The following is a 275,079-nucleotide window of genomic DNA, read 5'->3' on the forward strand; positions in this document are numbered from 1 at the left end:
TAGCCAATCAGCTCCTACCTGTCATGTTACAGGCTGGGTTTGAAAGATGACACATAGGAGCTGATTGGCTGGTTGTTAACTCTCCGCTTTATCACTTTTGAAGCTTGATACATCTGGCGATGAATTCATACTGGCTCCGGAACCATGACACATCGCACACCCTCATATATGACTGATGCTACCTATAGTGCTTTGCACCTGAATACATCTGTTGCCACCGGGAAGGGGGATGATTACTTTGGTACATGGCCCCTGTGTTCAGAAGTGCTTGCACGTGACCTCAGTTCATCTGCATACTGTACGCATCCGACACCTCTGCACGTTACTGCTGCCATCATTATATAGCTGTTACTATACCATACACCTGATAATTGTGTGGGACATGGGATTACTCAATGCCTGGCACTGTTATCACCGGCCTACACATCTGTACCATGCTGCAGATCCCCATCCCCCCCCCCCGGTACACCACGCCCTGCCACGGGTATACCACACGGTACCATGCTGCCGATCCCCATCCTCCCGGTACACCATACCCTGCCGCTGACATACCACACGGTACCATGCTGCAGATCCCCATCCCCCCAGTACACCACGCCCTGCCACGGGTATACCACACGGTACCATGCTGCAGATCCCCATCCCCCCGGTACACCATGCCCTGCCGCTGACATACCACACGGTACCATGCTGCAGATCCCCATCCCCCGGTACACCATGCCCTGCCGCTGACATACCACACGGTACCATGCTGCAGATCCCCCCCCCCACGGTACACCATGCCCTGCCGCTGACATACCGCACAGTACCATGCTGCAGATCCCCCCCCCCCCGGTACACCACGCCCTGCCGCTGACATACCGCACAGTACCATGCTGCAGATCCCCATCCCCCCGGTACACCATGCCCTGCCGCTGACATACCACACAGTGCCATGCTTCAGATCCCCCCCCCCCCCCCGGTACACCATGCCCTGCCGCTGACATACCGCACAGTACCATGCTGCAGATCCCCCCCCCCGGTACACCATGCCCTGCCGCTGACATACCGCACAGTACCATGCTGCAGATCCCCCCCCCCCCCTGGTACACCATGCCCTGCCGCTGACATACCGCACAGTACCATGCTGCAGATCCCCCCCCGGTACACCATGCCCTGCCGCTGACATACCACACGGTACCATGTTGCAGATCCCCATCCCCCGGTACACCATGCCCTGCCGCTGACATACCACACGGTACCATGCTGCAGATCCCCATCCCCCGGTACACCATGCCCTGCCGCTGACATACCACACGGTACCATGCTGCAGATCCCCATCCCCCCGGTACACCATGCCCTGCCGCTGACATACCACACGGTACCATGCTGCAGATCCCCCCCCCCCCGGTACACCATGCCCTGCCGCTGATATACCACACGGTACCATGCTGCAGATCCCCATCCCCCCCGGTACACCATGCCCTGCCGCTGACATACCGCACAGTGCCATGCTTCAGATCCCCCCCCCCCGGTACACCACGCCCTGCCGCTGACATACCGCACAGTACCATGTTGCAGATCCCCATCCCCCCCGGTACACCATGCCCTGCCGCTGACATACACACAGTACCATGCTGCAGATCCCCCCCCCCCCCCCCGGTACACCATGCCCTGCCGCTGACATACCGCACAGTACCATGTTGCAGATCCCCACCCCGGTACACCATGCCCTGCCGCTGACATACCACACAGTACCATGTTGCAGATCCCCCCCCCCCAGGTACACCATGCCCTGCCGCTGACATACCGCACAGTACCATGTTGCAGATCCCCATCCCCCGGTACACCATGCCCTGCCGCTGACATACCGCACAGTACCATGTTGCAGATCCCCATCCCCCCGGTACACCATGCCCTGCCGCTGACATACCGCACAGTACCATGTTGCAGATCCCCATCCCCCCAGTACACCATGCCCTGCCGCTGACATACCACACAGTACCATGCTGCAGATCCCCCCCCCCCCCCCCCCCGGTACACCATGCCCTGCCGCTGACATACCGCACAGTACCATGTTGCAGATCCCCATCCCCCGGTACACCATGCCCTGCCGCTGACATACCACACAGTACCATGTTGCAGATCCCCCCCCCCCCCCCAGGTACACCATGCCCTGCCGCTGACATACCGCACAGTACCATGTTGCAGATCCCCATCCCCCGGTACACCATGCCCTGCCGCTGACATACCACACAGTACCATGCTGCAGATCCCCCCCCGGTACACCACGCCCTGCCGCTGACATACCGCACAGTACCATGTTGCAGATCCCCATCCCCCGGTACACCATGCCCTGCCGCTGACATACCACACAGTACCATGTTGCAGATCCCCCCCCCCAGGTACACCATGCCTGCCGCTGACATACCGCACAGTACCATGTTGCAGATCCCCATCCCCGGTACACCATGCCCTGCCGCTGACATACCACACAGTACCATGCTGCAGATCCCCCCCGGTACACCATGCCCTGCCGCTGACATACCGCACAGTACCATGTTGCAGATCCCCATCCCCCCGGTACACCATGCCCTGCCGCTGACATACCGCACAGTACCATGTTGCAGATCCCCATCCCCCCGGTACACCACGCCCTGCCGCTGACATACCGCACAGTACCATGGTGCAGATCCCCCCCGGTACACCATGCCCTGCCGCTGACATACCACACGGTACCATGCTGCAGATCCCCATCCCCCCGGTACACCATGCCCTGCCGCTGACATACACACAGTACCATGGTGCAGATCCCCCCCCCCCGGTACACCATGCCCTGCCGCTGACATACCACACGGTACCATGCTGCAGATCCCCATCCTCCCGGTACACCACGCCCTGCCGCTGACATACCACACAGTACCATGCTGCAGATCCCCCCCCCCCCGGTACACCATGCCCTGCCGCTGACATACCACACGGTACCATGCTGCAGATCCCCATCCTCCCGGTACACCATACCCTGCCGCTGACATACCACACGGTACCATGCTGCAGATCCCCATCCCCCCGGTACACCACTCCCTGCCGCTGACATACCACACGGTACCATGCTGCAGATCCCCCCCCCGGTACACCAACCCCTGCTGCTGACATACCACACGGTACCATGCTGCAGATCCCCATCCCCCGGTACACCATGCCCTGCGCTGACATACCACACGGTACCATGTTGCAGATCCACCCCATCCCCCCCGGTACACCATGCCCTGATGCTGACATATCACACGGTACCATGCTGCAGATCCCCATCCCCCGGTACACCATGCCCTGCCGCTGACATACCACACGGTACCATGTTGCAGATCCACCCCATCCCCCCGGTACACCATGCCCTGATGCTGACATATCGCACGGTACCATGCTGCAGATCCCCATCCCCCCGGTACACCATGCCCTGCCGCTGACATACCACACGGTACCATGCTGCAGATCCTCATCCCCCCCCGGTACACCATGCCCTGCCGCTGACATACCACACGGTACCATGCTGCAGATCCCCATCCCCCCGGTACACCACTCCTGCCGCTGACATACCACACGGTACCATGCTGCAGATCCCCCCCCCCCCCGGTACACCAACCCCTGCTGCTGACATACCACACGGTACCATGCTGCAGATCCCCATCCCCCGGTACACCATGCCCTGCCGCTGACATACCACACGGTACCATGTTGCAGATCCACCCCATCCCCCCCGGTACACCATGCCCTGATGCTGACATATCACACGGTACCATGCTGCAGATCCCCATCCCCCGGTACACCATGCCCTGCCGCTGACATACCACACGGTACCATGTTGCAGATCCACCCCATCCCCCCCGGTACACCATGCCCTGATGCTGACATATCGCACGGTACCATGCTGCAGATCCCCATCCCCCCGGTACACCATGCCCTGCCGCTGACATACCACACGGTACCATGCTGCAGATCCCCATCCCCCGCCGCTGACATACCACACGGTACCATGCTGCAGATCCCCATCCCCCTGGTACACCATGCCCTGCCGCTGACATATCACACGGTACCATGCTGCAGATCCCCATCCCCCCCGGTACACCATGCCCTGCCGCTGACATACCACACGGTACCATGCTGCAGATCCCCATCCCCCTGGTACACCATGCCCTGCCGCTGACATATCACACGGTACCATGCTGCAGATCCTCATCCCCCCCGGTACACCATGCCCTGCCGCTGACATACCACACGGTACCATGCTGCAGATCCCCATCCCCCCGGTACACCATGCCCTGACACTGACATACCACACGGTACCATGCTGCAGATCCCATCCCCCGGTACACCATGCCCTGCCGCTGACATACCACACGGTACCATGCTGCAGATCCCCATCCCCCCCGGTACACCATGCCCTGCCGCTGACATACCACACGGTACCATGCTGCAGATCCCCATCCCCCGGTACACCATGCCCTGCCGCTGACATACCACACGGTACCATGCTGCAGATCCCCATCCCCCCGGTACACCATGCCCTGCCGCTGACATACCACACGGTACCATGCTGCAGATCCCCATCCCCCCCCCCCCGGTACACCACGCCCTGCCGCTGACATACCACTATGCATGTCTATAGCCCCGAGGACACCAGCATGGCCGACACACTGTACTACTATGAGTCTGACACCATGCCACAGTTCTCCTGCCAGCTGTATATTGGCATGGGGTGTGCGGATGTTTGTTGCTTTGTAAGTGTTTTTTATTATTGTGTCAGGTCATTGTGTGTGTGGCGAAGTGACAGACGTTCTCCAGATGTGTCCCTGGTGCCAGATTCAGCTGTCTCTTCTATCTCACTCTGACAAGAGCTGTCTCTTTTATCTGGAGGTCTGCACTCTGCAGAACATTGTGATAAGGGCTATTACTGTTATCTGGGTGTTTATATTACAGTGTCCCTGACTGCTGACAGCACCCAGCCGGTGAGTGCAGGGCACAAGCTCTGGAGTGTTAAGGCCCCCATTACACTAGTATGATATTGGCCTTTTTCATCTGATTCCGATGCAGTGGGCCGAGAAAGAAAAAGTGGGAAAATCCCCTTTGGAAAGTCACACTAGTGTATTGGGGGCCTTTAGTTCATCAAAATAACACAGCAAGCAACTTGTGGCCCCCAGCAATAAAACCCCTTACCAATAAAACTTGTGGCCCCTAACAATACAACTGTCTATAGGCCCCCATACATTAGTCCGACTTGTCCTAGGGACAAGTCGGACTTGATTTCCCCTGCAGCTCCCCGGGAGGGGGACACACGATTAGGCACTTGATGTGACAAATTTTGCATATGATAAATCTCATGGATTTATCATATGCAGTCCCCGGGGAGCTGCAGGGGGAGAGCCGGGTGGGGGACGCTGGGGAGCAGCAGGGAGCTGGGCAGGGTGAGCTGACAAATAGTCAGCTGGCCGGGGACACTGTTGATCCGGGCATGGGAAGAGGCTGGCAGGGGCAGTGTACACATAGGCAGCGGGCGGGGGGACGCCGGTGAACCGGCGAGAGGAACAGCTCACAAGCTGGACAGGACCAGGCAGACGCAGCTTCAAGGAAGAAAAAAAACAATACAAAGAATGGGGAGCCAGTGATTGGCTGAGAGCTCTCTCGGCCAATTGCTGATTGGCTGAGAGAGCTCTCTCAGCCAATCACTGCCTCCCCATTCGTTTGTATTGAAGCTGCGTCTGCCTGATCCTCCTGCCCAGCAGTGAGCTCAGCTGTTCCCCTCGCCGGTTCATCTGCGTCCCCCCGCCCGCTGTCTATAGTGTCAGCTGCCCCTGCCAGCCTCTCCCCATGCCCGGCGTCCCCCGCCTGCTGACTATTTTTCAGCTCACCTTTCCCGGCGTCCCCCGCCCACTGACCCTGCCCGGAGACTGCACATAAGATTTGGAAATCTTATGTGCAGCCGGTGCGACTGCCCGACTCCGATCCGATGCGCACGGGACCGCGTTTCGGGTCGGATAGGGTGTCAAAACATGCGATTTGGGACGATTTCACAGCCCGATTCATCTGAATCGGGTGAAATCGGGCCCCAAATCGCATAATGTATGGGGGCCTTATGTCCGTGGTTCCCAAACTGTGCGCTAGGCTCCCTCGGGTGCCTAGGAGCATTTGCAGGGGTGCCTCAGATTGTTAGTCCAGAACCAATTCAAATTATTTATGTTCAATGTAAAAGGCAAAATCAGTGCTTGGGGTTTTCAATTATAAAATATGTGGATAAACAGAAGTGAATCATTTTATTCACCATATAACTGGACCTAAGGATGACATTTAAGCACAACTTAACAATTTTTTATTTTTTTTGGTAACAAACTTTTGGCCTAGGGGTGCCCTGAAAAATATTCTGATACTCTAGGGTGCCGTGAATCAAAAAACGGTACTTATTTCCTAGCACGGCGCCTGCGATCAAGATTGTATCCGTCGGGTCCAAAAAAATTGCGTCGATCGCATCGCATGCAACCAAATCAATGTGAAATGGTCCCTGAGACCCGATTTTACATTGGCCCCAATGTTAAATGGCCCCCAGACCCCAATTTTTATTGCAAGGGGACGTGCATTACTTCACAGGTATTACGCGTCCCCTCGCGGGGCTCGCTGCGCTTGCCACGCTTCAGGCTCGGTGACTTGCTGCGCTCGCCACACTATATAAAATTAACTCCACACCAACGTGGATAGTGGGGGTATGAAAAGGTCGGAGGACGCGTACCGCCGCCCCTCGCCACGCTGCGGGTTGGCGTTCATCGTGGGGTGGCGTTAACAATGGGGGGGGGGGGGGGGGCATTTGTCATGTCAAATACCCATAAGGGTGGCTATACAATGAAAAATCAGGTCCATTTGCCCATTTAACATTGTTCCCTATGTAAAATCGCGTCCATCACATCGGTCACATCGCATGCCTTAACTTAAGGCATGCGATGGACGCAATTTTTTAATTGTCGGGGAAAAGGCTAAAAATAGCCCTGAAATTTCGTTGGTCGCGTCCATCGTATGCGATCACCTGCGACGGGCGCCGTGCTAGGAAATAAGTACCCAACACAGTTTGGGAACCACTGCTCTATGTTATTAAAAAATATCTATATATATAAAAGGTTCACTTCACCTCACCTCTATGAAGTGAAGTACCGCCAGTGTCCACTAGAGGCCACTTTAGGGTCCAAATTACTCCTTTGTATGCTTTCACTTTCTTTCATAACAGAAAGTGAAAGCTATTTTTGCAGGGACACTGATCTGTTTCAACCTTGCCGGTTATGGAGAGCGGGAGCTGTGAAAACAGAGATTGGAGGTAGGAGCAGTTAGGGACTGGGGGGTGGGGTGGAGAGTTTGTGGGCTACAAACGGTCACAGCTCAAAGTGACCGTAAAAACTGTCACAGTTCAAAGTGAAAGTACATTGCAGAAACCGTTATTTTTAACGGGCTTTTAACTAGTAAAGTATAATGTATGCTCCCAATGACACCGATATATTAAACCCACTGCAGTGCCAATTCACAGTATGCCACACCGGAACCTTAGCCCACATTTGCCAGCGCTCCATGTTGGTAATGTAGCTATATACAGGGGGGGTCCCCTGTGTGTGTTCGCCCCTGTTCCCTGTAGTAATGCGGATCACCACTCTCACATATGCCGGGATTTTGAAAATTCTTAGGGACAGATGTATCAAGCTTCCAAAACTGATAAAATGGAGAGTGATCAACAGCCAGCCAATCAGCTCCTGATTACCATGTTACAGGCTGGGTTTAAAACATGACAGGTAGGAGCTGATTGGCTGGTTGTTTATCACTCTCCACTGTTTGAAGCTTGATACATCCAGACCCAGTTGGCAATGCTACCCGTATAGTGCGGCGTGCGGCAGTGTGCTCTCGCTGTACATATGATATATTTTCAGGTCTATTTGTATTGTGATTTGCCAGTACTTGTGGTGTGCTGATCTGTGTGTCTGGTAATGTGTATTATCTACCTGGCTGTAGACATAGAAGCTTTTGATGATCTCTCTTGCGGAATGCTTAACAGCTGCTAATTACAGCCCCAATAAGCCATTTGTCCTAATTATGCAGTGGAAGGGTCACATATTGATGACTTTGCTAATGGAGTAGATCTAAGCAAGTAAAGGAAAGTAGAGACCACCTATTAACAAAGTCCCAGGAACAGCCCCAGCCACGGCAGTAATGACCATTGCCTTATATATCCTTATTCCGTCCTCGCCATCTTGTGTCCTGTGCAGAGAGTTGGCAAACGGCGTGAGATTTGCGTCAGGACAGGCTGTTTTCTAAAAGTGTGATATGTTCTTCGATCTTCACTTCAGCTTCATCATTCGGCGCTGAAATTGCACATTTGCATTTTGTGGAATTTATAGTCTATGAACAAAGCAGATAACACAATAAGCACATTCTGTAGTCTGGGAACAATTAATGCCAAATTCTGCAAATACAGAGTTCACCATTTTCTAGCCAAAATAGTACCTGTGTTTAGCTACTTGAAAAATAATCAATATTTAGGCAGGGTTGCTTACCCTCCTTGGGCGCAGTGGTAAAAAAAACCTTGAAATCTTGAAAACCTGGACTGTTAGGGGTAAATTTACTAAGATGGAAGTTTTATTGAAGATGGGATTTTATAGCATACTGTACTTGCGTACTTTCTTGGAATGGCTGGGAGGCTCCAGAAAATCGGGTCCCCCTCCCCCCCCCCCCCCCCCTCCCACCACCCCCCCCCCCCCCCCCCCCCCCCCACACACACACACACACACACACTTTTAGCCCCGCCTCCTCCTTCTGGTGTTAAAGATCCGCCAGAAACAGAACAATCCGGGATGCGGTTGGGAAGTCGACAATTAAAAGATCAATAGTCAATAGGTCAACCACTATTGGTCGATAGGCCGTATGTCGACGCAAGAAATAGGTTTCAATATACCTTAGGTCGACTTATTCAAAAGGTTGATACATGCCATAGGTTGACATGAGACAGGTCTACATGAGTTTTTTTTCTTTTTAAATCCCTAACCAGGTGGTTTTTCATGGTGCCGGACGGGCATTCACCTGACGTCGTGATCCCGACTGTCAAAACACCGACAGCCGGGTTCCCGATGGCCACCTGCTATTTTCCATTGTGGGGGTCCATGACCCCCATAGAGGGAGAATAGAATAGGTAGCGAGCACAGCATGCCCGCAAGGGGCTTAGTTACGCTCACCATGCTGTCTGGGTCCGGCGTCGGGATAATGACTGTCGGGATCCCGACTGTCGGACCCCTATACCACACCCGGTTTTTCATTCTATTCTATCCAAGTGGACACAGAGCTAGATTACAATCGACCTCTTGCTTTTCGACCCTGTTGACCTAGGGCATGTTGTCCCTTGTCATGTGCTGACATATGGCCTGTCGATCGATAGTGGTCAACCTGTTAACGTTTGACCTTCTTACTGTCGACAATATGACCCATACCCCAATCCGTCAATGGAAAGATTAGGCCAGTGGTTCCTACACTAATCCCCAACTACCCCACACAGTGCATGTTTTCCAGCTCTCCTCACAGAAGGGCAGATTCATTAAGCTTGGTGAAGTGATAATGTGGCTGGTACTTTATCACTGGCCAATCAGCTCTCAAATGTGTAGTTACAGGCTTCTTTTGCCAGGAGCCGGTGATAAAGTACCGGCCACTTCATCACTTCACCAAGCTTAATAAATCTGCCCCAGAATCACAGGTGAATTAATTAGCTCCACCTGTGTCAGTGAAATGTGTCAGTGAGTAATGAGTGCACCTGTGCGCCTGCCGGGTGACCCGGAAAATGTGCACCTAGGATTTAGGGTGCTTTGCGGAGCACGTTTGGGAGCCACTGCTGTATGTGTTTGACCTAAATAATCATTAACTAAGCTGGGCAATCTACAGCGAGGGCTCTAATTATCTTATTTGCATTTTATGCAAATCACCCAGGTAATCTGTCACACCGCATCTATGCTGTGGCCAAACTAAATTAGCACCCTGTTATTTGTGTTTGCTGTAGTGGGATGTGATTGCTGCTGATGTGGATAAGTCCTAGCAAAATAGACATGGCCTCAGGGCTGATACCTGCAACCACAACAAAACAGCTGACATACAAAGCAGGGCATTTAATAAGACCCATCACAGACAAGTCTGGTGGTACTGCAAATAAACATTCCATTCTAGATACAAATAGCAACATTTAGGACGAGCTGCTGTCGAGATAGACAAAAGACTGATGCAAACAAAAGGTCAACATGGCAATGATCGACACAAGGTCTACATGAGGTTTGTTTTTTTGGGGGGGCTTTTTTGGCCTTTTCATACTTTACCATCTCCGTGAACAACGATTGGAGAAGTAGCGGAGCAAAGCCAAGCCACCTGCCCTGTAATCCCTAGTGTTCAGTGTCGACCAATCGCGCAGTACGTTCCTCTGTGTCGGCAGGTTACTGTATATCGAGCTCTTATTATGTGCTCCAGCGCTTCTTAAAATGTGCAAACTATGGGGGTTATTCAGATCTAGTCGTTATTCACAAGCCGATCAATTACAGAAAAACTGCGCATGTGTTTGGGGTATACTGTCACTAGGTCGACCACAGGAAGATCGACATACATTGGGTCAACACACTCTAAAGGCCTTAGTTTGACACCCTCAAAAGGTTGACATGGGTCGAGGTTGACAGGGTCATTAGGCCAACACAATCCTTAGGTCGACACAATCATTAGGTCGACTTGGGAAAGGTTGACAGTCAAAAGGTCGACATGTTTTTTTTCCCTTTTTCTGAGCTGACATGTGCCGACATGTGGTATGCATGGCGATCACAGCAGCGCTGCTGATATGGTGTCCATGTCAACGGTGTTGACATTCGGGACAAAAAAAGCGAAAAACCTAGACCAATTTTGACCTTTTGAGGGTGTCGATCTTCATTTGTCGACCCGATGTATGTATACCTTTCTGTGGTGGACCCCAATGATCGTAGCGCGTATGCACAAAGCCAAACAGCCACATCAATCAGCAATTCATTTTTTTGCAATCCCCTCGGAATTCGACTGACTAGAAGCTGGCGTTTGTGGGTCGTACCCAGGTGTATTCTGGGACAGTCTGTGACATCAGCTCCGGCCTTGGTCAGCCTGTCTCTGTGGCGGAGTTGTGGAAGGGTCAGAGTTAAGGTGCGTACACACGGGTTAGATCTGGCATTCGATTTTAATTCGATATGCCGTACGATTTCTACTAGATAGTCTTGCCTGGCAGGACTATTTTTCTTTTTGATTTCCACTATACATGAGGGATAGAATATGCATATTGGGATAGAATATGCATCGAATGCTGCAAAAAGCATTCGATGTGCATACGATTTCTATTCGATTTCTAGTCAATAAGCATTTCTAGTAATTTCTATAAGCAAAATCGAATCGATAAATAATGCATATCTCATATCCCATTATTACTTACATTTGCACAGACTGGGAAAATTGGTCGATGGTGAGTCAGTGACTTATGGCCGGCGATCAGCGATTCATTCCCAGACTTGCACTAAGCTTCAAAAGTGATAAAATGGAGAGTGATAAACAGCCAGCCAATCAGCTCCTGTCTGACATTTTCCAAACACAGTCTGTGACATGGCAGGTAGGAGCTGATTGGCTGGCTGTTTATCACTCTCCATAATTATGCTTATATATATATATTAATTATATTTCCATCGGAAAGTGAGTAATTATTGACCAATTAAGCTAATTGGTAACTTCCAATTGTTTAATTAGTCCTCAGGGTAGGGATATTGGTGACACTGGGGTTGCTAGAGCAAGTCCTGGTGGTTTTTCCTTAGTTGAACAATTTGAGTTGGGGGGGTAATTCAGACCTGATCACACGGCGGTGGATTTGCATAGCGGGGATTATCGATAGCCTGCGCATGCATACAGCCCGTGGTACTCATGCGTGGGGCCATCCTGCAACGAAGTCCTGCTACTTTTGCTTTTTGCACGCCATTCGCAAGGTGATTGACAGGAAGTAGGCGCCTGGGGGTGGTATCCGGCCGTTTAGTGGGAGCGCTAAGAAAAACGCAGGTGTGGCTAGGGAATCGGTGGGAGTGTCCAGGAAAATGCTGAGCGTTTGTGACGTCCGCTCCAGGCCGGATATGACTTTGTCCATTGTACCACTGAGTAAGTCGCTGGCTACTCTGAGCTCGCAATGACTTGTGTCCAGTGTAAAAATCGTTTGATGGTTACTATGGATCCAGAAGGCGGGCCTTCATTCTTGCGGGGCTTAGCTGAACGCTGGCTGGGTGCGATCGGGCCTGAATGACCTCTTTTGTCTATGGGTGAGGAAAAAAAGACAGCGATTTTTATGGACCCATGTTCTTTCTGTCCCTTATTAAATTGCAAAACCCCTGAGATGCATTTATATTTTTGATTTCCCACCCACAATTGAATCCCCCCCCCCATGGGGTCCTATTTTGCATTGAATATTTACCGCAAACACAGATTTCTGGGGATAGCTGAGAATGTAATGGATTCCCAGTGCCAGCGCTCATTCACCGATAGGCCAGGTGCGCATCATTATAGTGCGTAGGCAATATGCATGAAAACATCATTAACTTCCGTCGTTATTGTGCATATGGTCTAATATCGTCTTAAGGGCCAATAAATATTGTGTTTCCCTGTAAATGCCCTGCGGGGTGAGCCCGGCAATAAATCTCTGACAGTGGCTGATGACCTCAGCTATACAGCCTTGCAGAAAGTCTCTGGTCGCTCATATCATTGTTTATAAGTGATAAAAAGTAAAAATGTCTGGGCGTCTCCCCTTGGAGGAAAGGAGACCATAATTCTTGATCAGAGGTTTATCTCCTGGCATTGTCTTGGGGGCCAGCAGGGTCACACTCCAGTGGTCCTGGGGTAGGATGGAGCCTGACTGAGATACAATCTATGAGTCAGTCCTGTATCCTGAGGTGAGGCCGGCAACACACATAAACAGCCATCACAAGTCTTATATACACACATACACACAGACACATATAGACACATATACTGTAGTTACGGTCTGGGTAGCGCATAGCGACTCATAGAATTGTTTTCAAATGGATACCACTTATGGAGCAAATTCAGAATCAGCTAAAATGTACTTTGTTTATTCAGTGCAGCGACTACACAGTAGTCTGACTCATATGGTCTGCGTATCAGTGCTGAAATACAGGCCACACTGTGCTAGAACCGCCACAGCAGAGAGTGACACCCCAGGTAGGGAAGAGCAATTGCATGTGCTATGGAAGGTGCAGGGTGCTAGAATGAACGCGAGTATAATGTTATGCAGCCCACACACGCACCTATTATAGAATGCGTTTTGTACTTTTTAAGTACAAAACGCATCGTGCGTACAATTATCGGGGTGTTTTCGGGCGGCGTGTGCGACGCGATGCTTTGCTATGCGCGTTCCCGGGGACCGATTTTGGATGTCCAAAAAAGTATGTGCAGCAGGTACTTTTTTGGACATTATCGCATAGCATTGGGCTCAGCATTATACAGGCATACGAGCCGATGCTATACGATGTTTTTTTGTTTTTTTTTGGAAATAAAGTACCTCAGACTACTTTTTTTCAACATACAAATTGTTATCAACAACTTTATTGCAGGTTTAAAACATGTGAACTCGAACAAAATAAAGGTCTGAAAAAGCCAGTGAAAAAATGTGCTTAAATCGCACAGCATCGCATCGCAGACAGCAAAATAACCATTGCATCGGGTCATGCTTAATTCTGGCAGAAAAATTGTAAAGAACCATTGTACAGCCAAAAACGCATAGCACTGAAATCGGTGCGTGTGTGGGCACCATTACTTTGTCTGATTTGCAAGGTCATAAGCACAAATGGATTTTCCATATATGGCCAATGGTTCTGCTTATCTGTATATCTCCTATATATTTGGCTACATCTGTCACTCAAAGTGGGTGTCTGTGTCTATAATGCTCTGTTCCTGGACTTTCCTCTTAATGTGTGATTGCCTTCATCTGTGCTGAACACCTTTCTGAGAAATTAACCTGTTTAAAACAGGTGATGGCAATCATACATTAAGGGGAAGTCTAGAAACAGAGCATTGTGTCCCTCCTGGAGAGGGTCATGTTGGGAGGTATGTGATAGAGAACCAGCCCAGTGAGCCCACAGACAGTGCCAGACACCCACTGACTTCCCATGTTGCCCAGCACTGCTACTCCACAGCCACCAGGTGAGCGCCCCCCTCCCGCGATTTGCGGCAAAACCTCCCCCCCTGCGCGCCCCCCCCCCTCCCGCGATTCGCGGCAAAAACACCCGCTCCCCCGCGACCCCCCCTACCGCGATTCGCTGCAAAAAGAACCCCCCCCACGACCCCTCCTGCAATTCGCGGCATAACCACCACCCCGCGACCCCCCCCTCCCGCGAATCGCGGCAAACCCTCCCCCGTGACACCCCCCCCCCCCGATTCGCGGAAAAAACACCCCCCCCCCGCAACCTCCCTCCCGCGATTCGCGGCAAAAAGAACCCCCCCACGACCCCCCCTTGCACGATTGGCGGCACCCCCCCTGCGACCCCCCTCCCGCGATTCCCGGCACCCCCCCCCCTACCCGCAATTCGCAGCAGCCCCAGGATTAAATGGCACATGCAAAACACTGACATGGCTATGGTCGACAATGAAAAAGGTTGACATGAGTTTTTGAAGAATTATTTTTAATTTTTTTAATTTTTTCATATTCATTGTCATGTGTCGACATGGACACCAATGAAGTGGCACACTTATGTCAACATTTACATGTGTTGACCCTTCTGTGTTGATTTTTTCTTGTGGCGATTCGCGTCACACCCCCCCGCAACCCCCCCTCCCGCGATTCGCGGCACCCCCCGTGACCCCCCACCTCCCGCAATTCGCGGCAACCCCCCACCGGAACCCCTGTGAACCCCGCCCTCCCGCGATTTGCGGCACCCACCCCCGCGACCCCCCCCTCCCGCAATTCGCTGCACCCCCCCCCCGTGATTCGCGGCAGCTGCAGAATTAAATTGCACATGGAAAACACTGACATGGCTATGGTCGACAATGAAAAAGGTTGACATGAGTTTTTGAAGTTTTTTTTTTCATTTTTTGAATGTTTTCATATTCATTCTCATGTGTCGACATGGACACCAATGAAGTGCCACACTTATGTCAACATTTACATGTGTTGACCTTTCTGTGTTGATTTTTTCTTGTGGCGATTCGCGTCACACCCCCCCCCCCCCACCCCCCCCCGCAACCCCCACTCCCGCAATTCACGGCACACACACACACCCCCGCGATTCTCGGCACCCCACCCCGTGACCCCCCCTCCCGTGATTCACGGCACACCCCCCGCGACCCCCCCTACCATGATTCGCCGCAACCCCCGCCCCCGTAACCCCCCTCCCGCGATTTGCGGCAACCCACCCCGCGACCCCCCTCCCGCGAATCTCTGCAATCCCTCCCCTCCCGCGATTCGCAGCATCCACCCCCCCACAACCACCCCTCCCGCGATTCGCGGACACCTAAGTTGCAATACAGGCATCTTTCATACAATTCTAACCATATTTCTCATATACAAACGTTCACAAATTAAGAGGGCGCAGCCCCTTACGACGGTGTGAAGAGCGCCCGTAGGGCGCAATGAATCACCTAGTGATATAATATGTATGATGTAAATGAATAATGAGAACAATTTATTGGGTGAGATGTACTAAGCCTTGAAAAGTGATAAAATGGAGAGTGATAAACCACCAACCAATCAGCTCCCAACTGTTATCTTTCAAATGCAGCCTGCTGCATAACAGGTAGGGGCTGATTGGCTGTCAATTTATCACTCTCCATGTTATCACTTTCCAAGCTTAGCACATCTGGCCCAAAATTTCTTCTATTAACTTCTATGGTGGACTTCCCTTGCACCTTTTTACCTTGTTGTGGGGGTCACCATACTACTGGAGGAGCGGAAAGGATTCTGGACAGAACGTGGACAAGGAGAAGGGGCCCCGGTAACCTTGTTCACATTTCACCATCACTCTGATCTGTCCAGCCCTGACCGGCCACTCACAGTATAGTAGCCCCATTCCATTATTTTATTGTTGTATTTCACCAATAAAGGATACCTGTTTTTACATAAGAGGATCCATAAATTCTTTCATCATTACTCCATTCCGGATATAGGATCCGTGCCATTGAAAGAAACCGTTCTATGCGCAGTGAAAACCATCAATACGTGAGTACATGGTTTAGGGGATACCCCCCGACATATATCATTTGAATATACAGTGTGACCTGGATGTAAAGATCTTGATTCGGCGAATACACTTACTGATTGGTGTAAGTGTATTTAGAAGGGGTGACCCCCCGACAGAATAAAATTGGATCTTATTATATTATTAATCCCATTTTTTTGAATTTCACCAAACATAGTTCAAACGGGATTACACGAGGGGCATTGCCTTGTTGTTTTTTTCTTGTCATTTCATATTTCTAAACAAGAATATACGCCTTTGAAAAACACCCATCTGGAGAACTTGAGAATTACAGGGAAGTACTAGCCTCTGTACTCTATATTTTTATCCTATCCATCACTTTGTCTAGCGCCCATATTCACATTTCAAAAATATCTTTCCACATATCTGTACACTTTGGGGAAACCAGGTGATCCCCCTTTTTTTGAAAAGAATACAGGCAGCTCAGAGCGCAGTACTGACCGTCCCACACAAACCCAAAACCATCTTCTATTAACTGTATAGTATAGCGCTGCCTCCTCCATATTGTGTACGAGAACCTTCTTTTAACCTGGGTCGGACTCGGAATGCAGGGTTGCTGGGCCCGGGAAAATTGGAAAGGCCCTTTCACATCGCACAGAGACCTGGGTCGACCCGGCAACAACCCAGGATGGACCCGGCTTTTTTTTTGTGATGTGAAATAGGTATTAGTGGGACAATCTTCAGTAAGGAAATAAGAAGCTGGTACCTGGAGCTTAGTACACCAAGGGCCTGATTCAGTACCGCTCGCGAAGCAGCGGTCACTTGCTGCTTAGCAAGCAGCTTAAAGCCTCCCCCCCTGCCGCAGAATCCCCTTGGTAACATGTGAGAGGGCATTGTATAGTCAGGGAACGCCGCTGGTCTTAATTACCGTACTGTCCGGAGTAATCCCGCACAGGTGGTGGTAAGTGGTATCCCTAGCACTGAGCAAGTTATGATTCTGGATTTACAGATAGACAGTCAATATGTCTACATACACACGGCCAACTATGTCAAAAGGTGGACACAAGAAAAAATGGCACAGGTCGACACAAGTTTGACATAAGTTGTTCAAGTTTTTTTTTTTTGGTGCCAGTGTCGACTTCTAAGCATATTGACTACCACATATTGTACCACCTACCCTCGCCAGTCCACCTGGATAGTAAACCATGAAAAAGTCCAAATCCAATGCTATCATCTTCTAGAAGGTGCTAAAAAAAAAAAAAACAAGACGTAGAATCTGATTGGTTGCTATGGGCAACATGCCATCTTAGTAAATGTACTCCTACATGTTCAGTGGAGGTGTCACTAACCAATATCGTTAGCGAGTGCATGCGCTATATATTTTCCTGATAGCTTAGCCAATATCGTTAATGATATCGCTCGTGGCTCATATAGTATAGCATGTACCCAATTTAATGAGCGCATTAAGTAAAACCTTTTTGAAACTCACTTAAAATTTAGTAAATCAATATTTGGAGAAAAAAAAAATCTTTTTATGAAATAAATGGGGACTACATAACCCAGCATACCCCGTTCCTGACACAGTCAGTGACAAATTCATGATATTAGCAAGTGGTCATGCTAATGCTAAGTTGCATGATTTTACACAACATCGTGCCAACATGACATTACACAAGCCGTAAGCCCGGTATATGTAACAGTGAGGGACCTTGCCAGTAAGAAACATGGCCGCTCCGTGCCGGTGACGTGGCAGCGCGGAGGGATAAATGCCAGGAGTGACGTCACCTCCCCGGCACAGGAAGAGGAGGAGTGTGATATCGCAGTGGGGCCGCTACTGAAGGTGACATTATGTAAACAGGGTATAAGTTTGGGGGTTATGGTGTTGGGGTTGCCATGCTGGGAGTAGGAGGCGCGTTGTCATGGTGATGGGTGCTGTCCTGGCAGCAAGAGTATGGGGAAGGGTGGCAGGGGCTGCAGGTTACATAATGCAATGCAATGCATGTGCTGGACATAGCTAAGAGCACTGCCTATGCAATGTCCCTACTATAAAACCTCAACATTAGTCAACATGAGAATGTAGCAATGGAAAATCCATGCATGTACCCACCCTTGTATATAAGTAATGACAGCTAACATGTATATGTGTCCCCCATTAGCCCCCCCAACTTGTTCTCCCCCCAATCACACTTTCAGCTTGCTGCTGCTTCACAGCGCTGACGTCTTAAGTTCAATTCTTACTGGGGGGTTTGCATCTGTGGGGAGTTTGTATGTTTTCACGGTGATTATGTGGGCTTCCTCCGGGTACTCTAATTTCCTTTCACAATCCAAATACATACTGGTAGGTTAGTGGTCTCCTGGAAAAAAAGGGACCCCAGTGGGTATTTGAGACCATGCGATATGAAACATTGATTGAAAGCTCCACTGCCACTAAAATATCCTCCGCAGAGCCCCATCCACACTAGGCGACTAATGGCACCGTCTATACAGATAACTGTGATGGCGGTGCCGCTGGTCAAACAATATTGTGTACATTCTAAACTATATTGGTAAATGAGATCATTCAATAATGGGGGGGGTTTGTTATCAATACGCGGGAGCGCACATCATGATTGATTTTGAGTGTAAACACTAGACTCTTTTTTTTTTTTAAGTTATCTCTCAAAAGGGCCCTTTGCACATGACTTCAAAATGATTGTTATTCTGTATTTGAGTCAGTTGATGGTAACTGTGTTACTTTGTGTACTGTAAGATTTCATGTGTTTGTATGGTATTGTTTCCCATGGTCAGAGCGTTGCACAAGAATTGCCGCTAGGCTGTATCAGACCAGTTCAACAGATCTTCCTGATCTGTCTATAATGCCTGGTACACACCAAAACCATCCTGATTGTTAGTAGATCGTTAGCAGATCGTGCCACGTTCTGCTAAGGATTTATTTATTTATTAACAGTCTGTGGACCCACACTAGAAGATATATCTACACATGGACTGGGCAGCGTGTTCTCCATATCCACTGCCCAATCCATCCTGATTGATGTCACAACTATCGGCAGGATCCCAGGATTTGGCTCTAAAAAACACCAGGATTGGAAGCTCCAGTCCCGGGATTTTGGGATTTATGCGGGGTACACACCAGGACGACCAGCTCAGGTCATCAGTGTTTCTTCCAACCCGCTCACTATGGACGTGGGGGGCATGACCCGCTCACAATGTGCACCGGTCCGATCCAATGGCGACCCGCACCCGGGTGTATGGTCGTTTCCAGATCCTACCTGCTGCAGGTAGAATTTGAATAACGACCAACCGACCCGCGGGACCGCGCATCAGATCAGTATCGGTCCACACCAGGACAGAAAAGGGCCCAATCACCACACAATCTACATCCAATCGGTCAGAATTGGATCTAGATTGATGGGATCGGACCCTTGCCGTCCTGGTGTGTACCCAGCATAATAGGCGCATGCATAATTGACCATGTTTTCAGAGCTGGGCAGCACTGAGTACCTTTAATATACGCTGCCTGGCTGCCTCTGACCCCTGGCTGTGAGCAGTATGATGTGAGGGGTCATGCAGCGCAGCCCGGCAGACCTCTCACCGTTGGCCCATCAATTAATATAAGATCGAAACAACCAATATATCGGACAGTGTGTACCTAGCATTAGTTAATTACAATGTCGACATTTATCAGTCAACATGATAATTTAGCAATTGATTGTCGACATCTTTAGGATGTAGCGCTGTCGACACAGTTATTCTTTTGATTCTGCCCCAAGCATGTGCCCCTGAAGCTTCCTGTAAATGTCTACCATATGATATTCACATGGTGTCAATGTCAGCACTTTAACCATGCTGACATCAATAACCACCTGTCGACATCATGTGTGTTTAATATCCTCCCTTGTGCCTAGTTAGTGTTTAATCCTGCAGTGCAGTTCCTCTTCCCTGCCTGGCGTGTCGCTCTCTGCACTGTATCTAGCACAGACTGCTCTGTATTTCAGCACTGATATGCAGACCACACTGTGCTAGAAGCACAGCAGCAGAGAGTGACCACACAGGCCAGGGAAGAGGAACTGCACAGGTTTTGGAAGATGCCGAGTGCTAGAATGAACACTATTGTTGTGTAAGGTAGCTATGGGGAATTGGCTGCTGTATGTACCTTTTCTCTTATTGTGATCTGTTTCCTGTAGGCCATCACCAGCCAGGATGATGCTGTCTGTCCGACACCTGTTACGTTTGTCCCTCCCCTCTCCTGCTCCAGCTGTCGCCTTCGCCAGGTTTAACTCCACAGCACCTGAACCGGTAGGTGAATGGGATGGTACTGGGATTATAGAACTAAAAATAGACCTTAGGACAAGTCGTCCCGGATGCTTGTGTGCAACTACTCTTAACCATTTTCAGGGGTCGCTCTCTCCTGTCTGTGACTAAAGGCCCCATACACTAGTCCGACTTGTCCTAAGCATAAGTCGGACCAGTTTGCCCTTGGGAACCCCCCGGCAGATCCTGGGAAGGCTTGCGTACAATTTGGCACTTGATGTGCCAACTTACAAAATGTGTTAAAATAAAGCCGCGGTCCCGCCCTGCCGCCTGGCAAATAGCGCTACAAGCGCCCAGTCGCCACTGCCTGGACACCACTGCCCATATCGCCGCTGCCTGGACCCTGCTGCTGCACATAGTGTGTGACAGCGGCACTTCACTGCTGGCACACACCTACGGATTGGTCCAAAACATCGTGGGTGCTAAAAAGTACCCCGATGTGCCGCTGGTGGGTCCGATCCGACAGATTGTTCCTGCAGCAGGTGCAATCTGTAGGGTCCGACCCGATGCGCACGGGACCTTGCATCGGATCGGATGAGCTGTCACACGCATCCGATTTGGGCCAATTTATCGTCCGGATCGGATCCATCTGGATCTGGTGAAATCGCCCCAAATCAGACAAGTATATGGGCACCTTAAGTTGCACACGGATGCAGCATCTCAGACTAACCGGGATAGTTACCTTCTGGAATAATTTGATTCCCAGATGGAATTAATTTCCGATGTCTAAAAACTGTCACAGCTCAAAGTCATTTTGACTGGGTTTTAACTAGTGTTGATATAAAGCAGTAATAACTAACCTGTTATTATACTGCCCCTAGTGGTCAAAGTAATGCTTACTTGGGAACATCTATATATATGTCTAGTGTCTGTGAGTTTCAGAAACACCGCCATCTGCTGGCAGAGAGTGAAACTACATCTTTCTCACATGCACAAACACAGAAGGTAGCAGACTAGCTGTCGAAGCGTTTGCTTCGAGCGGAATACTAGTAAACAATGTGAATGCTGAGTGGTTTGATAAATGGTTGTGTGTTTAGCTGGAAGAGCCATACACTGTTGTTGTAATATGTCAGCGTCATTTCCTTGATAGAGTTGTCTGTGTGTCACCCTGTAACACTGATGAAGAGATAGAGGCTGCTGTCGAAGTGGCCAATCTAGCCCAGTTGCAGCGTTCCCACGCCCCTCCAGTGTATATGAGACCCCTTCTCCCCTGACCTCTCCTATCTCATACGTCCACCTGTCTCTCTGCCACCTCCTCATTTATGTCTCAACACTAAATTAAGGACCCTGTGGTCTGATATCCTCATCTCTCCCTCACTGCTGACAACAAGCACCTCAAACCCAGTGCCTTGGTGTCACCCAGGCCGAGATGTGACCCTTTGTCTGTCCCTCTCACACAGGTCCGCACACACACAGATCGGTATATATGGATTTTTCATCTCTGAGCCGCTGTGTCCTTCTCCTGTCTAGTATATCTCTGCAGCTCCTCTTTCCTGTCTGGCTGTAATGGTGCTTCTAGCACACTCTGCTCTGTATATAAGCACTGAGATACAGACCTGAGTGAGCTTGAAGCGATTTATAACGTGTGACTTTGCTGTGTAATATTGTAGTGGACTACAAAGACACTGAAACAATGTTTTAAGGGACTAGTTGTCTATGTTCTCCTCCTAGGCTCCAAAGAAGACGAAGTTTGGGCCCTTAAGCGATGAGGATCGTATTTTCACTAATCTGTACGGCCGCCATGATTGGAGGTGAGCGGCCATTGTCTTCCTGTCTTCAGCGTTGTCTTCTCGTTCACCTGTGTTGTTGCCTGTTTGTCACCGCCCCCCCCATCTCTCTTGGTGCAGGCTGAAGGGGGCGATGAGCCGCGGCGATTGGTACAAGACCAAGGAGATGCTATTGAAAGGAGTGGATTGGATATTGGGGGAGATGAAATCTTCCGGCCTGCGTGGAAGAGGGGGCGCTGGCTTCCCTACAGGGCTGAAGTGGAGCTTTATGAACAAGCCCTCTGATGGACGGTAATGTTCTGTGTGGATGTTTCACATAACACTTTCTTAGTAAAGGTCTGATACGTATAGATTTTTTTTTTTTTGCAAGAGTCTTGAAGACTATTTGCCAGATGTGATTTTCCTTTTGCAGAGTTGGTTACCAGGCCCCCTAGTGGCCAGGTTAGAGCATAGTAAGTGTTGATGTTAATGCAGTGGGTATCCAGAAGTTTCTCTGCTGCCTTCTTCTATATGTCATGCGACTGTGGTTGCCTGGTGTTACCATGTAAATGATTTGCTGCTTTAAAAACCCCACCCCCGGATCTCGGAGGCTAGTACATTTAGCCCAGTGTTTTCAAGTTTAGGTGGGGTATTCAATCCACCCTTTGCCTATTCAATGCTCCCGTTTCCAACAAAACTGATCGGACTTGTTGTAAAGTCGCATCTGTTTTCTCGGAAACTGCCATGTCATTGAACAATTTACGGATTATTCTGAATATGTTTGAAACCTACATAAAAGGTTGAAGCAAGGTCTCAGCGTCACAAGGCCAGAGGCGCGTATACTTAGAGCCTTCCTTCTTCTCCATCTCTCAGGCCTAAGTATCTGGTGGTGAATGCCGATGAAGGAGAGCCAGGCACCTGTAAGGACCGCGAGATCATGAGACACGATCCCCACAAGCTGGTGGAGGGGTGCCTAGTGGCCGGCCGCTGCATGGGAGCGCGGGCAGCTTACATCTACATCCGGGGAGAGTTCTACAACGAGGCATCCAACCTACAGGTACCGGGTCGGGTTGGAGGGGGGAGGCTTAGACAGTTGGGGAACTTGGCTCTTGACACATGATGCTGTCATCGGAACAGGTGGCCATCCAAGAGGCGTATGCCGCAGGGCTTATCGGGCGCAACGCTTGTGGCTCAGGATTTGATTTTGACGTGTTCGTGGTGAGAGGGGCCGGGGCGTATATCTGCGGGGAGGAGACCGCTCTCATTGAAAGCATTGAAGGAAAGCAAGGGAAGCCGCGCCTCAAGCCTCCGTTCCCCGCTGACGTTGGTATGAGCAATTTCTCGTTAGTATCTGTGTCGTTATGTAACAGGGGCACCGCTGCCAGGACCTCCAGAGGCGGGGCTGATGCGCAATTCAAATAGAGGAGCCACACCCACTGTCACCAACTGCCTTCCAAACGGACTCACCGGTAAAGGGTGTGGTTCCCCTGTTTGAATTTTGAACTGTACTGCAGCCCGCCCCCGGATCCACCACTGTGTCTAGTATGTGCACTGCTATGCCAGGTCATTGCTATGCTGTTGCTGTGGAGAATAAAACGGATTCAAATGTCCTGGGCCACAGCTGCTATCACTGTACTCTCCTCTCTTGGTGACTGAATCCAGTCGTCGGCTTGTGGTACCCTGATAACCCAATCTACCCCTCCTCCCCTGATCTATATCATGTGTACAGAAATTATGTCTGTGGGCAGTGGTAACAGTCTTCACCCCCACTTGCAGGAGTATTCGGCTGCCCAACAACGGTTGCGAACGTAGAGACGGTTGCCGTGGCACCTACCATTTGCCGACGTGGAGGCTCCTGGTTTGCCGGATTTGGCCGTGAAAGAAATTCTGGAACAAAACTATTCAATATCTCCGGACATGTTAACAATCCGTGTACTGTGGAGGAAGAGATGTCCATCCCACTCAAGGAGCTGATAGAGAGACATGCGGGTACTTGGGATGGAAGCGGGGGGGGGGGGGGGGGGTGTTATTGTGGGGTTATGTAGTGGGGTTACCTAGATATGTGGTATACATACGGTTGGTGTAAGCTTAATCAGATCCCCTTTAATTCATTTTTGTCCTGGAGCCATGTTGTCCAATGAGACTTTTGTATATCATTAAGTAGCGTAAAAAGACACAAAAAACCCCCTAATATTACAGTAGCTGGCGTCCCCCTCCCGTGTCCTGCCTGACCCTAATATCACTGTAGCTGGCGTCCCCTCCCATGTCCTGCCTTACCCTAATATCACTGTAGCTGGCGTCCCCTCCCGTGTCCTGCCTTACCCTAATATTACTGTAGCTGGCGTCCTCCTCCCGTGTCCTGCCTTACCCTAATATTACTGTAGCTGGCGTCCCCCTCCCGTGTCCTGCCTTACCCTAATATTACTGTAGCTGGCGTCCCCCCTCCCGTGTCCTGCATTACCCTAATATCACTGTAGCTGGTGTCCTGCCTTACCCTAATATTACTGTAGCTGGTGTCCCACTCCCGTGTCCTGCCTTACCCTAATATTACTGTAGCTGGCGTCCTCCTCCTGTATCCTGCCTTACCCTAATATTACTGTAGCTGGTGTCCTCCTCCCGTGTCCTGCCTTACCCTAATATCACTGTAGCTGGCGTCCTCCTCCTGTATCCTGCCTTACCCTAATATTACTGTAGCTGGCGTCCTGCCTTACCCTAATATCACTGTAGCTGGTGTCCCACTCCCGTGTCCTGCCTTACCCTAATATTACTGTAGCTGGCGTCCTCCTCCCGTGTCCTGCCTTACCCTAATATTACTGTAGCTGGTGTCCCACTCCCGTGTCCTGCCTGACCCTAATATTACTGTAGCTGGCGTCCTCCTCCTGTATCCTGCCTTACCCTAATATTACTGTAGCTGGTGTCCTCCTCCCGTGTCCTGCCTTACCCTAATATCACTGTAGCTGGCGTCCTCCTCCTGTATCCTGCCTTACCCTAATATTACTGTAGCTGGCGTCCTGCCTTACCCTAATATCACTGTAGCTGGTGTCCCACTCCCGTGTCCTGCCTTACCCTAATATTACTGTAGCTGGCGTCCTCCTCCCGTGTCCTGCCTTACCCTAATATCACTGTAGCTGGCGTCCTCCTCCTGTATCCTGCCTTACCCTAATATTACTGTAGCTGGTGTCCCCCTCCCGTGTCCTGCCTTACCCTAATATTACTGTAGCTGGCGTCCTCCTCCCGTGTCCTGCCTTACCCTAATATCACTGTAGCTGGCGTCCTCCTCCCGTGTCCTGCCTTACCCTAATATCACTGTAGCTGGCGTCCCCCTCCCGTGTCCTGCCTTACCCTAATATCACTCTAGCTGGCGTCCCCCTCCCGTGTCCTGCCTTACCCTAATATCACTGTAGCTGGCGTCCCCCTCCCGTGTCCTGCCTTACCCTAATATTACTGCAGCTGGCGTCCTCCTCCCGTGTCCTGCCTTACCCTAATATTACTGTAGCTGGCGTCCTCCTCCCGTGTCCTGCCTTACCCTAATATTACTGTAGCTGGCGTCCTCCTCCCGTGTCCTGCCTTACCCTAATATCACTGTAGCTGGTGTCCCACTCCCGTGTCCTGCCTTACCCTAATATTACTGTAGCTGGCGTCCTCCTCCCGTGTTCTGCCTTACCCTAATATTACTGTAGCTGGTGTCCCACTCCCGTGTCCTGCCTTACCCTAATATTACTGTAGCTGGCGTCCTCCTCCTGTATCCTGCCTTACCCTAATATTACTGTAGCTGGTGTCCTCCTCCCGTGTCCTGCCTTACCCTAATATCACTGTAGCTGGCGTCCTCCTCCTGTATCCTGCCTTACCCTAATATCACTGTAGCTGGCGTCCCCTCCCGTGTCCTGCCTTACCCTAATATTACTGTAGCTGGTGTCCTCCTCCCCGTGTCCTGCCTTACCCTAATATCACTGTAGCTGGCGTCCTCCTCCTGTATCCTGCCTTACCCTAATATTACTGTAGCTGGCGTCCTGCCTTACCCTAATATCACTGTAGCTGGTGTCCCACTCCCGTGTCCTGCCTTACCCTAATATTACTGTAGCTGGCGTCCTCCTCCCGTGTCCTGCCTTACCCTAATATCACTGTAGCTGGCGTCCTCCTCCTGTATCCTGCCTTACCCTAATATTACTGTAGCTGGTGTCCCCCTCCCGTGTCCTGCCTTACCCTAATATTACTGTAGCTGGCGTCCTCCTCCCGTGTCCTGCCTTACCCTAATATCACTGTAGCTGGCGTCCTCCTCCCGTGTCCTGCCTTACCCTAATATCACTGTAGCTGGCGTCCCCCTCCCGTGTCCTGCCTTACCCTAATATCACTCTAGCTGGCGTCCCCCTCCCGTGTCCTGCCTTACCCTAATATCACTGTAGCTGGCGTCCTCCTCCCGTGTCCTGCCTTACCCTAATATCACTGTAGCTGGTGTCCCCCTCCCTGTAGCTGGTGTCCTCCTCCTGTGTCCTGTCTTACCCTAATATTACTGTAGCTGGCGTCCTCCTCCCGTGTCCTGCCTTACCCTAATATTACTGTAGCTGGCGTCCTCCTCCCGTGTCCTGCCTTACCCTAATATTACTGTAGCTGGCGTCCTCCTCCCGTGTCCTGCCTTACTTTAATATTACTGTAGCTGGCGTCCTCCTCCTGTGTCCTGCCTTACCCTAATATCACTGTACCTGGCGTCCTCCTCCCGTGTCCTGCCTGACCTAATATTACTGTAGCTGGCGTCCTCCTCCCGTATCCTGGCTGACCCTAATATCACTGTAGCTGGCGTCCCCCTCCCGTATCCTGGCTGACCCTAATATCACTGTAGCTGGCGTCCTCCTCCCGTGTCCTGCCTTACCCTAATATCACTGTAGCTGGCGTCCTCCTCCTGTATCCTGCCTTACCCTAATATTACTGTAGCTGGTGTCCCCCTCCCGTGTCCTGCCTTACCCTAATATTACTGTAGCTGGCGTCCTCCTCCCGTGTCCTGCCTTACCCTAATATCACTGTAGCTGGCGTCCTCCTCCCGTGTCCTGCCTTACCCTAATATCACTGTAGCTGTCGTCCCCCTCCCGTGTCCTGCCTTACCCTAATATCACTCTAGCTGGCGTCCCCCTCCCGTGTCCTGCCTTACCCTAATATCACTGTAGCTGGCGTCCTCCTCCCGTGTCCTGCCTTACCCTAATATCACTGTAGCTGGTGTCCCCCTCCCTGTAGCTGGTGTCCTCCTCCTGTGTCCTGTCTTACCCTAATATTACTGTAGCTGGCGTCCTCCTCCCGTGTCCTGCCTTACCCTAATATTACTGTAGCTGGCGTCCTCCTCCCGTGTCCTGCCTTACCCTAATATTACTGTAGCTGGCGTCCTCCTCCCGTGTCCTGCCTTACTTTAATATTACTGTAGCTGGCGTCCTCCTCCTGTGTCCTGCCTTACCCTAATATCACTGTAGCTGGTGTCCCCCTCCCGTGTCCTGCCTTACCCTAATATCACTGTAGCTGGCGTCCCCCTCCCGTGTCCTGCCTTACCCTAATATTACTGTAGCTGGCGTCCTCCTCCCGTGTCCTGCCTTACCCTAATATTACTGTAGCTGGCGTCCTCCTCCCGTGTCCTGCCTTACCCTAATATTACTGTAGCTGGCGTCCTCCTCCCGTGTCCTGCCTTACTTTAATATTACTGTAGCTGGCGTCCTCCTCCTGTGTCCTGCCTTACCCTAATATCACTGTAGCTGGTGTCCCGCTCCCGTGTCCTGCCTTACCCTAATATCACTGTAGCTGGTGTCCCCCTCCCGTGTCCTGCCTTACCCTAATATCACAGTAGCTGGCGTCCTCCTCCCGTGTCCTGCCTGACCTAATATTACTGTAGCTGGCGTCCTCCTCCCATATCCTGGCTGACCCTAATATCACTGTAGCTGGCGTCCCCCTCCCGTATCCTGGCTGACCCTAATATCACTGTAGCTGGCGTCCTCCTCCCGTGTCCTGCCTTACCCTAATATTACTGTAGCTGGCGTCCTCCTCCCGTGTCCTGCCTTACCCTAATATTACTGTAGCTGGCGTCCTTCTCCCGTGTTCTGCCTTACCCTAATATTGCTGTGGCTGGCGTCCTCCTCCCGTGTCCTGCCTTACCTAATATTACTGTGGCTGGCGTCCTCCTCCCGTGTCCTGCCTTACCTAATATTACTGTAGCTGGCGTCCTCCTCCCGTGTCCTGCCTTACCTAATATTACTGTAGCTGGCGTCCCCTCCCGTGTCCTGCCTTACCCTAATATTACTGTAGCTGGTGTCCCCTCCCGTGTCCTGCCTTACCCTAATATTACTGTAGCTGGCGTCCTGCCTTACCCTAATATTACTGTAGCTGGTGTTCTCCTACCGTGTCCTGCCTTACCCTAATAATACTGTAGCTGGCGTCCTCCTCCTGTGTCCTGCCTTACCCTAATATTACTGTAGCTGGCGTCCCCCTCCCGTGTCCTGGCTGACCCTAATATCACTGTAGCTGGCGTCCTCCTCCCGTGTCCTGCCTTACCCTAATATTACTGTAGCTGGCGTCCCCCTCCCGTATCCTGGCTGACCCTAATATTACTGTAGCTGGCGTCCCCTCCCGTGTCCTGCCTGACCCTAATATTACTGTAGCTGGCGTCCTCCTCCCGTGTCCTGCCTGACCTAATATCACTGTAGCTGGCGTCCTCCTCCCGTGTACTTCCTTACCCTAATATTACTGTAGCTGGTGTCCCCTCCCGTGTCCTGCCTTACCCTAATATTACTGTAGCTGGCGTCCTGCCTTACCCTAATATTACTGTAGCTGGCGTCCTCCTCCCGTGTCCTGCCTTACCCTAATATTACTGTAGCTGGCGTCCTGCCTTACCCTAATATTACTGTAGCTGGCGTCCTCCTCCCGTGTCCTGCCTTACCCTAATATTACTGTAGCTGGCGTCCTCCTCCTGTGTCCTGCCTTACCCTAATATCACTGTAGCTGGTGTCCTCCTCCCGTGTCCTGCCTTACCCTAATATTACTGTAGCTGGCGTCCTCCTCCTGTGTCCTGCCTTACCCTAATATTACTGTAGCTGGCATCCTTCTCCCGTGTTCTGCCTTACCCTAATATTGCTGTGGCTGGCGTCCTCCTCCCGTGTCCTGCCTTACCTAATATTACTGTAGCTGGCGTCCTCCTCCCGTGTCCTGCCTTACCTAATATTACTGTAGCTGGCATCCTTCTCCCGTGTTCTGCCTTACCCTAATATTACTGTAGCTGGCATCCTTCTCCCGTGTTCTGCCTTACCCTAATATTGCTGTGGCTGGCGTCCTCCTCCCGTGTCCTGCCTTACCTAATATTACTGTAGCTGGCGTCCTCCTCCCGTGTCCTGCCTTACCTAATATTACTGTAGCTGGCGTCCTCCTCCCGTGTCCTGCCTTACCTAATATTACTGTAGCTGGTGTCCCCTCCCGTGTCCTGCCTTAACCTAATATTACTGTAGCTGGCGTCCTGCCTTACCCTAATATTACTGTAGCTGGCGTCCCCCTCCCGTGTCCTGCCTTACCCTAATATCACTGTAGCTGGCGTCCCCTCCCGTGTCCTGCCTTACCCTAATATTACTGTAGCTGGCGTCCTGCCTTACCCTAATATTACTGTAGCTGGCGTCCCCCTCCCGTGTCCTGCCTTACCCTAATATCACTGTAGCTGGCGTCCCCTCCCGTGTCCTGCCTTACCCTAATATTACTGTAGCTGGCGTCCTCCTCCCGTGTCCTGCCTTACCCTAATATTACTGTAGCTGGCATCCTTCTCCCGTGTTCTGCCTTACCCTAATATTGCTGTGGCTGGCGTCCTCCTCCCGTGTCCTGCCTTACCTAATATTACTGTAGCTGGCGTCCTCCTCCCGTGTCCTGCCTTACCTAATATTACTCTAGCTGGCGTCCCCCTCCCGTGTCCTGCCTTACCCTAATATCACTGTAGCTGGCGTCCTCCTCCCGTGTCCTGCCTTACCCTAATATCACTGTAGCTGGTGTCCCCCTCCCTGTAGCTGGTGTCCTCCTCCTGTGTCCTGTCTTACCCTAATATTACTGTAGCTGGCGTCCTCCTCCCGTGTCCTGCCTTACCCTAATATTACTGTAGCTGGCGTCCTCCTCTTGTGTCCTGCCTTACCCTAATATTACTGTAGCTGGCGTCCTCCTCCCGTGTCCTGCCTTACTTTAATATTACTGTAGCTGGCGTCCTCCTCCTGTGTCCTGCCTTACCCTAATATCACTGTACCTGGCGTCCTCCTCCCGTGTCCTACCTGACCTAATATTACTGTAGCTGGCGTCCTCCTCCCGTATCCTGGCTGACCCTAATATCACTGTAGCTGGCGTCCCCCTCCCGTATCCTGGCTGACCCTAATATCACTGTAGCTGGCGTCCTCCTCCCGTGTCCTGCCTTACCCTAATATCACTGTAGCTGGCGTCCTCCTCCTGTATCCTGCCTTACCCTAATATTACTGTAGCTGGTGTCCCCCTCCCGTGTCCTGCCTTACCCTAATATTACTGTAGCTGGCGTCCTCCTCCCGTGTCCTGCCTTACCCTAATATCACTGTAGCTGGCGTCCTCCTCCCGTGTCCTGCCTTACCCTAATATCACTGTAGCTGGCGTCCCCCTCCCGTGTCCTGCCTTACCCTAATATCACTCTAGCTGGCGTCCCCCTCCCGTGTCCTGCCTTACCCTAATATCACTGTAGCTGGCGTCCTCCTCCCGTGTCCTGCCTTACCCTAATATCACTGTAGCTGGTGTCCCCCTCCCTGTAGCTGGTGTCCTCCTCCTGTGTCCTGTCTTACCCTAATATTACTGTAGCTGGCGTCCTCCTCCCGTGTCCTGCCTTACCCTAATATTACTGTAGCTGGCGTCCTCCTCCCGTGTCCTGCCTTACCCTAATATTACTGTAGCTGGCGTCCTCCTCCCGTGTCCTGCCTTACTTTAATATTACTGTAGCTGGCGTCCTCCTCCTGTGTCCTGCCTTACCCTAATATCACTGTAGCTGGCGTCCCCTCCCGTGTCCTGCCTTACCCTAATATTACTGTAGCTGGCGTCCCCCTCCTGTGTCCTGCCTTACCCTAATATTACTGTAGCTGGTGTTCTCCTACCGTGTCCTGCCTTACCCTAATAATACTGTAGCTGGCGTCCCCCTCCCGTGTCCTGCCTTACCCTAATATCACTGTAGCTGGCGTCCCCTCCCGTGTCCTGCCTTACCCTAATATTACTGTAGCTGGCGTCCTGCCTTACCCTAATATTACTGTAGCTGGTGTTCTCCTACCGTGTCCTGCCTTACCCTAATAATACTGTAGCTGGCGTCCTCCTCCCGTGTCCTGCCTTACCCTAATATTACTGTAGCTGGCGTCCCCCTCCCGTGTCCTGGCTGACCCTAATATCACTGTAGCTGGCGTCCTCCTCCCGTGTCCTGCCTTACCCTAATATAACTGTAGCTGGCGTCCCCCTCCCGTGTCCTGCCTGACCTAATATCACTGTAGCTGGCGTCCTCCTCCCGTGTACTTCCTTACCCTAATATTACTGTAGCTGGTGTCCCCTCCCGTGTCCTGCCTTACCCTAATATTACTGTAGCTGGCGTCCTGCCTTACCCTAATATTACTGTAGCTGGCGTCCTCCTCCCGTGTCCTGCCTTACCCTAATATTACTGTAGCTGGCGTCCTCCTCCCGTGTCCTGCCTTACCCTAATATTACTGTAGCTGGCGTCCTCCTCCCGTGTCCTGCCTTACCCTAATATTACTGTAGCTGGCGTCCTCCTCCTGTGTCCTGCCTTACCCTAATATCACTGTAGCTGGTGTCCTCCTCCCGTGTCCTGCCTTACCCTAATATTACTGTAGCTGGCGTCCTCCTCCTGTGTCCTGCCTTACCCTAATATTACTGTAGCTGGCATCCTTCTCCCGTGTTCTGCCTTACCTAATATTACTGTAGCTGGCGTCCTCCTCCCGTGTCCTGCCTTACCTAATATTACTGTAGCTGGCATCCTTCTCCCGTGTTCTGCCTTACCCTAATATTACTGTAGCTGGCATCCTTCTCCCGTGTTCTGCCTTACCCTAATATTGCTGTGGCTGGCGTCCTCCTCCCGTGTCCTGCCTTACCTAATATTACTGTAGCTGGCGTCCTCCTCCCGTGTCCTGCCTTACCTAATATTACTGTAGCTGGCGTCCTCCTCCCGTGTCCTGCCTTACCTAATATTACTGTAGCTGGTGTCCCCTCCCGTGTCCTGCCTTACCCTAATATTACTGTAGCTGGCGTCCTGCCTTACCCTAATATTACTGTAGCTGGCGTCCCCCTCCCGTGTCCTGCCTTACCCTAATATTACTGTAGCTGGCGTCCCCCTCCCGTGTCCTGCCTTACCCTAATATCACTGTAGCTGGCGTCCCCTCCCGTGTACTGCCTTACCCTAATATTACTGTAGCTGGCGTCCTGCCTTACCCTAATATTACTGTAGCTGGCGTCCCCCTCCCGTGTCCTGCCTTACCCTAATATCACTGTAGCTGGCGTCCCCTTCCGTGTCCTGCCTTACCCTAATATTACTGTAGCTGGCGTCCTCCTCCCGTGTCCTGCCTTACCTAATATTACTGTAGCTGGCATCCTTCTCCCGTGTTCTGCCTTACCCTAATATTACTGTAGCTGGCATCCTTCTCCCGTGTTCTGCCTTACCCTAATATTGCTGTGGCTGGCGTCCTCCTCCCGTGTCCTGCCTTACCTAATATTACTGTAGCTGGCGTCCTCCTCCCGTGTCCTGCCTTACCTAATATTACTCTAGCTGGCGTCCCCCTCCCGTGTCCTGCCTTACCCTAATATCACTGTAGCTGGCGTCGTCCTCCCGTGTCCTGCCTTACCCTAATATCACTGTAGCTGGTGTCCCCCTCCCTGTAGCTGGTGTCCTCCTCCTGTGTCCTGTCTTACCCTAATATTACTGTAGCTGGCGTCCTCCTCCCGTGTCCTGCCTTACCCTAATATTACTGTAGCTGGCGTCCTCCTCTTGTGTCCTGCCTTACCCTAATATTACTGTAGCTGGCGTCCTCCTCCCGTGTCCTGCCTTACTTTAATATTACTGTAGCTGGCGTCCTCCTCCTGTGTCCTGCCTTACCCTAATATCACTGTACCTGGCGTCCTCCTCCCGTGTCCTACCTGACCTAATATTACTGTAGCTGGCGTCCTCCTCCCGTATCCTGGCTGACCCTAATATCACTGTAGCTGGCGTCCCCCTCCCGTATCCTGGCTGACCCTAATATCACTGTAGCTGGCGTCCTCCTCCCGTGTCCTGCCTTACCCTAATATCACTGTAGCTGGCGTCCTCCTCCTGTATCCTGCCTTACCCTAATATTACTGTAGCTGGTGTCCCCCTCCCGTGTCCTGCCTTACCCTAATATTACTGTAGCTGGCGTCCTCCTCCCGTGTCCTGCCTTACCCTAATATCACTGTAGCTGGCGTCCTCCTCCCGTGTCCTGCCTTACCCTAATATCACTGTAGCTGGCGTCCCCCTCCAGTGTCCTGCCTTACCCTAATATCACTCTAGCTGGCGTCCCCCTCCCGTGTCCTGCCTTACCCTAATATCACTGTAGCTGGCGTCCTCCTCCCGTGTCCTGCCTTACCCTAATATCACTGTAGCTGGTGTCCCCCTCCCTGTAGCTGGTGTCCTCCTCCTGTGTCCTGTCTTACCCTAATATTACTGTAGCTGGCGTCCTCCTCCCGTGTCCTGCCTTACCCTAATATTACTGTAGCTGGCGTCCTCCTCCCGTGTCCTGCCTTACCCTAATATTACTGTAGCTGGCGTCCTCCTCCCGTGTCCTGCCTTACTTTAATATTACTGTAGCTGGCGTCCTCCTCCTGTGTCCTGCCTTACCCTAATATCACTGTAGCTGGTGTCCCCCTCCCGTGTCCTGCCTTACCCTAATATCACTGTAGCTGGCGTCCTGCCTTACCCTAATATTACTGTAGCTGGCGTCCTCCTCCCGTGTCCTGCCTTACCCTAATATTACTGTAGCTGGCGTCCTCCTCCCGTGTCCTGCCTTACTTTAATATTACTGTAGCTGGCGTCCTCCTCCTGTGTCCTGCCTTACCCTAATATCACTGTAGCTGGTGTCCCGCTCCCGTGTCCTGCCTTACCCTAATATCACTGTAGCTGGTGTCCCCCTCCCGTGTCCTGCCTTACCCTAATATCACAGTAGCTGGCGTCCTCCTCCCGTGTCCTGCCTGACCTAATATTACTGTAGCTGGCGTCCTCCTCCCATATCCTGGCTGACCCTAATATCACTGTAGCTGGCGTCCCCCTCCCGTATCCTGGCTGACCCTAATATCACTGTAGCTGGCGTCCTCCTCCCGTGTCCTGCCTGACCTAATATTACTGTAGCTGGCGTCCTCCTCCCATATCCTGGTTGACCCTAATATCACTGTAGCTGGCGTCCCCCTCCCGTATCCTGGCTGACCCTAATATCACTGTAGCTGGCGTCCTCCTCCCGTGTCCTGCCTTACCCTAATATTACTGTAGCTGGCGTCCTCCTCCCGTGTCCTGCCTTACCCTAATATTACTGTAACTGGTGTTCTCCTCCCGTGTCCTGCCTTACCCTAATAATACTGTAGCTGGCGTCCTCCTCCCGTGTCCTGCCTTACCCTAATATTACTGTAGCTGGCGTCCCCCTCCCGTGTCCTGGCTGACCCTAATATTACTGTAGCTGGCGTCCCCTCCCGTGTCCTGCCTGACCCTAATATTACTGTAGCTGGCGTCCTCCTCCCGTGTCCTGCCTGACCTAATATCACTGTAGCTGGTGTCCTCCTCCCGTGTACTTCCTTACCCTAATATTACTGTAGCTGGCGTCCCCTCCCGTGTCCTGCCTTACCCTAATATTACTGTAGCTGGCGTCCTGCCTTACCCTAATATTACTGTAGCTGGCGTCCTCCTCCCGTGTCCTGCCTTACCCTAATATTACTTTAGCTGGCGTCCTCCTCCCGTGTCCTGCCTTACCCTAATATTACTGTAGCTGGCGTCCTCCTCCCGTGTCCTGCCTTACCCTAATATCACTGTAGCTGGCGTCCTCCTCCCGTGTCCTGCCTTACCCTAATATTACTGTAGCTGGCGTCCTCCTCCTGTGTCCTGCCTTACCCTAATATTACTGTAGCTGGCATCCTTCTCCCGTGTTCTGCCTTACCCTAATATTGCTGTGGCTGGCGTCCTCCTCCCGTGTCCTGCCTTACCTAATATTACTGTAGCTGGCGTCCTCCTCCCGTGTCCTGCCTTACCTAATATTACTGTAGCTGGCGTCCCCCTCCCGTATCCTGGCTGACCCTAATATTACTGTAGCTGGCGTCCCCTCCCGTGTCCTGCCTGACCCTAATATTACTGTAGCTGGCGTCCTCCTCCCGTGTCCTGCCTGACCTAATATCACTGTAGCTGGCGTCCTCCTCCCGTGTACTTCCTTACCCTAATATTACTGTAGCTGGTGTCCCCTCCCGTGTCCTGCCTTACCCTAATATTACTGTAGCTGGCGTCCTGCCTTACCCTAATATTACTGTAGCTGGCGTCCTCCTCCCGTGTCCTGCCTTACCCTAATATTACTGTAGCTGGCGTCCTCCTCCCGTGTCCTGCCTTACCCTAATATTACTGTAGCTGGCGTCCTCCTCCCGTGTCCTGCCTTACCCTAATATTACTGTAGCTGGCGTCCTCCTCCTGTGTCCTGCCTTACCCTAATATCACTGTAGCTGGTGTCCTCCTCCCGTGTCCTGCCTTACCCTAATATTACTGTAGCTGGCGTCCTCCTCCTGTGTCCTGCCTTACCCTAATATTACTGTAGCTGGCATCCTTCTCCCGTGTTCTGCCTTACCCTAATATTGCTGTGGCTGGCGTCCTCCTCCCGTGTCCTGCCTTACCTAATATTACTGTAGCTGGCGTCCTCCTCCCGTGTCCTGCCTTACCTAATATTACTGTAGCTGGCATCCTTCTCCCGTGTTCTGCCTTACCCTAATATTACTGTAGCTGGCATCCTTCTCCCGTGTTCTGCCTTACCCTAATATTGCTGTGGCTGGCGTCCTCCTCCCGTGTCCTGCCTTACCTAATATTACTGTAGCTGGCGTCCTCCTCCCGTGTCCTGCCTTACCTAATATTACTGTAGCTGGCGTCCTCCTCCCGTGTCCTGCCTTACCTAATATTACTGTAGCTGGTGTCCCCTCCCGTGTCCTGCCTTAACCTAATATTACTGTAGCTGGCGTCCTGCCTTACCCTAATATTACTGTAGCTGGCGTCCCCCTCCCGTGTCCTGCCTTACCCTAATATCACTGTAGCTGGCGTCCCCTCCCGTGTCCTGCCTTACCCTAATATTACTGTAGCTGGCGTCCTGCCTTACCCTAATATTACTGTAGCTGGCGTCCCCCTCCCGTGTCCTGCCTTACCCTAATATCACTGTAGCTGGCGTCCCCTCCCGTGTCCTGCCTTACCCTAATATTACTGTAGCTGGCGTCCTCCTCCCGTGTCCTGCCTTACCCTAATATTACTGTAGCTGGCATCCTTCTCCCGTGTTCTGCCTTACCCTAATATTGCTGTGGCTGGCGTCCTCCTCCCGTGTCCTGCCTTACCTAATATTACTGTAGCTGGCGTCCTCCTCCCGTGTCCTGCCTTACCTAATATTACTCTAGCTGGCGTCCCCCTCCCGTGTCCTGCCTTACCCTAATATCACTGTAGCTGGCGTCCTCCTCCCGTGTCCTGCCTTACCCTAATATCACTGTAGCTGGTGTCCCCCTCCCTGTAGCTGGTGTCCTCCTCCTGTGTCCTGTCTTACCCTAATATTACTGTAGCTGGCGTCCTCCTCCCGTGTCCTGCCTTACCCTAATATTACTGTAGCTGGCGTCCTCCTCTTGTGTCCTGCCTTACCCTAATATTACTGTAGCTGGCGTCCTCCTCCCGTGTCCTGCCTTACTTTAATATTACTGTAGCTGGCGTCCTCCTCCTGTGTCCTGCCTTACCCTAATATCACTGTACCTGGCGTCCTCCTCCCGTGTCCTACCTGACCTAATATTACTGTAGCTGGCGTCCTCCTCCCGTATCCTGGCTGACCCTAATATCACTGTAGCTGGCGTCCCCCTCCCGTATCCTGGCTGACCCTAATATCACTGTAGCTGGCGTCCTCCTCCCGTGTCCTGCCTTACCCTAATATCACTGTAGCTGGCGTCCTCCTCCTGTATCCTGCCTTACCCTAATATTACTGTAGCTGGTGTCCCCCTCCCGTGTCCTGCCTTACCCTAATATTACTGTAGCTGGCGTCCTCCTCCCGTGTCCTGCCTTACCCTAATATCACTGTAGCTGGCGTCCTCCTCCCGTGTCCTGCCTTACCCTAATATCACTGTAGCTGGCGTCCCCCTCCCGTGTCCTGCCTTACCCTAATATCACTCTAGCTGGCGTCCCCCTCCCGTGTCCTGCCTTACCCTAATATCACTGTAGCTGGCGTCCTCCTCCCGTGTCCTGCCTTACCCTAATATCACTGTAGCTGGTGTCCCCCTCCCTGTAGCTGGTGTCCTCCTCCTGTGTCCTGTCTTACCCTAATATTACTGTAGCTGGCGTCCTCCTCCCGTGTCCTGCCTTACCCTAATATTACTGTAGCTGGCGTCCTCCTCCCGTGTCCTGCCTTACCCTAATATTACTGTAGCTGGCGTCCTCCTCCCGTGTCCTGCCTTACTTTAATATTACTGTAGCTGGCGTCCTCCTCCTGTGTCCTGCCTTACCCTAATATCACTGTAGCTGGCGTCCCCTCCCGTGTCCTGCCTTACCCTAATATTACTGTAGCTGGCGTCCCCCTCCTGTGTCCTGCCTTACCCTAATATTACTGTAGCTGGTGTTCTCCTACCGTGTCCTGCCTTACCCTAATAATACTGTAGCTGGCGTCCCCCTCCCGTGTCCTGCCTTACCCTAATATCACTGTAGCTGGCGTCCCCTCCCGTGTCCTGCCTTACCCTAATATTACTGTAGCTGGCGTCCTGCCTTACCCTAATATTACTGTAGCTGGTGTTCTCCTACCGTGTCCTGCCTTACCCTAATAATACTGTAGCTGGCGTCCTCCTCCCGTGTCCTGCCTTACCCTAATATTACTGTAGCTGGCGTCCCCCTCCCGTGTCCTGGCTGACCCTAATATCACTGTAGCTGGCGTCCTCCTCCCGTGTCCTGCCTTACCCTAATATTACTGTAGCTGGCGTCCCCCTCCCGTGTCCTGCCTGACCTAATATCACTGTAGCTGGCGTCCTCCTCCCGTGTACTTCCTTACCCTAATATTACTGTAGCTGGTGTCCCCTCCCGTGTCCTGCCTTACCCTAATATTACTGTAGCTGGCGTCCTGCCTTACCCTAATATTACTGTAGCTGGCGTCCTCCTCCCGTGTCCTGCCTTACCCTAATATTACTGTAGCTGGCGTCCTCCTCCCGTGTCCTGCCTTACCCTAATATTACTGTAGCTGGCGTCCTCCTCCCGTGTCCTGCCTTACCCTAATATTACTGTAGCTGGCGTCCTCCTCCTGTGTCCTGCCTTACCCTAATATCACTGTAGCTGGTGTCCTCCTCCCGTGTCCTGCCTTACCCTAATATTACTGTAGCTGGCGTCCTCCTCCTGTGTCCTGCCTTACCCTAATATTACTGTAGCTGGCATCCTTCTCCCGTGTTCTGCCTTACCTAATATTACTGTAGCTGGCGTCCTCCTCCCGTGTCCTGCCTTACCTAATATTACTGTAGCTGGCATCCTTCTCCCGTGTTCTGCCTTACCCTAATATTACTGTAGCTGGCATCCTTCTCCCGTGTTCTGCCTTACCCTAATATTGCTGTGGCTGGCGTCCTCCTCCCGTGTCCTGCCTTACCTAATATTACTGTAGCTGGCGTCCTCCTCCCGTGTCCTGCCTTACCTAATATTACTGTAGCTGGCGTCCTCCTCCCGTGTCCTGCCTTACCTAATATTACTGTAGCTGGTGTCCCCTCCCGTGTCCTGCCTTACCCTAATATTACTGTAGCTGGCGTCCTGCCTTACCCTAATATTACTGTAGCTGGCGTCCCCCTCCCGTGTCCTGCCTTACCCTAATATTACTGTAGCTGGCGTCCCCCTCCCGTGTCCTGCCTTACCCTAATATCACTGTAGCTGGCGTCCCCTCCCGTGTACTGCCTTACCCTAATATTACTGTAGCTGGCGTCCTGCCTTACCCTAATATTACTGTAGCTGGCGTCCCCCTCCCGTGTCCTGCCTTACCCTAATATCACTGTAGCTGGCGTCCCCTTCCGTGTCCTGCCTTACCCTAATATTACTGTAGCTGGCGTCCTCCTCCCGTGTCCTGCCTTACCTAATATTACTGTAGCTGGCATCCTTCTCCCGTGTTCTGCCTTACCCTAATATTACTGTAGCTGGCATCCTTCTCCCGTGTTCTGCCTTACCCTAATATTGCTGTGGCTGGCGTCCTCCTCCCGTGTCCTGCCTTACCTAATATTACTGTAGCTGGCGTCCTCCTCCCGTGTCCTGCCTTACCTAATATTACTCTAGCTGGCGTCCCCCTCCCGTGTCCTGCCTTACCCTAATATCACTGTAGCTGGCGTCGTCCTCCCGTGTCCTGCCTTACCCTAATATCACTGTAGCTGGTGTCCCCCTCCCTGTAGCTGGTGTCCTCCTCCTGTGTCCTGTCTTACCCTAATATTACTGTAGCTGGCGTCCTCCTCCCGTGTCCTGCCTTACCCTAATATTACTGTAGCTGGCGTCCTCCTCTTGTGTCCTGCCTTACCCTAATATTACTGTAGCTGGCGTCCTCCTCCCGTGTCCTGCCTTACTTTAATATTACTGTAGCTGGCGTCCTCCTCCTGTGTCCTGCCTTACCCTAATATCACTGTACCTGGCGTCCTCCTCCCGTGTCCTACCTGACCTAATATTACTGTAGCTGGCGTCCTCCTCCCGTATCCTGGCTGACCCTAATATCACTGTAGCTGGCGTCCCCCTCCCGTATCCTGGCTGACCCTAATATCACTGTAGCTGGCGTCCTCCTCCCGTGTCCTGCCTTACCCTAATATCACTGTAGCTGGCGTCCTCCTCCTGTATCCTGCCTTACCCTAATATTACTGTAGCTGGTGTCCCCCTCCCGTGTCCTGCCTTACCCTAATATTACTGTAGCTGGCGTCCTCCTCCCGTGTCCTGCCTTACCCTAATATCACTGTAGCTGGCGTCCTCCTCCCGTGTCCTGCCTTACCCTAATATCACTGTAGCTGGCGTCCCCCTCCAGTGTCCTGCCTTACCCTAATATCACTCTAGCTGGCGTCCCCCTCCCGTGTCCTGCCTTACCCTAATATCACTGTAGCTGGCGTCCTCCTCCCGTGTCCTGCCTTACCCTAATATCACTGTAGCTGGTGTCCCCCTCCCTGTAGCTGGTGTCCTCCTCCTGTGTCCTGTCTTACCCTAATATTACTGTAGCTGGCGTCCTCCTCCCGTGTCCTGCCTTACCCTAATATTACTGTAGCTGGCGTCCTCCTCCCGTGTCCTGCCTTACCCTAATATTACTGTAGCTGGCGTCCTCCTCCCGTGTCCTGCCTTACTTTAATATTACTGTAGCTGGCGTCCTCCTCCTGTGTCCTGCCTTACCCTAATATCACTGTAGCTGGTGTCCCCCTCCCGTGTCCTGCCTTACCCTAATATCACTGTAGCTGGCGTCCTGCCTTACCCTAATATTACTGTAGCTGGCGTCCTCCTCCCGTGTCCTGCCTTACCCTAATATTACTGTAGCTGGCGTCCTCCTCCCGTGTCCTGCCTTACTTTAATATTACTGTAGCTGGCGTCCTCCTCCTGTGTCCTGCCTTACCCTAATATCACTGTAGCTGGTGTCCCGCTCCCGTGTCCTGCCTTACCCTAATATCACTGTAGCTGGTGTCCCCCTCCCGTGTCCTGCCTTACCCTAATATCACAGTAGCTGGCGTCCTCCTCCCGTGTCCTGCCTGACCTAATATTACTGTAGCTGGCGTCCTCCTCCCATATCCTGGCTGACCCTAATATCACTGTAGCTGGCGTCCCCCTCCCGTATCCTGGCTGACCCTAATATCACTGTAGCTGGCGTCCTCCTCCCGTGTCCTGCCTTACCCTAATATTACTGTAGCTGGCGTCCTCCTCCCGTGTCCTGCCTTACCCTAATATTACTGTAACTGGTGTTCTCCTCCCGTGTCCTGCCTTACCCTAATAATACTGTAGCTGGCGTCCTCCTCCCGTGTCCTGCCTTACCCTAATATTACTGTAGCTGGCGTCCCCCTCCCGTGTCCTGGCTGACCCTAATATTACTGTAGCTGGCGTCCCCTCCCGTGTCCTGCCTGACCCTAATATTACTGTAGCTGGCGTCCTCCTCCCGTGTCCTGCCTGACCTAATATCACTGTAGCTGGTGTCCTCCTCCCGTGTACTTCCTTACCCTAATATTACTGTAGCTGGCGTCCCCTCCCGTGTCCTGCCTTACCCTAATATTACTGTAGCTGGCGTCCTGCCTTACCCTAATATTACTGTAGCTGGCGTCCTCCTCCCGTGTCCTGCCTTACCCTAATATTACTTTAGCTGGCGTCCTCCTCCCGTGTCCTGCCTTACCCTAATATTACTGTAGCTGGCGTCCTCCTCCCGTGTCCTGCCTTACCCTAATATCACTGTAGCTGGCGTCCTCCTCCCGTGTCCTGCCTTACCCTAATATCACTGTAGCTGGTGTCCTCCTCCCGTGTCCTGCCTTACCCTAATATTACTGTAGCTGGCGTCCTCCTCCTGTGTCCTGCCTTACCCTAATATTACTGTAGCTGGCATCCTTCTCCCGTGTTCTGCCTTACCCTAATATTGCTGTGGCTGGCGTCCTCCTCCCGTGTCCTGCCTTACCTAATATTACTGTAGCTGGCGTCCTCCTCCCGTGTCCTGCCTTACCTAATATTACTGTAGCTGGCGTCCTCCTCCCGTGTCCTGCCTTACCTAATATTACTGTAGCTGGTGTCCCCTCCCGTGTCCTGCCTTACCCTAATATTACTGTAGCTGGCGTCCTGCCTTACCCTAATATTACTGTAGCTGGCGTCCCCCTCCCGTGTCCTGCCTTACCCTAATATCACTGTAGCTGGCGTCCCCTCCCGTGTCCTGCCTTACCCTAATATTACTGTAGCTGGTGTCCCCTCCCGTGTCCTGCCTTACCCTAATATTACTGTAGCTGGCGTCCTGCCTTACCCTAATATTACTGTAGCTGGCGTCCTCCTCCCGTGTCCTGCCTTACCCTAATATTACTGTAGCTGGCGTCCCCCTCCCGTGTCCTGCCTTACCCTAATATTACTGTAGCTGGCGTCCCCCCTCCCGTGTCCTGCATTACCCTAATATCACTGTAGCTGGTGTCCTGCCTTACCCTAATATCACTGTAGCTGGTGTCCCACTCCCGTGTCCTGCCTTACCCTAATATTACTGTAGCTGGCGTCCTCCTCCTGTATCCTGCCTTACCCTAATATTACTGTAGCTGGTGTCCTCCTCCTGTATCCTGCCTTACCCTAATATCACTGTAGCTGGCGTCCCCTCCCGTGTCCTGCTTTACCCTAATATTACTGTAGCTGGTGTCCCCTCCCGTGTCCTGCCTTACCCTAATATTACTGTAGCTGGCGTCCTGCCTTACCCTAATATTACTGTAGCTGGCGTCCTCCTCCCGTGTCCTGCCTTACCCTAATATTACTGTAGCTGGCGTCCCCCTCCCGTGTCCTGCTTTACCCTAATATTACTGTAGCTGGCGTCCCCCCTCCCGTGTCCTGCATTACCCTAATATCACTGTAGCTGGTGTCCTGCCTTACCCTAATATCACTGTAGCTGGTGTCCCACTCCCGTGTCCTGCCTTACCCTAATATTACTGTAGCTGGCGTCCTCCTCCTGTATCCTGCCTTACCCTAATATTACTGTAGCTGGCGTCCTCCTCCTGTATCCTGCCTTACCCTAATATTACTGTAGCTGGTGTCCTCCTCCCGTGTCCTGCCTTACCCTAATATCACTGTAGCTGGCGTCCCCCTCCCGTATCCTGGCTGACCCTAATATCACTGTAGCTGGCGTCCCCCTCCCGTATCCTGGCTGACCCTAATATCACTGTAGCTGGCGTCCGCCTCCCGTGTCCTGCCTTACCCTAATATCACTGTAGCTGGCGTCCTCCTCCTGTATCCTGCCTTACCCTAATATTACTGTAGCTGGTGTCCCCCTCCCGTGTCCTGCCTTACCCTAATATTACTGTAGCTGGCGTCCTCCTCCCGTGTCCTGCCTTACCCTAATATCACTGTAGCTGGCGTCCTCCTCCCGTGTCCTGCCTTACCCTAATATCACTGTAGCTGGCGTCCCCCTCCCGTTTCCTGCCTTACCCTAATATCACTCTAGCTGGCGTCCCCCTCCCGTGTCCTGCCTTACCCTAATATCACTGTAGCTGGCGTCCTCCTCCCGTGTCCTGCCTTACCCTAATATCACTGTAGCTGGTGTCCCCCTCCCTGTAGCTGGTGTCCTCCTCCTGTGTCCTGTCTTACCCTAATATTACTGTAGCTGGCGTCCTCCTCCCGTGTCCTGCCTTACCCTAATATTACTGTAGCTGGCGTCCTCCTCCCGTGTCCTGCCTTACCCTAATATTACTGTAGCTGGCGTCCTCCTCCCGTGTCCTGCCTTACTTTAATATTACTGTAGCTGGCGTCCTCCTCCTGTGTCCTGCCTTACCCTAATATCACTGTAGCTGGTGTCCCCCTCCCGTGTCCTGCCTTACCCTAATATTACTGTAGCTGGCGTCCTCCTCCCGTGTCCTGCCTTACCCTAATATTACTGTAGCTGGCGTCCTCCTCCCGTGTCCTGCCTTACTTTAATATTACTGTAGCTGGCGTCCTCCTCCTGTGTCCTGCCTTACCCTAATATCACTGTAGCTGGTGTCCCCCTCCCGTGTCCTGCCTTACCCTAATATCACTGTAGCTGGTGTCCCCCTCCCGTGTCCTGCCTTACCCTAATATCACAGTAGCTGGCGTCCTCCTCCCGTGTCCTGCCTGACCTAATATTACTGTAGCTGGCGTCCTCCTCCCATATCCTGGCTGACCCTAATATCACTGTAGCTGGCGTCCCCCTCCCGTATCCTGGCTGACCCTAATATCACTGTAGCTGGCGTCCTCCTCCCGTGTCCTGCCTTACCCTAATATTACTGTAGCTGGCGTCCTCCTCCCGTGTCCTGCCTTACCCTAATATTACTGTAGCTGGTGTTCTCCTCCCGTGTCCTGCCTTACCCTAATAATACTGTAGCTGGCGTCCTCCTCCCGTGTCCTGCCTTACCCTAATATTACTGTAGCTGGCGTCCCCCTCCCGTGTCCTGGCTGACCCTAATATTACTGTAGCTGGTGTTCTCCTCCCGTGTCCTGCCTTACCCTAATAATACTGTAGCTGGCGTCCTCCTCCCGTGTCCTGCCTTACCCTAATATTACTGTAGCTGGCGTCCCCCTCCCGTGTCCTGGCTGACCCTAATATTACTGTAGCTGGCGTCCTGCCTTACCCTAATATTACTGTAGCTGGCGTCCTCCTCCCGTGTCCTGCCTTACCCTAATATTACTGTAGCTGGCGTCCTCCTCCCGTGTTCTGCCTTACCCTAATATTGCTGTGGCTGGCGTCCTCCTCCCGTGTCCTGCCTTACCTAATATTACTGTAGCTGGCGTCCTCCTCCCGTGTCCTGCCTGACCTAATATTACAGTAGCTGGCGTCCTCCTCCCGTATCCTGTCTGACCTAATATTACTGTAGCTGGCGTCCCCCTCCCGTATCCTGCATTACCCTAATATCACTGTAGCTGGTGTCCTCCTCCCGTGTCCTGCCTTACCCTAATATCACTGTAGCTGGCGTCCTCCTCCCGTGTCCTGTCTGACCTAATATTACTGTAGCTGGCGTCCCCCTCCCGTGTCCTGCCTTACCCTAATATCACTGTAGCTGGCGTCCCCCTCCCGTGTCCTGCCTTACACTAATATTACTGTAGCTGGCGTCCTCCTCCTGTGTCCTGCCTTACCCTAATATCACTGTAGCTGGCGTCCCCCTCCCATGTCCTGCCTTACCCTAATATTACTGTAGCTGGCGTCCCCTCCCGTGTCCTGTCTGACCCTAATATCACTGTAGCTGGCGTCCTCCTCCCGTGTCCTGCATTACCCTAATATTACTGTAGCTGGCGTCCCCTCCCGTGTCCTGTCTGACCCTAATATCACTGTAGCTGGCGTCCTCCTCCCGTGTCCTGCCTGACCTAATATCACTGTAGCTGGCATCCTCCTCCCGTGTCCTGCCTGACCTAATATCACCGTGTATCACACACATATGCAGCTAACCTTCGCCTCTCCATCCTGCAGGCGGTGTTACTGGTGGCTGGGATAACCTACTGGCTGTGATTCCCGGTGGCTCCTCCACCCCCCTCATCCCACGTTCTGTATGTGACACTGTCCTCATGGACTTCGATGCTCTGGTGCAGGCACAGACTGGCCTCGGCACTGCTGCGGTCATTGTAATGGATAAATCTGTGAGTACCTGTATTCCTATAAATAAGCACATGTATATCGCTGTAACATTACTATGGCTGCTCTGATGGCTGCTGTGCTCCCTATTGCAGACAGACATTGTCCGAGCCATTGCTCGCCTCATAGAGTTCTACAAACATGAAAGCTGCGGTCAGTGCACGCCCTGCAGGGAAGGTAAGGCGGCTTCACCTCATATTCAGCAACAGAAGGTTGTGGTCTGTACTATGCAGGGGAACATGTAGGTAGGGTAGTATTGGTGCAGGACACTTGGGGGGGAGATGTATGAAGCAGTGAAAAGAGTGAAGTTGCCGAGGGCAACCAGTCTGCTTTGAACGTTAGACGCTGCTGGATGGAGCCCTGACACTAATTCACTTTGCTATACAATGCATTGGGAGGGATGAGACTCCACTGAGGTAAATGTATCCCCATAAAGAATGTTATGTGGAAGGTGATAATGCTCCAACCAATCCGCTCCTAGCTGTCGATTTACATATTGGAGCTGATTGGCTGGAGCATTATCACCTTGCACAGAACGTTCCTTATGGGGATAGATACCACTTCTCCAAGCTTCATACATTTACCCCACAGTACACAATAATGTCACCTCCTTTCTCCACCTGTAAACTACCACCAGGGGTCGACTGGATGAATAAGGTCATATGGCGAATGTGCAAAGGAAACGCCCGCGAGGCAGAGATCGACATGTTATGGGAGATCAGCAAGCAGATCGAGGGTCACACCATCTGCGCATTGGGAGACGGCGCCGCCTGGCCAGTACAGGTAAATGCGCACTGCGCCAATCTCTCAATTTGGGCAGCACGGACGGGGTAATAATTAGCATTACTGCCTTACAGCAATATGGTTATGGTTTGATTCCCACCACGGCCCTTACTGTGTGGAGTTTGTATGTTCTTCCTGTACTTGGGGTGGGCCCTTAATGCAATTCCCTCGCCATTTGGGGGGCGGTAACCGAACGTTTGCTATTTGCGTTTTTAAAGGAGGGTTTGTGGCATCCACACTTTTCAGATGTGCGGTTACACTAGACAATATGGGGTATATTGACTCACGGTCGAATCTGCCGTCTTGCCGTAAATACGGCAGTCGATATGAATAGACCGGAAGGGGTTCCGACCTATTCAGTGCTGGCTGGTTTTTTTGCGGCATGTTGAAATGTTCCGACCTGCCAAAAACCAGGTGGATTGACAGAATAGCGGCTAATCCACCTAAAAAGATGCCGGAGGGAGGACGGCGCCGGGTGAGCAGCAGCTTACACGGCGCCGTCTGCCTCTCGTACATACCCGCCGACTCCCGTACCCACACGCCGCCGGGTGAGAGCAGCTCACCCGGCCCTGTCCAGGCTCCATCATGGCTCCCGCAGCCGTGCTCAACCAGCCCCCTCACCGGCTGGACGAGCATCAATCCGCAGCCAAATCGCTGCTGCCTTAAATAATGGATGCCGAATCCATTCCGGCAAAAGAATTTCCGAATGGATCCGGTATTAATTGAATATATACTTTAGCCTGATACTATAGTTATCTATATTATTATTGCACAGATTGTTTAAAAAAAAAAAAATAATCACATAGTGTGTTCTCAGCTTTAGATTCCAAGACTTTTTTTCTTATCCATGTCCAGCTGATTACGTTCTATACGGCCCATTATGGTCAAGAGTCCTAAAAAGACCTTCTGGTCTAAACCTGATATTATGAAGGCTGGACCATCCTCTTACACATCCCAATGTGGTAGGTCATGGGCTACAGTCTGTAAGTGTTCGTATATTTCCTGCAGGGTCTGATCCGCCATTTCCGCCCAGAGTTGGAGGAACGAATGAAACAGTTTCACGCAGCGAAGAGGCAGCAGGCCAGCGTCTGACACCCAGGAGAACGAAGATGACATAATGCAATTTATTTTATTTAACCAAGCAAAGCAGTGCGTGAGACCATGTGATGTGTGTGCTAATAAACCTCTACTTTCTAAGCCGACTCCACGTGTTCAGACGCCTTTGTGATCAGTAAGAACCCGGCTCCTGTTGCACATGTTGTCTCCATGCTCCTTGTGGCTGTTCCGCAGCACTGTGGCGCCGGTCAGTAACGTGCTACCTGGTGCGTGTACCACAGAGGACACTGCTGTACGAGTTGGGGAACATCAGGGAAAGGGTAGAGTCCGTCATCATGGCCGTCAGTCCCCACACCTTGTGCCCTGGCAGCCGGAAGACTGGTAGGGTGTAGGCATAGCGCCCGTTCTTCCGGAAACAGGTGTACCCGCGGGCAGAGCTTGTACATGCCAGGGACAGCGGGAGTGTGAGAAGAGACTCCACCTGAGGGAACACATTGACATATGGTGAATGCGGCAACCTGGAAATGTCAAGTATCGGTACACATCTGTATTTATTCAATAGTCAGGGGTGGGTGATGTGTGGAACTACATATCCCAGCATGCCCTGCCACAGGTTTAGTATGACTTGACAGCAAATGTGTAGTGTTACCTACCCCTGGCAACTGCTGTGGCTGATACAGAATGAGCGCAACTCTGCCACCATTACGGGTTTATTACACCTCCAATCTGGTCCTGTATCGGAGTGTAATAACAACAGTGCAGATTACCATGGCAACAGTCACATGGGTGAAGGGGGAGAAAGGTAACATTGGGTTTATTCATTCACCTTTTTCCTTGACAAAAGGTCAACACAGGAAACGGTTGACACAAGTTTTTTCATGTATTATTATAATTTTTTTGTAACCGGCTAGTTCTTCCTTCGCGATCCTAGTGGGCATAGAGGATAATCTAACAATATGCCGAGCGCAGTGAGCCATGCAAGGGGAACGTGGTACACTTCTACTGTGCCCACGTCGACGGATGTCAACAGACACAAAAAAAGTGACACTCATGTCAACCTTTTATCAATGACTACCTAAACCATGTCAACCTTTTTCATGTGTCTACCTACTGTCTGTTGACCGATAGTGGTCGCCCTAATAATTAAAGGGATACACGTTCTCAGCCTTGAGCCAACATAACAGTAGTGAAGGGACTACATGGTGTAGGCCAGGCCTGACCAACCATTGGCTCTCCAGCTGTTGTAAAACTACATATCCCAGCATGCCTTGCTACCATTTTAGCATTTGCTAATAGCAAAACTGTGGTAGGGCATGCTGGGACCTGTAGTTTCAGAACAGCCAGAGAGCCACCAGTTGGCCAGGCTTCGTGTATCTTCCCAAATCTTTCCTCGCACCTCAGAGACACGCTGGCACATGAGCAAAGCCGGGATGTTATGGGTTCCGCTGTCTGTTTTCAGACTGTTGGGATTTCATACCCAACCCATCCAGCGTGAGTCACTACAAATATATAGAATGACTAGGTGATTCATCGTGCCCTACGGGCGCTCTTCACACCGTCGTAAGGGGCTGCGCCCCCTTAATTTGTGAACATTTGTATATGAGAAAGATGGTTAGAATTGTATGAAAGATGCCTGTATTGCAACTTCAGTTATAGGTGAAATGTGTTAAATAGAGAGCATATGATGTGGAAGGGGGTGTGTATTGTTTTGTTTAATTAAAAAGCGGTTACAGAGTAAGATGTACATTGATAGTGTGGATGGTACAGTGACATTTGTGGGTGTGTGTGCATGTTGTTTAGGTGTGTGTGTGTGTGTGTGTGTGTGCAATAGTATAGTAGGGTGTTTCTGAGTCAGCGGCTCCCCACTGGCAGAGCATGAGAGCAGGAGGCTGGGCTATGAGGCATGATAGGGGCATGTGGGCAAAACAGCGTCAACGACTCCCCAGTGGTGGAAGTTACGGTTCAGGAGAGCAGGAAGCTGGGTAGTGATAGGGGTGTGTGAGTATACGGGGGACTAAAGAGGGGCTTAGGGGTGCCGTGAATTGCGGGAGGGGCGCGGGGGGTGCCGTGAATCAAGGGAGGGAGGGGGCGCAGGTGTCGGCGAATCGCGGGAGAGGGCGGGGGTCCGCAAAGCATGGGAGGGGGCATGAATTGCGCAAGGGGGGGTTGCGAATCGCGGGAGGGGGGGTGCGCGTGGGGGTCTGTGAATTCCGGAAGGGGGGGATGGCACGGGGCGCGATGAATCACCTAGTTGGTTATATATTCTTGTAGAAGGATGGTAGGATGTTGCTGTCATTCAGAATGCATTTACATAAACAGTAATAGTAGCAGACTTAAAACACCTACAGTAAAACAGAACAGGTGTTATATATTATACAAAGAATTGGTTGATGATGTGTAGGTTGACGTGCACATAGTTCATAGTTGTCACTGGAAAAAAATTGCTCCAAGAAAAAATCTACACAGAAAGTTCAACACATGTAAATGTTGACATAAGTGTGGCACTTCATCGGTGTCCATGTCAACACATGAGAATGAATATGAAAACATTCAAAAAAAGAAAAATAAATCTTCAAAAACTCATGTCAACCTTTTTCATTGTCGACCATAGCCGTGCCAGTGTTTTGCATGTGCCATTTAATCCTGGGGTTGCCGTGAATCACGCGCGGGGGAGGGAGGAGGTGAGGGGTGTCCGCGAATCACAGAAGGAGGGGTCGTGGGTGGATGCCGTGAATTGCGGGAGGGGGGGTCGCGGGGGGGTTGGTGCCGCGAATCCTGGGATGGGGGGGCGCGGGGGGTTGCAGTGAATCGCGGGAGGGTGGGTGGCGGGGGGTTGCCGCAATGACAGGAGGGGGGGTCAGGGGTGGGGAATCGTGGTAGGGGGGGTCGTGGGGGGCACCGTGAACTGCGGGAGGGGGGGGCCCGGGGGGTTGGCGCAAATCGTGGGAGGGGGGGTCGCGGGGTGCCGCGAATTGCAGGAGGGGGGTGTCACGGGGTGGGGCCGCGAATCGTGGGAGTCACTGGGGGTGCCGCGAATTGCAGGGGGTGTGCTGCAAATCGCGGGAGGGGGGTCGCGGGGGGTGCCGCGAATCGCCACAAGAAAAAAATCAACACAGGTCAACACATGTAAATGTTGACATAAGTGTGGCACTTCATTGGTGTCCATGTCGACACATGAGAATGAATATGAAAACATTGAAAAAAGTGAAAAATAAATCTTGTCAACCTTTTTCATTGTCGACCATAGCCATGTCAGTGTTTTGCATGTGCCATTTAATCGTGGGGATGCCGTGAATGGGGGGGGGGGGGAGGTGCATACCCAACATGACCCTCTCCAGGAGGGACACATTGCTCTGTTTCTGGACTTCTTAATTTATGGATTACCATCACCTGTGCTTAAACACCTTTCTTATCAATTACCCTGTTTAAAATGACAGGTGATGACAATCATAAATTAAGATGGAAGTCCACAAACAGAGCATTCTGTCCCTCCTGGAGAGGGTCATGTTGGGAGGTATGGAGGTGTGGGGCGCTCACCTGGTGTGTCTGGTGAGTAGCTGTGTCTTTGCTGTGTAACATGGAGAGGCAGAGGGTGTCTGGCACTTAGGGTTACCACCTAGTCCCTTTAATTCCGGACACATGTTACACAGGTTCTGTGGCAGTTTAAAATCAGGTGAAGTGGAGTCTTGAAGTCAGCCAGCCACAGAACCTGTGTAATTAATATGTGTCCGGAATTAAAGGGACTAGGTGGTAACCCTACTGGCACTGTCTGTGGGCTCACTGGGCTGGTTCTCTGTCATGTGAGTCAGAGGCTCCACCCAGGGTTATATCTCCAGACACACTTTGAGTGACAGATGTAGCCAAATATATAAGAGATTTGCTGCACTTGTAGCTGAGGGCCAGAGCTGCTCTATAGCACCCCTGCTGTTTGTGGTGGGTACTGCTATACAGATGAAGTGAATTAAATGAATGGTATTGGGGTTGGGGGCAAAGCTGCTGATGTTTTCTGTACCAAGCGGGAGACGTTGTGAGCCCCAAGCACTGCGACCCCTCTGTCTATCAGCGTTACTAACCTCTTCTGGGTTGGGCTTTGCTGCCAGGTCCTCCAGGCATCCTATATTTGATAAGACGGGAACGATTACCATCCCTGTCTGCAAGAAAAGGCGGCAAGAGATTAAATCAGGCATGTCCAAACTGTGGCCCTCCAGCTGTTGTGAAACTACACATCCCAGCATGCCTTGCCACAGTTTTAGCATCTAATAGCAAAACTGTGGCAAGGCATGATGGGACTTGTAGTTTCACAACAGCTGGAGGACCATAGTTTGGCCAGGCCTGGATTAAATGAGAGCACCCTATTAATGTGCCTGTACTCACTGGCACCAATACCAATTCCCATCACTCAGCGTTACCCATGGCTGTGACTAAGGATTACAGTAATACATGATCAAAATGACATTGCGACAAGCTCGGCAGGCAAAGGCGTAACGTACTGCAGCTCCACAGTGACCTCTGCTTATTCTTACCCAATCCGTGATTGGCTTCATGTGACCCCAGACGGTGTCCCGGGAGATTGTCACCCCGAGTTCTTCCTGTGCTTCCCGTAATGCCGTGTCTATGACGTCTGTGTCTGACGCATCGCACTTCCCTCCTGGGAAACTGCATGGTATAAAACATATACAGGTCAGCTTGCAGCATGGACGCCTCTGCTGACTGCTGAAGGACATCATCTATACACCGCAGCCAAAAATCACAGATTGGCCGAGGTCCTCACTGGAGTCTCCGAAAACAAACTCCTGTTCCCACCATCCCAAGCAGCTAGTGGCATCTCCAATCTCAGCCAATTTGTGACTGAATGATATAAGAGATGTAGTTTCACCCTCTCCAGCAGATGGCAGTGTTTCGGTTATATACTGACAGGTTTGATCAGTACTAAGATCCGTCCCTGGCATTGAGAAGAGAGTCGATACCCAATCTCAATGATTTATACTGTGGGCTGAATTTGGCCCCGCTCCGATGGTGGGGAGTCTGTGCATGCGCGTTGTGTGCGATGTGATCAGGGCCTGTGGCTGACCTCACATGACGCCAGCGTCTGCCCTGTATTCGTCCATCTCCGGCTGAAATAAAAGGCAGTTTTCACTGACGTTTATATATATATATATTTAAGGGGAGAGAAATCATTTGATATCTGACGATCATCAAACGATTTCACGATTTCTGTCTTTATTTACAGATGTATTGATATGATTACCCAAGCTTCATGTTGAGAAAAACAGGTTATGTTTAGGATAATCAAAACAGTCAAACCTGTCTTATAACTGTCCAAGTCTAATATTATTTACTCTATTATAGGGCATACTTACTATATGTTAAGATTGTGCCACTAGTAAAACATTTCCACATTGTGCACACACCTGTTTCACATACTCCAGAGGCTATTTACAAGATGTCAGTCATCCTGAACAGGGGACTCGTGCTATTTAAACCATGCCTCTTCCCACTCGCTCTCACACACCGTGACCAAGCCTTAAAGGGGCGGAACGATATCGTCGTACCAGACCAAGATCCTGGCTGTGCGCGCAGCAGGACCTCACCACGGGGAACTTATACCAGACATGCTGATTTACTACAAGTAAGATCATTCCTTTGCTATCCTGCTCGGCTTATTATCAGAGTGGTATACACTAGCCCAGGAATGTCCAACATGAAGCCCTCCAGCTGTTGTGAAACTACACATCCCAGCATGCCTTGCCATAGTTTTAGCATTACCTAATAGCAAAACTATGGCAAGGCATGATGGGACTAGCCCGAAGTAGTAGCATGCTGACATCCAGCAGGCTGTGCACAGACGTATGCTCTCATTCCCCTCCCGCTGTGTGTACACATGAAGGGGAACAGCAGATGTACAGTAGCTGCTATACCTGACTGGAACTTACTGTGACTAACAAACCCAGAAGGTGTATGCACTTTATGAATAGTGAAGTGGATCAGATCACATCTTATTTTAACCACTAAAATTCTCACCATATTTTGCAGGTGAAGGTAATAATTTGGCTTTTTCTTAAGCTAGGTACACACTGTGATTTTTCTGATCATGACAATAGTTGGGCTGCTTATTCAGCTAGAGAAGGAATGTGGAACCTTCAGCCCTCCAGCTGTTGTTGAACTACAGATCCCAGCATGCCCTGCTACAGTTTTGCTATTTGGCCATGCTAAAAGTGTTGCAGGGCATGCTGGGATGCGAAGTTCAAAACCAGCTGTAAGGCCGAATGTATGTGGCTAAGAATATGGTGGTGTTATTGAGCATACACACACGGGTCGGAAGCGGGAGATTGAGATTTTTAGTCTTGCCCATCAGATGGTATAATGGTGTTTGTGCGCTCAATGTGCCCGATTTACTGACAGAACATCAAGCGCTGCTTAGGTGTGCCTCATACCTCTTCCAAGCGGAAACAGTAGTCCAGGCCATCACCTACCTGACATCTCCCTTGTGCCTCCCTTTCAGCTTGGAGGAACGCAAGGTGTACAGGAAGGACGGGGCGCCTTGGTAGGTGCATAAGGTCACCAGCACGCCAGCTGATGCCCGCTGGGGGAGGGGACTTCTGCTCAGGATCTCCCGACAACGCTTCTCCGTCTCAGAGGATAGGGCTTCGCTAGGACATTGCTGAAGGTTCTTAGTGCAGAGGCTACGGGAGAGAATTGATGGACGTAGGACCATTGGATCCTACAGGATAGATAGGGAAATAGCTGTTAGCAGCCATTTGCTGTGTATGTATAACACTATTATCCTTCATTTATACGGCACCACAAGGGACCCACAATGCCTACAGCAGTGGTGTCAAACTCATGGTCCTCCAGCTGTTGTTGAACTACACGTCCCAGCATGCCCTGCCACAGTTTTATCAATCCATTATATAAAATCTGCGGCGGGGCATGCTGGGACGTGTAGTTCCACAACAGCTGGAGGGTCATGAGTATGACACCACTGGCCTACAGGGAAAATAAACATAGACAGTATACAATAAAGAGGGGAAAGGACCCTGCTAGTGACAGCTTGCAGTCTAAAGGGGAGTGGCAGAGATGGGTGACAAAGATTGCAGAGGCTGCTACTGCCTATTACCTGCATCCTGCCAGGGGACTGACTATGGCGATGCAGAATCTGTGATTGGTGGGCACAGGTGCAAAAGAGGGCAACAGGGAGAGGTATCTGATGACAGCGGGAGCCAGTGGGTAACAGAGAGAGAGATATAGTCACAGGGAGAGGCAGTGGTTTATGTGGAGAGGCAGAGGGCAGCAGGAAAAGTGTGATATGGGTGGCAGATAGGCTGTAATAGTGCCAGTTACAACAGACTCCTCTATGAGTCCAACACAGATGGCGGACTGCTCCCGCTGCATACACGTCAGTCCTGGCCCCATAAAGGTAAGTGGCCAGTGCCTCAGGCCTGTGCCACAGTTGTCTTATGCTGGGCCAGGGAACCAGGGGAAGTCCCCAGTGCAATAAACCTGCTGCACCCCTGTTCCTTCTGCCCATCTCCTATATATTTGGCTACATCTGTCACTCAAAGTGGGTCTCTGTGTCTATAACGCTCTGTTCCTGGACTTTCCTCTTAATGTGTGATTGCCTTCATCTGTGCTGAACACCTTTCTGAGAAATTAACCTGTTTAAAACAGGTGATGGCAATCATACATTAATTGGAAGACTAGAAACAGAGCATTGTGTCCCTCCTGGAGAGGGTCATGTTGGGAGGTATGTGATAGAGAACCAGCCCAGTGAGCCCACAGACAGTGCCAGACACCCACTGACTTCCCATGTTGCCCAGCACTGCTACTCCACAGCCACCAGGTGAGCGCCCCCCTCCCGCGATTTGCGGCAAACCCCCCCCCCCCGCGCGCCCCCCCTCCCGCGATTCGCGGCAAAAACACCCGCGACCCCCCCTACCGCGATTCGCTGCAAAAAGAACCCCCCCACGACCCCTCCTGCAATTCGCGGCATAACCACCACCCCGCGACCCCCCCCTCCCGCGAATCGCGGCAAACCCTCCCCCGTGACCCCCCCGATTCGCGGAAAAAACACACCCCCCCCCCCGCGACCTCCCTCCCGCGATTCGCGGCAAAAAGAACCCCCCGCGACCCCCCCTTGCACGATTGGCGGCACCCCCCTCCCGCGATTCGCAGCACCCCCCCCCCCCGCGCAATTCGCAGCAGCCCCAGGATTAAATGGCACATGCAAAATACTGACATGGCTATGGTCGACAATGAAAAAGGTTGACATGAGTTTTTGAAGATTTATTTTTAATTTTTTGAATTTTTTCATATTCATTGTCATGTGTCGACATGGACACCAATGAAGTGGCACACTTATGTCAACATTTACATGTGTTGACCTTTCTGTGTTGATTTTTTCTTGTGGCGATTCGCGTCACACCCCCCCGCAACCCCCCCTCCCGCGATTCGCGGCACCCCCCGTGACCCCCCACCTCCCGCAATTTGCGGCAACCCCCCCACCGGAACCCCTGTGAACCCCGCCCTCCCGCGATTCGCGGCACCCACCCCCGCGACCCCCCCTCCCACAATTCGCGGCACCCCCCCGTGATTCGCGGCAGCTCCAGAATTAAATTGCACATGGAAAACACTGACATGGCTATGGTCGACAATAAAAAAGGTTGACATGAGTTTTTGAAGTTTTTTTGTCATTTTTTGAATATTTTCATATTCATTCTCATGTGTCGACATGGACACCAATGAAGTGCCACACTTATGTCAACATTTACATGTGTTGACCTTTCTGTGTTGATTTTTTTCTTGTGGCGATTCGCGTCACACCCCCCGCAACCCCCCCTCCGGCGATTCGCGGCACCCCGGGACCCCCTTCCTCCCGCAATTCGCGGCAACCCCCCACCGGAACCCCCATGAACCCCGCTCTCCCGCGATTCGTGGCACCCACCCCCCGCAACCCCCCCCTCCCGCAAATCGCGGCACCCCCCGCAATTCGCGGCATAACCACCACCCCGCGACCCCCCCCTCCCGCGAATCGCGGCAAACCCTCCACCGTGACCCCCCCGATTCGCGGAAAAAACACCCCCCTGCGACCTCCCTCCCGCGATTCACGGCAAAAAAAACCCCCCCGCGACACCCCCTTGCACGATTGGCGGCACCCCCCCTGCGACCCCCCTCCCGCGATTCGTGGCACCCCCCCCCCCCGCAATTCGCAGCAGCCCCAGGATTAAATGGCACATGCAAAACACTAACATGGCTATGGTCGACAATGAAAAAGGTTGACATGAGTTTTTGAAGATTTATTTTTAATTTTTTGAATATTTTCATATTCATTGTCATGTGTCGACATGGACACCAATGAAGTGGCACACTTATGTCAACATTTACATGTGTTGACCTTTCTGTGTTGATTTTTTTCTTGTGGCGATTCGCGTCACACCCCCCGCGACCCCCCCCTCCCGCAATTCGCGGCAACCCCCCACCGGAACCCCCATGAACCCCGCTCTCCCGCGATTCGCGGCCCCCCCCCTCCCGCAAATCGCGGCACCCCCCGCGATTCGCGGCAGCCCCAGGATTAAATGGCACATGCAAAACACTGGCACGGCTATGGTCGACAATGAAAAAGGTTGACATGAGTTTTTGAAGATTTATTTCATTTTTTGAATGTTTTCATATTCATTGTCATGTGTCAACATGGACACCGATGAAGTGGCACACTTATGTCAACATTTACATGTGTTGACCTTTCTGTGTTGATTTTTTCTTGTGGCGATTCGCGTCACACCCCCCGCAACCCCCCCTCCCGCGATTCGCGGCACCCCCCGTGACCCCCCACCTCCCGCAATTCGCGGCAACCCCCCCACCGGAACCCCTGTGAACCCCGCCCTCCCACGATTCGCCGCACCCAACCCCGCGACCCCCCACCTCCTGCAATTCGCGGCACCCCCCGTGATTCGCGGCAGTTCCAGAATTAAATTGCACATGGAAAACACTGACATGGCTATGGTCGACAATGAAAAAGGTTGACATGAGTTTTTGAAGTTTTTTTTTTTCATTTTTTGAATATTTTCATATTCATTCTCATGTGTCGACATGGACACCAATGAAGTGCCACACTTATGTCAACATTTACATGTGTTGACCTTTCTGTGTTGATTTTTTCTTGTGGCGATTCGCGTCACACACCCCCCCACCCCCCCCCCCCCCGCAACCCCCACTCCCGCGATTCACGGCACACACACCCCCCCCGCGATTCTCGGCACCCCACCCCGTGACCCCCCCTCCCGTGATTCACGGCACACCCCCCGCGACCCCCCCTACCATGATTCGCCGCAACCCCCGCCCCCGTAACCCCCCTCCCGCGATTTGCGGCAACCCACCCCGCGACCCCCCTCCCGCGATTCTCTGCAATCCCTCCCCTCCCGCGATTCGCAGCATCCACCCCCCCACAACCCCCCCTCCTGCAATTCGCGGCACCCCCCGCGACACCCCCTCCTGCAATTCGAGGCACCCTCCGCGACCCCCCCTCCCGCGATTCGCGGACACCTAAGTTGCAATACAGGGCATCTTTCATACAATTCTAACCATATTTCTCATATACAAACGTTCACAAATTAAGGGGGCGCAGCCCCTTACGACGGTGTGAAGAGCGCCCGTAGGGCGCGATGAATCACCTAGTGGTCTATATTTAGGTCCAGATGACATATCCCTTGCTGTGTATGTCACCACATAACTTATGCTGGGTACATAGGGCGCCGATTTCATGGGCTCTCCTGGGCCCGAACACCCACGGAAAAAAATGAGCACCCACGGTCTGTCCCAGCGATCAGCTGGTAGCGGACATCGATGATCTGCGATCTACCGGCAGATCGGAAAAATAAAGCATGTTAAAAATGTCTGATTCCGTAACCCCTACGAGGATCGGCGGGATTGGGATTTTTAAACATGCTTAATATCTCAGATCCCCTGCCACGACTGCCAGGGGATCAGCGGATTGTCCCTATGTACCCTAGATGTATGTCACCATTACAAGGAGAGCGGGAGTTCTACTCATCCCCTCATTTCCAGGTGTTAGTTATACCCCTTTCACACCAGCCTAAATTCCCGGGTTGAATCCGGGAACAACCCGGTACTAGCGATGGTGTGAAAGGTTCCCGGGACAAAATCCCGGGCAAATTTCAACCCGGCTAGGTACCAGGGTTGTTCCCGGGTTCAACCCGGGGACCTGGCTGGTGTGAAAGGTACAGGGTATACTTACCCGGGTTGCCGTGTCCTCCGTGTCCTGTCCGTCGGGAATTCATGCAGGCGGCGGGCGCAAATGACGGGACAGCCGGTGGATGATGATGACGCAGCTCTCCGGCGGCAGTGAGAACGCCGGAGAGCTGCGTCATCTTCATCCGCAGCCTGTCTCGTCATTTGCGCCGCCGCCTGTGTGGATCCCTGGCCTGTGCGGAGGACCAGCAACCGGGGTGAGTATTCTCCCCACCTCCACCGCCATCCCGACTGCCCGCCGCCATCCCGCCGACTGACCGCCTCCTCCCCACCTCCTGCCCACCTCCGCCGCCATCCCGCCGACGGCCCGTCTCCTCCCCACCTCCTGGTGCCTCCTTTCCACCCCTTCTAACACCAGAAAATGCAGGGACATTTCTGGTGTGAATGGGTCCAAACCCGGGAATGTCCCTGCTTGTCCCGGGAACTGAATTCCCGGTTTTGTCCCTGCATTTCTGGTGTGAATGGGGTATAAGTGGGATCAATCAGTTAAACCATTACATTCCGAATTGTTATGGCAGCAAAAATCTGTTTAACATTGTAAATAAACCTGAGAAATATATATATTTGTACATGTTATTGAAGATGATTTGCATGGTGGGTCACATTTTTTGAATATGAGAACACAACCTTCCGTATTACAGAGGGAAAAAAAATATTTTTTTGCGGTTGTTCCGTGCACGCTGCCATATTTCTGCACTGTACTGACTTTGATTAAGAAAGTAACATTCACAATAAAGTGGAATTATGCATGGAGCAATATATCCAGTTGCATGGATAAAGTCTACCTAATTACAGAAAATAGACCTGACAACATGTTATATAAGTAAGCAGAACTAAGCTGTCATCAGTGTGACCCATACCAGAACTGACCTTCAGACTCCCAGCTCTGGCACAGAGAGGACCCCCGGCTGCCAATACCGAGACGCGGCTCAGCCGTGGATAAAGTGTCATGGAAAGCGGCACCGGTGCCATGTTACACACACAGCGGTACAACACTTTCCACGCTCTTTTTAAATGGAAAAAAAAAAAAAAAAAAATTACCTTCCCGCATCAAAGATGGCGGCTCCACTATTTCTCCAGACACAGGGGAGCTTCCGGGAATATCCATTATGGCCGAAATATACAAGCATGCGCAGATCAGACCAATTTGCGGCCGCTAGATGGCGCTGTTGACACGTAGATAAAAGAAATACATTTATCAATCGCCAGTTTAATTGTATTTTCTTTATTATTATTATTATTATTATTATTATTATTATTAATAATAATATCTTTATAATGTATTTACATTTTTGTAATTTACATATTTGCTGGCTATGTCGACCTGCTTTATGGGGCTACAATTGTAAAATGGGTCAGGTCAGGGTTAGTTGGTTGGTTGAGGAGTAAGCACAGGGTTGCCGACTTTCAGAAAATCCTCTCCGGGAGAAGCCCGGAGAGGAATCTTTCATTACGATTTTTTGGGGGCGGGGCTTAACCGTGACGTCATTAAGCCCCGTCCCCATTACGGGAAATAGACTAAATAACTGATATCCATGGAGGGGGCGGGGCTAAAAAGACACGATTGTGCCGTTTTAGCTCCGCCCCCTCCCCTGAGACCCGCGGATTGCGGCATATAAATGCCGCGATCGGGGGGCTCAGTGGGGGTCCCCCTGATTCCGGGAGGGTTGCCCACCCTTCCGGGGGCCGGGAGGAAGGACCCGATTTTTGGGAGACTCCCGCAAATTCCGGGAGGGTCGGCAACCCTGAGTAAGCAGTTTACGCCATATCACCACTGGGCGAGGAGCGGTGGCACTTTTGTGTAGTGATGTTGTTAACATTACTAAAGCCGGTGTGCTCTTGATAATGTAATAGGGTTTAGTCTAAATTCAAGTGGGCTAAAGGACCTCTGCCTACCTCCCAACAGTCCCGTTTTTGGCAGGACCGTCCAATTTTTTTTTTTTTTTAATAACGGTGAGGGTACTCGTACCGTATATGGGCCTCTCCTTTAGGCCAAGAATTTAGGCGTAAATCAGGGGTCACCTAATAAATTCAGGAATTTTTATCCCTTTAGGGTCCTGTTCTTCCCTGTTTCCTCAGAGATACATAAGGGAAACACTCATAGCTTAATCAACCAATTTATTTACATAAAAACACATACAATACAAGTATAAGATCAAACAAAGCCTGGTACCGTATCTGGCCTTTCACCAAAGGCCGGTTTTGGAGCATATGGGGGGGTCAGATGTAACAACCCGGTTGGACCGCTGCATAGGTTCTCCAGAAGCAGATCCCGGTGTTTAGGTTTCCAGATAGGTTCCCAGGTGCCTCAAAAAACACCAACGCGTTTCGACGGCAAAGTCTTCCTCAGGGTGTGCGGAGGCAAACACACTGTGCCAGTTTATATACCTTAGTAAGGACCTCCCACCCCACTTACACTTCCTGGGTCATGCGTTCCAAACCAATGGAACGCACGGCCATTGCGCTGACTTCTTTAGAAACACTGAAACTGTGAAATGCTAAATGCAGGTGGATTCTGCAGAGAAGTCTGGAGGTGGAAATAAAAGATCCCTTAGGCTGGCCGCTCAGGGAATCCCCCATTACCGCCGATAACTCTCTCACGGTAGTCACGGCGGGACCAGAAGTGGCGAATGCGTTCCATATGCAATGGCGCTTGGAACGCATCGTCTCTCTACCGCCGGATATGGCGTAATGTGTTCATCTTATGGTATTCCGTGTCCCTGTATGGCTCCGGGCCAAAAAATGCAATCCACGTATCCTAATACGAGGATGCACAGACTTCTTCTGCATTGTATTAACAGCTGCACTTACATTATAAACACAATTTCTACAAATATTAATAGTGCTGATTGAATTTGAAAATAAACTTATATAGAAAATATATACAAAGCGTAATAAATATAATCACCATTTGTGCAAAATAGTAACATACCTCCCAACTGTCACAATTACAGCGGGACAGTCCCGATTTCCGGGTCCTGTCCCGCTGTCCCACCCGCGGCAGGCATTGTCCCGCTGCGGGGGGTGGCAGTTGGGAGACCCCCCCATCTAATAGAATAGACGCTGTGCGCATGCGCACAGCGTCTATTCTCGTATAATTAGCATAAGACACGCCCTAATTTGCATACGCCACACCCCCTTTTCGGGCGCTCGCACGTCCCTATTTCTTCGGCACGAAAGTTGGGAGGTATGTGCTCAGTGCTTACATAGATAGACTCCTTCTATATGGAGCTCACTATGCAGCAATTGAAAACAGGCTTTAAAGGAACCATTTTATCTCAAAGTCGGCGTTTAAGCCGTTTGGTTCCAGAGTGCCAATTTCGTATATTAGTTTCATTTCACTTTTTGCTAACAAGTGTTCACTTGCTTTTACTCTCCAGTTTCCTTCCACTTTTTTTATTCATATTATGCTTTTTATTCCTTCTATAGAGCAGTTATGTTTTCCTTTGAAGTGTTTGGACAATGAGTGATTTTCATATCCTTTTTTAATGTTTCTGAGGTGTTCACTCCATCTATCTTAATTTTCTACTTGTACGGCCCACATATTGCAAGTTACAGGTACACTCTAAGATATATACACAATTTGTGCTGTTGCACGTAATAAAATCTAAAATTTTAAAAGGCTGCCCATTCGAATTTGAAACTCTTTTACTTTGGTCTGGGTTTTTTTATGTGAGCGACATACCAGGCAGTCTATACAACGATGGCACTTTTAAGTAATCGATTTTTTAAATTCGGTGCCCTCCTGTATATAAAGGATGGTTTTTCAGGTACAATATCCTTTAAAATCGGGTCTTCTTTTAAAAGGTACCAATGTTCTCTAAAAATATTTTCCACTGCTTTAAAATCATTATTAAATGTAGATATAAAAGGAAGAGGTGGTTTCTTTACTGCATCTTTTACCTTATACTTTAACAAATCTTCTTGGGGGATATTTTCAAATTCATTAGTCAGTGTATCTATTTTTGATTCATTATATCCTTTACTGACAATTTTTTTCTTTGTTTCTCCCACTTGTTCCTTAAAGGTACTTTTCTCTGAACAGTTCCTTTTTATTCTCTGTATTTGTCCCTTTGGGATGTTCGCCAACCATTTAGGGTGATGGTGGCTATTCATGCTGATATATGAATTACTGTCAGTTGGTTTGCTGTAATTTCTAGTCTTTACAGCCGAACCCTCAACATAAATATACAGATCTAAAAAGTTTACCTCTTCTTTACTGTTATTAACAGTGAGATTAATATTAAAGGGATTTGAATTTAAAATATCGCAAAAGTTGTCTAAATGAATGTTGCTCCCCTTCCATATAAAAAAGATATCATCGATAAAACGTATCCATAAAAGAATATCATATATGTGGGAACTATTTTGCCAAATATTTCCGTCCTCCCACCATCCCATAAAAAGATTGGCATAGGATGGGGCAAAACAGGTGCCCATAGCTGTACCATGTACTTGCATATAAAATTGACCATTAAACCACAAAAAGTTATTTTTTTAGAATAAATCTGATCGATTCTTTGATAAAAATCGATTTTAAAAGAATCAAGAATACCTCCTTTTAAAAAAAAAAATACTCAGTGGATTGAATTCCTATATTATGTTGAATAATTGTATATAAAGATGTAACATTTGCCGTTACCAGAGTACAATTCATAGGTAGACTAAGGGCCTTATTTTGGTTCATTCTTTCTGACAAAATCCTTCTTAGATGGACAAAACCATGTGCACTGCAGGGGGGGGGCAGATGTAACATGTGCAGAGAGAATTAGATTTGGGTGAGTAATTTTGTTTCTGTGCAGGGAAAATACTGACTGCTTTATTTTTACACTGCAATATAGATCTCACTTTGAAGTAAAATCCCACCCAAATCTAATTCTCTCTGCACAAGTAACACCTGCCCCACCTGCAGTGCACATGGTTTTGCCCATCTAAGAAGGATTTTGTCAGAAAGAATGAACCAAAATAAGGCCCTAAGTTCTTTTAACTTATTAATCACATCTATGGTGTCCTTAACGTGGGATTTTAATTTTATTACTTCCGGTTGTAGGAGTGAATCCACAAAGTGGCTTAAATTTGCCGAGATTGAATCTGTGTCAGCAATAATTGGACACCCAGGTGGATTTTGGGTGTCTTTATGTATTTTGGAAGTATGTACATCACCGGCAATACAGGATTTTCTTTGATGATGTACTTACTTTGTTGTTCCGTAATGGCACCTGTTTTTAAATATTTCTCAACCATTACTTTTAGTTTCTTTTCAATCTTTTCTGTTGGATTTCCTCTTAACATTTTGTATGTCTCCTTATCGCCTAAGAGACGTAAAACTTCTTGATTGTATTTTTCAGTTTCCGTTACTACCACTGCTCCTCCCTTATCAGCCGGCTTCACTGTAAGGTTTTTATTCTTTTCTAATCTGGTGACCGCTTCTTTTTCATCTTTATTTACATCTAATATATTATTTTTCTTAGGTTGTAGGCGATTAACTTCCGTACACACAATTTTATTAAAACTCTCCACTAAATGACCGCTATTGAATGTGGGGTTAAATGTCGACTTCGGTTTGAATCTATCTATTTTTATTTCTTCTGTGTTATCCACTTTTTTTTTGCCCAAAAATATCTCTTTAGACTAAGGTTTCTAATGAATTTTTGAATATTTATATAAGTGTCACATTTATTAAGTTTATTGTTTTGGGCAAACTTCAGGCCTTTTTCTAAAATCTTTTTTTTTTTTTCATTTTCATCCAGTTGATGTGAGCTTAAGTTAATAATTTTTGTCTTTTGGTCAGAATGTTCCTGTGTTTTTGAGGTATTTATCACTTTCTTTTTTCCTCTTCTTTTACGTTTATGGGTCTCTGTCAATAGGGATTTCTTCTCCTGTAATTGTTCCCTAAAAAATCCTCCCTTCTAAGGGTTTCGTAACAATTCGATAGGGTTAGTGGGGAGCGATAGTTTTAAAAATCTCTTCTCCCCATTTGGTTTCTTCTGTTATAGACGTTGTCCCTATTGAAATCTTCATAAGGCTTTCGGTAATCTTCTTTTCTATAGGTACTCCTCTGTGGTCTATATGGAGAATGTGTAGATGGATTCCTATATTGTCTATTGTTATAGTTTCTATTGGTCTCTCTTCTACCTCTTTCGTCATTTGCATAGGTATCTTTGTATTAACTGTTTTTTTTCAAACACCTTTTTATCCCATCTCAATTTTTTTATTTAGAGTGGGAGTTTGGTGGATGGGTCAAAACTCCCCTCCTCCTCTATCTCAATTATTTATTTGGGTTTAGTGTCCTTTATGATATCATTTCTATCCCTTCTATACTTTTTCTGTTTTCGGTTCATAAGCTCTCCGGACAAAAAATTGCAATCCACGTATCCTAATAGGAGGATGCACAGACTTCTTCTGCATTGTATTAACAGCTGCACTTGCATTATAAACACAATTTCTACTATATATTATAATTACACAGTTGATTCATTGTCCTCTTCAAAGCCTGACATCTCCTGTCTGTCCCTGTCTCTTTTTTTTTTTTTTTCAAAACGTTTTTATTAAAGTTTTGCATATAAAAGTTGTTGTACATAATTAAACATCCATTTCTTGTTTTGAAACATTCAGCAAATAAAGTACATTTCCTTTTGAAAATCATGTGTAATTGGTATTTCTTTCCATGGGTGTTTTCCAGTCAGGTGTAAAACATTTCCTTTCTAAACACTCGCTTCTCTTATTACACCACTTTCCCTTCTCACTATCTGACCCCTATTTCTCATATAGAGGTGTGATTAAAGGAGTAATCCCTTAATTTCCTTTTTTCTACATTCATTTACCTGCTTTAATGTTTGATACAACTTATTCCTTATATATTCCAACAACTATTCTACTACCCCTCCTACATTAACTACCCCCCCATCCCCCCCTCCCCCCCCTGCCCACCCACAACTGAGACTCGGTGCGCCTTAACTATCCGTTAGTGATCTAAGCAGGTACCAGGTTGTGCCTTCAAACACTTTCATAACATGTTTCCTTTCATTTTCCTCCATTGACATTATGTATACTCCCCATTTCGCATGGAATTTCTTGACTCCTTCTTCCACTAAAGGCAAAGTGGCTTTCCTATCAAAATACAACAGTTGTGTTAGTGTGGACTTAACATCCTGTAGTAATGGAGATGCTGAGGTAGTCCAGTTGCGTAAGATCACTTTCCTCGCGACTGTCACTATCATAGTGAGAAATGGAACCAATTCTGTTTTCCTGCCGTGTAGGTTCCATTGTGAAAAATTTGCACATAACATAGCTAACGGATCTTTCACTAGGTGTAACCCACATATATTATTTATATACATCATCACCTTGTCCCAAAATTTCCTGACTTTCCCGCATTCCCACAAATGGTGAAAGAACGTTGCATTTGAGCCTTTACATTTAAGACATATCCCCAGTTCTCCCGGGACAAAGTGCTTTCTTTGGGCTTGTGAGATGTATGCTCTATGTAGCGTCTTTATGTGCACCTCCTGCAGCATGGCCGACTGCAACACCTTCAATGTTTTTTCCATGTGTTTATGTAATATATCTCCCGAACCCACTCCCGGGATGTCTGCCTGCCACTTAAGCCCCATTGCTTGCCATACTGCTTCAGGTGTGACTGGTAGTATATCGCCATATATATATTTAATTCGGAATGGCCCAGTAGAACTTAAAGCAAACACTTGCTGCATCACATCCTGTCTTTCGGTGTCCATCATTGGGTTACCTTTGGACTGGATGAAATGCCTTATTTGCAAGTACATCAAAAAATCCCTATTTGGTAGAGAATATTTAGCTGAAAGCTCTTGGAATGAGAGCAAATGCCCCCCCGGATCGAACACATCCTTAACTGCCAAAATTCCCTGTCTTTTCCATCTTTCATACCCCTTCTCTGTCATCCCGGGAGTGAATCCGGGGTTTCCCCAGAAGGTGTCATATTTTGTGTTTTGGAAGTTTCTGCCCATGTATTTGTTGATTGCCACCCATGCGGAGTATGTATCCCTGATGATAATGTTTTCCCGAACCTGCTGTGGCATCTTTGCCCGTGGAACGTGGAGCAATCCCGCTAAAGAATATGGTGAGACAGTTTCCTCCTCTAGAAATCTATGGGTATAGGAGCTAGTTCCCTGGAGCCAGTCCAGGGCGTATCTCATGAAGACTGCCTGGCTGAAGGCCAACACATTTGGCATTCCTAACCCCCCGTCTGCCTTTTTGAGGTATGTTTTAGATCTAGATATCCTTGGTTTCTTGCCCTGCCACAAAAAAGAGAAGAAGGCCGTATTTATTTTCCCTATATCTTGCCTAGATAACCGGATTGGGAGCATTTGGATGTAGTAGGATAGTTTGGGGAATACTATGGCCTGTAGCACTGCAGTTCTACCCAGCAATGAGAGTGGCAGTTCCCCCCACCCCTCTAGCAACCTCCTGATATCTTCAATTATAGGAGAGAAATTGATTTTGTATAAGTCTCTAATTTTGCCTGGAATATTTATGCCCAGATATTTAATGGCATCTATATTAAGCTTGAAGGGAAGGGTATCTTGCACGGAAAGCTCAACTGTCTGGGGACCTAGCACCTGTAAAATCTCTGACTTGTGGAAATTTATCTTATATCCTGCAAAGGACCCGAACTCTTCTATCAGTTTTCTGATGGCAGGCAGGGATTCAGTCAATTTTGATACAAAGAGGAGCATGTCATCCGCAAAGAGACTGACCTTCAATTCTATTGTTCCCACTGTAATGCCCCTGTAATGTGTACTCTCTCTCAGAGCTATTGCTAAGGGTTCCAAGGCCAGAGCAAACAGCAACGGCGACAGCGGACACCCTTGTCTCGTCCCTCTTTGGACCAGAAACGGGGGGGAAATGTGGCCATTACATGCTACCTGCGTATATGGTTGTGTATATAGAGATTGTATAGTTCCAATGAAGGCTGGGGGAAATCCAAACCTCTTCATCGTTTCATATAGATGGTCCCAGGTGACCAGATCGAACGCCTTCTCAGCATCCATAGACAGAACGACCCGGTCACCCGAGCCCCCTTCCCTTCCCAACTGTTGGATTACGGTCAACAATTTGCGTACATTTACCACCGAGTGCCGACCACTTATAAATCCAGTTTGGTCCTCGGAGATAACTGTAGGCAGGATATGTTTTATTCTTTCGGACAATATTTTTGTGAGCAATTTGTAGTCAGTGTTCAACAGTGAAATGGGCCTATACGAGCTCGGCTCCTCTGGGTCCCTACCAGGTTTCGGAAGAACCTTGACTACTGCTGAGTTAAAATACAATGGGGTTGGTTGTCCCTGTAGTATAGCATTAAACACCTGCACTAAAGTGTCTCCCACTCTCGCTTTTAGTATCTTATAAAATTCCCCAGAGTATCCGTCTGGCCCCGGGGCTTTAAGGGGTTTTAGCTTAGATATAGCTTGTGTTACTTCCTCTATTGTTATTGGCGCTACCATGCGCTCTGCTGCAGAACTAGATATCTTGGGTACTGGAATAGAAGCCCAAAACGTTTCCTTCTTTTCCCAATTAATCTCCCCCTGGGAATACAGGTTTGAATAGAATCCCCTAAGCGTATCAATGATATCAGACCCCCTATGTACCCTTGCTCCTCCCGGGGTTTTGAGGGATTTAATGCATGTTAAGGGCCTGGTGCCTCTCATTAAGTTAGCTAATAATCTCCCATTTTTATTCCCATGCTTATAAAACTGGAAGTTTGTATTGCTTATGCACCGCAGTGTCTGGGATTCCAGCAGTGCCTCGAACTGAGTCTTGGCCTGGAGATATTTCTGTTTATGGACCGAGTTAGGGGATGAGCTATAGGTAGCGTATGTTGTTGTTAGTAGTTCCTGGGCCTTGACTATGTCCTCAGATCTTTCCTTCCGATATTTCTTGACAAACGAGATTATTTCCCCTCTAAGCACCGCTTTAGCCGCCTGCCATTTTAAGAACGGATCTACCTCATGTTCCATGTTATTATGTTGGTACTCCATCCACTTGGCCTCCAAAGCATCTCTAAAAGTTTTGGAGGACGCCAGATAAGAAGGGAACCGCCACTGACGATGTCCCCCTACATCTAGGCCTGTCTCCACTAGTACCCATATCACAGCATGGTCCGACAAACATATCGGTTCCATACCGGTATCAAGTAAACGGCCGCAGAGACCCGTGGATAGGAGTATGTAGTCAATGCGTGACATTGTTCCATGTGCCGCTGAAATACAGGAATATTCCCTGTCTATGGGGTGTAGCAACCTCCAGCCATCTACCACCTGGAGCTGAGTTGTAATTTCACCTATCCCCAATGCTGGTTTTGCAGGGCTTCTTTTTGGTTTAGAGGATTTATCTAAGGACGGTTGGGCTACCATGTTAAAATCTCCCCCTATGATTAAACGGGAGTCCGCATATGGCAATAATTTTGTCAATAGGTGTGCAAAAAATTTTTTTGAATATACATTGGGCGCGTACACACTGCACAGAACAAATTGTTCTCCATGTATGGTCATCTCTACTATAACATAACGTCCCTCCGGGTCTTTGATGGTGTTGCTTACTACCACTCCCAGTGCTTTGCGTGACAGAACTACTACCCCTCTAGCTTTGGAGGTAAAGGAGGCATAAGCCTCAACCCCAAACCCCAATGCTCCCAATTTAGCATGTTCACTATCAGTGAGATGAGTCTCTTGGAGTAGAGCAATGTCTGCCTTTTGTTTTCTAAGGTATAAGAGTAGTTTTTTCCTTTTAATCGGGGAATTGATGCCTCCCACGTTCCACGAGCAAAATTTTATATTAGCCATAACACATTAGCACTGTGATACTTCCTAGACATTGACGCACCGAGTCCCCATTCCCACCCCCCTTTCCCCCCCAACTTCCCCACAAAATATACATAAAACCCTGAAGGACAGGTCCCTGTGCCTTCCCCCCCTCCCTTCTAACAATAAGAACAAAAATAACTTTCCCCTTGAGAGGAAAAAAAAAAAAAACCTCTCAGAAAACACAGCAATTTATTCCCTATTCCTGCAGCGAGGAGTAGGCCCCACCAGTGAAGCCTCTCCCTCGCCAACACCCCTGTTTTGGTATTTACCTGACTTCCTTTACCTCTACGCCCCTAGATTGAACCAGTTTCCCGGGCGGCGTAGCAGGGCCGGCACCCCTATTATCCAATTGCAATATATTATCAAACAGATCACAATCCCCCCCAATATCAACTTTATAACATTACTATAACTGTATATATTAGTGTTGGCTTTTTCACACTTATAACGGTAGTAATATCCCCATGCGGCTGTCTTAAACTGGTAACATTGATAGGAGCATGCTCCTAAAATACCCATGCAGTCCCGCTGGACAACCTCAGCGTGAATCTATCAAATACATCACATGTATGTTTTCACTGCTGTGCATTTTCTGCAAATTCCATCCTGAAATATTCTCCCGCATCTGCCGCTGTAGAGAAGTCTCTGAAGGTGTCCCCCTCAAAGACCCTGAGTCTGGCTGGGTAAAGCAGCGCGAATTTCTTCTTTTCTGCGATTAGTTTAGAGCAGATGCTAGTGAACTCCTTTCTGGCCCTAGTCACCTCAGCAGAATAGTCCTGAAACAGGTGTAACTTGTGGCCTTCCCACTGTAATGTTCTCTGCTTGCGTGACGCTGTCCATAATATTTCCTTATGCAGGTAGCTCAAGCATTTAAAAATCACAACTCTAGGTCTCACATTCACCCCCTCCTTTTCAGGTCCCAACCTGTGGGCTCTCTCTATGACCATATCAGTGCAATCACTTTCTACCCCCAACAATGTAGGCAGGGTGTTGCGAATAAAGTGTTGCAGCGCGGGGCCCCGCACTGTCTCTGGGAGTCCCACAAGCCTGAGATTTGATCTTCTCGACCTATTTTCTAGGTCGTCAACCTTGTTGGTGAGGGCATATACTGTTTTCTGGAGGGCGGCATTATGATCCTTCAACTCTTGTACCTCGTGGAAAACCACTCCAACTTGTGACTCATTATGGGAAACCCTCTGTGAGAGCTGTGAAATGTGTCCCTTCAGGTCGTTAAAGCTCACATGAAATGCTGCTGCCTGTTCTTTAAACATAGGCGCAATGGTTGCTTTTATAGCTTTCACCATGCTTTGGTATGCTGCAGTGTCCCTGTCCTCCTCCTCTCTGGTTATGTCCCTTAGTAAGCATTCAGGGGTACCCTGGAGTGAGTGGGTAAGGGAGTCTGAGGTGCCCAGTACCTGTAGCTGCACTGTCTGCTGTTGGCAGGGTTGTCCAGGCGAGTGCTGTGCCTCAGAGCGCTTCCCTCCTGCTGTATGGGACGGAGATGTGGCCGCCATCTTGGGCTGCTGTGGCTGCTGCTTCACTGCGGTGCGACGGCTCTGGCGCTTCGGCATGGGAGAGAGAAACCTCTCCATACACTGCGCCCCACTCTCTTAGTGCTCTGCCTTCGTGTGAGGGGCAGGGGGACCGTAATCCGGCGAGGTAGGGGTGCCGCCCGTCCCGCCGTCCACGGAGCTCAGCTCTCACGCGGCCGTCCTGTAGCTAGCCGGAACCGGTCAGCTGTCCCTGTCTCTAATATATAACAATCCCATACCTATATATTATTTATTACCCAACTTGAGAGCGCTTTGCCACCCAGTCACAGTACCCTTTATTACATTTCAAGAGGTTGACATAGCCGGGACTTAAACCCACCACCTGTGGCACTGCAGCCAGACACTCTTTTTATTGGCTGCACACTGCATATATCTGCTCAATTGCAATGCTGTTTTTTTTTTTTACAAGGTACAGATAGCAGTACTTGTTTCCTAGCAGGGCGCTTAGATTTCTTACGTACGTGAACGTAATAAAATCGCATCACGTTATAGTAGTATGCGATGCGATGCAATGCGATTTTCTCGTTCCCGCCCCCTGTCAGATCCTCTCAGAAATCACTCTGAGGTGATATTCTGTCAGGAGAAGAAGCGTAACTCAGAGCTGGTGGTGATTTATTGAGATTATTCAGATACTTATTGAGATTATTGAGATGGCTGCATCAATGACCGTGTTCACGCTGCCTCAGACAAAGGAGGAGGCTATCGCCTTTTTTCAAGGACACCATCTCCTTCCGGCGGCGCAGAATTGCGCAAATGGCCACGTAATGCGCCTTTCTGTCAAAGAATACATGTGGCGCTGCCATGTGAAAGTGTGCCGGCTAAAGGTCAGTCTGAGAGCGGCCCACTGGTTTCCTGCGTGCCGCTTGTCCTTTGTCACCCTGGCGCGCTTTATATACGCATGGGCCCAGGAGCTGACATCCATTGAGTTCTGTCAGCAACAGCTGGACATTTAAAAAAACACGGCTGTTTTATACAATCGATGGATGCGGGAGGCGTGTACGATGGACCTCATAGCGCAGCCACAGCGCCGTATTGGCGGTCCAGGCCACATTGTGGAGGCTGATGAGAGCATGTTCGTCAGGAGGAAAAGTAATGTTGGTCGTATGTTCCCACAGCAGTGGGTTTTGGGGGGAATTTGCTGAGAAACGGAACAGTGCTTCCTCACGATGGTGCCAAGACGCGATGCAAGCACATTGATGGCGGCTATTGTGGAGAATGTCGAGCCAGGCACCACGATATACAGTGACTGCTGGAGGGCGTACAGCACTGAGCAACTGGCACTTGCTGGGTATCAGCACGCCCAAGTCAATCATATATTTCATTTTGTAGACCCGTCCACAGGGGTGCATACCCAGAATGTGGAGAGAATGTGGGGCGCGTGCAAATGGCACAATAAGCGCCAAAGTGGTACCGCACGCCACATGCTCCATTCCTATCTCCAGGAGTTTATATGGAGAAAGACATTGGTTGGGGATAACCCATTTGAGAGAATCCTGGGAGCACTTACCCTCCTCCCTAAGGATGACTAAGTGATTTATTAATAATGATGTTTTTTTTTCTGTGATTCTTTGTTATTAATTAATGTTTTACTGTTTTAAATTGATTAATTGTTGTTATTATCTTTATCCTTCTGCTTTTTAATATATTTAAGTAAATTTACAGTTCTTAGTTAAGAGTCAAGACATGTCGTCATTACTGCGCTCGCCACGCTTCAGGCTTGGTGGCTCGCTACGCTCGCCACACTATATAAGCGCCCATCACATCTCATCGCATGGGTGCTTCTACTATGAAATATCGCATCACATTGCACCTGGTACCCTGCGATTCCATGCGATATTTCATTGTATAAGCACTCCTGTGCATTTCATATGGACATCGCATGGCATCGCACAGCTACTATACACACTACGTGAATGCGATGCGATTTCACTATGGGGAATAGCCCAGTATGCAAGATGCTTACTGGGCGCCCTGCTAGGAAACAAGTACCATAGTTAGAAAGTTCATATGTAGGCTCAAACCGCTCAATGAGTAGGGTGTTTGACTTGCATGCAACAGGCCATTGGTTTACATCCCAGGCATAGAAACATAGAATTTGACGACAGATAAGAACCACTTGGCCCATCTAGTCTGCTCCTTTTCTAAACATGTTACCTCAAACCATATTTGATCCTTATTTCTTTGTAAGGATGTCAATATGCTTATCCCAAGCATGTTTACATTGTACTACTGTATTTGCCTCTACCACCTCTGATGGGAGGCTATTCCACTTATCTACTACTCTTTCTGTGAAGTAATTCTTCCTCCAATTTCCCCTGAATCTTCCTCCCTCTAGTGTCAGTGCATGTCCTCGTGTTCTGCTGCTCCTCTTCCTGTGAAGAATGTCTCCCACCTGTACCTTGTTATAACCCTTGATATATGTGAAAGTTTCTATCATGTTCCCCCTTTCCCTTCTCTGCTCTAAAGTATACATATTAAGATCTTTTAGTCTTTCCTGGTACGTTTTGTGATGTAGGCCATGCACCATTTTAGTTGCCCTTCTTTGTACAGTCTCTAATGTATATATATCCTTCTGGAGATATGGTCTCCAGAACTGAAAACGGTGCTCTAGGTGAGGTTGTACCAATGACCTATACAGTGGCATTATTACTTCTTTCTTTCTACTGCTGATACCTCTCCCTATGCAACCAAGCATCTGACTTGCCTTCTTTTTTTTTTTAAATCAGGTATGTCTTTTATTAAAATTTTTTCTTTTAACATACATACAGAAAAGAAAGAAATAACAAACATGACAACGCATTGTAGTACAGTGCTGTAGAATTACAGTTACATGGTCTTGTAAAGTATCTGTTGTATTATACATTTCTTGAACTTTCTAGAGTATAAATTGACAAGTGGGACATTATGCACTTTGTACTTAAATATATCAATGAAAACTTAACAATAAAGAAAAGAAAAGAGAAGCAAGAGAGGAAAAGAGAAAAAAAAAACATATGTGAATTACCCTAACAACAATTTGTGTCTTGGTCTTTTATTTGGCATACTGTCTGTTACTAAGTGGCTTGGTAGGCCAGAGTAGTAAATAGAAAAAAGATTTATACATTTGGATGGTTAATTAGCGAGCATAAAGTTAAAGTTAAAGTTACGAGGAGGTGGGGGGGCCACGCCCAGGCCGGCGTGGTCCCAGTGAGTCGGACCTACAGGAGGGGGGGGGGGGGGGGGGCGGCAAGGGGGAGCCAACTGAATATCGTAGTGGGGCCACTTAGTCATCAACCAGATCAGGGGGAGGGCCAAGGGCCAGAGCGGAATCATTCCATCTGTCCCATTTGGCATGGTATTTTGGGAGGGACTCCCGTTGTTGAAAGAGAAAACGTTCGTGTTCTGAAACTTGGTTAACAAGAGCACTCCAATGTTGAACGCTAGGAGCAGACACGGCACACCAGTTACGCGCTACAATTGTCTTAGCCAGAGTAGTTAGACATAATATATACTTATATATAGCAGGGGAGCATGTCTCATCCAAGTCCAGCGCAAATATGCACAGGTGGGGTGTGAGTGGAGGGAGAGAGGGCTCCGTCAAACGAATACTATTCCACACTTTTCCCCAGAAGTCAAGCACCCTAGGGCACACCCACAGCATATGCCAGAAGTTGGCGTTTTCTGCACCGCACCTAGGGCAGTTCGAGTTGTCCCTAAGCCCAGCTCTATATAGTAGTGATGGGGTACGGTAGGACCTATGTAAAATGTAGAATGAGATCTGTTGAAATCTCACACATGGAGTCGAGGCTTTGACCGTTTCAAGTATTTGTGTCCATTGTTCGTCGGTAATAGGACCCAGATCCTCCTCCCAACCTCCCTTCAGTTTAACTAATGTTTCGAGGTTCGCCCGAGAGTTTAGAACCGCATATATTGTTGAGACCCTTTTACGTTGCCCTAATCCCATTAGCATTTGTTTAACCGGTGAGTTAGACATAACTGGCGTGGTGCCATGAAACTGAGTCTGTACCGCGTGCCTTAACTGAAAATACCTGAAGAAGGCCCTATTCGACACATGAAATTCCGTACATAATTGTTGAAGGGATTTAAGGGTGCCCTCCACAAATATCTGTTGTATAGAGATTACCCCCGCCCTCCGCCATATATTGTCATCGGAGATGGTAAGAAGCTCATTAAATGTGGGGTTGTCCCAGAGAGGAGCATCACAATCTATGTCTTTCCAGTCAAACATGACGTGGGCCTGTTTCCACACTAGCCTACACTGTCTGAATAGTGGAGGAAGTCCCCTTATTGAGCCATCTGCCAATAGAAAATGCAACGGGAGACGACCTACCCCCAAAAGTTCATCGCACATGTTAGGGAAAGTGAAGCCCCCTTTTCCGCTAATCCACTCCGAAATGTGAACTAACTGGGATGCCAAATAGTACAAGCGAAGATTTGGAAGGCCTAGCCCACCCTCAGCACGGGTTCTAGTAAGAGTTTTGAAAGCCACCCTTGGTGCCCTATTCCCCCAGATAAAGGAAATAATCAAACTGTTAATTTTAGTAAAGATTTTTTTAGGTACATATACAGGAGCATGCTGGAGGGCGTACAGGTATTTAGGCTGGATAGACATTTTAAGTAGGTTAATTCGGCCGGTCACGGACAGGGAAAGTTTTTTCCAGACATGTATTTTATTTTGAAAAGTGCTCGTAATTGGGATTATATTATGGAGTACATAGTCTTTACTAACAGGGGTTATCCAGATGCCTAGGTATTTAAAGCGGGTAGTCCACTGTAGGGGGGAGCTGACCGGTGGGTGCTCCGGTACTTTACCTGAGAGTGGGAAAATGTTGGATTTATCCCAGTTGATTAATAAACCGGAGAACACTCCGAAAGTATTGACTGTGTCAAGTAGGGCCGCCAGGGAGGGGCCAGCATCATCCAGAAACAACAGCATATCATCTGCATATAATGCTACAACATCCGGATGCCCCCCTACCCGTATCCCCCTAATCGCAGAGTTATTCCTAATTAGGCAAGCCAGTGGCTCTATTGCAAGAGCAAACAGGGTCGGGGAGAGCGGGCAGCCCTGCCTAGTCCCTCTTCCCAGCTCAAACCCGTCAGACAGACTGCCATTAACAGATAACCGAGCTTTGGGCTCGAAATAGAGCAGGTTTACCCAACTTATAAAGTTGGGGCCAAAGGCAAACCTACGCATGACCTCCCACAGATATGACCATTCGACCGAGTCAAAGGCCTTGGCGGCGTCCAAGGACACCACCACTGCCCCCGACCCGGCCACGTCACCTCTCTGCAGATGACAAAAGAGTCTGCGCAAGTTCTGCGTGGTCGATTTATTAGGCATAAAGCCAGTCTGGTCACTGTGAATGATCGATGAAATAACAGTGTTGAGCCGAAGGGCGAGGATCTTTGCCAGTATTTTAATATCTGAGGTGAGAAGAGATATAGGACGATAAGATTCCGGGGCTGTGGGGTCCTTGCCCGGCTTAAGGATAACTATAATTGTTGCCTCTCTCATAGAGGGGGGGAGAGCTCCCTTCTCGAATAGGGCATTATATAATTTCAACAGATAGGGAATAAAATGTTCTCTATATTTTTTATATACTTCAATAGGAATGCCGTCTCCCCCTGGTGCCTTCCTGTTAGGGAAGGACGCCAATGCAGTCTCAATCTCAGTATGGGAGATCGGGGCCTCCAGGGCCGCAACCGAGGAGGATGACAGCTGGGGCAAAGAAAGTTTATCTAAATAGCCGCTTAATTGTTCCAAGCTATAATTGGCTTTGGTGGCATATAATTTTTCATAATATATTTTAAATTCCTGTGCTATCTCTGGGGTGGAGTACAGAAGTTCTCCATTACTATTTTTGACACACTGAATGGTACCTGCTCCTCTCTCATCCCTACTAAGGTACGCCAAGTAGCTACCCCCCACCTCCGCCTGAGCATACATAGAATGTTGATTGAATAATAATTTACGCTTGGCCTTGTCTCGCAGATAGGTGGCCCATTGCCCTCTCGACGTATCCCAGAGTATGCGGTCGGCCGGGGTCCTTGAGATAATATAGCTCTCCTCCCTAGACTTGCATTCTGCCTCCAACCTGAGCTCTTCCCGCCTGCTAGTTTTCTTAATGTTGGCTATTTTTTTTATAAAAGTCCCTCTCATATATGCCTTAAAGGCGTCATGTTTTACAGTTGGGTCATTGTATGATTCATTGCAAGTCTCGAAGGTCTGCCAGTCATCTGTCAAACCCCTGTCGTCTTTCAGTAGTGTCAACCAAAAGGGATTGAGCTTCCAGCTACCAGATGGGGAGGTCCCTTGATTCTCCAACACCACCAACAGCGGTGAGTGGTCGGAGATACCCCTTTGCAGGTAGATAACCTCCAGGATTTTTGGAGATATGTCAGGGGATATAAGAGCGAGGTCAATTCTGGATAGGGCATTAACACTGGCCGAATGGCATGAAAAGTGGCGCGTCAGGGGGTTCCGCACTCTCCATATATCTATAAGGCCCAACTCGTCTATCAGTCTAGCAAACGGGGTAGGCTGAGTCTGAGGTAAGATGCTTGGGGGCGTCAGTTCGTTCCATTTATCTAGTTGTTTATCTAAGTAGTTGTTGAAGTCGCCTAAACATAACACTGGGGTGCCAGGGGACAGGGAAACAAATGACATAGCTAATTTCATTACCTCGTTGTTGTAGGGGGGCGGTATGTACACCGCCAGGATATTTAATAGCTTGTGGTTAACATAGGCTCTTAAGAAAACGTATCTACCATACTGATCAATTTGACTGTGAACCAGTTGAAAATTAACGGTTTTTCTAATTAAAACAGAGACCCCTCTAGCATTATTCGAGAAGGTTGAGTGATACATAAAGCCCACCCACGGCTTCTTCAGTGCTAGGGTTTTGCTACCTGTGATGTGAGTTTCTGAGATACAGGCAATATCCACTTTGTGACTTTTAAGCTGATTAAAGACCAAGGCCCGTTTAATACGATGATTCATCCCCCTTACATTCCAGCTAAGCAACCTCAAGCCGTCCCCGTGACCAGCCATGGACCTAGTTGCAAGAGATTATTATGTACAGTTGCTATACCAAGAAACGGCCCCCAGTCCCGACCCAGCAAAAAGATTCTCCACCCATCCGCCCCCCCATCCAGGCCCGGACCACATCCCCTCCCAAACATCAATATGTTCACATACCTACTCGCAGCACTTATATAGAGACCAAGACACAATAAACCTATTATACAAAACAAACCCGCAAACCCCCCTCCCTGCATATCTACCCAACTAGATATACCTATTCCCTTAAACCAAACTAACAAACACTAAAGTTACACAAGAAAAGAAATTGTGCACTAACAGATAGAACCCAAGAGGGTATAGGAAACAGTTATTCCTACAAGCTATTTACCTGCATGGGCTCCGCTAGACAATGTGTACTGGTATCGTTGGATACCCTAAGTGCGTATCCCCACCCACCATATATCATATATCCGTTATATTTATTTGTGGAGACCCTCCTGTCTACTGCGACATGTTAACTAGTAATCATACTGCACAACATTACCACTGCAGCAGAACAGGATTGCGTGTCAGCTACATCAGGTAGAGATCCAAGAGTTCAGTCCCGTGGTCTAGGAATACGTTCCAGCCACACCTCAGCCTCTCTGGCTGTATTAAAGAAGTGAGTAGTGTCCGCATGCACCACACGGAGGCGAGCCGGAAATATCATGGAGTATTGGATCTGTCTTTCTCTCAGGCGCTTCTTAATGTTAATGAACAGGGATCTTGATTTCTGGACCTCGACTGCAAAGTCTGGGTAGACCGATACAGTATGATTTTCAAATTTTAGTGGGCCTTGTGTCCTGGCCAGGCGTAGCAAGGCGTCTCGATCCTTGTAGTTGAGAAAGCGGGCAATAAATGTACGGGCCGGGGCGCCCGGTGGCGGAGCTCTAGAAGGTAAGCGGTGGGCCCGTTCGACCGAGAACTGTGGGGTAAAGTCCTCACGTCTAAAAAGCTTGAGCAGCCAGGATTCTAGGAACTGTTCCGGAGCAGGTCCCTCGGCCCTCTCGGGAAGACCCACCAGACGCACATTATTACGCCTAAGACGGCCCTCCATATCAGACAATTTGGCCTTTACAGTGTCCACTTGCGCCGCCAGTTCTGCAACCGTGGTTTTAAGGGGAGTAGCAATGTCCTCCAAGTCTGATATTCTGTGTTCCGTCTCACCAACCCTCTCACGAAGTTTCTGCATGTCGTGCCTTATCAGGGTAATATCTGACTGGACTTGTCCAATTTTATCTGTGACCCTGTGCTCAGACGCTGCTATCGCCTCAAGGATTTGTTGGGTGGATTGGGCTGGGGGTGCCACGGAAGCAGAGCCAGTGTCTCCATCGGGTGGGGACGGGGAGTCCTCAGGTTGCGGCGGGGTGATAGACTGTGAGCCCCTGGCAAATTTTTCAAGCTTAGAAGCTGCCGAAGCATGTCCTGTCTTACCCATGTTTGGCGAGTAGGGTAAAACTGAGCTGTGCTGGCTCTTCACCTCTCTGTACTTGATAACCACCCCCGGTCTGAAGCTGATTTATGCAGTGATGTGTCCTGAGTGGGCAATGTTGGCAGTCAGAGCCCACAGTCCCGTTCAGCAGCTGGGGTATTAAAAGGGTGCAAGACGGATCCTTAACTATAGTTAAAGTGCAGTCTGTGTCTTGATAGGCAAAGGGGTGTACAACAAAGGACAGAGGGGCAGATCGGTGCAGTGCTGTAGTAGTAGAAGGCGTTTGGTGTTGACCAGATAGGGGCCTCTGCAACTATGCTTATGTCTGATATCTGTTGCAGGCTGCCTTGAGAAAGTGCAGCTTCTCAGGGTGTCAGGAAATGGCGGCTGTATTAATCCTCTGAGGCCTCCCCTCCTACAGGTACTCCCAGGTTACTCAGGTGGTATGTGGCATATAAGGGGGGAGCCTCGTCTGGTACCCTCAGTTCTTCACCCACCGTCTCACCCCTGTTTTTGTCTCACCGGCTGGCTAGCCTCCGCGCCTCCGTGGGGGGGTCCCCTCCGTCACAGCTCCCCGCCGCGTGTGCGGTCTGATGGTGGCGTCTATTCAGCGCGGCTGGCGTGGTCTCTCCTCAGCCGCCCGGATCTCCGCTGGTGTCGCCTGGGGCCCGGCCAGTACTGCAGTCACCGCCCGGAGGCTAGAGGTAGCGTTCCGGGTGAAGCACACCTCGGGATAACCGCCGCAGGCAGCTGGATCGTCTGGACGTCTGGATCCAAGATGGCGCCGGGGTCAGGGAGACGCCGCCGCGCCCGGCCTGGATGTCTCGTGCCGGGATACCTGTGCACCGCTGGACTGCGCCGGAGCGCTGGTAGGTGTCTGGAGGGTCTCACAGAGCTGTACAGGGGGGGAAGGCAGCGCCCAGGATCTCCAAAGCAGGATTTTTTAAAAGATTCTAGCGGAGCTCACAGACCCAGCGTCCGCTCACATGCTAGTCCAAGCCACGCCCCCCTGACTTGCCTTCTTCATTGCTTTGTTACATTGCCTACCTGCCTTTAAGTCCCCTGAAATAGTGACACCTAGATCCCTCTCTTCCTCAGTAGTTTCCATTATAGTGCTATTTATACTATATTCAGTCTTTTGATTTTTGAGACCCAAGTGCATGATTTTGCATTTTTTGGCATTAAAGTGTAGTTGTCATGCTCTTGACCATTCCTCTAATCTACCTAGATCCTCAATCATTTGTTTTACCCTACCCTGCTGTAAACCTTTGTGTCATCTGCAAAAAAAGCACATTTGCAATATCACCAAAAAAATATTAAAAAGCACTGGTCCAAGTACAGATCCCTGGGGTAACCTTTCCCTCCTTTGACTGTACTCCATTTGCTACAACTCTCTGTCCTGCAAGCAAGATCTTATCCATTCAACCATCTTAGAATCCAATCCCAAGCGTTCAAGTTTATTTAACAGTCTGTGATGTGGGACAGTGAGATTTGTTTGACCTGATCTTCCCCCAGTAAACCCATGCTGTTTAGGATCCTGTAAGTTGCTGGTTTTGAGATATTATACAACTCTGTTTTAAGAGTGTTTCAATTAAATATCCTTACTACTGATGTAAGGCTCACTGGTCGGTAGTTTCTTACCTCTTCCTTGCTTCCACTTTTGTGCAGTGGGACTAAATTTGCTGTTTTACTCCAATAGCTAGTGACTGGTTGAATAATTCTGTTAATGGTTTTACCAGCTCCCCTTTAAGTTTTTTTAGTATCCTTGGATGTATTCCATCTGGCCCCATTGATTTATCCATTTTCAGTTTTGAGAGTTCTGTTAGGACTTAAATGAACTTGTTTCTCCCTCATTTTTCTGACTATACTTGCAACTTAACTGTGGCCCCTTTCCCTCTCTTTCAGCAGTGAACACTGGGCAGAAATAATTATTAATATGATCTGCTATTACATTGTCTCCCTCGAAAAGACTTCCACTCTCTGTATGGCAGGATATTGAAATGTGTTATTGAATAAAGGGTATTGTTGGGCGGGGGAGCGTTTTTCTTTCTGGCACAGGTTGCCATATAGTCTAGTTGCGGCTCTGCTTGAGGGATACTTAATATAAGTGGGCATCCCCCGAGATAAATGGATTGTGACATTCTATATAAATTTAGCCCCTGCGTACTTTACTGTCATAAGCTATTTAAAATGAGGCTTCAATGAGCAGTAAATAGAAAAATTGAAGGTGGTGGTACAAAAATGTGTTAGCACTACTGTAGGTACGATTGTGAATTTGCTTCATATTTGCAGACAGGCTCAGTCACATCACAGACCACAAACCCCAGAGTATTGCTGAAACCACTTTATATAGCGATATGGGAGCACAGCAGAATGGGGAGTGCTGTGCTGGCTATACAGGGCTAGAGCAGGAGGAGGTGATGCATCTCTGTGTAACCGGTGATTTGGTTACCGCACCATTCTGGACAGGTGGCTGTCTGGGGGACGGTGACACTTTACCCAGAATCCACTTCAGAAAGTACTTAGTGCTGGTGTAGACCCCAGGATTGTGTGACTGGGCGCAGCCGCGGCCCCAGCTGGTCACTCCGATAACATGATATTTAGAGGTAGCCTTGTCCATGCACATGAGGGGTCCCCCGCTGTCGCCCTGCAAGGGTTTGTGGGAAAAAAGGAGAATATTAACAGGTGCTGGATACTTCCTATGGGACAAGCTTGGGTTGTAGCGGACATTCTAGGTCAGATGCATTGTATTTTACAAACATTTATTATTTTAGGAATACAGAGGAGATATTGCCGATAGCAACCAGATCAGATTATGTCTGTCATTTTCTTGGATGCAGTAGAGAAATCGTAGACAGAATCTGACAGGTTGCTATGGGAAACTTCAACACTTTTACTTTTTAGATGCTTTAGTTGTCGACTATGTTTAGGCGTCTAACTAGACGTGTTTGAGCATTAGCGGTCGACCACGTGATTGTCAAACTAGACTAGGTCGATCCGCTATACCACAGGTTCTCAAACTCGGTCCTCAGGACCCCACGCAGTGCACGTTTGCCGTTCTCCTCACAGATTTTTTTTTTTTCTGGTGTTACCCTACAGAAGCCTATGGGCTTCTTACCGCATCCCCCGCTGTCCCGCACCAGACCCCGCCGCCCTGCTGTGCTGCCCGGACACGGTGACCTCCTCCACCCAAGCAGTAGCACTTCTTCTTCCGGGTGCAGGGAGGAGGAGCCCAGGAGTCCCTGCAGCAGGAGGCTCCCGGGCGTAGGAGGTGAGAGGGACCCGCGGGCACCCTCTCACCCAGCGCCGGCGGCTTTTTCCAAGAGCTCTCCTTTTGCGATACTAATAGCTTATAGGTTAGTAAATCTCGCCCTATATACTGTTTTATATATATATATATATATATATATATATATAAAAGTTCTGGTAGGAATAGCAGCATGTGCATTATTCTTTCATAAACAAGATAAAATTAGAGCATTCAATATTTTCTTATTGACTTTATCAGAAATGATTTTAGTTTTAGTTGTGCCCTACCTGGCAGCTGTCAATCCCGCCTTCCTCATAGCCTGCGCACAGATTGTACCTCCGGATGCTGCCACTGTACCACTTCGTGCTGTTACACTTCTGTAGTGCTATCAGGTTCACTTTGGCCTCCTGCAGGATATCTGCTGTCTGTACACCTGCGGAGACGGGGAGACGGTGAGAGGATCACTGTACACTAAAGGGCTACATTTACTAAAGCTTCTAAAGATGAGAAAAGGTGATATTACCCCTAGCAACCAATCAGATTTTCTGGTGGGTGGGACTCAGTGAGAGAGGACAGGCAGCCACTGCAGCTGCCTCTCTCCTACTCTGAGCACAGCGCGCTGGGGAGAAAGGCTGTGCTGCAGCCGCACTCCCGCTGCCCACCTTTCTGCAGCGGGGGAGGGGGGACCCATGCCCTCCATCAAACTCAGGCTCCTCTCAGCACCACTGGGTGTGGCCAGTGCTGTAGGGGTGTGGCCAGTGCTGTTCAGGTGAGCCCAGATCCATGTGGGATCAAGCTTTACAGCAGCGGCAGTAGGACTGGTTAGATCCAGTCCGGGGTTTCCTAATGATCTAACATTAATCACTGCCTGCTTATTAAAAACTTGACGTTTCCTGATATATGTTTGTCCAGAGCAGAGGGTCAGGATACCCAGTGCCTTTTAGTGGCTGGGCAATAGGCTGGAGGAATGTGAGGAATAGACTAGGGATCTCTGGAGTATTACCCGCAAATTGAGAATTGCCAAGCTGTTAACCTTCAGTGCTGTCTACCTGCTACAATAACGAGCCAGACTTTATTTCCATCCAGTGTATGTGATTCCTTGTCACAATCACAACTGAGGTAACATGTATCAAGTGCCTGTTATAAAATAGTACATAGCAGCTGATTGGTTGCCGTGGGCAACTTCTCCATTGGCTCACTTCCCAAGTCTTTTCACTGATTAATGAATAGACCCCCTTGAACCCTAACAGGTACATACTGTATATCCCTAACTCGTTTCCCCAGCAGCAGAACATAGCAGGAGTTACTCACTGTTCTCCGCCATGACTCCCCAGCCGCTAATGTAGCATGGATGCAGGAAGGTGATGTTCAGGGTCGCCGTCGGCAGACATGCCGGCTGGGCGTAGTCGTCAAACTTCACCGGGGAGTTCAGCTCAATCATTGCAACGTCATTGGCCTCTGTACGCGGGTTGTATTCCTCATGCTGGACGTAGGACTTGATAGTTCGTATCTGGACATCGCTGGATAACTCTGACAACTGGAATCCACCCACCACAATCCTCCACTTGTCCACATACCTTCACAGGGGGACACAACATGGCAGACATTGGTTCAATGAGTTATTGTTGTTTGATTAAAAGGTGCACCAACACGTACCATTACACCATGTAATTTATTTAGCACCCTCTAGAAGATAGTAGATCGGACCTGATTGGTTGCCCAAAATCACATCACATGTGAAGTAGAATACACATCTTAGCAAATTTCCCCCATAGTGCTGAGAAATGGTTTATCCTGGTAATACAGAGCAACACCATAGGATAATCGGGGTGTGCGTGTGTCAGAGCCACGCCCACCCTGCGGGAGAGTCCCATTTGAAGCTCTTATCTCCTGCTGCCTTGCATAATAAAGCAAATCACCCAGATTATTTGCTCCCAGCCAGGGTACCACCAAGGAATTTGCAAGGGCGGTGGTTTGCAAACCCCTCTCAGGCCCTGATTCTAATTGACTCAGAACAGGGCGAATTAGGCCCCGTTCCGATGTTTGGGGCTCTTCCTATGCACATGATGTATTATGTACCTGTGCACGTCCCCTTGTTTCATGGGCGTTCACATTAAAACGCTGGGCGTTCCCATGGGTACACGGGCGGACCAATGCCTGCCGAGGGCGGGCGGCTAAGGTCACAGGTCGTCAGCTGCCCGCCCCGTCCTCATCCCAGCAGCCGCAAATAAAAGTCAGTTCAGTTTTATTTGTGAAGCCAGGAGAAACCAATCGATGGTCAGGGACCATCGAATGATTTCTCCTGCTGCGGAGGTAGGCAAGGGGATGTGTTTTCGTTAAACATCCCCTTGCATGTTACCGAGTAGAATCGGCGACAGGGGGGGCGCATTGGGACGGGTGGCGGGCAGAGTCTTAGGCCCCTTTCACATACACCGGCAGCCGCCAGGTGGCGAAACCCCGCACGGACAAAAGCTGTGCCGTGCACAGTAGTTAATAATGGACAGGAGTGCATCCATTCACACCGGTTGCAGCCGGATCCCACCGCCGGAAAGGACGCCTGCCGTGCTGTGGCCATCCCGACCATTGTAAACTCCTGTGTGCGGCACGGCTTCTTGGCCGTGCGGGGTTTCGCCACCTGGCGGCTGCTGGTGTGTGTGAAAGGAGCCTTAGGCAGTGTTAGTCTCGACAGCAGGTAACCACTTGGCCCATCTAGTCTAAACACACAATAAGGACAGTACAAAGTTTTAAAATCTTTTTTTTTTTTTTACCAAGAGACGATCATACTAGAAAGAATTTACACAATGATAAATCGCGTTTTTAATGTATGCATAGAAATCACATTTATTATCACGTATATTAAGCGGAGTGAGAAAAAAATAAATATCACAGAACATAGTTTCAAACAAATTAAACTAATTAATCCAGGCAGCAATGTTATTATCTATACCTGCTAATTTCCCCAAAATATATAGTTAATAACGTTATATAGAAATATCTCAAGCATTTAAGCACATATCCGCCCTTATATGGAGATAGACACGCCCTTACATGCAACAGGACACGCCCCCTCAACAGCACATCATGCTGATTCTATAATCACCCTGAAACTAGTTTTTAAAATTAGGCAAGTACGGTGTGCGTGGATCTGATTGGTCAATCACTGGGATCATCAGGCCATAATCATTAATCCGCATATTTCTGAAGTACTGTATAATATATACATCAATATATATAACATAATTTATGCCCTTATTATTATTATTTTAATAATAATAACCTTTTCTCACCTCTGCATGGCTTTGAAGCAGTGAGCCGCTGTCATTACCCACAATTCACTGACAAGCGTCCCGCCACATGAGTGTCGATGGCCGGTGCGAGAAGGGACCTGTATGCTCACCAACCACGGCCAAGCTCCTGGCTGAGCATCCACTCCCCCGACGATCCGCATGCTGCCATAGTTCTCCACCAGGGGGCGCAGCCCACAGCCTAAGAGAGAGAGAATATATACAGATAGTAGCCCGAGCTATATAAAGTCACACCTCCCAGCATATGAACATGTTTTATAGAATAAAGTGAATCTGTTATATGTGTCAATAATGGCATTAACTACAAAAAATAATAATAATTATAGGTAATAACTGGAATATAATTTCTCTGTATACTAGGACTCACTTTTCGCCTTATATCCATGGGTGACTGGAGCGAGCAGCCCGCTGATAATTGGGATAGCTAGCAGGAGATAGATGGTCATCTTGTTCCCATCACCAGTGCTGTAGTATGAGTGGGTTACAGGCCTCCGGACCATCAGTGACATCACAGAGAGAGCAGCAGCTGATGTCATTCCCACATGGTCTCTGCTGGGCATATTATGGTCTGTGCATGTATATTATTATAGTACAGCGGTGTACCATGATAATGTCTATGTAATCTATATATAGGGGAGTCCCACCAACTGCTAGTGAGCCTGGCTGGAGAGGTGTTGCAGTGGTTGGGGCGGCAGTTGGTCCAATATATGAATACTGGACTGTCCTGCAAGCCCCTCCCCTCTGGTGCCACCGCTGCTGCTAACCCTACAGTGCCACCCCTATGGGTATTTCACCACTGCCCGTGTTTTCTAGCATGCAAGCAGATGCACCCCACCTCACTAATAAAAGTCAGTATTTACTGACTTTTATTCTGGCCGCAGAAGGCCAAATTTGGACTATGGGAAGATAGGAAAAAGGGCGTGTGGCTGAGCGGCGAGCGCTGATTGGTCGCTGTGCAATGGAACCCAATAAAATTGGGGTTGGAATCATTTGATCTACAACAACTAGGTCGACAAGCATGGGATACGGTCGTATTGTCGACGCAGCTGGTCGACAGTCATTAGGGTCGACAGGGAACAAGGTCGACAGGGTTCTAGGTCGACATGGATGAAGGTCGACCGGTGTCTAAGTCGACATGGGACAAGGTCAACATGGTTTTAGGTCGACAAATGCGTTAGGTCGACATGGTTTTTTTCACAGTTTTTTTAGCCGACATGTGACGACAGGTGGTATTTCATGCCATTCCATCCACTAGGGTGTGGAGGGAGAATAAAATAGTGTGCCGAGCGCAGCGAGGCACCGTGCCCGAAGCCTCACGAGCAAAGCGAGCGATGCGACAGGCTGTGGTTGACTTCCAACTGTGTCGACATTCAAAGAAAAAAAATCATGTTGACCTAACCCATGTCAACCTAATGCATTTGTCTACCTAAACCCATGTTGACCTTGTCCCATGTCGACCTAGACACCTGTCGATCTTCACCCATGTTGACCTAGAACCCTGTCGACCTAATGACTGTTGGGTCGTCAATTCGATCCACACCCGACAAGCATTACGTCGACATGGTCTAGGTCAACAGTCAAAAGATCAACATGGGGTTTTTCACTGATTTTTTGACCCGAACGTTGACACTTTCGACATGGACACAATTTGAATGGCACCGCGTCCCCTTGCATCGCCCACTGTGCTTCGGTCACGGTGCCTCGCTATGCCCGGCACACTATTTTATTCTCCCACCACGCCCTAGTGGATGGAATGGCATGAAATACCGCCTGTCGGCACATGGCTAAAAAAAAACCGAGAAAAACCCCATGTCGACCTTGCTGGCTGTCGACCCAATGACTTAGTTGTTGTAGACCTAATGACCGTATCCCAAAAATTGTGGGGGAGACTTTTAAACACTGGATACTTGAGCAATTCAGGAAAACAATATTGAATAATGGATATATAGCAATAGGTCTTTTATTTAAGTGGCAGTCTATTGTAGGTACTTGGGTGACCAATCCCGGGATCAGGATAGGCGGGATCCCGGGATTTCAATCCCGGGATTTTGGGATTAGACTGCGCATGCGCAGTCTAATGCTGGGCAGCGTCTGAGCGGGTGCTCAGCAGCTGCCTGGCTTCTCCCGTCCTGGGCAGCTCGGCTCTGCGTAGCATGCCGACATCAGAGGTCAAGCTGCACAGGCTGCCTTCATGCTGTCCCCGGCCCGAACACCCACCTAACAACAGACCAGACCAGAGCGCCGGCGCCCAGCAACAGATCAGCCCTCTCACCATCAACCCAGCTAGTCCTCCCACCCTGCTCCATCTCCCACCCACCCGGCTCCCGGCCGCACCACGCATCTGTAAGTAAATATGCAGGGCGGCCAAGGCGGGTTTTTTATATTAGGGAAGCCAATCCCGAATTCCGTGATTGAAAAATGCCCATGAATAGATGCTGCGCACATGCGCACAGCATCTATTCCTGCAGCCTGAGGGACTGGAGACACAGCCAGCAGCTCCCAGAGCCGCTAGCCATGTCTCCACAGTGGCGAAGACGGGGGGCGTGGCCTCGCGGGAAGTGTCCCTCCACGATGCAGTCCAATGTTGGGCGGCATGTACTTGTACCACATGAAACTATCGCATGAAATGTAAACGAGACTGTGCTAAAATAGAGAGCAATTTAATCAAATGAATGTATAAAGAGATGTACATAACAATGATCAAATAATCATGAAACACAATAATAAAAAAACATGTGGACATTTATTTGTTTGAAATTAAATATCGTCACTGTTCATGATGGGGTTTGTAGAATGACATGCATTCGGTAAAGTCGCTGTAATGATGTGGATGATGATATGATTAGTAGTAAAGGCTGTCTATTAGAATATAATCCTCCTTAGTGGTCGACCTAATGTATGTCATCATTTATACTGTCCACCCGGGATGCTGTCATTTGGTCTACAGCAGGATGGTCGACAGTCATTAGGTCAACACCATTAGGTCGACATGGGAAAAGGTCAACATGGGTCTAGGTCGACATGGTTCTAGGGAGAAAGGTCATTAATTCGACAGGTCGTTAGTTCAACATTGTCTAGATCGATAGTCAAAAGGTCGACATGGGGTTTTTCACTGTTTTTTTTTAGCCGACATGTGCCGACAGGGGGTATTTCATGCCCTACCATCCACTAGGGCGTGGTTGGAGAATAACATAGTGTGCCGAGCGCAGCGAGGCACCGTGCCCGACGCATAGCGAGAACAGCGAGCTATGCGAGGGGTTGCGGTGCACTTTAAACTGTGTCCATGTCAACTTTGTTGAGATTTAGGAAAAAAAAAAAAACAGTAAAAAAAAACCCATGTCGACCTTTTCACTGTCGACCTAGACATTGTCAAACTAATGACCTGTCGAACTAACGACCTGTCCAACTAATGACCTTTTCCATGTCAACCTTTTCCCATGTCAACCTAGACCCATGTCGACATTTTCCCATGTCGATCTAATGGTGTCGACCTAATGACTGTCAGTGAGTATCTGACACTAGTGCAGTGGCGCAGTATGAATTCATTTGTTGAGAGAAATGTGGTTCCGGGCCATGTTTTATTAGGAAATTAATGCTGGGCTGTATTATGTCTTATAGGGGCCCAGTTATCATTCAATATTTGCGGATAAATCGATTAGCCGCAAATATTAGGTATCACTTTAATGTATGTAGGAGGCACTGCAGCAGGCATCTCTGGTCCCTGCTGCGATCCCTCCTGCACCGCCGCCGCCCACATCCACATTCCTTTATTATGGGGATGCGAAGCTGCACGATGTATCAACATTCTGAGATGGCGGTGGCGCATGGGCTATGGCCCCCACTGCTGCCCGGAAGGGGTCGGCCAGAGGTTCGCGCTAACCGCACATGCACAGACCGTCTGGCACCCGGCTCAGCACATTGCAGGGACTGCCTCCATTCAGAGCCTGAGTTACAGTATCTACCAAACAGTAGCCCCCCTTATACACAGTATGCCACACAGTAGTGCCCCTTATACACAGTATGCCACACAGTAGTGCCCCTTGTTCATGTTATGCCACACAGTAGTGTCCCTTATACATGTTATGCCACACAGTAGCCCCCTTATACACAGTATGCCACACAGTAGTGTCCTTATACAAGTTATGCCACACAGTAGTGCCTCTTGTTCATGTTATGCCACACAGTAGTGTCCATTATACATGTTATGCCACACAGTAGTGTCCCTTATACATGTTATACCACACAGTAGTACCCCTTGCTCATGTAATGCTACACAGAAGTGCAACTTGTACAAGTTATGTCACACAGTGATACCCCTTATTCACATTACACCGCACAATAGTTTCACAGGGACTTTTACTGTCCATTAAAATATTCTCATTAAAAATAATCTACTATCTGAGTTGCTGGTAATTGTTAAAGTATAAATAAAATGCCTATGAATGTGATATACTATTCTTTATGTATATGACCTAGTTTAAGTGTACAGTTGTAGTTACATCCCCCTGTGCTGCAGCAGTTCTGAACACTCCAAATCAAATCAAATATTATTTGTCACATACAAGTCATACCTAGTACAATATGTAGTGAAATGCTTATACAACTGTCCTACTTTACGTTAGAATAAGTAGATTGGCTGAGGAAGAGTGAAGAGAGAGAGATTGTGTGGGGTAGGTCTAGTAGAAGGAAGGAAAGTCCCAGTATTAGGAGGTCTGGTTGAGGGCTCTAATGGCCTGCGGGAAGAAGCTCCTTCACATTCGCTCTGTGTTTGCCTTCAATGAGCGGTAGCGTTTCCCTGATCGCAATAGGGAGAAGAGTCCATTGTTGGGATGGCTGAGGTCCTTCATTATCTTCCTGGCTTTGGTCCAGCATCGCTTGTATATAGTGTCCAGATCTGGAAGCTCAATATGGATGGTACGCTCTGCCGATCGCACAACCCTCTGGAGAGCTTGCCTGTCCTTTTTGGTGCTGTTCCCAAACCAGGCTGTGATATTTCCTGTCAGGATGGTCTCAATGGTGCAGGCATAGAAATTATTTAGTACCCTTGAGGATAGTCTAAAGTCCTTCAGCCGTCTAAGATGATAAAGACGTTGCCGGGCCTTCTTCTCCAGGGAGTTAACATGGCAGGACCATGTCAGGTCCTGCGTGATGTAGACACCCAGGTACCTGAAACTGTCTACTCTCTCCACTGGGGTCCCGTTGATGGTCAGTGGCTGGTAGTTTTTCTCCTGCTTTGTGCTCAAGTCCACTATTAGTTCCTTAGTTTTCTCCAGCTCTCCCAGTCCTCTCTACAGCCTAGCTTTCCCTCTTATGCAGCAGCAGAACGAGTCAGCCAGAAATCGGGTAGGACGGTATGCAGTACAGACAGAGGCACAGGAGCATTAGGTTTCATGAGCTACTGATAGAGATGGAGAGATAGGAGGGTTTAGAGAGAGCTGCAATGACACGCAGATGCCAGCTTTATCCTCCTCCCCACCTGGGTCCTGTGGTGCCTGTTATCTAATGAGGGTCGAGACACACACAGAGTCCAATGGCACTAATTATCTATAGCCAGATGACTTCTGGTGGATGGATGGGGGTGGTCATGTGACGAAGTTTTAGCAGATATCTATAGGTACAGTGCCTTGCTACTCCCAAGAAAAAAAAAAACCACATGTATTTAAGGCAAATGGGAAATTATATTTATTTTATTCATTTGTCTTAAGGCCAGCGTTAATCGTTGGAAATCATCAGTATGCGTGGAATCAGTACATCTTCGCCTTTGAATTTGCCACCGATGATTGTTGCCTCGATTAAATTTGGTGACAATTTTTTGATGGTCAATCTGGTTACGTTGCACAACTTTGATGAAAATTGCCAAAAAATGTAAAATTCTGTTGATCTGATCGCTACCAAACTTCACAGGATCACCCGCTGGGCTAATCTGAAGATTGCCTAAAAATTTCATCAAAATCGGTCATGCCGTTTTGGAGTCCATAGGGAACACACACACATACACACATCGATTATACATATATAGATTAATAATGTAGTAATATTATAAATATGGACGGTGTAATGGTTAGGATTACTGTCTCACAGCACTGAGGTTATGGGTTCAAGTCCCACCATGGCCAGAAAGGTGTGGAGTTTGTATATTCTCCCCGTGCTTGCATGGGTTTCCTCCGGGTACTCCGGTTTCCTCCCACAATCCCAAAATATACTGGTAGGCTAATTGTCTCCCAACAAATGAACACTAGAATGTCTGTGTGTGCGTGTATATGTGGTAGGGAATACACATCAGTCCACTGGGGCAGGGACTGATGTGACTGTTCATATATTTTCTGTACAGCGCTGCAGAATATGTGTGCGCTATATAAGAAACTGTTAATAAATAAAATAAATAAATGTATGTAGGAGCTCTGGTGCGTAGGGGGTTAATGTGGTGACATTTCAGGTTGCACCGGTCATATGACTGCATTGTCTGGGAGGTCAGAGAGTGAGTGTGAGGTCAGGCAATGGGATGAATGTGCGGGGAGGGGCTCACCCTATCACCTGTAATTCTGTGCAGTTGAAATGCACACGTGAACCTTGCTCCAGTCAGCATTCCTGGGGTTAAAAGGTAATGAGCGTGAAACCTGTGTCATCCATTAACCTGTCCTGCAATGAGTGTCTAACAGACACACACTGAGGCCGAAGCCACCAACGTGAGTGACACCGTTAATAAAGTGAACATGAGAACCAGAGCTTATCAATCTCACTGAGAGAAAGCCCAGGACCTGCTCACATGTAAGTGACCTGTGGTAGCAGCAGCAGCAGGCCAGGCCTGTGCAGTATCCCAGCAGCAGCAGGCCAGGCCGGTGCAGTATCCCAGCAGCAGCTGCGCACCCTGAGGTGACACTAATGCATCATTCTGTCTGTTTCCCCAGTATGCCCAGCACTGTGTCTGCCAGTCCCCTCCGCCAGGTGGCTGTGACTGGGGGCACGCATGGCAATGAGATGTCCGGGGTCTATCTGGTAAAACACTGGCTCAGGGACTCCTCGGAGCTGGTGAAGGACACGTTCGCTGCCGTGCCACTTTTGTCCAATCCGAAGGCCACTGACGATTGCGTGCGGTTCTGCGAAAGGGACTTGAACCGATGTTTCACCATCGACATCTTATCGTAAGTAATGTGCCACCCGCCTAATAATCTATGTACAGCAACAGGGGCTCATTTACTAAAATGGGAGTTTTACTGAAGGTGGGATGTGGCCCAGGGCAACCAATCAGAAACTACTCCTTATTTATTTAGCACCTTTTGTAAGATACTAGGATCTGATTGGTTGCTATGGGCCAACATCCCATCTTTAATAGGACTCCCATCTTAGTAAATGTACCCCTCAGGGGCCACTCGGTTAGTGGTGACCTGCTGCCAAACATTCCGGGATGCTCCTGTATTACAGCAGTCTGACCAGTGCCACTGTACACTGCCACGGGTGCCACGCTGCTAACTGCACAGACACCCTCATCGCACAGTCATAGGGACGGGCACACTGGGCACACAGTTATAGGGACGGGAGCACTGGGCACAGTTATAGGGACGGGAGCACTGGGCACACAGTTATAGGGACGGGAGCACTGGGCACAGTTATAGGGACGGGAGCACTGGGCACACAGTTATAGGGGTGGGCACACTGGGCACAGTTATAGGGATGGGCACACTGGGCACAGTTATAGGGATGGGCACACAGTTATAAGGATGGGCACACAGTTATAGGGGTGGGCACACAGTTATAGGGGTGGGCACACAGTTATAGGGGTGGGCACACTGGTCACACAGTTATGGGGATGGGCACACAGTTATAGGGATGGGCAGACTGGGCACACAGTTATAGGGGTGGGCACACTGGGCACACAGTTATAGGGATGGGCAGACTGGGCACACAGTTATATGGATGGGCACACAGTTATAGGGATGGGCAGACTGGGCACACAGTTATAGGGGAGGGCACACAGTTATTGGGGTGGGCACACTGGTCACACAGTTATAGGGGAGGGCACACAGTTATAGGGATGGGCACACTGGGCACACAGTTATAGGGATGGGCACACAGTTATAGGGATGGGCACACTGGGCACACAGTTATAGGGATGGGCAGACTGGGCACACAGTTATATGGATGGGCACACAGTTATAGGGATGGGCAGACTGGGCACACAGTTATAGGGGAGGGCACACAGTTATTGGGGTGGGCACACTGGTCACACAGTTATAGGGGAGGGCACACAGTTATAGGGATGGGCACACTGGGCACACAGTTATAGGGATGGGCACACAGTTATAGGGATGGGCACACTGGGCACACAGTTATAGGGATGGGCACACAGTTATAGGGATGGGCACACTGGGCACACAGTTATAGGGGTGGGCACAGAAGCTATAGGGATGGGCACACTGCTGAGCAGTGCAGCACCAGGCAGGGGGGACAGTCACAGTTAATACCAATACCTCCTTCTGTAGGAATGGCCACAATACATGGACCCGGCCTCTGTATTGTATAACTAGTGCATGCAACCATATATATACATAGTTACTAATTGTCCCAGAGTCTGTTATTGGTCAATCTGTGCCACACCTACACATCTGTTATATAGTGATATAATCATTTTATTAACTCTCAAACATTTTTTTGTATTGAGTGGAAGACTTTCTGTGTGCACCATTGAAACGTACAAACTTCCCAGGAGACTTGTCCACCTTCCTGGAGGGCCGGGAGGTGGACCCAATTTCCAAGATTCTCCCAGCCATTCCGGCCAAGTAGGACACACATACACAAAGCTTTGGCCTGCACAGGGCAAATAGCACACATATTGTCCCTGTATGGGAAGAAACAAATGCATTGGCCCCATAAATATAGTCCCTCAAAGGAAAAGTACAGAAAACACATTCATGCCCATAGTGCACACACAGGGAAAAAAAAAACATATTGAGCCTCACAGGAAAAGAACAGACACATTGGCACCCACAGGAAAAAAAGAAAAAATTGACAACCACAGGAATATATATATATATATATATATATATATATATATATATATATATATATATATATATATATATATATATTCTCAGCCCTCACAGGAGAAAAAAAGAAAACATATTGTCCCTCAATAACATAAAAAAAAAAAAAAAACATTGGCCTGAAAAGAAGAAAAAAACAGCCCCAGGCTGGGGCTGGATTGTATGAATGGTAGTCAGGCTGTGTGAGTGGGGCTGTAAGATGTGCCCTGCTACCCGGAGCAGATGCTAGCAGATAGTTATGCCCGGAATGAAGCAGACAGCCCTGCAAACCTATGGGTCAGCCCTGCAGAGAAGAGCATATTTTTGCAGGGCGGCACAGTTCAAAATTCAAATAAGGAAGCCACGCCTACTGCCAGTGAGTCAGTCAGGCAGTTGGTGGTGGTGGGTGTGGCTTCCCCATTTGAATTATGATCTGTGCTGCAGCCCCACCCCTCTGGAGCCACCACTGAGTATAACTATTTTACTCCACTCTGGTTGCTGCCATTGGCGCTCTCATTTTCTGTAACGTCTCATAAACATAACCATTAAACCCTTTCTCTAGGTCCACAGAGTTACAAGATGACCCGTATGAAGTGAAAAGGGCCAAAGAGCTCAACCTTGTACTTGGTCCCAGAGGAAGCCCAAATGCTTTTGATATGATACTGGATTTACACAACACCACGTCTAACATGGGGGTCTGCTTGATTGTCAGCGGGGTAGACCGGCACCTGGAAATGCATGTTTGCCATCACATACAGGTAAACCGGACCCTGAGGGGCACCCAGCTTCTTGATTTATATTTTTTTGTCAATCATTACTTTGAAACTGGATCTTAAAGCAGTAATTCCACATATAGGAAAAAAAAATTGTAAGCACGGGCAGAATGTGGAAAAAAATACAGGTAATCCTGCTCCATTTTCAATCAGTGCTAAATGACGTGTAAATTGCATTGTTTAGCTCCGCCCCTTCTTTGTTGTCCCGTGCATTTCACCATTTTGCCGCTATGGTGTTGGGTCCTAATGTAGAAAAATGTAATAGCTTGGGGTGTTAAAATGTAAGCTTTACCCAATGCAGTAAACACTGCAGGTATTTAAATCTGTCCCATAATGTACATTGTGACTGTGGTTGCCATGGCAATCACAATTAAAAATAATCAATAGCAGGCTGAAGAAGAATGTTTATTTCTTAATCTTGATTTTTTTTTTAGCTTTTCACATTGCCTAATGTTTAAAAAATATATATATATTTTCCCATGGGATTGCTGCTTTAAAGGAATATTAATTATGGCCAAACTTGCTTTCATTCATGTAATTCTTATCTTTAGAACCAACTCCCAAATTATAAACCCCATATATATGTATATGCTGAGCCAGGAGCGGACCTTTATGACATATGCTCTGTTTCCAAATATGGCATTGGTGAGTACCATTAAATGTAACTTGATGTACTCTACATAGGTGTGGTATAATTTGTCGACTTTCATAATGCTGACATGCTCAGAATGTTAAAATTGACCAGGTCGACATTTATCATGACAGCACGTGAAATTTTGGCATAATTAGAATGTGGACGATACATCCCTGGTAATCTAGACTTACCTGGTCCAACAGTTCCAGCAATATCTTCTGGGTCCTGTGGTCAGCTGATGATAACTACAGCAGCGGTCAGAATACCTAACCCCTAACCCTCCCCTAGTGCCTAACCCTAACCTCCCCTCCCGCAGCCTTACCCTATCCTCTCCCTAGTGCCTGACCCTTAACCCTCCTCCTGGTGCCTAGCCCTTACCGCCCCTCCCACAGCCTCACCCTAACCCTCCCCTAGTGCTTAACCCTAACCCTCCCCCTAGTACTCAACCCTAACTCTCCTCCTAGTGCTCAACCCTAACCCTCCTCCTAGTGCTCAACCTTAACCCTCCCCCAGTGCTCAACCCTAACCCTCCTCCTAGTGCTCACCCCAAACTATCCCTCTAGTTCTCAACCCTAACTGTCCCTCTAGTGCTCAACCCTAACCTCTCCTCCCACAGCCTTACCCTATCCTCACCAGAGTGCCTATCCCTTAACCCTCCCCCTGGTGCCTAGCCCTTACCGCCCCTCCCACAGCCTCACCCTAACCCTCCCCCTAGGGCTCAAACCTAACCCTCCCCTTAGTACTTAACGCTAACTCTCCCCCGTGTGCTCAACCTTAACCCTCCCCGTAGTGCCCAACCCTAACCCTCCTCCTAGTGCTCAACCCTAACCCTCCCCCTAGTGCTTAACCCTAACCCTCCCCCTAGATCTTAACCCTAACCCTCCCACTAGTGCTAAATCCTAACCATACCCTCCTAGAGAAACAGAGGCTGACCCCAACTGGCATCAATCACTAACAGTCTGATGCAGTCCTGCATCCCTCCTAGCCGACTCTTACTGCACATGCGCAAGGTACTGACAATCGGTCATCATATCTGAAGGACCGCCTTTATCTGCACACACTTCAATTTGTCACCTTCGCTGCCCAACCTGTACCCAATTGTACCAATTATGTTATTGGTACATTTTGTTTCTATTCCCGGTTTCATGATAACATGGCCTACAGTGATGCATGTTTTCTGTACCCTCCTCTGCAGCATCAGTGGCTAGTCATAATGCAGAGTGGAAACAAGTAGGCAGCTCAGAATTATGATGGTGGCTGTCCGATAGGTAGAGAAAATAGAGGTGACCTCACCTAAGACAATCCCCACCCTCAGCTCCAGCTCTGGGCAACAAGATCACTAGCAATGCCGTAAGTCTGAGTGGCCAAACTGGTAGAGGTCAGGGTCAATGATATGTAAATAACCTTTTCACCAGAAGCAAAAGGGCAGGGAGGGGCACCAACAGTAGGAGGGCAGAGAGGTACCAGGAGCAAGTGGGTGCAGTAGGGGACCAGCAGCAGGAGGGCAGGGAGAGGAACCTGCAGCTGGAGGGCAGGGAGGGGAACCAGCAGCAGGAGGGCAGGGAGGGGCGCCAGCAGCAGGAGGGCAGGGAGGGGCGCCAGCAGCAGGAGGGCTCATGGACACCAGCAGCAGCAGGGCACAGAGGGGATCCAGCAGCAGGAGGGCGCAGAGGGGCACCGGCAGCAGGAGGGCACGGATCGGCTACAGCAGCAGGAGGGCACAGATGAGCATGCACAGCAGGAGGGCGTATGGGCATCAGCAGCAGAAGAGCATATGGGCAACGGAGGGCACGGATGAGCACTTGGACCATCTCCAAGTGAAATTATGCAAAATTTTAGCTAAAACTGGGAGAGAAGATAATCTCAACTTTGCACAATGGCCGCTCTGGAACATGGGCCTAAGAATTGTATAATAGTTATATGTTATATGATATAGGTCATGCTATTTAGCATCTGTCACTGCAGGTTTTGAGCTGGGTCCCCAACCGCAAGGTGTTGCCCGGGCGGACATGCTGCAGGACATGAGAACACTTGTTCAAGTCACTCTGGACTTCATCAACCAACTAAATAAAGGTACAAATTAGAAAGACCCCAAGTATTTATCTTGAAAATTACTTCATGCTATGGCTCTCTGGTATCAGTATTAAAGAGCTATAGAGGTCTATTGTCTTTTTAACATACTGTACTTAAATACAGGAAGGTTGGTGTGCATAGGAATGTTACCAGAGGCGGAGCTTCGCTAGGCAGGCACTCTCCCCGCGCATTCTCCTAGGGGCCCTAGAGAGGGTGATTGTGCATTGCTGGACCACCAACTACCATTAAGTGGTCCTACTATACAATGTAATATGTTAAGCAGAAAAACCACAGGAAGAATGTCTCTGTGTGGCGCACCAAAGGACATTGAATAATAAAAAATGAACTTTTATTGAATTTTATTAAAAAGCAGTGAAATAAAAAATATAAACAACATTAACATGAGACACAGACTTGTGATAAAAATGGGATACAAGTATCCTACAACGTGGGGCCCCGATGTCCCGTGAATATTGTAATTATTGGTGTAATGATCTGATAGGATTGTGTTTGCACTCGGTTCCGTTAGGCAAATTGGACAATGGAAATCGCTTGGTTTTAGATTATTTATAATACTAATGAGCCCATGAAGCTGCGATAGCTACTGGTATCAGATTGCTCACTGCGCTATATAATTATCTGGAGGCGCATGCAGCCTGATATTATTTAAATAAAATAGTATTGATAAGTGAGAAACTCCAGGTGTGTATGCAGTTTAGAAGTATAAGCAGGACCGCTGTGCCACGGGACTTGGAGCAGACTGCGGTCTGTCTCCATCAGTATCTCCTATCTAAACAGATCAAAATACATTAATTGGGGAGGGGGGACAGGGGGGCACACACACGAGGTGTGTGGTCAGTGCACACTTCGCTGGGGAGCTTCGTCAGGATCACCGATTTCCACTGTCCTATTTGCCTAACGGAACCGAGTACAAACACAATCCTATCAGATCATTACACCAATAATTACAATATTCACGGGACATCGGGGCCCCACGTTGTAGGGATACTTGTATCCCATTTTTATCACAAGTCTGTGTCTCATGCTAATGTTTTTTGTGTTTTTTATTTTGCTTATAATAAATTTTTATTATTCCATATCCTTTGGTACGCCACACAGAGACAATCTTCCTGTGTTTTTTTTTCTGTTATATATTTAATGTCCAGTGGCAGCACACCCTCCTGAAAATAGTGTATTGTACACCCATTATAACTTGAGGGGACTCCTATCTATATGAGACACTTTCCGGTGCGATTGGTGCCGTCTCTCTTTCTTAATATGTTAAGCAGTCTAACAATAAAATAATAGCAGTTCAGCAGTCAACCATTAAGCTAAGCATAGGTACTATTAGGCTACGGCAAAATGGAGAAGTACGTATCATATGATTATATGGGAGCATACAGAATTAAAGTACAATTTAAAAAAGACATAAGTTAACAATTGTAACTTACTTTTATGGCCTTTGCTTCTCTTCTGCAGTCACATAAACTATAAAGCTACAGCATAGCTAAGGTTCGTTCACTACAAACCTAAAAAAAAAAAAATATTGAACACATGATGGCGGCCATTTTGTTGCAGCAAAAGTTTAGTAAACATAGGCCAATTCCCCCAATTTTATTTTGTTTAATGTATATAACATGTAGGAGTTTCCTGGAAGCTGTTTCCGCATTCTAAACAATATAACATGTATTTCCATGCTACAGATCAAAAAAGCACCTAAAGAAGGATCCTAAGGATCCCTTCCTGGATCGCACATGAGCATTAGGTAAAATATTAGCAAAATGTAGTAAAATTTACCTTGCAAGGGTAATTAGATAATGTTAATGATAATGGTTCTACATTGCATTTGGTACACATACATTATTGCATATTTTAGTCAGGGTTGCTGACTTTATAATTCTCCTCTCCGGGAGAAGCCCGGACAGGAGAGTTCCAGCAGCCGCTCAGGGAGCGGGACTTAAGTGTGACGTCACTAAGCCCCACCCCCATGATGACAAACTGCCGAATTCACGAATCTCTGTGGAGGGGGCGGGGCTAAAATGGCACGATTGTGACATTTTAGCTCCGCCCCCTCCTCTGAGACCCGAGGATTGCGGCATTCCGGGGCGCAGGGGGGAGGGTCCCCCCTGAATCCGGGAGGGTTGCCCACTCTTCCGGGGGGCCGGCGAGGGGGTCCCGATTTTCGGGAGACTCCCTGCCATTCCGGGAGAGTCGGCAACCCTTATTTTAATACAATAGCAAAATAAGGGAGCAAGCTGGCAGGTAGCAGCCGAGTGAAGCTATAAACTGGCGGATAAGCCTTGTTTGGCGATTGGTAGCTTCAGGACAGGCTACAGGATAGGACTCAGGTCTCCAGCATCTATCTGTCTGCATGCCAAGGGTGGGGCAACAACAAGACAAAATGGCCGACCAGATGTCGCTGCAGGTTATTTTCTGCCGTCACATTCTCTGTCTCTCAGGAACAGAGATTCCGGCGTTTGAAGTTGACGTTTTCCAGCGCATCGGACATGTAGACTTTCCTCGGTCACCTGACGGAGACATATCTGCATTTGTACATCCTTCCTTACAGGTAGATATACCTTTTGTAAAAGTGGGCTGAAGTTGCAATAATAAAGGGTGCAAACAATTCCTCCAGCTTTCCTGATTTTATTATCACAGTAAGTCACCATATCTGACAATTATTGTAAGGGTTATGATGAATCAGCTGTCCACATGGCCCTGTCAGGGGTCTTGTGGATTGGTTGTCTACTAGGCCCCAAAAGCATGGGAAAGTCTCGTACATTGAAACAAGTTTTAGAACAGCTTTGGCCAAACCAGTCCTAGAGATCGACCAACAGTCCATGTTTTCCAGACCACCTAGCTGGTGCACAGGTACAGCCATTTCTAACAGTAACATTTCCAAACCTTTGCTGCATTTGTTCCTAATGGGCCCATTCTACAGATCCACCGGTTGCCTGGAAAACATGGTAGATCTTGAGAAACGGTTTGACCACCAATGGTTGGACAGTCCAAATCCACAAAAGTTAGACAACAAACTGTTACTATTGTCTATTTAGAACAATCCTCACCAACATATCTAGGTTACTGTGACATGATAATTATGTTTATTGCTGAAGAAATTATCACTTGCCGAGACTCTCCGATCTCTCTCATCTCTTCCATCCTCAGGATCGAGATTTTTCTCTTCTCCAACCCGGGGAACCCGCTTTTATGGACTTTGATGGAAAAACCATTCCTTACACTGGTGGACGTCCTATTTATCCTGTATTCATTAACGAGGCAGCTTACTACGAGAAGAAGATTGCGTTCATAGAGGCTGAGAAGGTCCATATATCTGTACCTCCTCTGCGCACCACCAGTGGCCCTGGTCCTCTATAAATGTTCCCTAGGCAGAAGTGAAATAACTGCAGCTGACCATACGCCTTAGTAAGACAGCATGGCAGACACGGACAAGGGGAGGAGCCACAGCCTGATAATCCATAGAAATGTAAATTCAGGGCCTACAGCCAGGTGGATCGGACACCTCTGACAACCAATCAAAATGATCCAGACTCTTTTTAAGCCGATTACAGGCTGTAAACGATTATCGTTCAGGTTCAACGATAATCAGTCAGAACAATCGGTCGGACATGCATAGCTATCGTTTAGTACATGTCCATTTTTAACGCAATAAATATATTATTTTTAAAAAAAATACTTATTTTCAGTAAAATTGTGGCAGATTCGGGATAAATATCTGAGAGAATTCACCTGTACCGAAATAATTCCAAATCTTGTATATATATTTTTATGAAACCATATGAAAGTAAGTTTTCACATTTACAAATACTGCGATAGATTCGGAAGATGTTTTGCGCACTATTATCTTAATAAAACCTAGAAGCATTTTAAAATGGTTGTTAACTGAAAATGATTTTAAAACAATTACGCAGATAATCTAGATGTTACCGATTTGTGGACGTTACTTATGTGAGGTAAACGTTTCTTTTTTTTTATCTTTTATTTATTTTTAGTTTTTTTTCTTAAGGGGGAGATTCAGCTTTCATCGGTCCCCAGCGTATTCGCGCCGGGGACCAATGGTGGGGTTCCGCATATTAATGCTGCTTATTGAACCAAGCTGAATCACCCCCTCAGTTTAAGTTATTAAATGTATTTGTGTTTTTTTTTTCCTGCCCCGATTCACATGAGGTAGGAAATAACACAGGGAGTATAGACCCAGAGGTGGAAGAGGCCGTCTCTCAAAATGCTTCCAAACAGTGAAAGGCGGTTGCAACTCTGATTGGTGGATAGTACCAGCCATCGACCAATCAGAGTGCTGAAAACAATTCACTGTCTGGCTGCAGTCTGGGAAGAAGGTTGTTTATGCTGTCTGGCCACTCTAATTGTGTGACCCCACCCACCCCCTGCTGGAAGGCCTGAGAATTGTGGGTCTCTGGGCAGCTGCCCAATGTGCCTATGCGTTAAGATGGGTCCTGGTTAGGGTCGAGGAGCAGGAATATGTTAGTTGCTATTGGCAACATCCCATGTTCAAAAGAACTCCCCCCCCTCTTAGTAAATTTACCCAATAGACCAAGATAAATAGCAGTTAGAAGCTGTTCGGTTACCATGGGCAACTTCTCCACTTTATCTCTCTCCTAGGGCCAGATGTATCAAGCTTCAAAAGTGATAAAATGGAGAGTGATAAACAGCCAGCCAATCAGCTCCTACCTGCCATGTCACAGACTGTGTTTGAAAAATGTCAGGTAGGAGGTGATTGGTTGGCTGTTTAGTACTCTCCGTTTTATCAATTTTTTTTTTTTTTTTTTTTTTTTTCAATCAAATTTTATTAGTTCCAAAGTAGTGATACAAGAATATGAAAAACATTGTTCCTCGTGTATCATGAACAGGGATACAGGTTTGCCAATACAGCGCATACAAAATAAAATGCGAACGGAAACAATCAAACATGAAGTTATCACGTTACGTTAAACATGTTAGGTGAAAGAGATCCAGTATTACAATGGGGTTATTAGCTGCTCCTCTGCCTAGGACCTTCCACTAACTGCATGCTACTGTGTCATCAGGAACAGCAAAGTATTAGGGAACTAGTTTAAATGAGAAATTTGTATAGGTGGTGGGGAAGAAGTCATATAAAAAAGGAAAAGGAAAAAGAAGATAAGGAAACAAACAAACAAAAAGGGAGGGAAGAGGAGAGAGGGAGGGGGGGTGAAGGGGGGGGGGGGGGCGGGAGTGCGGGACCCTTATTCGGCAACACTCCATTACTTTACCATATGTTGTTTAAATTCTCTCTCATCCTTAAAAGTTACCCAACTGTACCAGATAGCTGTAAAGTTTTGTGGGGCGTTGTTCAGGAACGATGATATATCTTCCATAGACATGTATAGATCTATTCTACGAAACCATTGGGAGATGGGGGGAATGGTTGTGGTTCTCCAGAAGCAAGGTATCACGGCTCTGGCAGCGTTCATCATGTGGCTAAGCAGAGATCTCTTGTATTTTGAGATGGGTATTTCCATCAAGTTTAACAACCAAAATTCTGGAGTGTAGGGTAGCGGTTGCCCTGTGACTTTCTCCGTAATCTCATGCACTACCCGCCAATATTTCTGAATTTCCCCGCACGACCACCAAATGTGTAGCGGTGTGCCTGGTAGTTGCCCACATCTCCAGCAGAGATTAGGCAGACTCTTATTCATTTTGTGTAGTATTGAGGGGCATCTATACCATCTTGATAAAATCTTGTATTGCGTCTCCAGCGTCTGAATTGACGACGAGGAGGCAAATACATATTTAAATGATTGTCCCCACTGTTTTTCGGTGAGTTTCCTACCCAGTTCTTTCTCCCATGCCTTCGTGTAAGGAGGGATTGAGTCAGCGAGGGAGCCCAGACATACTTGGTATAGGTGTGAGATCAAGCCCCTAGGAGCCTCTTCTGAAAGCATAAACCTTTCAAACGCAGTGGGTTCCCAGCTACGCCTTCTCCTGGGAAGAGAGGCTATAAAGTGCCGAACTTGGAGATAGAACCAGAAGTACATGTTGGGCATTCCCATGACCTGATGTAATTCTGAAAATGAGCGTAGGCCTGAACTTTCAACCCAGCTACCCAGGAATGTCACATCTGCCGAGCAGCGTTTTGGTAGGTCTCGTAATATATACCCCGGTTGGAATTCCGGATTATTTACTACGGGCGTGAGTAAAGATACTCCAGCATCGAAGAAATCCATATGTCTAAGTTTCCTCCAACATGCTATCGTCGGGCCCATAGTGGGATGGTCAGTGTGTGGGGAGTTGCGGAGCCATGGAATCACTCTAGGCGAGACTCCTACAGAGTGTCCCTCTATAGCCGGCCAGAGTTTGTATTGCGACACTCTAGACATCTCAACTATCCTGGTCAAATGGACTGCGTGGTAATAGCTTTGGAAGTGTGGGAGTTGTAGTCCTCCTTTCTCCTTGCTCTGAATAAGAGTTCTCTGTGCTAGTCTAGGCCTGCGATCCTTCCATACTAAGCTACCTGCAAGTTTTTGAAGCTCCCTAAAGAAGGAAGGGGGAACTGATATCGGGAGGGCCTGCAGTATGTACAGGAGTTTAGGAAGAAAAGTCATTTTTATAGTATTAATTCTGCCTAACCAAGATAGCTTCAGGGCCTTCCATTTCTCAACTAGGGCTTTTAAGGTATTTAACAGAGGGAGATAATTGAGTTTGAAGAGGTCTGAGGTATTGTTAGATAGGGTGACTCCTAAGTATCTGACCCTCGTCGGGTGCCATTGGAATGGGAAAGCTACTTTCAGGGATTCGATTACCGGGATAGGGGCAGAGATATTTAAAGCAATGGACTTGGAAAAATTTATTTTAAAGTTTGAAAGGAGCGAGAATTTCTCAAACTCTTCCAAAATCGAGGGAAGGGAGGTGATGGGATTTGTTACCGTGGCCATTAAATCGTCTGCATATAAGGCTAGCTTATGTTCCCGTTTCCCAATCTGAACTCCCCTAATATTGTTATTCGCACGTATTGACCTGGCTAATGCCTCCATGCATAGTACAAATATAAGCGGGGACAATGGGCAACCCTGTCGTGTGCCGTTTCGAATATCAAAGGGAGATGACAGTGTACCATTTACTCGTACTCGAGCTGAAGGAAAGCTATACAGTGCAAGGATGCGGTGAAGGCATACCTGACCAATTCCTATATGTTCTAGTAGTGTTGTCATAAACGTCCAGTCAATCCTGTCAAAGGCCTTCTCCGCGTCCGTTGACAGGAGGACCAAGTGGGCATCAGTCTGTTTGGCAAAATGGATTAGGTCTACGACCTTCGTTGTGTTGTCTTTTGCCTCCCTGCCTGGTATAAAACCCACCTGGTCCTCGTTTACCAGTCCGGGGAGGAGAGGGCCTAGCCTATTTGCAATGAGTTTGGCGTATAGTTTTAAGTCCGTATTCAAAAGGGAAATGGGCCTATAGCTTGCACACTGTGCAGGATCCTTCCCTTCTTTTGGGATTATTGAGATATGGGCCTCTAGTGATTGTGATGAGAATGCTCTGTCTCCCGAAACAGCATTGCAGGCCCTTAGAAAGAGGGGCATTAAGGCGGAGCGGAAGGATTTATAGTAAGTTATTGGGAAGCCGTCCGGGCCCGGGCTCTTCCCAGAAGGTGTGTTTGACAGTGCCTTTTCTAGCTCCTGTAGCGTGAAAGGCTGTTCCAGGCGACAAAGGTCCTCCTCTCCAATCCTGGGGTATTGAACTGACTGCAAGTATTTTTGTATTTGTTGTCTCATCAGGGATCTATCTGTCAGAGTCGCCCCGTGCTTTAAATTGTATAGTCCCGAGTAGTATTCCTCAAAGGCCTTGGCTATTTGAGAGAAGGAGTGTGCATGGGTGCCGTCTCTCCCCTGAACAGTTCGGACATATGTCTGCGAGCGCTGCTCCCTCAAGGCCCTTGCCAATAAGGTCCCAGTCTTGTTTCCCCACTGATAATACCTGTGCCTGCATCTGCGCATTTCTAATTTTGTCTTGTCATTCATTAGTTTAGCTAGTTGTGACCTCACCTCAGTTAGTTCACTAAGAGTTTCAGGGGACAGGGTAGACTTATGAGTCCCTTCTAAGGCCGCGATCCTCGTAATCAGCCTCGTTTTCTCTGCTTCCCTTTCTTTTTTCATCTGAGAGCCTAATTGAATGCATTTCCCCCTAAGTACGCACTTATGCGCTTCCCATACTGTTATTGGGGATGTTCCTTTATTCTCATTATTCGCTATATAGTCTGCAATACATGTTTCCAGCTCTTGCTTGTATTTAATATCTGAGAGGAGGAGCTCATTGAACCGCCACGTCCATGGGCGTGGTCGGGGCATGGAGGTGTCTAACGAAATGTATACTGGGGCATGGTCTGACCAGGTAATCTGGCCTATTTCGTTTTTAGAGAACCTCTGTAGGGCCTGGTGATCTATCAGGAAATAGTCTATTCTGGAATAGGATGTGTGGGGGGCAGAGAAAAAGGTGTAATCCCTGTCCGTAGGATGAAAGACTCGCCAGGTGTCTAATAGTTGGTGGTCATGCAGCAACTGTTTGATTCTGCGGTGGTCTCGTAATCTAGAAGTTTTAGGGGTAGGATGACAGTCGATTAGGGGGTCTGGGGCCCAATTAAAGTCTCCTCCGACTATTAAGCATCCTTCTCTATGGGGCTCTATCAGATTAAGAATTCTGTTCAGAAATTGTTTTTGTCTGGTATTAGGGCCGTATACGTTCACTAGCGTGTATCTTTGGGAGAGAATTGTGCATTTAAGAAGTTGGCACCTGCCTTCCTCCAGTGAGTGGTGAGAGATGTCAGTCAAGTGCAGTCTGCGGGAAATTAAAAACGAAACCCCTAATGTTTTGGCCGAGGAGCAATTGCTGGAGAAATGTAAGGGGAAGTAGAAGCTAGTTAATTTGGGGGAGGCTCCCTCCTTAAAGTGTGTTTCCTGTAGGAATGCAATATCGACTCTCTTGGATCTTAAGTCTCTCAGCAATGAGGAACGTTTCTCTGGGATATTAAGCCCTTTTACGTTAAATGAACAAAAAGTGAGGTTTACATTGTTATTTGACGACATAGGTGATGTCCTATAGGTGTCTTTGCGTCGCCACCCACTGCAGCGGTGTCTAAATGAGGGTCAGCTGAAAGATCCCTAAGATGGGGGGGGGGGGTAAAAGAGCAAGGGGAGGGAAGGGGCCAATAGGGGGGGTTTGGGGGGGAGAAAACATAAGAACAACAATTCAAGATCATAACAAAACTTATCTGAATCATTTCAAAACAGCAAACCGCTGTTGAGCAGAGGTCGCCAGTTGGCGTCCCTGCCCAAGAGCAATGCGGTCCACCCAAACTGGGGCCCGCACAGATGATCCCCACCGGGCGTGGGTTTTTTTTAGCCTAAGCTATAACATCAAAGACTGAGTTAGAAGTTAAAATAACATTTTGGGAAACTGCCCACCTTTTCTTCAAGTTAAGCCTGCAAACGTCCATCAAGCCAATCATGGGCCTCTAATAGGCCACCACGTAGGATTAATAAGAGTGTCCAAATGCCTGAAGGGTTCTGTCCCCGGGGGCCCGTATCTATCTAACCACATACTATTTCTAGTGGAGTATGTCCGTGTAAAGTCTCGCGACCTCCGGGGCAAATTTGGGCAAAGTCATCACCCTTTTTTTTTTTTTGAACTAGTTAAATGTGTACCTCATCAGGTTCCGGTTACAGGGGCGGGGGTCGCCGAGTTCTTCTTCTTCCCCACTTTCTGCCAACCATCGCGTAGTTTCGGTGGTCGGGGGGGGACGAGGCGCTCTGTTAGTTGTTGCCACTCCGTAAGCTGGGGTCTGGGAATCTCAAGCATTTTGCAGAAGGCGTCTAGGTCTGCCGGTGATTGGAGAACTGCCTGCTTTCCTCCCCTTGTCGCTTGAATACTCAATGGGAATCCCCATTGAAATCTAATGTTGTTCTGCTTTAGCAGATCTGTCAGAGGACGTAGAAGGCGTCTCTGTTGGAGAGTGCTCCAGGAAAGGTCAGGTAGTATCTGAATTCTATCTCCATTGAACTCGACCTCCTCTAGCTGACGGGCTTTCGCCAGAATATCTTCTCTCTCCTTGTGGTAGTGCAGTCTGCAAACAATGTCCCTGGGTCTGTCTGCTTGTGGGCCCCTTGGTCTCAGAGCCCGGTGCGCACGGTCGAAGATGATGACATTGTCTGGCGGGGCTCCCGTGATCTCATTGAAGACTTTGGTAAGGGCATCTATTATCCCTGGGCCTTGAATGTCTTCTGTCAGACCTCTTATCCGCAAGTTATTTCTCCTCCCTCTGTTGTCCAGGTCATCTATTCTGCGTTGCAGCGCAATCAGTTCTTGTGCTTGGGCTGTCAGGGTGTCATGTAGTCTCTCGTTGAAGCTACTGACCTCCTCAGCTTGATCTTCCAGCTCAGAGACTCTCTGTGTCGTCTGCTTCACTTCTGCCTGAATGGCGGCAACCTCTACTTTAATGGTGTCTCGGAGAGATTCCTCCAGCACATGGAAGTCTTGTTTTGAGGGAAGGTCTGCCTTAGTAGGGAGGGTACGGAGATACGCCAGAACTTCAGTTAATGAGACCTCGGGCTGAGGAGTGGCGGAGGGGCTCTGCGAAGCGTCCATCCTCAATGGATCCCTTGGGGACTGGGAGCCGTCCGAGAAGGACTGTGGTTCCTCAGAGCTAGTGCCCGCAGTCTGTGTGAGGTATCTGAATAAGTTTGGCTTCACTTGGGAGTCAGATGTCGGTTTAGACGCTGATGGTTGTAGGGATTTCTTAGCTTTCCCCATTAGGTCAGTAACTAGGCTAGGCCGTCTAGACTAGGCTTGTTGCGGCGTGTAGAGGCAGTTTCTTTACCAAAAGATGTTCATTGTGCCCGGTGTGAATGCATCTGCTGCGTCACCCCATAATAAGCGGGTGATTAGGGGCGAAAGGTCATGGCAAGAGTCACATATCACATATCTTTCAACGGGTTCTCATAGGGCGAACCCCCCAGACTTATGGGGAGAGTAACAGGTGAGAGCCTCGGGGCCGGTGGGGAGCAGTATAGAAGTTGCTCAAGCCAGGAGGGATATATGCAGCTTTTTGAATAGGAGATGGAAAATAGAAATCAGGTGAATTTCACTGAGCAACCACTAGATGGAGTCGCAGGACCAGTAATCCTCCTTATTTCACTTGCAAGTGACAGTCTCTTGGGGAATATTTGGTCACTGTTCCTGTGCAGCCAGACCTAGCCTCCCTGCAGCCAACAGTAAGTGTCTCTCAATTACCCCCAAGTGGTCAATAAGGAGGTCAAGTAATGGGCTACTGTGCCCCTGAGGCTGTGATGCACTTGTCTTCACCCTGGAAAGAGGCTCCCCTAGTGCAGGTGTTGGGCCCAGCCTGTTCAGCAAGTGCCCCTGTGGTTCCCCCAAGGGGGACTGACGCTGTGGGAATGAGGAGGTGCACGGTGGGGGGGCTCTTTAAGTGCTACCTGGCTTTTAGATGCCCAGAGCACTAGTGATTCTGTCCGGAGGCCTCTGTGATGTGCGTGGCCTACTGCTGGCGCCGTAGGGGTGGTCTCTTGGCCCCCACAACCCCCTATGCGGGTGCACCGTGCTCACCTCTGGTCCTGGGGCCGGCGTCTGAGGCACTGTAGTGTCGGGTCCCGTCTCCGGCCGTTGCGGTAGGCCGCGGCTGTGGTAGCAGGCCGCGCGTCCTCTGCGCTTCGCCGGCTCTGCCCTCCTCCCGACCAGGCCACCGAGTGCGTCGCTGTGCGGTCTCCAGGCGCCGTGGACGGCGGCGCGCCGTTCTCCTCTCCTCCTCCGCGCCCTCCGCACGGCCGTGTGTGTGCGCTCGGCGTCTCCGCAAATCGAGGCCCCGGCCTCAACTGGGACCAGGCCGCAACCCGCAGCGGCACCCCAGGGCACCGCCCGGCTCCGCAACCAGCCCAGCGACGCCGGGGTAAGTGTCAAAAGGGACTCTGGGAGGGTGAGGATCAGGTACAGGGGGCCAAAAGGGCTGATGGAAGGGGATTATCCGTTTTATCAATTTTGAATGCGTATGGCCTGTACGAAATAATCAGCATAATCATCTCCCCGTCGATGAATAATAAAGTGTGCTTACTGTTTTGGTAAGATCTGTGTAATGCTTTTTTTTACTGAACATTGACCACAACCCTTTTTGGTTCCTACTCCTCCATGCTTATGTGGTATCTTCCATAAAGACCATATAGGCCAATGTCTAAGACCGCTCTGTTTCAGAGGCAGCATTGACATAGTTTTCTGTTAAACTAATGTACTTTTTGTGTGCCTTTAACAACACAACATTTCCCAGCCGGGCAGCATAGAGCCTGTCTGGGCCCAGGTACTTTTCAGGGGGCGTGGCCTAATGAACCTCTAGTATTTATACTAGGTTGAGAAAAGCTGGTACAGCTTCTGCTGCTGCTGCTGCTGCCTGGTAGCCATGATACCACTGGGGTTGTGGGGTCTTCAGAAAGCATTGTGCATTTAAGGAAATTTATTCCGATTTTATTTATTTTTAACGTGTCTTATTCAACAGTGCAAATACACCAGTGTATACAGACAGAAAAGTCTACAAAAATAGTCACATATTATATTATAACAATAACCATAATAAAGGCAAATACAAAAGGTATGCTAGCACACAAGTGGTAATAGGCAATGCGTACAATGTTGGACCAACAACTCCATATAAACCACAGTATTAATAGAAAAAAGCCAAATAACAAAGAAACTGACATTGCAAACAAAACAAACAAGTCAAAGAGTGCCATTTTGTTTTTAAAGGGGAGGGGAGAGCGGGAAGGGGGAAGAGGAGGGGCAAGGGTAGAATCCCCTCCCCCTCTCCGTTCCAGCGGACCTTACCCAGAAATTTAATTATTCTGAAATAACATTATGATTTGGCAAGCTATTCTTACTAAACAGGCCTAAAATATGATGTTATTTTTGTAGCAAAGTGCCGCAAAGGTTTGATCCACAATTTGGCCACTAGGGGCTCTGTTCCTGTGTTGTGTATGGTGAAGCGCTAGTTTGACATATTTTTTGTTAGTATCATGGGACATTTTGAGGGATAGGGGTAGAAAAATAAATCTGTGTCAAAACAGAAAATCCTTCTCGGGCAGTGACTGCTTTATCGCTAATTAGTTTTAAAGTTGCGACTAGTGGTTTTATAGCTAGAATCCCTTTTATAGACGAATACACCAGAACTTCCAACCAATCAGTTCCTGTCATTTTGAAAACACAGCCTATAGCATGGCAGCTAGGAGCTGATTGGCTGGTGCTTCATCTCCTCCCACTTTATCTCCATCCAAGGCTAGTAAGCTGACACCACAGGGGTACAGGACGGATGGACAGAGATTGTGTGGCCAGGTCACTCCTCCTCCTCCACCGCCTGCTCATAGACCATATGCTTCCTGGGCCGCCTCCGCTCCCGGACCGGCTGCTCTCTCTCGTTATCTTCTTCCTCACTTCCCGATTTCTCACTCTCCTCTTTGGCACTTTCATCTCCTTCGGATTCAGACTCGTCGGAGTTGTCTTCTTCTAGGTAGCGGTAACCTTTCACCTTGTGGCGCGGTGCTGGAATCTTGGGGACGCGGTGCGGCTCCTTGCAGCTGATCTTGTGCTCCATCCATAGGTAGGAGAGGACAGAGATGAGAGCAGAAGCCAGCATGATCCCTAGTTTGGCCTGCAAGGAAAGAGGTAAGGAGATAGGCCTCTATCAACCATGAAGGAAGTGGTTTAACGTAGTTATACAGCGAGTATTTATTTTTGCCATTTTCTTACCATCATGGGCAATCCAGACCATAGATATACAATAAATATGGCAATTGCTTGCAGCCAATGGTATATGGTAAAAACAAAGTCTTGGCGTTCTTTGTCCTCATAAAACATGCCTATAATAACTGGGAGGGAAACAAGTGATCAATACAATGGTCCAATGGTCCATGCGGGACCTACACAAGGATCAATTTTCTGCTTTCATTACCTGACAATTCAAACTTTACTCACTTTAAGTCATTAAAGCTGGCATCTGTATTAGTAAATGTGCTATTTTTTTTAAGTAATGGGAGTGTTCGATTATTTGGTAATATTTAATAATTCCCCTTCCACAGCATAACCAGCCTTGGACTCTTTAAGATGGTCCCTGTTTCTTAAAAGCGGGGAGGGGATTAACTGGGGTCCTCCATATTTTGGAATCAGTACTGGTCTCCAACAGCCAGCGGTGTAATACAAGGTCCCCTGGCCATCACATTAACACCCTGGCTGGCTGGTAAGCACTGGACAGGGTCCATGGGGAAGTGGGGACCCCCCATCTAGGGCTGAAGTCTGGGTGGTGGGTGCCTTTCTGACGTGGCTCTTCCCCGATACTGAGGAAAATCCCAGTGACGTCAGTCATTGGGACTCCCCTCAACCAATCAGGACTGATGTCACTGGGATTTCCCTCAGTATTGGTAAAGAGCCTCGTCTTACTATACACAGATGTGGTTCTTCAAGTCTGGAGTCTTCAAGTTTGCAAAGAGCATTTAAAAAAAAAAAAAAGAACTACTGGACAAGAGGCCGATTTGCAGGGGAGCGTGTGGCAAGGGGAGTATCAATGTTTGCATGCATGTGTGAATGTGTGTATGCATGTATGTTATTAAAGTTCTACTGCTCTCTGGGTGTGTGTGGGTGTTTTTTTACATTGGTCATGCTGCGGGACTTCAAGTCCCAGTGGACCCTTTAATGCATGTTGGGACTTGTGGTTCTCCAAGTATCTGCCTGATGAGAAGGCTTTCTGTGACTTGTTGTTCCACCGTCGACCTAACAACCCAGAAGCAGGAGATGCTTTCTCTACACCTGCTGTGCCCAATCCCACAATACTCACTGCTGAGCCCAGTCTTGTTCAGGGCACTGCCTATACCCCACAGCACAGCCACCAGGTACAGCACAGAACTCTGCGATTGTTCTTTGGGGGTTGGACTCCAGAAAAACAGACCAATCAGGATGCAAGCGTGCAGTATGGCCCCGCCTGCTATCGGGACCTGCCGTGGGAGGCGGAGAAAAGTGAGAGCAAGAGAAGAAGAGATAGAAGCAGACAAGCCGTAGGCTGTCACGAGATACGGGAGCTTCTCCAGTCCCAGGGAGCACACTCCGTAGCACTGTGAGGACAAGAGGGGAAAGGAAGGGCAGTGAGAAAGCGCAGCAACAATGCAAAAGATATTACATTAGCAGTCTGCATACACTATACGTCATTCATATCATACGTTCTTCTAAAACGGCTTGTGTCTGCATAGCAGAACACATTATACTTTCACTTTGAGCTGTGACAGTTTTAATTTCACTTTGAGCTGTGACAGTTTTTCACCCACAAACTCTCCACCCCACCCCCAGTCACCATCTGCTCCTGCCTCCAATCTTTCTTCACAGCTCCCCCTCTCCATATCCAGCATGTTTAGTGTCCTTGCAAAATTTGCTTTCACTTTCTGTTATGGCATCTTTTAGCACACAAAGGAGTAATTCGGTCCCTCAAGTGGCTTCCTGTGTTCAGTGGTGGCACTTCACCTCATAGAGGTGAGGAGCAGTTAGCCTTTTATATATTTACAGATGCAACTCTCCTTACCACATAGCTCTTGTATTTCTTCTTTACACTCGAGCCACTCCCAGTGTGGTGCCTTTGCTGGCTTGGTGCGGTCCCGTACCACAGACTGGAATCTTTAGGGACGTACCACAGATGAGGTCACCTGGGCTACTCAGAGCCTCAGGGAAAATCCTTTGATAGTGAGCAGCTTGTGATTGGATTTGGAAAAACAGGTCCGGCTGCAAATAGATTCGCAAGCCGTGTACATATATTCGCAAGGTGGGATTTCATTCTGGGCGGGGCATCATTTACCTGATCGTTGGCTGCCGCAAATGAGTAGCCATGCCATCAGGTCTGAATCAGGCCCATTATGTTTGTGATTAGGGTGTGCTGTTATTAGATACACAGTACGCTTAGCAACGGTCTACATCAGTGGTTCCAAAACAGTACGCCCGACAGTACATGTTTTCCAGGTCTCCTAACAGAATCAGGAATTAAATAATAAGCTCCATCTGTGGATATTTTAAAATGTGTCAATGAGTGCACCTGTGCGCCTTCTGGGTCACCTGGAAATCATGAACTGTTGGGGGCACTTGGGTTCCGAGTGTGGAGAACCATTGGCCTACGTAGCTGTCACTCACCAGGGCAAACCCTGTGACAGCAAACAGCACTTCAAACCCGCTGTACAAGAAGTAGGGAGCCAAAAAGCGCAAGCGGTAGTCCCTGGCATGCTTGAAGGGTAACTGGAAGATGTTGCCCCAGCCGATGCTTCGAAGGTCAATCTCCTCAGTAGGTCGATAGGCAGAACCACAGAGGACCAGAATCTGAATGGGAAATTGGAGATGTTTATGTTTACACGTGCAAACTATGCTGGGCCCCCGATCCCCTCCTGAGCAGCTCTTACCAGCAGCATGGACAGCAGCGCGGCCCCCATTAGTGCGCTCTCCACATAGATGAGGCTCAAGCTTGGAGGAAGAGAGCGTAGGACAGTCACATTGAACCCCGGGAGCATCCCGTGTTGTATTGAAGCACCTGAGGAGAGACAATAGACAACTCTACATAATGGACGGAAGACGGATACAAAATGGCCGCCGCAGAATTCCCTGAAGGACACCTACCGCATTGTTTCACGTTACACAGCGTGTGGTTATAGGAATACAGGAACTTGTTGAGGAAGAAGTACATTGGAAACTGGGAGAGGACAAAGCTCACCTGTGAGAGAGACCATCAATGAGGTATTACAACAAGAAGGAGGATAGGGGAGCCATGACAGGACATACTATGGAACCTGTCACTCACATGGAAGATGGAGTAGAAGATGCTCTGGAAGATGATGATATATCTGTTGCTGGCTCCTTTGGGAACCCTGCGCTGTTCCCTTACATTTTTCTCGTTGTAATTCACAAACTCGTAATACTTCTGAGCCATCCTGAAAATCCAAACTCCAGGCTGTTATTGTTACATATTGTTACATATAGCTGTCATTATTATTATTATTATTATTATACACGGCTGTCGTTATTACACATCGCTGTCATAATTATTATTAATAATGGCTGACATTAATACACATGCACTCCCTGCACCTATGCTAGCTACACCCTGTATATAACACATGTAACTGTGACAGGGAAGGTGGCCCCTCTCAGCTCTGGGCCCCATAGCAGCTGCACTCCCTGCACCTATGGTAGCTACACCCCTGTATATAACACATGTAACTGTGACAGGGAAGGTGGCCCCTCTCAGCTCTGGGCCCCATAGCGTCTGCACCCCCTGCACCTATGGTAGCTACACCCTGTATATAACACATGTAACTGTGACAGGGAAGGTGGCCCCTCTCAGCTCTGGGCTCTGCACACCTGTAATCCAGACAGGCTTGTGGGTGGAGTCTCAGCAGTCTGTGCTGAGTCAGCTGTGAGTAAGGTGTTTGGTGAGCTCCAGCAGCTGCATCCAGTGTTTGCAGGGGGATTCCCTGCGATTTTCCCCCAGGGGGATGGATCCTCCTGGGGGACATGTCTCCCGGAAGTCCTCACGTGGTTGTGGTACTACAGAATCCAAAGTGAAAAATCCTGGTGCCCAGACAAGTAGTGCGGTTGGCCAGTCTGGCGCATCAGGTAGCAACATGAGCAGCTCGAGAGGCAGTGACGGCAGTTCCCTCAGCATGGCTTCGGTACAGGTAGAGCTGCAGCAAGCCCTCCCTATGCCACAGGGTGCTCTCCTGTGTGATGGAACACAGGATGGAGCAGAAATGGAAGTGACCTGCTCTGTTGGCAAGGCTCCAGTGGGTCAACTGGAGCCTCAGTCGGATAACCCCAAACTCTCCCTGGATGCTCCCCTGCATGAAGTAATGCAGGGTCGAGTAGCAGCAGCCATTGCTTGTCCAGGGGGAAGTAAAGCGGGGGGGGGGGAGGTGAAGCCTCTAGATGCATTGGAAAATGTACCTACATCCCCAGGTAATACAGAGGATGAAGAAGAGTGTGGTGAGGAGGAGGAAGATTCCTTTAACAATTTCTCTATAGAGGACCTGCAAAAAGAAGCCAAGCGCATACAGTCCAGAATTGCAGATAAAAAGAAAAAAAGAAGTACCTGCCGCAAGTGGGAAAGGTCTGTACTGAAAGAGTCAATTGAATCCCTTTCTACCACCCTGGAAAGGGTTAAAGCCAAATTACAGGAGAAGCGACTGGAGAAGCAGGCAGCAGTGAAGGGGTTACCTGATTGTGATGGAGCTCAGCTGTTAACGAGGCCTGTGGAAATGGCAGAAGCTGTGTCCCTTTCTGCTGAACTCGAAAGTAAAGCATCAACTGAGAGTGTGTCAGTCCTGGCAGCAGCAGAGGATGCCAGAAAGGTAACATTGTGTAGTATGGATCAGGGTGTCTCTGCTAATAATGATATTCCTACAGCAGCTGGTAATGTGGGCTCTGCAGCAGCTCAGCATGGTAGTGACTTTTGTACATTATCTGTATGGGATGGGTTAACAGACAAGGCTGTTTCTAATATTGTACAGACTTCTGCTTCTCACAGTGACTTAGTGCAGCCTTGTAACACTGCACAAGGGATGCCTATCTTGGACAGAAACATTTTATCTGAGGGGGGTAGGGAAGTGATTCAGGCTGTGTATGGCCAGTTGGATGCTCCAGCCAGGTTAAAAGCTGCAGCTGAATTAATCAGCAGTGAGAAAAAGAGACTTGAAGCCAGAAATGTAGTAAATGTGTCTAATGCTGCAAATAATAAGACTGATGAAGTAAATAAGAAAATTGTCCCAGGCACAAGGTCTTATGCTAGTTTGGTAAATATGAATGTACCCCCAACAGCAGTTACTTCTGGCCAAATGACTAAGAGGAGAAATCTTTTGCAATTTAAATGGGCAGGGACAGGTGAAGTCCCAACTAAAGAAGTCTTTTTAGAGATGATTTTCAGCCTGGGCTTCCATGCTTCAGATCTGTATGCCTGTATCCATCCAGTCAAAACACCTGACTTTGATGTAAGTTTCCTTTCCTATCAGGGCTTACAGGCTTTTTGGACAAAGTGGCAGGCATGCAGATCCCAGGCACCATATAGTAACTATAGAACTAATTTGGTTACAAAGCAGGATAAGGTTAAAATAACAATATTAGTCAGAAATGAGTCCATTCCTGCCCAGGATATTTTGTTTTGGTTGTCCAGATTCTGCACAGTGCAATCTAATTTAATAAAGGTTGGTTTCACAATGGGAGTCTGGGGAGGTGCGTGGTCGGCTATGGTTCAGTTAAAAAGTACGGATAAAGGTTTCTTGCATATACCATCTGCGGCCTATATTGGCAGAGACCGCGTCCAGTGCTTTTATGCTGGGCAGCCACGCACCTGCTTTAGATGTGGAGACTTCCGCCACTTGAGTAGTGATTGTAATGTCACCAAATGCACACTCTGTGGGAAAATTGGGCACATCTCAAGAGACTGTAATGATGTTAAATGTAACCTTTGTGGGGAGGACGGCCACCCTTACAGTCGATGTCCATGGGCAAGCCATAATATGGAGAGTGAGCGAGAACAGAGGGAGGAAGCTGTCAGGAAAGAGAAGGAGGGTCCAGTCAAAGAAATTGTCTTTGTAGGTGTGAAAACCAGGGCGGCTAATGTTGGGGAAAAGAAAGATAAATTTCAAAAAGAAAATAAAGGGAAGAGGAAAAAGGATGACCGTGAAAAATTAGTCCTCTCTAATAGATTTGATGTCTTTTCTACTGATGAAGAACAGGAGGGGGAGGTTCTAAAAAAGGGTAAAGAGTTAGTTTTTGTCCCCAAGGTTAGTAAGAAGAAAGCAAAGCAGGGTAAGAGAAGGAAACCAGTGGAGAATGAGGAGAGTAGTGGAGAAGAGGGATTAGAGTGGGATCCGGTAGGCACAGAATTAGGGGTTGAGGAGGTAGCTGGAAATTCTGAGATAGATGGTACAGGCTGCCCTACTCAAGAGATGGTAATAGAGGAGACACAACAGGTAGAGGAAGATGAGGAAAAAATTGAAATGGATTCGTCAAATTCAGTAATTGCACCGAGTGGGGTAGCTGCAAAAGACCTATTGAGAGTTCCAGGTTTACCTCCTAGGTCAGAGAGTAAACCACCAGATCCTGGACCCTCACAAAGTAAGGGTGGTCTGACCCAGAAGTCAGGCAGTGATGGCATGCTGGGTGCCATTGGGGAGGGGGAAACCTCTCTCAAAGGGAAAGGTTCTAGAAGATCTAGGTCTTCAAATAGGGTGTCTGGGAAGAATGTAAATGAAAAGTGAGCAAGGTCCTGCTTTTATAACCCAATGAAACATGGATCCCCAACCCATACGATGTGCCACCATTAATGTGGCTTCCGTAGTCTCTGAACGTGCTCGTTTTATGGCCTTTGATTTTTTCAATACGGTTGAGATTGATTTTTTGTTTTTGCAAGAGACCAGAATTAGTAAGTTGAACATCCTCCACAAGGCAAAGAGGGAGTGGAAGCGCGGGCCTTCTTACTGGTCTCTTGCGGCCGAGCCGTACAGTGGGGTGGCAGTGCTTTTTACTGGTATGGTAACCGTGCACAGGGTTATAGAATTACAGGCAGGTAGGTGTATGATTTTAGATGTCAATCTGAGGGGACATGACCTGAGGCTCATTAATATCTATGGACCACAGTCAAAATGGGACAGGAAATGTCTCTTCAGTGAGATAAAACCGTTCCTTTTTACGGCTCAGCAGATTGTCTTTGGTGGTGATTTCAACACCGTTATTAGGCCAAAAGACAGGGGAGGTTCAAAGACAGCCCTGGGCTATGATTCTAATTTTTTAGTTAGCATGGTTAGACAGGCAGGTCTGGTAGATGTGCACGTTCGCCATTCTCCAGACCTCACGGGTTACACTTTCTTTAGTGGTAGTCGTAGGTCTAGAATAGATAGGTTTTTTGTTAAGGAGACTTCGAAAACTTTGCCTCCAGAGGTAAAGCCAGTAGAGTTCTCTGATCACGTTTTTCTCTCTGTCATTTTGAATGCTTCAGAAGCTACTCAAAAGGGGCGGGGCCTATGGCGATTGAATTCTGAGCTCCTAAAAGAGGAAAAGGTTAGACAATCCCTTAGAGACTTCTTTCAATCTCAGGAAACACTTTTGGAGGCTGGATGGAGTAGATCTGAGTGGTGGGAAGAGATTAAAAAGAGAATTCGGAGATTCTTCAAGAGGTTGGTAGCTAAAAAGAACTTGATAAAGAGAAATATCTACCAGAGTTTGAGAAGGAAATTAGATTTCTTGATTTCTGAGGGTGGAGATAGTGGGGAAATCTCCCGAGTGAAGGCTCAGATGAGGGAATATCAGTATAACCGTCTGGATTCTTTGATTTTGGAAAGGGATTTTGGCAAATACCACTCGCCTGATCCTTACCAAAATTGCGGAAGATCAGTCGAGATGAAGGAGGTGAGGGGTCTTTTTGACAAACAGGGTGTTCTTCGTGAGGATAAGGAAGGCATCTTGGGAGTCATTAGATCTTATTACTCCGATCTTTTGTCTGAGCAGCCACTTATCAGAGAGAGGATGGAAACATTTCTGAGGGAGACACCTGGACTTTGTAATCCAGATGCCTCGATTGAAACCTTGGGTAGGAGTGTGACAGCAGAGGAAGTTAAGATGGCGATTGATAAGTTGAGTTGTAAGAAATCCCCAGGCCCAGATGGTTTAACATCTGAGTTTTATAAAGTATTTGCTGACCTCTTGATTCCTCGCCTTGTAGAAGTATATAATGAGTGCCTGGGTGGGGGAATCCTCCCTCCTTCTATGAGGATATCTGCCCTCATATTACTGTCCAAGGGGAAGGACCCATCTCGTATTGAGAACTGGCGCCCCATCGCACTTCTCAATACAGATAGAAAGATTTTGGCAAAAATACTTTTCAACAGGTTGTCAGAATTTTCAGAACACCTGCTTTCCCCATCCCAGCACTGTACTGTGAAGGGTCGAAGCACATTTAGTGCTGTCCTTGGTGTCCGGGAGGCCATAGAACGGTGCCGTGCTGAGAAATGGGGAAAATACTTGCTGGCGTTGGATCAGTCTAAGGCTTTTGACCGAGTAAATCATGAGTACCTATGGGCCCTACTTGAAAGGTATGGTTTTCCAGTCAGGGTGGTCTATTGGCTCAGAACATTATACAGTCAGGCCGAGAGCTTCCCACTTGTAAACGGTTGGGTGGGCCCTGCTTTTGAGGTGAGCTCTGGAGTTCGTCAGGGATGTCCCCTGAGCCCTCTCCTGTATGTATTCGCGATTGACCCCTTCATACGAAGGGTAGAAAACGGTACGGTGGGAGGGGTGCAGCTGGGCCCAGAGTTCCCTTTTAAAGTGGTGGCTTACGCAGATGATGTCACAGTGGTTCTGTCATCAGTGGCAGAGGCACGTGATATGGAAGAGCTCATCTGTGAATACTCTATAGCCTCGTGCTCTAGGGTAAACCAAGAGAAGTGTGAAGCTTTCTGGATGGGGGAGGAAGGTGAAGAATTTTCCCTTCCGGACAGCCTCCCCCGGCCCAGTCCTCAGATAAAGATTCTAGGTATTTGTTTTGACCATGGTGATTATGCCACTCTAAATTGGGTGAAGTGTCTGGAGAATGCTGCCAAGAAAGTGGAGTGCTGGAAGAGGTGTAAATTCTCTTTCAGGGAAAGGGTGGACTTGTGCAAAACTTACCTGATCCCGTTATTTCTATATGTCAGCTATGTGTGTTTTTTGCCTCAATCTTTATGGGCCAGGTTGAACTCCTTGTTTTTCCTTTTATTTTGGGGAAACAGGATGAACCTAATCAAGAGAGGTATTACTTACAAGTCGAGGAAAGACGGAGGGGCTGGCATGATCAACCCTGTCGTCTTTTTTGTTACAACCTTTTTAAAACTTAATCTTGGGAGTTTATTGTTTGAAACTCCTCCTCGATGGGTAAGTGGATTTGAAGTCTGGGTGTCCCCCTTCCTCAAACTTTGGTTAGGTGGTGGCCAAGTGAAGAATCTTCAAATTCGGAAAGGGTATCTTCCGATCTACGTTATCCAGAGCTTGAAGGTGACAAAGCGTTGGGGTCTGGAAGTGGGGGAAGTACAAAACCTTTCCAGGAAGGAGTTGGGGGACAGGATTTTGCGAACCCACTTTCATGTTCCGTTGTCACTAAGGGATTGCCCAAGTGATGTCGCTTCTGCTGGATTGGCTCTCATAAATTCAGAGAGAATACCGCCGAAGTTTAGAGACATTGCTTGGCTTTCTTTCCATGGGAAGCTTTACGTGAAGGGGAACATGATGTGGAGAAATGCCAATGATCGTGGTTGTCCACGGGAGGAGTGTCTAGGGGAGGTGGAGACGATGGACCATTTCTTGATCAAGTGCCCCTTTAATGTAAATGTTTACAAGAGAGTTTCAGGAGCTTTGGGTATCCCGTGCCTTTCGGGGCTTAGTTACCCAGAGTGGGCTTATGGAGCATTCAGAAGATATGGTGTATTTAATTTAACCACAATTTATTTAGTCAGTTTAGTAGTTAGATACCACACATGGATGGCACGGTGTCAGGTTTCCCTAAAAGATAAAATCCTTCCTTGTGAAGTGGTGGTGGATTTGATTCTGCACGAGGTGGAGAGGATGATGGATCTAGACCGGAAAAGGGTGGATGCTGTCAGGTGGTCCAATTGGTGGGGCCGCCTGAAACCCCCTTGAGTGGGTGGCAGATATCCTTTTCCAGGTTTAGCTGGAACTTTCTATCTTTTCACATCCTGTAGATTTTGGTAATAAGGGTTTTTTAATGGAACAGGTTTTGCATAGATCTAAAAAGCCTTGCTCAGTTTTCCTTTGCAATATTGGGATGAAGTAGTTATAAAGTTAATATTCATGTGTATATATTTCTCTATTGATATTTTGCTTATTAGGCAGATGTATCCTTTGATATTGCGGTTTGCATTCATTTATGTTATGTATTAAGATTTCATTTGTAAAATACTATTTATTTATTTATTGTGATATATTGTAAATATTGTAAAATTTGTTGCAAGTTTTAATAAATGGGAGAATTCCCTCTCAGCTCTGGGCCCCATAGCAGCTGCACTCCCTGCACCTATGGTAGCTACACCCTGTATATAACACATGTAACTGTGACAGGGAAGGTGGCCCCTCTCAGCTCTGGGCCCCATAGCGTCTGCACTCCCTGCACCTATGGTAGCTACACCCATGTATATAACACATGTAACTGTGACAGGGAAGGTGGCCCCTCTCAGCTCTGGGCCCCATAGCAGCTGCACCCCCTGCACCTATGGTAACTACACCATGTATATAACACATGTAACTGTGACAGGGAAGGTGGCCCCTCTCAGCTCTGGGCCCCATAGCAGCTGCACCCCCTGCACCTATGGTAGCTACACCCTGTATATTACACATGTAACTGTGACAGGGAAGGTGGCCCCTCTCAGCTCTGGGCCCCATAGCAGCTGCACTCCCTGCACCTATGGTAGTTACACCCCTGTATATAACACATGTAACTGTGACAGGGAAGGTGGCCCCTCTCAGCTCTGGGCCCAAAGCAGCTGCACTCCCCGCACCTATGGTATCTACACCCCTGTATATAACACATGTAACTGTGACAGGGAAGGTGGCCCCTCTCAGCTCTGGGCCCCATAGCAGCTGCACCCTCTGCACCTATGGTAACTACACCCCTGTATATAACACATGTAACTGTGACAGGTAAGGTGGCCAGTCTCGGCTCTGGGCCCCATAGCAGCTGCACTCCCTGCACCTATGGTAGTTACACCCCTGTATATAACACATGTAACTGTGACAGGGAAGGTGGCCCCTCTCAGCTCTGGGCCCCATAGCAGCTGCACCCCCTGCACCTATGGTAGCTACACCCCTGTATATAACACATGTAACTGTGACAGGGAAGGTGGCCCCTCTCAGCTCTGGGCCCCATAGCAGCTGCACCCCCTGCACCTATGGTAACTACACCATGTATATAACACATGTAACTGTAACAGGGAAGGTGGCCCCTCTCAGCTCTGGCCCCATAGCAGCTGTACTCTCTACACCTATGGTAGCTACACCCCTGTATATAACACATGTAACTGTGACAGGGAAGGTGACCCCTCTCAGCTCTGGGCCCCATAGCAGCTGCACTCCTTGCACCTATGGTAGCTACACCCCTGTATATAACACATGTAACTGTGACAGGTAAGGTGGCCAGTCTCGGCTCTGGGTCCCATAGCAGCTGCACTCCCTGCACCTATGGTAACTACACCCCTGTATATAACACATGTAACTGTGACAGGTAAGGTGGCCAGTCTCGGCTCTGGGTCCCATAGCAGCTGCCCCCCTGCACCTATGGTAACTACACCCCTGTATATAACACATGTAACTGTGACAGGGAAGGTGGCCCCTCTCAGCTCTGGGCCCCATAGCAGCTGCACTCCCTGCACCTATGGTAGCTACACCCTGTATATAACACATGTAACTGTGACAGGGAAGGTGGCCCCTCTCAGCTCTGGGCCCCATAGCAGCTGCACCCCCTGCACCTATGGTAGTTACACCCCTGTATATAACACATGTAACTGTGACAGGGAAGGTGGCCAATCTCTATTTTGTATGTAGATGTAGATAGTAGAAAACATTGATTAATATTACAACTATTGTCCACCCATTTATAAGGACGGCCACCATTACTTGTACCATTACCTGGTTATGTAGTTGCCTATCGACGCCCAAAAAGGAACGATCATGACTCCGATGACGGTGGCTGAAGGGACGAGTGTGTAGTATCTCTCCCAGTAGTTTGTTGAGACAAACAAAGCGTAGATCCCGGAGGAGAGGAACAGCATCCATTTTGTGCCAAAGAACCTGCAGGTGGGTAACATGGTGCCACCGTCACCACACACTACCGATGCTTCATAATGACAACATTATTATTAGTAATATACCCAGTGCTGCGCATCCAGGGGATCACAAATAAAGGAGACATGTGCAGACGTAGGGTGCGGGGGGGGGCGTTCTGATGGTAATGAGGCGGTGACGTGGGTGCGGGGGGCTGGCAGCTGACATCACCAGAATAACCCCCTGAATGTGATCATGGCCCTGCACAAAAGAGGGACTAGATATAAACCCCAAAATCCCAACAACTTCAAGGTAAGTATTTCCCCCCACCCCTAATCCCCCCATTCCGTTGCCTTATGGGGCATACACATGGGCGTTTTCAGCCATTTTCTAAGCGATCTGACTAGATCGCTTAGAAAATGACCCCACATCACTGTGTGTGTAGGGGCCAGTGATGGCTGCTCAGCGCTATTGCCGGTAGAATGAAGAATGAGCAGGGACCATAGATATGGTCAGCGCCAGTGTTCTCCGGTGAGAGAACACTGGCGCTAAGAGCTCGCTCAGCACACAGCGCTACTCATTGCTGTGTTTGTGTGTGCTGAGTGATCTAGCATAGCTCACATCTCTCAGCACACTAGCTACAGTATGTGTGTGGACCCCATAACCTTCCCCTCCTGCAGCCGACAGTGTAACCCTAACCCTGCAGATGTACAGCCTAGATGCACAGTGATGTCACCCTGCAGATGTACAGCCTGGATGCACGGTGATGTCACCCTGCAGATGTACAGCCTGGATGCACGGTGATGTCACCCTGCAGATGTACAGCCTAGATGCACAGTGATGTCACCCTGCAGATGTACAGCCTGGATGCACGGTGATGTCACCCTGCAGATGTACAGCCTAGATGCACAGTGATGTCACCCTGCAGATGTACAGCCTGGATGCACGGTGATGTCACCCTGCAGATGTACAGCCTGGATGCACGGTGATGTCACCCTGCAGATGTACAGCCTAGATGCACAGTGATGTCACCCTGCAGATGTACAGCCTGGATGCACGGTGATGTCACCCTGCAGATGTACAGCCTAGATGCACGGTGATGTCACCCTGCAGATGTACAGCCTGGATGCACGGTGATGTCACCCTGCAGATGTACAGCCTGGATGCACGGTGATGTCACCCTGCAGATGTACAGCCTGGATGCACGGTGATGTCACCCTGCAGATGTACAGCCTGGATGCACGGTGATGTCACCCTGCAGATGTACAGCCTGGATGCACAGTGATGTCACCCCTGCAGATGTACAGCCTGAATGCAGTGATGTCACCCCTGCAGATGTACAGCCTGGATGCACGGTGATGTCACCCTGCAGATGTACAGCCTGGACGCACAGTGATGTCACCCCTGCAGATGTACAGCCTGGACGCACAGTGATGTCACCCTGCAGATGTACAGCCTGGACGCACAGTGATGTCACCCTGCAGATGTACAGCCTGGACGCACAGTGATGTCACTCTGCAGATGTACAGCCTGGACGCACAGTGATGTCACTCTGCAGATGTACAGCCTGGACGCACAGTGATGTCACCCTGCAGATGTACAGCCTGGACGCACAGTGATGTCACCCTGCAGATGTACAGCCTGGACGCACAGTGATGTCACTCTGCAGATGTACAGCCTGGACGCATAGTGATGTCACCCTGCAGATGTACAGCCTGGACGCATAGTGATGTCACCCTGCAGATGTACAGCCTGGACGCACAGTGATGTCACCCCTGCAGATGTACAGCCTGGATGCACAGTGATGTCACCCTGCAGATGTACAGCCTGGATGCACAGTGATGTCACCCCTACAGATGTACAGCCTGGATGCACAGTGATGTCACCCTGCAGATGTACAGCCTGGATGCACAGTGATGTCACCCTGCAGATGTACAGCCTGGATGCACAGTGATGTCACCCTGCAGATGTACAGCCTGGATGCACAGTGATGTCACCCTGCAGATGTACAGCCTGGATGCACAGTGATGTCACTCTGCAGATGTACAGCCTGGATGCACAGTGATGTCACCCTGCAGATGTACAGCCTGGACGCACAGTGATGTCACCCTGCAGAAGGGAGCACAGGCGCCGCTATGGCGCTGACGCGGCATAAGGGGGAGGGGCAGGCCGTGCGGCCGGCGACCCGGCACAACAGGGGGGGGGGGTCGGGCTGGTGTCCCCGTCCCCTTTTTCACACCTGGGGAACAAAGGGCAGCCAGTAGGGCACCTGGGGGGAGGTGCGGCCAGGAGGGGGTTAAAAGACCAGGCAGGGGAGCAGGCCGGGCACACAGCGTCCCGGAGCACGAGGAGATCCACAAGCACCCAGCATACTCCAGCACAGCAGCAGCAGCAGCACGTGGGAGCACGCAACCTCCTACCTTGTGGAGCAGTAATCGGGTCCCCCTCCAGGCAGCAGCGATCATCATCAACATCGTGGGTAGATCCAGCAGAAGCAGCACATCGCAGGGCAGCTGGTATGGCCAGTCCTGGAGGCCAACCAACAATGCAGGTCGGCGGGGAAGTCCTAACCTCCCGCCCCAGCAGGCTGAGGACGGTGCCCAGGAGATTGGTGGAGGAGGAGGGGGGCAGCAAGGAGCGTGGAGCCAGAAGAAGCAGGAAGCAGCAGCAGCAGCAGCACGTGGGAGCTCGGCCGGAGGGCGCTCCCCCTGGTGGCCGGACAGCAGCATTGCGGCCACTGGGGAACAAAAGGGGAAATAAAAAACTGGCAGCATATAACCAGTTAAAAAAGCAACAGCGGAGCAAGGACCAGCCCCAGACAGCATGCGAGGCCACACCAGCAGCCACCAATGTGGAGGCCCAGGAGCACGGGGCACAGGACCATGGGCCGCACGGGGTCACAGGTGCAGTGGCAGCCAGGGGACCACAAGTCCCACAAGCTACCCAGGAGCCGGGGGCAGCAGTCGACCAGAGCTCGCCAGCGGAGGTTCCGCTGGCATGGGCGCAGCTGATGGCGACACAATTGTTCAAGGAGCTAACGCAGCTGCAAGCATCAGCATCACGGGAGAGCGAGAAGAGGGAGGCAGCATATCGCAGGAGGGACGAGAGTCGTCACGGAAGGAATACAGCAAGGGGGCCCAGCAGGCAGCATCGGTCCCCACGGGACACATCTGCACGAAGAGGGAGCAGCAGTTATGCAAGCTCACGCAGGGAGCGTACCAGCGACCACCAGGCCTCACCAGGGAGGTCATACCGCAGGGAGCAGCGTGACGCCAGGGGCCCCAGTCGGAGTGGGCGGTCAAGGAGTCGGGAGCGGGCTGGCTCCAGGGAAGCTCAAGCGCGTCGCAGAGAGTACCCAGACGCAGGGGGTCAACCCCGTAGTCCGCTGAGGCATGAGGGCAGTCGGCAGCGCATTACGCCAAGCAGGACACCACAGAGGAGCAGCATCAGCTGCAATCGGCAGTACAGCACACCAGCAAGGGATCAGGCATGTGCCGGGGATCTCAGGCAAAGAGACAGGAGCAGTACGGGCTACGCTATGTACGGCGATGCCTCACCAGCGTCATCATTCAGGGCTGATTGCAGCCGGGCACCGGGGACACATCCTTGCGCTATGAACGGCGCAGGAGCAGCTCTACCTGGGCAGTTCGCTGCAGAGGTCGGCACAAGCATCGACAGGGCGGCACATGGGATGGGTAAGAACAATGTCATAAGTGAAGGGGTGCATAATGCATTGAATGTTAGCAATGATGTTTGCAATACGGGGGAAATGTTAGAGAATAACGTGCCTAGCATTGTGGGAGGGCCAGATATTGCGCAAGAGGTGCGCAACGGGGTGAGGACAGGGGAAGTATCAGCGATAGCACCTAGTCCAGAGGACAGTGGGCAGCAGCGGTCAGAGTTAGGGTTAGGCCCAGCGGAGTCGGATGAGGATGATGCATGCAGGGTGCTCAGGGAACAGTGGCTAGCAGCAGTAGCGAAATGGAGAAATAAGAAGGGTAGTATTCCGGGAGCGGATGCGTCCAGGAACCAGATGGGGGTGGTACGACAGGACAAAGCAGCAGCATTCGGCCCAGCGAGCAGCGCAGGGGGGCAGCCTTTTAGTTCCGTGGCAGCCCGCTTGCCAACATTAACAAGGAAGGAGATTGAAAAAGGGGCGTTCATAGATATATGCTCCCTAACGGAGGCAGGGCTGAGGGACAAGGAAAAGGCCAAACCTAAAGGGGAGAGGCAGTCGGACAGTTATAAGACAATGGAGCACTGGATGAGCGGGATGTTCGCTTATACGGCGTGCTACACTGAGGCCTACCCTGAGGCAGCCGCAGGCCTGCTCAAATACACAGATTTCATTTACTCAGCGTATAAAGAACACGGGGGAAGTGTATGGAGGAAATACGATGAGGATTTTAGGACGAAAGCGGCGGGCGGAATGCCCATCGATTTCGGTGTTAGGGACGTTGACCTGTGGCTCAACGCACAGTCAGCCGGGATAGTGGAGAAGATCTCTGCGCAGCAAAAGTACACGGGGGCAGGGAGGCCCAGCACTGCGGGTGCAGGGAGGCCTGGCACGCAGAAGGCAGATCAGAAATGCTGGGCGTTTAATGACTCCTTGTGCAATCGGGCCCAGTGCAAGTTCAAGCACGCATGCTCGAACTGCGGTGCCAACCATGCCGCCAAGGACTGCACTAGGCAGCGAGGAAATTACCAGAGGAAGGTACCCACAGCAGCGGGACCTGGGAAAAGCAGTTAGTCCCGTAGATGTAGGCAGGATCCGGGGATGGCTAGCCAGATACCCCGAGAGGCAGGAAGCCAATTTGTTGCTAACAGGGTTCAGGGATGGCTTTAGAATACCTATAACCAGGGACGTGACACCCTTCGGCAGCTCAAAAAACCTGAAATCAGTCGGGGAGCAGCCAGGGGTGGTTAGGGACAAAATCAGCAAAGAGCTGGCATTGGGCAGGATGGCAGGGCCATTCACAACCCCCCCGGTGGCGGGATTGGTTATATCACCATTGGGGCTGGTTCCCAAAAAGGCGCCAGGTAAATTCAGGTTAATTCAGCATTTGTCTTATCCGGAAGGGGCATCGGTAAACGATGCCTTGGACAGGGACGAGTGCTCAGTGCAATACCAATCATTTGACTCGGCCGTCAAGATGGTCCGAGTGCAGGGCAAGGGGGCGCTTATGGCAAAGTTGGACATCGAGTCAGCCTTTAGGCTCCTCCCCCTTCACCCCGAGAGTTTTTATCTCATGGGACTAAGTTTCGACGGGTGCATTTTTATAGACAAATGTCTTCCGATGGGATGCGCCATATCTTGCGCATTTTTTGAAGCATTTAGCTCATTCCTGCAGTGGTGCTGGGAAGAGCGAACTGGGTCGGCAGCAATAGCGCACTACCTGGATGATTTCTTGGTAGCAGGGCCGCCCAATTCGGCACAGTGCAACCTCTTGCTAAGCGAGCTGCAGGGCATGCTGAAGGAGTTCAGCGTGCCCATTGCTCCAGAAAAAACGGAAGGGCCCAAGGCAGTTCTGTCTTACTTGGGGATAGAGATCGATTCTGTGAAGCAGGAATGCAGATTGCCAGAGGATAAAGTGGGAAAGCTGGTTAGGGAGGTCAGACACTGCGCCGGAGCAAAAAAGGTGACGCTGGGGCAGCTCCAATCATTATTGGGCAGCCTCAATTTCGCCTGCAGGGTGATCCCAATGGGCAGGATATTTAAGCGACGGCTGGAGCAAGCCACAACGGGCATAGCAAAGAAAAATCATTTTCTGCGCATCAACAAGGAATTGCGGGAGGACTTGCTAGTATGGGAGGAATTCCTCCAACACTTCAATGGGGTGCGTATGTGGCCAGAGCCTATGCGGCCCAATCACGCAATGCATTTATTTACGGATGCCGCAGGAGCCACAGGCTTTGGGGCATACTGGCAGGGAGAATGGTGTGCTCATTTGTGGCCGCCGGCGTGGGAAAAGGCGGGTCTCACCAGGAACCTGGCAGCCCTGGAGCTATTCCCGATAGTGGTAGCCGTGACAATCTGGGGAGAGAGGCTAGCCAACAAGCAAATTCAGTTCTGGTGCGACAACCTGGGGGTAGTGCAGGCAGTGAACAGCCAGCGGGCATCGTCGCCGCCAGTGGTCAGGCTGATTAGGAGGTTGGTCGTGGAATGCCTGCGCCACAATATTACATTCAGGGCAAAGCATGTGCCAGGGGTAAAGAACGTGATAGCGGACGCGCTGTCACGGCAGAACTGGGAAGCGTTCAGGGCAGCAGCTCCAAATGCAAGCGCATCAGGCCTAACATGCCCCCCATGTCTCTGGCAGATAGTCAAGCCGAGTTAGCCAGCCTGGTGGAGCGGTCGCTGGCGCCAAGGACATGGAAGGCATACAAGGCGGCATGGAATTGCTGGAAGGATTTCCAGGTCACGGCAGGCACCGAGAGGCTCAGCGCACAGCAGCAGCTGTTGGCTTTCCTGGCCAAGCTCAGGCGGGAGCAGGCATCAAAAGCCAGGGTAGGCGCTTTGCTGGCAGGCATCTCGTTTTTTGACAAACTCAATGGCAGGGTCGATGAGACGAAGTCTTTTGCAGTACGCACGATCATGAGGGGCTGGGCCAGGATGGAGGCAAAAAAGCCAGACGCGAGGCAACCCATTACAATAGAAAGGTTGCGGATTTTGTTGGACCAGATTCCAACGGTCTGCCGGGATCAGAGGGAGGCAGCCCTGTTCAGGGCGGCATTTGCAATGGCCTTCAGTGGCGCATTCAGAATCAGTGAGTTAGTGGCAGGAAAAAAGTCATCAGCAGAGGAGGGCCTGCAGCACAGCAACGTAGCAGTAACGGAGCATTCAGTGCTGTGCAAGATTCACAGGTCAAAGACAGATCAGGAAGGTAAGGGTAGATGGGTCCAGCTAAACCGCCACGCGGACACTGCAACGTGCCCAGTAGCGGCGGTTAGGGACTTCATGGGCATGGGAACAGCGGGCAAAGGGAACTTCCTGGTGCACGCGGACGGGTCACCGCTAACGAAATACCAGTTCTCAGCTATCCTGAGGAAGGGCGCAGCGGCGAGCGGATGGCCAGCAGGAAGGTTTAGCTCGCATTCATTTAGGATTGGGGCGGCCACTTCAGCGGCTAGCGAGGGCCGCGCAGGCGCTGAAATCAGAGCGCTGGGCAGGTGGAAATCGGATCGTTATAAGATATACGTCAGGCCAGTCACCGACAAGCCGACGGATAATTAACTCTTCCACCCCCCCCTCCGCAGGGAATACAAACACAAAACGGATATGGATTGTCGGCCACTCCTACGTTCACTGGGCCGAAGTCAGGGCCGCGGCCAGGCCCTACGGCAGACAGCTAGGGCTGGCAAGGAGCGAAGGGCGAGTGTTTTGGTTTGGGCGGAGGGGGATGAAGTGGAGCGGACTCAGGGAAGCGTTGGTGAGGGGGGAGGGGATGGCCGGCACCCCAGGCACGATAATTATTCACCTGGGAGGTAATGACTTGGGGGATGCCAGATCCCTGGACCTGGTAAGAATGGTTGGCGCCGACTTAGAGTGGGTGAAAGCCCGATGGCAAGGGGTTAGGGTGCTGTGGTCCAGCATCATCCCCAGGTTGGTATGGCGCGGGGCAAAGAAAGGAGGAGCCATTGAAAGGACCAGGAAAAAAGTAAATGTGGCGGTAGCCAAGCGGGTGTTGGAAATGGGGTGGGGGGTTATCCGCCACGCGGATATCAACCAGAAGATCAATGGCATGTATCGGACAGATGGAGTGCATTTGTCGGACATTGGCATTGACTTGTTCAACAATGCGCTCCAGGAAGCGCTGGGGGCATGAGAGAAGGGGCATTTTGCAGGGTGGGGGTCTTTTCGGTACCCGGCCAATACACCCGGGAACCTCAGTGGCGGGAAGAGGCGGTGCGCAAGGCAGGCGGAGGAGGGGAACCAGCCGAGGTGGCAGATTCACCCTCGGTGCGGGGCCGCACGCCAGGCTCCAGCTTTCGACGGCGGGCCATCGGCTGCGCGCCAAGCGAGAGTGATCTGCAGGGGCTGGCTCCCAGAACGGGAGGGGGCGTTGCCGAGGGCCTACCGCGTAGGTATGTGGCACGCCCCAGCGCGAAATCAATGATCGGCATTGATAGGCTCTTGCACCTTGCCCACCGCTCTCTGTCCTCACCCTGCAAACGCTGGTTAAGGATTGTGAATAAAACTGTGGCCAATGATTTAATCCCAAAACGTGTCTCTGAGTATGATTTCAAGGGGAGGGATAATTGGGACGGTTTAGCAGGAGCACAGCAGGCCGCCCTCTCTCCTTTAAGGGAGCACAGGCGCCGCTATGGCGCTGACGCGGCATAAGGGGGAGGGGCAGGCCGTGCGGCCGGCGACCCGGCACAACAGGGGGGGGGGGTCGGGCTGGTGTCCCCGTCCCCTTTTTCACACCTGGGGAACAAAGGGCAGCCAGTAGGGCACCTGGGGGGAGGTGCGGCCAGGAGGGGGTTAAAAGACCAGGCAGGGGAGCAGGCCGGGCACACAGCGTCCCGGAGCACGATCCCACCCACCCACCCCCTTTTTCGTTATAGCACAAGTGCATGAGGAGGTGATTCAGGGCAAGTCGATGTTGTAACGTTGTTTTGCTTTTGTTTTCCTTGGTGTTTGGCAAGTTATGTGCTATTGTCAAAGATTTACAGGGATGTACGGTAATGATATTTGGTATGTGTTACCTATTTTGTCACAGGATTGCATTGATGTATGTGGCAGGGCGGGAAGAGGCGGTGCGCAAGGCAGGCGGAGGAGGGGAACCAGCCGAGGTGGCAGATTCACCCTCGGTGCGGGGCCGCACGCCAGGCTCCAGCTTTCGACGGCGGGCCATCGGCTGCTCGCCAAGCGAGAGTGATCTGCAGGGGCTGGCTCCCAGAACGGGAGGGGGCGTTGCCGAGGGCCTACCGCGTAGGTATGTGGCACGCCCCAGCGCGAAATCAATGATCGGCATTGATAGGCTCTTGCACCTTGCCCACCGCTCTCTGTCCTCACCCTGCAAACGCTGGTTAAGGATTGTGAATAAAACTGTGGCCAATGATTTAATCCCAAAACGTGTCTCTGAGTATGATTTCAAGGGGAGGGATAATTGGGACGGTTTAGCAGGAGCACAGCAGGCCGCCCTCTCTCCTTTATGTACAGCCTGGATGCACAGTGACTAACCGGATTAGGACAGGAGTGTAGAGCAGGGCAGCAATTGGAGTTACATTGATGCCCATCAGCATCTTGTTATCGATGTCCTGCAGTCCCATGTTACCATACTTCACATCTCTGTACGTCTCATCGTAATGTAATATCAGCTGCATCTGCAGCAGCCCTGAAACACAGAGGCCAAAGTGTCATCACCTGGCTGTATATCAGAAGTTATTTACCAACGTGGTGAAAAAGACATAAGTGTTGTGTACTCTGTAGTGACCCCGGGGTGGTAGGACGGCCTGACAGTCGGGATGCCAATGGTCAGTATATCCATATTGGCATCCTGACTGCCGGTACTTCAACAGGAGGGTGAGTGCAAGGAAGCCCCTCGTGGCCCCTAGTTGACCGCATTATGGGGCTGATTCATAGGTGGGTGCTGTAGCACAGCTGCTATGATTTTGTATGCAGCAGCTGGGCTATATTATGCGGAAGCCAGTGAAGCTGCATCCAAGGATGTAAGAAATTGGCTCAGTGACCGCCCCTGAATCAGCCCCCAACATGCATATAAATAATCTGCATCTTAGTCTGGGGCAGCACGGATGGTGTAGTGGTTAGCATTACGGCCTCACGGTGCTGAGGTCATGGGTTCCATCCCCACCGTGGCCCTAACTGTGTGGCGTTAGTATATTCTCCCTGGTTTCCTCCCACAATCCAAAAACTATACTGGTAGGTCAATTGGCTTCCAACAGAATTAACCCCAGAACAGGCATGTCCAAACTGTGGCCCTCCAGCTGTTGAGAAACTACACATCCCAGCATGCCTTGCCATAGTTTTAGCAACCCCTAATAGAAAAACTGTGACAAGGCATGATGGGACTTGTAGTTTTACAACAGCTGGAGGGCCATAGTTTGGACATGCCTGCCCTAGAATGTCTGTGGACATGTGGTAGGGAATATAGATTCCATTGGTGCAGGGACTGATGTGAATGGAGAACTATACTGTACTGCGCTGCAGAATATGTGTGAGCTATATAAGAAACTGTTAATAAATAAATAGATACGGAATTGCACTTCTGTGATCCATAACCCGTGCAGTTCCACTTCCCTACCTGGGCTGTCGCTCTCTGCTGTGGTGCTTCTAGCACAGTATGGTCTGATATGCAGCACAGACTGTGCTAGAAGCACCACAGCAGAGGAAGAACATGGAAGAGGAACTGCTCGGGTTTTGGAAGATGCAGGGTGCTGGAATGAACACTATTTTCCCATAGCTCACAATTCCACCTACTCTTCCATGATACACCCTCAAGTGTGTGATGACACCAGGGGCATTGGCAGGTCAGTCGGGCCCCAGTAAAATGGGGGGCGTGGCTTCTGAGAGGGGCGTGACCACATCCCCATGGGGAAAAAATGACCGTAATTTATGCAGGATGTGGTGTGGCGGGCAGGATCATCATTGCGCACACAGAGGGAGAGAGATGACGGGTTGGGATGATGGTCGACAGTCATTAGGTCGACACCATTAGGTCGACATGGGTCTAGGTCGAAATGTCATTCGTTTGACAGGTCGTTAGTTCAACAGGACATTAGTTCGACAGTGTCTATGTCGACAGTCAAAAGATCGACACTGGGTTTTTCACTGTTTTTTTTTACCTAAATGTCAACACAGTCGACATGGACACAGTTTCAAGTGCACCGCATCCCCTCGCTGCGCTCGGCACACTATTTTATTCTCTCACCACGTACTACTGGATGGTAGGGCTTGAAATAGCGCCTGTCGGCACATGTCGACTAAAAAAAAAACAGTGAAAAACCCCATGTCGACCTTTTGACTGTCAACCTAGACATTGTCGAACTAATGACCTGTCGAACTAACGTCATTTCGACCTAGAACCATGTCGACATTTTTCTATGTCGACCTAGACCCATGTCGACCTTTTCCCATGTCCACCTAATGGTGTCTACCTAATGACTGTCGACCATCATGCTGTAGACCAAATGACCGTATCCCGAGATGACAGGCTGGCACTGCAGCTCTCTCTCTCCCCAGTTCAGCACACAGCACTGAGCAGCGTGTGCTGAGCTGGGGAGAGAGGCTGTGCTGCGGTGTCATCCCAATCCCCACTGGCCAGCTCACTGCAAGGAGGGAGTGGGGGGAGCTTGACTCAGGCCCCCGCAGCAGACCTGGGCCCAGGTAAAAAGTACCGGCTCCATCCCCCTCAGGTCCCCACTGGATGACACAAGTATTAAATGGCTACATTGCACTTCCCTAATCCAGCAGCTCAGATGACTACGTACCCAGATACACCCCGTATGTAATGGCAGCGCCCACGCTAGCGGCTATCACGCTCTTCACCGTAAGAAGTCTCTTCCGCCTGTAGTATCTCTTCTCCTCTGCTTCCTCGTCATAGTCCCCGTTGTCACCCAGGAACTCCTCCATCTGTAGGACAATGCAGACAATTACCCAGAGCGGCAGTTAGGAAATGGCGGGTTACAATAACAGCAATCTAGGGCTGAGGGGTCTCGTCTGACTTTTATTTCGAAGACAAAGACGGGGCGGGCGCTGGCATCCTGTGAGATTAACCGCCGCCCCTGGGAAGGCCCAGGATTTACATTGCAATGCCCATTAAACGTTGTTTCCGCCCCTGGCCCGCCCTCCCCGCAACAAACGTCCCAGCGAGTGTGCAACTCGCTGAAGCCGTTGGGTGCCTGGGTTTGTACATTAGCAGACCACCGGGGCTAGGGCCGAATTCGGATCATACTGAGTGATTCTGAATTGGCCCCTAAATGTATAGAGCATGTGCGCCACCTGGTGTACAGAGTTATTTGTGTGGTGGGTAAAGAAGGTGGCTGATTCAGCGAGCACGTTAACGCCACCCGCACAGAGGAGAAATTCTTTGATGGTTACTTACCATCTAAGGATTTCTCCTCCTCTGTCCGGTGCTCGCAGCTGCCGCGTGACCCCGGAGCCAATCGGCGGCAGTATCACCGTAACTTCCATTCACAGGGTGATGTCAGCTGCCCGTCCCCCGTACTAGCATCCCGGCCTCATCAGCATGGGAACGCCCATGAAATGCTGGGCATTCACATATGCTAATTGGGCCGCCCTATGCCCCTCTCCACCCCCACCCTCCCGCCCGCTGTCCTGGTGTGTGCACCTGACGAACAGTCTGTTGGCCTGGGTGCCAGAAGCTGGGCCGCGCCGCCCTCCCTCACCTGATGTCCAGGCAGCCTCCTGCTGTGCTTTCCCTTCAGTGTGCAGGGAGGAGGAGCCGACAGAGTCCCTCCCGCCAGGCACAGGGGGAGAGCCGTCGGGGACCAGCTGTGACATCGCCGGGTGCTTCGCAAAGGCCAGCTCTTAACTCAAGAGCTGTCCTTTGTGATAATAATCGTATACGTTAGCGCATATGTGATTATTTTCTATGTGGTAGCCGGCAATGTGCGGCGGGAGGGGCTGCAGATGTTACTGCATCCCCCTGAAGGTGATAACGCACCAGCCAATCAGATATGTTTGTAAAATGACAGGAGTTGATACGTTACCGTATTACTTTATCTCTTCACCAGGCTTAATACATCTGCCCCAAAGATAGAAATAAAGGAAGACAGGTCTGTTAGCGACAGGCGCAGCGGTCACCTTGCATACCGGCTCCCAGTAAACAGGAGTAGTTTATAGGGATTGCAAAGTTAAATGGCCAAAATGGCAGAATCCTGCACTGTGGTCACAAAACCCCAAAGGCAGGTTATAATATATATGGTATGGGGTCAAAATAAAATAGGCTCTGAGTTTTTTGTGCAGGACATAATTGCCCCTTTCAGTACATTAAAAGGTGTGAGTTTGTCCCAAACCTCATCCAACACCCCCCAAAGCAATACCAGCACGGGTCCTGGTTCTAAGAGTATGGGGGGGGGGGATGACATTGGGGCCCGCTGTATATTTGAGACCAGCACCGGGCTCCACTAGCCTGAGAAGTAATGCCACAGCCAGGGAATACAGTTATACTGGTTCCTGCAGCTGTACTACACGCCAACTAGTCAGCAATGGCTGGGGATTCCCTTCAGTGGTGAAAACCTAGATAGGAACCACGATTGTATACAATGTAGCCACGGTTCTCAACATTGGAGGGAATGGGGGGAAGCCCTTATTGGCTGAGAAAGCCGGAGGCTTGCTTCTCTTAGCCAATCAACCCATCCGCCTCACGCCCCCAATGTTTTTAATGGGAGAAGCACCAGGTTAAATGGCATTTGGGTAACAATGATCGTACAGGTCACTGCTGGGTCCGGTGTCACCACTACATGGAATGAAGAGGACCGATCTACACTAGGTATAGGTGAGTATGTATTATTAGTTTTACACCTCTTGGATGTCTACTGAAGAAAGAGTGCTGAGCATACTCCCGGGCACCATCACTGGCTCTGGGTAGCCTGGAGGGGGAGGGACTGACTAGCGGGGAGGGGGTAGAAGTCACTATTATTAGGACGCCAGCGGCAGTAAGCACTGTGCATTACATGTCATGGCACACTTACCTGTTCATGAACTCCATCCAGCACCGCTGTGTCTTGTGGCAGAGCCATCAGGGAGCAGCCATCTGCCGCTATTCCATTAATGGAGGCGTCTTGATACAGCTGCGCCATGGCCTAGGACACTGCGCCTGCTCCTTTAAATGCAAATGATATAATGAGCGTCCTGCCTGGCATTGCAAGTCTACAGCATCCATTGTGCCCAAATACACTGCTGCCACATATTCCTGGCATTCCGGTGAGATCCCAGCCTTTGTTGTTACCTAACATTGGGCAGAATGTACTAAGCATTGCTTCTGCGATGTGGTACATCCCACCACATCTATAGTCACTGCATATGTACTTACACAGCTCTCCTGATGAAAGCTGTCCTCCACAGTCCTCTGATTTTCGGCCCCAGTAATTCCTCTGAGCATGCACCCACACTGCTAAGAATTGGGGATTTGGGGGGTTAATCTGGTTCACTCACAAAGGCTAATTGCTTCTCAAATGGACAAAACCATGTGCACTGCAGGTGGGCAGATGTAACATGTGCAGAGATAATTAGATTTGGGTGAGTTATTTTGTTTCTGTGCAGGGAAAATACTGACTGCAATAAAATAACACTGCAATAAAAATTTCACTTTAAAGTAAAACCCACCCAAATCTACTTCTATCTGCACATGTTACATCTGCCCCACCTGCAGTGCACATGGTTTTGTCCATTTGAGAAGGAATTTGCCTCTAATACCCCTTTCACACTTGCAGAGCCGGGTCACACCTGGGAATGTGTTCCCGGATGCTTCCCGGAAATGTACCCTTTCACACTGCACTCAGACCTGGGATTGACCCGGGATAGCCCCATTCACACTGATCCCGGGAAATCCCAGCAAATACATATGCATGTCATTAGAAATGGACTCCAGGGCTCTGAAAGATGACATCAGCATTTGTGAGCCCAAGAAAGCTCCAACCAGCAGCTTTTTTTTAAAGTCCTGTGTCCCCAATCCCGGGTACGGGACCATTCACACTGACCGCCTCCCGGTTCGATTACGGAATCTACCCAGATTTAATCTAGATTTAGATTTGGGTGAGTTATTTTGTTTCTGTTCAGGGTAAATACTGGCTGCATTATTTTTACTGCTGGCCACGGGCGGGATGCGGGAACGTCCCAAAAAAAGGGACAGTTGGGAGGTATGCAATAAGCTGATCAGGCTGGAATTGCAAAATGGCCTCCCAAAAATGGCTGCCACCTTCTTGGATACAGATGCTAGAGGTCCGTCTAGCTATTGTAAAGGGAAGGCAGCGTGCCCAGCGCTACCTAAAAGTGTGGCTTCTGGGAGTTCTGGCATTTCGGGGAGGTTGTGTGACATCAGCTCCAGGCCAGATAGTCCTATTTCCATCGCACTGCCGATTAAGTCTCTGGCTCCTCTGAGCCTGCGACGATTTGTGCCCAGTGTAAAAACCGTTGACGGTGAGCCTGTTATGAGTTATAGATTTGTCGCCATACACATTCGCACAGCGAGCACAATAATTCGCAAGGTGGCGTCTTAACTCGAATTTCATACTTGCCTACTTTTGAAAACTAGTTTCAGGGAGATAATAGTTGGTAATAGAATTTTGCACAGTGCCCCATTGAGGGGGGTGTCATGCTCCACCCAAAGGGCGTGTCTAGTTCCATATATGGAGAGATTGTGAACATGGCACCTAAAAGCGTGGGTGTGTGCTGCTACATCTGAGAGGAATCTTTTAAAATAACTTATATCCAAATGTAGATGAGCCCCAAACCAGTTATAGTGTGTACACACGAGGGCGATATGGTTTCCGATGTTCCAGATATAGAGAACATCGGAAGCCATATCGCCCGATGCGCTGCCGATGCACGCTCCCGAGTGAGCGCAAATCGGCAGCGATATAGTGAGGGCAGGCAAGACTATATAAGGCAGATCTGCACTATATAGTTTAAATTGTCCCTCTTGCAGCATGCCGTGCTATGCGAGCCCCGATACCATCTGATCGCATCAGGACTCGCATAGCACGGCAGATCTGCCGTGTGTACGCACCATTAGTACAAGCTAATACACCTGGTAAAGTGCTGGGAAATAGTGCTGATGATTCAATGTAACTGTATTTGTCTCGGTACTTGTTTCCTAGCAGGGCGCCCACCAAGCTATTTGCTATTCTGCGTAGTGAAATCGCATTGCGATGTGTGCGATGCAATCTCAGTAGTTCATTTTGTTAATGTATTCACTGCACCCTGAGTGAAATTGCATTGCACATCCTGTAAGATGTGAGATGAGATCTCAGTAGTTCATATGGTAAAACACCTTAAACAGCACCAGTCTCCTCATCACCCCGAAGTGTGGCGAGCCCTGTGTCCTCCAACCTTTTCATACGCCCACTATCCACGCTGGCGTGGAGTTCATCTTATATAGCGTGGCGAGCGCACGCGGATTACTTTACATGTATTCCGCGTCCCCTCGCTGCGCTCGCCACACTATATAAAATCAACTCCACGCCAGTGTGGATAGTGGAGGTATGAAAAGGTCGGAAGACGCGTTCCGCTGCGCTCACCACGCTTCGGGGTGACGTGGAGAGTGGTGGTGTTTTAGCAGAGGTTCATGGGGACAGAAACGGGATGTCACTGTGTGGTGCACCCAAAGAATACGTTTTAAAATGTAACCTTTATTAATTAGATCGATAAAATGTAGTGAAACAAACACAAGACATTAAACACATAACATGTAATAAAAATGGATATCTTTATCCATGCAACGTGGGACCCCCGTTCCCTTAATAGTCATGTAATCACTTTCAATTAGTGTTCTGAGAGACTGTCTTTGAAATAAGCTTTATTAGGTCTCACTGTGTTCACGATAGAAATAATCACAATTAATTATATCAGCAAAATTACTGAAGGCTTCTGTGAGCCTAGATGGAATTAATTCTACGTGCTGTTGTGTGTCTTTGTTATGCTATATGAGGTTTACCCTGCACGAGGGACGTTCCAGCGGAGCCTCCGTGCAAGGTATATTTAGGAATAAGCCTCCGTGTAATTATCTGTGTATGTGCCACAGAGTACAAGTAGTACCGGCTAGAGCACAATCACATAGGTGGCAAAGGAGCGCAATGCTCGATCACGATTATGCCGTGCGGCCGGTTCGTGCCTCAGAAGTCAGGGGGTCGCAGTGCTACGCGTCACGCACCGCGCTTCCCTCGCTGGCTCTGGTGTTAGCGGAGCTATAAAGACACACGGACTTTAAACTAATATAATTAAGCTAGACAGATCAGAAATGCATTCAATGGGTAAGGGGAGTAGGGGGTGGCCACGAAGGTACGGTCGGCGTACGCTTCGCCACTAGCTGACTAAGCACTGGCAGCTCCTAGCTTTTGACAACATTGCAGTTACTGATCTAAAAGCAGCTAATATCAGCAACAGACAGACTGACAGCCCCCCAGCTGCGGACCCTACCTTGTCCTGTACATGAGTGACCGCCTGTCACTGTACCCCCTATCATCCCCACTGCCAGGCACGACTAGCATTCAGAAGTATATTCAGTACCTGGAAATGTCTGGCGTACTTCAATTAAGTTTCCTCCATGTGTGAAAGAGGAAGCAGCACAGAAAGTAATGGGAGGAGAGGCCTGGGCAGCTGGAGGAGGGAAGACAGTCCACACACACACCCACACACACTGCAGGGACACTACCTCACTGTACATCTCACAGATTGGATCACTTACAGAGAGCACACACAGACTGACTGAGAGAAGTCCGCTGTGGCCAGATCTGCTTTCACTTCCCTGTCCCCGTTCCTCTTTTGCAGTAGGGGTGTCTCCAAGTATGAGTCACTTTGTGTTCCCGTATTGTTACACTCTGAAAGCTGAGTTGAAATAATACGTTTTATTTTTATAAATTATTATTAATGTTATTTTTAGGAAAAAATAGTGCGTACACACTGGCCGATATATCGCCCGTTCGATTTAACGGCTGAATTATCGATGCACCATAGGCCAGTGTGTCCCATAGATATATCTGTAAACATCATCGCTCACAGATATATCGCCTCGGATGTCCAACACAGCTGGCTCCCTGCTGTGTGTACCGGCGATCCTACGGCCAGCTGTCAGTGAGTGACAGCCCAGTGGGCGGGTACAAGCAAATGAACCCCCCCCCCCCCAATTTGTCAATTCATCTGCAGATATATCTACTAGTGTGTACCCAGCTACACAGTACAATGCAATTTGGGACACGTGCTAAACAAAGACGAACCATCAGGGGACAGGACACTGAAGTAATTATTAGGGTGGCAGAGATAGATAGATATTCCAAGAAACGCACATGAGGAGAGAGGGCCCTGCTCGGGAGAGTTTACAGTCTAAATATAAATTTATTTCTAATTCTATATTTGAAGGAGATCAATTTTTTCATTGATTTTGGGAGTATGGCCAGCAGCTTTCACAATGATGACCATGTCCCCGTAGTGACAGAAAACAGGGGACGTGGCCTGCGGATGCGGCATCCCCATGAGGCCACACCCCTTTCCGGGCGCAAGTGTCCCGCTTTCACGACAACAAATGTTGGGAGACATGCAAATGACCAGCAGTAAATGGGGACCACCCCTAGTGGCAGACTAGGCTGACCAGATCATCCCTTTACACCGGGACACATGGATTACATAGGTTATGTGGCTGGCTGACTTCAATCATGCACTTCATGTGGTTTGGATCAGCCACAGAACCTGTGTAATCCAGGAGTGTCCTGGTTTAAAGGGAGAGTCTGGTCAGTGCTGTTGCCTTGCATGGTAAGCAATGGAAGGGTGCACGTAATGCAAACTATCCTTGCAGCCTCTGCAGCTTACTGCACAGGGTAACCCATAGGTGCCAGAATCTATGGGTTAATGCGTAATAGCCATAGGTTTCCCACATAGGGAAATTGCCTAATAAATGAATCATTTCAGATGATAAATGCCACAGTCAATTGAATCCTCTCTTATTTTAAATAATGGGCCAGATCTTCACAAAGTGATAAAATGGAGAGTGATAAACAACCAGCAAATCAGCCCCTAAGGGCCCCCATCCTTAGGACAAGTCGCCCCCGACTTCCCCGGCTAGATTTATCACATGTAAAAAAAAACAGGGAGCAGGGGGGGGGGGGGGGGCTGCTGGTGGGAGTAGTGGGGGCTGGGGACGCTGCGGGGGACACAGGCGGCATAGAGCCGGGCAGAGGGAGCCGGGAGCTGTCAGTGCTAGAAAAAAAAGCCTATACAATGAATGGGCAGCCTGTGATTGGCTGAGCGCTCTCTCAGCCAATTGCTGACTGGCTGGGAGAGCGCTCAGCCAATCACAGGCCACCCATTCATTGTATGGGCTTTTTTTTTTTATTCAGTACTGACAGCTCCCGGCTCCCCCTGCCCGGCTCTATGCCACCTGTGTCCCCCGCAGCGTCCCCAGCCCCCCCCCTGCTCCCTCCACCGCCGCGCCGCCCCACTAGGTCCCAAGTCGTGTGGTCGGACGTGCAGCAGGTCCGACCACCCGACGCAGATCCAATGCGCACGGGACCGCACATCGGATCTGAGGGGACATCAAAACTAGCCGATTTTGGCCAGATCCGACTGATCTGGCCGAAATTGGACCAAAATCGGCTAGTGTATGGGGGCCTTAACTGCCATTTTCAAACCTAGAAAAGAGGGACCAACCAAGGTTGGTGTGGAGCGCTTACCAGGGGTGGTTTTGGTCAAATAGCTGCTGCTTAAGGGAGTAGTCAGCTCCCAAATAGAAAAAGGCAATTTAAATAAAAAGTGAAGCAGCGCTGATATTACAATGTAGCAAATTTATTACACAGTAAAAACAAGAATAAAATACATTAGATGAACCAATTGGTGCAAAAACAATGACAAAAATATATATAGACTGGACCCAGTTATAGTCACCAATGATGAATGGTAATGAAACCTGCTCTGATCCAGAGGAATTGGAGGGAGTCCTTTACGGCCACTTGAATGGTATCCTGAAGCGGAGATGTTAATATGGACTACAACCGATGGCACGAGTGGAATTAGCCTAATCGGGAGTCCCGCTGATGTAGAAGGTCAGGTGTCCAGACAAGGAATGTTGGCTTGAGACTCTCAGAAAGGTCAACTTTAGAACAGAAGTTTTTAGCAGGTGGAGCAGTCCTTGGTGCAGATGGAGGTTTTAAAGGTGAAGTGGGTCCAGGCAAGGGGTGTCACCAACGCGTTTCGCAGTTCTCAGACTGCTTTGTCAAGGTGTCTGTTTGGGTCAATGGGAGCCATTTTTATACCTGACTGCCCATGTGTTAATTTGCATACCACATTGGTTCAAAATACAAAAATATATAAAAACACTGAATAGAGTTACTCGGAGACAAAAGACATTGAACATGATTATACATTGATAATAAGATGACTATTTTAATTCAAATATAAGCCAAAAAACGCATTTATAAGACAAATGGTATATAAAGCACTTCCGGGTTATTACTAGTATAACTTCCGGTTTTTGGCTGATCGTTTATAGAAACCTATTGTTAGAACCTACAGTGGTGATATAGCGTGTAGTGAGTTTATTGGGAGTATGGCTAGTATATAGGGTAACATCCCATTTATTCACATATATATTGTAGCTAAAAAAGCGTAATTTGTGCAGATCGCGGAACCCGGAAGTGACGTTACGCCCGGCTTTAGTCGGTGCGCACGTCACTTCCAGTCCTATAGTGTATGCGTCCAGTTGCCATGGATACCTGGTTAGGTCGGAAGTGACGATACGCCGAGCTACAGCTTTTTCAAACCTAACCTGTAACATGGGTAACATACTTAAGTAGGGTACACACCAGAACGATTTGGACACAATTCCCCCAATTTCAATACAATCTCAACCGATTGTATGTAAACTGGGCATGTTTTATATCCGATTCCGATGCGCCTCCCCGCTGGTCGTTTCATCGCTTTGCAGATCCTACCTGCTGCAGTCAGGATTTGAAAACGACCCCTCAACTGGGTCCAGATCGGATCTAGATCCAGATCGGAATCAGATGCAGATTGTGTGCTCCAGCAGATCGTGGGACCATCGTACGGTCATCTTTCGATGGTGTCTACCCAGCATTAGAAAACATATACACACACACACTAGTAAGCAAATGCTTTGAAATCTAGTCTTCTACCTTGTGATTGCCTCTGTGATTGTGCATGTGCGAGAGAGAAAGAGATGTAGTTTTACTCGCCACTAAAAGATGGCAGTGTTTTGGAGACACACAATCAGACACTAGACATTATATATATATCACATATTTTCCTTTCTGCGTGTGTGTTAAGCGAAAGCGGCAACCTCAGTTGTGCATTTGCACATGCAACGTGTAACGGATACTACTGGAAGCATGGGGCCTAATTCAGGCTGCAATTGTTGCAGATGGACAAAACCATGCTGCGCTGCAGGTGGGGCAGATGTAACAGGTGCAGAGAGAGTTAGATCTCGGTGAGGGGCGTTCAAACTGAAATTGCAGTGCAAGAATGAAGCGGCCAGTATTTACCCTGCACAGAAACAAAATAACTCCGTTCCATCTGCCCCACATGCAGCGCAGCGTGGTTTTGTCCATCTGCAAAAATCAAAGCCTTGCTTACAATTCTGAATCAGGCCCATGGACTCCACCATTAGTTATCGCCATGCTCTATCCACCTGTGTGCCACCTGGTCCCTGCTGTGTTCCCAACTCATGAGTCGCGCACTGCTGGCCAACCTGTACTCTACTCTCAGAATGTCTGGAAGGCTCCTGCAAATAGATGTGCCCTGTCGCAGTAATATGAAGACCCCTGATTCGCTTCATGGCCCCGCCTATTGCTTGGTCACACTGCCCCGCCCCCACGGGGATTATGGTAATGAGGGGCATGTGCACAGTCTCAATGGGGGGAGGGAAGAATTATGTGAAATGTGGAGGTTTGTGGTAGATCACAGAAGTTTAAAAGGTCTTGCTAAATGGTCTATTCATTAGGCCCCACCCCCAACAGAGTATTAAGGCCCCCATACACTAGGGCGACTTGTCCTTAGGACAAGTCGCCCCCGACTTCCCCCTGAGCTTCCCCGGGGGAGCTTGATTAGATTGGCACTTGATGTGCCATTTTTTACATGTGATAAATCGTCTCGATTTATCACATGTAAAAAACCCGGGGAGCAGGGGGGTGGGGCTACAGAGCAGGGGGGCTGGGGACGCTGCGGGGGACACAGGCAGCATAGAGCCGGGCAGAGGGAGCCGGTAGCTGTCAGTGCTAGAAAAAAAAGCCTATACAATGAATGGGCAGCCTGTGATTGGCTGAGCGCTCTCTCAGCCAATTGCTGACTGGCTGAGAGAGCGCTCAGCCAATCACAGGCCGCCCATTCATTGTATGGGCTTTTTTTTTTATTCAGTGCTGACAGCTCACGGCTCCCCCTGACGGCTCTATGCCGCCTGTGTCCCCCGCAGCGTCCCCAGCCCCCCCTGCTCCCTCCACCGCCACGCCGCCCCACTAGGTCCCAATTCGGGTGGTCGGACGTGCAGCAGGTCCGACCACCCGACGCAGATCCGATGCGCACGGGACCGCGTATCGGATCTGAGGGGACATCAAAACTAGCCGATTTTGGTCCGATTTCGGCCAGATCCGACTGATCTGGCCGAAATCTGACCAAAATCGGCTAGTGTATGGGGGCCTTAACCCTACATTTGTGGGTCTGGGTTGAATGGAGCCAAATTATGTATTTCCAGAGATTTCAACTTGCCCCCTTCCCGGGCCCTGCAATTACTAGTTATAATTATCACAACATCTTGTCCACTTTACAAGCAAGTCACCTACTGTTCCAGGCCTGTGGGGAAGTACCCATGAGATTGTGAAACCCAGAAGTGCAGACACAGCAAAAGATCAATTACAGGGAGAACTGCCCTTTGCAACACTTACCACATTTGTTAGTACATATGTGTATAGTACCTATGCTATGCTGCCATAGGGCAAAATCTACTACGAATATCACTATGGGGGTTATTCTTATTCACTCGCAAAGACAAATTCCTTCCCAAATGGTCAAAACCATGCTGAGCTGCAGATGGGGCAGATGTAACTTGTGCCGATGCTGGTATTTTTTTTTTACAACTTGTACTAGAATACGCCTAGTATACGATCATATTTTTAAATACCACTTGATAATAAATTTTGAAATGACATTGCAGGAATGTAAAATCCAAGGCATATTCTTTCGATGGCGTATTAATTCGTATTTTTGATAAAATACGGTCGTAAAATACTAAGGTTATTTCACACTGGTAAATTACAAAAAGACGAATACGTGCCCGAATACGCCAATGCCTACTGTATTGTGCCTAGTAAATCTCCCCATAGTGTCTTATTTCCAGACTAGAAACTGAGGAAGGTGCTGTGGAAGTGCTGTATGTGCTGTGCACCTAGATTTCCATCAGTGGTGCATTCATTTGCGGAGGAAGATGGTGGCTGTTTACATGGGCATGCAGAAGTGGTTTTTTTTAACCCACTTGTTCATTCGTCACCATCTCAGTGGGCATAGTGTTAGTTTATAATAGATTGCCGAGCGAAGCAAGGCACCGTCCCTGAAGCTTGAGCAGCTGCCCATTACTCATGCTTTGCCTGCGGAATTTAATACAGCAAAACTATGAAGTCCAAATCCAGGGGCGTTGCATTGTTACTGATGCAGTTTTAAAGTCGGTCACATAAGACGCAGCTAATCGGCGGCACTGAAAGGCTGCAGTTTAGGAAATAAAGCCCCAAGGATTTAGAGGTTTTACATACCAGCAGGACGGTAACTTCAAGTGTAAAACAAAAGCCATATTGGAATGGATTTAGGCCCTTATTCTGGTTGGACTCGCTCGGGCCGCGAATTCGCACCCTTGCGAGTCAACCAGAAGCCGCCCTGCGAATGGTGGTACAACCCCCCCCCCCCCCCCGACTTCGCCCGGCGGGTTCGTTTGCCCGGCATGCGGATGGATGTGTTGCATAAACATCCATTGGCATGCCAAGGGAACCTCCCCCATCATGGTATGTAATGGATCACTATTTTTAGCTATCAATGGTTATCCATGATCTTTGACTGAATGGCCCGAGGGCCAATCAAAATGTGGGGGCGGTGCTATGCTCCATGTCCCGACACATTGAAGAAAAAAAAATAAAAAATAAGAAACATCGGTTCGCTTTTGCCATTGATGTTGGGAAACCATTTGATTCTCCCACATCAATAGCAAAAGTATTCAACATTGGCCATAAACCAATGATGATTTCAAATCATCGATGGTCAATGGAAATCCCTAGTTGCAATCTGGGATCCAAAATCACTACCATTGGTTCCCCAAAGTCAGTCAGCTGAGTAAGAATCAGCTTTCGAAGCTGGTCAATGGAAGTGGGGACTGCCAGGGAGGATTTGGGGGAGAATAAGTCACAATTGAGACAGAACCAACCTCAGATAAGACCAAATCTGAATTTCCCCAGAGGTCGGAGTGGATCGTTGTGAGCTGCAGGCTGGACCACTATTGTTGTCACACGGAATTGGCATAAGTATTGACCACAAAATATGTGCACATTAATGTGGGGACTAAAAAACAGTTCAACAAGAAGGACTAACCCATAATTGCATGCATTTAATAATCATTAACAAAAGCATCCTGGATGGAGTGATAGATTCTGGGGAATATCCCTTTTAGTATAGGTTTGTAAGTCCTGTCTGTCTTAATAGTTGGCCAACATGATTTGATTGGAATTAATTGTTTTAAATAAATAGTAGTATTATCTAACACAGCGCTGCTCCATCTTTTTTTTCTTGTTTGTCTCTACTCATTTAAAGGGCTTTGGTAATCCCCCTTTCAGGGTGACAGCTGCAGTGTTGGATAAACCACAATCAGCGCTCAGTATCATATTGTTGTTTCATTCCTCTCCGCCCCTTTAATGCCACTCCCACCAATCAGGATTAGATAATGTTGTTCATAGCAACCAAACATTCTAGAAGATGCTAGCTAAGCGATAAATACAATCCGATTGTCTTGCTGTAATGCAACCAGACAGATGAAATACTCTTATTAACGGAATTATTTAAGCTTATAAAAGATGGCTCAGCAAAGCGCCTTATGCGGACATTATATCCATAAGAGGCAGACTTGATTTTAATAACTTATAACACTTATGTGGCTGTTGAGAAGTTGTTATTATCATCTGGGGTTTCTTCATAGATTTAGCATTCTCTAACAGCAAAACTTGGCAAGGCATGATGGGACTTGTAGTTTCACAACAGCTGGAGGGCCATAGTTTGGACATGCCTGAATTAAAGGGCTCTGCAGAATTGCGATCTGGGGAGGGGTGTAATACCTCCGAAGTTTCACAGCCATACGGGATAGTAGCTCAACGTTTACTTTTTTATTTATTTAAAGGGACAAGAACTTACAACGCAAAGCCATACCTTGTAAATAATTGCCCCTTTAAAAACGCGGCAGCACGCACAGCTGCCAAACTTAGGTGATATTACATCCAGCTCCCGGTGCGAGCAATGCAAGAGCAATACTTTTCCAAACGGAACCTAATCCATCAGAGAAATCCAGATTTTCTCACCCACGTCCCGTAATCCATCAGGTTACTACACTTGAAATCTCAAGAACTGGGTACAGCTGGGAGTTTTATTTTATTAGGTCTGAAACGTCTTATATTAAAATTCAACTTTTAAAGTGCAAGTAGCTCCTGGGCGCAATGGCCAGCTTCTCCCAGGTGTAGTCCCCTCACTAAGGAGCAAATAAAATGAAGTCTTCCCCTTCAGGCCCTCAGCATGTAAGCAGTCAGGTCATTTGTCACATGGCTTTCTGACACGGTGATACAAACAACCTGGACTTTGTACTTGTAAGACTCAGTCATTAATAAACCACGTATTTGTGTAAACACTGGCCAGAAGCCGGAGAGGTAGAAACCAGACATGGTTCTAGGAATGAAAGACTCGTCTATTCTTTAAAAGGTCTATTAATCAAGCCCAGAGCAGCGGCTCACAGGTAATAGCTGATCCGTGACGGCACCGTTTTGCAGCCTGTCCATGAGAATACTTTTTCATCTTCAGGGAAGTAAACTAGATTGTCTGTCACAGAGCGGACAATGTCTTCGTCGGCCGCCAATCCCAGCTGCTCCATCTCGCTCCTTGCGCATTGCCTGACGTGGTTGGGACGCAGCGGCAAAAAAGGGACAAAGACGTCAACGAGGTTCTGCTTAATGATCTCCGATCGCCAGAAGCCATCTGCACACACACAAAAAAATTAAAATAGCAATGTAACCAAGTAGGAACAGTGGAGAATTCAATAATGGGGGAAAAAAAAAGTTACACTCACGCTCAGAATTAGAAATCACAGCTTTACAGATGGCCGATTCCACATCGCTCAGCTGGATTTCCTCTCGGTCTTTTCGCTCTCTCCAGAAATTCAGGGCTACCTGATTAATGGCCTCTCCTCCAGAATTGCTGCAAAAAATCATAAACAGGCCCCAATGGAGAATGGAAACTGAAATGATTACTACAGACAGAGCACAATACACACGCCCACACACACCAATCTTGTAAGACTGATGGGGTCTGTCAGATTTGTACGGTATAGCACAGCCAATAGGAAGCAGCTGTGTAATACCACACAGCTCATATACTAATGCAGCAAGTGGTGTCTGGTGTCGACGCCTCCTGTCTGCTTCCGTGATCCACTACTGTATCTCAAAACACATCTACTAACTCTGCAGGACCATCAGTCGTCTGAGCCCCTGTGATAGCAAAAAGGGTATAGGAGGGGAAATGCACCCCCTTCACTGCCGCCTAGTGAAGTCCTCCTGGGTTAACCACACCCACTACAGAATATTTGTCAACAACTGGAGAATTTTATCTGGCGCAGTTTCTAATTGACAGTAACCGCTCTGGATCAATATATTCAAATATTGGAGCGAAGCGAGAACCTCATCCACCGATGTTCCTTCAGGTCACTCCAACCAATACTACTGACCTTTTAATAAGGCCCCATTTCCATTCCTGCAGGTGGTTGACCCTGGCTCTTCATGGTTCTATTTAAGTGCTTTTAAGAATGTTTTTGTACTTGTATTTGTGTGTGTGCCTGATACAATGTATCCAGTACAGAAACTTGTATGTCAATCTGCTTTTTATGGATGGATGCCTCCAAAGGATTTATTATCCTGCCTGGGAAGAAAGTATAAATAAATCTTTTGAGGAACATAGGGCCTCTGAAAGAGGCGAGTTGTCGCTCCAAGGGGCCGGGAAATATTGATGTGCTATTGTGAAGTATCCTGGTTGTTGATCCTTTTGTCCTGAGAGGGGAATAGAAACCTTTGTATGAAAATAGGGCCCAGAATGAGGTCAGTATCCGATTGAGAGAAATAAATTGGGAGCCTGAAGTGTGAGGGGTCAGGAGAGCAGTTGTATGAAAATAGGGCCTTATTAAAAGATGAGGTCCTCACTTCGCTCCAATATTTGAATATTGAGTCCCTGATACCCAATGGACCATATGGGAAAGGTGAAATAACCTCCTTGTGTGGTGCTATGACCCCTCAGTGTGACGATGTACTTACCTTATGAAGATAAATATGGCCTTCTTGTAGTTTGAACCGAAGACCACCCAGGAGGAGCCCAGGAAGGGGACAATGACATCAATCAGACCTGGATGCATCTTATCCATCTCCTCAAACAGGAATACGGAGCGGCTACAGGAAGTGATGTTACCCTGGATCCATTGCTTCAGGTCCTCCTATATACCCAGAATGCAAGAGTGCTCAGACAGGAAATAAAGTTTTGTGCTTAAAATGGATCAAACAACAGTTACCCACGGGATAGAGTCGCTAGGTCGACAGGGCCGGGAGATTGACACAAGCATTAGGTCGACATGAGTTTTTCACCCTACCATACACTATGGTGTGGAGTGAGAATATAATATTGTGCCCGAGGCATGGTGAGCCATGCGAGGGGACGCGGTACACCAATACAGTGCCCATATCAACTTACATCAAAATATGGGACAAGAACCGTGTGAAAGTCATATCGATCTTTTGACTGTCGACTTACGACCCTTTCGACCTATTTCATATGTCGACATTTAGTGGTCAACCTAACATATGCCGACCCTGTGACCCATACCAGTATCCCACGTGGAAAGGTGCCGTAGCATCAATGTTCATCTTCCTACCATTTTATAGCACGCACTTCTAAATGCAATCTACAAGCTGATTGGTTGCTATGGGCAACTTTTCCACTCTCTAGAACAGGCATGGCCAAACAGTGGTCCTCCATCGGTTGTGAAACTACACATCCCAGCATGCCATAGTTTTAGCATTCCCCCCATTAGCCAAACTTTGGCAATGCATGCTGGGACGTGTAGTTTCACAACAACTGGAGAGCCTCAGGACAGCCAGGTCTGGATTAGATCATTTTAGGGGAACTAAATGGTTTCCCCACCCCCACTGCCGGCAGGTTCCATGTACCTTGTACTGCTCCACATACTGAGCGTGAGGGAAGTGTAGAATAGGAGAGAACTGATGAACGAAAGGGCTCCGGTTTCCATCTTTGTACAGATGTTTGACCAGCAGGGAACTCACAAAGGTTTTACCCGTGCCGCTCCAGCCATGGAAGGATAACACAAGAGGCTTCTGGGGGTTGTCGGTCTCCACAAACTCTGTCACGGCCTTCACCACCAGCTCCCTTGCCAGGTGCTGCCCAAACACGTTAGTGGCGAGATCACAATCTAATGCTGTGGAGACAATAAGAGGACGATATATGAGACGGGCCAGCAGAAATGATAGGGTGGCTGCCAAACAAGGATACCGATAAGAGAGGATTCAAATTAAGCATTAGGTATGGGAGGATCATGCTGGAAACACAGACATGTTCTGCACTAATGCCTCACCAAGCTGAGGTCATGGATACTTCTCCAAACCAAGGAGAGTTGAGGTATCCACGGGGCCTGGGTACTAAGGGAGCGAGACCACATGTCCTCCTCCCAAACAAAATATCAGTGTAAAACACTATGTTGCACTATGTTCTGTAATGGAGGAAATTTGCCCCCCTCACCTGTCCAGCCAAGGTAACCGGCTACCCCTCAGTAACCCCTGATCAGGGTACTATCTATGCGACAGCTGTATGTACTTCACATATGTGTGGTTTTCGCCCGTACTCCAAAAACATACTCGCTGGGTGATGTTATCATAGGTCACAGGACAGTCCCGATTTTAAATAGGAATAGTGTCAGGTCCAGGAGTGGGCATTTGTAGACAGATCGTGTGTGGGGCTTATTTGGGTTGGGTGGTATGTACTCCTCTCCAGTTATTCTGCAACTGGTCAGACTGGCTGGGCATGCTGCAACTTGTAGTTATACACATATTCCCTAAATCCAGACATATAATGCTAGGCCAGGTATGGTTCACAGGGTCAGGCCATGGGGGTTATTCTGGTTAACTTGCAGAGGCAAATTCCTTCTCAAATGGACAAAATCATTTGCAGTGCAGGTGGGGTAGATGTTACTTGTGCAGAGAGAATTAGATTTGGCTTGGGTTTTACTTCAAAGTGAGATCTATATTGCAGTGTAAAAATAAGCCAGTCAGTATTTTCCCTGCACAGAAACAAAATAACTCACCCAAATCTAATTCTTTCTGCACGTTACATCTGCCCCCAATGCAGTGCACATGGTTTTGTCCATTTGAGAAGGAATGTGCCTTTGCGCAGTGAATCAGAATAAGGACCCAAATGTAGACAACAGGTACAAAGGGTATTTGTTTTTTGGGTGTTCATTTGTTTGTGTAACCACATATGACCCAGACTTGTGTACCGCCATGCTTCGGGTAAGATGTGTGGCTCCTGTACCACGGCTCTTGGCATTGGGCTACTATACCCAAACATGTATAGGCCATTGGTCAACATGCTTTGGGTCGACATGGCTAAGGTAGACAGGGTTGGAAGGGTGACAAGCATTAGGTTGACAATGGTCGACAGGAGTTTTTCAGTTTTTTTGTTTTGTCCGGGAATGTCGACATGGACACCATCAAAGTGTATACTGCTGCGCTCACAATGCTTTGGCCACACTTTTTATTCTCCCACCATGCTGTAGTGGATGGTAGGACATGAAATACCGCCTGTCGGCTCAAAAAAAAAAAAAAAACATGAAAAATTTCGACCCTTTTACTGTCAAACTTGCCATTGTCGACCCAATGCTTCTGTCAACACTCCAAGTCAACCTATTTCAGATGTCGACCCAATTCATGTCAACATAAATAGGGTCAATCTAGTGAGCGTATCCCACCCAAACGTGGCCCACATAGCTGGTAAAGGATGAAAAGTTGCAAAGCATAAAAAACTTAAAAAAAATAAATAAAAAAAAAATAGGAAAACATATGGAGAACTTTATACAGAACACAATGATACCCAAGTATCGCTCACGTCACAACTACAGTAAAGAGGAGACAATATTATTTTGGTTATTATCACTACTGAACGGAACATAAAATATATGGACAAAGTTTATACAAAAAAAAAAAAAAAAGAGAGAGAAATCGGTCTTATGCGCTTCCGGTACAGCGGGCACTAGGACCGCGCTGCCTTCTGTGATGCCGCGCTCACCTTTAGGATCTATGCGGAAGCCGCATTCACAGAAGGAGTAGAAGTTGCAGTGAAGGGCGGACAGCTCCCAGCAGCGCCCGGACCCACAGCCGAGAACCACCAGGAACAGCAGGACGAAACCGCCCGCCATCCTCGCTACCGTCCCGCGGCATGACGGTACAGTTGTGTTTTTCCCATTCCCCAATCCCGGCTTCTAACGATTTGACGTAGACCAGCGCCGACCAATCACAGGAAAGGCGACCTCGACCAATCAGGCAGAAGGGATTTTTCAGCCGCTGGTACAACAAATCACGGATCTAGGCGGGGTTTTTGATGAGCCAATGAGAAAACAGAAAGAGCCCGGCTAGGACCGCCTCGTTCTTTGAGTGACAGAGGCGCCTGCCAATCGCTGGATACCTGGCCTGTCTCCGGTCGCTCCTACAGCAGCAAGGTCAGCGGCAGCTGCCACTGCCAGGTGAGCCGGGTTGGGTGACTGTGAGAATGACGGTACCGGCTGCAGAGCGGGATGTACGGCAGCCACGTAGCGTGGCGGCTGTCACTGGGTGGCTCTGGAGCAAGTCACGGGCAAAGCTGACATCTACGACATGAGGAGCGTACTCTGTGGAACGCAAAAGCAGAGGGCCAACGCGCATGCGTAGCCGGCTACATCGCTCTACTGCGCATGCGTGACCGGCACTGGTACCCTACTGCGCATGCGTGGCCGGCACTGGTACCCTACTGCGCATGCTCCACGAATAGTTTAACTCTAAAGATCTATTTAATTACATCATTATAACAAGGTAAATGCATTCAGCTGTTATATTACCTCCATCTCCTGCTGCCTGTTATGTCTTTTGCATATCTGTTGTGTTGTACTGAGGTCACTGACTTATGTTGATGCCCTTGGAATACAGAATATCCACTGTGGGGCTTCGTTTGACAAATGGGGACAGTTTTACACTTCTTTATGTCTTCTTTGTGGCTTATGGTACTGGCCATAAGTATAGCATAGCTATTAGGTTGCCTGGCACTGATACATGATACCCTTGTGTGGCAACCATAGAGGTATGGGACATGGCTGTGTAATACTGTACAACACCCCAGATAAAATACTAGTAGCTGCCATTAAAATATTAAGTGTATAGTGCTAGTACTGTATATAGAAACCTGTTCCGGTAATGTGCGCCTTACACACACTCCAGGAGCTGTTTATACCTTATACTGATTGCCGGTGTGTTTGCTGCCTATTCATTGTGTGTGCCTTTTTATTCATTACCAGATAATGTCCGCGAGCATGTTGGGAGCTCGCCTCATCTATAATGCCGCCAGCCGAGCAGGTATGGAGTATTCTCTAAACTACCCTTACCTCTGGTTTCTCTGTACTGTGGCAAGGCCTCTGGCACTGCGCTCTATCTGCTCTTCCGAAAAATGATAGGGATGGCCAATGTTGAATACTATTGCCATCGAAGTGGGAGAACCAGATGGTTTCCCTCCATCAATGGCACAACAAAAGCGATGTTTTGCGGCAGTTTTTTTATCAAAGTGCCGGGACACTGAGCATAGCCCCGCCCCTGACACGTGAAGCCTCGCCCCCACACTCTGATTGTCCACAGGACAGTCAGTCAAAGAAGATAGATGACCATCGATAGGTAAAACTATCGATGGTTATCCATCACATAGTTTATTACTATCGAACGCCAGTTGCAGTATCGCCATCGATGGCGACTGCACCGATGTCCAGAAGGGGATGACTAGACTATAACACTACCTGAGTAGCAGTGACTTGGTTCTGACTAATACTGAGCTTCAGGGTGTAAGTGATCTAGTAATTATAGTTGTGGCAATGGTCTTGGGTTGAATCTAAATTGAAGTGGGCAAAAAGGCATGGTCCCTTTGGCTACGTGTATGTGACCTATTCTAAATATAAAGGCTATATGCAACTGGGTTAAAGAACCAGGTCCTTGTGGCCACTTGGATCTATTTTATATAGCTAGACTTTAGCCATCTGGACCAGGCCTGACTGTGTCTCCCAAGTGGTTTTGAAACTACAAGTCCCAGCATGCATTGCCACAGTTTTAGCATTCTCTAGTAGCAAAACTGTGGCAAGGCATGATGGGACTTATAGTTTCACAACAGCTAGGGAGCCACAGGTGGGCTAGGTCTGTTCTAGACTAAACTACTTGGTCCTGTCTCACCACATGCCGGTTATTTTTGTTTTATTCTTTTTTGGCCCAAATCTAACCCTAACTTGAACATGGGATGTTGCTATTAACAACCAGTCAGGTTCTGTCTATTATCTTCTAGAAGGTGCTAAATAAATAAGTACGATTTGATTGGTTGCCCATAGTAATACCCCATCTTCAATAGAACTCCCATCTTAGTAACTAAACCCCTACATCAGATCATCTTTAGATCACTTGGATCTAGCATCTACCAATCGCCTTCCCAGAGTATGTTTCCAGGGCTTTTCTCTCTGAGGGCCAGATGTAATAAGCTTGGAGCATGATAACGCACTAGCCAATCAGCTCCTACCTGTCATTTTTCAAACACAGCCTGTCACATGACAGGTATGAGCTGATTGGCTGGTGGTTTATCACTTTACAAGCTTAGACCATCTGGCCCTGAGCTCTGTGTCTGTATAAGCAGAACGGCTGATTTTACCCCTTGTACAGTAAACCATCATCACAATTGACTCCAAAATCCAAGTGGGTACCAACTCCATAGTTCAGACAAAGGATGACACTGCCCACTCCCATTAGGCCCGGTCTGGACGTACTGGGGCAGTGGCAGCAGAAGCATGTCCATGCGCCTTGTCTTCCCATATATATCATAGTTGCGATAGGTTCTGCCGGAACCGTTCTCCGTGAAGAACAGAGAAGATACTGCTCTGGGCATTATGGAGCGCCGCTGGTAATCTACCCGTTACATTGTACATGTGGTGCTGACCTTGTCGCTTGTTGTGTTTGCAGGTCTCCCATGCTCTCGGACATTGGCCAGGCCTTTCAGCCTGGCACCTCAAATGCATTCGTTCAGTAAGTGATGATTTGAGCGGAATAACAATCTCCACTCCATGTTCTTATAAACCATGTGATTTACTCAGACTGACAGGGGGCATCATGTAGTTTCAGACATCCTGCAGGATGGTATCGTAGCTCCTCCCACCTGGCTGCTCTGCTCAGCCAAGCATGTGGCTATTACAGCATAGATACCTTTTAACCTCTGGCTATGGGCCATAGATAACAAGGGGGTGCTTACAAATAAGAGAACAGATCTATATGACAATGTAAAGCATTTTTATATCTGGTGGAACAAGTCTTCTGTACTCGGCCAACTTTGCTGATGGAGAACTCTCATGCTGCAAGGTATACAGTTAATGGCTATAGCAAGTGGAAGCCATTTCATATACTCAGTCTAGCAAGAGCGGGTCTGAATAGGGCCCTATGTGTATGGGGGCTTTATAGTTATTCAAATGTTTGAAAAAAAAAAATGGAACCCTGTTGTTATTTCTGTCCCCTAAGAATACGTGAACGCCAGAGAGGAGGCGACAGACATGAGATCTATCACTGACCGGGCAGCCGTGACCCTTCTGTGGACCGAGATGTTCAGAGGTGAGGGACAATACGGACACTGAGGAGCTCCTTTACTGGCACTGCATGTATGTGTAACGTCTGAGCACAGCCAATCACTGGCACTGCATGTATGTGTAACGTCTGAGCACAGCCAATCGCTGGCACTGCATGTATGTGTAACGTCTGAGCACAGCCAATCACTGGCACTGCATGTATGTGTAACGTCTGAGCACAGCCAATCGCTGGCACTGCATGTATGTGTAACGTCTGAGCACAGCCAATCGCTGGCACTGCATGTATGTGTAACGTCTGAGCACAGCCAATCACTGGCACTGCATGTATGTGTAACGTCTGAGCACAGCCAATCGCTGGCACTGCATGTATGTGTAACGTCTGAGCACAGCCAATCGCTGGCACTGCATGTATGTGTAACGTCTGAGCACAGCCAATCGCTGGCACTGCATGTATGTGTAACGTCTGAGCACAGCCAATCACTGGCACTGCATGTATGTGTAACGTCTGAGCACAGCCAATCACTGGCACTGCTTTTATGTGTAACGTCTGAGCACAGCCAATCACTGGCACTGTATTTATGTGTAACGTCTGAGCACAGCCAATCACTGGCCCAGAATTTGTGTAACGTCTGAGCACAGCCAATCACTGGCACTGTATTTATGTGTAACGTCTGAGCACAGCCAATCACTGGCCCAGAATTTGTGTTACGTCTGAGCACAGCCAATCACTGGCACTGTATTTATGTGTAACGTCTGAGCACAGCCAATCACTGGCACTGCATGTATGTGTAACGTGTGAGCACAGCCAATCACTGACTGACTGTCGCTGGGCAGCTGAGAGCTAATAGGGGTTTGGTAACTTTGGGTCTCTGCACTAAGATTGATTGTTAGTACATAAGCCCTTACAATGTACGTAATGAAAGACTCCCCATTTCTCCTGTCCCGGCCTCCCTTGTAATATTCCTAGTTTGGTAGACGCACTTGCTGTTCCCTGGCATTTAACCCTTTCCATCTGATTTGTTGTAGGCTTAGGAATGACGCTCAGTTACATGTTCCGGGAACCGGCCACTATCAATTACCCTTTTGAGAAGGGCCCGTTAAGCCCTCGGTTCCGCGGCGAGCACGCACTGCGCAGATATCCGTCTGGAGAGGAGCGCTGCATCGCTTGCAAGCTCTGTGAAGCCGTCTGCCCTGCCCAGGTACTACAAGAACACACACACACACACTTCTGGGCCTTTAATACTAGTTGGGGGAAATTTGCTAAGGTAAATTCGTATAAAAAAATCATATTTCTATAGCAAAATACAAATTATTTTTTTTATGCGTTTACGTGTTTTCAGAATTTACTGTCCTGAAAATACATACATTTGTATTCATATTGATGGCACATTCGTATTTGTAAATACAAATGTATGCGCCATCGATAGAATACGACTGGGAATCACCATTCAAAAGTAATTAGTAAAGCAGCTGCATTGAAAATACGGCCACTAATTACTGGCAATTTGCGGGATACGAATGCTAATTGCTGGTAAAATACACTTCATTTTCCTGCCGTATTTGGCAGAAGCCTGCACGGATCTGACTGATCTTCAGTTTGCAAAATAAATAATTAAAAAAAAACGGCATGGAGTCCCACCCCACGGCTGTAAACAGCCCCAGGTAGAAAGAGCCAGTCCTGGTTGTAAAAAATCAGGGAACAATTTGATTTAAGGTTTGCGTTGGGGTTTCCACACCCACCCCCAGGAACTTACCTGCCCATGCTGAAGCCTGGGGCTGTCATTGATGTCCCTGGGCATTGAGCTGATGAAATGTGTAAATATAGATCAACCATTGGGTTTTGCTGTGGAACTATGAGTCCCAGCAAGCCTGGAACGCATACTTGGAGAACCACGTTAGCGGAGGCCTGTCCTGAGCCATCACTGGGAGATGAGAGTATCTCAAAGCGCCGGCTATTTCATTACAGTGAACCGGTCCCGGGTCAGATCTACCCAGGTTACTCATTTACACTGCCACTGAATCGAGTAGAATCCTTGTCCAACCCAGTTGTAATGCCTGGTCACTTAACCCTGCATATTTCAACTGGGTGCATTTACACTGCCTGCAATCCCGGGTTTTTATCGCGTTCTCCTGCCAAAGCCCAGGATATTTCACCTGGTGTAAAAGGGGTATTAGTGATCTGCACAGATCAGACGTTTGGGGTTATTCAGACCTGATCGCTGCTCGGCTAAATAGCAGAGCACTGCAATCAGTTATGTGTCACCCCGCCAGAGTGAAATCCCGCCCCACACTAGCCTGCGAATTGCTTAGCAAGCCGCTTACCATCAAATGATTGTTCCAGTGCGTGCAGTCTGTGCGCAGCCCGGGACTTACTCAGCGGCTGCAATAGAAGCAGTCGGAACAGGCCTGGGGCTGACGTCACATGACTAACCCTCAAATGCCAGGGCCGCCGCGTGGGCTACATGTAACGGGCAGAATCATAGAAAGGTTTCTGCGGTCTGTGCAATGGTGAGTAGCTCTGAGGCTTCCACTAATTGGCGACTGAGGCCAGCGCTGACATCACAGACCCTCCCTTAAAGCGACTGGGCACTTCTGCCTCCATACGGTTACCACCGCTAAATGCCGGCACCCTGTTAGTCACCCTCCGACCGCTTTGCATTAACGATCCATATGTATTTTCTGTCACTAAATGCCATCGCTCAATTTGCGAATACTCCGATTAGCGATTCCACGCTGACTTAGTGTGAGATTAACTTGTTTATTTGGTCTTTGACGTTTCATGGGCTTCTGAAGATCCTAAGACACTTTGGCAATAGCCTGAGTGCCGCGTACTATCAGTGTGGCGTCTGTTGTGCAGTCTGGCGCCCCCCGCTGGCTGGTTGTGCAGACCTTTCTGTGGTGTCACTCTTGTACTGGCCACAGTGGTGGATTTGGTATCAGAACAAATGTCTAACACAGACACTAATTTACCAAGATAGAAGTTCTGTTGAAGATGGAGATGTTGCCCATAGCAACCAATCAGATTCTACTTATTTATCTAGAACAGGTCTGCCCAACCTGCGGCTCTCCAGCTGTTGTGACACTACAAGTCCCAGCATGCCTTGCCTCACTGCACACTGTATTATAACATTGCATGAGTATGTTCTGTGGTAATGGAAGGTTCCCCTTGTTCCCTGCAGGCCATCACCATAGAGGCTGAGCCCCGCGCAGATGGGAGCCGACGGACAACGCGATACGACATCGACATGACCAAGTGTATCTACTGCGGCTTCTGCCAGGAGGCGTGTCCCGTGGATGCCATTGTGGAGGTGATCTGATTCGTGGATAGATTGGCCTGGCTGTATATGTAATTTTACTCTGGCACGCCCACCATGGGGGATGGGACAAAGGGGGGTCTTACGGCATTCATTGCAGTCACAGCCCTAACTAATAAAGGGGGATACGGTCACCTTCTGCAACTAGCCTACAGGCCATGATATCGCAGTATATTGTGCCTGCCCTACATCAAGCCCTTAGGTGATGAGGGTCTTCGGGCTCCCCTCCACCGCACAGCTTTGGGTTGGCTGAAGCTTCCCCCTAGGAAACAGAAATGTTGGCTCTCCTGAAAAGTGCATCTTCAGGCACACCTGGCTCAGGAGGCGTCGGCGTGCTTCAGCCTGCCGGACCCTCAGCCAGGGGATCAAGTGGTTCTCCATTATTCCCCTGGGGCTGGGGAGGCTAGGGAAGAGATAGAAGTGGAAGAACAGGATGAGAGATGGCAAAAGGAGATTAGACATGGAAAGGAACTGTACAAAGAGAAGACCAATGTAAATGAACGACTAGCAACCTCCTGGGCACGCTCACTACCCCAAGTGGCCACAGGGGGAGAGGAAAAGGGGTACAGAAAAGATGGAGGATCGAGGAGAAGGAAAGAGCAGAAACAGGAGTGAAGGGAGGAATAGACAGAGAGAAGCTGTACATGACCTAAGCTGGGTTACACACTTGCGGATGCCGGCAGCGACAAGCGTCATTGCAGGGGGAAGTGAGCGGGGACCGTACTCAATTCTGCAACATGGCTCTCACAGGCGATGTCCTGCATGTACAGAGGACGTTGCTACCGACTCGCGGGAGCATGCGTCATTAACGATATAGGGCCCGATTCAGACCTGATTGCTAATCTGTAGCCATATGCAAATTTGCAGAGTGAATTGCGAAAAATCCATACGCAATTCACCAACTATCAAATGATTTTACCAAATGTGAGAAACTCCGACCCTGATGGATACAGGCTGATCGTAGCCGGCGCTGATCTCACAGACCCTCCCTGGGCGCACCTGCGTTATTTACCCCCCCCAAATCGCCAACAACCTCTCAGCAAAGCGTGAGTGTCTGCGATCAGATATTTATGATATATCCGCTCTAGCGTACGCGTTGCGATCCTTATGCACGCGCAGTCCTTCCATATTCAAATGGCTTGCGCATTCGCACCACGGCGGTCAACTCTGAATAGAAGGTTCTAAATAAGTGGCAGAATCAGTCTTCATACAAACAAAACAAAGTTGCACAGGCGGCAGGATCATTGTATAGCACAATAGTATCGTCTGCTATCCCAGCCAAGTCTGCCTGTCTTGGCTGCAATGCGACACAGTTTGGTGTGATCCTCAGGTCTGATGAATTGGACGCTTTTTATGCGATTGATCGCTGCAATCACCTAACAAAAGGACTAAATGTATAGCACCCTAGTGTATGGGCACCTTTACTGTAAGCAATGTGAGACTATTTAACACCAATTATAAAACCAGGTCTGTGCAGTTTGCACTCTGGCCACTAGGGGGCCCTCCAGTGTGGTAGCTAGTGTCAGGATTATTCTGCTGCAGACACATTTGTTTCACTGAGCAGAATAATGTAAATTTATGAAAGAACACGGTGGAAATAACCCCGGTCACTTCCCTTTTTTAAATGTGTTTAGTTCCTCATCATGTACCTACCCTTTTTTTTTTTTTTTCACGCAGGGCCCGAATTTTGAGTTCAGCACAGAAACGCACGAAGAGCTTCTGTACAACAAAGAAAAACTCTTAAACAACGGCGACAAATGGGAGGTGGAGATTGGTGCAAATATCCAGGCTGACTTTCTCTATCGCTGAGGGACACCCCCTCCCCCTTCCGTCCCACCCCCAGAACATTCAAAGCTGACTTCCTGCATTTCTGTGCAGTGGAAGGACCCGTATATAACTCCACCCCACCGATTTGGTCACCTTGCAGAGCACCTATTCTGACTGGGCCAGGGTAGGGCCGGAGGAACATCTGCCGCCCAGTAGCGTCTGTTTGCCACTGCCTGGAAATAGTCAAACTTTGCATTGCGCCATTTAGCCAACAGTGAATTATATACTCGATTTTATGTAGCTGGTCCAGCAATCTGGTCGTTCACACCAGTCACCCGCTGCTGCTTCATTTATGGTTTGATATCCTTTTATCCTGTAAACCAGCTTTAAACCACTCAACCCACTATAATAATGGTGCGGTTCCTGCTTTATGCTACCATATGGTTGCTATGGGTTACAGAGTGCGTGTGTGCGCTAGGCAAGCACCGGTTCCGTTAAAGCAAGTAAACCTTTGCGGAATATTTGGTGACTCTTTAAAGTTTAACACCGCAAGGTACAATTCGGTCTGCCTGTATCTGTTGCAATGGATTGTGGGAGTGAAGCTTTGTATGGCTGTGGTATCAGCAACACCTGTTATACCTCTGCTGCATTAATGTATTTCTTAATAAATATCTGATTTTGGTTGTATGGAAACGGGTTACATATTTTATTTCATTGGGAGATGTCAGAGCTGCATTACACTCTGCTGGGTGACGTGTTTGATTTATTGGTGATCTAACGACTCCTCACCTCTATGAGAAGTACCGACAGTGACCACTAGAGGCCGCTCCAACTTCTTTTTGTACTAAAAGATGTCCTAACAGAAAGTGAAAGCACTTTTTGCAGGGACACTGTTGGATATGGAGAGAGGGAGCTGTGAAGACAGATATTGGAAGTGGAGAGATTGTGGGCTAAAAACTGTCACAGCTCAAAGTGAATACATTGCAAAAGCTGTCATTTTGACGGGCTTTTAACTACTTCCGTTTAATCTTGCTGCCACCCATTAAATTAGCATCGAGGACTAAATCAAACAAGCTTATATTGTTACTATAGAAAAATGTATTAGACACACCTGCTCATTAATGCAAACATCCAATCATGTGCTAGCAACAAAAAAAAAATTGCAGACCTGGTCAAGAGGTTCAGTTGTTGTCCAAACACCAGAACATGGAGGAAATGTAATGTTAAGTAACTTTTACCATGCAATGATTATTGGTGCCAGAATGGGATGTCTGAGTGTTTCAGTATCTGATGGTCTTCTGGATTTGAACACACCACAGTCTCCATGGTCTTCAGAGAATGGTGTGGAAACAAAAATGTGTCATTGAGTCCTGTGGGTGAAATCACTTTGGCAATCGGAGGTCAGAGGAGAACAGCCAGACTGGATCAAGCGGACATGGCAACCATAACGTAAATACACAGCATGTGAACCCTTGGATGGTCTATAGCAGCAGAAGACCCTACCATGTTTCACTCCAGTCACCCAGTCACAGGAAAGGAGCTACATTGGGCGCAGGATTCCCAAAACTGCTGGCACATGTGACTGGACCTACATGGATCCATCACCCATCAAGCTGCCTTGAGTATAAATATGGACTGCTCGCACTGTCTGAACATGCCTTGAGGAAGGTCTACTGAGCGAAGCGCATCGGCGTATTCAGCGTGTGTTAGCAGCCATATTGCGCCACTTGTACTGCAGATATAACTACTAGTGTGTACCCAGCTTTCTACATGCTCAGTAAATACGAACATATAACCAAAACACAGTCTGAGATGCGTCACCACCATCATGGTGAAGGTGACCCGACTTGACGCAATTCAATTGGTTCCGGGCTGGGACTTGGAATTTCCCGTCTGCCTCAGATCTGAAAAAGAGGCAAGTCTTCATCTTCCTGGTGTCGGATCTGGTGGATTTTGGATTTGCGCGCTAATTTTAGAGTCCCAATGAAATCAGTGGGCTGACCACTGATTGGCTGAGAGAGACAGTGGATAACTGCATCATCATCCTCTCAGACACCATCTGGGGGAATCCGTCTGCCAGCTGTCACAGTAAGCACACTACTACAGTGCCTCTATTCGAGAGCTAGCATGTCTACCTGAAATGTATCCAACCTACACTGTATCCGACTCAGTGTATATCCTGTATTGTACTGTATTGCCCTGCAGTGTATCCAACCTGCACTGTATCCGGCCCACAGTGTATATCCCACACTGTAACCCGCCCTGCATTGTATCCAACCTGCACTGTATCTGACCCAAGCCGTAAACTGCGCTGTGAGGCTAATTCAGACCTGATGTGGGTATCTGCGTGTGGTATTAGCTGGTTCTCTAAAAAAAAAGAGGGGTTGTATGCAGGCAGGAGGTGGTAGGCAGACTGGGTGGTATGAAGGTAGGGGGGGCAGTCAGCAGGTGATATGCAGGCAGATGGAGTGGTATGCAGACAAGAGGTGGTATGTAGGCAGGCAAGGGGTGGTAGGAAGACAGGATGGTATGCAGGTAAGAACTGGTAGGCAGGCAGGCAGGAGGTGGTAGGCTGGCAGGGAGTGGTCAGGCAAGATGGATGTGGTATGCAGGCAGTGGGATGGTATGCAGACAGGAAATAGTGTGCAGGCATGGGGTGGTAGGCAGGCAGGGGGTGGTAGGTAGGCAGGTAAGAGGTGGTAGGCAGGTAGGGGTTGGTATGCAGGCAGGATGTGGTAGGCTGGCAGGGAGTGGTCAGGCAGGGGGGTGATATGCAGGCAGATGGAGTGCAGGCTGGAGGTGGTATGCAGGCAGATGGAGTGCAGGCAGGAGGTGGTATGTAGGCAGGCAAGGGGTGGTAGGCATGTAGGAGGTGGTAGGCAGGTATGGGGTGGCAGGAAGGAGGTGGTATGCAGGCAGTGGGGTGGTAAGCAGGTAGGGAGTGGTATGCAGGCAGGATGTGGTAGGCAGGCAGGGGTTGGTAAGCAGGCAGTGGGTGGTATGCAGGTAGAGGTGGTAAGCAGGCAGTGGGCTGCAGGCAGTGGGGTGGTAGGCAGGCAGGGGTTGGCAAGCAGGCAGTGGGGTGGTATGCAGACAGGAGGAGGTATGTAGGCAGGGGTTGGTAAGCAGGCAGTGGGGTGGTATGCAGGCAGGAGGAGGTATGCAGGCAGGGGTTGGCAAGCAGGCAGTGGGGTGGTATGCAGGCAGGGGTGGTATGCAGGCAGGGGTTGGCAAGCAGGCAGTGGGGTGGCATGCAGGCAGTGGGGTGGTATGCAGGCAGGCAGGAGGAGGGATGCAGGCAGGGGTTATGGTACACCTCCTGCATTTACATTGCTAAGGATCCCATATGCTAAGTTGATGCAGCCTATCCTATGAATCAGGCCTTATGTACTTATTTAATCTTCCCATAGAACTATTTTATAATTTTGCCTATTGTTCACATTCATACGCGCTGCAGGCAGTGCTGACACTAACACAGAATGACAGCAGTTGTGTGTACATGTCTATTCCATTACATTATGGTTTTTGTTCTCAGCCTAAACATGTGCTTAATAGGCTTTCAGTGGGGGCGTTAAACTGTCAGAGAGAATGCGTGCGTGGACAAGCGCGCACTTCATATAACTCTCTCTACGGCGGATTCATGAAACAAAACTTCATCTGAACATAAATCCTTTTTACTGATGGATTTTTTGCACTTAATGCCGGGATAGCGCTCTTACAACATAAAAATGCCAGTTATGTGTGGCCCATACTTGCCCATACGCTGCCAGAGATGAATACAGGCTCTTTTTAATCATATTTACATTGATACACACAGGTGGCCAATAAAATGAAACCATCTGTGTAATGGGGAACAATAAGAATGCTGAACGCGCCGGGTTCCTCTGCTGCGGCTTTTTTATTAGAAGAGGAACGCCAGCTTGCCTTAGGGTTATGCAGGAATAGGTTAATTACTTCTGGTTTAGATGGTGAACTTAAATGGCCGCGCTAACCCGCTGCTCCCAGGACTACTGTGCAGTGCCTGCTGGGATAGTGGGGCGACCAATCACATCGCATCGCTGTTTACACTACATGAGCTGCCATTTTTGCATAGTCCCCTGTACCCTTAGAGACAGCAGATCTCCCGCACCTCACCTGCTTCCTAGTGAAGCAGGCAGAATGATGTATGGATGGCCATAGACCATCGATGATTCAGGATCATTGATGATTTATGGCTGATGTAGAATAGTTTTGCCATAGACAGGGGAGAACCAGATGGTGTCCTTCCACCGATGGCAAGCTTAACCAAATAGTTTTGTTTTTATTTTGTACCCCAAAAGGACAGGACACAGAGCATAGCCCCACCCCCATGACCTGTAAAACCCTGCCCCCAGATTCTGATTAGCCCTCAGGCCAATCAGTCAAAGAAAATGGATGACCACCAATAGGTAAAATTATCGATGGTCATATATTGCGTAGTATACCACCATCGATGGCCAGTTGCACTATTGCCATCGATGGCAACCATTGATGGGAAAGGCAACGATGGCCATCCCTCAAACGAGGAGATAAACATGGGAATCGTGTCGCTGTATTAAAGAGGCGGGGCCAAATGGCATGAAACGTGCTGCTTTAGCCTATCCCCGCAGACATGCAAATCACTACATTGTCCTGTGGTGGAGGTGGGGCCTAATGATCTGAGAGTCCGACGTCATCCACCAAACTGGCCAGAAAGGTCTTCATATAAAGAAGCCCATTTATCAATGTATGATGATTGCTCCAGCCAATCAGCTTCCAGTTGTCATGATTCAATTAATGAGCTCCATTTGCTACAAGTTTTATCACTCCTTGATAAATAGCATACCTCCTGACTTCAGAGGGAAGCACGGAGGGACGTCTGCATGCGCCGAAGGCGTAGCATCACAACCAGGGGGTATGGCCTATGATCGCGGCACCCCCATTAGGCCACGCCCCATTTTTCTGCCATGGGGATATGTCCAGTGCTCTGTGCCATGCCTCCATTCCCTCTGTCTCCCTGAATAGACGCTGTGTGCAGAGTGTCTATTCACTGATGCTACTGGCAGAAGGGACTCCCAACTGACCCCCCCCCCCCCATCACCACCACGGTCGGCATGGAAAAGGTTGACATTAGTTTTCACAATTTTTGTGTCTATGTCGACATAGGTCAACATGGACACTGTATCAGTGTAACGCGTCCCCTCACATAGCACGCGGCTTCAGGTACAGTTCTATTCTCCCTCTATGTCCACTGGGAGGGTAAAGTATGCACAAGCTGAAAAAAAAACAAAAAACCTCATGTCGACCATTTACTTGTGTCGACGGTTTCACCATGTTGACCTAATGCATGTCAAACTTTTCAACTGAAGGCTTCACCACAATGCAGGCCCCAGCCACACCGCCCTACTTACAGCACCGCACTATACAACCTGTTGAACTACACATCCCAGCATGCCCTGCCAGAGTTAGCTGTTAGTGGGGCAGATGTATTAAGCCTTAACCAGAGATAAATGCAAGTGTGATAAGGAGAGATAAACGTCCAGCCAATCAGCTGCCATGTTACAGGCTGTGTTTGAAAAAAGTTAGTAAGGAGCTGATTGGCTGGACGTTTATCTCTCCTTATCACCCTTGCATTTATCTCTTGTTAAGGCTTAATACATCTGCCCCAGTGTGTGCTACAACTGTGACAGGACATGCTGGAATCTGTAGTTCCACAGCAGTTGCAGGGCCGCAGGTTTGCCTATACCTGCATGTCCTTTGCGTGGAACTATGCGAATCGTGCTCACATACCGGCGACTGTCAGTAAGTCCTTTCCCAACCAATATATTGGCTTTCATTTTCTTTTACGCCTTGAAATAAAAAAGAAAGCCTTTGGCAGCCAATGGAACAGCTTAAGAGAAGCGAGAGAGTAACAATCCTACAGGCTCCACAACAGTAACCTGAAACCAATAAAGCATATGGTTTCACTTACCATCGTAGTCCATTCACCCTTTAAAATGAATCTATATTAAAGATTTGGTGTAATTATATTTGGCCTCGGGCGTAGCTGAGCCGCTCTCTTTCATGTAAGTGGAAATTTGCATTTAATTCTATATTTTGCTGAAAGTGTTATTCTCGGGGAGGAACGCGGTCGTGCTCGCTGCTAAAAGACAGAGCACCCAACCCGGAGCCTTTTGTTGATGCCAATAAAACACGAAAGACTATAGAATTTAAATAATGCGGCACCTGGTAAATATTTCATTCACCCCGAGGTGCTTGGGGAGCTCAGCGCAGAAAGTGCTCGGTCATGATTTACTGTACATTCCCCTGGAAGCCGTCCCAACATTTACATGAACCGCGGAGCAGGACAGACTGATAACCTCTCGCAAAACACCAACAGTCCTAGATGTTCTCCATAACGGATCACATGTTAGGCACAAAGGATTAGGTCATTTCACTTTGAGCTGTGACAGTTTTGGCTTTTTTTACTTTGAGCTGTGACAGTTTTTAGGCCATAAACTCCCCAATCCCAGTGCCAGTGGCAAACGCAGGATTTTTAGAGGGAGGTTTCCAAATATACCCCAAAATCCCCCAGTACGGGAGTCTGGGGGAGTGGTAACAGCCCTGAAAATGTGTATTTTTATACACTGGATACTGTATGAAATATAGTATTAATATTTAACAGTACAGATGGTCTGTAGTATAGGCTGTTTCAAACATTTAAATAAGATAAGTGGTCAGGAAAACCAGTACTGCACTTTCTAAGCTCACAGTCTCCCACTTCATGGTAAGGCTCCTGTCTCTTCCTCCTGGCAGCTGCTCTCTGGTCCATTACGATGTTTACAGGCACTGATCCGTGCATACAGTAAATGTGGTAGAAGAAGCTGCGACTATGTGCAGCAGCTCTGTCCTTTACACTGCATCATGTGGTGGCAGCTCTACTGGTCATATTATATACCAGTGCGATTGTCATAATTTAAGGCACTTGGTAAAAGGAGGGGGGGTTCTGGGCAACCAGAAACCCCCCCCCCCCTGCATTTGCCAATGAGTGCATATCTGCTCCTACCTCCAATCTCTGTCTTCACAGCTCCCTCTTTCCATATCCAGCAAGTTTGAAACAGATCATTGTCCCCGTAAAAATAGCTTTCACTTTCCGTTATGGAATTTTTTAACACACAAAGGAGTAATTTGGCCTCTAGTGGTCACTGGCAGTAGTTCACCTCATAGAGGTGAGGAGTAGTAAACTCTTCTCCCTTTTTTTTTTACTTTTTTGCTCCCTCTCATCCATTTGGGTTCTAAATTGTTCCCTTTTGAAACTTGTTAGAGCTTGTGTCTTTTAAACCAAGTATTATAGGTGCCCATACACGTTACAATTATTGTATACAATATCGCATCTCATCGCATATCGGTTTTGCGATGAGATCAGATGAGATGAGATCTAGTACAAAAAGTATAGCAGCCCATACACGCTGCGATGCCGGCTGTGCGTTCTGTGCTTTGAGGTGCGTGCTCCCGCGGCACCTCATCGCACAGTACAAAAAGTATGTGCTTGCACATACTTTTTGTACTTAGTTTTCATCACATTGCATGCACAATGCATGCACAGGCAATGCAATCCAATGTGATCCGTGCTTGTTAAGCACGGAATGCACGCCCGTATCGCAGCGTGTATGGCCAGCTTATGTGCCGCACATACTTTTTGTACTAGATCTCATCTCATCGCAAAACCGAGATGCGATGAGATGCGATATTGTATACAATATTGTATACAATAATTGTAACGTGTATGGGCACCTTAAGCCATTGTTATTCTAGTAGATATATCCCTGATGAAGTCTCGCTAAAGAGACGAAACGCGTTGGTTTCTGAATTCTACTCTACAATACAAGAATTCAAAGAAACAAAAGCATGGAATACTAACTGAGAATGGTGTATTTAAAGTTGGAGGAGTGTGTGCGCACCTGTTTTAATAAGTATGGTATTATTTCATTTATGTAAGTGTTTTATGAATCAAAAATTACTTCAATTTAAGTTTTTAAGATCTTACCCGTTCCCTTACACATATGATAATGAGTTGGGATTACTGACAAGCGACCTCTTAATTTTATTTTGTATGTATATATTGTGGCAGGGACAGCATACTCCACATGAAGGTAATGTGGAGGACCAGTCCAGGTTTTAGAGCAGCTGCAGCAGCAGGAGGAAAACTGATGTGATCAGGATCGGGCTGATTAAGCAGCACCTGTGATTTCCTGATATAAGTGTTTCCAGGGCAGGAGGTCATTGTTCCTGATGGTAGAATAGGCGCCCAGGCCGGGGGTGTGGGCTATGGCAGGGACTTTGGTTTGTACTATGCTGTGACATCTGTAAGCTGCGGGGGTAAGGGGGAGGGCCAGCAGCCCCCTCCTACAATAAGGTATGAGCCGCCCGCTGTTTATGACCATACCCAATAGCGTTAAACATGGACAAACACTTCTCCACATTGTACCACTGTATGTTGGTACCAGATAAAATAAAATTGTGAAGGAATTTGTCTCCATCCTCCATAAAACTCATTGCATTTTTCGCTTTTCTACATCCTAATTTGCTCAGGATTATGTATAGGAGACCGGCCGGTCAGGATGTGATTTGTGTACAGTGGAGGGAGACTCCCGATTGTTCGGTGAGTCCCCCACAAACCTGGAAGAGTAGGTGGCTCTCCCGCAGCACCAACTGCTTCCTGGTGAAGTGAGCAGGATTGGGTGAAAATAAATGTAGTCGCAGCAGCTGGTGGATGGGGCTGGGTTAAATTATGCAAACTGTGTTATTAAGGTCGCCACGTGAAAAGGGGTCAATGTGCTTTAGGTCGACATGAACAAATGTTGACAAAAGCAAAAGGTCGACATGAAAATGGTTGACAGAAAAAAAGGTTAAAATTAGTTTTTCATCGTTTTTTTTTTTTTTGGTGTTTATGTTGGTGTTTATGTTGAAATCTGCAGACATGGACACCGTATAAGTGTACCGCGTCCCCTTGCATGTCAACCTTAACCACTGTTGACCTTTTGTAGCCGTCGGCCATTTTGTGCCGACCTATTGACTTCTACTTCTTCTACAGCTGTCCCCACACTTTGCATACATGGATATTATTGTGTATGTGGGCTTTGTGTGGCAGGGACCTTCTCCGACACTCCCCAGCTACTTACAGTATAGAAGGGGATCTCTGCTCTCTGGTGTGACTCCCTATATCAGTAATGGTGAATCTGTGTCCCTCCAGCTGTTGTTGAACTACACATCCCAGCATGCCCTGCAACAGTTTTAGCATGGCCAAATAGCAAAACCGTAGCACGGCATGCTGGGATGTGTAGTTCAACAATAGCTGGGCGGCATCCCTGTTGTGTGTGGTGAGCTGACTGGATTCCCGCCGCTTCAGGCAAGGCCTACATGATCCTAGGTTTGGGGTCAGCATGTGAGGATCTGTCAGTGCCTGGCAGAGGGTGGAAAATTAATAATAAATGAATAATAAATACAGGCCTATAACATCTCCTGCAGGTTCCCACGGAATTCACAGCAACTGCGGCGACTTCTAATGATATTCCTGTGTGAGAACAAATGGGACAATTACTGGCTCAGTTAATTACATAAATTCACTTGTACTCTGACAGCAATATCCGTGCCGGGCCATTCTCTGCAGGCCACAGGAGGATTGGAAATTACTATATTACTTTGCGAGTTAATCAGATCAACATGTTCTTTATAGGCCAAAGCACCGCGCTTGGCACCTTTGTGCGCAGGCAGTATAACACAACTGCTGAAAAACCAATGTAGATTTAACAATAAAGTATAAGCCTGAAACTGTATTTGTTTTGTGTCCGTCCGATTTCCACCCCCCCTCAGTTTGCGGAGGCAGCTGGAACATCTGGATTTCCTATTCAGCCCAATATAGAGCCAGACATTTTGGGCCAAGCTTGAAATTCTCATAAAATCAAGAGCTAAATTGAAACCTTTACTATTCTGCTTTTGTAGAATATATGAACACATTTTGCAAATGCTTTATGGCAACAAACATTTTGGAAGCTAATTACTCATTTCAGCGGTGCTCTGTTGTCCTCTGTCCGTTTGCGAAGGCGGCCATGTTCTCCAAGTGCTTTCGTGGACATCACCTCTACAAAATGGTCGCTTGCCCTGGCGCATGAGAGGCCAGCAAAATAAAATCCTGGATCGGAGCGCTGTACATAGTTAAAAGTGTGAAACTGACAAATGCCGCCTTTATGTAACGGCTTGGGAGAGTGAGGTGAACCACGGAACACGTGTGGGTGGCCACAGGAACAGTTCAGCACAATGCAGCGATCTCCGCCGCGGACGTAACACAAGAGGTCACTGAGCCCCGTTATAAATTCTGTTGACGGCCTGGCGATAAGTGTGCAGATACACACGCGCCAACACATCCTCAGTCGAGCAAAGCGGGGCCCGCCGCACAGGCATGGGCCAGTGGGACCGGGCCCCACAGCAGCTGCATGAAGCAGTTCTTGGCACAATATCCTGCCTCCACCACGTCAACGTTTTATTACAGTACACAGTCAGCAAGTAGCTAAAGGGCTATTAAACAAACATTTGATCCAAACCTCCCTGAGGGGCCTGTTTCTTATATCCGGTATTCCGCAATACTCTCTTGCTGTTTTCATCACCTCAGGTGTGTGCCCAGCATTCCCACTGTCCCCGGAGGCTCGTCTGCCCGGTTGAGGAAGGCGGGATTTTGTGGGGAAGGGGGCGGCGGCTACCTGCTTGCTGGGTTCAGAACAGTCACTCGCAGACCAGCGAGGTGGGCTGAATCAGTCCCAATGGCAGACCCAGCTCCTTCTTGTGTGTCTGATTTGTACAGTAATTTGGTCGGAAGTCAACAGTTCAACCACCATTGACAATAGGTTGACACATGAAAATTGTTGGCATGGTCTAGGTCGACATTGACGAAATATCGACACAATCAAAGGGACAACATGAATTGGTCAACATATCAAAGGCCGACATGAGGGTTTTCACGTCTATTTGAGTGTCTATGTCGAAATCTGACGACATGTTTACTGTATATATGTGTACCACCGTATAAGTGATCGATACAGTGGGGGGGGGGGGGGGGGAAGAGGCGTAACTCTGGAGGCAATGGAGTCACCTGCCACCGGGCTCCTGCTCCCAAGGGGGCACCTCTCCTCCCCTGCAAGTTTGAATCAGTTAATTGAAAGCCATTGATATAGCATCCTTCCCCTATACCAGGACCATAGACACCACACTCTCTTTATTTTAAACATAATATCCATAACATACATATATTTATATAAGGTTGTGTGTGTGTGTGTGTGTGTGTGTGTGTGTGTGTGTGTGTGTGGCACCAATATTTATCTCGCCTCCGGGCAATTGGGACGAACTTACGCCAATGGGGGGCCCGCTTGCACTTGTCATTACTGGCCACAAACTGCACGGGAGAATATTACACTGTCAAAACACCGAGTAAAGGCAGAATAAACTTGGTCAATGGGTAACTGCAAGACTGTCAGCCTTCAAGGAGGGAGCTACTCTATCTCAATTGTGGGAGATTCACCCTCTTTTTCTTGCTGGGTCTGAAATTTGATGAAACCATTTATCTAGGTGGTTCTATATATGCATTTTTTTTCTGATTAAAATCCCTCCCATGACTAGGCTGCTGCTGCTGTCCTCCATGGGTCTGAGAAGCATGTAATGAGCTCCACCAATCAGAGCTCAGCACAAACTTCTTAGCCTCTGCCCTCTTGTGCAAAGTGTCATGTGACTTAAGGCCCCCATACACTAGCCGATTTTGGTCCGATTTCAGCCAGATCAGTCGGATCTGGCCGAAATCGGACCAAAATCGGCTAGTTTTGATGTCCCCTCAGATCCGATGCGCGGCCCCGTGCGCATCGGATCTGCGTCGGGTGGTCGGACCTGCTGCACGTCCGACCACCCGACTTGGGACCTAGTGGGGCGGCGCAGCGGTGGAGGGAGCAGGGGGGGGCTGGGGACGCTGCGGGGGACACAGGCGGCATAGAGCCGGGCAGGGGGAGCCGGGAGCTGTCAGTACTGAATAAAAAAAAAAAGCCCATTCAATAAATGGGCGGCCTGTGATTGGCTGAGCGCTCTCTCAGCCAGTCAGCAATTGGCTGAGAGAGCGCTCAGCCAATCACAGGCTGCCCATTCATTGTATAGGCTTTTTTTTCTAGCACTGACAGCTCCCGGCTCTATGCCGCCTGTGTCCCCCGCAGCGTCCGCAGCATCCCCTGCTCCCACCAGCAGCCCTGCTCTGTAGCCCCCCCCCCAGGTTTTTTAAATGTGATAAATCGAGACGATTTATCACATGTAAAAAATGGCACATCAAGTGCCAATCTAATCAAGCTCCCCCGGGGAGCAGCCGGGGAAGCTCAGGGGGAAGTCGGGGGCGACTTGTCCTAAGGACAAGTCGCCCTAGTGTATGGGGGCCTTAAGTCAACTCCCAGTAAAGCACTGCACACTTGTGCAGTCAGTGTGCCTTGGCTCCCGATGCTCAGCACCATTAATCACTGTCACATTGGCAGATAGGTGAAGCTGTAGCACTACCCCACTCCCATGCACAAAACATTTAGCTAACAAATAATAATATAAAAAAAAAAAAATTACATGCCAACCACAGGGGCCTATAGCTAGAGGGGGACCCTGGGGTACTGACCTCTTTTGCCCCTGCTTTAATCCGGCCCTGCCCCCATCATGCTGCGGCTGACAGGGAGCCATGAGACATCGCATGGGCAGAATAGATCTTGCAACTCCACAGACCCGCAAACATTGTATTAGTACTCATACCATTAGGTTTGCATACAAATATTATCCGGCCTCTATTGTGTAGAGAATCATTCCTAGTTTATGATTTTTCATCTAATAATGTATTTAAACCTAAGGATGGCAGGAGAACCAACTATAGATATGTAAACACACTACACATTATAATACAGCCTTTCTTGAATAATGAGAGATGGGACAATCACTGTTCCGTCCCTCATTAATATACACTGCATCACATGAGAGGTCTTGTGATTGGCCGTGCAGCACGGCCAATCACAAGACCTCACATGCAAACTGTGGGAGTGCGCAATCAGCCATACACAATGCAAGATATGGCCAGTTCAATGCAATCTGGTCCACCCAGGATCATTGCACATTATGTCACACAGCATTGCCTGTAGTTGGTGGGTTGCTGCGAGGAGCACACATCGTGGGGTGTGGGTAGTTAATGCCTGCGCTTTTACCTACTGTCTACCTCAATGAGGTAGACAGAAACACGTGAAGTGGAGAAGGCTGTGACTCAACCGATTCCACTGGTAGGGGCCGATTTATTAACATTCATTAACATTATTTTCACATTATTTTAGTATCACCTGAATGCATAAAAGGGTATTTGGAGCAGTAACTGCTCCAAACCTTTTCATTCAAAATTGTTTTTAAAGTAACCAGATTGCATTTCCCATACATAATGGGAAATGTGATCTGACCAAATTGACCTAAAGTAATTTTTTATAAAATGGGGTTGGGGTACACACCAGGGGGGTGCCGCAGCGGTGGTAGCAGTGGAGATGGCGGTGAAAGTGCAGCACATGGTATGTGTGTGTGTGTATGTATATATATATATATATATATATATATATATATATACCCAATAGTGGTATGGCGTCTATAATTTAAATACACGGTCCATATATCGTGATCCACTTCCAATGAAGTAAACAAAGAAAGTTCATCCAATAATTGTTTATTTTGATCCTTCACTGAGATGGCACAGGTATTACAGCATTATTGAAACGTACCAACGCGTTTGGGCTACACAAGACTTCATCAGGGGAACAGTTTTACCTTTATCTTTCAGCAAAGATAGGTTCTAAAGGGTCCTTGGGACAATACCTTTAAAGGTGAAAAAGCTTTCAGTTGGACGGCGAAACATGTTAGGGAGTACCTGCTGATTGTATTGGGTTGCTCTGGTCTGAATAGGATTCCCCGTTTTGGAGACCTATCTTGCAGTTTGCCACAACTTGGGCCAGTAGCTGAAACAACTTCTTGGGACATCACCACCTGCATACTGAGGATTACAATTTCGCACAATTGTTGAGGATTCCCCATAACTCCAACTGGGGTTTACATCTATCCTCCAGCGTGATTACAATCCAGCAAGGTTTATGGACCCGTAATTCATCCAGCTATATTAGTGGTTCCCAACCCTGGTCCTCAAGTACCCCCAACAGTGCACGTTTTCCATGTCACCCGGCAGGTGCACTTATTATTCAGACACATTGTATAATTATGTCACCTGGGATTCTGTGTGGAGACCTGGAAAACGTGCACTGTTGGGGGGACTTGAGGACCAGGGTGAGGAACCACTGAGCTATATGATGGACCAACCCAAGGAAAATGAAACCTATACAAGTGTTTCCACTAAAGGACCTAAACAGTTCTGCAGACCAGTAAGTATAAAACCCATAACTTTTTAACTGCTTTTTTTATTAATTTCTTGCATTATATGGAATTGCAATTAATTGTCCTTTATATGTTGCTTTTTTTATACCATAATTAGTGTTTATTGGTTGTATTGCACATTATTAATTTACTAATAAACATATATTGTTTTTTTATTTAACCAATTGATCCTATCTTATAGCGCTCCACCTTTTACCTTTTACTATTTGTATTTCTCTCAGGGGTTTGACACCCCCGTACTAGGAGCAGCTTGACATACCACCTTATTAGGCGCCCGTTAACTCCTAGCCGCAAGGCTATTGGTTCATTCTTTGCAATGTAATGTAATACTGTCATGTGACCAATAACATGTCATGTATTTCTGTCATGTGACCAAATAACAACTGTTGAATAATTTGTAAACTCACTGTAACAATGAGACTCATACCAAATGACCTGCCTACTCCAAGGGTATAGCAGGTCCTGCTACAGAACCAAGTAACTATGCTGCGGGCCCTTCGCAGAGCTCTGTTGGAAGAGCAGCGGTCACACTTGGATCCAGCTGTGAACCACACAGGTGCTATTGTACATGCAGCTGCCCCATCAGCTCAACACAAGCATTAGGTCGACAGTGTCTAGGTGGACTGTCAAAAGGTCGACATGGGGTTTTCACGGATTTTTTGAGCCGACATGTGCCGACAGACGGTATTTCATGCCCTTCCGTCCACTAGAGCGTGGAGGGAGAATAGAGTAGTGTGCCAAGCGCAGCGAGCTATTCTGTGGTTCATGTCAACCATGTCGACATTGGGGACATTAAATGGGAAAACCCCATGTCGACCTTTTGACTGTCGACCTAGACACTGTCAATGTAATGCAGGCCTGCCTACATTCCCGGAATGGCCAGGAGCCTCCCAAAAATCGGGTCTGCCTCCCGGCCCCACGGGAAGTGGGCAAGTATCCCGCTTTGGGGTCATAGCCCCCCGGTCCCCCCTTGCCCGCTGGTTTAATTACCGCAAATCGCGGGTCCGCGGAGAGGGGTTGGGGCTAAAATGACGCAATAGTGTCATTTTGCGGCATTTAAGCCCCGTCCCCTCCCTGTGGCCCACGAATCACAGCATTTTCCAGCATGGGGGCGGGGCCAAGTAATGTCAGCCTTGCCCCCGCCTCCCTGACGTGCTGCCTCTCCGGGCTTCTCCCGGAGAGGTTAAAATCAAAGTAGGCAAGTATGATGTAATGCTTGTGTCGACATTCCCTCCATCGCAACCTTAAGCATGTCGACCTATTTCAGGTGTCAACCTTTGGTGGGTCGACTCAATGACTATGACCTAACTGACATTTTTCAAACCCAGCCTGTTACATGACAGTTAGGAACTGATTGGCTGGTTGTTTATCACTCTCCAGAAGCTTGATACATCTGCCACATGTAGTGGAGAAGGCTGGGATTTAACAGATTCCAATCTTTTAATGAAAAACTGCTCCAAACCCTTTAAATACTATTTGTTTCCCCCCTATACTTCTAATGGGAAATGCAATCTGACTGAATTTACAAAAAAAAAAAAGAAAAGAAAAAAACTGCAGAGAACCCTGGGTAAATGACCCCCCCCCAGGACTCCCGTACTCCTGCGCAACTTTTTCTATGTATGGGGAAATAAGAATTGCAGTACATGCAGGGGGGTCGCCACAACAGGGAGAGGGGTGCTGGCGGCGGCGGTAGCTGCAAAGCGTCAGCTCATTTTACAGCTCCGGAGGTCACTGAAGCAGGATGACTGGCAGCCCAGCTCCAACCAACAATCCCTGGGACAGGTGAGTAAAATTATGGAGGGGGGTGGCAGCGTGGAGACCCATCACAGGGACAGAGTTTTCTCGCAAGTTCGGTCCCTGCATTGATACATCCGTACAATATAGTAAATTATCGCAAATCTGCCCTACAGTATCTTATCACTTCTGCATCTGAGGATGGTGATAAACAGTGGCGGTTTTTACCTATGGTCTGCTGCAGCTCCCCCTGGTAAAATCCACCACTGTGTGAAGCCAGATGCAGCCTGTGAGACTGCTCTGGCTTCACTGTGACTGGCAGTAACTTCCTATTGGAAATCCGACCTGCCAGTCACCCAAGCCAATGCATGCCCAGCGACCGCGGTGGGAGTCAGGACCGGCGTGGACCAGCAGCAGTGTTGGGTGGGGGGGCGGCGTGGTGGCCAGCGGCAGTGGAGGGCGGGTGGTGGCGTAAGTCCCAGCGGCCACCAGCTGGGACTTCCCTTCCAGGCCCAGACAGAAAGGGGGCCCAGGACCGGAGTTTATAAAGTATAATTTGTCATAAACAAAGTTCAACTTTCCCTTGAAGCAATGTCGATTTTGAGTAGTGCGACCAGATCTTCAGACACAGGACTCGCCAGGCATTCCAGATGTGCGAGAAAGGGAACAGGTCCTGCCAACCAGGTAAGAGTCCCTAATGTGTGATGCGCTTAGATACACCTGCTGCTTAGCAGAAAGATAGCCACAAACATTTAGTTTGAAGCGTTTGCTGCTATGTTCTGTAAGTGGACCATGATTACAAACAGATCATGCATTTAGTAGATGAACCGCGCCATCTACTGGCAACCTATAGAATTGCATCTTCTATGTTATGATTAGGGTTCCCAGAAATCTGAAACCCAACACCAGGACAATTTGATGAGGGCTAAAAAAGAAATTCCTACGCTCTATTTTAGCTTCCAGCTGCAATAAAAAAAAGTTATAGGTGTCTATTCCCACTAACTATGTTCATCTATTGGTACCAGTTCCAGAAAAATTAGCATTCGGAGTTAAAGATTTCCAGTGGCAAAATCCAAAAGCGTTCTGGGAACCCAGACACACGGGAGCCCTTGTTACGCTAGGACAATACGGAATCTTACTGCAATAGACATTAAAGGCTCGAAATAACGTGGTAGAAGTATTATGTGTCATTATTACCTCTGCCATGTCATCTACTCCTACCATGGGAACCCTACCCTTTATAATACTACTTTCAGACCGCAAATGCCGTGTCACACACGGGATTAGGACACGGGTCCCATCCCCAGAGCAACACGGCATTGCAGTCTGAAAGTTCCGACACGGCATATTGCCGAGTCGGTGACGTCACATGGGGCGGAGCTGGGCGGCGGCGCGTCATCGGGGGCTCGGGAGGAGGCAGTACTTGGAGCTGACAGTGCTGCCGCCTCCATACTGTGAACGGGACACGGGTCGCTCGACCCAGGCACCCGTTCACACTGCACTTGACATGGGTCATAGCCGTGTTCAACCCTGGTCAATACCAGGGTTGAACACTCCTGTTGCTCGACCCGTGGTGGCCTTTTGAGACCGCACCTTGACCCGTGTTGGGGCCGCAAGAACACGGCAATAACCCGGGTCTAGAGTGCGGTCTGAAAGCGGTATAACACAGACAGCATACCTCCCAACTGTACCAATTACAGCGGGACAATCAAGACTGTCCCTCCCACAGCTGCCAATGTCCGGCGGACGGTCAGTTAGGGGGTGGAGCCGAAGATCACCTCTCTGCTCTGCAGGGAGGGAGGGAGCCAGGGCCTGCCCAGTAGCTAGGGGAGCACTGGGCACGCCCCCGGAAATGATAAAAATGGAGGTTGCTGCACATGGTCACTCCCCTCCATCTGATGCCACGTCCATCCACCTCCTAGCTCCACCCCCACTTAGGCACGGCAGATCCTGATTTGAGGATTGATCAAATTTGGGAGGTACGAGACAACACACCAAAAAACTATTCTGTTCTCAGGTGCTGAGCCGCTGTAGATGGGAGAAGGCTTGCAGCCAGTAAGGACTCAATTACAATGATCAATATATAAAATTATTTAGTATACTTTAAAAATCATTTTACCATTGGTTAACACATCCATCATTTTAGGTTTCTGCCTTCACTAATACAGTTATTACCTTTTGGATAGCGTACAGTTTAAAGGGGTGAATAATTTGGGCCAGATGTATCAAGCTTCAAAAATTGATAAATAGCCAGCCAATCTGCTCCTACCTGTCATTTTTCAAACACAGCCTGTAAGATGACAGGTAGCAGGTGATTGGCTAGCTGTTTATCACTTTCCATTTTAGACAGTTTGGCCCCCAGTGTGACCTGTAAAACACTCTTCCCTACTTTAAGATAGGGATGGCTATCAACCATCGATGATTCAAAATCATCGATGGTTTATGGCCGATGGAGAATAGTTTTGCCATTGATAAGGGAGAACCAGATGGTTTCCATCCATCGATGTCAAAGCAACATCGAATACTTTTCTATGCCAAGGAGCCGGGACTCCAAGTATAACTCACCCATCAAGCCCCATCCACAGGTTCTGGTAGGCCCACAGGGATAAGGTTGGAGAGTGGAATCCGCACTGGATCCGTCCCTTAAAACAAATCCACCATAGAAGGACAGGACAGTAATAAGGGGGAAAGGCTAATTATAACCCAGATTCACCTGATTGGTAAGTATTGGCTAGTGGGCGGGGCTCCGCAGAGTCAGTTATGAAATTGCCAGCAAAGGGAAAGAAAGAAAGAAGACCCTTTTTTGGGGGCACTCAATGAAGTTTAATATAATAACAATTCACTTTTATTAGACAATATAAATATTTTTTAGACAAACAGCAAGAAAATATCCATCCCTGGATCAATGGCGCATCTTATATAAGTCATATGTTGCTGCGCCAGCAAGATATACTATGGCGTGCACTTATACCTATCCCCTTTATACTTCTGAATACAGAATTATTTTTACACCAATAGTTTAGGTGGATGCGTGGTACAATGTTATAACATAATGACAGGAAAATTTTCCTTTTTGTGTTTCCTATCTGAGACCTTATTATTTTAAGGTGCGCTTTTGCACGGCCTGGCGGAGAGTCCCCGATAAGCTAAATTAATGGTACATTAATAGTGTGTGATAAATAATATGCATTGTATCAGGTGTCATATATAAGCAACAGTGTTTTCATGCATATGATGGGAACAAGCCCTCTGTGGTGAAAGGTGCACGTCATAACAGTGCCACCGGCGCCCCGACGGCACTGATCTAGGAGACTGTAGGACTTCAGCCTGGGGATGCGGAGTTCCCGATACCACACACTTACTAGTGCCTCCAACCGACAAACACTAATGCTTGGTACACACCAGAACGATTTGGCCTCATTCAAATCAGAACGGGCTCCATCAGAACGGGGTGCGCGTGCGTCTCCTGCATGTGCGCCCCCTTCTGGCGGCTGGAGAATAGCGATCACTGTTCGTGCAACTGCAAACAGGTCAGGTGACTACCCGGCAGATGCAGCGCCGCGGCCCATATAGGGAAACAGAATTAGTATTGTAGAAAATATTTGCATTTATACTGAAAAGCTGTTGACTGACAATCTTGATAAATGCTTATATTGGCCCCAGGGCCGGCACCACCACTAGGCAGCTTTAGGCATTTGCCTAGGGCGCCGGCCACTGGAGGGCGGAAGTTGGAACCCCCCCCCCCCCGGACGGCACAAATCGTGTTACTGCTCCGCCCACTTCTCCTAAGTGCCAACTTTCCCAGATGAAGGTCCACAGTCATAAGGACAACATGAGATAGGGGATAGGTGATTGCAAAAAACGACCATTTTTGCACTTTCGCCAACTTAATGCGATGCGAATTGTGTCAAAAACCACAAATTCGCACATTCTGAGGTGCCGATTTGTAGTCACTCCGGAATTAGCATTCAGATGTTTTCCCATTATAAAGTATACAAATAACAAATTGCAAAATTAATGGAGCGCGAATTCGGGAAATCGTTACCACACAAACAGACCAGAACCATGCACAGAGCAGTGTGATCTGTGCATGGTTCTGTTCAAAATAAATTATTAAAATCAGGAAAAACCTGAGAATAACCAGCTCCGGGCTCAAGGGTCGGCCCTGGTTCCCAACATACGGGGGACAAAATGAGTAGGGGTAACCCGTATTTCAAGAACCAGCACCCGGCCCAACCAGCCAGCAGGGTAATGCCCCAGCCGGGGGGAGACTTTTTATACAAGCCCCCCTGGCCAAAGCATCATCCCCCTGACCGGTCAGCATGGGCAGGGGTCCTGGAGAAGTGGGGACCCCCCAAAGAAGGGGTCCCCCCTCGAGAACATACCTGCCCATGCTGAAGCCCAGGGCAGTCCCCAATGCCCCTGGGCGGTGGGCATCGGGCTGTAAAATGGTGTTAAATAAAAAAAACCTATTGTATATTGCCGTGGAACTATGAGTCCCTATGAGTCCCAGCAAGCCTGCACCGCATGAAGGGACTTGGAGAATCACAAGTCCCAGCATGCGGGGCAATACAGGGCCCGCTGGGACTTGTAGTCCCACAGTAGTAATAAACAATACACAAATAATTAAATAAATACAAAGACACACATGATTGACCCGCCCACCAGCCAATCATGGCTGTTCGGCGGGTCTAATACCCGGTCGGGGGGGGGGGGGGGCAGAATTAAATAGAACACGGATCGTCAGTACAGGGGTGCAGGAGTCCAGGAGAAGCCCTGAAGACGTCTAGTGAGTATGCTTTCTAGCCACATGTACCCACATACAAGGCCGCCGAGAGGGGGGGGGGGGGGGGGGGGGGGAGACGGACTCTGAGAGGGTACCAATTACCAGGGCCTGGACTTGCTGGAGGGGCCCTGCTCCGATCCCCCCCTTCCCCCTCCCAGGCAGCACACACCTACAGCATGTGCTGTGCTGACGGCAGGCTCAGCATGAGTGTCTCACTGACAGCGTGAGAGCTCATGCTGAGCCTGTTGTCAGCACAGCACATGCTGTAGTGTGTTCTGCTGCTGCTGCTGAGGGGGGGGGGGGGGGCGCAACAATAACACTCCCCTCCTCAACTTTAAAGTGTTTTGTCACCCCCAAAACGGTTTGAGCAGGTGGCCATGCCTCCCATACTTAGGGCACGCCCCAAACATTTTACCGGGCCCCCGGCATACCTCTTGGCGGCCCTGCCCACATGGATACTACTGGACAAGAGGACTGATGTGTTTTTTTTACTTAAAATTGCCCATTTTCATGACTAAAAATCGCACTATACCGCACTTTTTTGCTGCGAATTCGCATCTCATTAAACAGTCGTATTCCGGCATAAAAATGCAAATTTTAAAAGTGCGATATGGTGCAACTTTGGAAAGTGACGAAAAATCGCATCCTATGAAATGTCACCCATTGTGACCTTTTACACTACAATATAACAGAGTTATGTAACATTAGAATGAATTATGTTATTTTTTGTGACACACAAAGTACCGAGGAGGGCAGACTGGGCATTAACGTGTCAGGCGTATAATTATTAAATTGGACGTTCTTGTTTTCACACTGGCCGCTGACAGCATGATTGGTTACTGCAGCCCGGAATGATCTGTCCATTCCCTGCGTGAGTCCTGTCTGCTGTGAGTCCTGCACTCGGCGGGCCCTAATGTATGTTTATCTACCTCCGTGTCATGCTCAGCGGTATCCTAGACAGGCAGTCTGACGCGAGACCTCCGCTACTCTGATCTGGAACTATGTGACAGCTGCGCACTGTGGGGGTGATTCTGTAAGGCTCAGCAAGCAGCTAACTGTATAAAAGTCAGTCTCAACAGAACCCCCCACCATTGTAACGGGGCCATATTCACAGGAATCAGGCCCTATATGTATGGTCAAATCTTTACCTTCATCACTTTGTTCAGATCTGGGTCGAGACTTTTAGGGGGTCAGTTTAACAATGAATCCACAGCAGCCGCTGCCCAGGATTCTCAGAGTAGAGATGGCCATCGACCATGGATGATTTAAAATCATCGATGGCTTGCGGCTGATGTGGAATACTTTTGCCATTCACGGGGGAGAACCAGATGGTTTCCCACCATCGATGGCACAGCAGAATGGATGTCTGTTGTTTTTATGTCTGTAGCAGACAGCATCATCAATGTAAAATCTTTTAATCGGTCATACGGGGAATTTAAACAGCAGGTGCTCATGATCACAGCCACTCAATGCTAGAGGGGCGATCTCTTCGGTACTTGTTTCCTAGCACAGTGCCCACGATATTCAGTCGCATGGCATTTTTTTCATCGCATCGCATGCCATATGCCTGTATGCGATGCGATTTTAAATTGTATAAGCCCCCTAATGGGTTTATTCAATGTTAAATGTCCCCCAAATACAATTTTAAATTGTATAAGCACCCTAATGGGTGCTTACAATGGTAAATGCACCCCCCCGCCACCCCCACTATAAACGTGAACCCAAAGCGTGGCGAGTGTGGCGAGCCCGCGAGGGGCAGGGGTACGCGTGCTCCGACCTTTTCATACCCCCACTATCCACGTCGGCGTGGAGTTGATTTTATATAGTGTGGCGAGCGCAGCGAGCCCGAAGCGTGGCGAGCTCAGCGCGCCCCGCGAGGGGACGTGTATTACTTTACATGTATTCCGCGTGCGCTCGCCACGCTTCGGGATCAACTACACGCCGACGTGGATGGTGGGGGTATGAAAAGGTCGGAGGACGCGTACCGCCGCCCCTTGCGGGTTTACTGCGCTCGCCACACTTCGGGTTGACGTTTATAGTGGGGGTGGCGTGGGGGTGCATTTAACATTGTAAGCACCCATTAGGTACAATTTAAAATCGCATTGCATCGCATTGTATGGCATTGTATGCCATATACAATGGTATACAATTTTAAATTGTATACCATCGGGTGCCAATCGCGTCGCATCGCATCACATCGCATACCATTGTATGGCTTATGGTATGCGATGGGTGCCGTGCTAGGAAACATGTACCATCTCTTCAATCACCCCCACCCCCCGGGTCACATACTAATAAATGCCAAAATAAAAATAAATGTACATTTTATACCTCCAACTTGGTCATAGATCTATCTTATTTTATAAAACAAAATTTTGAGATTAGTATATTCAGGAATTCTTTATGGATATACACAATTAGCAAATGTTTATTATTATAAAATACATGTATATTGTTTATTATTGAGACACTCTTTAAATAGTATCATGTGGATTTGTAACTAATGATACTATTAGATACAGATAGTGGTTAGATGCTCAAATTAGTTCAGTAAAACTTTTCAGGTGCATGCAAGGGAGGGGTTAATACTTAGGGGGTTATTCTAGTCCACTCTTTCTGACAAAATCCTTCTTAGATGGACAAAACCATGTGCACTGCAGGAAGGCAGATGTAACTTGTGCAGAGAGAATTAGATTTGGGTGGAGTTTTTCTTCAAAGTGAGATCTATATTGAAGTGTAAAATCATGCATTCAGTATTTTCCCTGCACAGAAACAAAATAACTCACCAAATCTAATTCTCTCTGCACATGTTACATCTGCCCCCCTGCAGTGCACATGGTTTTGTCCATCTAAGAAGGATTTTGTCAGAAAGAATGAACTAGAATAAACCCCTTAGTACAGGGCTGGGCAACACCGGCCCTCCAGATGTTAGTGAACTACACATCCCAGGATGCTTTGCATTAGTTTTGCTATGTGGCCATGCTGAAACTGATGCAAGGCATGCTGGGATGTGTAGTTCATCAACATCTGGAGGGCCGGTGTTGCCCAGCCCTGCCTTAGTAAGTAACAAGACATTGGTTCCCCCGGCACACTGAATGGTTTTAGCAACCAATCTTGAACACTACATGATAATAGGATTCAGAGATATTGGTTACATATACCTGCACAGGTGTATGCTATGCCCCCAAGCCACGTCAAGGCTTCTCTGTATATTGGGGGTCCCTAGCGTTATATCTAGGTGCAGGGTGTGGCACCTCAAAAACTATCATAAGCTGGGAAGCCCAGTGCGGCACGCCAGTGATATACTATAGTGTTAATAATTAGTGATAGGAAGCCGAAGCTATATATAAAGGGAGAGATAAATGAGATGTAATTAAAATAAGAGAGAGATAGTGTTTGTGAGGGAAAAGTGTTAATAGAATGTAAGGGCGTGCCGCACTAAAGCCACCCAGCACAACCAGTCCAGGGGCACCGCACCCCACACCCCACACCACTGTTACCCTAAATTGGGTCTACAATTAGTCAGCAAGGAGCCACATGATAATGGCTCCTTACTTGGTATATGATAATGATACTATTGTCAGGACTTTAAAATTAATAAAAATTCTATGTAATTTCCAAACAAAAATACATAAGTGAAAACGGGATGCACTAAACCAGAAATTCAGTAAAAACTCCATTGTGGATGGTAATACCAGACATTGCCCTATAGAAGTATTGGGGCTTTTCTCTGCATCGCGATTGGATCCCTCCGGCATGCCCCATGGCAACCGCGTCACTATGCAAATGCAGTCATGGCTCCGCCCCGAATGCACAAAGCTGCAACCTATGGGAGTGTGCAGTGTGGGCGGGGCTGCAATGGTTAAATTTAAAGCACCATGTCCCATGCTCCTCCCACCTGAGTTTAACCCTCCGCTATCTCCTGGAGGCCTGGAAAACATGTTGGCAGGTATGATGTCTGTATACATTTCCTGCACATATATTACACATACATATACATATATATTTCTAAAATCTATAAATGCAGAGAATCTCTCCCTTTCTACCTTAAGAATGATTGTAGTCATAGTTTTATGCACAGAATTATTATTATTATTACTTAATACACCAGCATTATACTTTGCTATCTATAGATGTTGTATATCTGTAATGGGCAGGCTATAATGACACAATATATATATATATATATATATATATATATATATATATATATATACCAGTATTGGCACATGTAAGCTCACTAGTACCTTCACAGCTCCCGGCCAGTCTGGGAATAGAGGTTACCAGCAGCCACCAGCAGCTGGCCAGAGCTGTTTGGGCGTGGCCTGGGTGAGATATGGGAGGGGTGAGCACAGGACCCCGCCTCTCCGCCGGCTTGCAGTGTAAATAAAGCAGCTTATGCCCCTTTCCCACTGCAGGTCTAAAACGGTAAATTGCCGATTTTTCAGCGCAATTTACCGTTTAAGGCTGCAGTAGGAAAGCGCCAGAGTTGAAATACCAGTTAAAGTTAACCGGTATTTCAACCCGTTTCAAAAGCAGAGTCCTACACGGTAAAATGCCGTTTTTGAGGCAGTGGGAATGCCTCTTAAACGGTATTATACATCCCACACTACTTCCCCCTCCCCTGGTACCTGTCCTGGAGGAGGGGGAAGTAGTGTGGGAGGAGGAAGCAGAGGAAGGTCCATTAGGAGATTGTCATTTCATCGGCGGGGGTCCCTGCTGTAAATGGGAAATAGCGGAGCCGCTAATTAAATATGCACATATCTAATAAGCCACTCATTAAATATGCGCGTATTAAATGAGCGGCTCCGCTATTTCCCATTCATGGCAGGGACCTTCCTCCTCCTGAGCATGGACCTGCCTGGATCCCCAGTGCCCCTGCAATCTGCATCAGTGGGGGACCTGCCGACTCGCTGCCTACTGCACTGCCCCGGAGCAAGGTACCAGGGCAGGGGGGGAGGGGGTACGGGGGGAGCAAGGTACCAGGGCAAGGGGGGAGGGGGGTACGGGGGAGCAATGGGATTACCTGCAATGGGAATGGTACTTAAACGGTATTTAAAACGGTAATCTGCTGCAGTGGGAATGCTAATATCGTTTTAAATACCGTTTAAAGATACCAGTACTTAAAACGGGTCTGCAGTGGGAAAGCAGCATAAGTTGGTTATCTGCCTCCTGCTCACCGCATCAGCTGCAGTCCCAGCACTGACCCCCTCCTCAGGGTTGCCTACCCTCCCGGCGCAAAATTCTATTACCAACTATAATCTCCCTGAAACTAGTTTTGAAAAGAAGGCAAGTACAGTATGACCTACTTCCTCCACCGCTAAGTGGTCACATGTGTCTCCGGTGCCTCCGCTCTGGGCGCAGGGGGACCATCTTGTGGTTCCTGCATCTGTTTCCTCGGTACCGGATAGCAAGTCACCTGGGTTGCTGCATAAATGTGGAGGAGGGATCATTATTTACAACATTCCCTGCCCCAATGGAGCTTACACTCTACTGTAAATTCCTACCACACACACACACGGGTTAATTTTGCAAGAGGCTAATTAAGCTATCAGCGTGTTTTTGGCCTGTAGGAGGAGAATAGACAAACCCGGTACAGATACTGCCCTGGTCAATGTAATAATTGCCTTCTGCATTCCATACGAGTACAATCCATTCTAGGACAATTTAGATGATTCACTTGGTTTCTCGCATGTGTGTCATCAAACCACCATTCCATTATATTTTTTTCCGGAATAAACATAAGGTCAGACGGTATCTAAATGTCTTTCCTTCATCCGGAAAAGATATATAGAGTCTAGACCTATCTCTGCTTAGGAAAAAATCTTGAGAGTGGAGACAAGATGGTTCTGTCCATAAACTATAATTACCGGTTATTGACGGATTGCAAACTTGGTATCTAGATGGTGACACCACAAGGTCTACATGGTCAAAAGATCAACACAAGCAAAAAATATCGACATGGATATGGTCAATACCTGGAGGGGGGAAGGGGTACTTTTTTGCCTGGGCCTGAGTCTGCTGGAGGTGCCTAGGTACCGCTCCCCCAACCTCCCTCGTTGAAGGGAGCGGGAGGACAGGCAGCCACCGCAGCACAGCCTCTCTCCCCAGCTCAGCACATGCTGCCCAGTGCATACTTGCCTACTTTTGAAAACTAGGGTACTTTTTTCTAGCAGGGCGCCCAGTACGCAAAATGTGTACTGGGCTATTCTCCGTAGTGAAATCGCATCGCATGCCGCGTTATAGTAGCATGCAATGCGATGTCCATAGAAAGTGCACAGGAGTGCTTATACAATGAAATATCGCATGCAATCTCAGTGCACCAAATGCGATGCGATATTTCATTGTACAAGCACCTATGCCATGAGATGTAATGGATGCTTACAATGAGATGTGATGTGTGCATAGTATGAGATGTGATGGGTGCTTACAATTGTAATCACCTATGCCATCGTTTAGTGTCACCCCCAGTATCAACGCCACCCCGAAGCGTGGCGTTGAACAATTAAGAACAATTAAAAGATAACAAGTTTAAAATCAGAAACAGAAATGATTAAAGAACAAGAAGAAGAAAAATAACAAGAATAATAAATATAAAACATGATTATTCGTCCTTTGTGAGGAGCTTCAGGGCCTCAATAATACGGAGGAAAGGGTCCTCAGCTACCAAAGTTTTGCGCCACATGAACTCCGTTAGGTATGACTGGAGCTCATGCCGCGCAGGGCCTCTTATTGCGCTTATTCCGCCACTTGCATGCGCCCCAAAGCCGTTCCACGTTTGGGTGTGGACCCCTGTAGCCAGATCAAGAAAATTGAACCGGTGGTTAACGGTAAAATGACGATATCCAGCCAGTTCAAGTTGGGCGGTAGAATATGCCCTCCAGCAGTCTGTATATATGGTCGTGCCCGACTCTATAGTCTGCTAGATGGAGTCCATTAACGTTGTGGCATCACGCCTGGGCACCATTTGCAGGAAGCAGCTGCTGGGACCACGAATAAATAAATCGCAGCATGGTGAGAAATGACAAGCGGCAGCCTGGAAACCAGTGTGCCGCTCTCAGGCTCACCCTCAGCTGACACACCTTCACATGGCAGCGTCACATCGACTCCTTCAAAGAAAGGCCCATTTGCGCAATTAGGCGCCACCGGAAGCAGATCATGAGCTTGAAAAAAGGCGACAGCCTCCTCCTCCGTCTGCGGCAGCGAGAACACATTAATAACTCCAGCCATCTTGATCATTAGCAAATAATCACCAGGAATCACCACCAGCTCTGAGGTACACTTCTTCTCACGACAGAATATCACCTCAGAGTGATTTCTGACAGGATCTGGCAGGGGGCGGGAATGACAGGGAGCGGGAAATGGGAAAATCGCATTGCATCACATGCTACTACTATATGTCATGCGATGCGATTTCACTACGTTTGCCTACGTAATAAATCTGGGCGCCCTGCTAGGAAACAAGTACCAAAACTAGTTTCAGGGAGATTATAGTTGGTAATAGATATTTGCAAAGCACCCCATTGAGGGGGCATGTCATGCTCCACCCAAAGGGCGTGTCTACTTTCATATATGGAAAGAATGTGAACGTGGCACCTAGAAGCGTGGCTGTGTACTGCTACATCTGAGAGGAATCTTGTAAAATGACTTATATCCAGATGAAGATGAGCCCAAAGCAGTCAGTAAGAGATACAATACTTGGTAAAGTGCTGGGAAATGGCGCTGATAATTCAATGTAACTATCTGTCTCTCATTCCTTTTTTCACACAAATGTAACAGTGTAATGTGGGCTAGGCGGCATGAGGGAGATTGCTAGACTAATGAGGGAGAGAGGGAGATTGCTGCTATGTCAGGGAGTCTCCTGCAGAATGCAGGAGGGGAGGTAACTATGATGTAACAGTGTAATGTGGGCTAGGTGACATGAGGGAGATTGCTAGACTAATGAGGGAGAGAGGGAGATTGGTGCTATGTCAGGGAGTCTCCTGCAGAATGCAGGAGGGGAGGTAACTATGATGTAACAGTGTAATGTGGGCTAGGTGACATGAGGGAGATTGCTAGACTAATGAGGGAGAGGGAGATTGCTGCTATGTCAGGGAGTCTCCTGTAGAATGCAGGAGGGGAGGTAACTATGGCCCAGTGCCATGTGCTGAGCTGGGGGGAGAGAGAGAGAGACAGCTGCAGCGGCAGCCTGACTTCTCTTTCCCTCTCGTTTCATTTTTTTTCTATGGGGAGTATCCATGCCCCTCCTGGATGCCCCGCCCCACTAGTGGCAGTGCCCTTTCCATTTTACTGAGGCCTGGCCAACCTGTAGGTGCCCATGGATATTACTAGTGACAAGATGCATTAGATGTGCAATAGATATGCTGGCCTTAGGGCTGGAGATCCCCGGTAAATTATCCTGCACAAATATTACTTTGTCAGTCTTAAGGCCCATACACACTTGACGATTTTCAGCTGAAAATCGGTCAAAATAGCCGCTTTGAGCGATTTTCGGCTCAAAATCGCCTAGTGTGTATGGCCCAGAGATTGCCGACTAGCGATGATGCGCGCTCCCGCATCATCGCTAGGAAAGTGGTTCATCTGCTAGTTTTACCAGCAGATGAGGCGATGATGGATGGTTTTTCATCCATCATCGCCATGTGTGTACGCTGCCGGGCTGAAAGATTAACCACTTTCAGCCCAGCGGACCGTCCCGCTGCCCCCCCCCCCCCGCCCCCTCGCCTGTCATACTCACCCTGTGCTGGTCCGCGCCGCCCCGCTCATCACCAGGCTTCGTCTGGTCGGCTGCTGCTGCTCCCCGGCCAGGCCAAACACCCGGCTCGCCCCGCCCCCTGCCATGTTTAACACGGAGCAGACAGCAATGCTGTCTGCCCAGTGCCCAGCTAAACACACTGGCCCCCAATGTTTATATTTTTCTGACCACTGCCACCAATGAATTCATTTAAATGCAGCAATATATTATTATTAATATAATATATATATATAAATATTTTATATATATATATATATATATATAGTAATATATATATAGTAATATATATATATATATATAGTAATATATATATATATATTCACAAGTATATATATGTGTGTGTGTATGTATGTATGTGCATATATATATATATATATATATATAATTAAATGGGGGATGGCCAGGTATGGTCCACCGGAGCGCCCCAAGCGGGGGGGGGGGGGGGGGGGAGCGCTCTGGCGCTTACTCGCTCCACGGGGGAAGGGGCTGGCGGGTGATGCGTCCGGCGCTGCATGGCTCCACGGGGTGGGGGGGAGGTCGGGGGATGATGCGGTGAGAGCTGTCGCGTCGCTCAACGAGGGTGGTGGGTGATGTGGCGACGGCCGCTGAGTCGCTCCGGGGGCGCGGGGGGGGAGTTGAGCCCCCCTGTCTAGTATACACATGCCATTTAAATAAATATATAGGTGGGCAGTTTGCATTTAAATAAATATCCATTGGTGGGAGTGGGCATATAAATATATAAATATTGGTGGGCAGTGTTGGCGGTAACATATACATTGCTGGTCTGTGCCAGCAATGCATAAATTAGTGCCAACACTATCCACATTATTGCGCAGGCCAGCAATGTATCCACTACCGCCAACTCTGCCCACCAATGTTCATATGGGATGCAGTTAAAATCCCGGCGGTCGGGATCCCGGCGTTCAGAATCCCGACGCCGGAATCCCGACCGCCGAAATGCCGACACATTCTCCCTCCTGGGGTGTCCACAACACCCCTGGAGGGAGAATAAATTAGTGTGCCGAGCGTAGCGAGGCACCGGGCCCGCTGCGTGGCGAGCGCAGCGAGCCCGCAAGGGGGGGCGATCCACGTCCCCCCCTTGTCGGCATTTCGGCTGTCGGGATTCCGGCGTCGGGATTCTGAACGCCGGGATCCCGACCGCCGGGATTCAATACTGAATCCGTTCATATATTTATATGCCCATTGCCACCAATGTAAGCTATATATGGAACCCTTGGAATTCAAACCCAGCCCATTTATAATGAAAGATTTTCAGCAAAGTCTTTCGCCTCCTGAAAATCTCTTGCTCTTTGGGGAAAATAGCTCAGTGTGTACGCACTACTTTGGTGAAAGATATATCTCTCAAAGATTTTGGCAAAGTCTTTTGAAATGAAAATCTTCAAGTGTGTTTGGGCCTACCATATACAGCTGGAGCCATGTTTATTCACCTTTGTTTGGTTTGCACAATGATGTAAAAGCTACAAGATGTAAATCTCATACACTTTTTAATTTTTTAAAGAGTGTATGAGATTTACATCTTGTAGCTTTTACATCGTTGTGCAAACCAATTAAAGGTAGAGCGCAGAACAAACCGCCCAAAAAATTGGGTGAACGAAACGGAGACAGTCATCCGTGAGTGCGGCTGCTAACCGAATCAAGATTCAGTACGCAGGTTACCAACCAAAAATCCATGTTTAATCACCATTGCACACTACTGCATTCTGCCTCGGTGTGCCGTCCACCGAGACAGGGAAGCGCAAGTGTCTCACACTCATGTGCCACGAATGGGCTGCACGAGCGTCTCACACGTACGCGTGTCCCATTCTCGGTAAAGGCGCACACTGAGACGGAATGCTCTGGCGCGCCGATAGGTTGAAGAAGCGCGGTCCATCTGTAGTAAGGAGTGTCTACAACCATTAAGCATTCTAATGCAATAACATCACACTCCTAAATGTTATTTTTTTTAAGCCGAGCCTCTATCTTGTCAGTTAGGAGCTGATTGGCTGCTGCAATATCACCTGCTACTTTATCACATCCGTTGACCGCCGAAACTGATAAAAATGTGATGAAAATTCATCAAGCCATTCTGGACGATCGCCGTCGGACCGTTGATGAACTCATGGAGGGGACTGGGATTTTATTTGAAGTTCCAAAAAAGTTGCGTCACGATTTGAGGAAACAAGTCCCAATTTGTGGCAAACAGTTGACTGACAACACACTTACCCAAACATTATTTATTAGCAGTTTCTTACATAGCGCACACATATTACACAGCGCTTTACAGAGGATATTATAACATTCATATCAGTCCCTGCCCCAGTGGAGCTTACAATCTATATTCTCTACCACATGTACATGCACACACAGACATTCTAGGGTTAATTTGTTGGGAGCCAATTAACCTATCACTATATTTTTTTATTAAAAATGAAGTACCCGGAGGAAACCCACGCAAGTATGGGGAGAATATACAAACTATGCACAGTTAGGACTATGGTGGGAATAGAACTCCTGACCTCTCGCTGTGAGGCAGTAACACTAACCATTACACCATCCGTGCTGCCCTAAACAACATCACACCTTCCCCCACAATTAAAAAATATACTGGTAGGTTAATTGGCTCCCAACAAATGTAACCCTAGAATGTCTGTTTGTGTGTGTGTACATGTGGTAGGGAATATAGATTGTAAGCTCCACTGGGGCAGGGACTGATTTGAATGTTATTATTATTTATTATTATTATCATTTGGTACTTGTTTAGTTTCACGGCACCCGATATATCGGATGCGATATCGGCCGATTTGATTTTATATAGTGTGGCGAGCGCAGTAATCCGCGTCCCCTCGCCACGCTTCAGGCTCGGTGGCTCGCTGCGCTCACCACACTATATAAAATCAACTCCATGCGTAGTGGATAGTGGGGTTATGAACAGGTAAAAAAATCGTATTGGATCGCATCGATATATCGGCCGATATTGAATCCGATATATCGGCAGATATCGCATCCGATATATTGGGCGCCAGGAAACTAAACAAGTACCGTTTATTTATACGGTGCCACAAAGGTTCCACAGCGCCTAACAATACACAAATGAGCAAAAACCGATAACGATGTTCTGATGTTCACCAAAAAGCGCTGCGGTATATGTGTGCGCTATATAAATAACTGGTAATAAATACACTACAGGTTGAGTATCCCGTATCCAAAATGCTCGGGACCAGGAGAATTTTGGATAACGGATTATTCCGTATTTCGGAATATTTTAATATTTCAATTATGTATTTTGAAGTATCTTGCATGTATACTGTATAAACACATAAAATACACACAAATATATTTTATTACCACATAAAATACACACAAATATATTTTATTTGTTAAAAAAACAAAGTTTCAAAACATGAAACAAAATTTGTGTACTATCTCAGATATTGAATTTGAATGCCAAGCAATCATTTTCTTGCACATATATAGTGCCAGTTACATATCATGTCACCAGTAGTGCTGTTACAAATGTCCCCAGTGAGTTTTTAGCAAAAAAAATATTTTTTATTCACTTTCTGGAATGTATGGTTTTCGGAATAATTCGGATAACGGATACTCGGATACGGGATACTCAACCTGTATTACTATTGGGCAGCCACTTGTATGCTGTATTATGGTTATTAGAGTAGAGACCTTTTAGTATTAGAGTAGGGCACCTGTTATTCCTTTCATAGTAATATTTCATTAACAGGAGTATATTTATTAAAGGTCGATTTTGATCGATTTCATATCAAGTAACATCGATGTTAACCGATGTTAGGTTTCTGGGGCTAATACAATTTTTTTTATTTTAAATGTTAGTAAATGTGTGTTCTAGCCCCGGAAGCCCAACCTGGCAGTGTGTGGCAGGAGTGACACCATGCAGCAGAGGCAGAGGGTGACTGGCAGATTCCGGCTCCCCGGCGCTGAGTCAGGGAGGCTCGGGACTAATTATGAATGGACCTCACACCCCTCTCACTCGCACCCTCCCCCGGGTCACATGAGTAACAGGTTACCGGGTCACTGTGTGAATGGAAGTCTCGGAATCACGGCCGTTCCCACCATGCAGACAGACAAGAGGCAGCAGCCCGATCACTGCCTTGTGTTACTCATCATTAGCCGGCCATTGTCCAGCGTGCATGTCTGTGTGCTGCTGTCTCACCGCAGGCTCATCTGTCACCGGCGCCTCCAGGCTACAGCCTCTATAGTGTTGTTACGCAGCACAATGTGTGTGTAGCTGGCTGTGTAGTGGACACTGGACGATATGATGCCTGATGTGGCAGTGTGTGCTGAGCTGGGGAGAGAGGCTGTGCTGCGGCGGCAGCCTGTCATCTCTCTCCTCACTGCCCGGTACACTGAGTGTGTACCCACTGTGTGGCTGACAATGCATGATCCTGCGCGCGCTGTTCATGACATCACAAGCACGGGCCAAGCTGCATTTGTTGCCTGCATCGGCAAGTGTGCGCTCGCCACGCTTCGGGGTGGCGTGGATAGTGGTGGGGTGCGTTAAACCTATTCTTGGGACATACAATCATATTATTGTATACCTAATGTCATGGCATTGCACCCCAGAAAACCGCATTCGATCGCATGCAATTTTGCGGGAGGTGCGATGCCATGCGATGAGATGGGCCTGGGGACATAAGAGCAGTGAATAAATTAACTAAAAAAATCGCATTGCATCGCAATGCCACTAAAATGGCATGCGATCCCAACCCGATGTATTATGCCTTAAATAGAGATAAAAGCGAGGTTAAAAAGAGTGATAACGTCCAGCCAATCAGCCTGTAACTGTAATTTTTTTCGAATACATACCATAACATGTCAGTTAGGAGCTGATTGGCTGGACTCTTTATCACTCTTGCATTTATCTCTTTTTAAGGCTTAATACATCTGCCCCCTGTGTTTGAAAAATTACAGTTAGGAACTGGTTGGCTTATACACACACACACACACACACACACACACACACACACACACACACACACACACTAGGGTTACACTTATCCTTCTAGTATGTCTTGGGCGTTTGAGAGGAGACCATAGCACACAGAGCCAACCCAGTCAAACACATAGAGACCATATAAACTCCACACAGATAGATTGAACATGACCCAACTACATCAGCAAGGTGTATATGTCCTTCTATTGGCCTGCCGACCCTGCATTATTTTGTTTTTTGATATAAACATGCTAAAACAGGAAGGGGCAGCACCATGGTTAGCATTGCTGCCTTAGGTGTCATGTGTTTGGTTCCAACCAATACCCTATCTCTGTAAAGGTTATAGGGAGATCTAACACTGTAATCTGTTACTGTTACATTTCTCCATATACTGTATGTTAAAATGTGTTTCCTTTCCTCCCACACCCCAATTACATACTACTATGTTTATTGGCTTTTGGCCTAAATAGGCTCTATTGTGTTTTGTGCATGTGTGTGGTAATGAATGCGCAGGGAAATGCTTACTTAGAAGAGCCACTGAGCGCACCCAAGATGGCTGCCTCACCCTTGGCAACAATGGAAAGTGCTCTTAGAACGGTTTTGAAAAAGGTGCTATAAAAAATCATACAGTATTATATTTTTACAAGTTAAAAAGTCAAAATGGCGGCTTCTGTAATGTGCTTTCACTTTGAGCTGTGACAGTTTTTAGCCCACAAACTTTTCACCCCATCACCAGTCCCTATCTGCTCCTACCTCCAATCTCTGCCTTCACAGCTATCTCTCCCTATACAGAAAGTTTGAAACAGATCAGTGTCCCTGCAAAAATAGTTTTTACTTTCTGTTATTAGCTCTTTTAGCACACAAAGGAGTAATTTGGTCTTACCCAAATAATATATACTGTTTTACTATATTCTACTGGCTACAGTGAAATATATTGGCCCCTAGAGGGGTGGTGGCTGGTGTTCCACATGGGGGTAACCCATTATTACACAGGGGAAACAGGTCCTTATTCATCCTTGCGAATCAACCAGAAGAACTCCCACAATGGGTTTCTGCATTATAAACCCTGATTTAAAAGGCTTTTTAATTGAATAGCTTCTCAGCCGGCAATAAACTGCAGGGTTTAAATTGAATATAATATACTGGGCAATAATGTGTACAACATTGGCAATGGGGACAATACATTTGTTTGACATGATCAAAAGGTCGACATAAACAATATCACGGCAACGGTTGACGCGTGAAATGTCAACATAAATTTTTCAACAATTTTTTAAATTTTTTTTAAATTTTTCTACTTTTTTCATACATCCCCATAAATTCCGATTGGGAACGATAAAGCATGCCGATGGTAGCAAGGTGAGGGGACATATTGGGGGGTCAACATGATCAGGTATCCACATAACCAAACGCACGAGTTCTTGGTATTGGCAAAGCAGGATGTTGGCACTTGTTAAAATTATTTTTATACCCTTTCTTGTATAAGACCAACAAAGAAAAGCCCTGTGGCACCTGTAACTTTGGGGGAGATTGATCAAAGCTTGGACTTTGGTAAGGTGGAGAGAGATAAAGTTACAACCAATCAGCTCTTGTCTTTTTTTTTTTTTTCAAAACAGCCTATACAATGACATTTATAACCTGATTGGTTGGTACTTTCTCTCTAGTGGTGACCTAGTACCCCATCTATACTTGACAAGAGGTGATACATCGTACCGTTCTCTCCTAGAGAGCTGGTTTATGTGACTCATAGATATTGTACTGAAGCTGTGAGTGTGGGCAAAGCTCAGAGCCAGTCCTGCCAGTGACCAACGTTGCCCGCCTCACCTTGCCCTTACCACCTCACCCTCTTACAGGCTGACAACTTTCTCTCTCTCTCTCCCTCCCTTTCTTTTCACTTCCTCTCTCTCGTTCTCTGTGGTTACTCATATGACGTCAGAGGAGAGGCTCCAATTCTCTCTCCCTCCCAAAAATTCCTGCTCCCCCCTCCTTTCTCTTCCCCTCGCTCTCTCTCTCCTCCTCTCCCTCCCCCCTCCCACAGATCACCCAGTCTGGTTTTAAAGGAAGGTAGGAGTGAGAAATGGCACTCTCTGCCGTGGCTAGAAAAAGACACAGCTGGGCTACCAGCAAACAGTAGCCACTAACTTTTCGGGGCCTCGACATGCTGCTTATCACAGGTATCCGGCGTATTCTAACTTTTATATCCAGCTGTCTTTTCTTTTTCCTCTTTACTGTCCATCTGGCTGGGCCGCTGCGCTCCGCACCTCCATCACAATACTTTCTCACTCATTCCTCCTCTCTCTCTCTCTGTCCCAAACTGTATCCCACTCCCCCCCTTCTTCCCCTATCCACAGTAGTTTTGTGTCCTCTCCGGACGTTCGGAGATCTGAACATGCTCTGTGAGTTGTTTCTGATTTTCCCATTGCTTACTTTCACTTCTTTTTGAAAGTTGTCCTCTTTTCCTTCACCATCTGACAGCCATCATCCTTGGTGTCTTCGGCCTCTTCTTGAGTGTCTTCTAGTGAACTTTTCCTTACTTCTCCCACCCCCCGAAAAAAGAAATGAATTCTACAAAGGGGATGAGAAAGATTGGAAATTGGCAAAAACAAGATAAACGGAGGTGGCTAAAGACACTAGGAGACTCCGGAGGTGTGAGCAGGAGATAGGTAGTCCTCAGGGTGAAATAGGAGAGGGGCCCTTGAGACAGACACTTGTAGAAGAGTGTCAATATCAAAGACAGATTGTGACATCTCTCAAAGTTCCCCACCCTAAGCCCTGACAGGCAGCGGTCTAACACACACAGGGTTGTCTAACTTGCTGGTCTCCAGCACTATCTCTTAAAGTCTCTTCTAGGTTCTTGACCTCCTCAATGTTCTTACACCTTGGTCCTCTCTCCATCTCCTGGCCTCGCTGCATCTGACCACCTCCTGTTCTTCATCTCCGGTCCTCACTTTCTAGTCTGCCTCTCTCCTCTGCCGTCTCTCTTCTTGGTGAGACTTCATTTCTTTCTCATTTCCTTCTCATCCTTCAGGAATCCTGCTTGTAAACAGATCTTTACCACCTCTACTGCGGCATCTTTCCTGTGTCTCCCCAGTTTCCTCTCCGACTCCTCTTCCTGTTCTCCTGAGTACTCTGTATAGTTCTTTCCACCCTCTCCAATTCTTTTGTTCCTTTAATCATTTAATCTTCCTAAAGAACATTCTTTTGGTCAAAAATATGCTTCTCCCAACTTCTGTACCTCGACCTCAAAATATTTCTTTGCCGCTTATACTCACTATTAGTTTGTGCTGTTGTTAGATCTATGTAGCTTATAGTTATTTACATTGTCATATCTTTACTTTTTATTATGTTTTTTTATAGTGTTTTTTTTGTTGTTGTTGTGAAATAAGCTTTATAAGTGAATACTCCATATCTATATTTTTTATTTATCTATCTATCCATTACCTATCACTATCTATCTATCGATTTTATTTTATTTTTTTATCTATCTATCCATTACCTATCACTATCTATCTATCTATCTCTTTCTTTCTATATTTTTATTTATCTATCTATCCATTATCTATCTATCTATCTATCTATCTATCTATCTATCTATCTATCTATCTATCTATCTATCTTATTTCTTTCTTTCTTCTATCTATATAGTTAACATTTACCTTTCTATCTATCTATCTATCTATCTATCTATCCAAAATGTACCTTTCTTTCAATCTATCTACCTATCCATCATCTATCTATCAATTTAACTAGCAATTATCTATCTATCTATCTATCTATCTATCTACCTATCCATTATCTATCTATCAAAAATGTATTGTTTTTTCAATCTATCTACCTATCTATCCATCTTCGATCTATCTATTTATCCTTCCCAAGCTTACTTCTATTTTCTTAGGTGCAATTTAAATATGTCCTCACGTCCTTCTAATTTTTAGTGAATAACTAGGTTTTCCTGAAAACGTACAATAATAACTTGCTACGTGTGTGTGTGTGTGTATAAGGATGATCCTGACCCCCATTCCCAATTTTCGTTTATAAATTAAGTTATATTATCATCTCTCCGACTTGTTAATTTTTTTATTTTAAATTAATTAACATATTCATCTATTCTTCTGTATATTGTCTCTTCCTTTTTATACTTCTTTCAAACAATTTACTAATTAACTAGGAAGTCAAACTTTTTAGAACTGCCCTCGTTAAGTCAAAACAAAATCTAGAACTCGTTAAATACTGAGGTAGAGACAGTTCTGCAGGTTCCCTGTATATGCTGTAGTGTTTTCCATACAATGTAGAAATACATAGTTGTCGGCAGGTCTTGGATCGCAGTCTCTTCAATGCTTCTTGGTCTTCTATATTGTCTTGTGCTGTATGTATTGTCTTCATGGTATGGTTGTAGTATCCTTCTTATACTTTTTTACATGTTCTCGTTCTTTTCTGCCTGTTTCCTCTCATTTCTACAACAAGCTCACATATGCTTCCTATTACATGTGAAAACAGAGAGTGAGGAACCCAAACAGAGATAGAGGTGTCAAAAAGCGAGACCAAGAAACAGGAAAATAGGTCCATGAATTTATTCATTCGTAATTATTTTCAGAATTCCATCAAGGTGACCTCATAGGATTTCCTTCGCCCGTTCTCACAAATTTGCCGCTGTTTGACGGCAACGTTATATATGTAGGATGTGATCGGAGGGTTCCTCGGGGAACTGTGCTCCTAGTGGGTGGGCCAGGAGCCAGTTGTGGCCCTTTAATATATATGATTTAGAGTAATTTTATTAGTTTCTAACTATGGCATGTTCTGGGGAATAATAATTCTATATACATACAAGAAGCTGTAGTTGTTGGGTCAGGTTGGTGTATTAGTTGTACAAGAAGTAAATAATTACGCAGAGAGGAACGATTAGTATACATATAAGTAAGTGGTATTAGGAGCCATCAAAAATACGACTATTAGAAAAGTTTCCACAATTTTGGCCACTACTGAATATATATATATATATATATATATATATATATATATATACATATTTATATATACGGCCTCAGACTCCTGCCTTACCAAAGATAAGCAATCGCTATCCTTGTCCTTTTGTTTTATATTGTTTTATATTGATTTCCCAATTTTTTATTAAAGTAATATATATATATATATATATATATAGTGTATTAAATAAATAGATTTAATATATATATATATGTATATATATATCCATTTATTGATATATATATATATATATATATATCCATATTCTTTTATACTCTAATATTGAACCTATCCCGTTTAATCCTAGCCATTAATTTTTTCATACCATATAAGTAAAACAATAAGTCGCAGCATCTATATCCATTGTCCGTATCTAATCTTAAAAAAATGTACCACTACCTTTTACTTAAGGATCGGCTGACACCCTCTACAAAATAAGGGAGTAATGTTTACTTTTTAACTCACTAAGGACATAAAAGTGGCACTGCCCATTCATCATATATATATATATATATAGAGAGAGAGAGAGAGAGAGAGAGAGAGAGTGAGAGAGACAGAGAAAAAAAATAGAGAGATTTTGTGTTCCCATTACAAAATTACCCACCTGTACCCCCAAATGCATAGTTCCATTGTAGAATATATTTATTTTATCTTTGTCCATACGTAAACATGCAATGATTAGTTTTGTAATATAGGTAACGAGCACTGATTAAAGTCAGTTACATTCATAATTCCCGTACAGAATAGTTTTACAGAACAAGAGATCGCCACGGATACTTCATTTTTATCTGTTGACGGTTACCCATAGGCGAGGAACTGTTCTAGTTAACGACCACAATAAAACACGGCCAAATCGAATGTAAATGTTGATTTAGATGTAGGATGTATACATGCAGAGGTGTTTGCAGAATAGAAGTCACTGCGATATAAGTAGGCGTCTTGAGGATAAATCGGGTATATTTTAAGATTACATAAAGGTTTACAGTCACCGGCTTCAAGACTTGCAAAATCGGTGCCTATGTAGAGATGTACACAATCATAGCTTAACAATGAAAAGTGAATAAGTCGTTGTCGCAAAAGTGAATGTGTAGAATCGGTTTTGTACAGTATCAGAGGAACTTTGCCCAATGTCTGAAGAGAAGAGAATACTCCAGGTCTTGGCGGTTCTGTCTGTTCTCAAGCGGAGGTGACTTTTCCATTCCTGGAAACAAGGACTTAAGGAAATAATTGTAGATAATACATTTTCTTTGGGAATATTAATCAGATTTTTTTAAGGGGAATAGAAAACTCACACAGTAGGGAAATTCTTCTTTTATACTAGACTGTGTAATGCCGGAACGCTTTAGTATATGTAAAATGTTACTTTTGTACTGATATTTTTTTCTGCTTTTTTACCTTTTATTTTATGTTAAACTTACCCTGTTTTTCCCATCTTTTCCTTTTTTTTTTGTTTTTTTTGCTACACCCTCTTCCCGTTCCCTATTTCTATCCTAACGCCACATGTGCCTGAAGAGGGCTCCCACAGAGTCCTGTGTGCTATGCTGGTGTCTCTCCTGCATGCAGTTTCCATCGAGGCGTTAAATGTAACGGACCCTCTCGCTCGCAGCTCCATTCAAAAAAGCTACGATCTCACGAAGTACCTGGAGCACCAACTGCGCTCTCTGGCTGGGCCTTACGTGAGTACTACCCTGCTTGTTATGTTATGTCACACCTATGAAAATCCGGGACGGTGCAAAGTGTGGAGGGGGCGTCTTAGAAGTTCAACATCTGTCGTTTGCATTATGTTCAACCAGGATTTGTAACTCGGAGTCATCCTTCATTTTGGGATCATCAGACTTTGGGGTGCCCCCCCGGGTCCTGGAGCCCCTAGGCAGCTGCCTTAGTCTGCCTAATAATACAGCCGGGGCCCTGATAAAAAACGACTAATTCCCCGTTCTCACTGCCGCAAAAACCCAGGTATTTCCCAGGGCAAGCTGAAAATTCCCATGTCCTGTCTCAGTGTGAAAGGGTCTTTGTGAAATTCCCGGGTGTTACGCCCTCGGGAATTACACACGGGTTTTTTGCAGTGTTTTTCCTGGGTAATACACGGGTGTACATCAATGTGAACAGCACAGACCCGTGTTTTTCACACATGATGCCAAAAAACAAGCTCATTGGGGGATGTAATCATGTAATATGTGACATCCATTATATGCTACGCAAGTACGTATACATTATACACAATTATTATACATATACAATATATGCATTATACATTATACGCAAGTACGTATACATTATATGCTATACAATTACGTATATAGTGAAAATCACTTTAATGTACATATGATTAAAATATGTACATAAAAACATAACTGTCTTGTCCTTATTATTAATATTTTATTAAATGTTGTAATAGCCATGATAAAATCGATGCAGTGTGCTGGTGAAAAAAGCCCTATTTAAAATGACATAATCTTTAGGCAGCCAATAAAGGCTGTTTTTAAACAGCCAATCACAGTAATTAGTACAAATTTCCCAACAGCCAATCAAAGCTGCTATTAAATTCCACACACTTGTTGGAAGGCAGACTATGGAAAGCAGTGTGAAAGGGGCAGACACGGGAAATTCCCAGGTCTGAGGTGCAGTGTGAAGGGGGTCTTTTGAGCTGAGAAGCTCTGTGCCCCCCCAAAAATCCAGCAAGAAAAACCCGGGATTTTGCAGGGGCGGCAATGAGAACATGGTATTAGATGTATAAAAGTTATTTGTAGGCACAGGGATCCAGTAAGAACTATACTGATAGTTTGGGGGCATATATTCGTGGCAGTAGTGGGAGGTCTGCCGTCACCAGCGACAGAAACGGCAGCCCCTGAACAAGACTGACTGGTGAACTAACATATCTGTCAGTGTAGTGTATGCCGTGCGCTGTATGCTGTGATACATATGTCATCACTAGTGACAATGGTAAACAATTACTGCAGGAATGTCAGCAATCAGTTCCCAGTGTGACGGCTGTTGTGGCGGGATAGGCTCGGTGTTCTGCAGACTGTGCAGTGCCAGAAGGGTTGGGGTCATTGGAGGTCGATAATGACTTAGGTCGACGCAAGCATTAGGTCAACAATGAGAACAATTCATTTTTTTTGTTCTGAATGTCGACATGGACACTGTCAAAGTGTACGGTGTCCACTCGCATGACTATCCACGCTCGGCACACTATTATATTCTGCCTCCACACCCTAGTGCAGTGATGGCTGACCTTGACACTCCAGCTGTTGTTGAACTACACATCCCAGCATGCCATGCATCAGTTTTAGCATGGTCAAATAGCAAAACTGTAGCAAGGCATGATGGGATGTGTAGTTCAACAACATCTGGAGTGTCAAGGTTAGCCGTCACTGTCCTTGTGGATGCTAGGGCCTGAGATACCGCCTGTCGGCATATGTCGGCTCGAAAAAAAAAAAACCTGGGAAAAACTCATGTCGACTTTTGAATGTAGACCTTACCATTGTTGACTGAATCCTTGTGTCGACCTTAGATACGTCAGCCTATTTTATGTGTTGACATAAGCCATGTCGACCTTCGGTGGTTGACCTTATATGGGTCAACCTAATGACCGCATCCAGGGCCGGAATGTCTTTCCGCTAACACCCACATGGGTGGTATTGATGTCATTGTCAGTCGGCATTTGGGTCTATGGGCCTAATTCGCAGTGAAATCCCACCTTGTGAATGAATGTGCTCCCGTCAATGCCATCGGAAGCAGCTCACCATCCAATGATTTTTGCATTGGGCACCGGTCATTGCAGGCGATGCGTATCCCAGCGGCTGCGGTGAATACGGGCACATCCGGGCTGTTACTGACGCCTCCCCTAACAGGCTTTGGCCTGCCTGTGTTTTCCCTGACACGCCCAGCTTTATTTTTCACCACGCCCTGGGTTTTTCTAATTGGCCACTGTGTGATTTTGTAGCCACGCAATCAGGCTGCCTACACACGGGGAGTTCTGATCGATGCTGGACTGCTCAGGAAGCTTCGTCAGGGTCGCTCGGCACACAGCGATAAGTCGGCGATGTGCGCTGAGCGATCTGTCGGGGCCAGTGTTCTCCGCTGAGAAAACCCCCCTGGCAATTATAGAATTATCAGCATCGCCAGGCGATAGCAACGTGTGGGACCGCGCATTGCTATCACTACACATGGAGCAGAAAATGCCCTTAAAATCGCCCCGTGAGTAGGCCCCATAAGACAACTTTCCTTAGGGATCAGAACCTGTCTCAATAGCAAAAGCCTCTAGATCGTCAAAATCCCCTAGGTTAGCCAGAATCGCCCCATGTGTACACAGTGATTGATAGCGATGCGTGGCCCCGCCAAATAGACTGTGCAGGGAGGAATACTGGGTACATTGCATCGTATACCATAAGCGTAAATATGGTATGCAATGCGATGCGATCGGACCCGATATTGTACAATAAAAAACCGTATAGCATCGTATGCCATACAATGCGATGGTATATGATTTTTTATTGTACAACCACCTGATGGGTCCTTACAATGTTAAATGGCCCCCCACTATCAACACCAACCCAAAGCGTGGCAAGCGCAGCAAGCCCGCGAGGAACGGCGGTACGCGTCCTCCGACCTTTTCATACCCCCACTATCCACGTCGGCGTGGAGATGATTCTAGATAGTGTAGCGAGCGCAGTGAGCCCTGCGAGGGCACGCGGAATACATGTAAAGTAATACGCGGGGCTTGCTGCGCTCGCCACGCTTCAGGCTCGGTGGCTCGCTGCACTCGCCACACTATCTAGAAATCAACTCCACGCCAACGTGGATAGTGGGGGTATGAAAAGGTCGGAGGACGCGTACCGCCGCCCCTCACCGGCTCGCTGCGCTTGCCACACTTCGGGTTGCCGTTGATAGTGGGGGTGGCTTGGGTATGCATTTAACATTGTAAGCATGCGGCTAAATGGCATGCGATGCGATAAGGTTCCATAAGATGAAAATCATGGGCCGTGCTAGGAAACAAGTACCGAATACTGTCATAGTTTATTTGCCTACGGCTCCCGGGGCTGTCAGGATGTAATTGCTCTTCTCTCTACCAGCTTAACTGAGTCCCATGTGTCCACCCCATAAGTTATAAATGAGAATTTCACATTACCCTATTGGTACACAGTAAAGTGTGGTGTACACAAGAGAGAATATTGCCATTAATAAATATAATAATTGCTGCCAGTTACCGTCTTAATACATCTAATTGATAATCTTCCTTCTTAGCTGGACAAAACCATGTGCACTGCAGGTGGGGCAGATGTAACATGTGCAGAGAGAATTAGATTTGGGTGGGGTTTTACTTCAAAGTGATTGCAGTGTAAAAAAATAAAGCAGCCAGTATTTACCCTGCACAGAAACAAAATAACTCACCCAATCTAATTCTCTCTGCACATGTTACATCTGCCCCCCTGCAGTGCACATGGTTTTTGTCCATCTGAGAAGGAATTTGCCAGAAGGAGTGAACCAGAATAAGGGCCATGGTCACAAGGTCAGATAGTCCTGCTGGTGTCATCATCATCATCAAGCAATCAGCAAACGTCACACCGCCTAACAAGCTTAACTAGGGAATGCATCCAAATCTCATTAGCTGACAACTGCAGGCCAGGTCTTCTGTATGCCGCCTGCGCTGGCCTGCCCCTGTTCTGGCCCTCCAGGCTTAAGTTGTAGATATACTCAAATATAGGCTGCAGACGCATCTTGGTGCTGTTCGGAGATGCATATGTTTACAGGCCACAAATGGGCTTATACATACCTCACATCTGTTCTCTGCCTCAAATCTGGACCAGGTGCACCGGTCCTGAATACAGGGAGCAGAACTACAGGGCGAGTGGGTGTGGCCTATGCGCAAGGGGGCGGGCCCAGCCTCCCCAGTTATTTATATAGAACGCACACATATTCCGCAGCACTGTACAGAGAATATTTGACCATTCACATCAGTCCCTGCCCCAGTGGAGCTTACAATCTATATTCCGTACCACATGTACACGTACACACAGACATTCTAGGGTTAATTTTATCTGGAGACAATTAGCCTATCAGTATATTTTTGAATTGTGGGAGGAAACCGGAGTACCCGGAGGAAACCCACGCCAGCGCGGGGAGAATATACAAACTCCACATTGCCAGCTGCGGGAGGGACAGCGGGAAAGTCTCCAAATAGCAGGATCGTCCCACTGTAATCAGGACAGCTGGGAGGTTTGCTTATATACAAGGCTAACTTTTAACTGGAAGCTGCGCCACCTCTTCCCAACCCAGCACATCCTGTGTGCTGGGCTGGCGTGTGGCCAGGGAGGGAGAATTTTATTCTAATGCATGGACACCTCACATTATTAGGCCACACCCCCTGAAAAGTACCTGGGCTCAGGTAGATCTATCATTATAAGCCCACCCCAGACTCCTGTGAAACAAGCCAATGGGAGATTGGGGGTGGGCTTAGAAGGAGTGTGTGAAACATTGTGGCGCCACACGGCCACAGATACATACCCGATCCCCTGGGGCTCCAGCCAGCACATATATTGCAGACATGGTAACATGTCTGTTATATGTGCTAAGTAGTTCCCCCCCTGCACGATATGGTTGGGGGCTGCAGCTGTTTCTGCGTATAGCCATATCTTATATATCATATATCCACATCTTATAGCCTGGGTCATACTTGCCTACCCTCCCGGAATGGCCTGAAGGCTCCCGCAAATTGGGAAGGTGGGCAAGTCTCCTGCATTGTCCCCACGCCCCCCTTCTCTGCTGCATCAAATTCTGAAATATGCGGGTCCGCGGGGGATTCATTCATTTTTGGGTTTATCATTAACATAAAAATATTATTGTCCCTCTAATATTTAATTAATATATGCCTGAATTATTAAAATAAAATTGAATTACACATTATGTCATTTGTTCCCATCCCTTATATAGTTGTGCCCTATAAATATACTTATTATTTGTTTGTGTCCGTTATGTAGTAAATTATGGCTAATTAATACCTCATTAACCCCTTCAGTGGTGGGTTTGTTTTTGGGGAGCGCTCCCCATTGGGCGGGTTTTTTATGGGGAGCGCTCCCTTAAAAAAAAAAACACCACTACCTCCCTGGGTCCGGGCAGCGCCACTGCACTGTCAATCAGCGGCTGCCCGGACCTGCGCCCCCGCACTGCGTACCTGTCCCTGGTAGCCGGCTTGTCATAAGCCGGGGACTTCAATACAAAACCCGGAGGGGAGGGGGGAGGAGGAGGGAGGAGGCGGTGCCGCAGAGGGGAGGGAGCCGGGCAGCGCAAAGCTGCCTGAGTTCAGTGATTGAACTCAGAAGCGCTGTAAACAGTGGCAATCCCGAGAATTTTCCGGAAAATTCTTGGGATTGCCACTGAAGGGGTCAATAGTCACTGGCTGGACAGATAGCTCATTCCGCATGTACAGTAGATTCAGCTATCCTGGCATTGTCCCTTGGTTTTCGGATCAAATTGCCGGGGATTTCAGTCTTTCAATCCCCCTGCACATGGCTCTGTAATTTGCATTTTGACTCTCCAAACCCCAGAGTGGTCAAGAAAATCAAACTATGAATGTTTCAGGCGTCAGATAAGCAATAACCAGTTACTGCAACATTTTACTTATAATGACAATGGCCAAGTAATTTCGGGTGCCTGATGACTCACTAATCAGTCGGGATTCCAATGGTCATTTCTTCGACATCGGAATCAGGAGCCCGACAGTCAGAATCCCAACTTGCATGGGCTATTTCCGTCGTGGGGGTCCAGAGGACAGGCTGCAGCACAGTTCACAATTCAAATAGGAGAGGCACAGCAACTGCCACCAACTGCCGTTCCAAACTGACTCACTGGCAGTGGGTGTGGCTCCCCTATTTGAATTTTGGACTGTTCTGCAGCCCTCCCCCCCCCCCTCTGGATCCGCCACTGGTCACTTCTATGCATCTAAACATTTACTTTACTGTGCTTTGAGACATGAACTGACCAACTTTTGCCTGATGGCATTAGAAATAATTGCTAAACAAGCCTGGCACCTATCTCCTATCGATGTTTTAAAACTTTTGGCGGCTTTGACAGACCACTGCTTAGTTCCACTGGTGGTATACATACTAAAGGTCATGTTTTTGATGATGTTGGTCGATTTTGGACAGATGTCAATCATTGTTGGTCTTCCAGGGCAGAAGACCCCCATACACTTGTCAGACTTGTCTTAAGGACAAATTGGACCTGATTTACCTTCAACTTCCCCGGCAGCTCCCCAGGAGGGATCACATATGATTTGGGACTTTAGTGTTCAATTGAATGGAAGGCTGCTGATTGGCTGAGAGAGTTCTCACAGCCAATCAGCGTCTGCCCATTCATTTGAATGGGAGTTTTGAAACCCCCCACCTGCCGCTACTGCAGTGAAGCCTGTTCCCCGGAGGATGTAGAGTGGGGAGAGCACCTCTCCTGCCCGGCGCCTCCAAGAAGCCTCCAAATGTATCGCTGGTCTCTATTGGCTGATACAAGTGTCTTCTCAGAATGAAACAGGCCATCGACCCTTTGGCAAAGTAGTGTACACCGTTTAAAAACCCACCCTATTTACCCCATTGTGCCAGTTCAGTAATCGCACCAGTAGGTGCCACGGTATGTCCCTTCCTCCCCAGCAGTCTTATAGGCTGCTGCAGACTGCTGCTCCTCCGCACACAGCCATCTTGCTCTGCAATACTACAAGTTATGATGGAAACCTAGATTCGCCTGGCCAGACCTAATTGCACTGCGCCATTACAGAGAAGCTCACACTGAACCTTGCCTGCTGCACGGCCTGTGACGGCCAGTAGAGGGCGCCAGCTGAGTCCCAGCAGCAGTTTCCACAATTGTCTACAGTTCTTTTGGGCAGCCTGTGCTATGTTGTATTACTATTCCCCCCAATAGACTTTTCATGGCCACTAATCCGCACTGTGACTCATAATAACATTTTATAGGATTACATAATAACCGTGGTGCCTAAGATGCATGTACATCCACTTGGTGTTGCATTGCGTTACGTGACACAGGATCATTTATTAAACTGCTCAGGGAATTGTTTAGAAAATCCCTTCAAACCGTGCGGAATTGGACAAAGAAATAAATCCACCTAATCCATATTTCATACTGTGTATGCAGTTGGAGTAGAGTTTACTGCAGCAAATGACACCTTCTCCCGGCTTCCTTCTCAGTCAGGCTTATGAATTCCCCTGTAAAGTTCCAGTACGTGTCCCCTGGGAACGCTAACATGTCCCATCATTCCAGTAAGCCGCACGTATTACAGGCTCGGGGAAGGTCTGCATTTCTCATTAGGTACAAGCCTAACGAGTGCTCCAGGTGACGGCGGCGGATTCCGCGTACCATCGAGTTGTCTTTTATATCCTGCGTTTTTAAATTTTTTTTTGAGTTTAAGTAATTTGATTACTTGAAATGTAAAACAGGGAGGAATGAAAGCCAGAAATGGTTGACATGAAAGAGGTCGACGTGAGTTTTCACGGTTTTTGGCGTCTATGTCAACATAGGTCAACATGGGCACCATTTATTTTTTTAAATGTGAAAAAAATCATGTCAACCTTTTTCAATGTCAAACTTTTGCCCATGTCCACTTTTTTACCATGTCGACACAAAGCATGTTGACCTTTCTCATGTGTCAACCTATGGCAATAGAAAGAGATAAAGTACAGACTAAATCAGCTCCTAGCTGCCGCGTTACAGGCTGAGTTAAAAAAAAACTGTACTTCTGTCTACTTGTATCTCGCTCCACTTTATCGCTCTCCAAGGCTTCGTACAGTCCTATACCTCCCACCTTCTTCATCTGCGGAAAAGGGACACTCTCGTGGTCTGGTCTATGCAAATGGAGGCACCATCGGTCCACGCCCCTGTTTTCCGCCCACTGCGCCACTGAATAGACGCTGTGCGCTCTATTCCCTTCAGGCTAGGGGGACTGCCAACTGCCCCCCCCCCCCCCCAGGACACTGCCGACCCTGGGTGGGGGGCGTTAGCATCAAGGGCGTAACTACCATAGGTGCAAGGGGTGCAGCTGCTATGGGGCCCAGAGCTGAAGGGGGCCCATCTTTGCTGTCTATAGTAATATGTTTTACATATATTTATCACCATCAGTTGCTAAATAGGGGGCCCTAACAAACTTTTGCTATGGGGCCCACGAATATATAGGTATGCCTCTGGATAAAAAACGGGATGGTCCCACGAAAAAAGTGGGTACAGTTGGAAGGTATGCCCACAGGCTGTAAAATAAGTCTGAAGCTGATTGGTTGATAATTTGGGCGAGTGATAAAACCTGTTGCAAATGATAAATGGTGCTCTAGCCAATCAGCACCAAATTATAACGTGTACCACTCCTAACTGTAATATCGTGTTCCACTCCTAAATGTAATGTGTTCCTGTCATGTGTTGGAAAAATGACATTTGGGAGCTGATTGGCAATGAGTTTTATCTTTTCTTGATAAATGAGACCCTTTCTCTCCACTTTATCTCTCTCCAAGGTTAGATCCAACTAGCCCCTAGTCAGGGTTTGATGTTTTATCCTTCAAATAACTTTATTGTCTTAGGCCAAAAAAAATAATAACTTTTTTTTAAAAGGAGGGAAATATTTTGCGTGTTTTTCTAACCAGTCCTAACACGGATTAATAGATTATGTTATACTTGTCAGTTTGACTTTCAGCTAGAACAATAGCCAACCTGTTTCCTTACTTTGCAGGCCGTGTAGATTGGTCTCTCCTCTCCCATCCTAACCAAATCAGCATTACTTACTCAATTAAGATGTCACTTCGTATTGTGTTGGGAGTTACAGTCCTTAATTCATGTGCGTTCTAATCAGAGGAGGGGGGGGGGGGGGGGGGCAAGCTGCCATCGTGTGAATAGCCGGGTGAATATTACGTAACAGTAATGTGATTCAACAAATACAAATCATTTAGAATTGGAAAAATCTTGTATTTATGTTTTTCCTGATGCTATACGGTGGCTGGTCGTAGCCTGTATTATGTATCTTGCAAGTGAATACAGATTTTCCACATTCAGCACACAGGAGAACAAGTCAGGAGTACCAACTTAGGTCGAGGATGACCTGGGTCTTGATGACACGGGTAACACCTGAAAGAAATTGATTGGCTGGGGACAGTACCTCTGGGAGATGACATCATCTCCAAGCATCCAGCCAGGTCACTGAAAGAATCGGGGCTGGTGTGAAGGGAGATGACCTGGGATTGGGAATAATACAGGTTGCCACCCATGTGTGAAAGGGGTTAACCCGACTTCAACCCGTGCTCTGTGTCATAGCTGCCTACCCTCCTGCAGGAGACTCCCTGAAATAGCAGCAATCTCCCTCTCTCCCTCATTAGTCTAACAATCTCCCTCATGTCACCTAGCCCACATTACACTGTTACATCATAGTTACCTCCCCTCCTGCATTCTGCAGGAGTCTCCCTGACATAGCAGCAATCTCCCTCTCTCCCTCATTAGTCTACCAATCTCCCTCATTTTACCTAGCCCACATTACACTGTTACATTTTTTGGGGGAAAAAATGAATGAGAGACAGATACATTTACACTGAATCATCAGCGCCATTTCCCAGCACTTTACCAAGTATAGTATCTCTTACTAACTGCTCTGGGGATCATCTACATTTGGATACAAGTAATTTTACAAGATTCCTCTCAGATGTAGCAGTGCACACCCACGCTTCTAGGCACCACATTCACAATCTCTTTTCACAATCTCTCCATATATGGAACTAGACACACCCTTTGGGTGGAGCATGACGCGCCCCTTCAGTGGTGCGCAGTGCAAAATACTGCTACCAACTATAATCTCCCTGAAACTAGTTTTCAAAAGTAGGCAAGTATGATCTCTCCATATATGGAACTAGATGCACCCTTTGGGTGGAGCATGACACGCAACCTCAATGGGGCGCTTTGAAAAATTCTATTACCAACTATAATCTCCCTGAAACTAGTTTTCAAAAGTAGGCAAGTATGCTCTGTGTCCCAGATCCAGGCTGGGTTGAAATCAGGTAAACGTCTGTGTGGGCCTTGGTGTGTCTGTAATTTGCAGGCCATGAACCAGTTGTTCCCCTTATATAAAACTTTAATCCAGCCTCATTGCCCGCAGCAGCACTAAAGGGCTCAGTGCCAGATGCACTAAGCTTCAAAATTGATAAAATGGAGAGTGATAAACAGCCAGCCAATCAGATCCTACCTGCCATGTCCAACACTGTGTTTGCATACCTCCCAACAGTCCCGATTACAGCGGGACAGTCCCGATTATCAGGGCCTGTCCCACTGTCCCTCCCGCGGTCGGCAGTGTCCCGCAGTGAGGGGGGGCTGTTGGGAGTCCCCCCTGTCGGCTGCTAAGCAGTGGGGAATAAACGCTGTGCGCATGCGCACAGCGTCTATTCCCGTAGCCAGGGGGCTGGTGGCATGGCTAGAGGCTCACAGAGCCTCTGGGTCATGCCCCCATAGCGGCAAAATGGGGGCGTGGCCTCCCGGGGAGCCGCGAGTATAGGCCACGCCCCCGAATTTTTCGGCGCGCCTACGGCACTCAGCAGCTGGGTCCCTCCTCGGACTCCTCCAAAGTTGGGAGGTATGTGTTTGAATAATGTCAGGCAGGGTTGTTTGGTTGTCTATCACTCTCCATTTTATCACTTTCGAAGCTTAGTGCATCTGGGCCTCAGACTCCGCAATTGCAGATCTATGGGAAAATAGTGTGGCGGCCATTTCCCTGATGATTTGCACCTCAGATATATTTGTCTGGTTAATTCTGGTTAATTCTGGGGAACTTTTCCCCATCTGCACAATTCCATTAGTGACTGTGTTTCTGACAAACCAACCAAAATGTTTTAATGTAAGTTCTGATAACAACAGGCAGCATATAATGGGTTGCCATGGGTTACAACACCTTTCTTCCCTTTGCACCATGTTGTGCCTGGTTTATGCCATATTACCATCAATTAATTAGATTTCATTTCATGCTATACACTCTTAGGGGTAAATTTACTAAAGTGTGAGTTTCTATGGGCGGGATGTACTAACGGGAAAATGCGGTAAAACACCCGTTTTACCGCATTTTCCTATGTATCAATACCCGTCCGCAGCGTTTTCGCTAGGCAGGGTATCGCCACCCTCTGGGTGGCGATACCCTATAGAAGCCTATGGGCTTCTTTCGGCGCCCGCCGTCCGACGTCCGCGCGCCCACCCCCTCCCGTCCTCCTGTGATCATCTCCTCCCCCTGGTGTCACAGCCGGCAGGACATCCGGCTTCAGGGGGGAGGAGGAGACGCAGGGGGACGCTGGCAGCCGCCAGGAGGTGACGGAGACCCCCGCAGCCAACATCACAGGTATCGCGGGGGTCTCCGTTACCGCAGCCCGATGCTGGCCGCATATGTTAGTACATATGCGGTAGCATCGCGGCGGCTGCCGTGCGAAGGGCGGAGGTGTATGTTGATACATCCCGCCCTATAAGTGAGGGATGTTCTTAACAGCAGCCAATCAAATTCTACTTTTTTCATTTATCTAGCACCTTCTAGCGGATAACAGCTCAAATCTGACTGGCTGCTGTGGGGAACATCTCTCACTTCTAAAACCTGGCACTTTAGTAAATGTATCCCTTAGCACAGGCAGGTCCAAACTGTGGCCCTCCAGCTGTTCTGAAACGACACATCCCAGCATGCCTTGACACAGTTTTAGCATTCCCTAATAACAAAACTGTGGCAATGCATGATGGGACTTGTAGTTTGACAACAGCTGGAGGGCCATAGTTTGGACATGCCTGCCTTAGCATCTGAATGTTACCCTAGCTCAGATGGTCGACACTGGCTGGGACAGTGCTGATCAGTAAGGGGGAATAACGCCAGTTCTGCAGCTGCGAGACTGGTGGTTTGAGGCCTGCGTCAGCTTTGTATCTTGGGTGGTAATGCATTAGAAACACGAACGTTACAGGACGAGCCTGGCTACGGTTAAATATTCTTTTTACACGCTACCAGGGATTATATATGGAAAAGCTATTTGGAGAATTAGAAAGATATATACGTGGAAAGTTTTTTATTGGGAAATACCAGGAAATATGGGGTCGGTTATATAAAGGGGTGGGAGGAGCGAGCCGGGCCTCAGTGGTGTATACACATAAACACAGGTGCAGAGCAGTATATGACTTTATAAGACCCACTCGACTCCACGCTTTCCACTCTCTCCAGTTCTCAAGATGTTTGGCTCAGTGCGGTCTAAAATGAGACCGCTTCCGTTGCACTGAGCCAAAAGAGGGCGAGAAAAAGAGAGACAGATGTGTACAGAGCGAGCGAGAGAGAGAGAGGGGGGGGGACATGGCGAGATGTACAAAGAGGAGCGAGTGAGGCCTAACAGCGTGGAAAGGCCTGAGGTGAATATGAACGTGCACAGGGAAACCCAATAGGCTGCGGACTGAAACGACAGGCGGACCTCGTTTTGGCGTCGACATCGCCTGGTTATAATATGACATGGCAGCGGTCTCGCTTTCTACACACTGTGTAAACTTTGTGTGATTAAAGGCAGCGCTCCCTGTCTGTCTCTCTTCACGGAACTCTCCAACTTGGCTCTCTCTCTCTTTCCATCCTCCCCCTTCTCCGGCTTCCAGCCCCCCTCCGCCTTTTTCTCCTTATCCCTCACTCCCGTTTTCTCTCACGTTTTACTTTTCCTCCTCTCCCTCGTTGTAGTTTCCCTCACACACGTCTGTCACACTGCTGCGCGCCTTCCTGCCATGTCATTATATCTGTATTGCCCTGGGGTTTGGTACAAATTACAGGCACATCCTGCATTGCGGGATCCCAGCGCTCTCGCTGGGGGTAGGGGCTTCCCGAGGCCAAAGGCACCGTCACAGTATCTTCCTACCTGCTAAGTAGGGGAGCTCTCAGCTCTCGGCTCTGACCCTGACACGTTATGGGTTTATACTAGATCTCAGGGTGTCAAAGACGATGGCCTGGGCCGCAGGGTCACTTGGCAAAGGGGCCCTTGTGCCTATATATTACTGCCGTAATATATTCTGTGTTTTAGGCTTACGCACAAATCTAAAAAGGAAAATTAATGCTTCATTTATCAGATTTATCAGTGTGATATTTTACATGTGCAATAAATTCTAGTGTCAGAACTAAAGGCCCGGGATGGGGGAATGATAAAAATTATATATATATATATACATATACTATATGACTATTGTTGTATTTATCCTGAGGACGGGGTATGCTTACCCCAAAAGCGCTCGATATTGGTATGCCCATTACAGCCTGAAACGCTATAAAGTTGTCTGTGTGCCTCTTTCATTGGACATATATATATATATATATATATATATATATATATATATATAAATAGGCTGCGCGGCGGCACTCGGAAAAGAAACACAGGACAGCAGGCAATTGGGGTGCCGACGTTTCAAAGCCCGCAGGCTTTTTTATCAAGGTGCTGGTGACCAGCACCTTGATAAAAAAGCCTGCGGGCTTTGAAACTTCGGCACCCCAATTGCCTGCTGTCCTGTGTTTCTTTTCCGAGTGCCGCCGCGCAGCCTATACATTCAGAGGGGACATCGTTCGCCCTTGTTTAGGAAGGCACCGGATACTTTATATGTTCATCCATATTCTTTAACTGGAGTGCCATCCCCAGGATTTATATATATATATATTTATTTATTTACAGTTTCTTATTTAGCGCAGCAGATTCTGTTGCGCTTTACAATAATAGACAGTGATAAAACAAACTGGGTAACACCACACACACTTGGAGGTTAGAGGGCCCTGCTGCATATATATATATATATATATATATATATATATATATACTGTACTGCGTCCTGAAGAAGAAGCGTTTAATAAAGGCTTCGAAACGCTGGCAGATTTGATGTCCGTTTAAATTTCTTTAAAGCGAGTGCCGCCACCACAAGGAACATTATTGAAGACCCTGGCTATGGTTCTTCGGCAGGCACCGCACCTGACTCCTTGTAAGGAGTGCTGCTCCAGATTGTATAATATATATATATATATATATATATATATATATATATATATAAAACAAATAGAGGGGGGCGCTTCATAGTGTAATACCGTTTATTTAAAACAGGTGGACAATGCTAACAGCAAATCTCCTATTAGGAAGGTAGAACCCGTACCGAGGTGTTCCTCTGGTGTGGGCTGGCTACCACAAGATATATATCAAATAACCACTGGCACAAACTGCAGGCACTTGTAGCTCACTCACGGGACCTCTCACTGCTCCAGGAGCACAATGTAAATTCCGGAACCCAGCGCCTCAGCGTCTTTGAGCAAAAGCACCCCACTGACGAAGTCCTATGACGAAACGCGTAGGGGTGTGGCCTGTGTGACGCATTGAGTGCCGCTGGAGATCGTGCTGTGTGGCTGCTTTTGCTCAAAGACGCTTATGTCTTACCTACATAAATAATACTTATACTTGTCTTATACTTGTCAATTGTATGTGATTCATTCAATAAAGAGTGTTTATAAAAATAATAATAATCAAATAACTAATATACAGGGGACTGCAGGCTTAAATGCATTGATCAATACATGAGAGAGCTCTCTCAGCCAATCATCTGCCGCCTGCTTGTGAGGCTGCTGATTGGCTGAGAGAGCTCTCTCTCTCTCAGCCAATCAGAGGGCCACCAGTGTTTTACACAATTTATTAAAAATCTGGAGCCACTGCTGAGCCCCACCGACGCCAGTGCTCCTTCACAGCGCTGTGCTCCATTGCCTCCGGTCCCTGTTCCACTGCCACCAGCACTCCGGGCCCTGCTCCATCGACACCCCCCCCCCCCCCATCCTTCCGGCCCTGCTCCTCGAATCTGCTGTATGATACTTCCCTGCTGGTGCATTTACAGCCTTAACTAATAGATGCCCCAGCTTTTTGTCAATTTGGGCTCCTAGGACCTTTTCCAAATCTCATTTACCCAATTCTACACCTTTTAAGTTATACCTAGCACATTGGTTATATCTAGGGTGGCCAATCCCGGGATCGGGATCGGCGGGATCCCGGGATTTGGCCCCTAAAATGCCGGGATTTCAATCCCGGGATTGGAGTTTTCAATCCCGGGATTTCGGGATTAGACTGCGCATGCGCAGTCTAATGCCGGGCAGCGTCTGAGCTAGTGCTCAGACGCTGCCCGGCTTCTCCCGTCCCGGGCAGCGCGGCTCTGCGCAGCGTGACGGCATCAGAGGTCACGCTGCGCAGGCCACACAAACAACTGCCTCATCCATGCGCGCCGCGTTGACCTCCGGCCGCCTCGACGATACCGCCCACCCACCCAGGCTGCCTGCACTTGCCACTTACCGGACCCCAAAGCATCGCCCGATGATCCAGCCAGCCACCCACCTAGGCTGCATCCTCCTCCATGCCCAGCTCCATCGCCCACCGGCCCAGCCGCACCACAATTGTAAGTAAATATGCGGGCGGCCGGGGCGGGATTTTGTATAGGAAGCCAATCCCGGGATCCCGGGAATCCCGGGATTGGGCATTTTTCAATCCCGAATCCCGGGATTGAAAAAATGCCCCAGGATTGGCTTCCCTAGTTATATCTCCCGAGATGCATAACCTTACATTTGTCCACATTGAACCGCATTTTCCATTTTTTTTGCCCACTCAACGTGGAGACATTCTTAACCGTACTAACCACCCGACACAGTTATCCGCACAGATGGATAGGTTGCTGAGCATTCCCTCCTCTATATCATTAATGAATAAGTTAAATAGAAGAGGCCCAAGCGCCAATCCCTGTGGTACTCCACTTAGTACTGGTATCTAACCGGAAAACCCCCCCTCTGTTCTCTATCCTGCAGACAGCTCCTCACCCAGCTGCAGATTTTTACCTCTAGTCCCACCTCCTCCATTTTAACAATCAGGCTGGTTTGGCACAAACGATTTTTAACAAACCCATGCTGGTTTCCACTTATTATACTATGGGCAGTATTCAATGAGAAAAATTCTCCGTGCATGGCAAGAGATTTTTTCTCTCGCCATGCACTCGCCCTGTTCCGGAGGGCTCGCTGCCACTCCTTCTCCCACTATTCAATGTGGTTAAGACTCGCCGCCACTCGCGGCGAGTCTTAACCCCTGCAGCGGATGAGCGTCCGCGGCAGGGAGCCGGGGGAAGGTGGAAGCAAGGGAGATTAAAGTCTCCCTGGCTGCCCCAGAACATATGTGGAGGGGAGGAGGGCTCCCTGGGACCCAGGCAGCACAAGCTGCCCCCCCCCCCCCCCCATAGCCAGCGGGGGACCCAGTATTCACTGCAACCGATCATGCATATGTAATGATCGGGTGCAGTGAATATATGAATATCTAATGAGCGGCTCGAGAGCTCCGGCCCCCTGCTGGCTACTCTGTGTAAAAAAAAAAAAAAATTAAAAAAATATATTTTTTTAAATTAAATATATATTCATGTGCTATAAGCACATGAATAAAAATAACATGCCCCTTCACAGAAAAAAAATCCTGATTTTTTTACACCAAAATTAAAAAAAAAAAAACTTTTAGTTTAAAAGTTCACATTCCAGTTCTCCATGAAAAGATGGAGAATTGCTACACGGTGAGACACGGCGAAAATCACTTAAAAAGACGGCGAAAATATCACATTGAATAGGGTGGTTTACTTTTGGAGAGCAAAATGCTCCCTTCCAACGCGAAAATAGCACAAACTCGCCATAAAACACGGCAAATTTTTCTCATTGAATACTGCCCTATGCCTCTCCAAAAAGTCCTGGATCCTATCTCTTAAAATTCCCTAAAATAAATTTCCCTATGATTGATGTTAAGCTTAACAGTCTAAAGTTGGTTGGGTCATCTCTGTTTCCCTTTTTGAATATTGGTACTACTTTCGCTAAGCTCCAGTCCCTTAAAGATGAGATGTTGCCTATGGAAACCTATTCAATTCCACATCTTTTTTTATTTTGCGATATGTGTTCATTAGGTCCGCAGTGTCTAAGTCACTATTGGTCGACAGGTAGAAGATCGACATGGTCAAAAGCTGGACACAAGCAAAATGTCGACATGGAAAAGGTCAACGAGTTTTTCATGATTATTTAACCTACTTGTTTATACTGGGCATAGTGTGAGAATATAACAGAACCTTTTGCCATGTCGACCTTTTGAGCATATCGACTTAATGCATGTCAACCTTTGTCATGTGTCAACAAAGCCGTGAAAAACTCATGTTAACCTTGTGTCTGTCAATAAAAAAAAAAAAATCCACCAATTCAACAAAAAAAATGGTACTTGTGTAGTTTCACGGTGGCAGTTAAGTAGTCAGCGTAGTGCCCCTGTCCGTATCAGCGTAGTGTTCCCGCGGTCAGCGTAGTCAGCGTCCCTGTCAGTATCAGCGTAGTGTTCCCGCGGCCAGCGTAGTCAGTACATTCGCAGCTAGCCGGAGCTTACGTAGTTAGCGTAGTCAGTCAGCGCTTATTATATTGTGTGGGAACCATTGGCCATTTTTAACCTGCTTGACATGACACGGTATGCGTCCTCCCGATCTGCCCATACCCCCACTATCCACGTCGGCATGGAGTTGATTTTAGAAAGTGTGGCAAGCGCAGCGAGCCACGTGAGGGGACGCGGATTACTTGACGTTTAATCCGCATCCCCTCGCGGGGCTCGCTGCGCTCACCACACTTCGGGTTCATTTTATTTTTTATTTTATACATTTATTATGAGCACATCAAATCCGGGTAAAAACAGGTGCATTGGATAGCTAATGCTGACTGGCAAAACTACGGAAAAAGTTAGTCCGGATTTTTGCCGTCAGGTCAAAACCGTAATGTGTGAAATAGCCCATATGGAGATTATCGTATTAGCCACAGGAATTTTTTGCATGCGTAAAAAAAGGCTTTTTTTCTGCTTGGCATTGTCAGGCTATTCAATTACAATCCACTTTTTCCCGTGTAAATTTTTTAAAATAATTTTTAAACTAATAATTTTTAAACTCAAACAAAACAAAATGCTGTAGACCCTATGTGTTTTTGCAGCAGCAATCTCGAAAAAAGTGCCTAATAAGGCGGCAAGCAAGTAATCCCAGTCAACGAGCATGTAAACCCTGGCAATCAGCAAGAAACCCCTGGCAACAAGCACGTAACTCACTGGCAACAAGCACGTAACTTACTGGCAACGAGCACGTAACTCCCTGGCAACGAGCACGTAACTCCCTGGCAACGAGCATGTATCTCCCTGGTAAATGAGCACAAAACTCCTGGAAATGTGCACATTATCCCAGGCAACTATGAGTTATCCCTGGCAACATAAAAACCCCTGGCAATGAAAAACGTAACCACTGACGGGGCCATCTTAACATATGGACTCAAAATTCTAGGGGCCTTTGTGCTGTGGCAGATTGGGTTCTGGGCATTTGTCTCCTGAGCTTCTTGCTAGGCAGTAGAGAATGCTGGCTGGTCTCGCTGATTGTAAATTATAAGCATTGTCTTCCTGCTTCCCAGCTTGCAGCCAGACAGTGAATGGACTGGTGGAAGGCTGTCCACCAATCAGAGTCCAGCATTCTCCACGTACAGCAATACAGCAGACAGCATCACCCACATAACAGAAATACTCTGGATTTTAGCTTATAGTGAACTCCACCCAAAACCCGAATGGAAAGTACTGGGTGTAGTTCTTTAAGTTTCAGGTAGCTTACTAACACTTAGGCTTTCACACATGTCAGTCAGTGCTCACTATTGTGTCAGAACACGTTTGTGTATCACGGTTCTAGGCACAAGAATTCAGGTGGGGTGAGCTGTACAAAAATGTTAAAAAAACAACAAAACATTCAATAGTATCCGGAGAGCTTATAGGCAATGTCTAGGTCATGCTCGTTGCCAGGGGTTTTTGATCATTGCTAGGGGTTTCCTGCTCGTTGGCATGGGTTACATGCTCATTGCCAGGGGTAACATGCTCATTGCCATGTGTTTCCATGCTTGTTGCCATGAGTTACATACTAATTGTCAGGAGGTTACATGTCCATTGCCAGGTTTTTTTTTGCTAGTTGCCATGGGTAACATACTTATTGTCAGGAGGTTACATGTCCATTGCCAGGTTTACATACTCATTGCCAGGGTTACATGCTCATTACCAGGGTTTTTTATGCTCATCGCTTCCCTTACAGATGATATAGATCCAGTAGGTCCTCTAGCATCTGTCTCCAACAAGGCAGTGGCCATTTCTGCAGACTACAAGTGGATGCCACGAACGCATGGAATCTGTTGAGAGTATACCCTGTGCCTCAAGTTTGGGGTGTAGTGCCTTAGCGACACCACTGGCATAGTCGACATACTGTACATATGGTTAACATGGTCAAATTGTTGACATGGCTATGGTCAAAACATAAAAAGATCAAGGTGGTGGCAGGGGAAGCTGGCGTCCCATCCTCCCGTAGTGCTAGAGATAAATTATGGGGTGGTGGCACAGGAAGCTGGCGTCCCATCCTCCCGTAGTGCTAGAGATAAATTATAGGGTGGTGGCACAGGAAGCTGGCGTCCCATCCTCCCGTAGTGCTAGAGGTAAATGATAGGGTGGTGGCCAAGGAAGCTGGCGTCCCAACCTCCCATAGTGCTAGAGGTAGATTACAGGGTGGTGGCACAGGAAGCTGGCGTCCTGTCCTCCCGTAGTGCTAGATGTAAATGATAGGGTGGTGGCACAGGAAGCTAGCATCCCATCCTCCCGTAGTGCTAGAGATAAATGATAGGGTGGTGGCAGGGGAAGCTGGCGTCCCATCCTCCCGTAGTGCTAGACTAAATGATAGGGTGGTGGCACAGGAAGCTGGCGTCCCATCCTCCCGTAGTGCTAGAGGTAAATGATAGGGTGGTGGCCAAGGAAGCTGGCGTCCCAACCTCTCATAGTGCTAGAGGTAGATTACAGGGTGGTGGCACAGGAAGCTGGCGTCCTGTCCTCCCGTAGTGCTAGATGTAAATGATAGGGTGGTGGCACAGGAAGCTAGCATCCCATCCTCCCGTAGTGCTAGAGATAAATGATAGGGTGGTGGCAGGGGAAGCTGGCGTCCCATCCTCCCGTAGTGCTAGACTAAATGATAGGGTGGTGGCACAGGAAGCTGGCGTCCCATCCTCCCGTAGTGCTAGAGGTAAATGATAGGGTGGTGGCCAAGGAAGCTGGCGTCCCAACCTCCCATAGTGCTAGAGGTAGATTACAGGGTGGTGGCACAGGAAGCTGGCGTCCTGTCCTCCCGTAGTGCTAGATGTAAATGATAGGGTGGTGGCACAGGAAGCTAGCATCCCATCCTCCCGTAGTGCTAGAGATAAATGCCAGGGTGGTGGCAGGGGAAGCTGGCGTCCTGTCCTCCCGTAGTGCTAGATGTAAATGCCAGGGTGGTGGCACAGGAAGCTGGCGTCCTGTCCTCTCGTAATGCTAGAGGTAAATGACAGGGTGGTGGCACAGGAAGCTGGCTTCCCGTCCTCCCGTATTAATAGAGGTAAACAGTCAAAAGGTTGACATAGGGTTTTTCACGTTTTTTTGTCCTGAATGTTGACACTGTCGACATGGACACTAAAAAAGTGCACCAGGTCCCTTCGCATGGCTTGCTGCGCTCGCCATACTCGGCACACTATGTTATTCTCCCACCACGCCCTAGTCAATGGTAGGGCATGAAATACCGCCTGTCGGCACATGTCGGCTCAAAAATATGTGAAAAATCACATGTCACCTTTTGACTGTTGACCTTCCCCATGTCAATCTAATGACCCTGTCGACCTTCAGTCATGTTGACCTAGTGGTGTCGACCTAATGCTTGTCTATCCAGTGACCGTATCCCAAATGAGCAGTAAATCCTGTTTTTGCATCACGCTATCCGTCTTTCTTCTTGAGCTCTTATGAGTCCTGTGTTATTGCCACCTGTGATGCAGTGGCGTGTAGCGTGCCTCAATACTGTAAAGAATCCCACACGCCGCTTCTCTGTAGTGTAGTCTGGCTCGGAATGAGACAGAACATACTGGGTCCCCATGGTAATGATACCATGCCCTGGGCCTAGCAGCCCTAATTTGCTATTTAAAAACCGCATCAGCAAATTGCCAGCACGAGACTCTTATTTGTGCACAGCGGGGGAATGCGGCCTGATGAGAATGATCCCTGTGTTTATTTGTTCCAGGAATGTCCGTACATAAACACGAGGGATCAGCCCGTAGCCCATATACTCAGTGTGTACACACACAGATACACTTACACGGCTGCAGCTTCCCCTGGGGCTATAATCAGCACTGTTGTATATATAGGGTAGGCACAAGGTGTCACAGGATCCATGTATCTATGTATACGCTGACATAAACAATCACTGCTGTATATATACACATTCACATATAATTATCTCTTCAAGGTCTCCCCCCCGCTGCCACCTCCCCTGTTCTCTGACTAATTTTCCTCCCCGTCCTATTCCGCGCCTCTCCTCTGCACTACCAAAAGCTCACTGCATGTATCCCCCTGGGGCTTGATTGCAAAACTAGTAACTCCTAGTGATATATATACATCTCCATTCACTTATGTAACATGCAAATAAACAGGCTGACAACATAGTGTTACGTAAGCAGACAGACCCAGACAGGTATGCTGCTGGAGTTTGATAGACAGGCCGGGGGAAATGCCGTGGTGCTTGCATTTTACTCACAGAGGATTTTAGGGTTGTATATTATAATTAACGGTCAATGGACACCTGGGACATCAATAATTCGCAATGTTTTCTCAGGCCGTAAAATCCCTCATTGTGCACATTGGGAGCACTAAACATAATCTCACTCGCCTGGTGAAGTGTTTAGTTTGGTGAAGTGATAAAGTTTCTGATGATAACGCAGCAACCAATCAGCTCCTAACTTTGAAAAATGACAAATAGGAGCTGATTGGCTGCTGCGTTATCACCTGGCACGTTATCACTTCACCAGGATGTTAATAAATCTGCCCCTCTGTTCTAAACTGAGATTGGTTCACCCTACAAACATTTTAATGAATATGCTCTCTTTGGGAAAAATGATATATTTATCAATAGGCCACTTTCTCTGGTGACATGGCTGATTTTATAATTAAAATGCTTGTTCTGTACAAGTAAGTATTAATAAAATAAATAAACCACATATAAAAAGTTATGTTCAAAGAATAAATCATAATCAATTATTATCATTTTTATTATTATCAGTTTTCACCACCCTATAGCAGCTTGCAAGTTGCCGAATTAACTCTAGATTTAAAGCAGCAATTAAAAAAAACCTTTATTGAAACCATTTTTACGATAGATAACAGAAATGCACATTGAAAAAAAAAACTGCAAGTAAAGACTCACCTATTATTTCCTTTGGAAACATTACCGCTTGCAATCTAGTGGTATGGCAATCTATAGAATGTCATTCATACTTTGGGGGTATTTATCAAAGCGTGGAGAGATAAAATTAAGAGAGATAAAATGGAGAGTGATAAACAACCAATCAGCTCCTCCCTGTAATTTTTCAAACCCTGTAACATGACAGTTAGGAGATGATTGGCTGGTTGTTTATCACTCTTCATTTTTATGACTTTTTGAAGCTTGATACATCTGGCCCAAAATACCAGCCAATCAGCTCCTAACTGTATGTGTTTGAAAATGATAGATAGGAGATGTTGGGCCAGTAATAAATCTCGCACTATATCGTTAACGACGTATATATATATTTCCATTTATATGCTGTCAACAGCGAACACTTACCTATTTCTGTTTCTCCACCACCAGCTAAACTACCTTGGCCCGCCTTTCAACGATCCCGACTTTAACCCTCCACGTGCCGGTGGACAAGAAACGATCCCTAGCGCCTCGGTGGACTTTCACATGTGGCGGAATCTAAACGATGGCCTACGCCTGGCAGAAAACCACCGGGCATACAGCCTGCTCCTTTGCTACTTGCGGTCCATTGACAGCGAAGTGGCACGGACCGAACTGCGAAGGAGCTTAGGCCGCTTCTGCACCAGCCTGCAGGGTTTGGTTGTCAGCATTGCTGGGGTGATGTCTTCGTTGGGCTATAAGCCACCGCAGGAGCTGGCCACTTCTTCTCCACCACCGGCTATGGGGTTCGGGCGGGGGAATGACTTTCTACGCAAGATGGAGGATTTCTGGTTGCTGAAAGAGCTGCAGATTTGGCTCTGGAGGTCAGCGAAGGACTTTAACCGGTTAAAAAGGAAAGTACCGGCCGTGGTGGCCTTCCGAATGGAATCCCGCCATTTCTGAGGCATTGGGGCGGATGAATTCGATGTATAGTATCGGCTTATGATTTAAGCAGTGACAGAGGGGAAACGGATTCATTTACTCTGTGGTACATTCGGAAACATGCAGCGTGTTCCTCCGCCTTGTCGACGTGACGATCGATGTCAAGTGGAGGATTCAAAATTCACCATTTGCAGGCTGAGGTAGGAAATCCACCAGGGATGGAAGTATTGGTCAGAGGAAGATGGTGGCTTAGATCCATAACTTCGGAGCCTGCGCGGAACAAAGAACATGGGAACAGTCATTAAAAGGAAATAAAATGAAGGTGCCATGAGGCGGATGAATGTGGCAATGCACAATTTTCAGGTTATTTATGGTTAAACAGAGCTTTATAATGAGGTGAACAACCACTCTTTCATAGCATAGCTTTATGGTTAAGATACCACTTGAGGATCTATATCCTCGGTTTACATTTGCCAAAATTGTTTAAAGGGAACTGTGCCCAGATAACCAAATTTTGGTCTTTGCATAAGCCTCGTTTTCTCATGCCACTATTTTGTATGAGCATAGCTGATTAGTGCAGCCATTTTGTTATGTTGCCCTGCATAGATGGAGGGCCAAGTTCTTGAGATGTCTCCCATGATGTGGAAGCCATGTTGGAGGGGGCGGACCCGAAATGAAAGCCAACTCAAACAAAAACAACTTTATTCCGCTTCATCACAAACAACAATCACAGTAGTTTGATAGCTTAAACATATCTCAAATAAAACTCCAGACTAAACTAAAACTACAGTAAAATACGATGCACGAAGTTTAAAATTAATTGAACTCTGTATGTCATTGATGGTCATGCTCTTCCTCTGTCAGTCTAGACAAATCTAGACTGCAATTTGCTAGAGCACAAATGTCAACAAGTTTACAGTGTCCTGCCCGACACTGTGTTCTGAGAGGAAATAGCCAGCTCTTTGGCATCCTCTACCACATGCAGGCCAAGCCGCCATTTTCTAGTGGCACAACTGAGGACATTTTACATTTTATTTGTACAATTCTTTGGCTTCAGTTAATTAATAATAAATAATAATATTTTGTGCAAATATTAGGGTATAATTCAAGAGAATCAGAATTAATTTTCATAATGTTTTGCAAATTGTTAAATCACCCCAATTCTTCTGACAGACTGACAAAGGGGAACACCAAACTGGAGAGTGATCAAGTGGACAGTGATAAGTTACTAACCAATCAGCGCCTTTCATTTTTCAAATACAGTTTGAAACATGGCAGTTAGGCAGTTATTGGTTGGTACTTTATCTCTTCCCACTTTTATCACAAGGCTTCTCCAGAGTAACGAGGAGGAAATTAGTTTCAGTAAACATAAAACTAGTATCTATGCTCTTGATACAAAAAAAAAATAGCCCATGTTCAATTCTTTGTAATTTTATGCGGCCTATTAAAAAAATGCATCTTGGTAACAATTTTTTGTTTAAATAAACCAGACGCTGCCCACACATGCAACGCTATTGGTCCATTTGAATCTCGCTGATCAGGTCATTGGATCTTTCAAATGTGGCCGAATCGGACACTGACTTGGCCATACGCTACCTGGATTAACATGTATAAGGTCACCTGTAGGCGTGGTGCCTATATAAACTCACCTGTACACTTTCTGTCTAGCAAATACCACTGTTTACTTGTATGTCTCAGAATTTAGTGTACAATAGTGAGGTCGTTGCAATATGTATGGACTGGGGGACTCAGCAGAAGTGGGGTGTAGCTGACCAAATACTCCCTTCTGTGGCCGGTATAATCCGCTGCTGCCATGTACTTTGGCAAGTTAGTCTATATACTAGCAAACTGTATGTCACCCCCTATTGTAAGATGTAGCAGAAAGGGGCAAATTGCTACTTACAAAAGACAGAATCTTTAGGCTGTTGACATATTCATTGTAAGTATTATTTTGTATCTGTCTTCAAGTGCCTTTATCATATGTACAATACGTGTATGTGACATAGTTGTATATACAAATAACTCTGTGTGTGGGATTCTCTGTGTGATAATGTGTTGTACGTGCTTATCCTGCTGCAGAACTAGAGCAGTCTGACTGAATGGACCACAAAACCACAAAATACCACACACACATAAAAAAACTAAAAATACCACAAAACCACAAAGTATCACAAAAAAAACACAAAGTATCACAAAAAACCCACAAAATACAAAAAAAACACAAAATGCCACACACATAAAAAAAAACTAAAAATACCACAAAGTATCACAAAAAACCCCCACAAATTACAACAAAACCGCAAAATACAAGTGACATAGGAGAGCTTCTAATAACAATGGGAAATTAATATATCATTTCATTATTATCAACTATTGGGTTCCTTTTGGGGACAAAAAATCTGCTATTCAACCAAATTATAGTCGTGTGTGGCTTATAAAGCCAACAGTGTCTTGGTCGACAGCGAAGAGGTAGATATTCCGAAAGGACGTCTGGTGTGCATAAGACCAAAATCTAATTAGTTCTAACTTCACCTTGATGCTTTACATTTACATGCACCCATGTTTCCAAATGCTATTAGTAACTCTCCTTATGGGCCCAGATGCACTAAGCTTCAAAAGTGATAAAATGGAGAGTGATAAACAGCCAGCCAATCAGCTTCTTCCTGCCATGTCACAGACTGTGTTTAAAAAATGTCAGACAGGAGCTGATTGGCTGGCTGTTTATCACTCTCTATTATATCACTTTTGAAGCTTAGTGCATCTAGCCATATTTACGGCATCTTGCATCTAAAGGGTGAGATTTTGGCAGGAGATTCTAGAATCTTTGTGAAGTTTTGCCAAAATCTCCCTATTTTCACCTGCTTAGTCAATATTGTCAAGCATAGATTGATTGTACAGGCAAGGCAATTTTGACCAGATCATAGACTATCATTACTTAGACAAAAGCGCTTAGTCAAAATCTCCATCGCCAAAATGGCCATTAGTCAATATCTTGCCGTGTGTACACGGCTTTAGTGGTCCCATATGAGTATAAAGTGAAATACCGAGAATATTGGCGCAGTCAATACCTAATCTAGTGCTCTGCACCCTTTCCTAAACCGCATCAGCAGGTGCAATTAATGGAATTTTACAAATATCACAAGTGTGCTGTTGCCACAGCAACCAACTGGGTTCCAAGGTGTAACGCAAGACAGGCCTCCAAACCTTCCCTGTTCCAGGGAACCGCCCCATGATCAGCACACTGGTCCCAATTTACACCGGGTAGACCAAAATTTCCGTATTGTATATGGAACCGCTGAATGCAGGGGTGGCTTCACTGACAATTATGTGGTCACACCACCATGATCCCTGGCCTAATCTTTAATTACCATTAGCTGTTGTTGGGACGTACGTGGCAGATATGTTAATGAGAGGTATTACACGGTAAGGTTGGTTTCTGGGTTTGCCTATTTGTGATATTAACAGCGTATCATTACATTAATTGCGTAGAGTTCGGATCATCATTTGATTTTATTGGCCTGAAGCATTTAAATATGCCTGCCCCCCACTGATCCGGCCCTTACCAAGGTCTCCAGGTTTGTCAATAATAAACACAGCCGTCAGCTCCGCGGACGAGACCCTTACGGTTATATTTAATAAAGCTTCTAAATATGTAAAAATGGTAATGTTGTCCATAGCAACCAATCAATCAGATTCTGTCTATTTCTAGGAGGCAATTTAGAAAGAACAAGCATAGGCCCAGATGCACTAAGCTTCAAAAGTGATAAAATGGAGTGTTAAACAGCCAACCAATCAGCTCCTGTCTGACATGTCACAGACTGTGTTTGAAAAATGTCAGACAGGAGCTGATTGGCTGTTTATCACTCTCCATTTTATTACTTTAGAAGCTTAGTACATCTGGCCCACAATTTGATTGGTTGATATTGGCAACATCAACACCTACTCTACGTACCCCTTACTCTTTCTTGGAGTGATAGATTGGAACCAGATTTGCACTAGGTATAGTCCATGAAGTCTGACTGTGTCTATATCTGTATATGTATGTGTATGTGTGTCGTAGGAGTTGTGTGTGTGTGTGTTGTGGCAGTTGTGTGTGTGTGTGTGTATTATTAGCCCTTGCCTTTCTTTGTATGTACATAATTATTTATTGCAGTTTGAATTGTTATTTATTTCCTTTGTATTTATTTTGGTATCTCAGTGATACTGTACCAACAGGTATACAAATACTGCTTAAATATACCCTTACATATATATATATATATATATATATATATATATATATATATATATATATATATATATATATATAGGAAGGTCTTACTGTATATATATCTGGCCCCTGTTCTGCTGTCAACCCCATTACTAAGGCCTGAGATGTGTGTGTATCAGATAATAGTAATGACAATATACCATGCACCATAGAGGTAAGTCTCTTAGTGTATATACACACAAGTCCTACAGATATAAATATTCCTCAGAATGTATGGATAAATGTACCCGATGGACCAGTCCTACCGATATGGATACAGGCATGCCCAGTGTCTTGTTTAATAAACTGATTATTCTTTATCATAATGCTTGGCCGTTTTATTTGTGGTGTGTACAGCTACCCATCCTACTATCTGAGGCAGACTGAGAGCAGCCAATCACACACCTGCAGCCAATCACACACTAGCAGCCAGTCAAACACCTACAGCTAGTCACACACCTGCAGTCAATCACAGCAGCAGCCAGTCACACCTGCAGCCAATCACACACCAGCAGCCAATCAAACACCTGCAGCCAATCATACACCTGCAGCCAATCACACACCTGCAGCTAGTCACACACCTGCAGCCAATCACACACCTGCAGCTAGTCACACACCTGGAAAATCATGACCGATTGATTGGCGGATTCCCTGAGCTTAGAAAGGATCTTCAGAATAACCAATCTGCAGGGCACACGCCTAGGGTGACCAACTCATCTTTAATCCGGGACACGTATTAATTACACAGGTTCTGTGGCAGTTTAAATCCAGGTGAAATGGAATCTTGAGGTGTGGCAGTTTAAAATCACACGCCACTCCTTTAGATACATAGGATTATCTGTCCTGAAGACACTGACACCAGGTAAACATGCATCCACACCTCCAAAAGACAGACCGGTATTAAAGGGCAGATTTATGAACAATTTTGTTTTTACTAAAATATTTTTTCACATTATTTTAGCATAACCTGAATGCATTAAAGGGATTTTTAAACAGTTTTCTGGAAAATCTGCCCAACATTAATATGCATGTTTTAAGTAACTAGATCGCATTTCCCAATACTTATAATAGGAAATGTGATCTGAATGAATTTGTGATAATTATAGTTGGGATCCGGCCAGTGTGACCAGCTATGTGTGTCCGATGGCCGATCACAGAGTATAAAAAGATATATAATAACAAAATAATAATAATAGGCATGCTCACCTACCCAGGGTCCAGTGATTGGTGCTTCGTGAGGTGCTGCTGGTCTTTGTGGCTCCCTCCTGCTCCCGTGACCCCCACGCAAAGCGGAAACTCACTTCACAGCACCGGAAGCCTCTATGACCGCCAGCTCCTCCATGCGTTGTAATCATTGCTTTGTGGATTTGCCCAAAATTATCCTCAGATGTGGATGGTGCTAAATCAGCCCCATAGAACTTGGCCACCCCTCCGGCCGATTGCTAGGTTGATATTGGTCCACCACCCTTGATCTATTGCTAGTGGTCTTTTGGTCCGCCACCCCTCCGGCCGATTGCTAGGGTGATATTGGTCCGCCGCCACCTCTGTCCTATCGCTAGGACATACCAGTTGGATAGAGAAAAGTTGTTACTAAGCAACCCACAGGGCAAATGATAACACTCTGCCCAGGAAATACAAAAAGCCTTCACCAAAGGCTCAAGAAGACACAGAATACACACAAAATTATTGTAAATCCACTGGCGAGTGTTTTAGGCAAGATAATAAAGACCACTTACACAATGCTATAAACACTTAATGGTGGAGCTTCCTTTAGATCTAAAAAGAGAAGCTCAAACACAGAAAGAGACCATAGTGTGATATTGTTAGGATATGGAATGAAATGGTGCTGTTTAATCAGGTCACTCACATTTCATAAGCAAGGTATGCGTATATCAAAAGGGTCTTTATCTTTCAATCCAACATGTTCTTCCAAATAACGTTCCCTGGGGACTCGATAAAACGGTATATAGTGCAACACAGTTTGTTATAATTAAAATAACAATTTATTAGTTACACTCACATGTGATCGATAAAAACAAGGCAAAATACCCATAACAGGGTGACAGGATCCAAAATACTGTGCCGCGAAGATCATCCAACCCTCTGAATACCCGACCAGCGGTCCTCAGCGGGGAATGCTGTTCCTTCCAGTGGCCTCAGACATACCAGTTGCCAGGATCAAATGTTAAGTTTGAGAAAGCGCTGGGACATCCAGGAAGAGATAGCAGAGAGACAGTTGGAGATACGAGTGAGGAGAGTGGGGGAAAGGTCAGGGGAGGAAAGGTAGATTTGAGTATCCTCAACATAGAGATTATATTGGAAGTCAAAAGAGCTAATGAGCTCACCTAAAGAGGATGTATAGAGAGAGAAAAGGAGAGGACCAAGAACAGAACCTTGTGGGACACCAACGGTTAGTCGAAGTGGGGAGGAGGTAGTGTCATGAGAGGAGAAGGAACGATCAGAGAGGTAGGAGGACAGCCAGGAGAGAGCAGTATCACGAAGACCAAGGGAGTTAAGGATTTGAAGAAGGAGAGGGTGGTCCACAGTGTCAAAAGCAGTAGAGAGGTCAAGAAGAATAAGCAGATCATTGCATACTTTTGTGAGGGCAGTTTCAGTGGAGTGGAGAGAAAGGAAGCTAGATTGGAGTGGGTCAAGCAGAGAGTGGGAGGAAAGAAAGCCAGTGAGGCGACTGTAGACAATACACTCAAGGAGTTTGGAGGTTAAAGGGAGGAGAGAGATGGATCGGTAGTTGGAGAGGGTGTTAGGATCAAGGGTAGTTTTTTAAGAATAGGGGAGACAATAGCATGCTTGAAGGCAGAGGGGACAGTGCCTGATGAGAGGTAGAGATTGAGAAGGTGGGCAAGATGGGAACAGGCAGAAGGAGAGAGGTAGCGGAGGAGGTGGGAGGGGATAGGGTCAAGTGGGGAGGTGGTGGTGGGGGAGGATTGGATGAGGGCCATAACTTCCTCACCAGATACATGGGAGAAAGATGCCAGAGTTGATAAGAGGGAAGGGGAGGGGTCATAAGGGATAGGAGGTGGCTGGTTAATGGCATCCTGGTGGGATACAATGTCTTGACGTATAGAGTCAATCTTGGATGTGAAATAAGTGGCAAAGTCAAGAGCAGATAGTGAGGAGGGGAGAGGAGTTGGTGGTGGGCAGAGGAGGGAGTTGACAGTGGCAAAGAGGCGTCGGGGGTTGGAAGACTGGGAGGCAATGAGAATTTTGAAGTAAGATTCTTTAGCGAGGGAAAGGGCAGCACTGAAGGATGAGAGCATAAGTTTGAAGTGGAGGAAGTCTGCATGAAAGCGTGATTTCCTCCATTGTCGCTCGGCAGTGCGTGAGCATTTTTGAAGATATCTTGTTCAAGGCATGAGAGAGAGAATAGGAGAGAGAAGTGAGTCAAATAGGGAGGACAAGGATGAGGTGTCAATAGCCTCAATGTTACGTTTGGTGATGGTGGCCTTAGGAGGTAGAGATGGGGAGGCAGAGAGAGATAAGGTAAAGGAGAGCAGGTGGTGGTCAGCGAGGGGAAAAGTGGAGTTAGAGAAATATCACAACGATGAAGGAAAACCAGATCCAGTGAGTTCCCATTCACATGGCAGGGTGAGGTGGTCCACTGGGAGAGACAAGTGAAGATCTGAGATTAAGGAGTTGCAACGCAGGTGGTGATTTTGAGGGGTTATCAAAAGGAATGTTGAAATCACCTAGGGTTATGTCAGAAGAGAGGAAGTGAGGAGGCCAGGAAGCAAAGTTGTTGAGGAATTTGGAGGGCATGCCAGGAGGACGGTAAATGACAGCAACTCGAAGATTGGCAGGTTGGTAGAGGCGTATAGCATGGACCTCAAATGTAGAGAATGTAAGGGATGGTTCTGGAGGAATGAGTTGATAGGAATAACTAGAGGGTAAAAGGACCCCCACACCACCACCATGGCGACCTCCAGGTCAAGGTGTGTGTGAGAATGTGAGCCCCTCAGCAGAGAGAGCAGCAGGGGAAGTAGTGTCAGAGTAGGTGATCCAGGTATCAGTAATGGCTAGGAGATGCAGGGAGCTGGAAAAGAAAAGGTCATGAGTGGGAACCAGTTTGTTGCCAACAGATCTGGCATTCCAGAGGGCATAGGATAGGGGGTATGAGTTAGTGGTTAGGATGTGAAAGAGATTATCAGGATTGCTATAGCGTTGAGGTGATATTTATTTGGAAGGCAGAGATGTAGATGGTGTAGCGATTGTGCTGATTCCTGGGCTGGGAAGGGAAACTGTAGGAGGAATGAGGGAGCAGGGCTGAGTGGTGGTGTAGAGGGCCCATGATGGGGTAGAAGTGAGTGCAAATGGGGTAACAGGAGAGGAGGGGAAGGGTAACAACTGGGAGGATGGGATACAGAGGAGAGGAGAGAGGTCTATGATTGGGCCTTGCTGCCACACAAATGCAAAGAATCTGTAACCACTGTAACCCTAGGGGGCAGGTAACAGGGCCTCAGCAATAAATTAAAAAATACTTTAATGGGCCCCTAGTCCCCCCCCCCCCCCCCCCCCCCAACATCAGCCTCTTTATCTGCCCTGGTTTTGGGGTAGCTCTCCGAAAATTCGATTGGGAAGCTAATTTCTCTGGTTTCCAACCATCTGGAATATATTAAACAGTTTCCCTTTAAAAAGAGTAAAGGAAGGTGAATGGGGAAGGATCCATGATTGTAAAATAGTTTTACGGGCTGTTGCACTAATGGCCAATAATAGCTTCTAGCAGCCTTTGGTGGCCCTCTAGAATAATTCCAAACATCGCCCATTCTCCAGTAAAAGGCAAACGGCTACTAGATGTTATTCCGGATCATGCCGAATTTGTAACCAAAAACTACATATCAACGGGCTTGTCCGAAAGCGGGGATGCAAGTCTTCTTTTGGTCTATGACAATGGCGCCATTCACTAGAGGTTTTCCATCTGTGTACAGAGATAGTGTTCCTCGTAGTCGGTGTAGACCTCAACAACCGATCCAGATTACTGGCCCAACCTGTTTTCTAAAAACTGCGCAACCACCGAACTAAAATAGTGGGCCTGATGTTGCGAGTACGGTGGCCCTGCGGGATGCCGAACAAACTCTGTGGTTTGTTTTTGTTTTTTTTTAAAAACCACCAAGGATTTATGAGCATTTATGGTGCTAGAGGGCCTAAGTACGTGCTGGATGGTCTCATGATTAGGCCCCGCCCTCAACAAAAGGAAACACCCGCAATGTGCAGTAAGGGGGCGGAGTTAGATTATGAGATCAGGGCATTTGGTACCACCCCCTTCTCACAGCTCCCAGGATTACCAGTGAGTAATATACAATCCTTCCCGCTTGGCTAGGAAGTGGGCAGGATGCGGGAGAGCCACCTACTCTGGTTGCAGGAGACTACCCTAAAAAAAAAAAAAAAAAAAAGGAGACTCCTGCAGCATCCGGGAGGGTAGGCAAATATGACCATAGAGATTGTACTGAATAAAAAAAGATGCGAAAACAATACGAAAAACACCACATGGTACTCTTACCAATTTTTGGCTAACAACGACCCTATACCTCTCTAAATAACTATTTTAATGTTCCCTATCTCTTACCTAACCTGTATTGGATGGAAATAATAGGGATCGATCGATGGCTCCTGGATCTGGATGGAAGGTGATTTGTTTTGTTTTGTACTGTTTTGTTAAATATTTTAGTTATAGCTTAGGATAATTACTAAAATATATGTGTTTCATGCTATAATATTACGATATTTTTGGCATCTTTTGGCATACATTGTACCAGATGCTAGAGTTTGGTTCTTTTGGACACATATTAATGATTGCCAAGCCGATATATCACTTTATTCCTGTATTATTTTCCTGTCGCAGTGATTCCTAGAAAAACTCACAACAGCAATTTCAATATATTTTATAAAAATAGGTCATTCCAATTGAGCTGGCTCTGCCAACGCCGATAAGATGTCTGTGGATAAGATGGAAGCCTTCATGCTTACACAATATAATCGATGTCGCCCAAGTTAAATAAATATGTTTGCTCCACAATGGCTTAATAAACCCCGGTACCAAATACAACCTTACTGCATAAATAAATCCCAACACACCACCAAAATTCACTGAAGAAATCTAAAATCTGAACAAGGAATTCACCTGGGGGCAGGGCCGCCAAGAGAAATCCTGGGCCCCTTGTACAACAACTTCCTGGGGCTCCCACAGACAGAGCCCCTCTGCGGACCTGTTGTTACGCCCCTGCTTCCAAGGTGGATACAGGGACAAAAATTTACACCATAATGCCTGTTACACATGTCACACACCCATTACATATTATACCACATGCCCTAATGCTCATTACATGTTATGCCACACACAGTAGTGGGAAGTACACTTTATACCATACATTGTAATGCCTATTACATATTTTACCACATGCCATAATGCCTATTACACATTATTCCAAACACTGTAATGCTCATCGCATATAAGGGGGTTAAAATGATCGTTGCCATGGGATTAACCTGCTCTGCCAGGAGTTACATGCTCTGCCAGGGGTTAACATGCTTGTTGCCATAGAGTTACATGCTCTGCCATGAGTTACATGCTCTGCCGGGGGTTACATGCTTTGCCAGGGGTTAACATGCTTGTTGCCATGGAGTTACAGTACATGCTCTGTCAGGGGTTACATGCTGACTTCCAGAGTTGGATCTCAGCCCCAGCAGCATGCAGGGAGGCAGCAGACACAGTGCAACCAGCCACCCACCTTCCACCTTGGAACACAGTGACCTGGACATGGGTGGGGAAACAGGGCTGGGCTGGAGACATGGCACTGGCACCTGCTGCTGCTGGTGGCGGCTGGGAATGTGGGGCGGGGTGGGCTGGATTCTCCGGAGTGGGTGGTACTCCCGCGGGAGGTGGCCTCTCTCAGCACCCAGTTCCTCCTGGCACTCAGAGACTACCTACTCTAAGTATCCTCCTTTTGCTGAGCCACGGTAAACTCCCAAGTCATGTGGCAGGCCCTGGAGTTGGAGAGCGGAACAATGCTCAGAAGGACCTCTGTGATGCTGCTGCCCCCACATCCGCACTCCCAATGCCGCTGCTAAACAGCTGAATCAGACCCGGCGTACTCGCCACAATTTTTTTTTTTAAAGTGTGTCCAGACTAGGGGCGAGATGTTTTAAATGGAAAATGCGGTAAAACCCCGGTTTTACCGCATTTTCCAATGTATCAAAAATGATACCTTTGGGTGGCGATACCCTATAGAAGCCTATGGGCTTCTTTTCGCCGACGCAAACCCGCCGCCTCGCTGACCCCCCCTCTGGCTTACCTTCCTGAAGGGTCCTCCTGGACCCCGGAAGGTAAGCCCTGCCTCCCCCTAGTGAAGCAGCCGGACATCCTTCCGGCTGCAGGGGGGAGGAGGAAGCACCGGGGACAGCATGCTTAGCTGTCCCCGGCGTGAGGGGAGAGTGTGGCGGCAGGGAGGTGACGGAGACCCCCCGCACACCAGAGTACAGGTATCGCGGGGGGCCTCCGTCACCGCACCGCGATGCCAGCCGCATATGTTAGTACATATGCGGCAGCATCGCGGCGGGGGGCGGCAATGTATTTTAATACATCCCGCCCTAGGGCCCCCCTGCAGGCCTGGGCCCGGGTAAACTGTACCTGCTCCCCCCCCCCCCTCTCGGCACCCCTGCCTAGGGGGGACAGGACACTCAATTGTGTCATCATGGACATGTTCCCCCCCTTTTACAACATCAACGTTACAATTTAAAGGGGGGCAGGGCTATGATGACGCATTTGACCACAAATTGCTCGTGTAGGGGAGGGTCTATCAAATCAACACTTGCATACGGCCGTACAAACACATGCAGTTGTTAAGTGTGTAAATTTAAAATTTGTATCAAATGATATACCTTTATACAACAGGACTGAAATATTATATATTAGCTGACTACAGTTGAGAGTGATAAAAAAAAACAGCCAACCGGCTCCTACCTGTCATTTTTTAAACCCAGCCTGTAATGTGACAGTTATGGGATGATTGACTGCTTGTTTATCTCTCTCCACTCTATCACTGTTTGAAGCTTGATACATTTGGCCCCTAATTGTATTGTGTGTTGGAGTAGGATAAAAGGAGAGCACTATGGACCCTGTGTGTGTACATTATTCTGACATCATTTTGTATGCTGTGCCTCCTGGCAACAGGGAAGGGTGCTTTTGAGAACTTGATTTGCCTTCAAAATGATGCATGCTTCATCTTGCGACCAACGGGAGCACGAATCAAGTAGTCCCGTTCTTCAGCTGTCCTGGTACGAGCCCAGAATCTCCAAGCTCCACCCTCTGCCAGTTACCATTGCAGAGGCCTGGTCTATGGTAAGCTGCCAGTGAGGACCACCCGACAACACTGAGGAGGTATGCCAGCAGCAGCAAGTTGATGCATACATAGTAGTAAGCGGTATTTGGGTGCTGGGAGTAGGAGCCTGCGTGAGTAAATGTAGTTCCTGGTACCGCGTGGGAGGAGTCTGGTGGTGCCAGCATTATACCTGCCCACTGGGAAATGGGTGGAGTCAGTAAAAGGCAGTTGCTGATAATAGGAGTGAGTCCCCTATTGGCCAGGTTTTGTGAGACCAGAACTTAGTCTGTGATCATGCGGTGCGGGTGGTGAGGGCCCGTCTGGTCAAAATATCCTTAAAAACTGTTGGGGGGCATTTTTGGGAACCACTGAAGTAGATGATTTTAATCAGTGGTGCAAGTACCACCATAATGCTTGTGCAGGTTACAAGAGCTCATCAGTGTTGAAAGCCACTAAACTTTGTGGCCGCCAGGGTTATCACTGGTGGAAGATTAAACAGAATGTTGGCCTTCGCAGGTCGCTCTAAGATGCAGCTGAAGAGGAGAAGTCAAGGACCCACTGTATGCACCTCCTGCCCCAACCAAGATGGCTGTCCTTTTTTGTTGTTTAAAGGATGTGTTTTTATTTTCAAACTACAGCAGAAAATGGTACTTGTTTCCTAGCACGGCCACACCGATTTACATCGGGGTGGTCGTGTCGGAAAAATCGGGTCGATCGCATCGCATGCGATTTGGTCGCATGCGATGCGATCGACGCGACCGATTTTTGACCCGATTTTTTCATTGAATGAAATGTAAATCGGGTCCCTGGGACCCTATTTTACATTGGATTCAATGTAAAATATTCCCAACCCCCCCAAATTTAACGGCGTACACCCCACCCCACGATAGACGCCAACCCGAAGCGTGGTGAGCGCAGCGAGCCCGCGAGGGGCGGCGGTGCGCGTCCTCTGACCTTTTCATTCCCCTACTATCCACGTCGGCGTGGAGTTGAGAATAGAATAGTGTGGCGAGCGCAGCGAGCCACCGAGCCCGAAGCGTGGCGAGCGGACGCGTATACCTGTGAAGTTATACGCGTCCCCTCGCGGGGCTCGCTGCGCTCGCCAAGCTTCGGGCTCGGTGGCTCGATGCGCTCGCCACACTATTCTATTCTCAACTCCACGCCGACGTGGATAGTAGGGGAATGAAAAGGTCGGAGGACGCGCACCGCCGCCCCTCGCGGGCTCGCTGCACTCGCCACGCTTCGGGTTGGCGTCTATCGTGGGGTGACGACGGGGACATCTATAATGTGAAATGGGTCATATTGGCCCATTTCACATTTTTTCACGATTTCAATGTTAAAAAATATTTTAACATTGAAGCCTATGGAAAAATCGGGGGCATCGCGTCGGGACCAATGTTAATGGTCCCGACCGACGCGATGCCCCCGATATTTTACCTTTCCCGACACGATTTCAATGTTAAAATATTTTTTAACATTGAAGCCTATGGAAATATCGGGGGCATCGCGTCGGTCGCGTCGGGACCAATGTTAATGGTCCCGACCGACGCGATGCCCCCGATATTGTGTCCTAGCCGGCAAAATGGACCTGATTTCAAAGGAAATCGGGTCCATCTTATGGATCGTGTACCTTAACTTAAAGGTACACGATCCATAAGATTGTGGCCGTGCTAGGAAACAAGTACCCAGAAAATTAAAGAACCATTACAAAGAGGACATTATGCAAAAATGAGAAATGGAGGCAGTGCACATATGCAACCTTATCAGTGATGATTATACTTGTAATGTCAATATTCAATAAAAAGATTTTCCCGTTTTGAGTCCTTTTCATCCACTGTGGTAAAAAGATGTACACACGGCCTTTAATACCTATCAAACAACATGAATGACTAATAAATGGGGTGTATAGTTTGTATATACAGCAGGGTATTCCCACTGTTTGAGGTCAGACCAGGGGTAATCCCCACTGTAGTAAATTGAAATGAGGATTGCCCACTGATTTAATACATAGAATACTCTATTTATGTAAAGCGCAAACAAAAATTGATCCAGACTTAAGTCTTTATGAAACGTTTAACGTGGACGCCATATTCTTGCCTTTGGGTTGAGTATACCCGCTGGTTGTATTAACAGCATAGACAATATATTTGCCGAAGGCTTTTGGATATGCGTGTGAGCCCTCGGCGCATGTATTGTGTATGCTGTGATGTAATTTGTAGATGGCAGGATTCCTTTATGGGACTGAACCATTTTCGGCTCCTTCGGGTCATCTTCTCTGTGCGGACATCTGGTTCCACTAAGAACTCTTCCATTCTGTCATCCTGCTTAGCCTTGTGTACGCCATGGACTTAATCTTCCAACCTGCATTTTACAAACATTTAGTCACTAGTGTAAGCTATGATTTTGTATTTTCCTCATTAACCTTAGACACAAACAGCCTGGTCTTTAATTCATACCAGCTACCCTGCAGGACGTGTCCTGATTACTTTCAAATTCCTAGAGTGCCCATGTATACAAATGAAATTTGGAAGTACAGTTGTAATATCAGAGTTTTTCGGGGGGTTTTTTTTACACTGTGGTACCTCCTTTATCCCATATGGCTCAAATTTATTCCAAAGGTAAAAACATGACACACTGGCATATACTTTATGTATTTAATAATGCTACTAGTATATTATTATTTTACTAATACTATCTCTTATATATTTGGCTACATCTGTCACTCAAAGTGTGTCTGACCCTCTAACGCTGGGTGGAGCCTCTGACTCACATGACAGAGAACCAGCCCAGTGAGCCCACAGTCATAGGAGGGACACATTGCTCTGCTCCTGCACTTTCCTTTTAATGTATGATTGCCATCACCTGTGTTGAAGCACCTTTCCTATCAATTAACCTGTTCAACACAGATGGAGGTAATCATACATTAGGAAGAAAGTCCAGCGGCAGAGCATTGTGTCCCTCCTGGCATGGGTCATGTTGGGAGGTATGCACAGTGCCAGACACCCTCTGCCTCCCCATGTTACCCAGCAAAGACACAGTTACTCACCAGACACACCAGGTGAGCGCCCCCCGCCGCCCCCCCTCCCACGATTCACGGGGCCCCTTCCACGTTTCGCCCCGTGAACCCCCCCCCCTACCGCAATTCGCGGCCCCCCCCCCCCACGATTTGCGGCAACTCCAGCCCTCACGAACCCCCCTCAGACGATTCGTCCCCCCCCTTCTGCGATTCACTGCAACCCCCCGCGCCCATCCCCCCCTTAGGCTTCTATAGGGAATCACCATCAAAAGCTGGCGATTCCCTCTGCAGCGCAGTGGGAAACAGAAATCCGGTAAAAACCCAGTTATCAGGGTTTTTACCGCATTTCTGTTTTAGAGTATCCCCTCCAATGTGCCTAGGGTGGCATGACACCTCAGGTCACCACTCCATACATATGGAGAGCCTATTTACATGCGCTTGGATATGATGTCATCTCCAAGCGCTGCCGGCCATGATACCTCAGCAATAGCCTGGGTCCAGGCTGCGGGGTAAACATGTGAAACTGCTTGAAACCCGTGTACAGTGACCCAGACTGGGATATTGGTGTGAAAGTAGGCCTCAACCAGGGGTACTTATAAAGGCGTTGATGTGAGGTCTCTACCAAAGGGTGGAATGTTCAAAAGTTTTTGAGAGAAGGCCCTAACAAAGTGTTAATTTCGGGCCTGTTGTCTTGCTGGTGTCGCTGCTTCCCCGAGTCTCTCACGCGTCCTCCTGTATATATATATATATATATATATATATATATATTTTTTTTTCCAGGACAGCCCCAGCTTTTGCCGGAGGAAAGTTTGGAGCTGGAAAGATCATTTTCCAAGTCCTCAATTAGCGGGACTAGATTGCTGTAACCCTACTACTACATTTAGAAGGCAGAAGTAAGTGCTGGGCCGTCGTAAGCAAGCCTTGTATATTTATGCGATGCAGGGAAACAAATTCCCAAAAATGTGAAGAAAAAAAAAGAGAAACCTCATGAAAACAAAATAAGGAGCATTTCATCAACAAGACAAATGTGAGTAAAACAAAACAGCTGCTGTTTACTGCAGCCACCATGGAGAAACAGACGTTACCTACAAGCAAGAATGCTTGTCTAAGATGGCTGCAACCAAGCTGCAATTTGATTGGCTAGTATATCTGCTTATATATATATATATATATATATATATATATATATATATATATATATGGGGAGTACTTTGGGGAACTGTATACTAGGGGCAATGGTGCCTCCAGATGTTGTGCTGCAGCACAGTGCAAAATTCAAATACAGTAGACACCCCCACTGGCAGTGAGTCAGTTTGGAATGGAAGTTGGTGGCAGTGGGTGTGGCTTCCCTATTTCAATTTAAATTTTGAACTGTGCTAGAGCCCCACCTCTGGCGCCTCCCCTGACTAATTGAATCTGCGCATGCATTAACAGACGCCCAGTAGCGGGCATAGGAGGCCATAGTTAGACATAAATCTGTACCTGCCATAGGACTGGAGCAACTTTTCATAGTGTGACTGACGGTGGCATACAAGGGCGCATACATTGGTGCTAATAGCTAACATTTAGCAGCGTTGATATATAAATGGAGGATTTTTTTGTGGCATTTGCATCAAGTTGCAGATGGGGGGGGGGTGCCCATATACACTACTGCTTGGGATTCAGGCTCTCAGCACGCTTCTTGTGTAACTGCCAGGGAGGACAGGTTGTTAGAGCAAGGAGCTGACATTTTCCTCCTATTCTCATATAATTTGCATACAGTATATTTAGATGTGCCACATTTCAGCGGCAGGTGCTTGTTAAATGACTTGGATGCCGATAGGGTGGCCAATACCGGGACTGGAATTGAAGGGATACTGGGATTTGGCTCTAAAATTACCAGAATTTCAATCCCGGGATCAGAGTTCCCAATCCTGGTATTTCGGGATTAAACTGTGCATGCGCTGTCTAATGCTGGGAAGCGTCAGGAGTACCAGCACAGATGCTGTTCAGCTGCTCCCGTATCTGGCTGCTAATCAACTCCCAGCCACTCCGCAGCATCCTCACCACTCCCGGCCACACCGCCGCATCCTCACCACTCCCAGCCACACCGCAGCATCCTCACCACTCCCGGCCACACCGCCGCATCCTCACCACTCCCAGCCACACCGCAGCATCCTCACCACTCCCGGCCACACCGCCGCATGCTCACCACTCCCGGCCACACCGCCGCATCCTCACCACTCCTGGCCACACCGCCGCATCCTCACCACTCCCGACCACACCGCCGCATGCTCACCACTCCCGACCACACCGCCGCATGCTCACCACTCCCGACCACACCGCCGCATGCTCACGACTCCCGACCACACCGCCGCATGCTCACCACTCCCGGCCACACCGCCGCATCCTCACCACTCCTGGCCACACGCCGCATGCTCACCACTCCCGGCCACACCGCTGCATCCTCACCACTCCCGGCCACACCGCCGCATCCTCACCACTCCCGGCCACACCGCTGCATGCTCACCACTCCCGGCCACACCGCCGCATCCTCACCACTCCTGGGAATTCCGGGACTGAGCATTTTTCAATTTGAAAAAATGCCCTGGGATATGCATCGACTATAATCAACATATAGTTCCTGAGATCCTCTATACTCCAATGTGAAATGAATTTAAGCATAATGGCCCTTATTCTGCTTGGTGCGGCCGGAGCCGCATATGCAGCTCCGACCGTGCAGGCGAATCCCCGCCTTCCATACGGATCGCCACGGCCGTCCGTACGCGGACATGTGGCGGTCCGCATGAAAATGGCGGGGGATACGCCTCCACCATCTTGGAGCAGCCCCCTGCATTCGATGGTCGCCGACCATCGAAGGCAGGGCCGCACGCTCCACCAGCTCCCGCAACCATAGACCTCACGGACACTTGTCCGTGTGAAAGCATGTATGGGGGCGGGCAGCTGACATCCGGCGATGTCAGATGCCCGCCCCCAACACATGCGTCACAGCCTCATTACCATGCGTACGCCCCGCGTTTGCATGGGAACGCCCATGAAACGCGGGGCGTATGCATAGGGAAATGAGGCTAAGTAGCCCCTCACGCCCCTATCCACCCCCTTTGCGGCGGTAAAAAAAATTGTGCGGCGATTTCGCCTGCACATGCGCAGAGTGCCCTCTGCACATGCGCAGAGCGAAAACATCGGCGGAACGCCCGCAAGCGTCCGTTACCGCTTAGATCGGAATAAGGGCCAATGAGAGACTAGGTTCTGAATGTGTTTATCCAGGTGTTTCAGAAGAGCTATATGTGCAGGACTTTGAAGTGTGGATTTAATATAGTGGATTTTGTCACACCATAAACAAGAGTGACCCCTGCTGGTAGCACTGTAAAAAAAATATCAAAGCTCATAGCACCTGGTATTGTCAGAAGACGGCCTCTCATCAAATGTGATCTCACCTGATTAGCACCAGAATGTGATTCGTGTGGAATTTATGGAGTTAATGCAAACAACAAAATGGCCCTAATTTTTGCCGACATAATTGCTGGTAACATGTTAGAAAATGGGTGTGCTCACTCCTGAGACATGCATGACATGGGTAGGGCAGTACGGATGGTGTAATGGTTTGCATTACTACCTCACACCACTGAGGTCATGGGTTCTGTGTGGAGATTGTATATTTTCCCCGTACTTGTGTGGGTTTCCTCCGGGTACTCTGGTTTCCTCCCACAATCCAAACATATATACTGCTAGGCTAAAAGTCTCCCAACAAAATTAACCCTAGAATGTCTGTGTGTACATGTGGTAGGGGCAGGGTCTGATGTGAATGTTAAAATATTCTCTGTACAGCGCTGCAGAATATGTGTGTGCTATATAAGAAACTGGTGATAAATAAATAAATAATGATTGTATATTAGGCCATAACTGTGCACATTAGATTGGGGGTGTGACCTGTGTTAAAGTCGAGTTGCACACACTCCATTTTAGGATAGTATGGCCGCCATTTTGGTTCGCAGAGTTGCGCAAATAAAGTATAAATACCCGAGTCTGTGTAACAAAGTGGATCATAAGCGCAGCCATACTAATACACATAAATTCATAATACCATACTTACACCAAATAAAATATAGTTAATTAAAGGTTTAGAGCACTACACATAGTTTAATCAGCAATACACACTATGTCTGTATAATGTTTAGTATCGTTATGTTCCGTTTCTTATGCGCAGCACTCCGGTCGTTGCGAAAACTTCGCAACTCCTATGGTCCGATAATTACGGACAAAATCCATATTTCAAGGACTATTTCTGCTAAACTGTGTGAGACAAAGGAATCCTGTTATAACCGGTTCTTGTTGCTGTTTTCGACCCCCGACGACGATGCCAACACACAAAGGACACCAAAGTACACTCCCCCTGCACCAATCCAAATCAAGTGTAATACTTTGCTCCAATCACTGAGGACTGGACATTCGAACCCCTGACCAATTGCAACGGCCTTTGACCCCCCTTCTTGGACCCTATAAAATAGTTATCCCTGAGCTGGCTCGGTCACTTTGGCACTGCTGTTATCCCTCCACCATTGACCCGGGCTATAGTTCTATTTGAATATAGCGAGCTCCGACCGGACTGCGCTGCGCTATTCCATGACGGTAACATTTGTATTCCTGTTCTGTGTTATGTGGCTGATTATAGTTGTATCTGTTTCTGTTCCTCTGTTAGTGTTTTAAAGTACTTATTATTGTTAGATAATTGTATCACGTGTTACCCTGTATTTTCTTTTTTCTGTAATCCCCTTTTGTCCGCTAGGGACTAAATACACTATTTTTTAGAATCTATCTCCTCACTTGTTATATCGTGGTCTCGTCTATTATTCGCATCTAGCGATAACGTATATTACGGACATTGTCCTTTAAAGGTATTCGCAGATTAGAGACTAAGTACTGTGAAGGGATTTCATATTACTGTTATTGATTCAACGTGTACAATACACGGAAAAGGTACGCTACGCTGCGCTACGTTTTGTTCGCACGTAGCTAGGAATAATGGGTACGCAAGTTACGGAATAAGTACGTAACCTACGCTTTTCACTTATTGTTCTTTGGTTATATAAATATCAGCTTTAATACCTGTCCTGACTATTGAAGTACATTTATTTATATATGCAAAGTCTATCTAATTTATTCATTTTCGCACGCAACCAATAATTGAATGTCCAGATTTATAATCAATGAATATTATTTATAAGTGTAAACTGATGAAACTGTATCATGGATTACAAAATATAACAATACAGGTATTTATACATGATAACGATTATATATTCCAGCATCCTTAAATAAAGCTAACCTCAGTGTTAAATAATGTGTATGTGTATTACAGTGCTGGGAGGGGGCGTGGCTTATGAAGAAGCAGCCATTTTGTGATACCAAGTCTTTGTGTCCGCCATTTTAGATACCGCCGCATGGCATTCAAACATCTTATGGTAACTGTCGGCCATCTTAGATTCCACTACATGGCACACAAAGGAAACCTTAACAAAAGACTAATAACTTCCGCCTGGCAATCACACATACTGACTGTATGTTCATAATTCCTTTCCACAACATTTATTCCAAATTACCTCTAGCTTGCATCATACGATACGCTCAATCCTTACAATAACTCGCACATTCAGCAAACACATTTTACCTGCAGCATACACAATTGAATATCATTTAAGCTACAATGTACTTCTCTGTACAGAACACCTAACTGGCACATACAATCTATGGCCTTGTTATATCATACTCACATCCCATGCCGTTACACACACACCATCCGAGCATCATGCTATCAACATTTGTTACACATACGTTGTTTCCATCCGATAGTCTATCCAGACACTCTTACTGGACACCACACATGGACTCGCACCCTGTTCTTGCATAGCCTTACACATGCATTCAAATACCAAGAATCCAGACAATAGGGACTACCCTCACAGCACATGTTTCTCAAAGTCACATCCGATTATCTAGATAATCTAGCCGGACAACACACTCCAAAAGCTTTCAGCCCCACACCCACACATGGACACACAGTGGACTCCCTGTAGGCCGGAGCCTGCAGCACACGTCCACACATTCTGCCCACACAGTCTCAGCATTCCACCATGCCCAAACCAGTACAATCACTACAGCTTATCCTTACACAAACCAATCTATACAATCTACCGACTGCTGCCTACTACATAGCCACTGTGAACCACGATACAATCCATGAACTACAGGCTAGCTAAATCATTCACACAGATCACCTTCAACTACAGACAGAAGCTTTCTTTGTCCAAACCATCGGTAAACATACGCTGGGCCTATGCACATGTGTTTATCTGAAGACAACTAAAAATGGAAGTTAACTAATTTTTAAACTCTCTAGCATAATCCATATCCATAACCGGGGTCCTAGTACACAATATATGTCGGTCCTACAGGTTTATACATTACTCAAAGCCATGTGTCCAATCTTATCCAATCTTTCTCCAGGACTGTTGCACTGCATCTTGACTGGGTCAGGTTCCAAAAACAACTAACTTAACACTGTATTTTTTCCTTCCCAAGAGAACTTTCTAGGGGGAGGGGTTGATCCTATTGTCTTCCCCTGGTATCACTTAGCTTATGTTTACAGTATCTTGTGACTGGCTTAGGTGCTTTCCAGAGAACCTTCTATCCATTCAGTCATCTCCTTTCATTAGCCTACAGACACGCCCCTCTGTTACTGTATTTTAAATCTTATGTGAATTTATGATTTGTAATAACATGTGAGTGCAATATGATATGGAATTCTAATAACTGTCATCTGACAGTTATTATAATTTCGCACATTTTGAGTCCAAACATGACATTATGTTATATCTAAAAATATGTAAATTATAATTCGATCTTTTCCTTACTTATGAGATATGAATAATATTTATCTCAGACTATATTAATTTAGTGGGCATGATTATAATTATGATTATGGAAATTATATGCTGGAAAAATTAGGTATTGACAGTCGCCCATTTGACAGTATATAATAACTGTCACATTAATAATGCATAATTTCCGCATTAATTTTCATAATTCATAAAATTTCAATATTTTTCATAAAAATATTTTTCATTGATAAAAAAAAGATTTTTAAAGGGTGGAACTTATGTGTATGTATAAAGAAGGGGATGTATCATTTTTGCGCAATGGCTTAATCCGAGATTAATAATAAATGGGGGAGTGCATTTACTTAACGCCGGCATGTCCAGACTATGACCTCACAATAGTTGTAGGGCCACAGCCCAGACACACACGACTGAATGATACATTTGGGGAGTGTATGTGTAGTCTATGTGGGTGTAGTGTTCCTGCATAGGTGTTGTGTAACCTACCGCAGGGTGTACAGGGTTGTACAACCTTCATATGTCCTACAAAGGATGCTGGGTAAACATGGATGAACAACATAACAAAAAAAAAAATTTAACAGAGTATTATAAAGATTTCCTGAAAGAGTGGAGAACAGTCATTTCTCCTTGGGCAGTAGGGGATTAAAAAACCTGAATAGGGTCCCAGGGTAAAAAACCTTCTACGCCCTTTTGGGTCATTCCTAGTGTCTCTTGACATTAAAACTATGGGCCAAAGAAAAAAGTCTCTAGTGGGTCTTCTGCTCATCATGACGTGGGGTCGTCTAGGGGTCATCATTCTCTTGGTCGGCTTGTGTATTTCGTCGGCTCTTGGGGCTTTCTAGCTGGGTTCCTGTCTAGTCATCTGTCGGTATCCAAGTCGTCATCTCGAGGACCATCATCTGTCTACTGCTGGGCTCGTCTCTCCCTCTCCATTGCATCTGTAGGAAAAAGAAGTATCAATATTTTTGCATTTCCACCTATTTTCCCTACCATCCTTGGCTTCTTGTATTTCATCCGATCCACTTGTAGACTTCCGATAGTTCTGTCGTCGACTTGTTTCCCTGCAGAGACATAAACAGAAAGAACTTCCCAAACGTTAAAAATATCCCGCCTCCCACATCAGTGAAGCTTCTACACTCTAGAGTGCTATAGTTTAACCCTCGCCTTACTGTCTTTTGACACTAGGTGGCGCTCTAATTTATTTAAGGGTATTTCTACCCTGTACTACCAAACCTCTTTCAATTTAACCTCTATACCACTCCATATATGTACAAATACAGTTGTCTGAGCCAGATTATCTGTGTTCTTCTTCGGAAAAATGTGACTAGAGGAAGTCTGAGATATTCAGCTTCAATCTCTCATTTTCCTCTTCTCTGTCTAATCACTAGGGACTATCAGTTACTTGACATCTGGACCCAACACTATCAATATCTTGAGATTTATAAATCTCATTTAAAACACTGTTATATATCTCTCGTTGTCTAGGGGATGAAACTTTTTCAATGTTAGGTCCATACGCTCTCCATGCAATTAGGAGCAATAGGGGTTTCCAAATTCAATGCGTCACATTTGACCGGGTCCAATCACAGCTCTTTCCGGCTTACTAAACAACACAAAGAAAAACAAATCGTTAGACACCTTACATGACATATGTCTGATTCTGAGAACCATCAAAACAAACAATAACAATCAAACAAACAAAAGAGAGTACGTATAAACTAACTTCCATTTCTCCTTATCTCCTTACCTGATTCCTAAGAACCTGGACTGACAATTACACCACATACAAGTCACCACTAGGTGGCTATTAACCTTTTTAACCACTTCTCTATATCTATGTGTTTACATACATATGTGTCATGGGAACTATATGTCATGTAATGAACAAGCATGTTTCAAAAACAAATTTCCTTACACGTCATTACCCTGGTACCAAGGGCAGATCATATGCAGTACTCCTTTGAATAGAACATGTTATCTTGTTCTCTACCTTTCCTTGTGTTCTATACCTGTATGTCTTACCATCTTCTAAACCTTCATGTGTTCGCTGTAATATTGTGTTCTACGTTTAAATCTTTAATCTACTTGTTAAAAGGGGAGAAAGAAAGTTTAGGAGTCTTGTTAGCTACTGTTCTTCATTTGTGCGACATCTCTGCTTCTCTATACCTACAGCAGTTATTAACCTGGGGATGTAATTAATTTCAAATACAATTTGGCATTCTCAATTTATCTTGTTACCTTAATACTTATTACCTGAGTCAATGTGAAACCAGTATACCTACTTCTCCAGCTCGACTGTACCGTCTCTTACCACTTGGGGAAAAACAGCATCTTCTCTGGCTGTTTGACTCCGCCTTACATTTGACTTCTCTCGTCTCGGAGATGACAGCTGTCTGGAACATTACGTTGACACTTACTAATCCTTAACAAGGAGTTGACACAGGGTATAGGTTAGTCAGTTTCACAATTACATCAGACACTTTAGAATAACTGGTCCCATTATATACGAATGGGGGGGGTATTGCTATTCCGCATTAACAGTCTAATTGCATCTGTGTCATCACTTTTCCTATTGCCTCTTCCTATACCACAGTTTTAAACAAACACTATGCCTCCTCTTACCTCGCGTTGATGAGAGCAGACATAATTTTCAATTCTTATTGTGTAATTCATCCGGTTCGAAGCTATCAACACTGGGAAATTCTAAACTTGCTGCCTGTGTATTCCTTTTTCATTTCTTTTGGCAAACAACTGCTCGTTCACCGTGCCCACAGCACTTAATAAAAGCAGCCATTCCTTTTGGCTGGCTTGCTTCCTCCCTAACATGCACGTTATCACAGCGTGACCCGTTATTACCCATAATTACAGGAATAAACGTTCACAGCTTAATAGATATCGGTGGGTTATTACTTATCTGAGAGCTCCCCAAACACTCACTTCTACAGCTTCCTAGAACATCCCACAGTCAAGCAGGTGCGAAGGATACGAGGTACGATACTCAATCACCAAGTCTTTCAACTAGCAGCGAACTTCTAGCCAACTTGCTTGGAGCGGCACAATTTTTCCAGGGTATAACAAACTTGTTTTCCTATACCCCCAAAAATCGGATTTCTAAAGTAGCTAATCGGAAACAAGTGCGTTCCGATATATCTTCTTGTACCCTCCTAGCGGAATCAATTCCACTGAAGGGGCAGTTCCTATGTGTACGTCGGCACGTACACTCTGTCCTAACTGGACCTGTCCTACACTGGACTACACTGCGCTTGGGTCGTGTCCGTCCCACACCCGTTCGCCTCAGTTATGTTTCACACTGGGCGCTATACATCTTACGGTCTTATGCTTAAACTTGAAATATTTCTGTACAGAAAATCTTCCTCAGGCCGGTAGCTTTTCTACTGGATGTCACACGAGTGTTCCCTTGACTATCAATGGGAATTTGATCAATACTACTTGAATTTCTTGAATTTTGAACAATAATAAAAGAATCCTGTTTGTAACTCAACAGGAGTCTTACTCAATATGTATGAATTTATAATTATCACTCAATTAAGTATCACTACCCATCCTTGGGCATTTACCTGTACAGCGCACCTAGGCAATCACATGTGCCCGCACATGTGTCCATCACGCAAACAGTGTCTCACTTAGCGGCAGACGTTGACACCCATGTGTCCGAGTCCCGCCTTCTTTTGCATACTTCGCAACCATTATTTGCACTTCTATTTAACTTAACTCTTCAAGAAATCCCAATAGCACACTCTTTCTATAACATTTGTGGTTAGCAAGGATATGGCACTATGAATTTAACACCTCTTACAATACTGTAGATATCTCACATTCACAGGGGAAAACAAATGCAATTTTACTCTTAACAGGTACAAACTCCACACAGTACAATACCTCTTACCAGTTTTTCCATGCACTTATGCATTTGGGATAAAGATCACAATAGTTACAAAAAGAAATTTTCTGTCTATTGAGCCTATTCAAAACTACAGTCTCTGCTGCTGAGAGTATAAATGAACCATTCCTATTCGAATGGCCCCTTTCTAAGAGAAGTTCTTTGTCTAAGTTTCCAGGTTCAATCTATTGTCTCAACACCTTAATTTACATCTAAATACCCACTGGCTGGCCCTTTTTAAAAGTTAAGAATCTTTTTCTTTGCTGTATTATATGCTTAGGAGAAAATCTGTCTTTTAGCCTGGAATAAAAAAAGAAAAATGTTATATATCATAACTTGATAACCATTAGTTTTAGTTTCACATTTTAATACTTTAGAGTAACATTCAAATTTCATACCGCTTGGAATTTGTTGATTTTAACTATACCTGAATTTTCTATTGACTGGTATTTTATCTCTCTCTGCTTTTATCTTTCTAAAGTTAAAATACTTATGACTCAATCCTATCAATTATGGGAATGAAAGCTTACCATTAAACACTCTTAGCCACCTTGCCTACTATTCTAATTACCATATGTTGAAAGATATACTAAAAATAAAATAAATTTATTTAGTAGACATAGCAGTTTTACCCAGAGTTCTTTGCAACATACAATTATACATATGGCTTTCTCAGGTTGAGATGGTCTGCAGTAAAATACCTGCAATTTATGGCTATACATTATTCCCTTATAATCCGCTTCTGCTGCAATTATAAAAGATGTGCATTTATTTAAAATTTGCACTGCTTATAAAACAATTCAAATTAAAAAAAAAACAAATTCAACCTGAAACAGCCCTTGCCAATCATATCTGACTATTATTTAAAAGATAAACATCAAAAGGAGATAACATTGCGTGTGAGAAAACAAATTATTAAAACATATATATATTTATAGAATTGCATCTTGATATTTAAATATAAATAAATGTTTTTCCTTTTGTCCCAAAGTTCAAATTAGAGCTTTGTAATACTACAGATCCAACACAGGCCCCTAACCGGCAGTAACATGGAAACACACAAAAACGCACCAGAAAAAAAATAAAAAAAAACTTTTTTCTTCCTTTCTGGTAGATGATCCCACACCTGCCGATATTCGCAAAAACCTGCGCATATCTGCACATCGTCAAATGCTTAATCCCGGACGAGCCCCCATCTATTGAAGTACATTTATTTATATATGCAAAGTCTATCTAATTTATTCATTTTCGCACGCAACCAATAATTGAATGTCCAGATTTATAATCAATGAATATTATTTATAAGTGTAAACTGATGAAACTGTATCATGGATTACAAAATATAACAATACAGGTATTTATACATGATAACGATTATATACTAGGTGATTCATCGCGCCCTACGGGCGCTCTTCACACCGTCGTAAGGGGCTGCGCCCCCTTAATTTGTGAACGTTTGTATATGAGAAATATGGTTAGAATTGTATGAAAGATGCCCTGTATTGCAACTTAGGTGTCCGCGAATCGCGGGAGGGGGGGTCGCGGAGGGTGCCGCGAATTGCAGGAGGGGGGGTCGCGGGGGGTGCCGCGAATTGCAGGAGGGGGGGTTGTGGGGGGGTGGATGCTGCGAATCGCGGGAGGGGAGGGATTGCAGAGAATCGCGGGAGGGGGGTCGCGGGGGTGGGTGCCGCGAATCGCGGGAGGGGGGGTTACGGGGCGGGGGTTGCGGCGAATCATGGGAGGGGGGGTCGCGGGGGTGTGCCGTGAATCACAGGAAGGGGGGTCACGGGGTGGGGTGCCGAGAATCGCGGGGGGGTGTGTGTGTGCCGTGAATCGCGGGAGTGGGGGTTGCGGGGTGGGGTGGGGGGGGTGTGTCGCGAATCGCCACAAGAAAAAATCAACACAGAAAGGTCAACACATGTAAATGTTGACATAAGTGTGGCACTTCATTGGTGTCCATGTCGAGACATGAGAATGAATATGAAAACATTCAAAAAATGAAAAAAAAAACTTCAAAAACTCATGTCAACCTTTTTCATTGTCGACCATAGCCATGTCAGTGTTTTCCATGTGCAATTTAATTCTGGAGCTGCCGCGAATCACGGGGGGTGCCGCGAATTGCGGGGGGGGGGTCGCGGGGTTGGGTGCCGCGAATCGCGGGAGGGCGGGGTTCACAGGGGTTCCGGTGGGGGGTTGCCGCGAATTGCGGGAGGTAAGGGGTCACGGGGGTGCCGCGAATCGCGGGAGGGGGGGTTGCGGGGGGGGTGTGACGCGAATCGCCACAAGAAAAAATCAACACAGAAAGGTCAACACATATTCATTGGTGTCCATGTCGACACATGACAAAGAATATGAAAAAATTAAAAAAATTAAAAATAAATTTTCAAAAACTCATGTCAACCTTTTTCATTGTCGACCATAGCCATGTCAGTGTTTTGCATGTGCCATTTAATCCTGGGGCTGCTGCGAATTGCGGGGGGGGGGGGGGTGCCGCGAATCGCTGGAGGGGGGTCGCAGGGGGGGTGCCGCCAATCGTGCAAGGGGGGTTCGCGGGGGGGGAGGTCCCGGGGGGGGGGTTCCGCGAATCGGGGGGGTGGGTGTGTGTCACGGGGGAGGGTTTGCCGCGATTCGCGGGAGGGGGGGTCGCGGGGTGGTGGTTATGCCGCGAATTGCGGGAGGGGTCGTGGGGGGGATCTTTTTGCAGCGAATCGCGGGAGGGGGGGTCGCGGGGGTGTTTTTGCTGCGAATCGCGGTAGGGGGGGTCGCGGGGGAGCGGGTGTTTTTGCCGCGAATCGCGGGAGGGGGGGGGCGCGCGGGGGGGGAGGTTTTGCCGCAAATCGCGGGAGGGGGGCGCTCACCTGGTGGCTGTGGAGTAGCAGTGCTGGGCAACATGGGAAGGCAGTGGGTGTCTGGCACTGTCTGTGGGCTCACTGGGCTGGTTCTCTGTCACATACCTCCCAACATGACCCTCTCCAGGAGGGACACAATGCTCTGTTTCTAGACTTCCCCTTAATGTATGATTGCCATCACCTGTTTTAAACAGGTTAATTTCTCAGAAAGGTGTTCAGCACAGATGAAGGCAATCACACATTAAGAGGAAAGTCCAGGAACAGAGCGTTATAGACACAGACACCCACTTTGAGTGACAGATGTAGCCAAATATATAGGAGATTCCAGCATCCTTAAATAAAGCTAACCTCAGTGTTAAATAATGTGTATGTGTATTACAGTGCTGGGAGGGGGCGTGGCTTATGAAGAAGCAGCCATTTTGTGATACCAAGTCTTTGTGTCCGCCATTTTAGATACCGCCGCATGGCATTCAAACATCTTATGGTAACTGTCGGCCATCTTAGATTCCACTACATGGCACACAAAGGAAACCTTAACAAAAGACTAATAACTTCCGCCTGGCAATCACACATACTGACTGTATGTTCATAATTCCTTTCCACAACATTTATTCCAAATTACCTCTAGCTTGCATCATACGATACGCTCAATCCTTACAATAACTCGCACATTCAGCAAACACATTTTACCTGCAGCATACACAATTGAATATCATTTAAGCTACAATGTACTTCTCTGTACAGAACACCTAACTGGCACATACAATCTATGGCCTTGTTATATCATACTCACATCCCATGCCGTTACACACACACCATCCGAGCATCATGCTATCAACATTTGTTACACATACGTTGTTTCCATCCGATAGTCTATCCAGACACTCTTACTGGACACCACACATGGACTCGCACCCTGTTCTTGCATAGCCTTACACATGCATTCAAATACCAAGAATCCAGACAATAGGGACTACCCTCACAGCACATGTTTCTCAAAGTCACATCCGATTATCTAGATAATCTAGCCGGACAACACACTCCAAAAGCTTTCAGCCCCACACCCACACATGGACACACAGTGGACTCCCTGTAGGCCGGAGCCTGCAGCACACGTCCACACATTCTGCCCACACAGTCTCAGCATTCCACCATGCCCAAACCAGTACAATCACTACAGCTTATCCTTACACAAACCAATCTATACAATCTACCGACTGCTGCCTACTACATAGCCACTGTGAACCACGATACAATCCATGAACTACAGGCTAGCTAAATCATTCACACAGATCACCTTCAACTACAGACAGAAGCTTTCTTTGTCCAAACCATCGGTAAACATACGCTGGGCCTATGCACATGTGTTTATCTGAAGACAACTAAAAATGGAAGTTAACTAATTTTTAAACTCTCTAGCATAATCCATATCCATAACCGGGGTCCTAGTACACAATATATGTCGGTCCTACAGGTTTATACATTACTCAAAGCCATGTGTCCAATCTTATCCAATCTTTCTCCAGGACTGTTGCACTGCATCTTGACTGGGTCAGGTTCCAAAAACAACTAACTTAACACTGTATTTTTTCCTTCCCAAGAGAACTTTCTAGGGGGAGGGGTTGATCCTATTGTCTTCCCCTGGTATCACTTAGCTTATGTTTACAGTATCTTGTGACTGGCTTAGGTGCTTTCCAGAGAACCTTCTATCCATTCAGTCATCTCCTTTCATTAGCCTACAGACACGCCCCTCTGTTACTGTATTTTAAATCTTATGTGAATTTATGATTTGTAATAACATGTGAGTGCAATATGATATGGAATTCTAATAACTGTCATCTGACAGTTATTATAATTTCGCACATTTTGAGTCCAAACATGACATTATGTTATATCTAAAAATATGTAAATTATAATTCGATCTTTTCCTTACTTATGAGATATGAATAATATTTATCTCAGACTATATTAATTTAGTGGGCATGATTATAATTATGATTATGGAAATTATATGCTGGAAAAATTAGGTATTGACATGACCATTGAGGAATGCTGACACGGATGAGTGAATACAACCAGACATATCGCCAGGTGAGACCTGACTGCTGTCCATGGCTCACATAGGGAAATCATTGAAGCACATAACAAGGATGATTTGGAAACATTAAAACCTGCACATGTACAATTCATCTTTATTCGGTAAGAGGAGCGGATGTATCCCCATCCTCAAACAGGTGCGTACCCACATTCTACCTAAAAAAAAAACATTGCACACCTCACTGTACAGGGGTGGGGCATATTTGCCTACCTTCAGAAGCCTCTGAGAGGAGACTCTGCAGCTTTTCTGGGGGCGGGCCTCATCTGCATTAAGCCACACCCCCTTAGGCCACACCCCAGCACTGTAAATGCCGTGAGGGTGTAGTACTAACTGACACGATTTGCATCATTTTGGCCCCACCCCCTCCTGAAAGAGCCACAAATGCCGGTATTTGACCAGCAGAGAAAGGGGGTGCAGAGGCCGATGTCTAGAGGGGCACGAAATGCGGGAGGCCTGCCCATCCTTTCAGGGGGCCAGGAGGGGGACCCGAGTTTCGGGACCATCCCAGACATTCCGGGAGGGTAGATAAGTATGGGGTGGGGCCACCATGATGCAATCAATTGTTCAGGGCTGCTGAGAGACTGTTTGGACCCCAGTACTAAGGGTTCTGGCATAATGGATCTGTCATTGTCGATCTGGGGTATGTCAACCATTCTTAGGTGTCGACATAGTCACTGTCGACCAATAGTTGTTGTCCTAGTGACCGTCCACCTAGGCATTGTTGACACGGGGAGTGGATACCGTACTAAGTACCAAAACAAAGTTGGTCATGGCATGTCCACCGGTCATTGTATATACCAGATCCCTCTAAGCACTGCTGAAGAAGGCCATTGATAAGTTGAGGAAAAATGAATAGGAAACAGGGAAAGCATTGGAGGCATGCGACGCTGAGCTTGTATGCTTGCAGGCATCGCTCAAACTGGTATCATGGCTCCTCCCATCTCAGACCAGCTCTGGTCACATGGTACAATATATACCTTATTAAACCTCTGTATATGGACACAGTCAGCAAAGGGGTTTTTACATATAAGGAATATGCTATCTGATTTAAAGCATTTACATATATGGTGGGACACTTTTTTCAGCAGTTCTGTCGGCTGGCGTCAGACTAGCTTGTGGTTGGCCGTTTGATTAATGGCAACAGATAGCGGCTTGGAATAGCTATGTCACTTTAAGTCCTTGAAAACATATATTGCACATATATATATAATGTCCATTCATATAAAATCTTCATCACGCGTGGAAATAACTAAATTCCATCTCAACACCATCTTGGAGGTGCGGTTGTACCTCCCCGGCAGCAGGCTTAGGCCACCCAGTTCTAGGCTACGATCACATATGTTATGAGGCCCTAAAGCCTTGGTTCCACACCGCATACATCTGCATTACAGCAGATTTCCTAAAATGCCCCAAAAGAAGTGAAAATTATATAAGCCACACCCACTATGCCCCCACACCACACCCCCACCACCACTTCAATCCACCCAATCATTTCACACCAACCCAACCAGCACCTGAAACTCAGGGCAGCGCATCAAAATGGGATATATGGGAATTGTGGAACAGAGATTTACCCTTAGCCACATGGAACACAGCGATGCATTTCCCCTCTCATCTCCAACCAGTGCTTTTACACTTGCATTTATAATTTACCCCTGGGAACAATAGGATGTAAGCATTGTGGGGTGCAGAAGAGGTTGTGCCTCTTATACATATGTTACATCAGTACATATGTGCCTACTTTGTTTTGAAAAACATTTTCAAAGAGATTTGAGAGGGAAGTAGAGTTTTCCACAGCGCTGAGGGGTTGTGTTATGCTCCACCCAAAGGGCGTGTTTAACTCCACCTATGGGTGTTCCTATTGCCACTAGGGGGTGTGTCCTGTACGTCACTTTGCACATCTGCTCTTTAGCCACGCGTCCTGAAGAAAAGGCTGTTGGGCCTTGAAACGTCGACAAACTACTATGGCATCATACATTTGTGATGCACCAGTAATACCATTTGTTATATATGAAAATTCTGAGGAATGCCGCTTCGTCTTTTATCGCTTGATAAGTGGATGGAGGATAAGGTTATTTATATCTATATGTTTCCTTGATGGCGGCCGAGCGACCGTATAGGCTTAAATCGTGTACAGAGCTTTAGCACTACCTTTACCTACCTTACAATTGATTGGCGCGCACTTACTGCGATGCTGATGTGTTCTACTGCAGCGGCTGCATCTGAGGCCGGTTCCCGGAACGCAGCCAGCGAGAGGAGATTGCTGTGACAGATTCCAGGGTTCCGCTGCAGGAGAAAACCAATCAGCAACGTGAATCAGCAGCTCAGCTTAACACAGTACCCGGCATCCTGGTAAACCGCCGACGGCTCGCCAGGCGCTCTGCACACACAAACCATTCCACTCCCATACGCTGCGGCAACCGCTACGCACAACCACATGGTGACAGTAGTAACACCCACACATGATGACGTCACCCGTGCAGGCACCACTCCCCCCTCCCCGGACATACTGGACTTGCTGATAAGCAGTCCTTTTTTTCGGGGAGCAATACACTAAAACTGGGAGGACCCAGAGGATTTGCGGGGGAACAGCAGGTGGCTCATTGAAAAATTGAGAGCCTCCCGCTGAATTCTGTATGGTAGGCAACCCTGACACACACCACTATATTAGACATACATACCCCCCAACTTCAGCTGTAGAAGAGGGACGCTCGTGCGGTGGAGCCGTGTGTGCGCCCAAAAAGGGGGTGTGATTCATGCAAATGAGGTTGCAACCTATGCAAATGAGGACGCCATCAGGCCACGCCACCATTTTTTTGCCCTCTGCATCGCTGAATAGATGCTGTGTGTATGCGCACAGCATCTATTCCCTTCAGGCTGGACATTTCCGGACATGGGCGCATGTGCAGTCTGGATTTCAATGGAGGGGTCACAGAAACCGGGAGGCATAAAGGGGATTGCGGGAGCCTCCCCTGAATGCGTGACGGTAGGCAAGTCTGCATCAGTGCAGTATTTTATCTCAGGGTATTAATCAATTACATTTTACAGGCTGGGGACCAGATGTACTAAGCATGAACAGTCATATAATGCATACCTACCAACTTTGGCTGAGCTGGAGGCGGGACGTAGTTGCTGCGCGCCGTGGCCTAATTTCGGGGGCGTGGCCTATACTAACGGCTCTCCCACGAGGCCACGCCCCCATTCTACCGCTATGGGGGCATGACCCAGAGGCTCTAGCGATGCCCCCAGCCCCCTGGCTGCGTTTATTCCCCGCTGGGGGGACTCCCAACAGCCCCCCCTCACCGCAGGACACTGCCGGCCGCGGGAGGGACAGCGGGACAGGCCCTGATAATCGGGACTCTCCCGCTGAAATCGGGACTGTTGGGAGGTATGTATAATGGAGAGTGGCAGGCAACCCTGTGATAAACTGCCAGCCAATCAGCTCCTGTCATTTTTTAAACCCAGCCTATAGCATAACAGGTAGGAGCTGATTGGCTGGGGGTTTATCACTCTCCAAGCTTATTACATATAGCCCACAGTTTTCAAAATGCCGATTGGGCTGATTGGTTGGTATTTATCTCTCACAGTTTTATCTCTCTCCGCACTTTGCCTAATACCTCAGACCAACAGCATGCCTATATGTGATAGCAGCAGTCAGGCTCCTGCATGGCACCTTTCACCCTGCTCCTTAGTATTTTTCTATGGAGTATGTTGCAGGGGACACGTGTGCATCACTACTGCATTCCTGACTGGACGCTGCCATTAATTGGGTATATGCGTCACAGGGTCAACTCGATAAAGGTCGACTACTGAAGATTGACAGGGCTTAGGTCGACTACTGAAATAGATCAACATGTACATAGTCGACATGGACACTGGCTAAGTGTACCTCATTCCCTTGCATGGCTGCCTGCGCTCACCATGCTTCCAGCATGTACTCGACGCACTATTATATTCTCCCACAGCGCGTAGCAGATGATAGGGTATGAAATACCGCATGTCGGCACAAGTCGGCTAAAAACCGTGAAAAACACATGTCGACCTTCCCACTGTCGACGTAATGCTTGTGTCAACCTTAAGGCCATCATATATTAGGCTGACTTGTCCTAAGCACGAGTCGGACCCAATTCTCCTGTGAGACACCCGGCAGCTCCCCGGGGGGCTCACGTACAATTTGGCACTTGAAGGGCCATTTCTGTGTGGAATTGGCCCAAAATCTCATTGTGTATGGGGGCCTTTACAGCCCCGTCACCCTTGCCATGTCGACCTATTTCAGGTGCCGACCTAAGCCCTTTTGCTAATATAGTAAACTGTAGCATAGATTAGGACTGCTTAGAAAAAGTGCCCTTGGAGGTGTGGTTGTACCTCCCCGGCAGCAGGCTTAGGCCACCCAGTTCTAGGCTACGATCACATATGTTATGAGGCCCTAAAGCCTTGGTTCCACACCGCATAAATCTGCATTACAGCACATTTCCCAAAATGCCCCAAAAGAAGTGAAAATTATATAAGCCACACCCACTATGCCCCCACACCACACCCCCACCACCACTTCAATCCACCCAATCATTTCACACCAACCCAACCAGCACCTGAAACTCAGGGCAGCGCATCAAAATGGGATATATGGGAATTGTGGAACAGAGATTTACCCTTAGCCACATGCAACACAGCTGTGCATTTCCCCTCTCATCTCCAACCAGTGCTTTTACACTTGCATTTATAATTTACCCCTGGGAACAATAGGATGTAAGCATTGTGGGGTGCAGAAGAGGTTGTGCTTCTTATACATATGTTACCTCAGTACATACGTGCGCATACCTCCCAACTTTTGAAGCTCTGCAGGCGGGACGATGCTCCTGCGCGCCGGAGGCATGCCGAAATTTTAGGGGGGTGTGGCCTAATTTGGGGGCGTGACCTATACTCACGGCTCTTCCGAGAGGCCACGCCCCCATTTTGCCGCTATGGGGGCATGACCCAAAGGCTCTGTGAGCCTCTAGCCATGCCCCCAGCCCCCTGGCTGTGGGAATAGACGCTGTGCGCATGCGCACAGCGTTTATTCCCCGCTGCTTAGCAGCTGACAGGGGGGACTCCCAACAGCCCCCCCCACACCGCGGGACACTGCCGCCCGCGGGTGGGACATCGGGACAGGCCCTGACAATCGGGACTGTCCCGATAAAATCGGGACTGTTGGGAGGTATGCGTGCCTACTTTGTTTTGAAAAACATTTTCAAAGAGATTTGAGAGGGAAGTAGAGTTCTCCTCAGCGCTGAGGGGTTGTGTTATGCTCCACCCAAAATTCTGAGGAATGCCGCTTCGTCTTTTATCGCTTGATAAGTGGATGGAGGATAAGGTTATTTATATCTATATGTTTCCTTGATGGCGGCCGAGCGACCGTATAGGCTTAAATCGTGTACAGAGCTTTAGCACTACCTTTACCTACCTTACAATTGCTTGGCGAGCACTTACTGTGCTGCTGATGTGTTCTACTGCAGCGGCTGCGTCTGAGGCCGGTTCCCGGAACGCAGCCAGCGAGAGGAGATTGCTGTGACAGATTCCAGGGTTCCGCTGCAGGAGAAAACCAATCAGCAACGTGAATCAGCAGCTCAGCTTAACACAGCACCCGGCATCCTGCCGATGGTAAAACCGCCGACGGCTGGCCAGGCGCTCTGCACACACAAACCATTCCACTCCCATACGCTGCGGCAACCGCTACGCACAACCACATGGTGACAGTAGTAACACCCACACATGATGATAAGCAGTCCTTTTTTTCGGGGAGCAATACACTAAAACTGGGAGGACCCAGAGGATTTGCGGGGGAACAGCAGGTGGCTCATTTAAAAAATTTAGAGCCTCCCGCTGAATTCGGTATGGTAGACAACCCTGACACACACCACTATATTAGACATACATACCCCCCCCCCCCCCAACTTCAGCTGTAGAAGAGGGACGCTCGTGGGGTGGAGCCGTGTGCGCGCCCAAAAAGGGCCCAACTGAGGTTGCAACCTATGCAAATGAGGACGCCATCAGGCCACGCCACCATTTTTTTGCCCTCTGCATCGCTGAATAGACGCTGTGTGTATGCGCACAGCATCTACTCCCTTCAGGCTGGGGGGACTCCCAACTCCCCCCCCCCCCCCCCACACACACACACTGCAGGACACTGTCAGCTCTCGGTGGGGAGGTGAGAAGTCCCAAAAAAAAACAGGGCTGGTCCAGCGAAAAGCGAGACAGTTGGGAGGTATGGAATGCCCCCCCCCCCTATATTATACCCAGTACACACACCACTATATTACATTACACCCAGACCCCCCCCCCCCCCGATATTACACACCATATAACATAGCACACAGCACCCCCCCCATTTTACACCCCGTACACACACCACTATATTACATTACACCCAGCCCCCCCGAATATTACACACCACTATATAACATAGCACACTGCACACAAACACACACACCCATTATCACAATACACACATAGTGTTCCCTCTAGAAATGAGGGCAGGCAGGGCGCCACAGCGCAAGGGGGGCAGACCGGGCAAGCCGACGTCACAATTGTGGGCGGTCCCGGACAGCGACATCACGAAAAGGGGCGTGCCCGGGCCGCGACATCGCAAAAAAGGGGCGGGCCCGGCCAGCTCCATCAATAAAGGAGACGGGGCCGGCACCGCCGAAGTTACCGTGCTGCCAGGGAAGCGCTTCCCCGTGCACACAGCCAGGGCAGGCACCACGCTGTTTTAGCTAAAACAGCCTAGCGGGAACACTACACACAGTCCCCCATATTACTCACAGTGCACACACCACTATACGGTATAACTGGAGTGAGGAACCTCAGGACCGGGGGGCTGCATGCGGCCCCCGTAGCCGGTCTGAGTGGCCCGCCCAACTGCCCGGCAGCTTTGCCAGGAGTCAAGTACAGCCGGAGACTGTCAGTCCTATTCAGCGGCAGCCCCCGGAGCCTGGGACGGCTGCAGCAGGACAATTTGTAAGAGAACTTTTTTTCATATGGCCCCCGTAGGATTTTTCCCCCATACAAACGGGGTTGGGATCATTTGGTCTATTGCATTATGGTCGAAAGTCATTAGGTCGAATCCATTAGGTCGACATGCTAAAAGGTCGACATGATTCTAGGTCGACATGGGAAAAGGTCGACATGATTCTAGGTCGAAAGGTCATTAGTTCGACAGGTCATTAGTTCGACAAGGTCATTAGTTCGACATTGTCTATGTCGACATTCACAAGGTCGACATGGGGTTTTTCACTGTTTTTTTACCTGAATGTCAACACAGTCGACATGGACACAGTTTAAAGTGCACTGCATCCCCTCGCATCGCTCGCTGCGCTCGCGATGCGTCGGGCACGGTGCCTCGCTACGCTCGGCACACTATTTTATTCTCCCACCACGCCCTAGTGGATGGTAGGGAATGAAATACCGCCTGTCAGCACATGTCGGCTCAAAAAACAGTGAAAAACTCCATGTCGACCTTGTGACTGTCGACATAGACAATGTCGAACTAATGACCTTGTCGAACTAATGACCTGTCGAACTAATGACCTTTCGAACTAGAATCATGTCGACCTTTTCCCATGTCGACCTAGAGTCATGTCGACCTTTTAGCATGTCGACCTAATGGATTCGACCTAATGACTGTCGACCATAATGCAGTAGACCAAATGACCGCATCCCTACAAACGGCCCTGGCACAAAAAAGATTCCCCACCCCTGCAGTGTAACATAGCACACAGCACCCCCATATTACAATACACATAGCCCCCCCATATTACTCTCGGTACATACACCACTATATAATCATAGCACCCCCATATTACAATACATATAGTCCCCCCCCCATATTGCTCTCATTACATACACCATTTGAAAACAGCCCTCCCCATATTACACAGTACATACAGCCACCCCCATCCCCATATTACAGCCTGTACACACCCGTCCTCCCCCCTCACATTATGCAGAGCCCTCACTCCCCAGTCTATACAGCACTCACCTGACTGTTGCTTCTTCCTATGAGGTGCAGGGCAGGCACCCACCCAGCAGTGTGGTGAGGGAGGCAGCTCAGCAGGGGGAGGAGCAGGGGGAGGAGCAGGGGGAGGAGCAGGGCTGGCCTCTTGGCCGTATGCACGGAGCCAGAGTCTGCAGTGCTCTGTGTGTGTGGTGGGCGGGGCCAACTTTAGTGAAACAGTCAGAGCCCCAGTTGCCGGCTTACCTGGCTGTCCAGCTCCTCTGGGATGGCCATTATTGACTTTGCTATCGATGGTTGCCATCGATGGCAAAAGTGCAACTGACCATCGATAGTGTATTTCTATCCGATGAATGACCATCGATGTTTTCCGATGGTCATCCGTTTTCTTTGATTGATTGGCCTGTGGGCCAATCAAAATATGGGGGCAGGGCTTCCCAGGTGTCAGGGGCGGAGCTAAGCTCAGTGTCCCAGCTCCTTGGTGAAAAAAAACAGCAAAAACAAAACTATTAGTTTAAGGTTGACATCGATGGTGGGAAACCATCTGGTTCTCCCCCATGGATGGCAAAACTATTCAACATCGGCCATAAACCATCGATGATTTCTACTCATCGATGGGAGATGGCCATCCCTAGCTCCTCTGTCCTGAGATGCAAAGACTTCCTGTAAGCGCATACAGCAGCACGGCCACCGCTACCCACAAGCCCACGGTGGCCGGCTGTGACCTCCAGTGTGCACCCCGACCCCTGCCATTTCCGGACATGGGCGCATGTGCAGTCTGGATTTCAATGGAGGGGTCACAGAAACCGGGAGGTATAAAGGGGATTGCGGGAGCCTCCGCTGAATGCATGACAGTAGGCAAGTCTGCATCAGTGCAGTATTTTATCTCAGTGTATTAATAAATTACATTTTACAGGCTGGGAACCAGATGTACTAAGCATGAAAAGTCATATAATGCATACCTCCCAAATTTGGCTGAGCTGGAGGCGGGACGTAGTTGCTGAGCGCCGTGGCCTAATTTCGGGGGCGTGGCCTATACTATGCTCTCCCACGAGGCCGCGTCCCCATTTTGCCGCTATGGGGGCATGACCCAGAGGCTCTAGCCATGCCCCCAGCCCCCTGGCTGCGTTTATTCCCCGCTGGGGGGACTCCCAACAGCCCCCCCCTCATCATGGGACACTGCCGGTCGCGGGAGGGACAGCGGGACAGGCCCTGATAATCGGGACTGTCCCGCTGAAATCGGGACTGTTGAGAGATATGTATAATGGAGAGTGGCAGGCAACCCTGTGATAAACTGCCAGCCAATCAGCTCCTGTCATTTTTTAAACCCAGCCTATAGCATAACAGGTAGGAGCTGATTGGCTGGGGGTTTATCACTCTCCAAGCTTATTACATATAGCCCACAGTTTTCAAAATGCTGATTGGGCTGATTGGTTGGTATTTATCTCTCACAATTTTATCTCTCTCCGCACTTTGCCTAATACCTCAGACCAGCGGTGGCCAACCCGCGGCTCGCGAGCCGCATGCGGCTCGCCGCGCTGTAACTTGCGGCTCCAGCCTCCCGTCTGCAAAGCGGGGTTTTGAATTTGGCGCCAATTCGGCTGCCAAATTCAAAACGCCGCATTGGCGGCCATTAGGAAACGACCGCGGCGAGCCAATCAGCGCTCGCCGGGCCGTTTCCACCCTGCCCCCGGCGTCTGACATCAGACGCCAGCGGGAGGGCGAAAAGTCTTCTACACGCCGGCGGAGCGCAGGAGCGCTCCTGAAGACGCGAGAAGCCGCCGGAGGATGGCCCAGAAGACGGCGGCGGGGAGAAGAGTTCCGGCGCCGCAGAAGACGCCGGGATCAAGACAGAAGATCTCCGGCGCCTTCTGCAAGAAAAAAGAAGATGGCTCCCGGAGAGGCCAGCGGGGGTGGGAAGCAAAAGAGCTGACGAAGCTCCCCCCAGCGGCCTCTCCCAACACCAGGTAGGGGCCTTTGGCCTCCTACTCTCCATCCACCCTAGACCACCGGGTGTCGGGCACTAGGCCCGTGGGCAAATTCAGGCCCTTCTGGCCTGTGTGCGCATTAGTCGGGCCCTCTTGGCCCGTGGCTCATTTGTTTGTTGGGCCCTCCTGGCCCTCTAGGTGGGCCCTTTAGTTATGAAGCTGGGCCCTCCAGCATAGGTGTTGCACTGTGGGCAACACCTGTGCTGGAGGGCCCAGCTTCCTAACTGTGGGGTCATATGACGTTTGGCACTGTGGGGGGCATATGTTTGGCACTGTGGGGGGCATATGTTTGGCACTTTGAGGGGCATGTGATGTTTGGCACTGTGGGGGGCATGTGATGATTGGCACTTTGAGGGGCATGTGATGTTTGGCACTGTGGGGGGCATATGATGTTTGGCACTGTGGGGGGCATGTGATGTTTGGCACTGTGGGGGGCATGTGATGTTTGGCACTGTGGGGGGCATGTGATGTTTGGCACTGTGGGGGGCATGTTGGTGTTTGGCACTGTGGGGGGCATATGATGTTTGGCACTGGTTGGCATATCTGGCACTGGGGGCATAAAGATTTGTCATGTGGCCACTCTGCTTGTGTCATATGACCACGCCCCTGACCACTCCCCCGATCACGCCCCTTTTTGGCGCGCGTGCCTTCGGCGCGCGCATGATGTTGGCTCTTTGGCTTGACGACTGATATTTTTCGGCTCTTTACCTCTGACCGGTTGGCCACCCCTGCCTCAGACCAACAGCATGCCTATATGTGATAGCAGCAGTCAGGCTCCTGCATGGCACCTTTCACCCTGCTCCTTAGTATTTTTCTATGGAGTATGTTGCAGGGGACACGTGTGCATCACTACTGCATTCCTGACTGGACGCTGCCATCAATTGGGTATATGCGTCACAGGGTCAACTCGATAAAGGTCGACTACTGAAGATTGACAGGGCTTAGGTCGACTACTGAAATAGATCAACATGGACATAGTCGACATGGACACTGGCTAAGTGTACCTCATTCCCTGGCATGGCTGCCTGCGCTCACCATGCTTCCAGAATGTACTCGACGCACTATTATATTCTCCCACAGCGCGTAGTGGATGATAGGGTATGAAATACCGCATGTCGGCACAAGTCGGCTAAAAACAGTGAAAAACACATGTCGACCTTCCCACTGTCGACGTAATGCTTGTGTCAACCTTAAGGCCATCATATATTAGGCTGACTTGTCCTAAGCACGAGTCGGACCCAATTCTCCTGCGAGACACCCGGCAGCTCCCCAGGGGCTCACGTACAATTTGGCACTTGATGGGCCATTTTTTACATGTGATAAATCGCGGGTGCAGCGGTGGTGATCATCAGTGCAGGGGGCGGGCAGCCGCCAAATAGCAAAGCTTTAGCAGAGCATGCTGGGATGTGTAGTTCAGCTGTTGGATCGAAGGTTCCTCATAAAAGGACCAATAACATGATCCATTTAAAAGGTATATATAAAAGATCCGGTCCTATGGGCACGGGATCGCGCATCGGATCGAATCAATTTTGGCCCGATTTCACGCGATTTATCGGCCCAAGTGCCTAAACCGTGTGGAATTGGCCCAAAATCTCATTGGGGGCCTTTACAGCCCCGTCAATCTTTGCCATGTCGACCTATTTCAGGTGCCGACCTAAGCCCTTTTGCTAATATAGTAAACTGTAGCATAGATTAGGACCGCGTAGAAAAAGTGGGACAGTCTCAGACATGTGTAGCGCTGAGCGACAGTCAGTCAGGGCATCATAGCGCATATCAATCACACACAAAAATACATTTGCTGCCAGGTGTGAATGACTCTGGTGCCCTCTAGTGTTCAGACTTTGTAACTTTAGGCACGGTGCAGCTCGTAGCTGTCCTTTTTCAGGCTTGGTTTGAAAAATGAGGCAGAACAGGTTTGAAGTCGCACAGGACACTTTGGGCTATTTCACACACACCGGCTCCTGCCGGGCTGCGAAACCCCGCATGGCTAAAAGCCGTGCCGCACACTGTAGTTAATAATGGACACAATTGTGTTCATTCACGCCAGTTGCAGCTGGATCCCACCACTGGAAGGGGCGGCTGCGGGGCTGTGGCCATCCCTACCATTGTAAACTGCTTTGTGAGGCACGGCTTCCTGGCCGTGTGGGGTTTCGCCGCCGGCAGGAGCCGGAGCATGTGAAATAGCCCTAAGGGCCTGATTCAGTAGCAGTTACCAAGCGAATAATCTTTTCAGTATACCTTGCTGAGCATGCCCCCACAGCGGCGAAAATGGGAGCGTGGCCTCACGGCAGCTTCGCGGGTACAGGCCATGCCCCCTTTTCTGTAACCATGCCCCCCAAAAATTGACACGCGTCTATGGCGAGCTGTCCCACCTCCCTGAGGAAGAATGTTGGGAGGTATGCAATAGGTGGACCATTATTGGTCAACAGGCCATAGGTCAGGAATGCCTACTTTCTCCTGGAGAGGACAGCCAGCTAGAAAAAGAAGGGGCAGGGCCGGCGGCCGTGCTGGGAAAGGGGCGGGACTGGAGGCAGCACTAACCTAATAAAACCTATTTGAGGGTGTGGCCAATGCAATTGCATCATCCCCCCCCCCCCCCGCCGAGAGTTTACTGCGGGAGAATGGGGGGATCCAGGGGACTTACCCACCTTTCTGGGGGGCCAGGAAGAGGATCCAATTTCCGGGACCCTTCCCGCCATTTCAGGAGGGTAGGCAAGTATGTCATAGGTTGTTGCATGAGAACGGTTGACATACATTAGGTCTACATGGTCAAAAGGTAGACACAAGCAATTTTCCAACACGGAAAATGTCGCCGTGAAAATAGTCGACGTGATTTTTTTAACTCTTTTTTTTTTTTTTTACCATCAGTAAGTGGACATAGAAGTAGATTATATTAGTGCACGCAGTGCGAGGGTATGCAGCACACTTATACGGTGTCCATGTCGATCTATATCAACATAAACACCCCAAAAATGTAATAAAACGTCAACCTTTTTCATGTCGACCTTGCTGGATGCTACAATTAATTAACGGAATTACATTTTTCATGTATTGGTATCATTTGGGACTAATATCCAAGAAAACAAATTACTTTATTAGGGGGATGGAGCTCAGTTTTGTCAAGAAATAGAATATAAAACACGCTGATACCCCTAGCAACAAGAGTATCTGTAGTTCTACAGTACAGCACAAAAAAACATGCCCAGTCATGTACATTGCATAACCAGAGGCAGGCGCCTGCACTTCCTCAATTTCGTCACTAGATGTCGCCATTTATTTATATTATTGATGCCAAGAATCGCATAAACTGTGAGTCTGTGACATATTAATAAGCGCAAGGGAAGACAGCAGCAGCAGCAGCAGCAGCAGCAGCAGAGAGAGAGACAGAGAGACAGCTCTGAGTATGGACCGAGAGCGCCGGCTAACAGACAGCCTGCGGGTGGTGAGACATGGAAGGGAAAGGAGCAGCCTTGGCAAGGGAAGAAGGAAGAGAGTGCCAGGGTGGGCAGGAAGAGGAACACAGGAAGGAGAGAGAGCGACACTGAGCATGGTACAGAGGGTAACTGTCTATTCACTGTCTGTATAGTTGTATGACTGTGTAATGTGTGTGTGCTCAGCAATTACTCCCCTAGTCTCCCTGTAATCTCAGGGGCACCCAGTGATGGTGCTATGGCATGAGCTGTGCTGGGCTGCCACCTGTGTTGCTGGAATGTTGCAGCTTGTTGAGATGCCACTAACTTCTCTGCCCGCACTTGGAGGGTATCAGTCATTTGCAACAGATTGAAAACCATATGTAGTACCCCTGTTTTCCCTAGTTACATAAACCCAACAGGGTACTTGTGTAGTTTCACGGCGCCAGCATGGCACCATGCTACTTCCGGGTTCTACGCTCGCCACAAACTATGTTAAAAAAAGTAACTTAACTCCATGCCAACATGGATAGTTCATACCTCCACTATTCATGTTGGCATGGAGTAGATTTTAAATAGCGTGGCAAGCGTAGCGAGCCACCGAGCCCCGCAAGGGGACTCAGACGCACGGCGCCATGCTGGTGCCGGGAAACTACACAAGTACCCCCAACAGCAGCACCCCCTAGAGGCATACTTATACTATTGTGTGACCACTGAGAAGGTGTTGAATAGATCATCACCCACTGGTGCAGCCTTGTGTATCTGTGGTCCATTCAGCACTTATTGCACACTAGGTGATTCATCGCACCCTACGGGCGCTCTTCACACCGTCGTAAGGGCTGCGCCCCCTTAATTTGTGAACACTTGTATATGAGAAATATGGTTAGAATTGTATGAAAGATGCCTGTATTGCAACTTCAGTTATAGGTGAAATGTGTTAAATAGAGAGCATATGATGTGGAAGGGGGTGTGTATTGCTTTGTTTAATTAAAAAGCGGTTACAGAGTAAGATGTACATTGATAGTGTGGATGGTACAGTGACATTTGTGGGTGTGGGGGGGGGGCTGTGTGTGCATGTTGTTTAGGTGTGTGTGTGCAATAGTATAGTAGGGTGTTTCTGAGTCAGCGGCTCCCCACTGGCGGAGGTCACGACACAGGAAAACAGGAGGCTGGGTAGTGATAGGGGTGTGTGGTAATAAGGGGGACTAAAGAGGAGGGTGGGAGATACTGTGCAGCTTCTGCCAGTGGGTGAGGGTCCAGCGTGGCAGTACAGGAGTACAGGATGGTGGCCCTTAGTCAGTGTCTCCTCCTACTGGGTGGGGAGTTCGGGTGCATGAGAGCAGGAGGCTGGGCTATGAGGCATGATAGGGGCATGTGGGCAAAACAGCGTCAGCGACTCCCCAGTGGTGGAAGTTAGAGTTCAGGAAAGCAGGAAGCTGGGTAGTGATAGGGGTGTGTGAGTATACGGGGGACTAAAGAGGGGCTTAAGGGTGCTGTGAATTGTGGAGGGGCGCGGGGGTGCCGTGAATCAAGGGAGGGAGGGGCGCAGGTGTCCGCGAATCGCGGGAGAGGGCGGGGGTCCGCAAAGCATGGGAGGGGGCGTGAATTGCGGGAGGGGGGGTTGCGAATTGCGGGAGGGGGGGTGTGCGGGGGGTGACGTGAATCGTGGGAGGGGGGTGCGCGGGGGGTCCATGAATTGCGGGAGGGGGGGCACGGGGCGCGATGAATCACCTAGTTGGTTATATATTCTTGTAGAAGGATGGTAGGATGTTGCTGTCATACAGAATGCATTTACATAAACAGTAATAGTAGCAGTAAAAGATCTGACTTTAAAACACCTACAGTAAAACAGAACAGGTGTTATATATTATACAAAGAATTGGTTGATGATGA

General features: G+C 48.0%; 9 protein-coding genes across 14 annotated transcripts in view; 5 read left to right on the forward strand and 4 right to left on the reverse strand.

Moving 5' to 3' along the window:
• The first annotated feature begins 17,991 nt into the window (after positions 1–17,991).
• Positions 17,992–47,729, forward strand: NDUFV1 (NADH:ubiquinone oxidoreductase core subunit V1). 2 transcript variants are annotated; one of them, XM_083145881.1, is made up of 11 exons: positions 17,992–18,069; positions 20,414–20,525; positions 22,212–22,291; positions 22,388–22,558; positions 23,120–23,303; positions 23,384–23,573; positions 24,023–24,235; positions 45,583–45,749; positions 45,840–45,921; positions 46,382–46,527; positions 47,536–47,729. In XM_083145881.1, the coding sequence occupies exons 2-11, from the start codon at positions 20,430–20,432 to the stop codon at positions 47,617–47,619; spliced, it is 1,413 nt and encodes a 470-aa protein (XP_083002007.1). In that variant the 5' UTR covers positions 17,992–18,069; positions 20,414–20,429; the 3' UTR covers positions 47,620–47,729. The 2 variants fall into 2 exon arrangements, with proteins under 2 accessions (XP_083002007.1, XP_083002006.1); XM_083145880.1 differs by having other exon boundaries at positions 18,056–18,079.
• Positions 47,643–59,879, reverse strand: NUDT8 (nudix hydrolase 8). The gene is made up of 5 exons (XM_083145885.1): positions 59,719–59,879; positions 54,057–54,304; positions 52,107–52,239; positions 51,657–51,734; positions 47,643–48,064 (listed from the first exon to the last, which is right to left on the reverse strand). Exons 1-5 carry the CDS (start codon positions 59,818–59,820, stop codon positions 47,843–47,845), a joined length of 783 nt encoding a protein of 260 aa, XP_083002011.1. The 5' UTR covers positions 59,821–59,879; the 3' UTR covers positions 47,643–47,842.
• On the forward strand, positions 53,102–102,688 carry ACY3 (aminoacylase 3). Of its 3 annotated transcripts, none has more exons than XM_083145882.1 (7): positions 53,102–53,212; positions 93,204–93,437; positions 95,878–96,073; positions 96,640–96,733; positions 98,688–98,795; positions 101,255–101,364; positions 101,964–102,688. In XM_083145882.1, the coding sequence occupies exons 1-7, from the start codon at positions 53,196–53,198 to the stop codon at positions 102,171–102,173; spliced, it is 969 nt and encodes a 322-aa protein (XP_083002008.1). In that variant the 5' UTR covers positions 53,102–53,195; the 3' UTR covers positions 102,174–102,688. The 3 variants fall into 3 exon arrangements, with proteins under 3 accessions (XP_083002008.1, XP_083002009.1, XP_083002010.1); XM_083145883.1 differs by lacking the exon at positions 53,102–53,212 and adding an exon at positions 92,846–93,063; XM_083145884.1 differs by lacking the exon at positions 53,102–53,212 and adding an exon at positions 92,870–92,981.
• On the reverse strand, positions 82,070–86,975 carry LOC146007486 (acrosin-like). The gene is made up of 5 exons (XM_083145878.1): positions 86,663–86,975; positions 86,278–86,476; positions 84,302–84,567; positions 83,278–83,423; positions 82,070–82,387 (listed from the first exon to the last, which is right to left on the reverse strand). The coding sequence occupies exons 1-5, from the start codon at positions 86,853–86,855 to the stop codon at positions 82,133–82,135; spliced, it is 1,059 nt and encodes a 352-aa protein (XP_083002004.1). The 5' UTR covers positions 86,856–86,975; the 3' UTR covers positions 82,070–82,132.
• An 8,607-nt stretch (positions 102,689–111,295) lies between the features above and the next one.
• UNC93B1 (unc-93B1 regulator of TLR signaling) lies at positions 111,296–142,029 on the reverse strand. Of its 2 annotated transcripts, none has more exons than XM_083145886.1 (12): positions 141,874–142,029; positions 138,339–138,469; positions 136,113–136,254; positions 133,846–133,999; positions 124,524–124,685; positions 115,660–115,789; positions 115,479–115,572; positions 115,265–115,392; positions 115,002–115,184; positions 113,668–113,941; positions 112,587–112,705; positions 111,296–112,488 (listed from the first exon to the last, which is right to left on the reverse strand). In XM_083145886.1, the coding sequence occupies exons 2-12, from the start codon at positions 138,444–138,446 to the stop codon at positions 112,174–112,176; spliced, it is 1,809 nt and encodes a 602-aa protein (XP_083002012.1). In that variant the 5' UTR covers positions 138,447–138,469; positions 141,874–142,029; the 3' UTR covers positions 111,296–112,173. The 2 variants fall into 2 exon arrangements, with proteins under 2 accessions (XP_083002012.1, XP_083002013.1); XM_083145887.1 differs by having other exon boundaries at positions 141,784–141,929.
• Positions 142,030–149,963: 7,934 nt separating this feature from the next.
• Positions 149,964–155,530, reverse strand: TOR2A (torsin family 2 member A). The gene is made up of 5 exons (XM_083145889.1): positions 154,939–155,530; positions 152,811–153,076; positions 151,905–152,080; positions 150,671–150,798; positions 149,964–150,579 (listed from the first exon to the last, which is right to left on the reverse strand). Exons 1-5 carry the CDS (start codon positions 155,066–155,068, stop codon positions 150,335–150,337), a joined length of 945 nt encoding a protein of 314 aa, XP_083002015.1. The 5' UTR covers positions 155,069–155,530; the 3' UTR covers positions 149,964–150,334.
• Positions 154,952–164,274, forward strand: NDUFS8 (NADH:ubiquinone oxidoreductase core subunit S8). 2 transcript variants are annotated; one of them, XM_083145890.1, is made up of 7 exons: positions 154,952–155,392; positions 156,197–156,254; positions 157,887–157,949; positions 158,436–158,525; positions 159,527–159,699; positions 161,680–161,808; positions 163,492–164,274. In XM_083145890.1, exons 2-7 carry the CDS (start codon positions 156,200–156,202, stop codon positions 163,621–163,623), a joined length of 642 nt encoding a protein of 213 aa, XP_083002016.1. In that variant the 5' UTR covers positions 154,952–155,392; positions 156,197–156,199; the 3' UTR covers positions 163,624–164,274. The 2 variants fall into 2 exon arrangements, with proteins under 2 accessions (XP_083002016.1, XP_083002017.1); XM_083145891.1 differs by lacking the exon at positions 154,952–155,392 and adding an exon at positions 155,425–155,717.
• Positions 164,275–200,322: 36,048 nt separating this feature from the next.
• CLCF1 (cardiotrophin like cytokine factor 1) lies at positions 200,323–230,588 on the forward strand. The gene is made up of 3 exons (XM_083145892.1): positions 200,323–200,450; positions 204,772–204,935; positions 227,989–230,588. Exons 1-3 carry the CDS (start codon positions 200,435–200,437, stop codon positions 228,478–228,480), a joined length of 672 nt encoding a protein of 223 aa, XP_083002018.1. The 5' UTR covers positions 200,323–200,434; the 3' UTR covers positions 228,481–230,588.
• A 42,512-nt stretch (positions 230,589–273,100) lies between these two features.
• The window catches only part of POLD4 (DNA polymerase delta 4, accessory subunit), a gene marked incomplete at its 5' end in the record, with an annotated part of 16,047 nt that continues 14,068 nt past the window's right edge, over positions 273,101–275,079 (forward strand). Inside the window, one exon of the mRNA XM_083150019.1 lies at positions 273,101–273,335. Coding sequence (XP_083006145.1) covers positions 273,101–273,335 — 235 coding nt within the window. The remainder of the gene's footprint in view (positions 273,336–275,079) is intronic.

The sequence above is a fragment of the Crinia signifera genome, chromosome 6 (genome assembly GCF_055691185.1).
Source record: "Crinia signifera chromosome 6, ASM5569118v1, whole genome shotgun sequence".
Lineage (NCBI taxonomy): Eukaryota > Metazoa > Chordata > Amphibia > Anura > Myobatrachidae > Crinia > Crinia signifera.

Bases quoted from the DNA above. Each gene is read 5' to 3' on its own strand.
- NDUFV1 (XM_083145880.1), top strand. The intron at 20,526-22,211 runs GTAGGTGAATGG...TTCTCCTCCTAG, and splicing joins ACTCCACAGCACCTGAACCG to GCTCCAAAGAAGACGAAGTT. The intron at 45,922-46,381 runs GTAAGGCGGCTT...AACTACCACCAG, and splicing joins GTGCACGCCCTGCAGGGAAG to GGGTCGACTGGATGAATAAG.
- ACY3 (XM_083145882.1), top strand. The intron at 96,074-96,639 runs GTAAACCGGACC...TCTTATCTTTAG, and splicing joins ATGTTTGCCATCACATACAG to AACCAACTCCCAAATTATAA. The intron at 96,734-98,687 runs GTGAGTACCATT...CTGTCACTGCAG, and splicing joins TGTTTCCAAATATGGCATTG to GTTTTGAGCTGGGTCCCCAA.
- NUDT8 (XM_083145885.1), bottom strand. From the start codon at position 59,820: ATGGCACCGGTGCCGCTTTCCATGACACTTTATCCACGGCTGAGCCGC. The intron at 52,240-54,056 runs GTAGGTGATGGC...TATACCATGCAG, and splicing joins AGGCACAAGGGAGATGTCAG to TTTCCCAGGAGGGAAGTGCG. The intron at 48,065-51,656 runs GTTAGTAACGCT...GTGTTCCCTCAG, and splicing joins CAAAGCCCAACCCAGAAGAG to GTGGAGTCTCTTCTCACACT.
- LOC146007486 (XM_083145878.1), bottom strand. From the start codon at position 86,855: ATGCCCAGCAGAGACCATGTGGGAATGACATCAGCTGCTGCTCTCTCT. The intron at 84,568-86,277 runs GTGAGAAAAGGT...CCCCCTGTGAAG, and splicing joins TGCTTCAAAGCCATGCAGAG to GTATGTGGACAAGTGGAGGA. The intron at 82,388-83,277 runs GTAGGGCACAAC...AAACCCTTGCAG, and splicing joins GCGGGATTGACAGCTGCCAG to GGCGACAGCGGGGGACCCCT.
- UNC93B1 (XM_083145886.1), bottom strand. From the start codon at position 138,446: ATGGCGCAGCTGTATCAAGACGCCTCCATTAATGGAATAGCGGCAGAT. The intron at 115,790-124,523 runs GTAATGGTACAA...TTGGATTTTCAG, and splicing joins ATAGGCAACTACATAACCAG to GATGGCTCAGAAGTATTACG. The intron at 115,393-115,478 runs GTAGGTGTCCTT...GTCTCTCCTCAG, and splicing joins GTGTAACGTGAAACAATGCG to GTGCTTCAATACAACACGGG.
- TOR2A (XM_083145889.1), bottom strand. From the start codon at position 155,068: ATGGCGGGCGGTTTCGTCCTGCTGTTCCTGGTGGTTCTCGGCTGTGGG. The intron at 153,077-154,938 runs GTGAGCGCGGCA...TTGTCTCCACAG, and splicing joins CTTCCGCATAGATCCTAAAG to CATTAGATTGTGATCTCGCC. The intron at 150,799-151,904 runs GTAAGTACATCG...GATTTTTTGCAG, and splicing joins GCCATATTTATCTTCATAAG to CAATTCTGGAGGAGAGGCCA.
- NDUFS8 (XM_083145890.1), top strand. From the start codon at position 156,200: ATGTCCGCGAGCATGTTGGGAGCTCGCCTCATCTATAATGCCGCCAGC. The intron at 156,255-157,886 runs GTATGGAGTATT...TTGTGTTTGCAG, and splicing joins TAATGCCGCCAGCCGAGCAG to GTCTCCCATGCTCTCGGACA. The intron at 157,950-158,435 runs GTAAGTGATGAT...CTGTCCCCTAAG, and splicing joins ACCTCAAATGCATTCGTTCA to AATACGTGAACGCCAGAGAG.
- CLCF1 (XM_083145892.1), top strand. The intron at 204,936-227,988 runs GTGAGTACTACC...CTCCACCACCAG, and splicing joins GCTCTCTGGCTGGGCCTTAC to CTAAACTACCTTGGCCCGCC.